Source organism: Podarcis liolepis (genome assembly GCF_965112155.1).
Source record: "Podarcis liolepis genome assembly, chromosome: 13".
NCBI classification, from domain to species: Eukaryota; Metazoa; Chordata; class Lepidosauria; order Squamata; family Lacertidae; genus Podarcis; species Podarcis liolepis.
In genome coordinates this window covers 25,035,778-25,323,204 of record NC_139573.1, presented here as the reverse complement: position 1 = coordinate 25,323,204, position 287,427 = coordinate 25,035,778, and the positions used below count along the sequence as shown (strand labels likewise).

Sequence of the window (287,427 nt, the reverse complement as noted above, 5' to 3'; positions counted from 1 at the left end):
CCCTGCGGGTCATTTAATCCAATCTCCCTCAACCAACCTTTTGTGAAAGTCGAATTGTGTCAAAGCAACATTTATGCCTCCATGTTCATATTAAAAATCAGATCGTATAAAAGACAACAAAATTTCCAGAAATGAAAAGAACTAAAAGTAATGTTTTGTCATTTCATATATTCTTGAAATATACATGGAAGAAAAACAAACAAAAAAGAACAGTGTATGACATATAACAGAGTATAGCTGATAAGAAGGTCAGGTGGATATTTAGAAATCCATAGAGAAATGTGAATGGCAAAGAAATTGGTAGACTGTAGATCTCCTAAACAACTGTTTATACTCACAGTAGAACCGCTGGATTTAAAGTATCTCAAATGCATTGATTCCAGTGATTCTTATCTGAGTATGACCAAACCTGGATATTCACGGTCTTTCTGTTATCTACCTATCCGATTATTACAGTGTGACCATGAACATTTTTCTGAGTAAAATAATAGTTTCCTTACATGACATCTTCAATAAACATTAAATTGGGGTGTTGCTTGAAGGATATAGTGTCAAAAAAGGAGAAGAATTGTGAAAATATACTGCCAATGATGAGGTCACCTTGCTGATAATACTCATGTGGGATCCGGAGGGGATCTCTCATGTTGCAAGTAAAGGGAGGTGCCTTGGAATCAGTTAGGGGAAGAAACACCAACCATACAATCAGTAGGCACACCAACAAGATCAGCATTACAACTGTAGGTGTGAATCTCTTTCTTCTGTAACAAAATCCACTGCTCCAATCTAATTCTTTAGTATACAGTGTTCCCCCATTTAAAACACACAGTCACTATGTCTCTATATTCTACTGGTCAATGGTGATACTTTGTATCCTATAAAACTCTGAACAGCACTGCTTGTCCAGCCTGTCACCCTGCAGTCTGAAAAACACAGGTGTGTTTTGTACCTCTTTTCACCATGATTCCTTTTTATGAGAATAGTCACTGAAAATACATGTCATCTTTGGCAAGGAAGAGGATTGCCATAATTTTAGATAATTACAGGGTTCACAATTAGGTTCCCAAGGCATTCCACTCATAGAGAACAGAAGAACTGAAGAAAACATATTTCTTTAGGGAAGCTTTTATTGTTTAACAGACCACTGTATTTGAGTACTTTGTTGGAAGCCGCCCAGAGTGGCTAGGGAAACTGAGCCAGATAGGTGGGGTACAAATAATAAATTATTATTATTATTATTATTATTATTATTATTATTATTAGCTGTGATCTAGCAATTTTTGTTCATTTAGTCAGCTGCAACACTTGGAATTAGTGACATTGTGAAAGAAACTATATCCAGTAGCATTAGTTCCGGCGGATTGATTTATAAAGCAGGGATAGGAAACTTGTAGCTCTGCAGATGTTATTGGACCCTCATTCCTTTAATCCCCAGAAAGCGTGGTCAATGGTGAAGGATGATGGGAGTTGTAGTCCAGTAATGTTGGGAGGGCCACAGGTTCCTCATTCCTGCCATTGAGGGGCTGGGTATGATTAGGGTAGAGATCGCAATACAGGCCTAGGCTTGTTTACTCTGTTCTACACTGTGGTGCTTCTTATATAAATTTAGAAATTTCTTCTGGCAATGTGAATTACATTAGGGTTTTCATGATGACTTCATATTTCCAGCCTTATAATTTATGGTTTATATCATAATTCCCTATCAGGATGTGGTTACTCCTGTGAAGAGGCAGCATAGCTAAACTGCAACCACTCTCAGGTTTATTTGGTACTGCTGTCACAGTGAGATTGTTACCATTATACGTGATTGTAGATAATCTCCCACCCAAGGCATTGTCAAGTTTGTAATTATGATGCTCATTCTCAGTAGCAATACAGTTTAGAAAGGAACTGTTACACAATATAATGTCAAATGTGAAAAGAAAATGGAGGACACTCAGATGACCCAAGGAATGCATGATCAGTTGTAACCTAAAACAGCTACACAAAAAAATGCCACCTCATTCTCAGTAGTACCCCATTGTCCTCAAGCGGAGATGACAGCAATTTTTATCTGTACAGGGCCTTGTAGTGTGGCTGTCTTTGACTCTCTGAGAGCTATAAGAGGGGTTTTTTCAGCTCTGCACCTGTGTTTTTTTTAAAAAAAGAAATATCAGAAATTGAACATGATGATTTACATGTGTTCACAGATTGTTCTTTCATTGAGCTGCTTCCCTCTGTTCCTGTTACAACAGGACTTGCCTGCCCATAAGGCAAGGTGGGATAGTGGCCTCAGGGTGGCATGCCACTTCACGCTTGCCATGCACTCCTCACCATCATGTTTGCCTGGTTAAGTGGCAGGTAGCACATGGCAAGTGAGCAGCAGCAGTGCCATTCCTCCCAGATGGTGGGAAGGAGGAGAGATACGCTCCTTGGAAAATGGATCTGCCACCAATTTGTCTGCACCAGCACTATGGTAGCCAGCATGGTGCTTCACCAATGACATGTGATGAGGAGGGTTCCTTCCATTCCTCTCTCCCTCTTGTAGTGGATGGAGCCCCTCAATAATCACCTCCTGAGAATCAGCTCTGAGATTCATACAAGACCAGGGGACCTGCTTATTAAGTCACTGATTCTGTGAGGCATTCTGCAGGCTCCATAGCTACTTGCAAGGGCACTCTGCAAAATGTTCAAAGCCCCAACACAACAGTGGTGGCTATGACAATATGCAGGAAAGCCCCTTTGCTGGCAGAAAGAATGACCTGTCCTCTGCTACTGTTACTGTTGCCTCACTCTGCTTTAAAATGATGAAATCCTTTTCTTCTTCACTGTTGAACAGCGCATAATGCTTGGTTTCCAGACACTTAATCATAGAATCATAGAATCATAGAATCATAGAGTTGGAAGAGACCACAAGGGCCATTGAGTCCAACCCCCTGCCAAGCAGGAATCATCTTGGTCACCCTCCTCTGCACACATTCCAGCTTTTCAATGTCCTTCATAAATTGTAGCAGCCAGAACTGGACATAGCACTCCAGGTGTGGTCTGACCAAGGCAAAATACAATTGTATTGTTTCTTTCCCTGATCAGGGCACTATACTTCTGTTAATGCAGTCCAGTATTGGGCATCTGATTGTTCCTGTCTAAATGTTCTGATTTATATTGGCCCCTATTGAAATTCATTTTGTAAGTGATGGTCCAGTTTTCCAGTCTGTCAAGGTCATTTTGAATCCTGATTGTATCTTCTGAGGTATTTGCTATCTCTCCCAGTTTGGTGTAATCTGCAAATTTCATGAGCATCCCCTCAATTCCTTGTTCCATGCATACTTCAACTAGATTGAGTATCTATATATCTATTATAGGACATGACATATCAAAAGACCAGAAGAATCTTTATGTATGCAACCACAGCCGCTAGGATGCTTCATGCGCAGAGATGGAAGGAAGATACCATCCCAAACAAGTGGCTTGCAGAATTAATGGAGCACTCAGAAATGGCAAAACTTATGGGAAGAATAAGAAATCAAGAAGGAAGACTCTTGAGTAAAGAATGGGGAAGTTATGTAGATGATTTAAAGAAGTATTGCAAACAATTAAATACATTAGCAGGATTGGTATAAAACCAAGCAGTTAAAAGGTGATTTGGGGGGGAAGTAGATAGAATGATTATAAAAAAGATGTTAAGAGGGAGGTGCAGTATAATTACCAGAGAAGGAGTGGGAGGGGAGAGTCAAAATGAGGGATAAAAATGTAAAGGAAGATTATTGTTGTTACATTGAAACCTGAAAATAAAATTTATTTATAAAGGGTATTTATAAATCTAAGATACACTGGGGCATATAAAATAATCCAGCTGCATTATAAATACATTGTTGCCTGTCATCAATAAGACAGTTGAAATCCTATTTACCTTCTTTTCAGTTATTTATTTAAAAGTATATTATTTATTTGTAATTTACAAATAACTAATCACACATTTGACAATGGAAGATATAACCACACAACACCAACACCACAGTATGCAGACTAATGCAACAGCCTATACAAATGTATGCAGGATGACAAATATTTATGGGAAATAATTCCACTTATTTTGTTAACCCGTGTATGGTAGTGCCTAGAGTAATGCACTAGGACATGGGAGATCAGAGTTTCATTCCCCACTCAGCCATGAAGCTTGTGTTACTCTCACTCTCTGCCAGAACTATCCCAAAGGGTAGTTGTGATGATAAGATGGAGAGGGGGGAGAAGTGTGTGAACTACCTTGAGCTCCTTGGATAACTATAATCAGAATATCTGAAGAAATATAATAAGAAATAAAACAATAAAACCCCACACTCTTTCACTCAATAAATTTTATGTTCTAACATATTGTTATCACATCTGGCATCAGAGCAGCTGCATTCTGCCAACAGTGCTATACTTTGGGGTCATTATCTTCCTTTGGGACATTTTGTGGACACGGGGGGGGGGGTTAATTTGCATAATAAAGAAGTAATTTTGTGCATGAAGCCCACGTCTAACCACTTAGGTTTCCTGACAAATGAAGACAAGTGACTTAGGCTACCATATGTCCACCAGGCACCTCATATTTCAAAGAAAGTACACTGGATTCTAACTCCTACTATTTTCTCCTTGTTAAGTGCTCCTTGCTGTTCAGCTCAGGCCTCAGTAAAATTATATAGCATTTAGGAGCAAAGATACAGCCCAATAATCCAGCACTAGAGGCTAAAATGGAGAAGATCTCCACAGCCACCATGTATTTTCCCTTTGTGCTCAGGTAAGTTGGCACAAAAGACACCCACACACTGCAAAACACCAACATGCTGAAAGTGATGAACTTGGCTTCATTAAAAGTACTGGGCAATTCCCTAGCAAGAAAAGCCACAGCAAAGCTGAAAAGAGCCAGAAATCCCAGGTACCCAAGAACAGAATAAAACATAGGGACAGACCCTTCATTACATTCAACCACAATTTCTTTAGCCAAAGAGTCCATGTCCAAATGTGGGAATGGAGGAGCAGTAAGGAGCCACACAGTACAAAGAGCTCCTTGAGTGAGGGAACAAGAGAAAACAATAGAAGATGTCAGTCTTTTCCCCATCCAGTTCCTCATCCTAGATCCTGGCCTTGTAGCCATGAATGCCAAAATCACTGTGATGGTTTTTGCCAACACACATGAAACAGCCACGGTGAAGATGATGCCAAAAGCTGTTTGCCTTAGGAGGCAGGTCACTGTCTGAGGTCTTCCAAAGAACAGCAAGGAGCAGAGGAAGCAAAGCAGAAGGGCGATGAGCAGAGTAAACGTGAGACCACGATTGTTGGCTTTGACAATAGGAGTTTTCTGGTATTTAATGAATATTTTTAGCACCAAAGCTGTGATCACGGAAAATGTAAATACCATGAAAGCTAAAGTGATACTCAAATTTTCATCGTAAGACAGAAAGTGTAATATCTTGGGGAGACATCCATCTTGGTCTTCATTTGGATACTGATCTTCTGGACATTTCATACAATTGTCCATTTCTAGGAAGTAAAAGCCATGTTGACACCTCAGTCGAAGAATTTAGCACATAGGCAACAGTCTGAACATAATCTTGGAAAACACATACTGGCCATAAGTTTATTTCATAGAGACTGTGAGAAAGACAACATGTGTGATGCTTCTTTTTGCATTCTGCAACCCTACATAAATAGGGGTTATGAAATAATCCAATTAATTAGTTTTTTTTTTAATAATGTGTGGTGTTAGGCCTATAAAATCCCCATCTTTAAATAGGTGTTTTAACATTGTCAGCTTTGTCATTTAAATCAATGCAAAGCTAAATGAGCCATTCAAAGTCAGATGGATATCATTTGACAATTTGGCAAATACTTGCCTTTTGGATTAGAAATCTTTCCTTCTGGACATGGTTCACAATCATAGCAGCAAAATGGCTCCCCCTCCTTCTTTTTTCTAACAGAACCTGGCTGGCACATGTTATTACACAGGGAAAAAGGCAGCACCTATTTATAAAAGAGAGGAAGTAAAAGACTAGTCATTGTAGGGGTTAGCAGCAGATTTGTACTACCTGAATTGCAAGGCAAAGAGGGTTATCTAGGGGGAAAGTACCTATGTATGGTTAAAGGTAAAGGTAAAGGGACCCCTGACAGTTACGTCCAGTCACAGATGACTCTGGGGTTGTGGCGCTCATCTCGCTTTACTGGCCAAGGGAGCCGGCATTTGTCCGCAGATAGGTTCCGGGTCATGTGGCCAGCATGGCTAAACCATTTCTGGCACAACAAAACACCATGATGGAAACCAGAGCACATAGAAACACTGTTTACCTTCCTGCTACAGTGGTACCTATTTCTCTACTTGCACTGGCATGCTTTCAAACTACTAGGTTGACAAGAGCTGGAACCGAGCAACGGAAGCTCACCCTGTTGCGGGGATTCAAACTACCAACCTTTTGATTGGCAAGCCCAAGAGGCTCAGTAGTTTAGACCACAGTGCCACCCATTGAGAGGAAGTAAAAGGCTAGTAAATATTAGGGGTTAGCAGCATATTGATACAGTGGTACCTCGGGTTACATACACTTCAGGTTACATACGCTTCAGGCTACAGACTCCGCTAACCCAGAAATAGTGCTTCAGGTTAAGAACTTTGCTTCAGGATGAGAACAGAAATTATGCTCCGGCAGTGCAGGGAGGCCCCATTTGCTAAAGTGCTGCTTCAGGTTAAGAACAATTTCAGGTTAAGTACGGACCTCCGGAATGAATTAAGTACTTAACCCGAGTTACCACTGTACTGCGTGAATTGCAAGAAAAAGAGGATCATTTGGATAAAGTTCTCACATGCCCAGATTGAATGTGTATGGAGTTGGATTATAAATCCAGATTTCCTGCTTCACTGTGAACTCGGGTGCTGAAAAAGTATACCATTTTAAAAACAATGCCTTCACAAATGCTTGAATTGGGAAAGGGTGTTGAGTTGTGCGCCTCTGAAATAGATTGAGTTTCATCACTATGCTACAGATACAAGATAAATCTTGTAACTGATACACACCACTATTATATGCTGATCTCAATGAATCAATGACAAGGAAAATAATGACATGAGAGAAAGCTGGGAAGCATATATTGCATGCAAAATAAGATCATCCTTTCAGGGTCAAGAGAAGTGTACCTACAATGCTCATTGCACAAAATGCTAAAGACTAAATTTTATGCATGAATGGAAATCTTAAACTACATTTTCAAATGTTTATTTCAAGAGAAAATGTGCTTGAATATATACATCTAAATGTGTGCATGGAGCTTTATACTACAGCAGATTAATGTTTAAACCGGGCAGAACAAAGAAACATTAGTGGTATGGCCTAGATATAGTTTCTCCCTCTGCACCCACCCCTGTGGGGATGTATAAATGTATAAATTAAGGATTGATTCTAGAAAATAAATGAGTGACATTTCATAATCTTAAATCAAAAGTCAGGTCCTACCTGGTTAAACACGTTGTGCCATGTGATGTTCTCCTCATTAACGGTGAACTCTCTGCTTGCCCATGGATCTATCCTCCCTACTTTCACCCTCAGGAAGGATCTATTTGGGAAAGTAACCCAATTTATAATATCAAATCCGCTTTCTAATTCACCTTTCTCATCCAAAGACACCTGGTCCCCAGCACTGTTGTTAAAAGAGATTCTCCTCAAGAAAGGATGCAGCTATAATCAAAGAGGTAAAGGCAGCTTTTTAAAATTATAGAATGAGAAACAATATGATTTTTTTGTGTTCTTCATTCAACTTTATTTATTATCCATCGAATATAAACTATTGATATCATCAAGAAAAAATGAAACTAAAATTGAAGAGGTAAACCAGGTTACAAAACAATTAGGGCAGGGATAACAATACAACCATTTTTACTCCATCCCTCCATTTGTTTTATTTATTACCATATTGGCCCGAATATAAGCCACACCTTTAAAATTCAAAGGGGAAAAAGAAAAAAAGACAATACCCAAATATAAGCCACTCCCTTAAAGTTCTGCAGGCACGCACACCCATTCCATTTTATCCTATGTCTGCTTCAGCAGCGATATCGTAAAAGCCAATTTTTGTAAGGTCACAAATTTAAGCTGCACTTTAACATTTTACTGTCAGAATTTGGAAAAAGAGTTTGGAAAATGAAGTGAGGCTTATATTTAGGCCAATCCAGTATTTTGAGCATGATGAATACCCATATCCCACCTTTATATCTTTCAAGGAGCATATGGCCTCTTAACCATATAAACACATTTATTGAAACTGATAGTACATGCCAATGTGAAGATTCGGTTCAGACCCTGACTCAGTGCTTTGCAATATAGCCTGATTCAGCTTGAACTGATATGGAAGGTTCCCAATTTGACTCAGGAGAGGAGAGATGTCAGCTTCATTTTCCTTTCTTCCATGGATCAATCAAAGAAACAGTGAATCTCTTTGATAACTTCTATAACTTCTTTCTTCTCTACAAAATTAGAAGATTTTTTTGGTAGGAAAGGTAGTCCTTCCAGAGTTGGCAGAGCCACTACAAGCAAATAAGACCTAGAGTTTTCATGCTAGACAACTCTAAAATGTTATTATTTGACCTAAAACTAACTGACTTGTATTTTGACATTATTTTAGTATGTGACTTTATTTTCTAATGAAAAAACCAACTGCTCATTTTATTTATATTTTGATTTTTAAAAGCCAACTTTTTTAAACCTCTCTTTTATATTTTATGCAAATAGTTTAGAGATTTTTTTTAATAATCAATCAGTAAACAAATTGTATTCATTAAAAAGAAAACCAGCTCCTGAGATGCTAATAATGGATTGCCAGCATCAAGCTTTATGTCTGCATCAGATCCAACTGGCAGCATCTATACAGAAGGACATATTTAATTTTTTGTGAATAAAGAAGGTCACTGAGGCTTTGGAACTGGGAAACATTTCACTTCATGCAGCGTTCTTAACTGTTTGGGATAAAGCGGATTGCATGAATTCACTATAAAGATATACTGACAAAGAGAACTGAGAAGTTAAAGCTGGATCTACAGAGTTGTGGTGTCACACAACGCTCAAACTTAATAATGATGCACATCTTCTTTTCATGACTCTCAAGCACAGAGGTGCTTTGGTTAATGAGTTATTACCTGCCACGGTTGTGGATTTGAAAGCAGTTCCACTTCTCTGTGCTTCAGATTCAATGAGTACATTGCATGTAAAGCATGAGCTAAGACATAGACAGCATTGTATATACTGTAGCTTTGGGAAATCATGCTCATTTCAAAAACTGCTCCAGGAAGACTCTCCAGTTTTTCCTGCCCTGTGCAACCACCACTATTCTCCTCAGACACATGGGAATCTGAAAGTAAACACACAAAAGCCTGCTGCCAGAAGTCCCTGATAAAACTGTCTCCTTTTGGTGAATAAGGATTCAAAGACTGAAGGAATTTTGGAAATTTGTGTATTGGATTGCTGTGGACAGCAAAGGACAAGGCTCCCTGAAAGACTTCTGTACTCCAGCTTCTGTGAAACTGTAGTGCTGGGAAGTCCCATTCAGCTGTCAAGATCCAAACTCTTCCCAGAGATGACCCTGCCATATTTACTGTTTGTATTTGATACAGTAAAGATATCATATGCAGTACAGGTGCAGTTGCTGCATATACAATAACTGCTTTTGCTCTGGGGTTGTTAACAAGGTGGGCCATGTTCCCTGTATTTTGATCATCATCAAGCAATTTGGAAAAGTCTGTCTGAGATTGCATTGTTTCTGTGAAAGCCAAACAGATGCCATTCTGGGAAAGTATTGGTACCAAGGTCTGAACAAAATTCTCTCCTTCATCATTGCCTGATGTGATAATCCCAACCCATGTCCATTGGAAATGCAGAAGTAATTGAACGGTTCCATGGTACTGATTCCCTTCATTGGGGACCATGCGATAGATGAAAGGGAACTGAGTTTTCATATTCTGAGGTCCAAATAAGTAGTAGGAGAGCTATAAAAAAGATGAAAAAGTATTGCTGAAACCAGATCAGAGGTTAATTGTGTGTTCAGAGAGGACATAGTTGAGAAATATTTATTTTGTCCTCTCTGCATCCATTTCTCTTCTTGCTTCTAACTTCCATTTCCCACCTAGTTTTATTTAAACGTATCTTCAGTTGAGGCCATTCTGAATCCTATACCATGGATCCTGGATTCATCTTACTCTAGTTCCCCCCCTGAACTGCTTTGAGGTTTGTTTGTTTGCTTGCTTGCTTGCTTGCTTGCTTTTTATAATCAACTGGTGTATCAATTTTATGAAATGAATAAAATAAAATAAAAAATAAGCCATGCAGAAAAGAAAAAAATAAAAGTTATCAGGAAACCATACACTACCTTAAAATGCCTGATGGAATAAACAAAAGTATTTGTAATGGGCCTGAAATTCAGCAACCTATAATTGGTAGTTCTAATTCCCCTCTGTTCAATCTTTACATTAAAAAGTCATATAGATAGGAACTTAATAAAGTAGCAAGTTTTAGAAGGATGCAACTCACATATATGGATTATTGGTAGAATTATTGTTCCATAAATTATTGTTATCTTCATAAATCTGCAACTCTGGCCATAACTTAGGCGTGATATTCAACTACAGTTTACTTGGAGTAGACCCAATAAAATTAATTCTCCTAGCTTAGTCATGTTAGCTACTTTCAATGGAGCTACTCTGAATGAAACTTAACTGAATGTAACCCTAAACTATTCTTATAATTAAGTTACTGCTAAGTTTGCATGTGTACATACGTATCTACCTGATTTGCTTTAAATAAATCTTGCTAATTTATTTTATTTTTTGTTTAATTTTGGTCCCTTTCTTTTTTTCCCAAGTGAATTTTTATTGTTTTCCTTACATATTCTTTTCCAACAAATTGTAATAGCACCATACATTCCCTTTGACTCTGCCAAGTCATGACCCCCTTCCCTCCCCACAACTGGTATATTTATCCTCTTTCCATTACACACATCATTCCCATATTAGTACTATTATACATTGGAGGTATTATGTCAATCCTGCTAGTGTCTTGACCTCTTTACAATTCTTCTTTAAATATTCAATAAATTTACTCCAGTTATTTTGGTATCTTTGATCTCCCTGGTCCCGGATCCTCCCTGACAGTTTGGCAAGTTCTGCATATTCTGTCAACTTCGCCTGCCACTCCTGTATAGTTGGTATATCTTGTACTTTCCATCTTTGGGCCAGAAGGGTCCTCGCGGCAGCTGTAGCATACATGAACAAATTTTGATCTTCTATTTTAATTTCTGTTCCTATTAAGCCTAATAGACACGCTTCCGGTCTTTTGGGGAAAGTATATCTAAATATTTTTTTGAGTTCATTATAAATTGAGTCCCAATATTTTTTTACCTTATCGCAGGTCCACCACATATGGAAATAGTCCCCATCTGCCTTTTTGCATTTCCAACACTTTCTTTCTTTTTTCCTATACATTTTAGCTAATTTTACTTGCGTCAAATGCCATCTATACATCATTTTTAGCAAGTTTTCCTTTAAAGCCATGCATCCTGTGAATCTCAAACCCTCCTTCCATAATCTTTTCCACGCATCCAATTCAATGTTATGCCCAATATCAATTGCCCATTTTATCATTGATTCCTTTACTTCTTCGTCTTTTATATACCATTCTAGCAATAAATTATACATTCTTGATAAAATTTTATCTTTACAGTCTATTAACTCGATTTGGAATTTCGATTTTTTATCTTCGAACCCATTTCTCTTTTTGTCTTCCTTTAATAAGTCACTGATCTGATGGTATTGCAGCCACCCTGTTAACATCTTTTCAATTTGGTCATATGGTTTGAGCTTTATCCCTTGGACTGTTTTCCTAGTAATATCCTCATATGTTACTCTTTCCCCTTCCATGTTTACTTTTTTTGTTGTCAGCACCTCAGTTGGTGATATCCACCAATTTTGGTCCCTTTCAGTTTATGACAAGGGCACTGGAGAAAGTTCAAGGGAGCTAAATGTCAATAACTTTTTTTCAGTTTGAGCTTTACAGTTATCATTAGGCAAAATATGCCACAATAACTACACTACAAATTTTGTTTTGCAAAACACAGCAAGCCTCACATACATACCTGAGGAATCTTGTAGGTGCTTAAGATGGTAGCCATGTAAAGTGAGGTTTCAGAGCCAAGACCCCCAATGACAGCTATTACATTATTTGGTGTATCACACCTGTAGTTGGGGACCACCCTTTTCACTTTAAAGAGAAGGTTCAAGGTAGACTGATAAGTCATCTTTTCATTGAAGTAGCTGTCATATATATGGAATCCCAATGTAACATTTGGTAAGATCCTGGGATTCTCATTAATCTCCTTCACTGCAAACACCAAGGCCAGGACATGCTGGTAGTATTTTGTCACTGCACTGTAATGAAATCATAGGCCACAATCCCATTCGCATCAGTATCCTAGAACTCATGAACTGCATTCCAAGCCCAAATTTCTCTCACACAGGCTCCCCCCCCTACACAGAGTCATACATCTTGTTTTTTTAAAAAAATCTGGGCTAGCAACAGAAACAAAAACAACAGGGAACAGACAATAAAAGGCACAATAAAAATGAAAGGTTAAGGGTATTTTAAAACACAGAATAAAATACAACACATTACTGCCATGGGTGGGATGACACTTAAAGAGGAATAATATCATATATTATTGTCAAGTGTGTGGCCAATCTCACTCACCAAATTTCTTCCCAGGTAGAAAGTTTCTTGAATAAAAACACTACCAAGGAATATTCATAGCAAAGCATGCTAAAATAGGCAGACCAAAATGTGTAGCAGGACAGCACCTCGGGTGAAAACCCAAAAGTCCTGTCCTGAAAAAGGAAATTGTTAAGACTTTTATACATTTCTATTAGTAGCAAATAATAAACCAAATTATGTCAAAGCCTGACACATGCACACATTGCATTTGTTCTATAACTGTTTAACCTTTGCTATATGTCTGCCACACTCAATTTCAACCATGCACATAGCACAAGATTCATAGTTGTGTCGAGCAGACAGGACAAGTCAACAACCTTTGGTCAGTACAGTAAACAGAAGCTGGCCACCTTCAGTATATTAAACAAAAAAGTTAAATTTTAAGTATCTAAATTAAACAGAACAACTTCCCATAACTTTCTCTCTGGTTTTTGCTGCTTTCTGCTGTGTAAGCTATTTTCACTAGGCCTGGGGTCCCAAAGTTTTGGGGTGAAAAGGCATTTCCTTCACATTAATGAATCAACTAAATTCATTAATAAGCAGAGGGAGGTGAGGAACAATGTTCTTCCTTTTGGACATATTTATTAAAATCAAACCAAACGTCTGCAATTCTGTCATTTTTACACTGTCCCCTGGAAATGCATAGTTGGTCAGCTATTCTAATAAAGCAAGTTCCCAAACTTTGGAACAAGCATTTGATTTTGGGTATCATACTTAAAAAGCGCAACTTTAGAATCAATGTATACACAGCTTCAAAAATATGAAGAATTCAAACGAAAACAAGTGGATATATTAATTATTTTTTAGTATTGTCATGCATAGGTTCCCTAACGAAAGGAAGGATATTTTTTAACTGTGGAACAGGAAAAGACAGAGTTTGCCACCATTTATAAATTTCATAACTTGTATTTCTGAAGCTCTATCCACAATAAGTAGGGTAGAGTTGTCATCCTTTTGTGAAGACAGAATTGATTTTAGCTCACTTTTAATGCTGAGAATGTACATAAGATAGTGAAATGAAACTTGAAAGCAAGACTAGAAATTTCAAGAACTAGCAGCAATTTTGTATGCTTTCATTAATTCTTAAAATATACCAGGAACCAAAAACACAAAGTAGAAGAGTGTATATGACATGAGAAAGAGGATAACTGACCATACGTTCAGACAGATATTGTGAAAGCTATAGAGAAATATGAAGTAGCACGAAATTGGTAAATTGTAGATGTGGAAGAGACATGCTTTTACTCAGAGTAGACCCACTGAAATTAACACACTGATATTTTTTTAATCCATTAATTTCAGTGGGTTTAATCTGAGTATAACCAAATTTGGATATCCCTGAGTTTGTTTGTTTTTTGACCTAAGGGATTATTATAGCCTGCCCATAAATGTTTTTATGAGAAACAAGAAATTCCTTACAGGACATCTTCAATAAACCTTAAACTGGGGTGTTGCTTGAAGGATATAGTGTCAAAAAAGGAGAAGAATTGTGAAAATATACTGCCAATGATGAGGTCACCTTGCTGATAATACTCATGTGGGATCTGGAGGGGATCTCCCATGTTGCAAGTAAAGGGAAGAGTCTTGCAGTCAGTTAGGGGAAGAAACACCAACCATACAATCAGTAGACATAGCAACAAAATCAGCATTGCAATCAGTAAAGTGAATCCTTTCCTTCTGTTTCAAAACCTACTGCATCCTAATCTATTTGTATACAATGCCCATCCCCCCAATTTAGAGCAAGCAGTCATAGCATCCCTAGATTCTGCTGTTTACTGGTGATATTCTATGGCCTACAAAGATCCCAACAGTACGACTTGTCCAGCCTGTCACCTTGTAGTGTAAAAAACTCAGGCATATTTTATACATTTTGTTCACCATGATTGCTTTTAATGAGAGTGGTCACTGAAAATACATGCCATTTTGGCAAGGGAGAGGATTGGCATAATTTTAGATAATTACAGAGTTCACAGTTGTCCCCAAGACATCCAGCTCATAGTGTTTGGAACAGCTTGAGAAAACATATTTATTAGCTGTAATTTCATGATTTATTTTGTTGAGTCAGGTTTGGCACTTGGACGTAGTGTGACATTGAGAAAGAAAATATACCCAGAAGCATTAAGTTTGGGGATGAACTCTTGTAACTTGAATCCATTTCTTCAAGTCCTACTCTACAGAGCTGGAGAATACAAGTTTGCTCCATCTTCCATTTGACAGTCCTTAAGATATTTGAAGATGGATGTGATATCTTCTCCCGGTCTCCTCTTCACCAGGCTAAACATACCCAACTGTCAACTATTCCACATAAGGCTTGGCATCCAAACCCCAAATTATATTGGCCTCCTTTCTCTCCACATGTTTCAGCTTCTCATTATCTTATGAAATGGTGGTGTTCAGAACTGGACACACATGTGAAGGTTGACCAATGCAGAATACAGTGGTGCTATTAATTACGTTGATCTGAACACTATATTTCTGTTGATGCTGCCGAGAATTGGTTAGCTTTTTTGCAGCTGTTCTACACTGTTGATTCATGTTAATTATTTATTTAAAAAATACATTTCAAACAAAAAAATAAAAAGACACATATGACAATGAAAGTGACAACCACACAATGTGGACTTCATAGTATGAAGACTAATGCAACAACCTACACGAATGCATGTAGGCTGCCAAATATTGATGGGAAATTATACATGTGCCATCGTGCTTAGAGTGAGGCACTAGGACATGGGAGATCAGAGTTTCAGTCCCTACTCAGCGATGTAGCTTATGTGGTGACCTTGGCCTCCTCACACACTCTCTGTCTAAAATAACTCACCAGATTGTTGTGCAGCTAAAATGGAGGCAGGGAGAAGTACTCCTTGAAGAAATATAATAAGAAATGAAGATATATAACTTAGGCTACCTTATTTCCATCAAGCAGCTTATATTAAAAAGAAAAAAAACACTAGACAACATTATCCAAGATTCTAATTCCTAGAATCTTTCTTTTAACCATTTTGTAGACACTGAAACAAAGAACTTGCATGATGCAAAACATGTTTTTGTGCATGAAACCCATGTCCAAACACTTAGGCTTCCTGACAAATAAAGACATGTGACTTAGACTACCTTATTTCCATTAAGCAGCTCATATTTAAAAGAAAAGTGCACTGGACATCCACATCCAGGTTTCTAACTGCTACTTATTTCTCCTTGTTAAGTGCTCCTTGCAGTTCAGCTCAGGCCTCAGTAAAATTATATAGCATTTAGGAGCAAAGATACAGCCCAACAATCCAGCACTAGAGGCTAAGATGGAGAAGATCTCCACAGCCACCATGTATTTTCCCTTTGCGCTCAGGTAAGTTGGCACAAAAGAGACCCACACACTGCAAAACACCAACATGCTGAAAGTGATGAACTTGGCTTCATTAAAAGTACTGGGCAATTCCCTAGCAAGAAAAGCCACAACAAAGCTGACAAGAGCCAGAAACCCCAGGTACCCAAGCACAGAATAAAACATAGGGATAGACCCTTCATTACATTCAACCACAATTTCTTTGGCCAAAGAGTCCATGTCCAAATGTGGGAATGGAGGAGCAGTAAGGAGCCACACAGTACAAAGAGCTCCTTGAATGATGGTGCAGGAGAAAACAATAGAAACTGCCAGTCTTTTCCCCACCCAGTTCCTCATCCTGGATCCTGGTCGTGTGGCCATGAATGCCAAAATCACAGTGATGGTTTTTGCCAACACACATGAAACAGCCACGGTGAAAATCATGCCAAAAGCTGTTTGCCTTAGAAGGCAGGTCAATGTCTGAGGTCTTCCAAAGAACAGCAAGGAGCAGAGGAAGCAAAGCAGAAGGGCGATGAGCAGAGTAAACGTGAGGCCACGATTGTTGGCTTTGACAATGGGAGTTTTCTGGTATTTAATGAATATTTTTAGCACCAAAGCTGTGATCACGGAAAATGTAAATGCCATGAAAGCTAAAGTGAAACTCAAATTTTCACCGTAAGACAGAAAGTGTAATATCTTGGGGAGACATCCATCTTGGTCTTCATTTGGATACTGATCTTCTGGACAATTTATACAATTGTCCATTTCTAGGAAGGAAAAGTCATGTTGACACCTCAGTCAATTAATTTAGCACAACAATCTGAACATAATCCTGGAAAAAACATGTCAGCCATAGCTTTATTTCATAGAGACTGTGAGAAAGACATGTGTGATGCTTCTTTTTGAAAATCTGCACCCCTACCTAAATAGGGGTTATAAAATAATCCAATGAATTGGTTTTTTATATAATGTGTGGTGTTAGGTCTAGAATACTCTTCTATAAATAGTCCTGTGTTGTTGAGTTGCATTGAATCAATTCCAATCTGCTACTTCCAAGGATGTGGTCAGGTTGCTTGGATGAGTGAAACCGACCACCTGTCTCCTTTATCCTTGCCCATCCTGGCTAATAAAAGTGAGCCGGGAAGGGCTGGACGATGGGCTCTGCAGGGTGGTGAATGCTTCTCTCTGTGAGGGAGCCTTCCCAGACCCGCTGAAAGAGGCAGTAATTAAACTGCTTTTTTAAAAGAAATAATAATCTTTAGACCCGGCCAATATGGCCAACTATCGCCCAGTCTCAAATCTTCCATTCTTGGGCAAGGCGACTGAGCAGGTGGTTGCTGAACAACTCCAAGCATGCCTAGAGGATGCAGACCATTTGGATCCCTTCCAATCAGGATTCAGGCCTCACCATGGGACTGAAACTGCCTTGGTCACGCTATTCAATGATCTCCGGCAGGCTAGGGACAAAGGTGAAAGCTGTTTCCTACTTCTGCTGGATCTCTCAACAGCCTTTGATACCATTAATCATAACATCCTTATGGACCCTCTAGGGGAGCTGGGAGCTGGGGGCACCGTTATACAGTGGTTCTGCTCCTTGCTCCTGGGTTGTTTCCAGAAAGTGGTGTTGGGGGATGAGTGTTCAGATCCCTGGCCTCTCACTTGTGGGGTGCCTCAGGGTTCCATCCTCTCCCCCATGCTTTTTAACATCTACATGAAGCTGCTGGGAGAGATTATGAGGGGTTTGGGGCTGGGTGTTCATCAGTATGCGCATGATACCCAGCTCTGCCTCTTTTTCAAATCAGAACCAATGAAAGTGATGAAGGTCCTATGTGAGCACCAGGGGGTGGTTGGAGGATGGATGGCGGCCCACAGATTGAGGTTGAATCCTGAAAAGACAGAAGTACTGTTTTGGGGGGACAGGGGTGTCAGGGAAGAGTTAGAGTTAGAAATTTCCAGTTTCCCAGAGGGAGAAAGCTTTCCCCAATGGAGGGGGGAGGATAGCAGTGAATCTAATAGAAGAGAGCAACAGGAACAACAGGGAGGGACAGGATGTTCCCAGGAAAGGCAAGGGTTAAGTTCTAGCTCAGATTCGGAGGAGGGGAGATACAAGCCAGCTCTAGCCAGGAGGTTAGAAAAAAGAGCGGGAAAGTGAAAGGAAGGGCGTATTCAACATTTTGAGAGTGGCTGGTCACGGAGAAGCAGAGCTCGGAAGGTATCTGAAATAAGTGACTCTGAGGAATAATAGTTAAGAACCGTTTATAAGATTGTTTTGTTAATACGCAATAAAAAGTTATAAAAGAACAAGAAGCGTTTGTGTGGTGATCTGAAGAGGACAACGACCAGTCCTGACAAGGGGGTGGGCGGTGGTGGGGGACTCCCTGGTCCTGAATTGGGCCACTGTACCCCGGAAGGAGCAGGTGCGCAGCCTGGGAGTCATTTTGGACTCACAGCTGTCCATGGAGGTGCAGGTCAATTTTGTGTTCAGGGCAGCTGTCTACCAGCTCCATCTGGTATGCAGGCTGAGACCCTACCTGCCCGTGGACTGTCTTGCCAGAGTGGTGCATGCTCTAGTTATCTCCCGCTTGGACTACTGCAATGCGCTGTATGTGGGGCGACCTTTGAAGGTGACCTGGAAACTGCAATTAATCCAGAATGCAGCAGCTAGACTGGTGACTGGGAGTGGCCATCGAGACCATATAACACTGGTCCTGAAAGACACACATTGGCTCCCAATACGTTTCCATGCAATATTCAAACGTCGTTACTGACCTTTAAAGCCCTAATCTCAGCCCAGTATAACTGAAGCAGTCTCTCCACCTCCATTGTTCAGCCTGGACAGTGAGATCCAGCTCCAAGAGCCTTCTGGTGGTTCCCTCACTAGGTTACAGGGAACCAGGCAGAGGGCCTTCTCAGTAGCCCGCCCTGTGGAACACCCTCCCATCAGATGTCAAAGAAATAAACAACTATCTGACATTTAGAAGACATCTGAAGGCGGCCCTGTTTAAGGAAGTTTTTAATGACTGGTGTTTTAATGCATTTTTGATCTTTTGTTGGAAGCCGCCCAGAGTGGCTGGGGAAGCCCAGCCGAATGGGCGAAGTAGAAATATATTATTAGAATGTAACTAAGATCTTAGAACTTAGAAGCTAACTAAGCCACTGGAAGCCAGAGGGATATCATTTGACAATTTGGCAGATACTTGCCTTTTGGATTCGAAGTCTTCCCTTCTGGACATGGTTCACAATCATAGCAACAAAATGGCTCCCCCTCCCTCTTTTTTCTAACAGATCCTGGCTGGCACATGTTATTACACATGGAAAAAGGCAGCACCTATTTATAAATGAGAGGAAGTTAAAGGCTAGTACATTGTAGGGGTTAGCAGAAGATTTGTACTAGACTGAATTGCAGGGCAAAGAGGGTCATCTGGATAAAGTTCTCACATGCCCAAACTGAAGGTGTATGGAGTTGGATTATAACCCCCGATTTCTATGGGTGCTTCTGGATCCATCTTTGTTGCTAGAGGCTTGGGTGCCCTTAGTGGCTAGGAGTACCTTTTACCAGTTTTGGTTGGTACGACAGCTATGGACCAGGATAGCCTGACCACTGTCATACATGCACTAGTAATCTCCATACTGGATGTGAAATGCATTGTTGTTGTCCTCTTCAGATCACCACACAAATGCTTCTGGTTCTTTTATAACTTTTTATTGCATATTAACACCTGTGAACTCGGGTGCTGAAAAAGTATGCCATTTTTAAAACAATGCCTTCACAAATGCTTGAATTGGGAAAGGGTGTTGAGTTGAGCATCTCTGAAACAGATACAGTAAGTTTCTTCACTAACCTACAGAGGCACAATAAATCTTGTAACTGGTACACACCCCTAGTATATGCTGATCTCAATTTATCAATCATAAGGAAAGGAATGACATGAGAGAAAGCGGGGAAGCATATTTTGCATGCAAAATAAGATCATACTTTCTGGGTCAAGAGAAGTGGTCCTACAATGCTATTTACACAACCTGCTAAAGACTACCTAAGTTTTGTGTTGTGAATAGAAATCTTAAACTACATTTTCAAATTTTTATTTTATGAGAAAATGTGCTTAACTATATAAATCTAAATGTGTGCATGGAGCTTTATACTACTGCAGATTAATGTGTAAACCAGGCAGAATAAACAAACATTAGTGTTATGGCCTAGATATAGTCTCTCCCTCTGCACCCACCCCTGTGGGAATGTATAAATGTATAAATTAAGGATTGATTCTAGAAAATAAATCAGTGACGTTTCATAACCTTAAATCAAAAGTCAGGTCCTACCTGGTTAAACACGTTGTGCCATGTGATGATCTCCTCATTAATGGTGAACTCTCTGCTTGCCCATGGATCTATCCTCCCTACTTTCACCCTCAGGAAGGATCTATTTGGGAAAGTAAGCCAGTTCATAATATCAAATCCACTTTCTAATTCACCTTTCTCATCCAAAGACACCTGGTCCCCAGCACTGTTGTTAAAAGAGATTCTCCACAAGAAACGATGGAGCTGTAATCAAAGAAGTAAAAGCAACTTTAAAAATGATAGAATGGGAAACAATATTTTGTGTGTGTGTTCCTCATCCTACTTTTTTATTCTTAACTGCTTGGGATAAAGCAGAATACATGAATTCACTATAAAAATATACTGACAAAGAGAACAGAGAAGTAAAATCTGGATCTACAAAGTTATGTTGTCACAAAATGCTCAAACATAATAGTGTTGTGCATCTTCTTTTCTTTTCATGACTCTCGAGATGAGATGCTTTGGTTAATAAGTTATTACCTGCCATGGTTGTGGATTTGAAAGCATTTCCACTTCTCTGTGCTTCAGAGTCAACAAGTACATTGCATGTAAAGCATGAGCTAAGACATAGACAGCATTGTATATACTGTAGCTTTGGGAAATCATGCTCATTTCAAAAACTGGTCCAGGAAGACTTTCCAGCTTTTCCCGGCCTGTACAACCATCACCACTCTCTTCTGAAAGTAAGCACCCGAAAGCCTGCTGCCAGAAGTCCGTAATAAAACTGTCTCCATTTGGTGAATAAGGATTCAAAGACTGAAGGAATTTTGGAAATTTGTCTATTGGATTGCTGTGGACAGCAAAGGACAAGGCTCCCTGAAAGACTTCTGTACTCCAGCTCCTGTGAAACTGTAGTGCTGGGAAGTCCCATCCAGCTGTCAAGATCCACACTCTTCCTAGAGTTGACCCTGGCATATTTACTGTTTGTATCTGATGCAGCAAATATATCATATGAAGTATAGATAAAGTTTCTGCAAATACCATAACTGCTTTTGCTTTGTGGTTGTTAACAAGGCGTGTCATACTCCACGTACTTTGGTAATCATCAAGTAATTTAGAAAAATCTGTCAGGGCAAACATTGTTTCTGTGAAAGCCAGACAGATGCCATTCTTGGAAAGCTTTGGTATCAAGGTCTGCACAAAATTCTCTCCTTCATCATTGCCTGATGTGATAATCCCAACCCATGTCCACTGGAAATGCAAAAGTAACTGAACGGTTCCATGGTACTGATTCTCCTCATTAGGGACCACACGATAGATGAAAGGGAACTGGGCTTTTGTATTCAGAGAAGGACCAAATAAGAAGTAGGAGATCTTAAATAAAGATGAAAACGTATTGCTGAAACCAGATCACAGGTTAACTGTGTTTTCAGAGAGGATATATTTGAGAAATATTTATTTTGTCCTCCCTGCACTCATCTATCGCATTGCTTCTCAGATCTGGAACTGGTTGGTCTACATTACATTACTACATGGTATTCCAAAATACGATACCAATTAATAGCAGATTCTCCATTTTGAAATGTTGGAGATCTTGAAAATGTTTGCCCCAGAACTATGGAGAGGAATTAAAACCAACATCGGACGTGATTCTAAAGCTCACGTTTTAAGCAGCCCTCAATGTATTTATCAAGGCAGAAATATCTCTGCCTGGAATGTGAAAACAGAAAAACAATACACTAGAGTAAAAGATTTGTGCCTTCTTGTAATTAGCAGCACTGGGCAACCATTGATTGAATTACTGGCTTTCTTACCTCCCCTTCACTGTAAGATTCCAGATTAAAATAATTTTAAAATACAACATTAAAAGCAGTTAAAAACACTGAGTTTCCCTGTACCCAAACAGGTCTCAAGTCCTAATAATTCCTTCTGCATGCATGTGTTATTTCTCTGCCTATCATTCTCTAACTTCTTCAGTTGGAAGTCAGACTGGGGATGTCACCATAGACCATGGGTAGGCAAACTAAGGCCCGGGGGCCAGATCCAGCCCAATCACCTTCTAAATCCTGCCCGCAGACAATCCAGGAATCAGCGTGTTTTTACAAGAGTAGAATGTGTCCTTTTATTTAAAATGCATCTCTGGGTTATTTGTGGGGCCTGCCTGGTGTTTTCACATGAGTAGAATGTGTGCTTTTATTTAAAATGCATCTCTGGATTATTTGTGGGGCATAGGAATTCATTCTTCTTTTTTTCCAAAATATAGTCCAGGCTCCCCACAAGGTCTGAGGGACAGTGGACCAGCCCCCTGCTGAAAAAGTTTGCCAACCCCTGCTATAGAGCCACAGCCAGTAAGTGCAAACAAAACATGAGTACCAACCTGAATAAAATATTGTGGGAGCCCAAGTAAGCCCAGCCCTGCATAACCAATCACATGATGCAGTGCACACACACCATTTGAATGGGAATGCCCACCAACTTTGTATGGGCCTGTTAGTTTTGCGAGGTAGATTGTCAGAAATCCCATACTCCGAATGAGACATCTGTTCATAGTCTGCATTTTAATCAAGGCTTATATTTTATCAGATACCTGTATTCTTAAAATGAGCTTAAAATATATTTTAAAATATCTGTATCTCTCATGCCAGGCAGCATCTCTCATGCCAGGCAGTGAGTGCATCGGCAGATGTGCTCATCTTAAAGAGGGCCCCTGGTTTATTGCGGTCATAAAAAGGCTGAGAAGCGAGGTCACTGACCTTACAAATTACAGAATAATCAAGTTGCAAAAACAATTATTATGCCTCCCATTTGAGACTTAAGCCAAACGGTAAATTGAAGAAGTTGCTTTTAGAACAGCAGCTGTTTCAGCAGCAAAAGGGGGACTGTAAACTAAGAGGCTTCTCTCGGAAGTTGCTTTTGGAAACTGTTTTTTTTTACTAAGTTCCCTTTCTTCTAAAAATCTATATATATTAATGTATTAAATATATTGGCTTAAATGTAATTATGCAAAGGATTTAGAAAGCAAGAAATTTAGATGTTAGATTCTTATTTCATAGAGACATAGAGTCCTAGAGTTGGAAGAGACCACAGACCCATGCCAAGCGGGAAGCACTATCGGAGCACTCCTGACATATGGTTGCCGGGCCTCTGTTTAAAATGAAATTAAAAACCATCTGGTTTGTAGGGAATAGGGAAAGAGGGGCCAAAGGTTATCTGGTAATTAAGGTGCCTTGTAGAGGTTAATGGCTACTTGTTTGCCAATTATAAATAGAAGGAAATATAGCTCTTTGTCTCCCATAAAAGGTAATAGGAAATGGCTGTATCTTATATGATTGGTTCTAGCAATCAGCCAATAGGAAATTCAACCAGACTGATTGGACAGAGGCAGCCAAGGAGGAGCAAGGGGACTGGGCTGAGGGAATATAAGTGCTGGCCATGAGGGCTGGAAGGGCAGAGCATTGGTAACCATATACCACTGTGTCTCTCATTTATTTGTCTGACAAATAAATAATTATTTTAATTTCTCTATTGCTGCATTGAATATTTCATTCCAGCTAAGCGTTAACCACAAGCAGGGTGCTACACGAAAGATATGGCTCTTGTGGCACAAAACAGGTTGAATCCATCACACATGTTTTATTTTATTGCCCATTTTATGCAAAAATATATGATAAGTATTTGCTTCCCTTATTGAAGGAGGGGATTTAGTGCACTGACTCTTATCTGCTGAACAATTGTAGTAATGACGTTGTAGAGAATGTGGCAAGATTTTTGAGTGACACTATGAAATTACGTCACCATACATCCTTAGAACCATCTTCGTACCTCATGATGTCTAGACAGTTTTATCCTAAAGTATCTCCTACTAAGTTTCGTTAAGTGTGTTATGTTCTGATCCATGTATACGATGTATAATATTCCCCTTCTTGCTGGAACAAGAAAGTCTCTGTCATTGCCTTGAAATTCAGCATGTTATACTCATAGTTATACTTCCACTTTCCTCAGTCATTGCATTGAATGGTGATAGAGCTGGGAATTTAGGAATAAACATGCTTGTCTTCATATTTCTACTAAACTGGCAAATAATTTAGGGGCAGAATACAGCTAGGTTTTACTCTGAGCAGACCCACTGAAATTACTGCTCCCAGCTGAGTTAATTTCAATGGAGCTACTCTGAGTCAAACTTAGTTAAATACCATCATTGATTATTATTATATTATATTATATCTGAAGAAGTGTGCATACACACAAAAGCTCATACCAATAACGAACTTAGTTGGTCCCTAAGGTGCTACTGGAAGAATTTTTTTTATTTTGTTTTGACTATGGCAGACCAAGACGGCTACCTACCTGTATCTATTATATTTCAGTTATTGCTATGTTTGTATGTGTTCATATCTATCTGCTTTGCTTTATATGAATATTTCTATTTTATTTTATGTTTTGTTTAATCCTGGTTCAATATACTATGAAAACACTGCTAAATGAAAAAACAAATTTTCCGCTTGTGCTTTACAGTTATCATTAGGCAGAATATGCCACAATAAATACACTACTTTCATTTTGTTTTGCAAAACCCTGCATGCCTCACATACATACCTGAGGAATCTTGTAGATGCTTAAGATGCTGGCCATGTAAAGTGAAGTTTCAGAGCCAAGACTCCCAATGACAGCTATTACATTATTTGGCGTATCACACCTGTAGTTGGGGACCATCCTTTTCACTTTAAAGAGAAGGCTCAGGGTAGACTGATAAGTCATCTTTTCATTGAAGTAGCTGTCATATATATGGAATCCCAATGTAACATTTGGTAAGATCCTGGGATTCTCATTAATCTCCTTCACTGCAAACGCCAAGGCCAGGACATGCTGGTAATATTTTGTCACTACACTGTAATGAAAGCATGGGTCACAATCCCATTCACATTAATATCCTAGAAGTCATGCATTGCTTTCCATGTCCACATTGGTCTTGCACAGCGATTTCATTTTTGGCATGTGCATCATCATAGCTACACAGTACAACACACACCTTTACAATATACACATCTTCAATGGAAAATGTAATTAAAAATAGAGGATTTAAAACTTATTTTTATAATATTGTTATTCATTGATTCACTAACTAAAGGTAGTGCATGTTTGAACTGTGGAACAAGAAGAGACAGAGTTTGCCACCATTTAGATATATTTATAAACTGTTTGTGTTTCTGGAGCTCTATTCACAATAAATATGATAGAGTTTGCCATATATTGTGAAGGCAGAATTGTGTCAAAGGAACCATCACTTCTTCAGTTTGTTCATTTTTAATATTGGGAATGTACATAAGATAGTGAAAGGAATCATAAAAGGAAGACTTGTGGAAAATAACAGTATTAAGAATTAATTTTGTATAGTTTCTATACAAGTACTAAAATATATGTGGAGCAAAATAAAGAAAGGAGAAGAGCGTATGACATGAGATGAAGAAGTCAGACAGACTTTGTGAAAGCCATAGAAAAATGTAGAGCAGCATAGAAACTGGTGGACTTTAGATGTGAAAAAGGATTGCTCATACTCAGAAATCACACACTTGAAGTCATTGGACATATGTTTTTTAAATCTATTTATTCCAATGGGTCTAACTGAGTGTGACCCAATGTGGATATCCCCTGTCTTTCTATTATCTAACTATGACATTATTATAACTTGCCCATAATATTATTATTTTTATAGTAAACAAAAAATTCCTTACAGGACATCTTCAATAAACATTAAATTGGGGTGTTGCTTGAAGGATATGGTGTCAAAAAAGGAGAAGAACTGAGAAGAAATACTGCCAATGATGAGGTCACCTTGCTGATAATATTCATGTGGGATCCGGAGGGGATCTCCCATGTTGCAAGTAAAGGGAAGAGCCTTGCAGTCAGTTAGGGGAAGAAACACCAACCGTACGATCAATAGGCACAGCAACAAAATCAGCATTGTAAACATAAGGGTGAATACTTCTTATGTTACAAAATCTACTGATTTGGTCTAATTTTACTGCATAAAGTATCTGCCCATTAAGAGCAAGCGATCACAGTTTCTCTAGATTCTGCCAGTCAATGGTCGTACCTTACAGACTCTAAAATTCTGAGCGGCACTGCTTCTCCAGTCTGTCACCCTGCATTCTGAAAAGCACAGGCCCATTTTATACCTGTTTTCATTATGATTGCTCTTTTTTAGAGTGGTCACTGGAAATACATGCCATATGTGGCAAGGAAGAGGATCACCATAATTTTAAATAATTACAGGGTTCATGGAGAACAGAACAGCTGAAGAAAACACGTTTATTAGGTGTAATCTCATATCTTTTTCCTTATTGGGTCAGCTGGGGAACTTGGGCTTAGTGTGACACTGAGAAAGAAAATGTATACTGAAGCAATCAGTCTGGGGATGAATCCATAAAGAATGGAGGGGAAACTTATAACTCTGCAGGTGGTGTTGGACTCTCATTCCTATTATCCCCAACAAGTTATGGCCAGTGGTAAAGTATGATGGGTGTTTCCATCCAGTAGTATTTGGAGGGCCACAGGTTCCCCATCCCTGACATCAAGGAGATGGGCCTGCTGATCAAAACAGAATAGAGTGGTGCTATTGCTTCCCTTGGACTGGACACTATATTTTTGTTGAGGTTGCCTAGAATTTTTGCTGCCTCATCGCATGTTAAATTTGTAGTCAATGAGACTGCTAGAAACTTGCACATATACATCTGTCAAGCCAGGTGTCCTCAGTCCTATATTTGTGGATCTGATTGTTCCTGCCTAAATGCACTGAATTTTTCATTTCTCCCTACTGAATTTATTTTGTCAATTATGGCCCAGTTCTCCTATCTGTTAAGGTTGTCTTGAAACCTAATTGTATCTTCAGGGGTTTTAGCTACCCATCCCAGTTTGGTGTCATCTACAAATCTCATGAGCAGCCCCTCAATTCCTTCATCCAAGGATATATCATCCAGGTTTAGTATTTTTTCTATTTTTTTTAAAAAAATAATTTTTATTAACAAACCAATCAAATCACATTAGTTCCAAATTACAGAACCAAATTTTAAATTTTTGTTGGGGGTAACCATGCTTCGAGCTCAGAAAGGGATCCAATCATCTCTTTTGCTGCTGCTTTGATGTTTACAGTTCTGTCCAAATAATGTTCACAGTTCTATCCATTCCTCTCTTTGTTGTTTTCCTCATCTCTTCTTGTTGTTATCATATATTTTTCCTTTCTTTGTGACCTCTGTTAGTCTCCACAAGCAAGTTGAAAACAAGCGTTATTATAGTCCTGTGTGGATTTTTCATTCACCCAAGAGTCATATTCAGACAGCAGGCGCCATTTCAGCACTTCCATAGCAAACAATCTTAGCGTCTGCTCATTAATCCTCGCAGGCCTGTCACTCCCTCCTCGATCTTCTCCGGGGGTTCTGCCAGGTCAAACACAGAGTCCAATATGATAAAGCCATGGCTTCCTCCCCCTCTTGATCGTCACTCCTGCAACAAAGCCTGCCTGTCATGGTGTATCTCTTTTTATAACTGTGTCATTCCTTTCATTCCTTTCCAGATCTTCCACAAACCAAGCCTTTGGTTAGTAATTCATTTTCACACAGTTCTTAATCATCCTGCTTATAATCAATCGTTGCAACGGTTCTTCTTGGGGGGGATTGTTAGGTAATCACATAGAGAGAAAAAAGAAAAGTTTTTCCCCCTTTCCATCCCGTTCCGACATACCGACACCTTTGATGTATCTTCTTCTTGATATATTTTCCTGTTGAATCCAGCCCGTCGCTCAACTTCACAGAGGTCACTTCAATTAGCAGTCTAAACTGCCGTTCTTCACTCGAAACATGTGCATTTGCTGCTTTCTAATTGTTTATTTTGAGCTCCTGCAACCAGGTCGCGCGATCAGAGATGGCATCCGGGAGAGCGAAAAACCAACACGAGAGCTGTGCGCCTAGTGCTCTCACCCCCTTCTTCTTTCGAACTCAGGGGCAACCGCAGGTGAAGGCAGTGTTTTCCCCATTCCCTGGGGAAACAAGGGAGGCTACATACTCCCATATTAGCCTCTTAATTACCTCGTGTGAGCCGGAGAGATGGTATTGTCAGCCATCTTCCAATGCGCCCCTAGCAGCCCCCCCTAGTATTTATGTATCTAAAGTAAACTGGGTGCATATAAAATAATCCAGCTGCATTCTGAATTAAGTGGCCTATCATCAAGTAGGCAATTTCAATCCTATTTATTATTTTATTTATTTAGTTAAAAATTTCAAATAAAGTACCAATCACGCATTTGCCAATGGAAGTGACAACCACACAATATCATCTTTACAGTAAGCAGACTAAGGCAATAGCCAACACAAATATAGGTAGGCTGAAATATAGTGACAGGATATTATATAATTTAATAGTTAGCCACTTGTATTGTAGTGGCTGGAGTGTTTGAATGGGCTGTGCAAGGTCAGTACTTCAGTCCCCACTCACCCCCTCATCATCATTCCAGTGTCACCTTGGTCCTCTCACAGTGTCACTGCCTAACCTACCTCACAGGGTTGTTGTGAAAATAAAATGAACAAGGGAAAATAAATATATATGCCACCTTCAGCTCCTTGGAAAAAAGATGGGATATAAATATGATAATAATAGATTTAAGAATGAATGAATAACATAACAATAAAATTCTACATTATTACCTCTCAATTACTGTTCTCACATCTGACAAGAGAGCAGATCCATTTTGGCAGCAGTTCTAAACTGCTTTAAGGCAAGAATCTTTCTTTATGCCATTTTGCAGACACTAAAACAAAGAACTTGCATGATGCTAAACATGTTTTTGTGCATGAAACCCATGTCCAAACACTTAGGCTTCCTGACAAATAAAGACATGTGACTTAGGCTACCTTATTTCCACCAAGCAGCGCATATTTTAAACAAAAGTGCACTGGACAACCATATCCAAGTTTCTAACTGCTACTTATTTCTCCTTGTTAAGTGCTCCTTGTTGTTCAGCTCAGGCCTCAGTAAAATTATATAGCATTTAGGAGCAAAGATACAGCCCAACAATCCAGCACTAGAGGCTAAGATGGAGAAGATCTCCACAGCCACCATGTATTTTCCCTTTGCGCTCAGGTAAGTTGGCACAAAAGAGACCCACACACTGCAAAACACCAACATGCTGAAAGTGATGAACTTGGCTTCATTAAAAGTACTGGGCAATTCCCTAGCAAGAAAAGCCACAACAAAGCTGACAAGAGCCAGGAATCCCAGGTACCCGAGAACAGAATAAAACATAGGGATAGACCCTTCATTACATTCAACCACGATCTCTTTAGCCAAAGTGTTCATGTCCAAATGTGGGAATGGAGGAGCAGTAAGGAGCCACACAGTACAAAGAGCTCCTTGAATGAGGGAACAGGAGAAAACAATAGAAGCTGCCAGTCTTTTCCCCACCCAGTTCCTCATCCTGGATCCTGGTCGTGTGGCCATGAATGCCAAAATCACAGTGATGGTTTTTGCCAACACGGAAGAAACAGCCACAGTGAAGATGATGCCAAAAGCTGTTTGTCTTAGGAGACAGGTCACTGTCTGAGGTCTTCCAAAGAACAGCAAAGAGCAGAGGAAGCAAAGCAGGAGGGCGATGAGCAGAGTAAACGTGAGACCACGATTGTTGGCTTTGACAATGGGAGTTTTCTGGTATTTAATGAATATTTTTAGCATCAAAGCTGTGGTCACAGAAAATGCAAATGTCATAAAAGCTAAAGTGATACTCAACATTTCATCATAAGACAGAAAGTTTAAACTCTTTGGTAGACATCCATCTTGGTCTCCATTTGGATACTCATCTTCTGGGCATTTTATACAATTGTCTATTTCAGGGAAAGAATAAAAAAGATATAACAACACCTCAATCAAGGAAACGTGTACAAAATGGCCTCTCTGGACACTCAGTAATCCTGGCAAAGGAACACTCAGAATCACCTAGCTCATTACAATGTGAGTTTGTGCTCCTGTTGCCACTGGGAACCCTTCACCTCCTCCCCAGAATCAGTGGGTATGGTCAGTGGAAGCTCTGAAGTGGCTCACAAGTTGGCTTCTCAGCTACCACAATACAGAATGAGCAGCTGTGGGTGCCCTTTAGTGACTCATTACTGTAGGAGGCTTCCTACCTCCTCTCAGGAGTTATAGGATGCAAATTCAAGTTGAAGCACAGTTAGTCCACCCCAGCCCAGGCAGAAAGCCAGAGGAGGCTGCCTGGCTTTTTGGCAAATGGGCCACATGAAAGCCACCATAAATAGTTCTGGATATGTGAACAGACACTGGACGCTAGATTCAAGCAAGGGGTCCACTGCTCACAGCATGGGAACCACTGCTACAATATGGTGAGGCATCTAATCATAAGCCTGCATTTTATTAATGTTTGATCAGGGCTTGTATATTAAAGAGGGCTTAGATTTTCAAAAGTTTCATGCCAGGCACAAGACCTGCTGCTTAGAGAACCTTGACAGTGTTTTCCTCTTAGACAAGGGGCCCCCTTGATTGATAGCAGAAAACAATTCTCAAAGTCGTAAAAGCTGAAATTACAGGCTGAGAACAGGACACTGACCCTACATGTTACAGAAGATAAAAAAGGCAGAGATGAACATAATTAGGAATGAGTAAATAGTAAAATAATACCAATGTGCCTCCCAGTAAAATGAGCCAGATCTTCTTTCTAAGGTTAAAAGGCCAAGACCAAATGGAGAAGCATCTAGCTGGCAGAAAGAGAGCATTTTTGGGAGAGCATTTTTGGGAAGTCTTTTAAAGCTGTTTCTTTCTTAAACTGAGAAAGTTAGAGGGCAATAAATGTTGGGAAGAGCTAAGGGGAAAGCAGCTGGCTGAAGGGGGGGATGTAAACTGAAGAGGCTTCTTCTGAAACTGTTTTAAACTGAGTTCCTTTTTCTACTTTACAAAGGCCTTATTCTTTTTAAGAGGCTACCTGTGTTGTGTATTAAGTGTATTGGCATAGATGTAATTATGCAAAGGATTTAAGAAATGCTAGATTCTTATTTATCCTGGAATTAAGTCAGCCACCAGCCTAGCCCCCCTGCCAGATAGGAAGACGCCATCCAAGCAGTCCTGATATATAGCTGTCAGACATTTGTTTAGAAACCTTCAAATGAAGGAGATCTTTCAATGTTGATGTGAAACTCAAGATCCTTGACATATGTTTAAGATAAAAATTTAAGATTAACCATTTGTTTTAGAAGGCAATAGGGCAAGGAGGGCAAGAGGTGAGCTGGTAATTAAGATTCCTTGTTGAGACACATGTAAGATATATTACTACTTATTTGTCATTTATAGATGTAACAATATATAGCTCTTTGTGTTCCATATAAGGACAGGAGGATATGGGTGTATCTTTTAGGATTGGTTATAGCAATCAGCCAATAGGAAATTCAACCAGGCTGATTGGACAGAGGCAGCCAAAGGAGGAGCAAGGGGCCTGGGCTGAGGGAATATAAGTGCTGGCCATAATGGCAGGAGGCCAGGCCAGAGCTTGGTAACCATATACCACTGTGCCTCTCATTTATTTGTCTGACAAATAAATTATTATTTTAATTTCTCTGTTGCTGCGTTGAATATTTCATTCCAGCTAAGCGTTAACCACAAGCAGGGTGCTACAATGGTAGACACCTACCTTTTTTATTAGAAATCCTCCCTTCCGGACATGGGTCACAATCGTAGCAACAGAATGGCTCCCCTTCCTTCTTTTTGCTAACATAGCCTGGATGGCACTTGTCATTACACACTGAAGAGGGGGCCTTCTGTCCATAAACAGAAAGGAGGAAAACATACTTAGTGCATGCTTATCTCAACGAATGATTCACACAGAAAACAATTTCATCAGAGAGATAATTTTGTATGCAGTACATGTTGATCCTTTCTGGGAGCTATATGAATTACTCCCAAAATTGACTTTTGTTAGAAATGCTTTTTGCCTTAGTTCTGTACTAGTTGAAAGCCAGATTGGTTTTGGGGACAGTACATCTGTATGATGGGTGGCAATTTGTTTTGATACCTTATACAGTTCTGTTAGTGAACAGCTTCATTTACTGGTGTTACAGTACATTTTTGGTAGAGCAGAAGGAGTGATTTGTTATAGCAGTTTGGTGAAGTGATTGGGTGGATGGTGAGTTTATGGATGTACAAGATGAATGAGCCTGGAAGTTGACTTTGAACTCAATAAAAGACATAGCCTATCCATTTATGGTCTCTATTTCACATAGGTTTCGCAATACCTGCTTTCTTTGATGCATCTCTAGATCTCTTTGTGGAGCAATAATGGAATGCATACTGCTAGTGAAATACATAGTTTTGTCTCACTGAATTTATTCTTTCATTTCATGAAAAAGAAACATTCAGCAAAATGAGGGTTTTAAAAAAAACAAGGGGTTGTTTTCTTTTTTTGCTTACAGTATATTTGTTTATGCTCAGATATTCATTTTTTAAAAATGGATATATGAAAGTACAATGAGATGTGTGATAACTGGATGAGTAGTGAATATTGTACTCAACATTAATATTTTGTACTTAGAAGTAAAATTCAGACTCTACCTGGTTAAACATGCTATGCCATGTGATCATCTCATCATGAACGGTCAGCCCTCTGCCTGCCCATGGATCCAGCCTTCCTACTTTCACCCTTGAGAAAGATCTATTTGGGAAAGTTACCCAGTTTATAATATCAAATCCACTTTCTAGTTCACCTTTCTCATCCAGTGACACTTGGTCCCCAGCACTGTTGTTGAAAGAGATTCTCCTCAAGAAAGGATGGAGCTACAATCAAAGAAGTAAAAGCAGCTTTAAAAAGTTATAGAATGGGAAACAATATAAATATTTTTGTTCTGCATCCAACTTTCTTTATTATCCATAGAATATAGAATATTGATAACCTGTCTCACCAGGACCTACAAGGCAACTGAACTGTAAAATAAAGAAGACTACTTAAGACATAATTACACAATAAAAACCGTAACAAAAGAAATCAATCCAGAACAGAAGTAGCAATAAAATAAGAGTTATCAATGACTATAACTAATTTGCATTTTCTTAAGTTGTACTCTAAAACTCATCAGCAACAGGTCCACATCAAAAAGGACTTCACCAAGACAACTTAGAAGGCCCTGCTTTATCCTCCCACTGCATTTCAGATTGGGGGAGGGTATGGATCCAGTAGTTACAATGATGATCTGAATTAATAGGTAGTAGATGATCACTGAGATAATCTTGGCCCAAACAATACAAGCTGCTAAATGAACTGGGTCCTAAAAACCATCTGGTTACCAAGGCTCTAAGGGCCCAAGATGCAGCCACATTGCTGAAGTTAATCAGGCCTGAGTTTAGTTGGAGTGTAAACCTATTTAATGAGAGTTTCCATTTGTTCCATAAGGGAAGAAAGGCAAGATAAAAATGAACTAACTAATTAAATAAATAAATAAATAAATTTGAGCACTCAGTATATGTGTGTAACTCTAATCACTCGTTTCTTCCATATTCAAATCTGTTGTCAATTTGAGACATTGCATTTTTTCAAGCACATGTGCTATTCTATAGCATTGAGGATGAAGACATATTCCCTTCCTTCCTTCCTTCCTTTTTTTTTTTTTTTTTGGCAAGCTACTAGCAGAAAGGAGATTTCTCACTTCTCTAATATTTCAGAACAGATGTTTATTTGCTCATTTTCAAACAATCTCTCTTGCCTGTTTTCACTCATCTAGATCTGGTACAGACATAATGCTTGATGTTGGCAATCCATAAATTCCAGAGGCAAGTATTTAATTGGGCTTTCCCTCCCTCCTGCTCCTGCATTATTTATAGAACACAAAAATCTCCTTCTCTTCCATTCATTGCCTTTAGTCAGGACTTACTATCCCAACTGACTGAGAAGAAGGTGAATGTATCCTGTGCTATATGTATTTCATGAAAAAAGAAACTGAGAAATTTCACTTGCAATATTATGGGTTGTATCCAATGTTTATCCAACACAGAGTAGATCCATGGAAATTAATAGGACTAACTTAAGTCCACTTATTTCAATCGATCTTTTCTGAGTTGAACTTAGTTGGGTACAACCCTATAAGGCATGTTGTCAGATTAGTTGAACATAATAGTATTCTGCATTTTCTAATCATATCTGTAGAGTTGCCTTGGCAATGAGTTAGTACCTGCCACGGCCGCACATTTGGAAGTATTGCCACAGCTCTGTGCTTGGAGTTCAGTGAGTACATGGCATGCAAAGCATGTGCTATGACATAGGCAGCATTGTATACACTGTAGCTTTGGGGGGTCATGCTCATTTCAAAAACTGGTGTAGCAAGGCTCTCCAACCTTTCCTTCCCAGTGCAGGCTCCATCCTTCTCTCCAGCCACAGGGGAATCTAACAATACACAGTGAAATGCTTGTTCCCAGAAGTCTCTTATGAAATTGTCCCCACTGCATGGTTTAAAGATGTGAAGGAAATTGTGAAATTCCCAGACCTCAGTAGAGTGCACTGCAAAGGACAAAGCTCCTTGGAAGAGTGTTATATTCCAGTCCCTTTGATACTGTAATGCTGGGAAGTCCCATGCAGCGGTCATAATCCACACTCTGCCTAGAGATGCCCCAGTCATATCTTCGCTTTCTACTTGGTACAGCAAGAATATTAAACCCACCATAGACAATGTTTCTGCATATACAATAACTGCCTTTGCTTTCCTGTCTTTGTCAAGGCTGGTCTTCTCCCATGCCTCTTGGTAGCCATCGAGTAATTCAGAGACATCTGTCAATGGTGGCATTCTGTCTGTGAAAGCCAAGCAGATGCCATTATGGGAAAGCTTTGGCATCAAGGTCTGCACAAAATCCTCTCCTTTATCATCAGCCAGTGTGATAACCCCAGCCCACGTCCACTGGAAATGCAAAAGTAGTTGGATAATTCCAGCGTACTGATTTTCTTCATTGGGGACCACTCGGTATATGAAAGGGTACTGGATTTTAGCATCCAGAGAAGAACCAAATAAATAATAAGAGACCTGAGAATATACACAGATAAAAGTATATTAGTGATTGTGTGCTTTCAGATATAGTGTGGACACATTTTAACTCTATTTTTCTGCTGTTAACCTCAGAATGAAGGCTCAAGAGGCCTAACTGTGGTGAAAGATTATAATTCGTTAACTTGAGGGTATGCAGCAGTACCATAAACTGTCAAAGAAACGACATGTGGGAACTTATGGGGAAAGAAAGACAAATATTCTCTTTCACCCACCCTAGGAAAAAGTGTCCTGGCTTGGTGTTCATCATAATTAAATTGAGTGATATGGTCCTGTGAATGCCAGTGAGTGTGTGGTTGATAATTTGTGCATGTCACTCCTGCTATCTGCCATTCCACTGGGCAAACACTTAAGGTCTCAAGAGCATCAGACCAAACCAACCACCTCCCCATGCTGGCAGCTGGAGAAATGCGATAAAAATTGCCTTGCCCAGGAGTAGCTCAGTATGCTTACCTAGGCTTACTTTCATCCTGCCCACACGTAATACCGATTGTGAGATCAGAAGCCATTTAGCTAAATCATAAACACTCAGCTCCAAATATTCCAATTGCAAGGCAATGTGGAATTAGCAAAAAAGAAAGATAAAGGGGGGAGAGACTCAGAAGCCAAGTAAGGAGTACCCATAAATGTTAGACAGTGACTGACTAATCCCACAGTACTCAGGGTGGGCGGGCAGCATGTTGTGCTGAACACAGAGGTTTCTGGGATGGGTCCAGCCCTTAGAAAGTGCCAACCCAACACTGGGCTCCATGAATTCTCACTGTCACCCTCTATTTTGGAGGAAGTCCCTTAAGACTTTCTACTCCATTGAATACGGCAGATTCCCCCCCCCCCCAATTATATGGACAAGGGCAGCATTTTTGTAAAATTGCAGTGCCTTACATGCATATCCTACCTGAGGAATCTTGTACACATTTAAGAATGTGGCCATGTATTGAGAGACTTCAGAGTCAAGTCCCCCAATGGCAGCTATCAGATTATTCTGTGTGTCACACTTATAGTTAGGGACAATCTCTTTCAGGCTAAAGAGAAGATTCAGAGTAGTCTGATACGTCATCTTGGCATTGAAGTAGCTGTCATAGATGTGAAATCCCAATGAAACATTTGGTAAGATCCTGGGATTCTCATTTATCTCCTTCAGTGCAAATACTAAGGACAGTACATGCTGGAAGTTTTTTGTCACTACACTGCAATGAAAATATATACCACATTAAACCAATATTTTAGACCTCATGAATAACTGTTCTTGCAAAGACATCTGTTTTGGGGTCTGACATCCTTTTCATCAGTACTGCCATATGTATCTTCCAAAGCAATGTGTACATGACTTCAAACTACAAATAACTGAAACAAAAATAGATGGGCTCGCTTTAAGAGGATGGCTCTTTTATGCCTGTGAGCTGATTGCCTTCTTATTAATTTAAGTAAACTTTTTGAATTTGAAAAGAGAGAGGGAGATGGGTTGAGACTGTTCTTAAACATTTTATACTAATCATATTTCTGGAGCTCTGTTGATAATAAAGCAAGCAAGGGAGAATTTTGTATCCAAACAAACTTCAATTGATTCTGCATTCAACCGATATTGTTATAGACCCCATTGTGCCTCAGTGGCATATTGAATTTCAGGACTGCCCATAATTTGCCAGGCTACAATATAGTGGTAGATAGATAGTTATGTTATAAATTTCATCATCCTGACCAGCACCTTCTCAAAGCACTGCCGAAAACATTCAGTCATGAAATCAAGATTCTAAATGCTCTCCCACCAGCTGTGGATATTTATAATTAAATCACAATGTGTTTATTTTAAAATAGAGAATGCAATTCATAGTGAAAGGGGTGATTGAAGGAAGGACTTATGAAAAATACCAGAAATTGAGATTGTACAACAAAAGTACAATAATGCTGCATTATTTGCCACCCGGCTACCAGCAAAAAATGGGATAAAGAAGAAACTACAGTGATTGGCAGGGGAAAGCAGAAAGATGATGAATGCATTACAAAAGATAGAGAATAACTGAAGATAAAATTCAATGGATATTATGTAAACCTCAAATAACTGTTGGGCAGCAGAAATTGATAGACCTGACAAGCTGTGGCAGACTTTGGCTCTCAAATTTCAGCAGCACACTGTACAATGCTGAAATTCCTGTCCCCTCCTGCTGCCTCCACTCATGTTCCATTCTACAGTACTATTTTGGTGCGCCCTGAAGTGCTGTGCCCAGTGTTTCGACACTGGTCATACCACTCTGAAAATGCCTCTTTGACAAGCGTATATGGCTTCCCTAGATAAGACCCTCTGCTTTTGCCATGAGACCTTATCTGCAGTTTTGCCTTCATGGGATGTGTCTTTGGACTCTGGATGTTGTATATTTTGCTGTATGAATATGGATGGATGTGTGTGAGGAGTGGGTGTGTAGAAACATCTTGACATTTGCATGACTGGAAGGTAGCCTACTCTACAGAGCCAAGAATAATTTATACTGTTCCACCCAATTTTAGCTCTGGCAAAGTCCCTTTGGCCCTACCCATCACTGGAATACAGCCCCTGGGAAGATGTTTCATAAGGGAACATGGCACCTGAGCTGATATTTTTTACCCACTCCATATCAATGGGAGTAGTATAAACTGTATGTTAGTATTTTATGAGAGACAGGAAGTTCCTTACACAGGATCCTGAATAAGCATTGTATTGGGGTGTTGATTGAATTCTATGGTGCCAAAAAATATGAAAAACTGTGAAGAAATACCACCAATGATAATGTCACCTGGATGATAATACTCATGTGGGATCTGGAAGGGATCACTCCTCCTGCAAATAATTGGGTGCGTCCTGCACTCAGTCAGAGGGTGAAACACCAACCGCAAAATCAGTAGCCACAGCAACAAAAACAGCATTGCAAACATAACCGAGAATCCTTTTACCCCCCTTGAGCAAAATCCTAATATCAGTTGTCTCCTGACACTGTTGGTCAACAGTGATACTTTCTCTAAAACTTTCAGCTGCCTTTCATGTTCACAGTCTGTCCTCAAGAGCTCTGAAAGGAACAAGCATATTTTACAGTATATGTATTTTCATCTTGATTCTGCAAGTAGTCACTGAAAATCCATGTTGCTTTGGGCAAGAAAGCAGATAACCATAATTTGAGATAATTGCAAGGTTCACAGCTGCATCCCCAAGGCATTCTGCTCATGGGCAGCAGAATAGCTGAAGAAAACTTGTTTACTGGGTGGTGTCTCATATCTGTTTCCCTATTGAATCAAGAGCAGGGAAAATCATCCAGAATAGACAAGATTTGGAATGAAGCAGTGATAAGGAACCTGTGGCCCTTACATATGTTATGGAACCCCAAATTCTATCAACCCCAGCCACAGGGCCAGCCAACCTATCAAACAAGGGGAGGCAACTGCCTCAGGCATCAGGATCAATAGGGAGAACAGATCCCATACACTACTATCCCTAGTACTTCAAGACTACCACAAAAGTGCCTGGCTTAAAACTGTCTACCAAAAACGCCACTCTTGTGGCCTATCCACACAACACCTATTCACTATGGGCCTTACCAAAGCAAACAGTCTAATTTGTCAATAATAATAATAATAATAATAATAATAATAATAATTGATTTATACCTGCCCATCTGGCTGGGCTTCCCCAGCCACTCTGGGCGGCTTCCAAAAGAATATTAAAATACTGTGATACATCAAACATTAAAAGCTTCCCTAAACAGGGCTGCCTTCAGATGTCTTCTAAAAGTCTGGTATTTGTTGTTCTCTTTGACATCTGTTGGGAGGGCGTTCCACAGGGAGGGCGCCACTACCAAGAAGGCCCTCTGCCTGGTTCCCTGTAACTTAGCTTCTCACAGTGAGGGAACCGCCAGAAGGCCCTCGGTGCAATGTCTAAAAGATATCGAGCATCAGAACAATCTGGACACTATAAGGAAATTCTGCTCATGGTATGATCATTTTCCATCTTCCCATTTTTATTCTCTGGCTCCATACCTGAACAAACTAGCTATCCCAAAATACAGACGTGCTTTCACACTCACAAGACTGAACCTTTTGCCATCTGCTTTACTTTAGGGCCGATTCCAAAAGATCCCGCATGAGAAACGCCTTTGCTCCTGTGGAGACGGTAGCACCAAAACAGCGGCACACATCCTCCTGTCTTGCACTCTCTACAAAGACCTGAGGAACAAATCACCCCACTCGTACTGACCACCCCACTCGTACTGACCATCCCAGGGTGCACAACCACTGCCACAGTGTCCTTTCTCCTGTCAGACCAAAAGGAGCAGATAACAGCAAAGGTTGCTAGGTTCTTAGCAGGGGCAATCAGAATAAGGGCCACTATCTGACTGTTGATTCAGGATCCTAAACTGTGTTTTTATACTAATTTTCATTTTTTCTGTGTATATTGTAATGTTTTATTGTTGCTATTGTTGCTAATGCAATAAAGTTTCTATCATGGAACTGCCTCAGGCATCAGGATCCAAAGGGAGAACAGAGCTTTATTCCTCCATTGTTCCTGATGTAGATCTTCACCCCTTCCTTCTTGTCAGAGAGGGAACACCATGTTGTGGTATTCCTCAGGTGCCGAAATGTCTTGGCCTGGCCTTGCTCAGCCACTATAGGCAATGGTCAGGGCTTATGAGAGATGTAGTCCAATAGACCAGAGATTCCCTATCCCGGTAACTGGTCAGCTCATGCTTGGAACAGAAATGCTAGAATCATTAATGCATTTCCTCTGCTCTCATGCAAAGCATTGCAATTGTGTACATGTATATATTGTTCACTGCCTAGATATTTTATATAAGTGGGTCCAGTTGCTTATTGGATTATGGTCCATGCAATGTTAACAGAAGTCATGGAAATGTAAGCAAAGAAGTTGAGTGTAAACAGCCTGTTATAAGGCACAGAGGCTTTGAAACACCGTTTAACTTTTCTTGATGGCCTATCTTCTTAATTATTTTAATCTTTTTACATTTCTAGTTGTCTCCCTCACAATTTTTGTTCCTATCTTGATAGCCACCAACTTGCATAGCTTTAAAAGAGGAATAGACAAATTTAAATATATGGCTATGAATGGCTTCTAACTTTAAGGGCTATGATTTACCACCATTTATATGTTTCTCAAGGCAGTAGCTTGATGTTGTAATTGGGGATAATGCTGTTGCACTCAGTTCCTGTATGTGTGCTTCCCACAAGCATTTGGTGTTGCTGGACTAGATGGGTTATTGGCCCAATCCCCATAGGTTGCACCCATGAGGAGTTGCAGATATCATTTCAGAAATCAACATTTTTTGTACTGCAGCCAAGAATTCAGTAAACATGTCTAGCTTGTTGGTCTTGCAGTAACATGATCAGCTTTGGTGTTGGACATCTGGGTTCAATTCCCAGAAAATTTTATGGAAATGGGGTTATAGATTAAAAGATGATACCAAGCTTGCAAGCAAAAGATACCAGCTTCAGTCCTCTGTACCGCTGCAAAGGATAGTAAAGATTCCTGGTTGTGAGGCTGAGGAGTCTCTTCCAATCAGTGGATACAATCAATGGATACAAACCAATTCTTCTGATTCAAATGGATTTTTATATGTATTAAAAATCACTTTTACCTCACTGTTTAGCCAAAATGGATTGCAGAGCACTTTACAAAAATCAGTAGTGAAATGGTTGTAGTCTTCAAGCTTATAATCTTAATGGACATGACACACGAAGCAAGAAGATGTGAGGTATGATGAATAAATCAAACTCAGGCACTATTTCTTAATAATTTAAGTTGTCATTGAACCATTCATTGGACCAATGAAACAAAGAACTGGCATCACACAAAGGTAAGGTAAAGGTAAAGGTAAAGGTACCCCTGCCCGTACGGGCCAGTCGTGTCCGACTCTAGGGTTGCGTGCTCATCTCGCTCTAGAGGCCGTGAGCTGGTGCCGTCCGAAGACACTTCCGGGTCCCGTGGCCAGCATGACGAAGCTGCAGCTGGCAAGCCAGCACCAGCACAGCACACGGAAACGCCATTTACCTTCCCGCTATAAAGCGATACCTATTTATCTACTTGCACTTAAGAGTGCTTTCGAACTGCTAGGTGGGCAGGAGCTGGGACCGAACGATGGGAGCTCACCCCGCCGCGGGGATTTGAACAGCCAACCATACGATCGGCAAGTCCTAGGCACTGAGGTTTTACCCACAGTGCCACCCGCGTCCCACCTCACACAAAGGTAGTCTGCCAATATTATACATGAGGCCATCTCTGACTATTTGAAGCAAATGTATGCTCATCTCTTTTTCACCATTTTATTTCCAACAATCAAATGACATCATAAAGGCAACAACAGTGAAGAACACTATCTAAGTTTTGAATCCTTAGTTATTTCTCCTTGTTATATGTTCCTTGCAGTTTAGCTCAGGCCTCAGGGCAATTATATAACATTTTGGGGCAAATATACAACCCAGTAAACCAGCACTAGAGGCTAAGATAGAGAAGATCTCCACAGCCACCGTGTATTTTCCCTTTGTGCTCAGGTAAGTTGGCACAAAAGAGACCCACACACTGCAAAACACCAACATGCTGAAAGTGATGAACTTGGCTTCATTAAAAGTACTGGGCAATTCCCTAGCAAGAAAAGCTACAACAAAGCTGAAAAGAGCCAGAAATCCCAGGTACCCAAGAACAGAATAAAACATAGGGACAGACCCTTCATTACATTCAACCACAATTTCTTCGACCAAAGAGTCCATGTCCAAATGTGGGAATGGAGGAGCAGTAAGGAGCCACACAGTGCAAAGAGCTCCTTGAATGGCAGTGCAGGAGAAAACAATTGAAGCTGCCATTCTTTTCCCCACCCAGTTCCTCATCCTGGATCCTGGTCGTGTGAACGCCAAAATCACTGTGATGGTTTTTGCCAACACGGAAGAAACAGCCACGGTGAAGATGAGACTGAAAACAGTTTGTCGTAGAAGGCAAGTTATTTTTTGAGGCTGGCCAATGAAGAGCAAGGAACAGAGGAAGCACAGCAGGAGGGCAATAAGCAGAGTGTAGGTTAGACCCCGATTATTGGCTTTGACAATGGGACTGTTGTGGTGTTTAATGAATATCCCTAATACCAAAGCAGTGATGACAGAAAATGAAAGTGCCATGAAAATTAAATTGATGCTTAAAGCATCATCATATGACAGAAAATGCAAAACCTTGGGAAGGCATCCATCTTGGTCTCCATTTGGATACTGATCTTCTGGACATTTGATACAATTGTCCATTTCTGGAGCAGAAAGGAACAGTGATTTATCCATCTCCCAAACAAATACGTATGAATCTGACTTTCCTCGCTGGAATTATGGGAAAGCAATTTGCACAATCCCACAGAAAGAGTTTTGCTAATTTTACAAACATCAAATAAGAAAAAAGAAAACAAGGCAAAACACATATCCCGTTGACCCCCCCCCCTTCCCCTTTGTGGATGCTTATGTTATAACTATTCCCCCCGCATCTCCTTTATAATTCCAGTTTTTACTAATCCTTGATTATTTCTTATTTCATTTTTTAAACTACAAGTTTTACATCAATCCTACTAATGAATTTAGTTGTTTACAATAATTTTTCAAATAACTTATATACTTTCCCCATTCTTTATTAAAAGTTAGCTCTTCCTTGTTTCTAATTCTTCCTGTGAGTTTTGCCATTTCGGCATAGTCTATTAGTTTTATCTGCCACTCTTTCTTGGTTGGAACTGTATTTTCTTTCCATCTCTGGGCTAGCAGCATCCTGGCAGCAGTTGTTGAATACACAAAAAGTTTTTTTCTGATCCGCTGGTATCTCCACACCAATTGAATAGTTTATGACAATATGTCCTTTTATGCATATAATAGTCCCATTTTTAAACTCAACGGTTAATATTACCATATAGGAAACTTTCTACTCTACAAACTTAGTTAAGTCAATCTGATGGTAGACACCTACCTGTTTGTTTAGAAATCTTTCCTTTGGGACATGCGTCGCAATCATAGCAACAGAATGGCTCCCCCTCCTTCTTTTTCCTAACAGAACCTGGACGGCAGTTGTCATTACACACAGAGCGGGGATGCATCTGTTCACAAATGCAAGGCAGGAAATGTTTACTCCATGCTTTGTAAATGCTATTCCCACAAAAACTAATGGCATCAGAAAAAAGGAACATTCTGTATATAAAATATTGTCATATTTCTATGTGTCAGTTTGCATACTTTCTATCTGTCAGTTTGCATTTTTTTAATGCAAAAAGTCTTGATCTAATGTTTAAAGATCTTTTCTATTCTAATTAATTCAAGAGGGTTCTGGAAGCTTCTCTGTGTGATACAAGCTGGTGCAAGCTGGAAGTTTCTAGCTAACAAGCAAGTTTCTATTCTGCCTAGAAACAAGCAGAAGGTTCCTGATATTTGGGTTATTCCTTCAGAGAAGCTGAACAGCTGGTTTAAACTGGTTCTGTTATCTCGTTCACTCAAGGTCATGCTGACTATAATAATAGGCCAGGAGGAGCCTGGTTTCCACTTTCTGCCTCTCTTTCCTTCTGGTGTGGTGTTCTGTACATAGTATGTTTAAGTGCTAAGGTTTTAGATATATTGTGAGTTATTGTGAGTTCAAGCTAATTTTGTGGTTTTTTTTACTATAACTGGATTTCCTATGGACTGTGCCGATCCTGAAGATATCGGATTTGTGACCTTTTTTAATAAAAAAATTTAAAAAAATTATTCAGTACAAATTAAAATACATACATATTCACAACAAAAGAAAATACAAAAGAAAAAGAAAATACATCTATCCAAGGAAAAGGAATTAGAGAATATTTTGTCTCTTTTCATATTTACAGTTATTTATACCTCTATAAAATGCTATTCATGATAACACAGTGAAATGAAATGTAAGATGTCGGGGGAAAAGAAAAAAGGAACAAAGAAAGAATAAAGAAGTAAAAGAAAAAAATCATATGTGAAAATTTTTAAAAGTAGATAAGTACTCACAATACATAGCCGTTTCCTATCTATATTTATATTCAGTTGTATAATTTCATCTTGTCCTTATCTACCTTAAATAAATTGTTTCTTTTGAAAGAAAAGAAAAAACAGAAAAAAGGGGGGAAGAAAAAAAAAGGGGGGAAGAAAAAAAAGACTTCCACCGTTTACCTCACGCGTTTTTAATAATCTGTTCTTCAGAGCCTCTATTCTTCATATTTTCCCTTTGGATTTCCTTAATGTCTCACTTTATATTTTTTATATTATGCACAAGATTATTCTAAACCCAACCAGATTTTTGTAGTTGAGCCCTGGTTTTGTAAATAATGATTTAAGCACACCCATTGCTTCATAACCATAGTTTTGGATTTTCTCCTTATTATATCTGTCAATTTTGCTAATTCCAGGTACTCGCAAAGTTTCCCCAACCAATTCTCTTTTTGTTGGGATGCTTTCCTCTTTCCAATAGCTAGCAATCAAAATTCTTGCCGCTGTTGTCGCGTATAGACCATTTGTGACCATTATGCTCATTTGCCTTCAGTAGTAGTAAAGTTCTACTGGAGGAAGCTAATTGCCTCTGGTCTATTTTTGAGGAATCCTGCAACATGTTTAAGATTTTACTCTGCTAACTGTATGTTGGGGACTGCTCTGGATCAATATGAATAGAATCAATGACACTGGGGCATAGGAACAGAAGAAGAACCTTGCTGGATCAAATCCAACATCTTGTTCTCACACTGGCCAACCAGGTGTCCATGAGAATCCTGCAAGCAGGATCCAGAGGCATACTGCACTGTAACTCTTCAACCAGTGGTGTGGCATGGCATGGCAGTGGGGGCAGGGACATTTTTTGGAGGGGGTGTGACCAGGCACCCCCATGACAGACGCCTTCATTGAAGCCTGGCTCTGGCCCACAAGGGAGCTGCCCACTCCTAGTCGCAGCTCTGCTCCCATTCTCAAGCCCCACTGGGCCGGGTGCAGTGGGTTCCCAGATCCAAACTCCATTCAAGAGCAGACCTGTTGCTGGATGAGTCAGCCTGAGCTTGGCAGAGGAGAGGAAAAAATTACAATATATTTGAGTCACATGACCCTTTTGATTGACTAATCAGATTGTCTGTCACATTCTCATATTAAAATGAGTATTCTTACAATTTCCTTCTTGTCTCCAGTGACTCAGTAAACCTCCCACCTCAGTTAACCTCCACTGTATCATAACTCCAGTAATCCTAGAAGATTTTGCTATAGTATTGTGTCCATATGAGTAGCTTTCTGTCTCTGAGAGTGAACTCTGAGGCAGGAGCTTTCTTTGTTCTAAGATCTGGAGATTTAATATGTGGAATACCTGTTTAAAAAAGATTTGTCAACTGCCTTGAAGACAAAGATCTATCAACTAAAGAAATAATCTAGCATTCATACTGGAACCACCATGACCGATGTTTTTGTACGTAGATCCAACATGCACAATCCCAATCAAAATCTACCTGATTAAACATGCTGTGCCATGTGATGACATCTTCATTGATAGTGAACTCTCTGTCAGTTAAGGTCCATGGATCCATCCTTCCCACTTTTACCCTTGAAAAGGATTTGTTAGGGAAAGTAACCCAATTTATAATATCAAGTCCACTTTCCAGTTCACCTTTCTCATTCAAAGACACCAGGTCCCCAGCACTGTTGTTAAATGAGATTCTCCTCAAGAAATGGTGAAGCTATAATCAAAGAGATAAAAGCTCTTTTTTTCTTTACAAAACATCACTGTCCTGATGACACCAAGGTCTATTTTTCCTTTCCACCTAAATGCAATAAAGCTGATTTTGAAAAGTGCTCAGAAACTTTAACTAGTACAAAGAGCTGCAGCCAGATTGCTGACCGGGACTGGATATAGGGAGCATATTTTATAAGACTGGTGTGGGAACTGCCCTAAGCCCTAGAAAATAACAAATGATAGGATATTGATCATTTGGGATATGAAGGGAATACAAGCTGCAGAGGAATTCCTGGGCAAGCCTATGCAAAATGACCTGGCCAATATTGGTGGGTGCTAAGACTTCTGCTAAACACTATTGAGTGAGCTGAAAACACCTCATCCCTAAGGAGTTGGTGTCTATGACCCCTAGTCTCCAGAATTAAGAAAAGTTTGGCTAGGTAGAAATTGGTGTAGATACAGTATTGAACTCCTTGACAAGAAGGAAAGTGGATAAATTTCTAAGGAAGAGAAAACTAGCTGTGAAATTTGCACTAGAGGTGTAAAATGTTCTCTACAATGGTTACTTCTCACATAGTTGAACATACTGTTAGTAGAAACATTATGTTCATGTCTGTAGAGACGTTTGGATTCTGAAGTTGTACCTGGTATGGATGTGGATTTCGAACAGCTGTCACTGCTGTGTGCACTTGATTCCAGGAGTCCATGGCATCTAAAGCATGAGCTATGGCATAGACAGCATTGTATATACTGTAGCTTTGCGGAGTCATGCTCATTTCAAAAAATGGCCCAGGAAGGCTCTCCAGCTTCTCCTTCCCAGTGCAGGCACCAGTGCTCTCTCCAACCACAGATGGATCTATAAATAAACAGCTGAAAGCCTGCTCCCAAAAGTCCCTGATAAAATTGTCGCCATGCTGTGAGTAAGGATTTACTGTCAGAAGGAAACTGTCAAATTCCTGCACCACATTGGTGTGAACTGCAAAAGACAGAGCTCCCTGGAAGACTTCTCTGTCAAATCTTTTGTGAAACTCTATGGCTGGGAAATCCCATTGGGCTGTCATAATCCACACTTTGCCTATAGTCACATTTGTCTTATCATCTGTCTCTACTTGGTACATCAAGAATATAAAAAACAATGAGAACTGCGTCTCTGCAAATAGAATAAGTGTTTTTACTGTGTTGTCGTTAACAAGTTGTAGTTTATTTACTGTCTTTTCATGCTCAGGAATTATTTCAGAGAAGTCTGTCAGCAATGGCATTCTGTCAATGAATGCAATACAGATGCCACTCTCTGAAAGCTTTGGCATCAAGTTCTGCAGAAAATTCTCTCCTCTATCATCCTCCAGCATGACAATCCCAACCCATGTCCACTGGAAATGCAAAAGGAGGTGAACGATTCCTTGGTACTGATTCTCTTCATTTGGAACAATTCGGTATAGGAACGGGAAGTGGGTTTCAGCACTTGAAGGACCAAACAAGTAATAAGAGATCTAAGCATAAGCAAATGCATTACTGAAATTAAGTGTACTTTGAGAGATAATATAATGCAGAAATACTTATTAAGAACTTTATTTTAGAACTGGTTTATCACCATTACTTGATGTTATTCCAAAACATGATATGATGGGTACTCACACTTGACTCCGTATGTTACATCATAGGGACTGAGCAAGCATAGGCATGGTTGCTCCTATTCCCCACTCTCTCCACTTGCAGTTTCTAGCTCATCAGAATGCACAACAGATGCATCTCACCTTTTCTCTAAAGCACTTTTTCTTTATGCAATTTCTGTAAAAATCCACCTGCCTCACATGCATATGCTACCTGAGGAATCTTGTAGATGCTTAAGCTGGTGGCCATGTAAAGAGTGGTTTTAGAGTCAAGTCCCCCAATGACTGCTATCAGATTCTTCTGTGTGCCACACTTGTAGTTGGGGATTGTCCTTTTCTGGCTAAAAAGAAGGTTCAGAGTTGTTTGAAATGTCAACTTTTCATTGAAGTAGCTGTCATAGATATGAAATCCCAATGTAACATTTGGCAAAATCCTGGGATTCTCATTGATCTCCTTCATTGCAAATACCAAGGCCAGGACATGCTGGTAGTTTTTTGTCACTACACTGCAATCAGAACATACTGGTAAGCTATGTTACATCAATATTCTAGACCTCATAAACTACTTGTTCAGTCCACTTGCTTTTGTCCTGACATCCAGTACATCATGCTCACTCGGCTTCAAAAATGTGAAGACACTGAGCCAGAAATAGCTAGAAGATTTTAATTATCGCTGAATACTGTGAGCTGCTTGGATGAAAGGAAGCAAACAGAGAGCAACAGTGGTTGCTTCTATGGGCAGTAAAGAGCAATGTGTGTCTTCTTGAGTAAATACCTTGTAAACTCTAGGGTTTTTAAAAGAAATATTATGGATAATTGCATTATTTTCTATGTGAAAATGAAATCACTACATAGACAAACAGGGGACTGTGATGCTGGTTAGGTATAAGAGACCTGTTTTCTAACTCCAGAATTTCTGATTGAAATAACAGAATCTGTGTTTCTATCCTATACTTTATAGACGCCTTTCTTTTGCCTAGGGATGTCAGCGAATTTATGGTATGTGGACAATATTGAAATTCTCTCAACTCACATGGGCAGCAAAACAAAAATCTGGGTGATATTCAAAATTAGTCATACTCAGAGCAGACCTTTTGAAATAATTAGATCTCACCAAATGTCATCATTTTCATTATCTACCTATAATATTATTTTACCCTGCCCCATAGACATTTAATAAGTAACATGCAAAGAAGTTCCTTACACAGGATCCCCAATAAACATTAAATTGGGGTGTTGCTTGAAGTCTATAAAGTCAAAGAAGGAGAAGAACTGAGAAGAGATGCCACCAATGGTGAGGTCACCTTGCTGGTAATACTCATGTGGGATCTGGACGGGATCACTCATGCTGCAAGGAATGGAGTGTGCTTTGCACTCATGAAAGGAAAGATGAACCAACCACAACCACAGTAGCGCCAGAAACAGAAACAGCATTGCAACTGTACAATTGAACCCTTTCAGACTGAATCAAAATCCACTGTTCCAATCTAATTCATCACTATACGACATCAGCCCATTTAGAGCAACCCAGTCCCAGTCTTTTCTGACTCTGCTGGTCAATGGTGATGCTTATGACCTTTAAAATGCACCTGTTCTGCTTCAACACAGTCTTTCCCCCCCAAGCCCTGAATGCCACAAGAACATTTTATATCCATTTTTTATTTTGATTACTTATTGTAATGGCGGTCACTGAAAACCCATGTTATCTTTGGCAAGAAACAGGCTCACCATAATTTAAGATAATTATAGAGTTCACAATTAACTCCTGAGAGTATTCTGCTCTCAGGCAGAACACCTAAGAAAACATGTTTATCAAGTGGCATCTCTCACCGGATCCTTAGTATCAGGAGTCAGGAGCAACACCTGGGCTTAGTATAATACTGAACAAGAAGATATATCCAAAAGAGCTAGGCCTTGGGATGAGGCCACAGGGCAGTTGTGGAGAACCTGTGGCCCTCCTGGTGTTATTGGACTCCCATCAACCTCAGCCACCATGGCCAATATTTGGGATGATGAGATCTACAATTCTGCAACATTTGTCCAACTGGTCCATGTATGAATGTAGAACTGTGTACAGTGTTCTATGATAGGCTGATAGCTGTATTTGTTCAGAATTTTCTTCTGGTAATGTGAACCTTCTCAGAGAGTTTATATTGTATGAGAATTTAATATATCAAATCTTATACTCTGTGGATTACATTAGCATTCCCTGTTACATATGGAGGCTTCTGTGCAGAAGCAGTATAGCTAGGGCATACACTGAAGCATCCTTCCACCATTGTTAGACATCATCACAACTGCATCACTGTGGCTGTATGTGTGGTTGTGAAAAAATCCCCATGGTGCAAGCTGTCAATAAAGAAAACCTGAATCAGATCAGTACTCCCACAAAGTTTCATGTTGCTCTTTCCTTCTAATGTTTCTGAACTATTGTCTATGGCTTGTTATTTTCCTGTAGGTTTCTCCGGTCTATGGGTGTATGCTAGCCAGTGAGAGGAAGTAATCCAATTGCTATAATGGTAACAAAAAATATCAATAAGTGGTGCCACTACTCTCCAAGTCCTTGGAACCACCCCTTGACCATAACCCACCATAATTCCTGTTCCAAGTTGGCTATCTTGACACTGTCTTGATATAAAGCATGCACAGCCTTATGCAAAAAGTTAGACTTAACTGGAATATATGTGCAACATTCCTGCTTTAGAAGAGTGCAACCCCCTCCCTGAACAGCTGTAATCATATCTAATGCAAGCCTATTCTACAAAACAGATGCTCTCATGGCCGAGGTTTACTTATTCAGGGCAGCCACTGAAGACTCCTGTCCCCACGCCCCCTTCCCTGGCACAGCTCAGAACTTTCTTTTCCTTGCCACCTTTCTCTATGTCAATCTGATCTGTGTCAGAAAGGCTAACCCTACTTCTCCCCCCAGCAATCACAAGTTTGATAGCAAAGGACCCTTCCACTGGGGCCCTTGCAAAAATGCCAATCTCCATCACAGCTATCCCCCATCCCCAAGCATCATGGCAAGCATTAACCAATCAAGCAATGAATGATTCCCTTGCCTTCCTCAGCTCCATATAGTCTCTGCTGTAAAGCTAAATGCATTGCCACACTCCTCATATTCTCCACCTCCTCGAGCCATCATCACCCCCATCCCACAAACACAGCATCCAAGCCAATAGAGATTCACATGGCTGCTGGCAAAACTTTTTAAGCAGCTCCATCGATTCACTTGCTATGTGAATGCTGTTCACCGGCACTGGCTGTGCTGATGGAGCACCCTCAATGGGCTGTGCCTTCAGGATTGAGCCTAAGGGCTATTATGTAGTGTTTGGGCATGATGGATGTTCCTACGCTCTAAGTCACCCCCATCTGAGTCCCACAAAGCTCCTCAGTCTCTCAGCATGGAACAGCTTTTTCAGAGCATCAGAGTTTTATCCCTAGTTCCCTGTTTTTCCAGAGTGAATGTGATAACCAAGATTTGTGAGTTGGCTATATCACTGGTCACCACATAATTATCTCTTTCGATAGAGTGTCAACAAGAGAGGTTTAGTCCGCCATCTTCCTCCCCAGAAATCCATGACAGTGCTCAGGTATCAAAAGAGACTCCCACATTGCAAAAAGCATCCTGGCTAAGGCAAAGCTGACAGCCTGGAATCCCATATGTGTCAGTACAGAATAAAACATAGGGACAGATGCTTCATTACATCAATCCACAATTTTGTCAGCCAAAGACTACATGTAAAAGCATGGCACAGCTTATTCTTCCCAGTGCTAGTTGCATTGCTCTCCCAATCACAGAGGAATCTGAAGATAAACAGCTGAAAGCCTGCTTCTGAGAGCCATCTCTGTCATATCAACTGTTTCTACTTCATGCAGCAACAATATGAAATCCAATGAAGACAGTGTTTCTGCATATACAATAGCTACAGCGACCCATGCTCTGGTAACTGAACTATTATAATGCCCTATACAGGAAGCTGCCCTTGAAGATAGTCCAGAAACAGCAACTAATGCAGAAAGCAGTGATCAGAGTGGTGATGATCATGGCTGATTGAGAACATAAAAAGGAGAGTCAAGGAGTAGCACTGTTTGTCAGCCCACTTATGGACCTATTCCAAGGTACTGAAGTGTATATACGGCCCTAAAAACCTTGAGAGCAACTATCTGAAAGAGTACTTCATCCCAACTTGCTTGTGAGTTATGATCTGCAGAGGAGGCCTTGCTGGTGATGCCACCTCCTGGAAAAGTTTGGGACACCCATCTCTGTGGTTACAACCTGCCTCTGAAGTGACCTTCCCTCAGAGGTGCATCAAGTGTCAACATAATTAAGTTTTCAGGAGCAGCTGACAATGCACCTCTTTATCCAGGTCTTTGGGAGGTGTTGGTATTCAGAACTACAGTCATACCTCAGGTTAAATATGCTTCAGGTTGAGGGCTTTCGGGTTGCACTCCGCGGCGACCCGGAAGTAACAGAACGCGTTACTTCTGGGTTTCACCACTCACGCATGTGCAGACGGTCAAAATGAGGTCACGAGAATGCGTGGAAGCTGTGAATCACGACCCGCACACGCGTAGACATGCAGGTGCGGGTTACATTTGCTTCAGGATGCGAACAGGGATCTGGAACAGATCCCGTTCGTATCCAGAGGTACCACTATAATAAGAAAAAAATTATCACCTGCTCTTTTATTATTTTGATTTTTTAAAGGTAACTTTTATGTCAATTATATTGAAATGTTATGTATTTTTTTATTCTATTATTTTTATGCCATGCATTTCAACCCTAGAACCTTATGTAAAAGGATGACTACAATATGGTTAATCACTGTCACCACCACCACCATAGTATCATTAAATGTTTATATTAATGTACTAAAGCAGCCCGGTGTAGAATGCATTCAACCACTGTAATCCTATGCAAGGTTGCAGAGGGATGACATCAATACTATTCTCCTTTATATCCACTTAACAAGCTAGAATAGGAAACTTGAAATTCTCCAGTTGTTGTAGGACTCCAATTCCCTTCAGTCCTAGCAGGCATGGTCAGTAATCAGGGAAGATGGAGGCTGGAGTCCAGCAACATATGGACAGGCACAAGTTCCCTATTCCTATGTCTTTGTCCCAAGACTTTGGTTTTCTGTATGTATTTTCTTGCTCAGTGTCATAGTATGTCCAGGTGTTGATCTTGAACCCAGAAAGGAACAGCCCTGAGATAACAACTAACCAACATGTTTTCTTCTGCTGTTCTGTTCTCTATGAGGAGAACATTTAAGGAGCTGATTTATAATTACCTTATAATTATGTCAAATTACAGTAATCCTTTCTGGCTGACGACAACATGGATTTTCATTGACTACACTCATAAAAAGTAATCAATATGAAAATACATATAAAAACTTATGTCTGTGCTTTTCAGAGTTTGGGGGTGTGGATTGTGGACAGGAAGAGCTATTTCACAGGCCACATAGTATCACTATCGACTTGCAGCATCAAGAGAGTGCAGAAACAAATCTGTTCTGAACCAGCTGCTATTATATAATAATGAATTAGCTTGGAAGAGTGGGTTTGCTTTGGTAGAAAAGAATTCACCCTTATGTGCAATGCTGTTATTGTTGCTGTGGCTACTGATGTTAACACTGGCGTTTCTTCCCCAAATTGAGAGCAAGTCACAACCTGCTACTTGCAGTGTGAACGATCCCCTACAGATCCCGCATGAGTATTATGAGCAAGGTGACCTCATCATTGGCAGTATTTTTTCTCAGTTCTTCTCTTTCTTTAATACTATAACCTTTGATGAACACCCCAATGCCATGTTTGTTGGAGAATCTCTGTAAGTATCTTTTTCCATGAGATGTCCATAAGCAGGTCATAATGAATTTTTTAAAATTTACAATTCCTAACGGTAACAATGGGTTGTATCCAATGCTAGTCCTTCTTGAAACAGACCCACTGAAATCAATGAACCTAAGTCATATTCCTTAATTTCGGTGGGACTAGCCCTGGATAGAGCTCAATGTATGCCATTATTCTTTGATGTTAATAGAAAATGTATTTGCACACCCTTGATCTACCCTACATTTTGCCTTTCCCTCTTCTCCTAGATCTCCAGTCCCCTGATCTGTCACTTGAATACCTCCCCATGCAAGATTGTGTGTCTGATTTTTTCCGTATGATTTTGAAGCATTTAATGATGTGATAATGTACAGTAAGTGCCATTTCAGACATTACGGCCTTGAAGTGGCAGTGCAAGCAGACGGGACCCACACATTTAGTCCCTCAGGGGGCTGCAAATTATCTTGCTCCTACATGTGATGACAATGAACTTCTGCAGCAGGAAGCCTTTTGTATACACTGAGGTTCCATGGGTGATTCAGATCCCTAGAAGATCTGGGTTCTCAATCACATGGTATTTGCAAAGATACAACTGGCTGCCCACCACAGAAATTCACTAGCATCATTTTCTTCAGTGGAACATTTGGGACAAGACAAAACAGACTGCCCTACAGGCTTCTTCCTTGCCATGCTTCCTGTTCAAGTCATTAATGCCTGCAGACTTCTCTATAAGAACAATGTGAACTTGACAAGTAGTTCATGAGGTCTAGAAAATTTATGGGTTATATAACCTGCACTCTTATTTCAGTGTAGTGACGAAATACTACCAGTATTTACAGGCCTTCGTGTATGCAGTTAAGGAGATCAACGAGAATCCCAGGATTTTACCAAATGCTACATTGGGATTCCACATCTATGACAGCTACTTCAACGAAAAGTTGACATATCAAACCACTCTGAACCTTCTTTTTAGCCAGAAAAGGACAGTCCCCAACTATAAGTGTGGCACAAAGAACAATCTGATAGCTGCCATTGGGGGACTCGATGCTGAAACCTCCTTTTACATGGCTACCATCTTAGGCATCTATAAGATCCCACAGGTAGGATGTTTCTATGAGACATGTGGGTTTCAAACACCTGACATGCATCCCTTTCTTGTATCCTTAGAACTGGAACAAACATATTTGAGTATGTGAAGGAGAAAGGTAGAGAAGCTGTGAATGCTTCTTTGTGGAGAAAAACCTGCTTTTTAAAAATAATATTAACAATCGCTCTTGTCCTCATGAATGTTCAATCAATCTCCTTTATTGGCATAAAAAAGTGCATCATATACATGGATCAGAGCACAACACAGTTAACAAAACATAACAGGAGATACTTTCAGATAAAAATGTCCAGACATCATGAGATACAAAGATGGATCTAAAGACAAGTGTAATTTCATAGAGTCACTCAAAAATCTTGCTACATTCTCCACAACATCATCACTACAATTGCTTAGCAGATAAGACACCCTGGAAGAGTGGGTGCAATAAATTCCTTCCTTCAATAAGGGGGGGGGCAAATATTTATCATATATTTTTGCATAAAATGGGAAATAAAATAAAACGTGTGTGATGGATTCAACCTGTTTTGTGCCACAAGGTCAGTATGAGTATGGGATTTTCAAGGATCGACCTTGCAAAACTGCAGACAGTAAGATGTTAAATCTTGTGAGGGAAAGAGCTCTGCATACCTGGGGATTGTAAAGCTGGTGTAAAAATGGAGTGTCCTGGCAAAACGAGGGTGGAATTCCCAACCCCAGTGGGGAACAGGTTTTGCTGGCTGCACTGCAAAGGGTTTGGAATTCAATCTCTAGGATTCTGCATAAGCAGTGACTCAAGCGATAGGCAACAGGTTCTGATTTTGCTCTCACTGCAAGCTAGGCATTTGGAGTGGTAGGATTCTGCCAGCATGTGGAAAGTTGAAAAAGACAGATAGGACATGAAATGTAGATGGAGCCAGAATTTTATAGTGGTGAGCCGCGCTTTGGTTTCCAGCAGCCTTTGTCCAGTTTCCAGACACATGGCTGCATATGACACACAATTTGGCAGCACCTGGATTTTGCAGATAAATTTAGATTGGTTAACTGCACCAATGCATAATGGAATGCCATTCAGGAGTTTTGGGACTACTTTGGCATTAAAGACCTTTAGTGCAGGTGGGACGAACTGATTCTCTCTGTTAAAGAAGAAACAGGTCATAGAGCTGGAGTATCCACTCTGTTAAGTGCAAGCTTACAATGGTATTTCCAGGAAGTATTATATTGGAAGTGGATGCCTAGTTATTTAAAGTTTTTAACCTGTTCTAATGGGTTTTTGCTGATCTCCCATCTATGAGGCTTCCAAGTTCTTGAGAACAAAAGCGCTTTAGATTTTGCGAAGTTCAGTTCCAGTCTGTTGGCTGTACAATATTCCTAGCAGCAGCACAGGAGCTGCTTCAAGCCAACACTTGTGGGAGACAAAGTGACTGTGCCATTGGCATATAATAAGATGGGAATGTGGATGGAACTGAGCTTCGGGCAATGGCCATCCATTATAAGAAACCTGCACATTCATATACTTTGTCTCCTGCAAAAGAATTTGTTTTCCTCTAATTTTTGGCATAATAAATTCTAGTCTTTACCACTACATACATAACCATGTCTTGAAATGTTAAAGGCAAATCTCTTGCATGAGTACTTTTGACTGCATATCTTGTACTGTAAATCTCTGTTCAACGTTTGACAAACTCTTTACTCTTGCATAGGTCTCTTATTATTTATTTGGTCCTTCTATGAGTTCTAAGACCCAGTTCCCTTTCATGTACCGCGTGGTCCCCAATGAAGAGTATCAGTACATTGGAATTGTTCGATTACTTCTGCATTTTGAGTGGACGTGGGTTGGGATCATAACAGAGGATAATGATAAAGGAGAAAATTTTGTGGGAAGCTTGATGCCAAGACTTTCACAAAGCGGCATCTGTGCGGCATTCACTGACAAGATGCCTGCTCTGTCGGACTTCTCTGAAATATTTGAAGGGTACATGAAGGCAGAGAGCATGCTTCATCTTTTCAAGAACAACACAGTCAAAGCACTTGTTGTATTTGCAGAAACTCATTCTACAATGATTTTGAAATATTTTCTAGTACAAGCAGGAGATATGGCAAATGCTCAAGGAAGAATGTGGATTCTGACAGCCCAATGGGACTTCCCAGCAGTGCAGTTTCAAAGGAATTGGGATATACAAGTCTTCCAGGGAGCCTTGTCTTTTGCAGTCCATTCCACTGAGGTACAGGAATTCAAAAATTTCCTTCTGACCATAAATCCCTACTCAGCCAATGGAGACAAGTTCATCCAAGAATTCTGGGCACAAGCTTTTGACTGTGTATTTTTAGATTCCCCTATGGATGGAGAGAACGATGGGACCTGCACGGGGAAAGAGAAGCTGGAGAGTCTTTCTGGACCATTTTTTGAAATGAGCATGACTCCCCAAAGCTACAGTATATACAATGCTGTTTACATCATAGCACATGCTTTAAACACCATGTACTCATTGAAGTCCAAGCCCAGAGTGGTTGCAACACTTCCAAACCTTCAACCATGGCAGGTACTAGCTCTTTAACCAAATCATCTTGACGGACGTGAATAGAAAATCCAGATCATACCCTCATGTTTAAAGATTGTGATACCTGACTATCTGCTATCCAGTAATGAGCATTTCTACTTCTACCTTGTCAGCTTTTTACACTGCTAACTATAGGAGTCCATCTTTTCCCCATCTTGTCAGACATTAGGGATATTTACACCATGTATGATAGGACTCTTTCTTCATTTTCACATGACCAATCTTATGCTGCTTCTGAAAATAAAATGGATTCTCACATTTCTTTTATCATGTTGCAACTTCCTGCTCCCCTCACTTGGATCTGGTGCTGATATAATGTTTGAGCCCCCAAAAGCATCATTTGCAAGTTAGGAACCAGCATTTGGAACCTTTGGTCTCCATTTCCCCTCTCTGCATCCTTCTGCATCCCACGTAAACATTCACTTCCCTTCTATATCTCAGTCATAATTAACTGCTGTGTCTACATGTTTCACACTAACCAGGAGCTCCTTCCTGCTCAACTATTCAAGCGATTACACCAGAGCCAGTACTAACAACAAAACTGATCACCAACCATAACAAGACACAAACAAGATAGAGGGAGCACAATAATTTAAATCCCCGCCATTCATTATGGAATGTAGAGAAGAGGAGAATCACATTTACTAGCAGCCACTGTAAGCAGATGCAGCTTGCATGGCTGCCTCATCTTGCTTTCTCAAAGAGAATGAAGAGAGCAATGAAGAAAAGTAACCCATATTCATCGTCAGCTGCAGAAGCTGAAGCATCTAGCATTTTAAAAGGAAAAACGTCCTGTACCTCCAGTGCCTGCCCTACCATTAGACAAGGAATGGGGGACTATGGATTTCTAGATTATGCTACATAAGCATGGCTTTTCTGTCCCACCCCCTCACTGCTAGCTTCCTTAGGAAGAGAACACTACCCCATGACCCATCAACCTCCAGTCTAGTCTAGTGGAATGGGGAATATGTCATTGTGTCCTTTGCTTCATGCAGGGAAATGTATTGTACTGGAGCTATGCATTGACCAGAGCTTATAATACTCAAAAGATTTATGTTGATGCATTGAGTCTCCTGTTTCAGGAACAGTTGGTTTCTGGGTCTAATCAAAGAGCTGGTTTTGACTTGAAAAGTTTTCTATGGTCTGGCAGGGCCAGTCAGCACAAGAGGCAAGGTGAGGCAACCACCTCAGGAGGGAACAGATCTTTGTTTCTCTCCACTCCTTTTACTAATGTAGACCTTCCCTGATCCCCTCCTTCCCAAGTGGGGAAAAGACCCATTTTGGGGTCTGCCACAGGTTACCAAAATGTTTTGGGTGGCCCTGCAGTCTAGAACCATGATGCCTCAAAGACTCCCTTCTCCAATACAAACTTATTTGTTCATGCATGTCAACAATGGCGTCCTTCCTCTCTGTGTCCCCAAACTGTGCCATGTCCCTGCACCAAGCACCATCAGCTGCTATACGGTCACGATCAACATATTAAGTCCACTGAGTGACTTCACAGAACGGGCCCTTGGCTGTGGAACTCTCATCTGCTTCCCTCACTTCTGTGGTTCTGTTGACAATTTAAAATGATGCTACTTCTGATGGCAGTTAGGATGACTTATTGCCTTTGAGACTCCTGCTGTTTTCTGGCTATTTTTGTTTAAAATTGACTTTCATGTTAATTATGTTTTATCCAAGGCAGGATTGAAGTATTGTTTAAAAAAGGGTAAACCAACCAAACTCAGATGCCCTTTTAGGGGTGAGTTTCTGTCATGTAATTATGGAGAATCAGGATGCCCTATTTAGTCCTGCCCCCTCTGTCACATGACCATGACCATCACTGTCACACTTAATGCATGAAGTGGGTAGCTTCTGAAACATGCACCTTGATGTATTCACATAGATTGCTATGCAATTTAGAACCCTAAACAAATAGGACTGTAATTCAGGCAGGGGGTGAAAGAACTCAGGTTCTAGATCACAGAGGTGGTAGAACCAGCAAGCACTTCCTTGCTCTCTCACACACATTTCTAATCTAATACTAAAAAAAGACTAGAGTGAAATTTGTAAAATGATATACTGCTCTACCTCCTATAATTTTGTAAAGGTGTTTTTGCCTCTTCAACTGTAGATTCATCCTTTCCTGAAGAGAATCTCATTTAACAACAGTGCTGGGGACCAGTTGTCTTTAGATGGGAAAGGTGAATTAGAAAGCGGATTTGATATTATAAATTGGGTTACTTTCCCTAACAAATCCTTTTCAAGGGTGAAAGTGGGAAAGATGGATCCATGGGCTTTTTCAGGCAGAGAGTTCATGATTAGTGAGGAGATCATCACATGGCACAGCAAGTTTAAGCAGGTATGCTCTGATTAATGGTTATCAGTGGTTGAATGTTGTGATATCAGTTGTAGATGGACCATTTTTACCAAAATAAAGGGACACGGGTGGCACTGTGGTCTAAACCATTGAGCCTCTTGGGTTTGCCAATCAGAAGGTTGGTGGTTTGAATCCATGCAATGGTGGTGAGCTCCCATTGCTCTATCACATGTTCTGCCAACCTAGCAGTTCAAAAGCATAACAGTGCATGTATATAAATAGGTACCACTGCAATGGGAACATAAACGGCATTTCCATGCACTCTGGCACCAATCACATGTCCCTTTGGGCCAGAAGCAGTTTAGCCATGCTCGCCAAATGACCTGGAAAGCTGTCTGCAGACAAATGCCGTCTCCCTCAGCCTGAAAAGTGAGATGGGTGCCACACCCCATAGTTGCCTTTGACTGGACTTAACTGCCCAGGGGTCCTTTACCTTTACCTTGCCATAATAAGGTAAATCTCCTTAGAAAGTACAAAGCTGCCAATATTGTGACCCTGTCACAAGAGCTTTTGTTAATATATTCTAAAGGAGCATTTTGGACAATGATCTACCCCTTAGAAACATGGAAATCTGTCATACTGAGTCAGGCCCCTAGGTCATCTAACTCATGGTTGTCTACATGATTGACTGGGGATTCAGAAAGAAGCCTTTTCTCAGCGTTGCCTGGAGATGCCAAGGACTGAAGTTTGGGCCTTTTGCATGCAAATCACGTGCTACAACTTTTCTACTCCAGCAAAATTATACAGTAGAGTAAATGGAATAAGCCAGTGGTATAGTGATCTTTCCTCCCCTTAACCACTCATGTACATCAATGAAGTTAATAATGATGATGATGATGATGATGATAATAATAATAATAATAATAATAATAATAATAATAATAATAATATCATCTGCATATTATATTTTGATTGCCTTTAAAAAGACATGGGTGGAATTAATACCAGGGCTGTGAAGGCCTGTGAAATCATTTCCTAGAAAAATATTAGCAGTGTTCTCTCCCAGGTCTGTGATGCCATTCAGTTATATTTGAATCATTCATTGAGAGCAGCATGCATTAAGCTTTTCTTCCCTTGTCTTTATGAATAGATGTCACCCTCTTCAGTGTGCAATGATAAATGCAGCCCAGGATCTATTAGGAAAAAGAAAGATGGTGAACCATTCTGTTGCTACGACTGTGATGCATGTCCAGAAGAAATGATTTCTGTTGCCATGGGTAGGTGACCTCGCACATGATCATCTTAAAACATTAACACATGAGTAGGCATGGTTCCGACTACATCATCCCTTCCAAAGAAATCTAACTTATTTCAGAGATTCTTTGCAAGAAAACCAAGAGGAATTAGCATTTATTTCTTGTGCTTTAAGGATAGCAAAGCAGCATCTACAGTTCCATCTTAGGGCCTTATACTAGGATGGATTATTTGTCCCTTTACTAGCTGGTATTATTCATTCTGGTAAGTGGTGGCTCCCACGCAGACGTAATTCAAGGGGACATATTTCTGAGCAGGCATGCTAAGAATTGCAATCATAAGGAGAGATTTCTGATATCACCTTCTACCTGATATTTTCAGCAGGTGATACCAAGGAATGAAGTTACGTCCTTCTGCATGAAGAATAAAGCTTGACCAATGAACACATCCATTTTGAAGCTAATCACCAAACCTTAGCCTAGATATAACAATCCCTTTCAGCATTAAGCATCTCCAATTATGTATAGATCCTAAAACAAGAAATTGCTTATTAGCTGTTGAAACAACAGGAGTTTATATTGAACCATTGTGCCTGATAGCTCCCTGCAGGCTTCTGTTCTCCCAATGTTTACATGCTACACACAGCAATCCTAAAACCACCTACTGATAAATATACTCTATTGAATTTAATGGGACTTACTTCTGAGTAGAAATATATATGATGGCACTATATGTTTTTGTCCCTCACTTGTTTGGAATATGGAGTTATCATCATTTTCTTTCTTTTTTCAGACATGGACAAGTGCATCAGATGCCCAGCAGATCAGTATCCAAATAAACACCAAGATGGATGCCTTCCCAAGATTTTAAACTTTCTGTCTTACGAGGAAGCTTTGAGCATCATTTTAGTTTTCTTGGCACTTTCGTTTTCTGTGGTCGCAGCTTTGGTACTCGGGATATTCATTAAATACAAAAACACCCCCATCGTCAAAGCCAACAATCGAAGTCTCACCTACACTCTGCTGGTCGCTCTCCTGCTCTGCTTCCTCTGTTCATTGCTGTTCATTGGGAGACCTCAGATAGCAACCTGCCTGCTACGACAAACAACCTTTGGCATCATCTTCTCTGTGGCTGTTTCTTCTGTGTTGGCAAAAACGACCACTGTGGTTTTGGCATTCATGGCTACAAGGCCAGGGTCCAGAGTAAGGAACTGGGTGGGGAAAAAACTGGCAACTTCAATTGTTCTCTCCTGTTCTCTCATGCAAGGAGCTCTTTGTATTGTATGGCTCTGTACTGCTCCTCCTTTCCCAGATTTGGACATGGACTCCTTGTCTAAAGAAATTGTAGCTGAATGTAATGAAGGGTCTGCCTCTATGTTTTACTGTGTTCTGGGATACATGGGATTCCTGGCTCTTGTCAGCTTCATTGTGGCTTTCTTTGCTAGGACATTGCCCAGCACTTTTAATGAGGCCAAGTTCATCACTTTCAGCATGTTGGTGTTTTGCAGTGTGTGGGTCTCTTTTGTTCCAACTTACCTGAGCACAAAGGGAAAATACATGGTGGTGGTTGAGATCTTCTCCATCTTGGCCTCAAGTGTTGGATTGTTGGGTTGTATCTTCTTCCCCAAATGTTATATCATTGCTCTAAGGCCTGAGTTGAACAGCAAGGAGCAGTTAACAAGAAGAAATAACTAAGTCATTTGAGGGTCACATGTTCCTTCATAGGCTAAAATTTTGTGGAGTCATGGGATTCCTTTCACAAACACTAGAAACAGGTCAGCAATACAAAGGGCTTCAGGAATTGGCTTAAATTGCTGTTGTTATACACTTACTCTTATGGCGTAAGGCAGATTAGGAGCCATCATAGGCTTTGCAGTTGGTGGCACCAATCCTTTCTCCTTCTGTCTTTTGAAAAATCCTGATCTGCAGAAACACCTACTGATCTCTGCTGGCTATTAAAAGGTAGTGATGATTGGAATTACAAAGCGAGCTTTTAAACCAGAGCTAAACAGGGGATTCGGGAGCATTAGTATCCCAATTCCCAATATATTTCCAACACCAGATACTCCCTCTCATACTAGACACTCCAGTATTTCCAGTACGAACCAGTGTCCTTTCCCCATGTACATCCAGTAAGATTCTGGAAAGTGTCTTGGTTTGTTCAACTTCATTAATCAGCAACCTAAACCTGCAGTCCCAATCCCACTTACCTGAGACAAATATCCATGGAATTTAATTGAAGTTCCTTCTGAGTAGTCATAATTTGGTTTGTACTGAGAGCTATTTCTACCATGCTGGAAGTCTTAAAATGAAACTTCAAATATCCCTTGATAATATCATAGCTTCCGTTCCATTTCCAGGGGGATTGTACTGTGAATACACCTCATCTGGTATTAAGACCCTCTCTACTAGAAACACAATTGCACTCCCAGTTATTTAAAAATTTTAATATCAAGGGTAATGATAATAATTGAAGGGAGATGATTAATTGAAGGGAAATCCTTTTTGAACAGCATCTGCTTGGAAATTAATTGTTGGTAAATTTACTGCAGAGGGATTAACTGATTTGGGGTAATCTGGAAGTCATGTGAAATTTAATTGAATAAATTTGTGGGGATCTGTATGGGAATTTAATTGACTTCTGTAAAATTTAATTCTGAAAATTATTTCAAAGTTTGCACCAGTAAATATGAATGAAGATATACACCTTTTATACCATCGTGTGTCCTCTTTTGCATAGTGCATATACCCTTTTATGATGATGCCTGTGGTTACACAAGCAGCTACTATAGGAACTTTTCTTGGGATCATTTAGAAGTAAATTCTCAGTGTAGACCAGGAAATGACCTATCCAGATAATGATGTGGTTCCCTCTTCCTAATTAATTTATTTTTCCTCTGTCGGAGGAGTGAAGTGAATACGCAATATGGAGCCTAGGGCGATGGAGGAAGAGATATAATCCCCCACTCTCCTTATGCTCTCTGTGTCCTTTGCTTTTCTCTCCGCTAGTCTCTCTGGCCAGATAATCATGGTTTGTTTGGCAGCTATATAGCTATATTATGAGGTGCTGCACGGGACCTTCTTATCTCCAGTGCTATTTAATATCTACACAAAGCCACATGGAGTGGTCATTAGGAGATTTAGGGCAACGTGCCATCAGTATGATGATGATGATGACACCCAGGTCTACTTCTCCATATCATCTGAATCAGGAGTAGTTGTGCAATTACTGAGCCACTGCCTGCATGCAGTTGTAAGATGAATGAAGGAGAACAAGCTGAACAAATTTGAATCCTGGCAAGACACAAGGACTGTGGTTAAGCAGCTCCTGTGTCTGAGAAATTGGCCAATTCCCGACCCTAGATGGGGTTTTACTCCAAACTCTCTTCAGAACCAGGACTGTTGCTGGCTGAGTCAGTCTCAGTTTGGCAGAGGTAAAACAAGTGTTTAAAACAATGTTTCAGTCACATGACTCTTTTGACAGGCTGCCATGTCACGTGGCTGAGTAGATCAGGGTTAGGATACAACCTAAGTCCCCCTCTCTGATCCGTCTCTCACAACACCCCCAGAATTCCTCTTTTAGGGGGATTATGCTGTCTGAAGTTCCATTGGGCTCATCTCAGCCAGCTAGGTCCTGGCTCCATCAGGATGGGAAGATATGCTGATGTAGCACATCTGTACCAGTAACCTCCAAGTTCATCTAGAAGCCCACTGTTTCCTCACCCCACTAATCCCAGCAGATCTTGCTATAGGATTGTGTCATTATAAGAAGCTTTCTTTCTGTGAGGATGAACTATGAGGGGAGAATCATTCTTTAAAAAGGTTTGTCAACTGTACTGAACAGTTAGATATCTGCTCAGGTAACAAAAGATACCCCCCCACACACACACACAAACACAAACACACTGCACAACACCAAAATGCTGAAAATGATGAACTTGGCTTCATTAAAAATGTTGGGCGATGTTCTAGCAAAGAAAATGACAGCCAAGCTGACCAGAGCCAGGAATCTCTAATTATCTAAGCACAGAATAAAATGTAGGGATGGGTCTTTCATTACAGTCAACCACAATTTCTTCAGCTAAAGACTGTGTATAAAGTAGGGGGTATGGCATAGTTTCTCCTTCCCTGTGCAAGTTTCATTGCTCTTTCCAACCACAGAAGGGTCTGGAGATAAACAGCTGAAAGCCTGCTTCTGAGAGTTATCTCTTTTATATAAGCTGTTTCTACTTCACGCAGCAACACTATAAAATCCAATGAAGACAGTGTTTCTGCATATACAGTAGCTACAGTGACTTGTGCTCTAGCAATCTCCATACTGAACTATTGTAATACCCTTTACAAGAAGCTGCCCTTGAAGATGGTCTAGAGGTTGCAACTAATGCAGAATGCACCTCCCAGAGTACTGATTATCATAACTGATCATGCATATATAGCACTGATGTAATGGGAATGGCACTGCTTGTGAATCCATTTGTGAGCCCAGCTCAAGATACTTGATGCTGACATATAGCCCTACATGATTAGGAGTCAGGGATGATGGCAGCTGGTGTCCAATAACACCTGGACAAGCATAAATTCCCTATTCCTATGGCTTCATCCCAAGGACTGTAGTTTTCTGAATGTATTTTCTTACTCAGTGTCATTCTATGCCCAGTTATTGATCTTGATCCCAGAAAGAAACAGCCCTGAGATAATACCCAGCCAACATGTTTTCTTCTGCTGTTCTGCTCTCTATGAGCAGAGCACTCTGGGAAGCTGATTTATAATTACCTTATAATTATGTCAAATTACAGTAATTCTTTCTTCACAATGACAACATGGATTTTCAGAGACTAGACTCATAATAAATAATCAAGATGAAAATACATATAAAACCCTATTTATGTGCTTTTCAGAGCTTGGGGGTGTGGATTGTGGACAGGAAGAGCAATTTTACAGGTCACATAGCGGCTTCAGGAGAGCGTAGAAACAAATCTGTTCTGAACCAGCTGATACTAGATAATAATGAATTAGCCTGGAAGAGTGGGTTTGCTTCCGTAGAAAAGAGTTCGCTTTTATGTGCAATGCTGTTGTTGCTGCTGTGGCTACTGATGTTAACATTGACATTTCTTCCCCAGATTGAGAGCAAGGCACATCCACCTACTTGCAGTGTGAACAATCCCCTACAGATCCCACATGAGTATTATGAGCAGGGCGACCTCATCATTGGTGGTATCTCTTCTCAGTTCTTCTCTTTCTTTAACACTATAACCTTTGATGTACACCCCAATGCAATGTTTGTTGGAGATTCTCTGTAAGTATCTTTCTTCCATGAGATGTCCATAAGGAGATCGTTGGGAGTTTTTGTTATGATTCCAAATGATAGATAAATGGGTTGTATCCAAAGCAAGTCCTACCTGAAGTAGACCCTCTGAAATTAATGAACCTAATTCAGTAACGTTCATTAAGTTTGACTGGACTAGCATTGCATACAGCACAATGTTCAGAAATAAGTCACTGTGTTTTTAAAATACATTTTTATATTAACAAAATATGTTTTCCATGATTCGTGTGTGTATATGGGAGTTAGAAAATATATGTGCACACCCTTGTTCCCCTTTGCATTTTGCCTTTCCCTCCCCTGCTTCATCTATAGTCCCCTGATTTGAAACCTCACTGCCTGGGGTTGGGGGTGTGTAAATTTCATATGGTTTTGAAGCATTTAAAGATGTAATAATGATAATGTGCAGAACAGGCCTTTTCAAGCATTACAGCCTTGTAGTGGCAATGCAGGTACAGTGGGGTTTCACATTTAACCCAATCCTCAAGGCCCCTCAAATTCTCCTGGCCCCAGCAGGGAGCCTTTTAAGTCCATGGATGCTCTACTGGTGATTCTGAACCCTGGAATATCTGTGTTCTCAATTACATGAGGATTGCACAAATACAAAAGGCTCCCTGCTAAAGAAAATCACTCTCGTGATGAGAAGGGATGAAACAGTCATTACCTTGTGTTATTTCCTTAATTGGGTCATTGGGTACAAGTCAAAACAGACAGTCTTGCAGGTTCCCACAGTACCATGTTTCCTATGCCATTAATGCCTGCAGAGTTCTCTGTAACAACCATGTGAACTCGACAAGTAGATCATGAGGTCTAGCAAGTTTATGTTATAACCTGCACTCTCATTTCAGTGTAGTGATAAAATACTACCAGTATGTCCTGGCCTTCGTGTATGCAGTTAAGGAGATCAATGAGGATCCCAGGATTTTACCAAATGTTACATTGGGATTCCACATCTATGACAGCTACTTCAATGAAAAGTTGACATTTCAAACCACTCTGAACCTTCTTTTTAGCCAGAAAAGTGTAGTCCCCAACTACAAGTGTGGCACACAGAAGAATCTGATAGCTGCCATCGGAGGACTTGATGCTGAAACCTCACTTTACATGGCTACCATCTTAGGCACCTATAAGATTCCTCAGGTAGGGTGTATATGTGAGGCACATAGGTTTCAAAACCTCCCTTGTATGCTCAGAACTGGCACACACATATATGAATATGTGAAGGAGAAAGATAGAGAAGACATGAATGTGATGACAATAGAACACCTTGCTTCATTTTGGAGCAAATCTGCTTTTTAATAAATCTCTTTAAAAAAAGAGAAAAGCATATATTCTCTTTAAGGGTTTAACTTGCTTAATGATCATGAACATCTCTGCAGCAGTTGTCTGTCTGGAAATGGGAGGAGGGGACCTCTTTAATCAACGTATAAATTATAATCAGAAAGTTGCACTGAAATATGTAATGGTATAAGCAGAAATGGTGCATAAAGTTAAAGGGGAGAGATGGAAGAGATGTCTTGTGGAGTATCTTGCCAAGTTCCAAATAGTACATAAAACAACACAGAAAGTTGTTATATACTGAATCAGTCTATCAACTCAATTTTGTCAACAATGACCAGAGGTTTTTCTGCAGTACTTCAGACAAGGATCTCTCCAAGCCCTACTGCAAGATTCCAGGAATTGAACCTGGAACGTTTCCCATGCCAAACATGTGTTCTACCATTCAACAATTGCCCTTCCACCTAAAAATGATAATAATAAAAATCAGTAGTATGCACTTGGAAGGAATGATTGGGGCCATAAGCAGCAACACTCAAGTCCTTCTCCAACAGCACACAATGGAGAATCTGGTGAAAATTCCCATTATATCATGTTAACATATAACTCAATGTATTATGCCAATAAAGGCTGAATGAATGAATGAATGAATGAATGAATGAATGAATACAGCTCCATGTATTGTGGACAAAACAGATAAAAAGCAAAGCAAAATTAATGAGAAAAGAGAAGAACAGAGGACGAATGGAGCATATCTTTACTACTCCATTCTAAAAGCACACTTGGGCTGCCTACAACCTCCTCATTTGTTCTTTGTTGCACTCAAGCAACATACAAAAAAAGAACCATCAATATGACAGAAAAGGACAAAATTAAACACCGTATCAGTAATATATAAAAAAACTTATATCCATTGATAGGAGTGTTTATAATATATCAAATAAATGTTGTACATGTGCCATTTTCTGGCAATATTCAAGAAATGGTACACAATCTATTATGAAATTGTTTCATTTTTTTTCCTCCACCATTCAAACAAAGTTATTTTCGACATAAATGCATAGTCATATACTTTGCCATCCGCAGCAGAAATTCACTCCTCCACTTTTTGGCATAACAGCGTCAAGTCTTTACCACTGCAACCATAATCATTCCTTGAAATTTCAAAGGCAAATCTTTTACATAACTGTTTTTCAGTATGCAGACTTTCACTGTTAGAATCTTTTCCAATTTTGAAAATAAATTTTCTCTTGCATAGGTCTCTTACTATTTATTTGGTCCTTCTCTGAGTTCTAAGATCCAGTTCCCTTTCATCTACCGGGTGGTCCCCAACGAAGAGTATCAGTACATTGGAATTGTTCAATTACTTCTGCATTTTGAGTGGACATGGGTTGGGATCATTACACTGGATGATGATAAAGGAGAAAATTTTGTGGGAAGGTTGATGCCAAGACTTTCACAGAGTGGTATCTGCACAGCATTCACTGACAAGATGCCTCCCTTGACAGACTTCTCTGAAATGCATGAAGTGTACATGAAGGCAGAGAATATTTCTCATTTTTTCAAGAACAACTCAGCCAATGCAATTGTTGTATATGCAGAAACTCACTCCACATTGGGTTTGAAATACATGCTAGTACAAGCGGACGATACGGCAGAGTCTCTAGGCAGAGTTTGGATTCTGACAGCGCAGTGGGACTTCCCAGCACTGCAGTTTCATAGGAACTGGGACTTAGAAGTCTTCCAAGGAGCGTTGTCTTTTGCGGTTCACTCCACTGAGATACGGGAATTCAAAAAATTCCTTCTGACCTTAAATCCCCACTCACCCACTGGAGATGATTTCATCCAAGATTTCTGGGAACAAGCTTTTGACTGTGTATTTTTAGATTCCCCTGTGGATGGGGAGAACGATGGAACCTGCACTGGGAAGGAGAAGCTGGAGAGTCTTTCTGGACCATTTTTTGAAATGAGCATGACTCCCCAAAGCTACAGTATATACAATGCTGTTTATGTCATAGCACATGCTTTACACACCATGTACTCAATGAAGTCCAAGCCCAGACCAAACCCGCAACCATGGCAGGTACTACCTCTTTAACCAAAATATTTTGAGGGACATGAGTAGAAAGAAAGGTGGTGTTCTAGATTATGCTACATAGGCATGGTTCTCCTGCCCCCACCCCCCTCACTGCTAGCTTCCTTAAGAGGACAATACCCCATCACCCATCAACTTCCAGTGTAGTCTAGTGGAAGTCATGATGTCCTCTGCCTCATGCAGCAAAATGTCTAAGGGCATGTCATGATGTCCTCTGCCTCATGCAGCAAAATGTCTTGGACTAGCACTTTGCACTGACTAGAGGTAATAATACAGGTGGTGACCCATATGAAATGGTTGTTACTTGTATTATAAGCTCAGTTCCTGGCCCCGCATGCATCCACAGAATGCATATAAGTGCACCCTGCATCATTCTGCCACATTCCACCTCACCCTGTTGAGCCCCTTTCCGCTCCTGTTCCACTTTCCATGCATCAGCAATTGCACATCAACTGAACATACCTGTACTCAAAAGTGATTAATGACAGACTCGCGTTAATATCTTGAGTTTCTGGGTCTAATCAAAGAGCTGGCTTTTTACTTGAAAACGTTTCTATGGCCATCCTGCACATGAGGTAAAGTGAGGCAACCGCATCAGGAGGAAGGGTCCACCCAGTGTAGCAGATCCTGATGTAGATCTTTCTATCTTCACCCTTGCTCCTAACGTAGATCTTCCATCTTCATCCTCTTCTCAAGTGGGGAGGGGCCCTATTCGGGGGTATGCCTCATGTGTCAAAATTTCTTGCCCAGCCCTATGGTCCAGAACCATGATGTCTCAAACACTCCCTTCTCCAATACAAACTTATTTGTTCATGCATGTCAACAATGGAGTCCTTCCTCTGTGTGTCCCCAAACTGTGCCATGTCTCATAACCATGCACCAACAGCAACTGAGTAACTTCATAGAACAAACCCTAGACTTTGGAATTCTCTTCTACCTCTCTCATTTCTGTGGTTCAGTTGACAATTTAAAATGATCCTGCTTCTGGTGGCATTTGGGATGACTTATTACATTTGAGACTCTTGCTGTTTTCTGGCTACTTTTGTTTAAAATTGACTTTCATGTTAATTATGTTTTATCTGTTGTTTTATGTTCGTATTAACACCATGCTCATAATTGTCAGACTTAGTGCATGGTATTTAGAATGCTGATCAAATAGGGTTGTCAATCCGACAGGGTTGAAAGCACTCAGGTTATAAATCACAGAGGTGGTGGAACCAGCAAGCACTTCCCTGCTCTCTTTCTCACATTTCTCATCTAATACTGAAATAGGCTAGAGTGAAATTTGTAAAATGATATCCTGCTCTACCTCCCATAATTTTGTAAAGGTGTTTTTGCCTCTTCAACTGTAGATTCATCCTTTCCTGAAGAGAATCTCATTTAACAACAGTGCTGGGGACCAGTTGTCTTTGGATGGGAAAGGTGAATTAGAAAGTGGATTTGATATTATAAATTGGGTTACTTTCCCTAACAAATCCTTTTCAAGGGTGAAAGTGGGAAAGATGGATCCATGGGCTTTTTCAGGCAGAGAGTTCATGATTAGTGAGGAGATCATCACATGGCACAGCAAGTTTAAGCAGGTATGCTCTGATTAATGGTTATCACTGGATAACCCCTAACTATTCATGTACATCTGAGAAGTTTATATTATTGTTGTTGTTATTATTATTATTATTATTATTATTATTATTATTATTATTATTACAATGTTATATTTTGATGGCCTATAAAAAGACATGAGTGGAATTAATATCAGGACTGTGAAGGCCTCCTCTCTGAGCCATGTAAATCAGAGAAGTCATTTCCCAGAAATTATGAACCTGTCCTGCATGCACAGTGCTCTTTCCCAGGTCTTTGATGTCATTCAGTTAAATCTGAATCTTCCCTTGGGAACAACATGTATTCAGCTTTTCCTCCCTTATCTTTATGAATAGATGTCACCCGCTTCAGTGTGCAATGACAAATGCAGCCCAGGTTCTATTAGGAAAAAGAAAGATGGGGAACCATTCTGTTGCTATGACTGTGATCCATGTCCAGAAGAGATGATTTCTGTGGCCTTGGGTAGGTGACACAGCACATGATCATGTTAAAACATTAACACATAAAGTAGGCATGGTTCAGACTGCATCATCACTTTCAAAGCAATATAAATTGTTTCAGAGATTCTTTGCAAGAAAACCAAGAGGAGTTAGCATTTATTTATTGTGCTTTCATGTTCATTCTTTCAGGATAGCAAACAGCACCTACATGCCCTTGCATTAGGTCACATTATATGTCCTCTAATGGCCAATAGATAGATGATGATGATAGATAGATAGATAGATAGATAGATAGATAGATAGATAGTCCCTCACTTGTTTGGGAGAGGGAGATATCATCATTTCCTTTTTCAGACAGCGACAAGTGCATCAGATGCCCAGCAGATCAGTATCCAAATAAACACCAAGATGGATGCCTTCCCAAGATTTTAAACTTTCTGTCTTATGAGGAAGCTTTGAGCATCATTTTAGTTTTCTTGGCACTTTCATTTTCTGTGATCGCAGCTCTGGTACTCGGGATATTCATTAAATACAAAAACACCCCCATCGTCAAAGCCAACAATCGAAGTCTCACCTACACTCTGCTGGTCGCTCTCCTGCTCTGCTTCCTCTGTTCATTGCTGTTCATTGGGAGACCTCAGATAGCAACCTGCCTGCTACGACAAACAACCTTTGGCATCATCTTCTCTGTGGCTGTTTCTTCTGTGTTGGCAAAAACGACCACTGTGGTTTTGGCATTCATGGCTACAAGGCCAGGGTCCAGAGTAAGGAACTGGGTGGGGAAAAAACTGGCAACTTCAATTGTTCTCTCCTGTTCTCTCATGCAAGGAGCTCTTTGTACTGTATGGCTCTGTACTGCTCCTCCTTTCCCAGATTTGGACATGGACTCCTTGTCTAAAGAAATTGTAGCTGAATGTAATGAAGGGTCTGCCTCTATGTTTTACTGTGTTCTGGGATACATGGGATTCCTGGCTCTTGTCAGCTTCATTGTGGCTTTCTTTGCTAGGACATTGCCCAGCACTTTTAATGAGGCCAAGTTCATCACTTTCAGCATGTTGGTGTTTTGCAGTGTGTGGGTCTCTTTTGTTCCAACTTACCTGAGCACAAAGGGAAAATACATGGTGGTGGTTGAGATCTTCTCCATCTTGGCCTCAAGTGTTGGATTGTTGGGTTGTATCTTCTTCCCCAAATGTTATATCATTGCTCTAAGGCCTGAATTGAACAGCAAGGAGCAGTTAACAAGAAGAAATAACTAAGTCATTTGAGGGTCACACGTTCCTTTATAGGCTAAAATTTTGTGGAGTCATGGGGTTCCTTTTACAAACACTAGAAACAAGTCAGCAATACAAAGGGCTTCAGGCATTGGATTAAACTGCTGTTGTTATACACTTACTCTTATGGAGTAAGGCAGATTAGGAGCCATCATAGGCTTGATAGATATAATATATAAACTATATATGAAAGATGCAAAGAAATCAGGAAATCCCTCCAAAGTCCAATCAGTGCAGTCCCTTCGATTCCCACCCCCATCCTAAAGCAGTGGATTACAGTACCACAAAAGTTATATGGAGATCACTATGTGATTTCTGATTCTAGCAACTCTTATGGCCTATTCCCAAATGACCCATGTCACCCTGTTTCCTGCAATAAATCAGAGCATATAGTTGCAGATGTGTTTTACTTCAGAAGTTGCCCATCTACTACTGTCTTTTAAGACAGTATTTCCAGTTCAAATTATCAGAAGTCATGTGTGCTCCTGACTATTGAAATTAAGCTATCTTTGTTGCACACAATTCCCCTTGGGCATGCTTCGCTGGAATATTTACCTAGCCTGGTGTACAAATGATTGGGGACTGTGACTTGAAGGAAGCAGAAGCAGAGTAGCCACGCAGGTCCGACTTTGTGAGCAATTTAACAATATTCCTCTGTATCAAGATCATTTTCCAGGATGGGGATTCAGAACAGATTACAGTCTGCAGTGAAATATAGCAAGCAACACTGAACAGTAAGATTACAATGAATGCATGGTGTGTAAAGAGCTTGATTCATTTTTTCTAGCACATAATGTTATTTCATACATTTCTCAGTTGTCAAAAAGACACAATTGAGTCACATTCCAGTTTTAAAGATGAGGCATCTGAGGTTGACAGATAGTGAGTTTCCCCATAGCCACTGTGTGAGTCTTTAAGCTCAAGACTGAATTTGGCTTCTCCTCAGTCCAAGTGAAATGTTTACTTCAGTCATGCATTTTTCTCTAAATGATTCCACTATCAAGCACTGACTTGCCATATTCTGATTTTTAAAAAACAAACAAACTTGTTTTAAAGCTTTGGTTTTTACTGACAGTTTCAATGTATTTTTTAAAATTATTCTTTGCAAGTGTTTAGAGGTTTTGTTTACAATTAAGCAGTGTGTGTGTGTGTGTGTGTGTGTGTGTGTGTCACGTGCATGTGTGTGCATTGTTAAAGAAATAAGTCACAGTTCAAACACTAGAAACAGAACAATTGAACCTCCAGATGTATGGGCAGTATACTGCTTAATAACAAATGCTGGTAGCATAGAGCACCAGCTGTATCAAATCCTGTTTATGAATATCTGGCTGGCTGGGAACTGTGGGAGACTTAATGTTGAATGAAAGCACAACTAACTCAACTTTTCGTCTTGCTGCTTTCAAAATCCAAGGAGACTTTGGAATGCTTGCCTGTGCTCCATTTTTGTAAAAAGGGATTCATTACTGCTATATATTGGTCTTTCACACAAAAGGTAATACCATTTACAATGTTACCCCCAAATTGTTTTCTATCGGCAGAAGGGGAGCTGTGAAACTGCAGATGTTGCTGAACTACAACTTTCAACATTCCTGAACTTTGACCATCATAACTGGGGCTGATGTAAGTTGGAGTCCATTAACATTTGCAGGGTCACAGATTCCCCACCCCTATTTTCAATTCAAGGATTTTAATTTAACTGAGTTGTGGATCATACTAGTCATGATCTATTGCAAGAAATTAGGCAGCAGCATACAGATAGACACCAAAATGATAGGTCTTCTTTCTTTCTTTTTCTTTCTTTTTTGTTTTTGTTTGTTTGTTTGTTAACTTGGGTATTCAGAGAAAGCTGCAGTTAATTTGCTTTTGACAAACATGCAGTAGCCTTAGCAGCAAACTTCGCAATGCTTCATTTTTAAATCAGAGAGAGGAGACAGACTGCATAATGAAGTCATCCTTGAAAAGTCAAGCTGCTCGGGAAAGTGGGATAAGAGGTCATGTTGCAACAGAATATTATACTAGTGCTGTTGGATAAAAAGGTAGTGCATGACACAAAAAGTGGTGTAGAATATTTAGAGAAATTCTGCAATGGAGCCTTCTAGGGGATGCAACAGGTCAGGTGTGGTGGGATGGGAACCATTGCAGAAAGTGGGAGAACATTCAACGAACATTTTCCAAAACATTTTTTGGGAAGAGAAAATGAAAAAGATTATTGTTCTCAGAAATTTTATCATTAAGAAATAGCTCTTCGGGGAGATGTGAGGCAAACTCTTCCATCTGTGCCTGTGCCTGTCCCCCTTCTGAACTTCTACTCCTTAAATGTCCTTTAATTCCCCAGGAACAAATATTGCCCCTTCCTTCCACAAACCCTCAGACTGGATCAGATATTCCTACGCTACTGAGATTTATTTGAGGCTTCTGGAAGGAAGTGTTCCATTTATTCATGGAACACTAAAGAAATAAAAGAGCTAAGAGTTTAGAATGGGGAGATGCGGCAGTTGGGAAAAGTGAAAGAGAATTGAAATCATACTCAAGGCTCCCGTGTATTAACTAATCAGAGCTGTAGTGCACTGAAAGTGCTTGTACTTGTACATGTAATTGTGTGGCTAAGTCTTACATTTCAGATCTCAAATTTGGAAGGAAAAACAAAATAGCTGAAAAATGCTACATCCATGTTTCTTCACAGATGACACTGCCACTACAGATGATCCTGAATGAAACAGCCATCACAGAATTTATCCTCCTAGGACTCTCTGACAATCCTGAGATCCAGGTCCTTCTCTTTGGTTTCTTTCTTGTAATTTATCTGGTGGCTCTTATTGGAAACATTTTAATTTTTCTCATAATCAGTTTGGACAACAGACTTCACAACCCCATGTATTTCTTTCTGGCCAATCTTTCTGTAGTGGACATTGGGTACACAACCTCCACAGTCCCTAAGATGCTGATAAATTACCTCTCTCAAGACAAGAGTATTTCCCTAGCTGGCTGCTTCTCTCAGATGTACTTCTTCATCTCCTTTGGTGGCATCGAGTGCCTTCTGCTGGGTGTCATGGCATATGACCGCTACGCAGCCATTTGCCACCCACTGCACTATAGTGTGCTCATGAGCCGAAAAGTGTGTGCCTGGCTCGCAGCAGCTGCTTGGATCCTTGGCTTGTCTAACTCAGGTGTGCACTCAGGCCTGATGTCCCATTTGTCCTTCTGTCGGGACAATGTCATCCAGCACTTTTTCTGTGACATCCCACCCCTATTCCAGCTCTCCTGTTCTGACACTCAGGTCAATCAGATTGCTACTTTTGTGGTGGGTGGAGGTGTGATCATGGGTTCCTTCCTGGTTACTCTGGTGTCTTATGTCTACATAGTCTTGACCATCCTAAGGATCCGCACCAAAGAAGGGCGGCTCAAGGCATTTTCCACCTGTGCTTCACACTTGACTGTAGTCAACATTTATTTTGGTACCATCATCTTCACATACATTCGTCCCAACTCCACTTACTCCCAGGAGCAGGACCGGGCATTGCCTGTGCTCTATGGGATCCTCACCCCAATGCTTAATCCAATCATCTACAGCTTAAGAAACAAGGATGTGCAAGGGGCTTTCCGAAAAGTCATGCAAAGGACTTGATAGAAGAAGGCGCTGAATATTCAGAACCCACATGAATGTCAGTTTCCCATGCTTTTTTCTTTAGACAGGCCTTGGTTACACCTCACGACAAAAAAACTGAGAAGCTCTGTTTTGCTTGGAATGCCAGTGAGTGGGCACATTAAAATATTAAGCAATATTTACAGTGTTCATATCTATTGTTGTCATTGACTAAAGCAGAGTAGCCACTTAAAAGTGGGAAAGTCTATTTTGCTCTTGGATCATTCCATACGAAATGCACACTAGCCTCCCTTTGTGAATAATGGCTAGTGTGTAGACAGGTATGTGCACCCATGCAATTTACATCGAGTATAAACAAAAGAGAAAGAGAATGTGGAAAGATGAATCATGCCATAAGGATTTTTTAAAAAGATAGTTTTACATTTTAAGCAGATGTGAATGGGTATGTCCAAGCCAAAGTTAGCTTTAACATCTCACGGCTGTGAATAGGAAACTCAGATCTCTTGCTTAACTTTTCCCCTTTGAAATCAATATAATTTGCATGCTCCTCCAAAATTCTAAATGTCTTTGTAAAGGGCCCCTGAACAGCTCCCTAGAGCATTCCTGAAATATTTTGCCAGCTTTCTTTTTTATATGTTCTCAGAATATAATGGGAAATCAAATGGATTTTCCACAACAAAAACATGCTTAGATTCAAGCTTTAATTTAAACAACTCTCTCATCCAGGCATAGTGAGAATGCTTGCTTTCAAATCCAAATGCCTTTTGCAAGTTTTCATCCCAGCAGCTGTATCACCTCTCTTAGTCAGTGGCGTAGTGTGGGGGGGTGCCAGGGGTGCTGGCCGCACCGGGCGCAACATCTGGGGGGGCGCGAGTCCAGAGGGAAGGGACAAGTTCCTTCCTCCGCCGGGCTCCCCGCCGCCACAGCCAGCCTTGCGCCCTAGCGCGTGCGCACGCCCTGCCGCCGCTGCAGCTGCGCTCCACTCACTGCTCGCAGGAGGAGCAGCCACTGCAGCAGCACCGACGCCTGGCCGGGCACGGGCAGCCTCCGCACCCCGACGCCGACGCCATTCCCTCAGCCCAGCCACAGGCGGCGGCTGCTTCTGCCGACTGGGAGGGAGGAGAGCTCCGGCGAGGGTCTCCCGGCAGAAGGGGGCGCCGCTGGCTCCGGTTCTCAGCGCAAGTCTCAGCCGCGGGGGGGGGGGCAAGGACGGAGCACGGCTGGAAGCCCCCGGACCCGGCCGGGAGGAGGAGAGGCGCTCGCCAAACCCGGATCTGGAGCTCCACCTACAGCCCAAGGAGAGGGAGGGGCGGGGAGGCACCCGAGGGGAGGGGGCTTCGGCTGCCTTGGCCCGCGGGGGCTCCGCAAATAATAAATTTAATAAATTCCTGCTGAGCCTTTGGGGGGGTCCTTGGCTCCTTCGCTTACCCCCAGCCCCAGTGGTGTAGCGTGGGGGGTGCAGGGGGCCGGGCGCAACATCTGGGGGGGGCGCGCTCGTATTCGAGTGCTAAAATCCACGGGTTAGGGGGCGCAAATTACTTGCCTTGCCCCGGGTGCTGACAAGCCACGCTACACCACTGCTCTTAGTGTTAACCACTTGAGTACAGTGGTACCTCGGGTTAAGAACTTAATTTGTTCTGGAGGTCCATTCTTAACCTGAAACTGATCTTAACCTGAGGTACCACTTTAGCTAATGGGGCCTCCTGCTATCGCCGTGCAACCACCGCATGATTTCTGTTCTCATCCTGAAGCAAAGTTCTTAACCCGGGGTACTATTTCTGGGTTAGTGGAGTCTGTAACCTGAAGCATCTGTAACCTGAAGCGTCTGTAACCCGAGGTACCACTGTACCTGAAATACTATCCAGAATAATAGACACTGCTAAATTATGCTTCAGTTGCCATTTCCTGGTGTGGAACCAGAGGGTTGGGGTCTGTTTTCTAAGCCCATGCAGCTCAGTTACATGACCTGACAAGCTGGCATAGGACACTATTTGAAAAGGTTGTTTCCCCCTCTGCCAACTTTTGGCAGAGCAGCAGCGACAACATCCCTGATGCTGAAAGGGGTTTAGCTCTGGTGTAACTTTATGCCAGCTCCATTACACTGACTTGCTTTATGCTAGTAAAACTGTTGGCTACTAATGCAGTGTTAAAATAATTTATTTTGATACAGTCATACCTTGGGATGAATACGCTTCGGGTTAGGCAAATTTGGGTTGCACTCCACGGTGACCCGGAAGTAATGGAGCGTGTTACTTCCGGGTTTCGCTGTGCACGCATGCGCAGACCGTCAAAATGACATCATGCACATGCGCAGAAGCACCGAAATGCGACCCGCGCACGCGCAGACACGCTGTCATGTCTTGCATTCCATTTGGGATGTGAACAGGGCTCCGGAACGGATCCTGTTCGCATCCCAAGGTACCACTGTATTTAATATCGGAATGTAAACTTTTAAGTTTATTTTAATGGTTTATTATTATATGGCTGTAAACTTATCCTGGGATCTTATGGTGAAGGGTGGATAATAAATCCATTAAATTCATAAGTGTAAACTGTGTTTTGATTTCTGGTAAAATAAAATAAAAATAGCCTTACAAGAATTTATAATGAAGGGGCAAGAATCTGTGATCTCCAAATGTCATTGGACTCCAACTCCCATCAGCCCTAATGATCAGGAAAGCAACACCTGGTGGACCGCAGGTCCTTGTCAGGGCCTTCACTGTATGGCTACTCCTGGTACTGTATCATAAAATCCATGTGACACCACTAAGTTTGGAGTTTCTCCAAAACTGTATGCCCCTCTCCTGTGCACAAGCTGTCACCAATACACGGAGATGGGATTGGGAGCCATTGAGCAAAATGACATCATAAGGCAGTGCTGATTTAAGTACATACTACTGTGACACCATGGGATAAATCAGTGAGCAGCAGCCACACTTTTAAAGGAAGATGTAGTCCTCTTTGATTCACAGTATCCCCCGGGAGCAATTATTGACAAACTCGGCAGCCCCAAGTCTACTCTACTTCCAAGGCCACAAGCATTATTTATTATTATTTCTGGATCAACTTATTTCTCCCTCTCCCAAGAGGCAGTGCTAATGATCATCCATGTGCTCTCTTTTTCTTCATGCCCATTATACCTTGCAGCCCCAGAGGAAATAGTCTTGGTTTTAAAAAAGAAAAACAGCAAAAGGATGGCTGTAGTAGATATTCAATGAAGAGATGAAGGTTCTCAGATAATAGATAAAAGCCACCCCAGAACAACTGGGGCCTAGGGCAGGAAGAATTTTGACTTCTCAAGGTGATGAGAATTTTATTGTTATTCATGTTTTTAGACTGTATTTGATCCTGCTTTTACAATTAAGTGTTTTAAATTTGTTGTTAGCCACCCTAAGCCCGGTTTTCTGAACCAGGAAGGGTGGGGTATAAATAAAAATTATGATGATGATGAGATAATTCCAGTGCCAAGAAAGAAGCACCCATTGGCAATGGCTGGTAACAGTAGTATCTCTTATACATTCTGAAGCAGCATACATAGTAACAGGTAAGAAATGAGGCTCTTACCTGTTCAACTATGGCTCTTTCTCATGTTTTCTGGACTGTGAAAACAGCTCAGTGGGCAGCTTCAGGGATTGTTCTGAGATACAAAATGTGATCCTGTTTAAGGTGTCTCTTTCTATTTTCACTCTTCTACAAATGCCACCTTTTGTTTTATTAATAAACATACTTCTTCTTTAACTAATGGCCAATATAACAGATGTTTTAATAGTTGGAGACAGACTTCTTGTAGTGTTTACAGTCCTTTGTGGGCAAAGGAAATAAAGGTCTACTCCAGAGATGGGAAACCTGTGGCCCTCTGGAGACTGCTGGACCACAACTCCCATCACCCTGACTAGGGCAGCAGATATAGGCTATAGCCTGAGTCCAGTGCCCTGTGGAGGTCCCTGGGCAGTCAAAATCTCAGGGGCCCCTCACAAATTATCTCCTATTATGTTTTTGATTTTACCAACCAACAATTTTAATAAACCAATTTCAAGATCAAATCAATATTATTTTGATCTGTTGTTGCTGAGCCCCTAACAGGCATGGCACCCATAGGCCGGCACCTACTCTGCCTATTTGGTAATCCAGCACTGCCTGCACCATGAAAAGGAAAGGGAGAGGCAAGCTAACTAACCCTTCCTTCTTCTTAACTTCAGTGTTGTCACCAAGTAGACATACCCACCTGTCAGGGACTGGGCAGAGGAGGAATGGTGGAGACTACCTCCCCTTCCTGACCCTTCCAGGGAGGAGGAAGAGAAAGACAGTATAGATTTACAACAGTGGTTTGCGGGAGGTCACAGCTCAGAGGCAGATGAGGGGGAAAGTTGGGAAATAATGGGAGAGGAGGAGGAGGAGGAGGCAGAAGGGGAACAGTGGCTGGCTGACACTGTGTCATTAGAAAGCATCCTGGACCATCCATCTCCCAGAACCCAGTGAGCCTTGAAAGTAAGAGAGCAAAGAGCTCAAAGACAGAAGGCACATAGCAACACCCGTAGAAGTGCCGAATGGTGAAGTGAGAGAGACGGGGGGTGGAGATTCACTCAGGACAATGCCATTATCCAAGAGGCTGGGTTCTATAGCCTCTCTCTGTGAATACTGAAATAAGAAAGGATGGTAAGAAACCTTTCCTTGTCTTGGGCAACCAGCCGGGAGCCGCTGACAGCATCCAGACACCACACCACCCATTAACATTGGAGGGAGGGAGGTAGCATTGTGCTCCAAATAAAAGTTTTGGAGTTCATACCAGAATGGCTTATAGGTCTCATATGCACTTATCCAGGGAACTGCTCCTCTCCAGTCCTGTCCCCCTCCCCAAACCCTGTTCATGACAGCATATTCATGTAATTGTGGAAGTGTCTTTGGGTTCCTGGAGAGAGACATAGGGCATCTGTGTCAGAAATATGGAATGCCTTTTTGTTCTTGGTAATAACCAGTTGTGCATTTGTAGAAGTGGGTAGGAACCATGCAGAACTTGTTCTGAACATTTTAGCTGCATACCAACCCATGACTAGGAATGAAACCTGCCTCTACAAGTGCCCTTTTAGCATCCTATGTAGCAGAGAAAGGGGAGTTGTTCAAATATGGCTTTCTGGCACTTAAGATTTTCTTAATAGCCTTGGAATCATGAATTGTTTATTGATTATTTTTTACATTTTAAATGTTTCCTTGTATTTCTTGTTTAAAGATTTGTAAATGTTTTAGGTTTGCTTTATAATGTGCATAGATTTCTAAAGTAATTTTACAGAATTATCCTGTAATCATGTTTCCTGATTTATTTAGCATTAATACTTTTTATCCTATGGGGAAACTGCATTTTAATGCTCCCATCAGTACATTGCCATAGGCATACCCATCAGTACATAGGCATACCCAGAATAGATCCATTAAGATCAAGGGACTGAAGTTACTTAATGTCATTGATTTCAAGTAGTCTACTCTACATTGATACAGCAGTTTATTTTATTTTCCCATTGCTTCACTGCCACATTGTATTGGACATTTCATACAACATAACAGCCGCTTCTGGAAATATGGTGGAATATATTGCAGATTTAACACATATTTGCATGTTATTTGCAAACATATTTTTTTCTGGAAGCAAATAACACCAGAATAGTATACAAAAATAGTGAAATAGTTCTAAGCACATGGTCTGAGTTTTTAGAGAGCAAGTTCAATCACATCCTATCTTGATGAATTCACATGGTGAAAGCAAGTGAAGAAGGAAGTTTCACTTCACCAGAGGTGAGGGGGTGTGACCTAACTGAGTCTAAGAATACAATTCTATGGTCTTAGCCCATTCATGCATTAACTAGCCCTAAGCTAGCTAGTTATATTTGACTGCAGTTACCCACAGGATGCCTTCTGCCCTGGCCTAGACATTCTGTGAAATTACAATGACAACTGTAGGTGAACAATAAAAGCTTATTTGCAAACAACCTAACTGACTCACTGCTTCTTATTTACAGAACTACCAGCATTAACAGATCAAACTGCTGTGACCTCCCCTCCCACTTAGGAAGGCTCACTATCCTGACCAAAGATGGACTCCCTCAAATCTATGGGAAGACAGAATACAACAAGTGTCACAGAGTTTATCCTCATGGGATTCTCTATTGATGTGAAGAATCAGATGCTTCTCTTTGCCTTAGGACTTTCAGCCTATCTATTGACTTTGTCGGGGAATCTGGCCATCATTGTATTAATTCGGGTGGACCAGAGCCTCCACACACCCATGTACTTCCTCCTGGGAAACCTCTCTTTTATTGAGATCTGCTACACTTCCACCACAGTCCCCAAGATGCTGTGGGATCTCTTGTTGGGAGACAAGAAAATCTCCTTTGTAGGATGTGCACTGCAGATGTATTTCTTTGTCACGTTGGGGGGCACAGAGTGTGTGCTCCTCTCAGCCATGGCATATGACCGCTATGCAGCTATCTGCCACCCATTGCACTACACTCTGCTCATGAGCCCACCAGTACGTAGGAGTCTGCTGGCAGTTTCATGGGCTGTTGGCAACTTCAATTCCATGGTCAACACAGCAATGGTCTTTTCCTTAAATTTCTGCCACTCCCATGAGATTGACCACTTCTTCTGTGACATACCTCCCCTTCTGCACATCTCTTGTTCTGACACATTTGTCAGCCAGCTCATAACCTTCACCATCTCTGGGTGTGTTATCATTGTGCCATTCTGCCTGACCCTTCTCTCCTATGCCTTGATTGTCTCCTCGGTGCTCAAAATCCGCACAGCTCATGGTAGAATCAAGGCATTCTCCACCTGTGCTTCCCACCTCACTGTGGTGAGCATCTTCTTTGGTACTATCATTTACACCTACATACGGCCCTCCTCCACTCATTCTATGGAACAGGACCGCCTAGTTTCTGTGCTGTATGCCATCATCACTCCCATGCTCAACCCCCTGATCTATAGCTTCAGGAACAAGGAAGTGCAGGGAGCACTTCAGAGAGCACTAGGGAAGAATAGATAATAGATATGGGACCAGTAAATTGAAAAGTTAATTTCCACCACAAAATTCATCAGATTAGTTTAAAAGACATTGGGTGATATCCTAAGTCAGGAGTGGCCAACATGGTGCTCTCCAGATATTGTTGGAGTACAAGTCTCATCTCTGGCTGTTGACCATGATGACTGTGGATTTTGGGAGTTGGATTCCAACAACACCATGATGACAACACTTTGACTACTCCAGTACCAAGTCCTACTGAAATCAAGGAACAAGATATTTTTATTAGATATGCCAAGTGTGACATATAGAATAGTTAATAACATTCACAAATCAGAAGGTAGATCTAAAAATTCAACGCAGTGTACAGAATTCCTTTTGCCATGAGCCTTATTGGACAAATTAGCCTAATGCTGCTGAAGTTATATGTACAGGATATCCAGCTATATATCTTCCAGTTGTTTCTACAACAACAAAGTTGTCATGACAATACAGGCTGATGGAAAATCCCAATGTCAATTTTGTGTTTCAGTGGTTAGCAAAAGGTCTGATAAGATCCTCAGTGCTGATTGTACAGTATATTAAGCTGTCCTTAGAGAAAACCTTCCATGAGTAACTACTAATTCTGTCTGTAGAGATCAAGTAGTAGACATTCACACAATCCCCTAGGAACACCTTGCTGCATTATTTACTACACTTGATGTAATGTAGTTTGCAGCTGCATCGTGGAGGAGGCAGAAGTAGACCAGCAAGCTACTGAAACTGGTATGTGAGATTTAAGAAAATACTATCTTTATCAACATCTTTTTTCTGGAATGAGATTATGGTGTCACGGGTCTCTCTGTGCTAAGTGCTTTAAGTACCTAACAATGTGCCTGCCGGCTACAATCAGTTCCATAATTCTCCAGAAATTTATTTGGTGAAACCTAGAAAATTCTAAATTAACTTCTCGATGTTGTTTCTCACTAATAGTGTACATTTATGACATCTGTTGTTGTGCTTCAGGTACAAGGAGTCTTATAGCCCTATCATAAAAGATGGTCAAAGATGAGCAGAATGAAGGTGAACCACACAGTTGTCACAGAGTTCATCCTCCTGGGCTTATCCAGTGATCCAGCCCAACAGAAACTTCTTTTTTCCTTAGTACTTTTAATCTATCTGCTAACTTTAGTAGGAAATCTAGCCATCATGACTTTGATTTGTGTGGACCGGTGCCTCCAGACACCAATGTACTTCCTCCTTGGCAACCTTTCATTCATTGAGATCTGCTACACCTCTTCCACTGTCCCAAAGATGCTCTGGAACCTCATGTCAGGAGACAGGACCATCTCCTTCACTGGCTGTGCTCTCCAGATGTATTTCTTTGTCACTTTAGGAGGCACAGAGTGTGTACTCCTCTCAGCCATGGCGTATGACCGTTACGCAGCCATCTGCCACCCGTTGCGCTACACCGTGCTGATGAGCCAGCCAACCTGTAAAGGATTGCTAACAGTTTCATGGACTGTTGGCAACTTCAACTCTATCATCAACACAGCCTTGGTTTTCTCACTTGACTTCTGTAATTCAAACCAAATAGAGCACTTTTTCTGTGACATTCCTCCCCTTTTGCACCTCTCCTGCTCTGACACAAGACTGAGCAAGCTGGTGACCTTTACAGTCTCTGGATGTGGCATTACCATGTCCTTCTTCCTAACTCTACTCTCCTACATCTTCATTGTCTTCACTGTGCTCAAAATACGTACATCTCGGGGTCGGATCAAAGCTTTCTCCACCTGTGCATCCCACCTCACTGTGGTGAGCATCTTCTATGGAACCATCATCTTCACTTACCTAACTCCATCCTCCAGCCATTCCACTGAACAGGAGCAGCTGGTCTCTGTGCTCTATGCAATCATCACCCCTCTGCTGAACCCTCTAATCTACAGCTTCAGGAACAAGGATGTGCAAAGTGCTCTCCGTAGACTGTTTGGAACACACACATAGAGAAAATGGGCCTGGAATCTTGAACAATTCAGCAAAAGAAAATCAGTAACACAAGTTGAAAAATATTTGAAATGTTTTATCCATGTGAACGTTTACACATTTTGTTATATTTATTTGTCACCATTAATGCTCTTTTTTATTCCGATCAGTAGCAAAAATAGATAACCCAACCCAGCAGAAGTGGGCAACCCTACAGTTGTTTCTGGACTACAAATCCTATAGCCCTTTGATCATTCTATCTGGGACTGATGGAAGTTGGAGTCCAGTAACATCTGGAGGGTCGTAGGCTCCCCACCCCTGCAATACAGCCTTAAGGATCATTGTCCATGGAAACATGAGGTAGTTTTCCTTTTCTGTGTTTCATGGGTTCTCCCACTCCTCCAACAACACTCCCAACAAGTCCAACAACCTTCTCATTTTTTGAGGAGGAAAACCAGATAATAGAGTGCTTTGCATGTATAATCAGTGGCTTTGTGAATTGGGAGTCAGCCCACCATCCTCTATGGTTGAAAAAGCTGGAGAGCTATTAGCATGTGGACAGGTTTGAACATTGGCTTTGGTATGTAGACCCAACAGAATCCACCCTGAACCACTAAATACAGGCATTGAAGAGTTGCTGGTTATCACTCCGAAATTGGAATGGATGTTTCAGAAGAATTAAATGAGCTTCCCCTACCATCTCAAAAGGAAGGATTTTGCTGAAACGTTTCAGTTTAGACCTACAAATGAAGAGGTGCATCCAATGTTCGTCATATGTGGAACTGAGCCTTTGGGCTTAATTGATTTCAATGGGTCTGTGCTGACTGAGACCTGGCTGGATATCCTCAAAGATTGTGGACAAGCTCTCAAAACACCAAGAAAATAATATATTCAGCTCTTGAGATGCTTATTTTTATGGGGCATTTGAATTGTGAATTCCTTTGTAGCAGCTAAAATTGTATTAGCTCGTGGATAGAAATCTTCTTTTTCACCTACACTGATGAAATGGTAGTTGAAAGCATTAGATATTGGAGATTAGAAATTGATAAAATTTCTAATTTCTTTCAGAAATCTCTCTTGTTTATTACACACCTTAATGTACAATGCACTAAAGAAATTTGTTTTGTTACATATTTCTCTATATATAATAAAAATGTAAGGCTGTCATCATTCACCCCTATTGGAGGATTTGTAGTACCTCTTCACAGTCCTGAATTTTCATGAAGGCAGAGTAGGATAGGGGAGCAAAAATGAAGGCAGATTGTACAACAGCAGTGGCTGTGGTACAGGAGCGAGAATGGAAAATCACTGAGAGGGGGGAAGTTGTGGTTTAAAACAGCAGAAGAATTTAAAGCAGGAATGTAGAGAACTTAGAGCAAAGTGTCAGTTTTAAGCAATGGCAGAGGTTTGAGTAAAGTACTATGGAATATTTGAGGGCTCCACATCCTTTATCTATCTCACATGAGGCAGCTGATAAATGGAAGAAGGAGATGTTTGAGTACAGCAAGAAGGAAGGGACTCTGAAAGGAAAAAAGTAGCCATTTTAAATAATGGCAGAGGTTTGTGTGGAGTTTGCAGGGGATGACATTGAGAGGGGAAGTGATTGTTTAAAACAACATTTCAGTACAGTAAGAAGGGTGTTTGGAAAGGCTCAGATGTTTTCACTTTTTGGTGTTATCATCTGTGTTATACTTCTCATTGTTAAAAACTGTTATGTTTGGGTTTTTTCTTTTTTAAACAAATACAACCTCTCAATGTCCCTTCATCTCTCCTTTATTCATATCTTTTGCAGTTGTTTAAAACCACAATTTTCTTCTCAGTGTCCTCCACCCAAACTTCTGCCATGGCAATAAATGGCAGGAGGGAGAAAGCATTGTTGCTACTCCACTTACATTACAGCATTCCAATTCCGCTTTATAAAAACAATTCCGCTTTTTAAAAACAAAAACAATTTAGGGACAAAAAGTATAAAAATACATGGCATGACATATTTGCTCTTCAAACATATCATTAAGGATTTCTGAACTGGTCATAAACCACATTTTTGTATGTTTCTATTAGAATTTTGGAATGCTTTAAATTAAGATTAGGAAATGTAAAAACACAAAATTGTCTCATGGCCTTTCCAATAGATATCCACTGTACTTATTTTCTCAGCTCTTTGAGCTGCTCCCACTTGAGAATATTTTAATGACTCAAGTAGATTCTTTACATTCCTCAATGGGACTAATTTCAACAGCCCCATGGTGAAATAATCTGAAGTTAGCATGACACAAGCATCTTACTATGCAGTTGTCAACAAGAAGAGATGCTGGACAGCAAATAAAAAGGCACCCAAAATGAAATGTTGATTCATTTACTGTATGTCTTCGGAATTGACATCTTAGCAATGGAATGAGGTTTGTTTCTCTTTCTCTTTTAACTCTCACAATTGGACTTCCTTCCCCTGCTTCATATGATTTTAGACAGACCCTCCCCCCACTGAAAGGGATGGATCTGGTGCCTTCATGTCTAGTTTGAGCCTGAAGAGTTTATGGCTAGGGTCCAACAGGGTTATTTAGGCATGTTCAAGAACTTGGGCACACTAAAGGAAATGCTGGCTTCTCCTCCCCCTCCCCCTTTGAACAGTAGATTCATTGCTTTATCCCAATATGTGCTTGGTGTGTAGTAAGGGCTCCTGGGATGCTCATGAAACTGGAATGAGTGTGGATTAACTTGATCTGAGATGCTGTAGCTGCAAAATGTGTAGCTTTCAAATATGTGTAGGAGTTGCCACTGCCATAATTTGAAGTACATCAGTGTAACTGGTAAATCAAGAATATTACAACACATGGAATAGTAGGCTCATTAATAACTCAATATAGTGTTGAGTGAATCCCTGATAACTGTAAAATAACATGGATTTTAACAATAATGGCTGGCTTGTGTAGCTGCAAAGTCCTTTGCTTTCATTCAGTAGCAGTTGTTAGACCAAAGACAAACTAACAAAGGGGTCATTGGAGGAATTTATATGATATATGGGAAAATAGAATACAGAAGGGATAACCAATATATCAATACACATTTGTTCTATTTAATCCAAACATAGAGAGGTAGTGCTGAGGCAAATGGTCTGCTTCTTTTTAAATCTTGGTCTCAACTGGTCAGTCAGGATAGACCAGGAGTTGGAGGCCATGACATGGTAGAAGAGAGGGAAGGAACAAGAGGAGACTAGGAGAAGCAGAGCTGGTAGCCATTGCAATGGAGGGAAAGTAAGAAGACCGAGAAAAAGTTGGAGAAGGTCTGAGGCCAATTACCTCAGTGGTGACTTACAGGGAGAAGGGATAAATGCATAGTGCTAGGCTGGATGTAACAGTACAGCAAATAAACAAAACAGGATGAGATCTAATGACAGCAAAAGTCTGAAGCTCAAAGAGTAAGGGCTCACCAGGAGGTCTCTGACACTAAATTTTTGAATCCATAGGTCTTCTCAGTTGGAAGGAGGGAAGTGTCCTTTTGTGTTATACGCACACTAACCCTGATTTAGCTCCAGTAGCATAGTAGTTTGTCTCCACATAATTGACAGGTATAGAGGAAATGAACTTAATCAGAGAGATTTGGCTTCCTATTTCCTTCTTTCAGAATCTCATAGATCAACACATAATGATGGAACACAAAGATAGAGAGACACAGGTGCAAGACAACACAATGCCTGGAGAACAAATTGTTCACATGACACAAACAATTAAGCCACGCCACTTGTTACAGGACAAGGATGTTTGAGAAGTTGTTATCCATTCTGCTTTGGAGGGAAATATATCTAGCCCCCACAATCAATCACTCAGCATGATTGAAAACCATCCATGGAGTCTTCCCAATAGCCATTTTTATGAAGTGCAATCAGTGCTACCTAACATTTTATCAGTAGCTGTGTCAGACTTTAAAGTCCCATTAAACAGTTGTCAATACTTAACCCCTCTTATTATGCCCCCCCCCCACTCTCCTGAATGTGCAGCTCTTTGTACAGTGAAGGAAGCCCTCTGAGGAGTCCTGATGCCTTCTGGAGATAGAAATCCATGGCAAAATGGAAAGGAAAAACCAAACCACTCTGAAAGAATTCATCTTTTTGGGACTGTCAGATGACCCTAAACTCCAGAGCCTCCTCTTTGCTATTGGACTGATGATCTACGTAATCACCTTAACAGGGAATCTAACCATCATTATTTTAATACAGGCTGACCAGCACCTCCACACACCTATGTACTTCTTGCTGAGCAACCTGTCATTTACAGAAATCTGCTACATCACCACCACTGTGCCAAAGATGTTGTGGGACCTTCTGTCCAAGGACAAGACCATCTCCTTTGCAGGCTGTGTGATCCAGATGTATTTTTTTCTAACCACAGCTGCCACGGAAGGCGCCCTCCTTTCTGTCATGGCATATGATCGCTATGCTGCCATCTGCCACCCACTGCACTACACTTCGCTCATGAGCCAGCCGATCCTCAGGTGGCTTTTGGCTGCTTCATGGACCATTGGAAATATCAATGCCATTGTCAACACATCTTTTATATTCTCCCTGGACTTCTGTGGCTCCAATAAGATTGTGCATTTCTTTTGTGATATCCCACCTCTCCTGCACCTCTCCTGCTCGGATACCTCCCTTGCTGAGTTGGTGACTTTCATAATCTCCGGAAGCATAATGATAACAACAGTCTCCTTGATTGTACTCTCCTACATCCTCATTGTCTCAGCTGTACTCAAAATTCATTCAGCACAGGGTAGGATCAAGACATTCTCAACCTGTGCTTCCCATCTTACTGTGGTGAGCATCTTCTACAGCACAGCCATCTTCACCTACATGTCTCCTTCCTCCAGCCGCTCCATGGAACAGGAGCGCGTGATCTCTGTGTTATACACCATCATCACTCCTTTTCTGAATCCCCTCATCTACAGCTTCAGAAACAGGGAAATGCAAGTTGCATTTCTGAATGTTCTTGGAAAGAAATAACACATTGCATTCTGGAAGCTCAGATTTTTCTCTCCACAGACAAGCTGGGGATTGTGCTAAATTGTGAAACATCAAATAATCAGTTAATGAAGAAGATTTTTCATCTATTATTTAGCTTACTTTCCAAAGAAAAAATGCTAAATTCTCCTGAACCACTATACAGTAGTGACTACAATATTAGTAACACCCCAAAACTGAGATCTGCAGATATTGTTAAATATTCAAAGAATGAGTGAAGACAGAGGGAGAGGAGCAATATTATTATATTCCTGTACTTCCATAACTCTTACCAAAGTGTCAACCATTCCTTGCTGTGGCTAGCAAGGGAAAGATGAAAAAATAAAAACTCAGCCAATAAATAACAAATTCCATCTTAGAGTTATCTTACTAAGGTCTGGGGAGTAGGGGAGTAGACAGCTAAGATCACTATCAGGGCCTATGTGTAACTTAAACATGTGATTTCACATCACATGCATCTATCTATATCTATATCTATATCATCCATATCTATATCTTTATCTATCTATATCCAGGAAAGGGTGGAGTAAATTTTCTTTTCCTTTTTTTAATTCTTTTTTCAGATTTTAAAATTTACAAACAATTATCAAACAACAAACACAGAAAAAGAATTCCAAAGAATCTCCTGGGTTTCCCTCCTCCCTTTTGTGGGTCCTTAGATTAACCTTTCCTCCCTCATCTTGCCTATTAATCCAAATCTATTAAATCTCCATTATAACCAAAATTCAACATTGAACTATAAGTGGTACTCCAATCCTACTAATAATTTGAACTGTTTACAATGGTTTTTAAGGTAAATTACATATTTTCCCCCATTCCTTATTAAAAATTTGGTCTTCCTGAATTTTGATTCTTCCAGTCATTTTTGCCATTTTGGCATAGTCCATCAACTTAATCTACCATTCTTCTCTGGTAGGGTCTTCTTTCCATCTCTGGGCTAGTAACGTCCGAGCAGCAATGGTCGCATACATAAATAGTCTTTTCTGATCCGTTGGAATTTCAGCACCTAGAATTCCTAAAAGAAAAGTTTCGGGTTTTTTAGAAAAAGTTATTTTAAACTTTTTTTTCAGTTCATTATATATCATCTCCTAGAATTCTTTTACTACTTTACATGTTACTTTACAAGGGTGAAGTAAATTTCCCCCTTGTGGTCTTAGCAGAACTTTGAAAGAGCAGCATTCAGAGGAGCAACACACAAGTTCATATTAGGCATAGGAACTTGTGACCATGGGTGTCTGCAATATTTTTCAAGTAGGGAGCAAGTTCTTCCAATTTTCAAATGATGCTCCCATCCCAAGTACCATTCCATGCTGCCTTCAACTCCCTTCACCTTAATATTTTGCATCTGAGTGACCCACTCTAAACATAAATCCCAAACATGGTGCATTACAAGTGATTTAACCCCCCCCCCCATTTTGCTATCATAGTGACTCTTATTTTAATTTTAATTTTTGCCCACCTGAGCCTTCCTGATAGGATATAGATAATTAATTTAAAAATCAATAACCACAATCCAAGACAAATGTGACAAAGGCTGTTGATCTCAGTGGGCTTAAACATGCTTAACTCTGCTTTGGACTGTGGCCACTGAAAAAATAATGGGTTGCATCCAGACTAAGCGTCCCTCCAGACTGGTCTTTTATTGCAGGTGTATTCTGCAACATATTCTTAACACAATAATTGTGCATTAGTGGTAGAGCTATTCTGCTTTAGTTGGTTCTGCAATGCTCCCCCAGTACTACCATATTAAGATTAGTTAGGCTGTCTCTTTATGATGATATTTCAGTTGCATAGAATAAATGGATATGAAGTGCAATAAATACTAGGTGGGATTATATGGTAGACATGAGGACCTACAACTTAGGTTAAAAGGAGGTCCATGCTGCAGAAATATGTATAAATGAATAGAATCTATCTAACAGGCTTGGTCATTCATTTCTTTAATTCAAATTGTTTTTTACTCTATACCACTAGATAAGAATATTCAGTCTTAGGGACATTCACATCCAACCACATGCATTTTATTAATTTGATTTTCTTATAGGTAATAAGATACATTTACATTTATGTAACTAGTTTTTCTCCAGTCATTAGTTTTGGGTTTAGTCAATCAGCTAGCTACAAATCCACCTAACAGTTATGAGAATGTGGCACTTCAAGTCACCACCTTTGTAGAATGTGGTCAAAGCAAGGAGCTGTGTAAAACTGAGCTTTAGAAGGGAAAAGTTGAAACAATATTTTATGCATTATTTTGGATGCCTAAAGGGGTTTACAAATGTTATTCTTTTCCTTCACAATAAACCCCATTTTACAGCTGCTACAAATTAGAATTGGTCAAGGTCACAGTATGGGCCCTTGACAGTGATGGGTTTGAACCCAAGTCAAAGTCCAACATCCTAACCCTATCCACTTCACTGTATCAGATCCAAAATAGCAGTTTGGGGTGTGTGTCTGCTATTGTTGTTCTTTCCCCCCCAGAAAGTTGGGAGATACCTATGTTTAATGAGTCTCAAGTGGGTTTTTCCCATAGGGCCATGATGCCAGTGTACAAGTTTCCTGATCTCCCAACTTTAATTGGAATTGCTTCTGTAAACTAAATGAGGGTACTAACATACCAGGATGACTGCTAAATAAAATACATAGCACATTAGGTGCATATAGTCCTACATATTTCACAGGATATATATTTGCTCAGGTTGCTTTCAATTTAATGTCCATTTAGCTTCACCAATTACAAGCCTGAGGGAGCATGTCATGGGAAGATGGCTGAAGAGAGATTGCAACCAGTGACTTCCAATTATTATTGAAGTTAAACAGAGGGGGACTGGTTCTTCTGTAAAAGTTATGTGATCCATCTACATCATTTAGCACAGCAGCTGACCTGACTGATTGACTGAAATTTCTCCAGCATTGACAAAAAGATGGGATCCATTTCAGGGATAAAAAATCAGCTGTCCCATGTCTGGCAAAGCATGTAACCACAGAAACACAGCATCTGCCTTTGACCTGGGACTCACCATAATGAAGGAAAAGTGTAAGTAGAATAGGAAATGCTACCATGGACACTCAATATGGCATTGGGGAGAATCCTTTGGAAGGCAAAAGGGGCATTGCAGAATTAAGACTTTAATGAGCGAGGATTATGATATGGTGAGGGGAAAACATGACTGTAATGGGTATGAGTGTTGTGAAAATATGTTAAAAGAACGAATAAAAATAAGGATGAACTATTAAAGCTAAAGAATAACCACAAATTTATTATGATCACAAAGTATAAGGTTATCAGGGGCTACTAGTTGTGATTGCTATGATCTAGCTCCAGCGTTAGAGGCTTTTTTTAAAGCTGGAACGCACCGGAACTCAGTTCTAGTACTTCTCAGGCGGGTGCCATTGCCACTATAAGAGAACAAAGGAGGCATTCATGGTGAGTTCTGGCACCTCTTTTTCTAGAAAAAATAGCACTGAGTTTGCCTCTGGATACCAGTTGCTAGGGTTCAAAAGCGGAGAGAGCAATGTTGCACTCAGGTTCTGTTTGAGAGAACATAGTAGAAAAGGATGGTGGACTAGGTGAGCCTTTGGCCTTGGCCTGATTCACCAGGGCTAATCTATTGTTCTTATATTATTCAGAGTGCACTATTAATATATTGTACAAATCTGAAAAATAATAATAACCAATGATTGAATAAAAGTGTGTTTTGAAATAGAAAGTATATCATTGCCCTCTGATTACCTGTGCCTGCAACTATCTATTTAAAAATAATAAAACCATGAGGCATTACTCCACGAAGACTAACTCAATTAAGATCATCTGCATGAGTAATGCATACTTCCAAAAATTAAGAGTGCTTTGAAAATTCTTAATTACTTATTGTTGGGAGTGTACACATTTAAAATGGTACATTTTTCACCCATCAATTTTTCCATCAAAATCAAATACTGACCTTGTTGATTGCACTGCAGTCTGTGACAAGGAGAATAGGGCCATCTACCTTTGGGAGCTGAGCTCAGAAATTCTATTGTAAGTAACGGCTGGTGTGCTGATATGTATAAGCAATGATCTGGTGAGAGTTGGAAGGAAGAGGGCTCTGTTAAAAAGGGGACATTTTGATTTCATCAAATCAGATAAAAGATCACAATAATGTTTCTGGAGAATGTCCCAACAGACCAACTTGGAAGCCATAATTGGAGTAGATGTAGTAAAATAAACCATTTGAAAACAACTGAAAAGCTTCCCATTTCCATCTAGCTCCTGAATGAATATTTCAAGATTTGGAAATGTTTCAGCTGTTCTAGCAGCACATGTGTTTAGCAGTCTGACACCACAGACAGTCATTGCTACTGTTCTAAAAGCCAATGTGGTGTCATAGTTAGACAGACATAGTTAGTGTTGGACTGATCCTTGGATAGCAGGATTAAAATCTCCACTCACCCGGGAAGCTGACTGAGTGACTTTAAGCCACCCACAGTCTCTTAGCCTCACCTGTCTCATGTGGTTGTTGTGTGGATAAAATGGGAACAATGTATGCCACCTGGAGTTCCCTAGAGGAAAGGTGAGATATAATTGCAGTAATAATATAAAATATAATGAGTAAAAGGAAAATTAACTAAACTAGTATATTTTGCTGTGGACTTATCATGATTAAACTCTTTCCCCAAACTGCAACTCTTTCTTCATGCTATAAAGGAAAACTGAAATTAGGGAGTTTATAGCATTAGTTATATGCTTAGGAGTATAGGAAGGATGTGAGAAGTTGCCTTATTTTGAGTCAAAGTATCAGGAAGAGTGGAATAAATTTAATGATTATCTAGTTAAATTTGTTAAGTTAAATTAACTGAAAATAGCTTGCAGATACTTAATTGGCTTAGGATTTTATTTATGTTAAGTGATGAATTAATATGTTTAATTCCATAAGGTGAAGATTTAAGGATGTTAATGTTTAAGTTAAATTTCATAAGAATTGGGATTTGGAAAACTGTTAAAAGGACATGCAATGAAATTGAACCAAGGGGAAGCGAGGAAGTCACTTAACAAAGTTAATAAGTGTAATTTTCAGTAAGGCTATGATTTATGTTTGTTTGTCTTGTTTGTTTGTTTATAATATTGTGAAAACTAATAAAAAATATTTGAAGGGGGAAAAATATTTTGAGTCAAACCACTAGTTCATCTAGCTCAGTGTTATATACATTTACTGTCAGTGGTTGTCCAGGATTTTTTTGGTGGGAAGACCTCCCCAGCCCTACTTGGTGATGCCAGGGACTGAATCTAGGAGCTTTTGCATGGAAAACAGTTATTCCACTACTGAGCTTTGACTTTTCCTAGAAACCTAGGTCTTTACCTACATGAGCTCTTTCCAAAATGAACAAATTAGTCACTAAGGAAATAATATCACTGATTTTTCTAGAATGATTTTTCTTAATTTATTTTAATTATATACTAAATATTCCACTTTCAGAAGGAACATATGTTGGTAAGATGACCTTCAGAAACATCTCTAAAACCATGGTCACTGAGGTTGTCCTACTTGGCTTCTCTAATCTCCACCAGTTTCAAAAACCACTCTTCTTCCTCTTCCTTGTCATGTACATACTGACTTTGATTGGGAACACTTTAGTCATCGTCATGATCCATGTGGACCACCGTTTGCATACACCAATGTACTATTTACTCAAGAACCTCTCCTGGTTGGAGATCATCATCACCACAACTGTCACTCCAAAGATGCTCACCCTACTTATCTCAAAGGAAAACACTATATCTTTTGTTGCCTGTGCCTTGCAAGGATATATCTACTTTGTTGCTGGTTCCACTGAAGTCCTCCTTTTGGCTGCTATGTCAGTGGATCGCTATGTGGCTATCTGCAACCCTCTGCGGTATACTGCTATCATGAACTCCCGTGTCTGCGTGCTAATGGTCCTGTCTTGTTGGTTGTGCAGCTTCTTTTCCATCTCTGCCTCCATGGTACTGAAGGCAGGACTGCCTTTCTGTGGCTCCAATGTTATTGACCACTTTTTCTGTGACAGTGGCCCTCTTTTGGAAATGATCTGTGCTGATGTTCGCTTTCTCCAGGCCTTAGATTTGGCAGTTTCCTGCTTCATGCTTCTCAGCTCTGTATCTGTAACAACAATCTCTTATATCTGCATCATTGTCACTGTGATTAGGATACCCTCTGCTAAAGGCAGAAAGAAAGCCTTTAGCACATGCACTTCGCATATCACTGTGGCATCACTTTATTATGGCAGCTCCATCTTCATCTATATCAAGCCAGCTGGCAGCTCTTCAATGGAATTCAACAAAATAGCCACAGTATTCAACACAGTAGTGACCCCATTGCTAAACCCTATTATTTACAGCTTCAGGAACAAGACCGTGAAGGAAACACTGAGAGATGCATTGAGAAGACTGCAGGCCATTTTGCAAAGTGAGGCCTGAGATTGTTGAAGCACACTTGGAGAGATGGAATCTTGATTCATTTTTCCAAATTGCCCCTATATAGAAGAAGAAGAAGAAGAGGAGGAGGAGGAGGAGGAGGAGGAGGAGGAGGAGGAGGAGGAGGAGTTTGGATTTGATATCCCACTTTATCACTACCCTAAGGAGTCTCAAAGTGGCTAATAATCTCCTTTCCCTTCCTCCCCCACAACAAACACTCTGTGAGGTGAGTGAGGCTGAGAAACTTCAGAGAAGTGTGACTGGCCCAAGGTCACCCAGCAGCTGCATGAGAAGGAGCGGGAAATCAAACCTGATTCACCAGATTACGAGTCCACCACTCTTAACCACTACACCACACTGGCTCCTACATGGGGAGAAGGAGCGAGAGAGAAGCAGAGCTGTTCTGCTTGTCCCCCACTTCCAAACAAAGTATGCAACAGACGGGAGAGGCATATAATGGGTATGGGAATGAACAAAGGTTGAGTGGAAATAAGGAGGTCATTAATTAAACTAGTTTTCCTCATTATATTTCAGAAAGCAAAACCTGTGTGACATTGTGTGGGAATCCTGAATTCTTGCCTAATATCACATTGAGGTTCTATATCTAAGCTTTATGCAAGGAGCATATGTGAATCTATCCCTGACAATCCCTTTACACATAAAAGGAAAATGCCTAATTACAAATGTGTCAGGAAAAAGCAAATCTGTCTGTTTTTAGAGGTTTGTAGACCCTTATGTGTTCTGCAAAAGGTCGAGGAATGACCCGTCAGGAAAGACATTAAGCAAGTTGCAGTCAAAAACTTCTGCCACCACCACAGAGGAAGAAGAGACATTGGAGGAGGATGTGCCTGGTGCCTATCGTTGGGGCCATGCCCTCTGCAGCAGCCCTTGAGGACTCTGGGGCAGCTTGTGCCTAAGTTTCCTACCTGCTCACTGCCTGCTTAGTGCCTGTAGTCATGTGCAACTTATAGGGTACATTCAATAAACTATCTTTATGATTTCTCTGTGTGTGCTGTGCATTCTTGTAGAGTGGGATTGCAATGCTGGATAAGGTGGGTGTTTGGGGTCTGTGCAGTGGGTGCAATGTGGGTGCAACATGGGTGTTCTGGTGTGCTCCTATGTGCTTGCTTACCTGGCCACACTGTCCCATGCTGTTGGTGCACATACCTGTGTGATAAGAGATGTGCTGATGTGTGGCACACACATTGTGCTGATTGCCTGCCCCAATGAGCACTGCTAGAGACTCTGTGTGCACTCTGTGCCCAGTTTGTTTGTATTCCTGTGCTGGCAATTATGAGCCATTTTCGGTGAGCTATCTCTACAGTTCATACACACCTGATCAGGGGACTTGGAAACTCTCTTTGTGTGTCACAAGTGCACCCCATTCCCTAGTAGGTAATGCCAGGTGAGCTAGCTCTCTGTGTTGTGGTGCTTTCTTTTAGCTCGACTAGGCTAGTGCTGGACATTTACAGGGTGTGAATTTATACAGGCTTAAGTTCCACCAACCTGCTGCATTCAAGAATGCTCAGTACGTCTCATGTGCCACATATGTGACAAATAATAATGTATGGAATGAATAACAAACAACATTCACTGAGATATATCCACTATCACACTGCACAAAACAAAACAAATTGAAGCAAGCGCTCATCCATACATCTGCTTGTCTCCTGCCTCATAAGTGCAGGTCAGAGTGGATTTCCACTTGTCCGATGCTTTCGAGGTACAGGTCCAAGCAATTTTGCCATGGCGTGTTGTTTCCCCCAGAAAACCCTTTCTTTAACAATAGACAAGAACAAAAACAAGAACAAACAGCCATCTGCAGAATGCACAGTTTCTGTTTGTTCCAATTCAGCTCTAAAGATTGGATTTTCCTGGGAGAATGTGACAGGGCAAACAGAGGTGTGGCTGAGACCTGAAAGTATGTGCCTGTGTTGATGGAAGGAAGGTGAAATATTCTGAATATTCTGAATAAACAAAATCTTTATTTATTTCTTCTTATGTTTGTATTCTAACTTTCCACCAAATATAAATTAAGTAGATGTCATCAATAATGCAAATACAGTAAAATATAATAAAAGATGGCAGAACAGTAATAAAATACAAAGCAAAATAAAGCCATAAAGCAAGTTAGTTAAAATATTGGTAAGCATCTAATTAAAATGCTTTAAGATGCCAAGAAGGTCATCAGAGATTAAAATAGCTAGGCCTCCCTGGACAAGGAATGCCTAAACTATTGTAAACTAAACTATTGTAAAAAGGTAGCAAAGTTTATTGTTACAGAAAACTATTATTACAGGAAAAAGCTATGTAAGGTGAGCTCAGTGCTTTTTAAAAAAAAGCTGTATTGCAAGAAGAGATGAAACGAAAACAGGCTTATAGGTGAACGGGAGGCCTCTTTTTATTATTCCTACCAAAAATAAAACCCAGCAATTTCCACAAGGCAGTTTTGACATCTTTGTTTCTCATGCTATAGATTATTGGGTTCATCAGTGGAGGCACCACAGTATATAGCACAGCAAGCACTTCATCCAGATGGTATGGAGAATTAGAGGTTGGCATTAAGTAGGTGAAGACAGAAGTGATGAATAATATGGAGACAACTGTGATGTGGGGAATGCAAGTGGAGAAGGCTTTCTGCCTGTTTGCCATGGAGGGCATTCTCAACACTGCAGTAAAGATCTGAACATAGGACATGACAATGAACACAAAGCAACCAAGACTTAACACAGCAGTAAATAGAAGAGCCCAAATTTCACTGAGGTATGAATCAGAGCAGGAGATTTCCACCAGGCGTGGGATTTCACAGAAGAACTGGTGGATGACATTGGAGCAGAAAGGAAGTGAAAAGACAGTACCAGTGTGCAAAGCAGCATTGAACAAACCAAACACCCATGCTCCACCTGCCATTTGAATGCAGCTACTCCATTTCATCATAGATGCATAGTGCAAAGGGTGACAGATGGCTACATATCGGTCATAGGCCATGGCAGTGAGGAGGAAGAAGTCTGATGATGCAAAAAGGATGAAGAGAAACGTTTGAGTAACGCACTGTGAATATGAAATCAGTCTTATGTTCATGAGAGAATTTGCCATGGATTTGGGAATGATGACGGAGATTGAGCCAACATCAAGGATTGATAAATTGACAAGAAAAAAATACATTGGGGTGTGCAGATGACTGTTGACAGCAACCAGGGTAATGATCAGAAGATTTCCCACCAGGGCAGTCAGGTACATTGCAAAGAAGATCACAAAGTGTAAAATCTGCAGATCTCGACCCCCAGAAAAACCTAGAAGTACGAAATTTTCAATCATTGTTATGTTGAGAATGGCATGAATCATATTTTGACTGTTGGAAGAAGAGAAACAGTATTGATTAATTCATTTGCACATAGAAGGTGTCTTTATTATAAGTTCTGAAATATCTCCCTGTAATTTGCTACTTACCCCACCCCACCCCCATTTCCTGGTTGTAGTTTGTTTTTGTTCATTTGTTTGTATTTTGCACCAGCAAAAAGGCACTTCCAACGAACACTCAGATTCTAGTGATTTCTTCAAACAGCTGTAGCACGCTTGTTCCCCATCCCACCCAATGTCATTTCCTAATTGTCCTTCATCCTGAGATGTCAGGAGTTTGCCATGGGGAGAAGAAGCCCCACTATGCAACCAGTGTTTCATTCCCAATTCTCTGGGTCAATACTCTTTAAGGCAAAACTCACAGTCCAGATTTGTGTAATTCTAACTCTGTGTTCTTGTGCTTAGAAAATAGCCTAAATGTGTGTAATACTGCTCCATGCCTGAGGCTAAGCAGGTTTGGTCATGAATGTTATCATGATGGAAGAGTGTCAAGGAACCATAACCACTCTGAGATCTTGGGGGGGGGGAATCTGGGGCATACAGGTCAGAAATAAAATTATAATGCCTTGGATCCTATGATAACTTTATTTTGCCAGAGGAATTTTCCCATCCCTACCTCTCCCTAGCAGCCATTGATTTGTTAGCAGCCTCCTCCCCAAACTTCCAGAGAGGCATTTCAGGGGTTGCAAGTGTATATATTGGGGAGGATAGAAGGATAGATGCTGCTTCTCTGAACTTCAATTTATTTATCCATCTCAGAAGAAATAGATTGAAAATAAGAGAAGGTGCATGATTAAGACACTATTCTAGTGGGATAGAGCAGGATTGGGGATACTGAACATACAAATGAGGGGATAATAACCTAGAAAAAGAAAACAACAACATAATAATAACAGTATAATAGCAATGATATTTAAAAAAATAAAGATGGAAAAAAGCAAAGAAATTGGAATAGAATTAAGTGGAAGGAATTAAAGGAATATCAAGAAAGGAGATCTGAGGACACAAGATTGAAGGACACAGATGGGTACTATATTTTTCTATATATTTCTTTGGCAATTCTGCTTCAAATGATTTATCAGCAAAATGGTTTCTATTTACCTTCGGTCTAGGTGTCTCTCCCTTTTTCTGACACCTCTTAATCTTTCACTCAGTAAAGTGTGAACAAATCAGGTGTATATTTTCCATTTTTCCCTCAGATTTGCCATAATTCTTTCACATCCCATGCAATTGCAAGTGATTCCTCTCTTTTTCTTCTATCAGATCACAGCAACTCATCTTGGGTTGACAGGTGTGTCTTGGAGAAAGAACTTGTTTCAAACAGCAGTAAAAGAGGCAGGCTTATGTGATAGGAGACATATCTACCTGAATCATTTTGTTCTCTAAAGATTTACTCCCTGTTTACCGGAATAGCTCAGCATTAATGGCACAGAGTGGCTACAATGCTGACTTTTCTGACTACAACAGCCTACTTTCAAAGTTTGCAATCTAAGGCTATGTTGCATTGCATTTTCCAGTTGTCAATATTCAGTGAGACCCAGAGAGCTCCTCTTTTGAATTTCCAAACATCCCCACATGGAATAGGGAGGCAATGTTTAAGTCATCCACCCAAGGGAACAAATGTAATAGCTGAATTGTAGCAGAGGCTGAGACAATGCCAGCTCTTTAGCATCATTCTAAGGAATGGAAGATTTTCCTTCATCATTAGGTAAATTGTTGTACACCCACAAATAATCAAAGATACTATGGAACACCAAGAAAAATTCTGATAACCATTTAGCTTAAGGTTAGCAGATGTCCCCGTTTCCCGGGGACAGTCCCCGGATTTACAAATCAGTCCCCTGACAAAAGTCTATCATTCCTACTGAAGTTGAAAAGTGTCCCCAGATTCATTGAAAAAAATCTGGTAACCTTAATTTAGTTGCAATACAGACACACATGCATTAAAGTAACTTGGGGTAATAGCATCAGAAATATCCTTCCCCTCAAGAGAATATGAGAGCAAAAGAAGATTTTATGGGGATGCAACCAGAAGTCTATTTAGGCCAGCATCCTATTTTCCAAAGCAGACAACCAGATGTTTTTGGAAACCCATAAGCAGAACCCATTCATGCAACTGGTACTTGAAAGTATCTGAACTTGCAACTTGTGATGGACATCATTACTAGTAGCTATTGAGAGATCATTTATTCTCTGAATTGCCTAATCATTTATAAAACTGTGTTAAATTCACCACATCTCATGGCAACAAAATTATGTTTAGATATAGTAGTAAGGAGGGTTACATCATGAAACACAGCCCTCTATGAATGAAAGGTTTATATTCCAGAGAAGTGCAGCAGCAGATATGCTGGGTAGATGCACTGGACAGAGCAAGCTTGCCTCAGAAGGCTGAAAAGTGGGGTGCCTAGCAAGCAAAAAACCATGAGAAGATAAGGAATAAGAAGGGACAGCTTCTTCATCCAGAAAGACTAAAAAGGGGTGTGAGTAAGCCCTGTTATAATCAGTTGGCCTGCTCTGAGGTAAATGAGGTTATGATTGCAGGCATAGTCATGTATAGAGTAGATACCATATTTTTCCGTGTATTGCACGGTGCTTTTTTGACACAAAAATCATGTCAAAAAACGGGGGTTGTCTACATATGGAGGTAGATAAAACATGTATAAGTCATAATGCTTTCCAGGACACAAAATACAGAAAGAATGATCTCTCTCAGGTTTCTGTTTGCAAAATGGCAATATAATTTATTACTGCAGAAAACTGTTGTTACAGAGATAAGCTTCTATATTAATAATATTGTATTATTATTATTATTATTATTATTATTAATCTGCATTACAAGATAAGATCAAAGAGGAACAGGATTAAAGGCAAATGGGAGGCATCTTTTTAGTTTTCTTACCAAAATTAAAACTCAGCAACTTCCACAAGGCAGTTTTGACATCTTTGTTCCTCATGCTGTAGATTATTGGGTTCATCAGTGGAGGCACCACAGTATATAACACAGCAAGCACTTCATCCAGATGGTATGGAGAATTAGAGGTAGGCATTAAGTAGGTGAAGACAGAAGTGAATAATAATATGCAGACAACTGTGATGTGGGGAATGCAAGTGGAGAAGGCTTTCTGCCTGTTTGCCATGGAGGGCATTCTAAACACTGCAGTAAAGATCTGAACATAGGACATGACAATGAACACAAAGCAACCAAGACAAATTGATGTACTAAAAAGAAGGGCCCATATTTCACTGAGGTATGAATCAGAGCAGGAGATCTTAAGTAGGCGTGGTATCTCACAGAAGAACTGGTGGATGACATTGGAGCAGAAGGGCATTGAAAAAACAGTACCAGTGTGCAAAGCAGCATTGAGCAAACCACACATTAATGTTCCACCTGCCATCTGGATGCAACTACTCCATTTCATCATGGATGCATAGTGCAAAGGGTGGCAGATGGCCACATATCGGTCATAGGCCATGACAGTGAGGAGGAGGAGGTCTGATGACACAAAAAACACGAAGAAAAACACTTGTGCGACACACTGTGAATATGAAATCAGCCTTATGTTCATGATGGAATTAGCCAGAGATTTGGGAATGATGGTAGAGGTTGATCCAAGGTCCAGAATTGATAAGTTGAGAAGAAAGAAATACATTGGTGTGTGCAGGTGCCTGTTGACAGCTATCAGGATAATGATCAGAATATTTCCCAACAGGATAGCCAGGTACATTGCTAAGAAGATCAAAGATTGCAAAATTTGCCATTCTCGGTCCCCCAAAAATCCCAGAAGTAGAAAATTTTCAATGACAGTTATGTTGGGCACAGCCTCCATCATATTTTGACTGTTGGAGAGCAGAAAAAATTATCAATTCATTGCACATAAAAGAATCTATATTCTTGATTTTTTTTCCACCAATTTCAGAATTCTATAAATTTCATGTAGGATTTCTTTCTATTACTTTTTTGTTAAATATATGATACCACCATTTTAGCTTTCCCATTGAATTGTTTTCCTTCCTTGGCTTGGAGCCATACACATGTTACAGCAGCAAAAACAAAACAAACAAAAACATTCCACTTAACCACACCCTCAAATTCTAGTGAGTTCCACCACCTGCTGCACTCGCCTTATGCCAGGCTTCCGCAACCTCAGCCCTCCAGATGTTTTGAGACTACAATTGCCATCATCCCTGACCACTGGTCCTGCTAGCTAGGGATCATGGGAGTTGTAAGCCAAAAACATCTTCACGGCTGAGGTTGAGGTAGCCTGCCTTATGCCAATGAAGGAAGACGCACCTAGCATTCTCCTGTGTCTCAGTCTCTTTGTTATTTGAACCCAATTTGATTTCTTTTGACATTATATTTTGGATCCCCTTTGAAGACAGCCCTGATCCGTATAACAATTCTGTTCTGTGTTAATGTCGTAGTTGTTTATTTATACTATCTTCCATTTTATACTCTTCTCTCTGTGATGGAAAACTAATGCAAATGTATGGGGGGGGAGAGAATAAAACTATAATGTTGTCAGGAAAGAAGTGGAAATAACAGAGCATACATCATTAAGCCACAGTTTTTGTGGGATAGAGAATACTGGGAAAGCAGATTGTATACCTGAAGGAATAATAAGTTAGAAAAAGTAATAACTAATAGATAATAACAATAGTAATATTTTAACAGGGGGGAGAATGAATGAATGGAATTAAGCTGAGTGATTTAAATGGTGTCAATGAAGGAGAAATGGGGGGTTGAAGAAAAAATCTCCAAAAAAAATAGAGGTCAAAGATATAAGACCTACAGTGGTGCCCCGCAAGATGAATGCCTTGCAAGACGGAAAACCCACTAGACGAAAGGGTTTTCCGTTTTGGAGGTGCTTCGCAAAACGAATTTCCTATGGGCTTGCTTCGGAAGACGACAATGCCTTGCGAGTTCCTGCGGGGGTTCCCCCCCCCTTTTTCTAAGCTGCTAAGCTGCTTATCAGCTGATCCAATCATCCGATAAGCCGCTAAAAGCCGCTAATAGCGCTAATAGCTAATCCGCTAATCCGTCAATGGGCTTGCTTCGCAAGACGAAAAAACCGCTAGACGAAGAGAATCACAGAACGGATTCTTTTCATCTTGCGAGGCACCACTGTACTTTATTTTCTCATAGGTTTTATCAAGTTGATATTTGCAATTCTGCTCCAGATCCTTTATTAGCAAAATTGCTTCTATTTACCTTGATTCTAGATGTCTCTATTCTTTTGTTCCCCCTCAATGAAGTACAAGCAAGTCAATTATATATCTCCCCTTTTTCTTTCCTCAGATTTATATTTCTTTCACATTTCATGCAATTGTGGGAGATTCCTCTCACTCTCTCCTCTGTCAGGTTCAAAATCTCCTCAGGCTACACAGGAGGAAAGGCTTATTTCAAACAGCAGCAAAAGAGACAGACTTATGTGGTGGTGGAAATATAAATCTGACTCCTATTGGTCTCTAAAGCTTAACTCCCACTTTCCCTGAATAGCACAGCACTAATGGCCCAGTGCCAGTGTCAATTAAATGTTCTATTCCCGGTAATGATTCTTAAGAGTTCTCACTGCATCAGCCTCTGCAACCATTTCACTATTGCATTCATTCTCTTGGGTCGATGACTTAAACATTACCTTCCTGTTGCATGTGAGAATGATTAGAAACAGAAGAGGAAGGTCTCTCTGGGTCTCATTGAGTATACAGAAGAAGAAAGTTAGACAATTGGGATACCTGTTTGCAGCTCGGAGGGCGGTCAATTGTAGACTGAAAAGCGAATTTCCCTTCAACATTAGGGAAGTAAATATACAGCCATGAAACATCAAACATCGTAGGCAGGATCCAGCAAGGTACTCATACCCTTATAGCTGCAATGTGCACACACTCATGACAGTTATTCAGGAGTGCAATGAAGGCTCCAACACCATTTTCTACTGTGGCCATCATCAATTTCTCCATCCCCCCCCCCCACTTTCCCCCCAGTGTTTTCTGCTTTATTAAATTTAGTTGATAACATAACATATATGTAGTATTTCAGAAGTTACAAATAGAAGTCAGTTCATTCCTATACGATACAAATCACCATACCTTCTTGCTTGACTACATAAGACTGCTCGTCACCTCCCAATGTATTTACAAATTCTACTTATTCAGTTATACAAATAATTATTACTTTGTTCTATTTATGTAATCCTATAATTTCTTACACCTTTTACAACCATTTGCTTTTTTGTTGTTGTTGATAAACACAGAAACCATTCAAATGCTACCATTGATGCCACACCGCTGTTGTATTTCTTTAAATATTTCTTGAACATGTCCCATTTTTGAATAAAGCTTTGATTTGTATTGCCTCTCAGCCTGTTAGTCATATGTGACATTATGGCAAATTCTAGTAATTTATTCTGCCAATCAATTTTTGTAGCCATCATCAATTTCACCATAGCTTTCCTAGTTGACTTCATCATCTTCAGTACGCTGATGTTTTTCAGTGTCTGGGTCTCTTATACCAGTGTACCTAGGTGCCAAGGAAACATATTACCTGTTGTGGATATGTTTGCCATCTTTGCTTCTTGTACTGGGCTATTGTCAAAGGCTTTAAAGTTCCTTCAGTCCATTCCTAAATGTATCTTAAAGAGTTCTGGGTAGTGCAGTGAAGCTGTAGGTGGTGTGTTGAAGGAGTAGTGCTCTCCTAACATTCCAGTGAAGGAGAATCTCATAATTTCAGGTATTTCTGCCCTTGTCAACCTCATCATCTCCTCACCTTTCCTCCTCTCCTTCCTGGTAAACAGCAGGAACTCAGTTGCTGGGAGGTCAGCTGAGAGCTATGTCCCACCACACTTTCCACAAATGGTGTAGTGGGTATACAGTTCACTGGTGACAGCTAGATGTCAGACAGAGCTATCTAGCATAGGGATGTGGATATAATATTGGGTTCAGGAACATTGAATGCGGTACATTCTATTCTGGGATACAAATTTCAAATCAACGGCATAATTGTAGAACAAATGTTACTTTACAAAGGTCATCTCCCAAGACTGGTGGTTTATTAAGTGTGTATTCTGCAAATATATTGACACAATAATAGTGCAGAAGTGGTAATTTGTTCAGTTTTCGTTTGCTCTGCAATGCTTTTCCAATGCTGCCACATTATTGTTGTCCAGAGGGGTCACAGTAAAACAAAAATAAACCAGAAAATGTGTGATATGAAAAATTATGGTGTTTCAGCAGAAGCACTAAGAAGAAATGAAGCAGCATAATCATTCCAAAGCATTTTCAGCTACAAACAGTATTGAATGAGAAATCACACATGATCCTCTCAATAGCAACGTGAGCAGATATGATCAGGAATGTGCAATAAAAAGGATATTAGGTGGGGGGGGCAAGCAAGGATACTACATTACGTGACAAAATAGTCTAAGCTCATCAGGGAAACAAACAAATTTCAGCCTATAGATATGTTACTTCTCACTTTTAAGGCTTTCTTGTAAACCGGGGGGGGGGGGGTCCCAGACCACTTGCACATTCCTTTAAGCACCAGGACAGCTAATGAAATGAAGAATGCATATGGATAAAGAAGCTCTCTGTTTTCATATAGAGTCCAGCATACACTTTCAACATCACGTTCAATTTTCTTCACTACAGAAGGAAAGTAAATACTATATAGTATTTATTTGTTATTTACTTATTATACAAGTTTCTCATTCCATTCACTTCTTTAGACTATGGAAGGGAAAGATATACATACATAGGAAGCACAATGTATTTTTGCATAACAAAACAAATGTTACAAGACAATAATCTTAAGCTGCATCACAAGACAAGTTGGAAGAAGAAAACTCATAGGAGAATCAGAGCCATATTTTTATTCTTTTTAGCAAGAATAAAACCCAACAAATTCCACAAGGCAGTTTTGACATCTTTGTTCCTCATACTGTAAATTATTTGGGTTCAGCAGTGGAGGCACCATAGTATACAACAAAGCAAGCACTTGATCTAAATTATATTCTGAGTCAGAGGTTGGAATAAGATGGGTAAAAATGGCAGTACTGACTAATATGGAGATAACAGTGATGTGGGGAATGCAAGTGGAGAAGGCTTTCTGCCTGTTTGCCATGGTGGGCATTCTCAACACTGCAGTAAATATCTGAACATAGGACATGATAATGAACACAAAGCAGCAAGACCTATTGTGAAACTCAAAAGAAGAGCCCAAATCTCAGTGAGGTATGAATCAGAACAGGAGATCTTCAGTAGGTGTGGAATTTCACAGAAGAACTGGTGGATGACATTGGAGCAGAAAGGAAGTGAAAAAACAGTACCAGTGTTCAAAGCAGCATAAAGGAAGCCTGCCATCCAAGCTCCACTTGCCATCCAGATACAGCTACTCCATGTCATCATAGACGAATAGTGTAAAGGGTTGCAAATGGCTACGTATCGGTCATATGCCATGACAGTGAGGAAGAAGAAGTCCGATGACAGGAAATGGATGAACAAAAACAGTTGTGTGACACACTGTGAACATGAAATCAGCTTTATGTTCATGAGAGAATTGGCCATGGATTTTGGAATAATGACAGTGGTTGACCCAACATCAAGCACTGATAGGTTGACAAGAAAGAAATACATGGGGGTGTGCAGGTGACTGTTGATGGCTACGAGGATAATGATAAGAAGATTTCCCATCAGAATAGCCAGGTATATTGCTAAGAAGATCACAAAGTGCAAAAATTGCCGTTCTTGGTCCCCTGAAAATCCCATGAGTAGAAAGTTGTCAATGATTGTTATGTTGGAAATGTCATCTATAAGATTTTGGCTGCTGAAGGAAGAGCAAAAAAATAATGATCCCGTGCACATAAAACAATGTGTGTTCATTCTAAAGTCTTATCCCCCCCATTAATTTACTGCCATGTATGATACTTTTTATTACTTTATTGTTAAATGAATGATCTCATAATTTCAGTTTTCCCAATATAGTATTTTACTGGACCCAAACAAATTTTGTGCCAACAGAAAGGCATTTCCACTAATAAGTCCCCAACCACCTGCAGCCTACTTGAGTCTCTTCAAATTGCATTTCTAAGGGTCCTTCAGTACATAGAGTGTGGTGTTAGCAGTGTGGAAAAAGGCATAGGAAAGCCCTATTGCACAGACACAGATCTCCTCGCACCTCAGAAAGCTGAACTGGTTTCGCTAGGAACACTACCTGGATGGAAGAGTGTCATTGAATCATGTGTTGGCCACCCAGAGTTCTTTCACAAAGACAAAAGTGTCATAAATAAATAAAATTACAAAGGTGTGGGACCCATGTTGTTAGGAGCCCCTTCTACAAAATGGCACAGAGGCTTCTCAGGGGTCACAGACAGATGCAAGGACAGCCATATATTTCTTATGAAAACGTATTAATTTTATCTATCTTGAGGATCCAAGTCAATATGATTCTTGTGAGTTTACTTTACCATAAGGTCCTATGCTGCAGGTGATTCCTTAACCTCCTGACTCACAAGCCATTATCTCTGTCCCCAATCTTGCCTCATCTTCCTAACAGGGGTTATACAGTGGTACCTCAGGTTACAGACATTTCAGGCTACAGACGCTTCAGGTTACAGACTCCACTAATCCAGAAATAGTACCTCGGGTTAAGAACTTTGCTTCAGGATGAGAACAGAAATTGTGCGGCGGCGGCGGCAGCGGGAGACCCCATTAGCTAAAGTGGTACCTCAGGTTAAGAACAGTTTCAGGTTAAGAACGGACCTCCAGAATGAATTAAGTACTTAACCCAAGGTACCACTGTATCACATTTGGAAAGAAATAGTAGAAATTCCATACTATGTACAGGGTTTAAAACAAAAGTAGTAGAAGTCGTGTGGTGTGTATGGGGTGTTTGGAGAGGGAGAGTGTGTCTGGTGGGGGACACGTCATGCTCCTTTCTGGGGTAGTTTATCCTCCTTTGGTCCCCACCATGCACTCAGCTCTCACCTGTGGCTCCTTGATGCTGTCTCCTCACATTTCATGCCAGTATGAGAGATCCATCGCAGTCTCTTCTCTGTTGGATTCACAGCTCCTTTTGTTTCACAGGTGCATGTTAGAGGAAAAGCGTCTTTTAAAAGCACTAAGAGGGAAGACTTACGTGATGGTGGAAGTATGTTGCTGACTTCTGTTGGTCGCTAAAGATTACCTCCTTCTTCCCCCGAATTGCACAGCACTAACAGCCCAGAGCCACTGCCAAAATAGGTCACTTTTCTAAGAGCAATAGACCACCTTCAAAGTTTTCAGTCTTAGGCTATCTCTCATCATGAATTGCTGCTGTCTACCTTTCTCAGGCTATCTTTCTCATGCTGCACACACAGTGAGACCCAGGCAAGGATTCCTCTTCTGTTTCTTATCATACCCATATGGAATTGGGGAGGGGAAACTGCAATGCTTAAGTAATCAATGCAACAGTAACATTGTTGCAGAGGCTGATGCAATGGCAGCTCTTCAGCATCCCTGCTAGGCATTGGGGAAATCCCTTCATCATTAGGGAAGCAATCATAGGCCTGCAAAACACCACCGTTGTAGGCAGGATCCCTCAAATTGCAGATAACCATAGAATTGCAACATGCATACACTACATGTCCAGCATATGGAAGAGTACCGCTTAAAAGCAGTTTCCACCCATCCTACAGTATGTATCTCCCCACAGACATATATGCCACAATAAATTTCTGAATGTTAAAAGTACCAAGAGATTTTTGTAGGTGTGTGGGTGAATGAGATGTTCTTTGACAATGAAAATTATACACCATTATACGGGTGTGGGACTTGATATTAATGGGGGGGAATCACTCACAACGTTGAAAACCCAGGAAAGTACACAAAATCAGAAAAGTTTTGTAAAACATGCTTCAGCTTTATTTCCAATTCAACTTCAAGAGAACATGGCTATAGTCCACCAGTCATGATAACATTTTGAAAGGTATTTGTATTTGAAAGAGAAATATTCATATATATTTTTAATTAGAGATTTCTTGGTTTGCAAAGGTATGTGCAATGTCTCTTTTTCAAGTTACATTTTCTACAGATCAGTTTCATTTGTTGAGACATTAGTGTTATTTAAAAAGCACTGGGACTGTGCTCAGTGGAAGGCTCTTTTTTTCCCTTTCTTGTGTTTATTATGTAAATGATAGATGAACCTCTTTAAAAAGACAATAAAAAAATTCACACTAACTCTGTTTTGGTTCAGCTTTAGGCACTGCACATGTCTGTCAATGTTCCTTCCTTCAGCAGAGCATTGTGATTTTTTTTTAAGATATAGGGGCACATCTTGACCTCACACAGGTACACTGTAATCCTTGGTTCTAGATTCAGGTAGGTAGCCGTGTTGGTCTGACACAGTAGAAATGTCTATTTTTAAAAAATTAAAAATTGTCCAGTAGCACCTTAGAGACCAACTAAGTTTGTTCTTGGTATGAGCTTTCATGTGCATGCACACTTATACAGAAGTGCAATCCTGTTACAGATGCAGCCAAAGGCAGCCCTGAACCCCCCCCCCCCCGACAAATCCAGCCAACTAGCCATATGTTGTGTCATGCTATGTCATTCCCCACCATTGTCTAAGATCCATGATAAAATGGAGGTTCCTCACATCCCTGGCTGGTGGGCAGAGTTCAGTTTCATAGGCCACAAATTGTGTGCAGAGCAGGTCTGATATAAGAAAGTCATGCAGCTAGATTTCTAGCACACCAGAAGACAGAAGAGGATATAGCTGGTTTTAAAACTACATTTTGACTATATAAAGGTACTATTTTGTAAATATATATAGCATAAACCACACTAATAAAGATAAAATGAGGCCCAAGTAAACAATGTTAGAAAATAGAAATATAAACCTGAAGGTCGAACACCAGTTGAAAAAAATCTGTTTCAATGGCACAGTCTTTTTCAATTCTGTCAAACAGGAGACTGCATGCCAATAAGAACCACTATATGTATGTATGAATGAATGAGGCACTGAGGTGGTACATTAGAAAAATATGCTTTGGACAGCATGCAGGTGAAATGTGGATGCAAGCAGGGGATGGTCACTACCATTACACTTAAATGTTGTCACGTAGGGTTGCCACACTTACTATAATAGGTGGGATGTGCTGGAATCAGGGTGCCTTGTATGGATGTTAAAGGCAGAAATTCATCATCTACATCTGTAGCAAGGGATTGGGAAAGTGGCTAACCTGTAGAATTCTTGCCTGGAGATTTTATACAATTGTGATTGCGGCAGGAAAGCAAAGTGCCTTAAACAGATATGTTCAGTCAGCAATTCATCATGGCTATACGAAGCATGTGACTGAGGAAGCTGCTGCACCTGTGGATTTTTTTTTTCTGGATACATGTTTCCTCCCCCATCCCCAAAGCCAGGACAAAGCATGGATGCATGGTACCAAGTTTGTAAGCAAGCATAATAGGCTACCCTTGAGAAAGTGTTCCCTGTTTAAGGGGTGTGAACAATAAAGTGCCTTAACCACCCATTTCCTTGATATTTTAAGCAGCTGTAGAAATGACATACACCTCAAATCACATGTGGTGGTGGCAGCAGTAGTTTTTAAACTATGGAACTGATTTATTGTTTGGAAGTGTCTGGTAAAACAGCTTCCACAGGGCAGTTTTGACATCCTTATTCCTCATGCTGTAAATCAACGGATTCATCATTGGAGGAACCACTGAGTATATCACAGCAAGCACTTCATCCAGATTATATGAAGGGCTGGAGGTTGGCATGACATAGGAGAAGATACCTGTACTAAGTAAGAGAGAGACAACAGTGAGGTGAGGAATGCAAGTAGAGAAGGCTTTCTGCCTGCTTGCCTTGGAGGACATTCTCAGCACTGCTGTAAAGATCTGCACGTAGGATGTGACAATGAGCACAAAGCAGCCAAGACCTAAGGCTGAACTAAAGAGAAGGGCCCACATTTCACTGAAGTATGGATCAGAGCAGGATATCTTCATCAGGTGTGGGATTTCACAGAAGAACTGAGTGATGATGTTGGAGCAGAAGGGCAGTGAAAAAATGGTACCTGTGTGCAAAGCAGCATTAAGGAAGCCTGCTGCCCATGCCCCACCTGCCAGCTGAACACACCTTCCCCACTTCATCACAGAGGTATAGTGCAGTGGGTGACAGATGGCCACATACCGGTCATAGGCCATGACAGCGAGGAGGAAAATATCTGATGACATGAAGAAGAGGAACAATAGCATTTGTGCAACACATTCAGAATAAGAAATATGTGTTGTGTTCATCAGGGCATTAGCTATTGATCTGGGAATGGTGACGGTTGTGGATCCAAGGTCAACAACTGATAAGTTGACAAGGAAGAAATACATTGGGGTCTGAAGGTGGGTAGTTCTAGCTACCAGAATGATGATGAGGAAGTTTCCAATGAGAATTGCCATGTACATTGCTGTGAAGACTGCAAGGTGTAAGATCTGGAGTTCCCTTTGCTCTGAAAATCCCAGAAGCAGGAAATCTCTTATGATGGTTACATTAGACATGTCTTCTCAGTCTATTGGGGGAATAAGAGAGACCATTATAAATGTTGCTTGTGCAAGAATATGGTTCCATCCAGTATCTAGCAATGGCCAACTCAATACCTATTGGAAATCAAAAGCACCATAACATTCTACCACTCATGTTCTTCCACAACTGGTATTCAGAGACACATATCTTCCAACATTTTCCATTGAAAATAGTGACTTCTATTATTATTATTATTATTATTATTATTATTATTATTATTATTATTATTTTGTTATGTATACTCCGCGCCTCTGACTGCGGTGCCCCAACCACTCTGGGCAGCTTCCCACATATATAAAAACATAATAAACCAGTAAACATAAAAATGACTTCCCTTTACAGGACTGCCTTCAGATCTCTTCTAAAAGTTGTATAGTTCATTATCTCCATGATTTGGTGGGCACATAATTCCATACCCCACAACATTTCTCCAATGAAAATAGGGACATCCTAAGGAAAAGCAGGAGGGACGTGGGTGGCGCTGTGGGTTAAACCACAAAGCCTAGGACTTCTCCAGAAGCAGCTTAGTCATGCTGGCCACGTGACCCGGAAGCTTTACACCAGCTCCCTCGGCCAATAAAGCAAGATGAGCGCCGCAACCCCAGAGTCGGTCACGACTGGACCTAATGGTAAGGGGTCCCTTTCCCTTTACCTAAGGAAAAGCAGGACATTTCAGGATCAAATCAGAAACTGGGACAGCTTCTCTAAATCCAGGACTGTCGCTGGAAAATATGGGCACATGGAGGGTCTAGAGACATATTCTAACTTAGTGATATTTTTAGGGACAACTGTAAGGCAGAGGTTGCAGCATGCTCACCATTTGTGTAAAAAATAAATAAAAATCCCTAAACTGAACAGCACAGCTAAATAACAAACAGTTTGACCACCAATTTTCACATACAGCCTCTTCCTGAAATCTCCACTTTCTGTAGAGCAGTTTGAAAAACCTCACCACATCTACTCAGAATTAAGACAATAGGGCTTATTCCCTGCTAAGTGGGGTTATTTCCTGAAAGCTAGGAATGATTTGCTTTATATTCAGAAGCAGTATAGATCTGACTGTCAGAGTGAAACAAGAGGGAATATCCATGCCTTTCATAGTGTCTGTGTGCATTTCTCATCTGCATCAAGCTCGTTTGGGGCAGAGGAGAGACACTATGCTGAGCTGCAGCCATCACTGCTCTAACCCACCATCATTGTTCATATGCACCTGCAGTCTATCTCTCTTTCCTACTATCTGCCTCTGATTTAATGCTAATATATATATACTGCCTTAGATGAACCTTAGATGAACCACTGCCTTAGATGAACCAAAATTTCACAACATAATTGCACTCAAGTTTCACTGTAATCAACAGTCCTGTTTAACTGTGTTTTAAACCTTGTGATTTCAATAGACGTAAATGACTGGTTCTTGCTGTATCAGAACTCTCACCTATAGTCAATTGGCAAGTAACGTACCATAGAGAGCTGGACAGAAATAGCTCAGGATGCCTAACAAAGGAAAACATGCTTAGCAGAAGTATGTACAGTGGTGCCCCGCAAGACGAAATTAATTCGTTCCGCAATTTTTGTCGTCTAGCGAATTTTTCGTCTTGCAAAGCACGAAATCCCATAGGAATGCATTGAAAATCAATTAATGCGTTCCTATGGTCAAAAAAAGTCCAAACAAAGCCAAATTTGGTACAACAACAGTTTATTAACTGCTCTTTAAAGTCACACATACTGTAAAGAGCAGTTCAAAAATTTAAGAGAAAATAAATTAACTTTATAAACAAAACATGTCTTTGTTTTTAATCAAAGAAAAAAAAGTCGCGAGACGTTTTCGTCTTGCGAAGCAAGCCCATAGGGGAAATTCGTCTTGCGAGGCAAATCGCGAACAGAAAAACCTTTCGTCTAGCGAGTTTTTTGCCTTGCGAGGCATTCGTCTTGCGGGGCACCACTGTATTGCTATCCACAACTATCCCCACAATATTTACACAATACATGAGGCCATGCTGAGGCATGAAAGGAAATTGCATGGTAAATGTCACATGGAGCATGATGTCTGCTTGGCTGCCATTTGCAAACCCCACAAATAACATGCCTTCTGAGAACAGGCACTCACAAAGGAGTGAAAATACAATGTCAGCTAAATGCACTTATGTCAGAAGAAGATCAAAGTGCATGACAGGGGATCACTAAGGGATTAGATTCACACAATACATTGATGTATAGAGTGGATCTGGATTGATTAGAAGTGAAGGAGGTTTGAGGGGGGTCAGAAATAGACATGTACAGAAATGCAAAAGTAAAATTAAATACTGAGGCAAAGGAAACCATAGAGAAAGAAAGAGAGAGGTTTGATAACAGCTTTAAATCTGTCTTTCCCTACAAATATTTTCCAGCTGGATGCTGGAAATTCTCCCTGAATCTTAACTTGCCATATAACATGATATTTATCATTTTTTCCATCCATCCACTCCTTCAATCATCCTTTCATCTACCGTTCATCATTCAGGGCAGCAAACAGAATGTCCATATTTACTTCATGTACTTACATTAAATTCCTATTTCTTTGACGTTTGAAGGAAGCAACCTGTCATTGTTCAAGCATAAGCTGTGTGCCTTGCTAGGTACAAGCAAAACTAGTAGTGCTAAGGAGTGTGAGCAAAGGGATAAGAAGTGTAAGAATAGTTCCTAGGGATTAACTACCTGAAGGTTCTGTGCAACTCTGCAGCAAAGCCCTAGAGACAAAACAGTGTCACTCTTACATGCTCTCCTTTGAAGCATTTTTCATCATACAAGGCCCTTATTCTTGCATTGTGCTGAAGGAGCAGAACCACTGTATAACGGTGCCCCCAGCTCCCAGCTCCCCTAGATGGTCCAGAAGGATGTTATGATTAATGGTATCAAAGGCTGCTGAGAGAGACATGCAGAATTAGGAAACAGCTTTCGCCTTTGTCCCTAGGCTGCCAGAGATTATCAACCAGTGCGACCAAGGCAGTTTCAGTCCACTGATGAGGCCTGAATCCCGATTGGAATGGATCCAAATGGTCGGCATCCTCCAGGCATGCCTGGAGTTGTTCAGCAACCACCTGCTTAATCACCTTGCCCAAGAATGGAAGATATGAGACTGGGCGATAGTTGGCCATATTGGCCAGGTCCAAAGATGTTTTTTAAAGAAGTGGTTTAATGACCGCCTCTTTCAGCGGGTCTGGGAAGTCTCCCTCACAGAGGAGAGGCAAGCATTCCCCACCCCATGGAGCCTATCACCCAGCCCTTCCTGGCTCGCTTTTAAGAGCCAGGATGGGCAAGGATCAAGGAGACAGGTGGTCAGCTTCACTCATCCAAGCAGCCTGTCCACATTCTTGGAGGCAACAGACTGGAATTGATCCCATGCAACTTGACTAGACAAAACTCTAGGACTCTTCCACCCTGGCCCTGTTCCCATGGTGGGGTGTACCTCTTTCCAAATCTAAGTGACTTTATTTGCAAAAATCATTGCAAAATCATTGCAGGAGATCTTGGGGTCCTTACCAGGCCCCGGTGGCAAAGATGGTTGTGAACCTCCTGAAAGAGTCTCCTGCTGCTGTTTTCTGCAGATACAATAGTGAAGAAGATCCTCTTCGCCGTTGCTATCGCCACTTGGTAGGCTTAACGTTGAGCTCTAACCTGTGTCCGGTCAGATTCAGAATGAGTTTTCTGCCACCGGCGCTCTAGCCGTCTCAGCAATTGTTTCATTGCCCTCAGCTCTGGGGAAAACCATGGAGCTGTCTGGGCTCCATGCAGCAGAGAGGGCGCTTCAGAGCCAGACAGTCGATAGCCCTGGTTAACTCCACATTCCAGCGGGCCACCAGGGAATCAGCTGAAAGGCTATTAACATGGGATAAAACATCTCCTACCACTCTCTGGAAAGCATTTGGATCCATTAAGTGGCAGAGGCAGACCATCTGAATCGGGCCCACCTCCCTGCAGAGGGGAAGGGTCATGGAGAAGTCCAGGTGCACCAGGAAGTGATCCAACCATGACACTTCTTTTGTTTTGCTTTTATTTAGTGTCAGATCACCCACATCCATAGAGGTGAACACCAGGTCTAAGGCATGTCTGTGACTGAGTTGGGCCAAACATATCCAGGGACAGCCCCTTGGAGGCCATGCTTTCCACGTAGTCCCGAGGTACCCCTTGTAAGGTCATGTTGGCATGGATGTTGAAATCCCCTAGGACAACCAAACTAGGTGACTCCAGGAGAACATCCGCCACAACCTGAAGCAGCTCGGGCAAGGAATCCTTGGTGCAGTGGGGAGCTTGGTACACCAAAAGGAATCCTGTACTGCCCCTATTGCCCAACTTCCAGAACATGCACTCAGAAAACTGGGTCTTCCCAATAGGATGTCTGGTGCAAACTAATGACTTCCTAAAAATCACAGCAACCCCACCCCCACCCCGTCCATATGATCTGGGTTTCTGTGTGTAATAGAAACTTGGTTGACAAGCAGTGGCAAGAACAGGCCCATCTGCTTCATTCAACCAAGTCTCTGTTACACATGCCAGGTCAAGTCCTCCATCCCCAATCAAGTCATTGATTCTGGTATCTTTCCGGTCAAGCCCAGACCTGGAGGCAGGGATAATCTTCAAACAATGACTAAACCCGCCTCCTCGGTAATGACATGGTCTGGTCTTAGCATAGCTCCTCCTCCTAACCATGATCACTGAGATCGGGTGTCCCAGTGCATCCCCCCGTGGAACCTGCCCCAGCCATTCTGTTGGCTGGGGCCCACTCCCAGGCAGCCCTGACCCTCTCCCCTTAAAAGCAAAACACGAACTATACTGAAGAAGAAGAAGAAGAAGAAGAAGAAGAAGAAGAAGAAGAAGAAATAGAAACTAATAATAAGAAAAACAATTTACAATTACATTAAAACTAAACCTATTCCCAGTCCCACCCAAATGTCCATCCCACCCCCAACAAAGAAAAACACACACACAAAAACCCCATAATTTAAAATGCCACAGATAAAAATAAATTTAAAGGAGGAGCCCTCTCTGCTGAGCTACAGTCCTCTACAGCAGCTACAGTCCTTGTGAAGCCCATCCTTTTGTTGTTGTTGTTGATGATGATGATAATGATGATGTCACCATAAATTTGTTCTTCTGTGAACTTTCTGAAAACAATTTGAAAACTATATAACTAGGTAGAGCAACAAGGATACCTACCCCAGGGGCAGCATAGACTCAAAGGTTATGTATTATATTTCCATTTTTTAAAATAATATTGAAATTCCCCCCCACACACAAAAATCAGAAAACAATAACAAGTGGCTTTTGCATGGAAGTGTTGTCCCAGGAACAAATGCTTGTCCAATATGGAAATATTTATTCCACTTTAAGTGATTAAGGGGGGGAGCTACACTGAAGCAGAGTTAGGGTTGTGTTCAGTTCAGTTTTATTTGGAGTAGCGCATTAAAATCAATCACCCCAATTTATGTTTATTACTTTTAAGGTGTCACTTCTAAGTAGGACTTACCGTGCATACAATACAAAAAATTTACGTTCCCTGTGATATTAATAACTCACAATTTGAATTCGATATATTATGCAATGCTAAAATGCAATACAGTGAAAATAAAGTGGGAAATGATATAAGTTTTATGTTAAATTATTCCATAATTTAACATGAGTAAGCAGCAGGGTTATCAGTGAAAAGGAAGCATGGTGTTCTTGCTTGAAATCTTCCAGTAAAACAGCTTCCCCAGGGCAGCTTTGACATCCTTATTCCTCATGCTGTAGATTACTGGGTTCATCATTGGAGGAACCACAGAATATATCACAGCAAGCATCTGGTCCAGCTTGTATGACGAGATGGAGGCTGGCATGAGATAAGTAAAAAGAATGGTGCCAACTAAGACAGAGAGAACAATGAGGTGGGGAATGCAAGTGGAGAAGGCTTTTTGCCTGTTTGCCATGGACTGCATGCTCAACACTGTGCTGAAGATCTGCACATAGGTCAAGACGATGAACACAAAGCAGCCAATACCTAATGCGCAACTGAAGAGCAGTGTCCAAATTTCATTGAGGTATGAATCAGCGCATGAGATCTTCATTAGGTGTGGGATTTCACAAAAGAACTGATTGATAACGTTGGAACAGAAGGGCAGTGAAAAAATTGTGCCAGTATGCACAGCAGCATTAAGCAAACCTGCCATCCACGATCCGCCTGCCAGTTGGATGCATCTTCCCCACTTCATCACAGACGCATAATGCAGTGGGTGGCAGATGGCCACATATCGGTCATAGGCCATGACCGTGAGGAGGAACACATCCGATGACAGGAAAAAAACAAAGGAAAGCATTTGTGTCACGCATTCAGAATATGAAATCAGTGTTGAGTTCATGAGCGCATTGGCCATTGATTTGGGAATAATGACAGAGGTGGAGCCAAGTTCTCCTATCGATAAATTGACAAGGAAGAAATACATTGGGGTCTGAAGGTTGCTGTTGAGGGCTACTAGAATTATGAGAATCAGATTTCCTGTAAGTATAACCAGATACATTGCTAAGAAGATTGCAAACTGCAAAAGTTGAAACTCTCGTTGGTTAGAAAATCCCAGAAGCAGGAAATCATTGATTATTGTTATATTAGACATTACTTCTCCCTCATGCTCAAGAGGTACAGTAACACAGATTACCAGTCATCAGAAGCCAGGAATTGAAACCTATAGAATGGGGGGGGGGGAAATACCATTAATCTTCATAGATATTAACTTATATTGTCTGAACATTCAATACAGCATTTCTTTAAAGTGTGTTCTCACTACAAAATAGCAACATCAGAATAGTCAGGTATACTCCTAAGAAGATCACAAAGTGCAAAATTTGCCATTCTTGGTCCCTCAAAATTTCCAGTAGTAGAAAATTGTTAATGTTCATTCTAAAGTCTTATTTTTTCATTAATGTTAGAATTATATTTACTGCCATGTATGATATTTTTTATTACTTTATTGTTAAATGAATGATATCACAATTTCAGTTTTCCTAGTGTAGCTTTTTACTGGATCCAAACACATTTTGCGTCAACAGAAAGGCACATCCACTAATAAGTCCCCAACCACCTGCAGCCAACTTGAGTCTCTTCACATTGCATTTCTAAGGGTCCTTCAGTACAGAGAGTTCAGTGGTTTGCAGTGAGGAAAGCAACCTAGGAAAGTCCTACTGTACAGGCACAGATCTCCTCACACTTCCCTGGTTTCAGACTTTAGTCTTTGAAACAATATTCAGACATTAGGTTGATAGAATGCCTGTTGTGTTTTGGTGCTCAGAAAATACCCTGAAGCTAAACTGGTTTCGCTATGAACACTACCTGGAAGGCAGAGTGTCACTGAACCATATGTTGGCCACCCTGAGATCTTTTCAAAGGCAAAAGGTTCATAAATAAATAAAATAGCAAAGGCATGGGGCCCATGTTGTGAGGAGCCCCTTCCACAAAGTGGCTTCTCAAGGGTCACAGAAAAGGAGAATGGAAGGAGTTGAAACACTTCTTCTGGAAACCTATTCATTTTATTTCTCGAGGATCCAAGTCAATACGATTCTTGTGAGTTTACTTTACCATATTGTCCTAAGCTGCAAGTGATTCCTCAAACTCCTGACTCACTAGCTATTATCTCCGTTCCCATTCTTGCCTCATCAGTCTAACATGCAATGTATCAGCTTCGGAAAGAAATAGCATAAATCTTATATTGTGTACAGGGTTTAAAAGAACAGTAGAAGAAGTTGTTCGGAGAGGGGGAGTATATCTGGTGAGGGACACATCATGCTCCTTTCTAGAGTAGTTTCTCCACCTTTGGTCCCCACCATGCACTCAGCTCTCACCTGTGGCTCCTAGAAGCTGTCTCCTCACATTTCATGCCAGTATGAGAGATCCATCACAGTCTCTTCTCTGTTGGATTCACAGCTCCTTTTGCTTCACAGGTGCATGTTAGAAGAAAAGGTTATTTAAAGAAGCACTGAGAGAGGCAGATGAATGTGATAGTGGAAGTATATTCGTTGCTAAAGATTAGCTCCCTCTTTCTCTTAATAGCATGGCACTAACAGCCCACAGCCACTGCCAAAAACACAGAAGCAAAAGACCAAAGTTTACAATCTAAGGCTCTCTCTCATCATGAATTGCTGATACTGTCTACTTTTCTCATACTGTCTTTCTCATGCTGCATGTACAGTGAGACCCAGGCAAGGATTCCACTTCTATTTCTTATCATACCCATATGGAATGGGGGCAGGGGAACTGCAGTGTTTAAGTAATTAAGGGAATTAATTCAACAGTGACATTGTTGCAGAGGCTGATGCAATGGCAGCTCCTAAGAATCCTTGCTAGGCATTGAGGAAATCCCTTCACCATTAGGGAAGCATTGATAGGCAAAACACCACCGTTAGTAGACAGGATCCCTCAAATTGTGGATAACCATATAATTGCAGCATGCATACACTACATGTCCAGCATATGGAAGAGTCCTACTTAAAAGCAGTTCCCACCCATCCTATATATCTCCCCACGGAGGTTGACACTTCATGCAAGCTTATGCCACAATAAATTTCTGAATGTTAAAAGTGCCAAGAGGTTTTTGTGGGTGTGTGGGCAGACGAGATGCTCCTTGACCATGAAAATTATACACCATTATACCGGTGTGGGACTTGATATTAATGGAAAAGATTCACTCACAAGTTTGAAAACCAAAGAAATAACACAAATCAGAAAAGTTTTTTAAAACATGTTTCTGCTTTATTTTCTATTCGACTTCAAAAGAACATGGCTATAGCCCACCAGTCATGAAAACATTTTGGAAAGTATTTGTATTTGAAAGAGAAATATTCATATCTGAAAAGCACTGGGACTGTTCTCAGTAGAAGGCTCTTTTTTTCCCTTTCTTGTGTTTATTATGTAAATGATAGATGAACCTCTTTAAAAAGACAATGAAAAACTCACACTAACTCTGCTTTGGTTCAACTTTAGGCACTGCAAGTGTCTACCAATGTTCTTTCTTCAGCAGAGCACTGTGATCTTTTTTTAAGCTATGGGGGCACATCATGACCTCACACAGGTGCACTACAATCCTGTTACAGATGCAGCCAAAGGCAGCTCTGAAACCCCCCAGACAAATCCAGCCAACTAGCCATATCTCATGTCATGCTATGTCATTCCCCACCATTGTCTAAGACCCAGAATAAAATGGAGGTTCCTCACACCCCTGGCTGGTGAGCAGAGTTCAGTTTCATAGGCCACAAATTGTGTGCAGAGCAGGTATGATATATGTATGTCATGCAGCCAGATTTCTAGCACACCAGAAGATAGAAGAGTATACAGCTGGTTTAAAAGCTATATTTTGATTATATAAAGGTATTACATTGTACTCTATATAGCATAAACTACACCAATAAAGATAAAAAGAGGTGCACTACAATCCTGTTGCAGATACAGCCAAAGGCAGCTCTGAAACCCCCAAGCAAGCAATGTTAGAGAATAGAAATATAAATCTGAAAGCAGAACACCAGTTGGGGAAAAAATCTGTTTCAACGGCACAGTCTTTTTCAATTCTGTCAAACAGGAGACTGTCCCCTCTGGGGCACCATAGCTTTGCGTCTAGCTCAATACTTCATTTTGCTACAAGGCTCTGTCTGGCATACTGCCCTGAATGGCAACCAACTTGTGTCCAGCCTGATGTTTTCTTTATTCACAAGAGACTGTTGTGTGTGCCACCCCATACTAATATTAGCTATGTGAAAAATAGTCTCCTGATTAGTGTCATTTGCATTAGTCCGAAGGTTTAAAATCCCCAGTTCATCCATGCAGACTATCTTTCTTCACCTCCTTCCCAGATGGCTTCAACTGTTCCTGTTTGTTTGTTTTTGCTTGCTTGCTTACTTGCTTGCAGTATGGACATTTTCAGGATAAACCTATTGACTGTCTGCCCAGACACTTACTATAGTAGCTGGTATTTGATGGAAGAAATGTGCCTTGTACGGATGTCTCAGACAGAAATTCATCATCTACATCTGTAGCAAGGGATTGGGAAACTGGCTAACCTGTAGAATTCTTGCCTGGAGATTCTCTACAAATTGTGATTGTGGCAGGGAAGCAGAGTGCCTTAAACAGATGTGTTCAGGCAAAAATTCATCATGGCTACATGAAGCATGTGACTGAGGAAGCTGCTGCACCTGTTGAATGCCTGCTCCACCATCCCAAAAGCCAGGGCAAAGTATGGATGCATGGAACCAAGTTTGCAAGCAAGCATAATAGACAACCCTTGACAAAGTATTCCCTGCTTAAATAGTGTGAACATTAAGGTACTTTAAATTTCCATTTCCTTGATATTTTAAGCAGGTGTAGAAATGGCAAACACCTCAAATCACATGTGGCAGTGGTGGTTTTTAAACTATGAAACTGATTTATTGTTTGGAAGTTTCTGGTAAAACAGCTTCCGCAGGGCAGTTTTGACATCCTTATTCCTCATGCTGTAAATTAACAGGTTATCATTGGAGGAAACACTGAGTATATCACAGCAAGCACTTCATCCAGATTATATGAAGGGCTGGAGGTTGGCATGACATAGGAGAAGATACCTGTACTAAGTAAGAGAGAGACAACAGTGAGGTGAGGAATGCAAGTAGAAAAGGCTTTCTGCCTGCTTGCCTTGGAGGACATTCTCAGCACTGCTGTAAAGATCTGCACGTAGGATGTGACAATGAGCACAAAGCAGCCAAGACCTAAGGCTGAACTAAAGAGAAGGGCCCACATTTCACTGAAGTATGGATCAGAGCAGGATATCTTCATCAGGTGTGGGATTTCACAGAAGAACTGAGTGATGATGTTGGAGCAGAAGGGCAGTGAAAAAATGGTACCTGTGTGCAAAGCAGCATTAAGGAAGCCTGCTGCCCATGCCCCACCTGCCAGCTGAATACACCTTCCCCACTTCATCACAGAGGTATAGTGCAGTGGGTGACAGATGGCCACATACCAGTCATAGGCCATGACAGTGAGGAGGAAAATATCTGATGACATGAAGAGGACGAACAAAAGCATTTGTACAGCACATTCAGAATAAGAAATACGTGTTGTGTTCATCAGGGCATTAGCTATTGATCTGGGAATGGTGACGGTTGTGGATCCAAGGTCAACAACTGATAAGTTGACAAGGAAGAAATACATTGGGGTCTGAAGGTGGGTAGTTCTAGCTACCAGAATGATGATGAGGAATGATGATGATGTGAATACTGCAAGGTGTAAGATCTGGAGTTCCCTTTGCTCTGAAAATCCCAGAAGCAGGAAATCTCTTTAAATGGTTACATTAGACATGTCTTTGCAATCTGTTGGGGGAATAAGAGAGCCTATTATAAAAATTTTACTATTGCAAGAAAATGTTTCCATCCAGTACTTAAAAGAACAGGCTTGTTGGAGCAGAACAAAGGCATATCTAGCAATGACCAACCCAATACCTATTGGAAGTCCACATGCAGGTCACAAGCACAATACCATTGTACCACTCAAGTTCTTCAGCAACTGGTATTCAGAGACACATATGTTCCATCATTTCTCTGATGAAAATAGTGACATCCTATTTAATAATAGTAATAATATTTATACTACGCCCAACTGACTGGGTTGCCCCAGCCACTCTGGACTGCTTCCCTCATATATAAAAACATATATAAAAATATAATAGAACAGTAAACATTTTTTTAAAAACTTCCCTATACAGGGCTTCCTTCAGATGTCTTCTAAAGGTTGTATAGTTCCTTATCTCCTTGATTGGTGGTCGCATAACTCCAAGCCCTCCAACATTTCTCCAATAAAAAAAGGGACGTCTTAAGGGAAATTGGGACATTCCAGGATCAAATTAGAAACTGGGACAGCTTCTGTAAATCCAGGACTATCTCTGGAAAATAGGGACACTTGGAAGGTCTGGAGACATATTCCAACTTAATGATATTTTTAGGGACAACTGTAACGTAGAGAGTGCAGCATGCTGACCGTTTGTGTAAAATAAAAATAAAAATAAAAATCCCTACACTTAACATCACAGCTACATAACAAACAGTTCGACCCTCAATTTTCACATATCCCTTCCTTCTGAAATCTCCACTTTGTGTAGAGCAGCCTGAAAACCCTTACCACATCTACTCAGAAGTATGTCAATAGGCCTTATTCCCTGGTAAGTTGCTCCATTAATCCCTCAAATGAGTATTTTCCTTAAAACTAGGAATGATTTGCTTTATATTCAGAAGCAGTATAGATCTGACTGCCAGAATGAAACAAGAAGAAATAGCCATGCCTTTCATAGTGTCTGTGTGCATTTCTCATCTGCATCAAGCTTGTTTGGGGCAGAGGAGAGACACTATGCTGAGCTGCAGGCATCACTGCTCTGACACACCATCACTGTTCATATGCACCCACTCTCTGTCTCTCTTTCCAACTACCTGCCTCTTATCTTAAGGATGATATATCTATATTTTCTATTAAACACTGGTTCTATCTAATATGTTGTTAAATCAATGAGATCAATGACAGGCTGCATATCAACATTAGTTGGACTCCACATGGGATATAAGGTTTACTCAAAGCAGACTCACTGAACTCAATTCACCTAATTTAGTCATCCCATTCATTTCAACAGGCCATCTTAGAGCAGGACTAATTTAGGCTTGCCATATTTCCAGAGGTAAAAATCTGAACACCTGATAGCCCATCCGCCGCCGCCAAAGCCAGTGTCACCCACACCAGAGCCAAAGCCCGGATTGCCTGCACCAGAGCCCCAGCTGGAACCATAGCTGCCTGAGCACAAAAAAACCCAAATCAAATACATTTTAAAGTGTAAGATTACCCCAGATGGGCATGTAAGACACCATAGCCAGGATCCAACTAAGGTTATTCAGTAAGCAAAGGTAGCCTTAGTGACCCATGAGAAAAATCCACATTATGGCAAAAACTAAGATGAACAAAAATTTCACAAAATAGTTGCATTCAAGTCTCACTGTAACCACAGTCCCATTTAGCTGTGAGTGTTTTAAACCTTGTGATTTCAATAGATTTAAATGACTGGTTTCTGCTGGATCAGAAATCTCACCAATAGTCGTTTGGCAAATATCGCACCATGGAGAGCTGGACAGAAACAGCTTAGGATGCCTAAGAAAGGAAAACATGCTTAGCAGAAGTATGTCTTGCTAACCATTACTATCCCCACAATATTTACACAATACATGAGGCCATGCTGAGGCATGAAAGGAAATTGCATGGTAGATGTCACATGGAGCATGATGTCTGTTTGGCTGCCGTTTGCAAACCCCACAAATAACATGCCTTCTGAGAACAGGTACTCACTAAGGGAAAAAGAGTAAAAATACAATGTCGGCTTAGTGCACTTAGGTCAGAAGAAGATCAAAGTGCATGATGGGGGGGGGGATAACAAAGGGATTAGATCCACACCCTACCTTTTTGTATAGTGTGGATCTGGTTTGATTTAGAAGTGAGGGAGTTTCTTTTGGGGAGGGGGAATCAGAAACAGACGCAAACAGAAATACAAAAATAAAATACTGGGGCAAAGGAAACCAGAGAATGAGGAGGGAGGGGGAGGGAGAGAGGGAGAGAGAGGGGGGGAGAGAGAGAGATTTGATAAGTTTAAAATGTTTTTCCTTACAAATATTTTCCAGCTGGATGCTGAAAATTCTCCCCTGAATCTTAAATTGCCATATAACATGGTATTTATCACTTTTTCCACCCACCCACTCCTTCAATTGTCCTTTCATCTACCATTCATCATTCAGGGAAGCAACCAAAATGTCCATATTTACTTCATGTACTTACATTAAATTCCTATTTCTTTGAGGTTTGAAGGAAGCAACCTGTCATTCTTCAAGCATAAGCTGTGTGCCCTGCTGGGTACAAGCAGAACTAGAAGTGCTAAGGGGATGTGAGCAAGGGGATATAAAGTGTAGGAATGGTTCCTAGGGATTAATCAACTGAAAGTTCTGTGCATCTCTGCAGCAAAGCCCCAGAGACAAAACAGTGTCACTCTTACATGCCCCTTTCAAAGTATTTTTTATCACACATGGTTCTTTCTTTTTTTAAAAAAAAGAATCATTTATGATTTTCAGGTTTATACATTTCAATAATTTTACAATCATTTTAACATTTCATTTTTTTATTTTTATATGAATATTTATTGAATGTTATAACAAATAATGATACAAATCTCATTCATCATGTTATATACAATTATTCTCCCTCCCCTCCTCTGGGCTTCCCTCAACTCCCCCTCTGCTGAATTATTTAATTTTATTTATTGTATTCTGCTTTTCCTGCACAAAAATAAAATCCCTTATCATTTCTCTAAAATATCTGTTACTCAAATGAAATTGTGAAGCTTTATTCAAATCCTGCCAGTGAATCTAGTCCATTCTTTTGTTTCTGCAAATAAACTGTGAGTGGTTCCCAGAGTTTTTGGAAGTCTTTTTGTCTTTCTCTCATAATTTGTCTGTTAGTTTAGCCAATTCTGCATAGTTCATCAGCTTTTCTTGCCATTGTTCCTTTGATGGTATTTCTTCCATCTTCCTATATTGTGCAATCAAGATTCTTGCCACTGTTGTAGCATACATAAATAATGTCCATTTTTCTTTTGGTAGCTCTTGATTTGAGATACCTAACAAAAAGGCGTCTGGATGTTTAACAAAATTCATTAACATTTCAAAACTTGACTTCCTTCCCCCTCTTTCTGCAGTTCCTTAATTTTTAAAAAATATCTTCTGCATATCCATATTAACTTAATTTGTTCATTTATTCATCTGCTACAAATATTTACTCTTACGAAACTCTAGGTTATTACAATAATCCTGCCAATGTTCTTATCTGTTTACAATTTTTCTGTAAATATTCAATAAACCATTTCCATTCTTTTATAAAATAATTTATTTCTTATTTTTCTGGTAAGTTTCACTATTTCTGCATATTCCATAAGTTTTTGTATCCATTCTTCCTTTGCTGGGACTTCTACCTCTTTCCATTTTTCGGCAAGTAAAATTATTGCCGCTGTAGTAGCATACATGAATCAGTTTCCATACAGTTTGGTTTGTTCTGTCCCTATACTTTTCATAAGGAAACTTCTGGTTTTTGTACAAACATTATTTTAAACATCCTTTTCAATTCATTATATATCATTTCCTAGTAAGCTTTAACCTTACTATAAGACCACCACATATGATAAAAAGAACCTTCTTTCTTTTTACATTTCCAACACTTATTTGATTTAGATTTATTCATTTTTGCCAATTTACTCAGTGTTAGATACAATCGAGATATCATTTTCTTATAATTTTCTCTTAGACCGTAACATGCTGTAAATTTTATGTCCATTTTCCACAATTGTTCCCATGCTTCCATGTCTGTATTATGACCAACATCTATTGCCCAATGTATCATTGAGGATTTTACTTGCTCATCCTTTGTCTCCCATTCCAATAATATTTTATACATTTTAGACAGCACTTTTACATTACAGTACATTCCAACAGGTCTCTCTCAGTTGTGATATTTGTTCCCCAAACCCTCGTATCCTTCTTAAATATTTCATTCAAATAATGATACTGTATCCATGTTGTTAATTTTTCTGATAATTCCGTAAATTCTTTTAAATTATTCTCTCCTCCCTCTTGTTTTAATAAATTTCTATAAGTTGGCCCCCTTCTATAATATTATTTTGCTTTACCACTATACAGTGAAGAAAAAAAGTATTTGATCCCCTGCTAACTTTGCCCTTTTGCACTCTGACGAAAAAATGACCAGTCCATAATTTTAACGGTAGGTTTATTGTAGCTGTGAGAGACAGAATAACAACAGGAAAAACCCCAGAAACCCAGAATTGTCCGACACTCATTGCACTCATTTAAGTTGCAACCAAAGAGACCCACATATCCAAAATACCAACATGCTTAAAGTGATTGATAATTTAAATGTGCAGGTAAATTTCCCAGCAAACAAAGCCAGAACAAAGCTGACAACAGAAATTTTATTTTATTCCAAAAGACAGCGGATAAATTATTTAAATAAATAAATAGCAATGAATCCTATATTACAAATGCATTTTAGAGTTGAACCATCTAGCTCAACTCTTTTGCTGGCCAAAGATAACAATGGTCTATTGCAGTGTTTCCCAACCTTTTTTGGGCAAAGGCACACTTGTTTCATGAAAAAAATCTTGAGGTACACCACCATGCCAGATGGGAAAAGGTCACTTTTTACTTATGTAAAAAAAAAAAAAAAAAATAGTAACAGCATAGAAGGTAATGGTTAGGCTAGCATCCCTCTTCCAAATATGCTAGGTTTTTATTTGCAGGGACTGTTCTACATGGGAAAGCATTCAGCACTGTCATTCTCCCATCTGCCATCTGAATTGGTACTATTCTGGGTCAACTTACTCTGCTGCATGTGTAGATGAAAATGGCACCAAGTGTGGGGGAGGGGGCAGAACAGGTTTCAGATACAGGATATTAAGCATACACGTACTTCAGATTGAACTGGTTGCTTGCTTTGCAAGTTTTCATTTCCCAAATGACTGCCTTGGCAAGCGCAATACCTACCAGGCTCAACGCCGGTCTCGCGCTGCCGCTTTCCGCGCTCTCAAGGACCCGGGAGGAGGAAGGCGTGAAGGGAATCCCGAAGGCGCGAAAACCTCGCGCATGCGCAGGCCTTCCGCCTGCGACAGCCCAGTAGGCCGGCCGAAGCGAGCGGCGATGGGATGTGGGAGGGAGCTCGCTCGCCGCCCCGCGTGTGCCTATGTGGGGCACGTTACAGCCCCGTGGCGTCAGCGCCACGCAGGCAGCCAGGCAGGCAGACGGCCAGAGCCCCGCGCTGGGCGGCCTCTCCTCGCCGCCGCCGCCCCGCCTCTCGCTGCCCGACTCACCCGCCTCCCTCCCACGGCACACCAGGCAACGTCTTGCGGCACACTAGTGTGCCACGGAACACCGGTTGGGGAACACTGGTCTATTGAACAGTTTCCCTGCAAAAAAGGTATGAAATTTTATTATCGACATTTTTGCATTATGTTTTTTAAAACCAGAAATAAGCATACATATACAGCTTTTAAAAATGAGCATGCCACTGAAACAATTTTCTAAAAACCTTTCCTCAGTGACATTGTCATGATAGAAATACATCAAATTATAGGGTTGTCAAACCCATTTACCTGGATATAAGCATTGTGCTCCCTCGAATTTATATTTGAGTAGACAATCATAGGACTGCACACTAAATAATAAGTTTTCAACTCGGGCATTGTTTTCAGTTTTCTGCAGTTGCTACCTCTGTCACAATTAAAATATCGTTTATAAATGCAGCATCATTCTGCTCCACTATTGGGGCTTAAAACAATAAACAGCAGGACTTCTGCTTAGACCATTATAGACATGCTTACTTATTTCTTACTAACATTTGATCCTTGCTATTCAGCTTGGGCCTCAGAATAATTATATAGCATTTTGGAAAGAAAATACAACCCAGTAATCCTGCACTGGAAGCCAGGATAGAAAAGATCTCCACAGACACCATATATTTTCCCTTGGTGCTCAGGTAGGTTGGCACAAAGGTCACCCAAACACTGCAAAATAACAGCATGCTAAAAGTGATGAATTTGGCTTCATTGAATGTGTTAGGCAACTTCCTTGCAAAGAAAGCCACAACAAATGTTACTAGTGCCATTAATCCCAAGTAGCCCAGAACACAGTAAAACATAGTCACAGACCCTTCATTGCATTCCACTACAATTTCTTCAAACAGAGAGTGCATGTCCAAATATGTAGACGGAGGAGCTGTGACTAACCACAGCATACAAACCCCCGCTTGAAAAATAGAACAAGAAAGAACAACTGAGTTCGCCAGTTTTTTCCCTAGCCATTTCCTCGTTCTGCCTCCTGGCTTACTAGCCATGAATGCGAGAACCACAGTGATGGTTTTGGCCAACACAGAAGAAACTGCCACAGAGAAAATGAGGCCAAAAGCTGTTTGCCGTAGGAGGCAGGTCAGTGTCTGAGGTTGGCCTATGAACAGTAAGGAGCAGAGAAAACAGAGCAGGAGAGAAATGAGCAGAGAGTAGGTGAGATTCCTATTGTTGGCTTTGACAATAGGGGTGTTCTGGAACCTAATGAAGATTCCAAGCACCACTGTCGTGATCAGAGACAAAAACAGTGCCAAGAAAGCTAAAATAATCCCCAAAGGTTCATCATAAGACAGAAAGTTTAGAATCTTAGGAAGGCATTGAGTCCTGTCCCTCTTTGGATACAGATGTTCTGGACATGCGACACAGTCATTCATATCTGCAAGAAGGGGGGAAATCATTTTTCACTCTTTTAAACATACTGGATGGTAATCAGAGTTGCATGGGCAGAGTTCCTCTGCTGCATATTTTTTTATGTATAGTGCTTACGTAAAAGGAACACGTTTCAGTAGTGTTAGTCCTCTCTGGCTGAAAATTTACTTTCACTGTCAAGTGCCCTCTTAGTCCAATTACATTCTGAAGTGATGTCAATGAAGCAGAATTTTTAAGTATTTCATAGTACAAATATACCAAAATTTGTAATGTCAAATCAAGGCAAAATAATCACAAAAAGGGATTCATAGAAGAAATATCTCCCTTGCATGAGAGAATAGTGGCAGCAGAGATTAAGAGGAACCTTTTCAAGTATGTTTTCTCTTGGTCTTTCCCAAGCCCCACTCCACTTTCTCATATGTATAATCAACCTTTTTGTCTCCTACCACTCTGGTCTGAAATCTTCCCTTCTGGACATGGAGCACAATCATAGCAGCAAAACGGCTTGTCCTCCTTCCTTTTTCTGCTGTAGCCTGGATAGCAGTTGTCATTACACACAGCAAGTGGCAGGGCCTAGCCATATAAAATGAAAGTAATATCACTCAGTTTTCTTCTAACTGGCTCTATTCATCTTTGAGTAACAGGATGCTGACTTCAAATGGCTGCATAACCGAAGAAGAGAATTTTGTAGGCAGAAAGCAGTGACATGGTTCATAAATATGAATAGGGGGAAATTAGATTCAATACGCATTTAAAGCCAAATTTATCAACTTTGCACTTTCTGAAAGAATATGTGAACAGATTCACAGCTATCCTTCGAAATTTGCACTTAGCACTGCCCTCCAGGAAGAACGTAGGTAATTATTTTTGCTGTGTGCATACTCCCATTTGCTTTGCATCCAGGGTACTCCTAAAGCTGGTTTGGAAAACAGTGTACACATGTTAGCTACAATCCATATTTATCATGTCATTTCTTACAAAATACTGCATTTTGATGTTTTCCTCCAAACCAGCTTCTAGCTAAATTAAGAAGATTGACCTAGCTGTGCCTTAAGATGGCAACATGTGCACAGCCTATCATAATTGGGTGTAAGATAAAGAAAACAAAAGGAAAATTCACTGCAGGGTTGGTAACACATCCTAGAATCAGAAGAGAGATTAGGGGCAGGGGACGCATGCTGTGGAGGCACAAATTCCCCAACCACAATACTCCCAACCATTTAGAAACATCTAAGAATAGCCATAAACCCCCACAGCTGACAATTTCAAGCTTGCTGAAAACCAGCAAATGCCTGGGTGAACTGGACTGTTGGTTGGTTGGTTGGTTGGTTGGTTGGTTGGTTGGAGAAGCCCAGCCAGATGGGTGGGGTATAAGTAATAAATTGTTGTTGTTGTTTCAATTCTTCCTGGATGCCACTAAATGAGGGAGACAGATACAACACACCAGGAAGGATATTCCACAAATGGGAAACCACTAGCAAGAAAGCTCTTTCACGGGTCAACACCCAGCGGTTGAACCACCAATAGAGCTTCCCCTGCTAATCATAGGTTCCAAGATGGTCTGAATGGTTTGATAAGGAGCTCACTGAAGGATTCACTGACTAGATCACCTCTGCTTCTGTCACACCCAGCGTTACTTGTGTGTGTTTGTGTGAGGTGGTTTGGAAGGTGGAAAGGGAAATGATGAGAGAAGCACACCACAGTGCTTTCAGGACCAGGTAGCTTGGCAGGCCCCAACAAAGAAGAAGAAGAAGGGAGAAACTGAAGGGGAGAAACTGGGGTTGGAGGGGCTTTCCTCAGTATGCCTTTTGATTCTGTTACATGCAAGCAGATCCCACCTGATTAAAATTCTTGTGCCATGTGATGATGCTTTCATTAATGGTGAACTCGGTGCCTGGTGAAGCGTGTGGATCCATCCTTCCCAATTTCACTCTTATGAAGGATTTGTTTGGGAAAGTAATCCAGTTGGTAATATCAAATCCAGCAGCTAGTTCGTTTTTCTCATTAAAATAAATGGTGTCCCCAGCACTGTTGTTGAATGAGATGCTCCTCAGAAAAGGGTGAAGCTGGATTGAAAGAGGCAAATCTCAGAAAACGAGACTAATAAATATAATAAATAAATAATAGTCTCCTGTGTGCAAGATGAGGTTAATTCTAGTAAAGGTAAAGGGACCCCTGACCGCTAAGTCCAGTCGCGAACGACTCTGGGGTTGCGGCGCTCATCTCGTTCTATAGGCCAAGGGAGCCGGCGTTTGGCCACAGATAGCTTCTGGGTCATGTGGCCAGCATAACTAAGCCACTTCTGGTGAACCAGAGTAGTGCACGGAAACACAGTTTACCTTCCCACCAGAACGGTACCTATTTATCTACTTGCACTTCGACATGCTTTCGAACTGCTAGTTGGGTAGGAGCTGGGACCGAGCAACAGGAGCTCGCCCCGTCGCGGGGATTCAAACTGCCAACCTTCTGATCGGCAAGCCCTAGGCTCTGTGGTTTAGACCACAGTGCCACCCGCGTCCCCTAGGTTAATTCTAGTCTACCTTAAAAGGTGAGATGATCAAATGAAGGTCATAAACATTACAAAGGTTTAAGAAAGAAGCAATGTCCTCCCTAGGCAAACCCTCAGACCTTTGAGCTTTATAACATTCACCGGCTCATGATAATGCAAGCTGTTACCTGCCAAGGTTGCTGGTGGAGAGGCTCCAGACTGTCTCTATCCCCTGTCACTGTCCTATGATTCTCTATGGCCGAGTACCTGGCATGTAGAGCTTGTGCTATGGCATGGACAGCATTGTAGATACTGTAGCTTTGGGCAGTCATACTCATTTCAAAAAATATCCCAGGAAGGCTCTCCAGTTTCTCCTCCCCAGTACATATGTCAATGAGCTCCTTACCCAGTTTGGTACCTGGCCACAAACAGCCAAATGCCTGTTCCCAGAAGACCCTAATGAAGCCATCTCCTTTCGGCCAATGAAAATTTAGAACTTGAAGGAAATTTTGGAAGCCAAACACTTCATTGGAGTTCAATGTAAATGACAAAGCTCCATGGAAAAAGTTGATATCCAAATTCCTGTAATATATATGTGATGAGAATTCCCACTGGGCTGTCATAACCCATACCTTACCCATTACTGCTTCTGTCAAGTCTTCTGTTTGTGCCAGGTATAGAAACCATTTCAGCATTAATATGGTAAAAGTATCAGCATTTAAGACAAATACATTGACTTTGGTGTTGGTTAGGAAAAGGGCCATGCTCTCTCTAGGTCTCGACAAATAAAAAATTTCTATCATGTTATCCGTGGAGGTGATGAATGGAAGTCTATCAATGAAGGCAGAACACATGCCATTCTGTGAAAGCAGTGGCAGTAGGTTCTGCACAAATCTGTCTCCTTTGTCATCATCCAATGCAATGATCCCAATCCATTTCCACTGGAAATGCAGAAATAGATGGACAATTCCATTGTATTGCTGCGCTTCATTGGGAACCATCTGATAGACAAAAGGGAACTCGGTTTTATCATTCATCAATGGAGCAAAAAAGCAGTAGGTGACCTAAGAAAATGAAGAACATTATAAATCAAATGGGATAATAATTAATAATAAAAAAAATTATTTATACCCCTCCCTCCCTGGCCAAAACCGGGCTCAGTTACATTCCCCAGAATGTATCCCTCCTAAAACAGCCCAGTTAGGACACAATGTGTTCATTGACTGTGGAATGCTGATTGTTGGGGAAGGGGTATAGAAATTGAATGGAATGCCTGGAGTTTAAGCAGCTGTTTCTCTCTCTCTCTCTCTCTCTCTCTCTCTCTCTGTGTGTGTGTGTGTGTGAGAGAGAGAGAGAGAGAGAGAGAGAGAGAGAGAGAGAGAGAGATGCAGTGCTCGTTTTACATTTTAAAGCACTAAATCATAGGAACCCTACTTAGCTGAAGGAACCTAAAGCCTTTAATTGTTTAAACCCTTCTCCGGAGCACAATGGGGAACTTTTTTCCACACAGAATATCATAGGATCAACTCCTCCTGTACTTTTAAAAGGTTAGCAAATTTTCAGGGGGCATTTTCTATAAAGTGTTAGAACTGATCCGTATACTGAAATTGAGGAGTTTCTGCATGCTGTATAGATGTCCTTTTTAAATATGTATTTTTCTTGGAAAACAAACAAGGCTTGTATATTTTTTGCCATTCAGATTTCTATCTGTGTCTCTCTACCCAAAAACAATAATTTGCACATGGAAATGATAACATGTGTGCTAATTTTGTGACACAGTTACTCTTCCCGCCATGACACTAACAAGTGTATCCTACCTGTGGAATCTTGTAGATGCTTAAGAAGTTGGCTATATGGAGAGAGGTTTCAGAATCAAGTCCCCCAATAACAGCTATCAAATTCTTCTCAGTGTCACAGCTGTAGTTAGGTATGGTCTTTTTCAAATTAAAGAGAACATTCAAGGTGTTCTGATAAGTCATTTTTGCATTGAAGTAGCTGTCATAAATATGGAATCCCAGGCTGACATTTGGTAAAACTTTGGGGTCATCATTTACCTCCTTCACGGCAAATAGGAAAGCCAAGACGTGTTGATAGTTTTTTGGCACTGCTCTAACATAAGCAAGAGGAGGAGAAGAAGAATAATTTATATGAAGCATTAAATACCTATTATGAACTTCCCAAACAATTTGCAAGTCTTTATGACGACTTTTTGAAAACCAGTTTCATGGTATGACACTGTATAGCATCATCACAGTTAAGATATTTATGTAGCAGAGCTACCTGGAGCTATCCCCACACCTATCATCTGTCACATTCACACATCACTAGCATTATTTTTTTTAAGTTAAACACACACAGGAACCATATACAATTCTGGATGTATATGGGTTGTTGTTCGTTTGAATACCTTTCTGTGTCCATTCGCATATATGCACACGTTTTCATAACTCGCACACATTAAAACTTTGCACACACGCCATCCACATAATACTTTCAAAAATACACAACTGACCAACTGTTCGACAGTGTTCTTTTATTGCTGCATCCTCAGTTACGCTAGCCCTTTTGTGTTGACCAGGTTCTTTGTCAACATTTAGAAAATTAGAAGGTTAATAAATATTCCACATCAGCAACAAACTAATGACTAGGAACATGTGATGCCATTCAAATGAAGCAAGAGCTCCTGTGGTCAACAGTACAGAGGTTTCAAAAGACAGCAGTTGTGGATGCTTTCATCTTTTGTTTTAATTTGGTTCGACTTTGACCAGAAGTTATATACTGTAAAACAAACCACAATTCTCTGCCATCCTGTATTTTCTTTGCTGTAATTTTAATACCTCATACATTCTCCACAACTTCAGCATGGTCAAGAGCTGGCTTTGACCTGAAACCAGTATATAGAGATCACAAGGACAAACTTGTTACTACATTGCCTAATTTTATGCCGTAGAAATAAAAGTATTTCCTTACAGGATTTGATCAATAAGCTTTGTCCTTGGGTGCTCCATGAAGAAAATGGGTTCAAACAATAAGAAGAACTGAGAAGTAATCTCTCCAATGATGAAATCGCCTCCCTGATTATACTCATGTGGAACATAGAGAGGTTCTCTCATGCTGCACATAATATGTGCCTTGCATTCAATTTGAAGCAGCAGCAACAATAAGAGCAAAGAAAAACCATCCATTTCAATTTTGAAGGCAAATCCTATTGCCATGAAACAGAAGCCCCTGTTTCCATCTTCTTTGTGATCCAGCACCCTCCCTTCAGAGAACATTCATTGTTTAGATACTTCGACCCTGCCCTGCATTCTCCTCAAGGGAGAATTTGCTAGACTGGACCATTGTAGCTCTGCCTACCCCTACTTCTCCACTGCACTGAATAGTACTATGGTCTTTTATGTAAGCTTTGAATCACTTGTTTACTAATTGTGCAAAAGGCCCCTGGAAATCCACATTGCTCACAGTGATTTGAAATAATTACAGGGTACACAATCACTCTACAATTCTATTATTTCTTCCTCCCCACAGGACTACTCATTGTGGCACCATGTGCAAGAGAGTCAGAAACAACCTGTTTGCCTGATCTGACCATGACTCTTTGCTGCTCCTTAGTGGAAGAGGGTATAGTTATCATATGCAGGCTCAATGATATAGATTAATGCAACACCAAGGGGAGGAAATAGAATCTAGGCAACAGTAGAGTTAGAAGCAAGGAAGTAGTAGTAGTGGAAATGTTTTGTATTGAAATGCTAATGCCCTGGACTCCTATGACATATTCTATGTAGCGTGATATGGCTGCAGTCACATGAAGTATTCTGTATAGGCATGCTTTACAATAAGTATTCGGTTTTTGTAGGGGTATAACTCAATAGTTATATAACTCTGCAGCTGAATTCTGCTTAATCATGTGATGATGCATAGTAGTCAATGCACTAAGGCTGCAAACCTGGAAGTAAGCATTATTGAACTTAATAGGATTTACTTCTGAGTAGATGCATAAAAGCACGTACTGCCATACCACCAAATCTTCATCTGCTCCTGCCATCACTTTAGGCCAGATGTGGAGATCTTTGCCCCTCCAGATGTTGCTGAATTGTAACTCACATCATACCTGGCCATTGGTCATGTTTGTTGGGCCTGATGGAAGTTTACCAGCAACATCTGGAGGGCCAAAGGTACCCCACACCTGCTTTAAGCACTTAAACTGGAACAAATTTTAAAACATTTTCCCTGCGTACTTTGGGGTCAAAAGCATATTGGCATAATTAACATGCTTTTTTTAAAAAAAGACACCATGGACTGGTTTTTAGTGCAAGCCAGTGGGAAAGAGTGCTTAGTATGGAGTTTCAAGGCTCCATCCAAGACAGAAAGTATGAAAGGAGACAACAGAGTTGAGAAAGTGGATCCTCAATGTTGAAACTACTATGATAAAGTATTGGTACATTTGCTCAAATCCTGATTTGTGGGTTTCCCACAAGCATCTGGTTGGCCTCTGTGAGAACACGATGCTAGACTAGGTGGCCCATTGGCCTGATCCAGCAGCCTCTTATGTTCTTACTAAAATTCTTCTATCGCATCTTCTATTAGGGGCCATCCAGAAGCACTTTTCCTAAACAGAAGCTGTATAAGAGTTAGTGTGCCTACTTACTAGCTCCCCTTCTTTCCTTGCCTGAAGCTTCTGTGCCCATGCTCTGCTGCCCAGACCTGGCACATTGATGAGGCAGGGTGAGGAGCCTGCCTTGGGTGGCAGAAGTACAAGAGGCAGCACCCACCTTGCCTCTTCTGCCTTCCCTGTGCTGGAAGTGTCAGCAAGATCTCGCCTCAATCTTATGAGATCTCACCTGCTTTGCAGGTGCCACCGCCACTGCCAAGCAAACAACACAGGTAAGAGAGACACAGTGCCATCAGCAGAGGGGTGGCAGCACATTCCTGTGCCAAAACAGGATGTGACACCCCCTGCTGCTTCCCATTTCAATAAGACACTGGTGGCCGCACACTGTTTACTGCCCAGCATAATAACAGAAAGTAGGTCTGTCCTCAAGCTCCAGCATTTGCTCAGCTCTATGAGAAAAAAGTTGGGTTCACACACTTCTTACCTTTGCCTTCCGCACTGTTTGGGATGGTATGGGAGACATCACTGCTGCCTTCTTCAATGATAAAGTGGTCAAGGTACTGCAGATTCCTGCCTTAAGAGAGGCTGGGCATTGTGACCTCACAATGAGTCTCCCTCCCCAGCCAAGTTGACCACTGAGAGTTGTTGACTCAAAACATTGCTTAGCAACTTGGTGAGTAGGGGCTGGAATCACTTTACTTCTACGTGGAAGAAGTTGGCCCACCAGTGCCCCAGCTTTTCGGCTTTGCAAAGCTTGCCTAGCCTCCACTTTCCCAACATTATCCCCCCCCCCCCCCCCACTGAAGGGGCAATATTTTTTATTCCACTTCCCTAGAATCTGTTTTTTAAAAAGCTAGTTTTTAATCAAAGGCTTTATTTCCACGTTACCTGAGACCACAAGAGCTTGATTTCTTCAGCTCTCCTTTGTATTGGGAGCTATGAATTCCTCTTTTACTAAATGCTACTCTATTTGCATTAAATTCAAGAGAAGCTAAGGCAAAAGAGTTGCAGGAAACATGCTCAAGGTGCAAAATTGGATGTATTAAGCTCTGCTGAGAAACTTAAAGCTGCAATCCTGTGTGCATTTGGATACAAATGGGTCTCAATTCAATTACTCTGAATGATTTTAAGCCAGTATGAGCTGGAAAAGGTTTCTAGGAGGGTTAAAATCAGGGGTTAGTAATATACATTAATTATTGCCTCAGTCACTAAGGTAACCTGTGACATCTTCTTCCACGTTTCTTGGGGGTGTATGGGGTTAGGGGAGGGGCAGTATCTCGTCTCCCTTGGAGAGGGAGCTGAGGCGCCAATACTTTGGCCACCTCATGAGAAGACCCTGATGCTGGGAAGAATTGAGGGCACAAGAAGGATACGCCAGAGGACGAGATGGTTAGTGTGTGTTCTCAAAGCTACTAACATGAGTTTGACCAAACTGTGGGAGGCCGTGGAAGACAGGAGTGCCTGGCGTGCTCTGGTCCATGGGGTCACGAAGAGTCAGACACAACTAAACAACAAAAGTATCTCTAGTGGGGGACACACCATGCTCCTTCTGAGGTAATTTGTCCACCTTTATTCCTCATCCTGCACTTGGCTCTCACCTGCAGCTCCGAGAAGCTGTCACCATGTGACAGCATCTACACCTTGGGAAAAAAGCTTCGACTGGCCAGCTAAACCAGGTGAGGGTAGCCAATGGGTCTCCAACCCTCAGCAGCTTTCTCCTGATTGAAGTGGAGTGTTTGAGGACCGGAACATTCACAGGGAAACCAAAATGCTTTTTTACAAAGCTACTGTACAATACTACCAACCTTACTGTATGTTTGTGAAACGTTGACCACTTTCTCCAACTCCTCGAAAGATTCCGATAGTGTCTCCAAAAAATTTCACACATCACCTGGGAAGGCAGGCGAACTAATGCCAGTGACTGGAAGAAGCAAAGATCACCCATGTCCAAGCAATGATTCTTCAACATCAAATTTGTTAGACGGGTCATGCTGTGCAGATGCCCAATTATCATCTTCCAAAGCAACTACTCTACTCCGAACTTAAAAATGGAAAGCATAATGCTGGTAGTCAACAAAACAGGTTTAAAAACTCTCAAGGCAAATCTTTAAAAAATGTAGCATAAACACTGACAACTGGGAAACACTGGCCTGCGAGCGCTCCAATTGGAGTACAGCCTTTACCAAAGGTGTCATGGGCTTGGAAGATGCTCAAACTCAGGACGCAAGGGAGAAACGTTCTAAGAGGAAGGCACACTTCACAAACCCTCACCATGATCAACTCCTACCCAGAAACCTATGTCCCCACTGTGGAAGGACGTGAGGGTCCAGAATTGGCCTCCAGAGTCACTTATGGACTCACTGTTAAAACCATATGCATGGAAGACAATCTTACTCGGCTACAAGTGATCGCCAAAGAAGAAACCCTCAGTGAGTTAGGAGCTTCTCTTGCACACTAAGACAGGCTCCAATGGATTGAGTAGAGGAGACCAATAGTGGGTCCAATGATCAAGGAGGTGGTTACTCCACATGCAGAAGGAAATGATGGGCAAATGGGGCTCACCAACCTGGGAAGGTAGGTCATTCAGGAGAAGGAAAACTGATCCTAAACCTCTGCTGCCTTGCAGCTATACTCATTCATGAGAAAGACTTCCCGAGTAAATCCTGAGAAAGAATCTGTACCTGCTGCATTGCAGGACATCTTTGGGTGAGGAAAAGGCTAAGGAGTAAACCCTACACAAATCTGGAGTCCCTAAAAAGATTGGATGGGGCCTTGCATGCCTCCTTCAGGCAACTCCTGCAGCCAAGCTGGTGCCAAATGCATTGCTCTGCTTTTCTTTGGACCAAATCAGTGAAGTAGAGGGGTATGTCTTGTGGTCTGGGCATCCCAGGACCTCCATACACAGCAGCAAAAACATGGGAGCAGCAGTTACAAGCTACTGGTCTCTGTAGCCACAGCAGGAGCTGCAATTCTCCAGGAGTTTGACTTCATCCCCAGCAGCACACTCCATTGTCCCTTGAGACAAGACGGTGGCCAACAATTGGTAACTACTTGGTTTCTTTGTGTCAGTTATGGTACGTTTCCTTTTATAGCATGCTCCATTTCATTTATATATTTTAATTTTGTTCTTAGCTATCACTGAGTCTGCATACTTCCATCATTTCTTTAGTAATTGTAATTAAGCTTTCCAATTTATTTTACTCCTGGTCTGTTCCTAGTTCTTTCTGGTTAGCATTAGCTCAATGGAGTAAGTTTCATAGACCTAAAAGCTACAGCCTATTTTCAGAGTGTAGATGAAATTGTTGGCCCTAATGATGGGAGTGTGCTAGTATTAATATTGCATTAAATTTGTGATCACAAGAGGGGGGAGGGGCTAATAAGCTAAACTGATCCTCATAATTTCATGCATAATAGTGGTTTATCTGGAGTGAGTTCAAGTCTTTCTAAATATTTCCTGTATACGCACATCTTACCCCACCAATCTTTTATGAGGCAGTTTCTCAAGGTTTACTAAGTAGTAAACCTTGACTCAGAAGAGGATCACTTAATAACCAGAACAGCCCGTTTCAGTTAACAAATAAATAGCAGTATCTCTTATACCTAATGAAGACATTGCTTTCAAAGTTGTTTAAAGTACCACTTAATTCTCAGCAATATTTCACTCTTTTATTCTTTCCCATCTCCATTCAAAGATATTCTTTATTTATGGTTGATACAAGTATTTCAAATTATTTCAGTTATTAAAATAAGCATCAATGATACACCACTGCCACCACTTCTTCCAGTGATTAGAACAGTTAATTGATGCTGCAATCTCTTTGTTTCCAGTAATAGGGTTTGAAGACGACCTAGTTTGAAGACGACCTGGCCTTTCAGCCAGGTTGTACATTGAAGACAGCATTTCATACCCTAAAAATCTAAAGTGGTGGCGTTGTTGTTTTTTAAAAAAGAGAAGTTTGTAGTCCATATTGCTGTAAAAATAATATTGGAGATGTGCAGGCGATGCCAGATAAAATCTCAGAAGCCTAAAGGGAGCTGACAGGGGTTTCAAGGGATCAGTACTCCGTTTCTTGTCCTTCCCTATCAACTGAGAAATTATGCAATATAAGCAACTCTGTGTTGTTTGCTTCATCTGCATAATGTATATTCATGGGATTGAAATTCAGAGAACATTATTAAAAAACTTTTCTTATTTAATTTTTACCTTACCTTTCCTCCAAGCTCAGGGCAGCACAGATATTCCCATTTTTAAAAAATCCTCACAACCATACTGTGAGGAGGAATGACTGGCCCAAGAGATTGTAACAACCTACATAGCTGAATGGCAACTTGAACCTCGGTCTTTGTAGTTTAGTGGCAATTTGAACCTAGTCTGAAACTTTGAACATTGCATTATGTTGGTCAAGAAAGGAATACACACTGGCCTATCTATAAGACATTGTTTGTAAAAGAAGCCTGTGTCAGCCTTTCATCATTTTGGGGTTCAAGGTCACTCTGTCCCCATAGGCTCTTCCTGCACTCCCATTTTATGCTTGAGCACAGGATGCAGATAGGAAAAGCTGTGCCACAGAATGGCATTTCAGGAATTGAAATTGCAATTCCCTGGGAACAAATTGCCAACATCCAGGCACAAGCCAAGATTCCCTACACCTGGCATTTACTAGGTAGGCAAACAGGGCACAAGAGGTTTTTGCTTGCGGGTTCTGAATGCACTCAGCCCACCTGGTATGACATTCCTACCCTCCACCCTGGGGAAGGAGGGGGAGAAAAACACCTCTGGGTGTGAATGATTCCACAGAACACTTCCTTAATGCTTGCTGTTACAGGAGAATGCATTTATCAAAGTTTTTGGGAGGAGGACTGCTTGGGGGAGTAAATGAATAAGTTGTTGGTTTTCCTACCAAAGAGGCACGAGTACTGCCCTGCTTCTGCTCAGTTTCTTTGGAAACCATGGGCAGATTTTGGCTAGGAGAACCATAATCCATGCTGGCATGAAGAGCATAGGAGGGCTGCAGGGATGGGGTGCTGGTTTCTCGAGGGGAAGGTGGTGATTTCGCCGATTGTGGGCTTGCAGTGGTCACGGAGTTCACACTAGCATGCTGGTGCTGTCGCATGAGGGCCTGAGGCTTAGAAGCATCCAAATTTCTGTTCGTTCCAGGTGAAGTATATGATGAGGGCTGCCAGGATAGGGTGGTCATAGTTTCCAGAGGGGAAGGGGATGGGTGTGCTGATCTTGTGCTTGAGGTCACACTAACATACCGTTGCTGGCTAATGAGGGCCCAAGACTCGGAGCACAGAGCATCAGAATTACCGTTGATCCAAGAAGAGGTGCCCAGTGGCTGCAGAGGTGGCGTGGCGGTGGTTTCTCGAGGGGAAGGTGGTGAGCTTGCAGGTCCTGTGCTTGAGGAGCTTACGGCATAGTTCTTGCTAACAATTTTTTGCTGATGCACCAAGGGCCAAGAGTCAGAAGGCAGAGAGTCAGAATTACTGCTGGGACTAACAGCAGCATAAGATCCAGAGGACCGCTGAGTTGCGTTGGTAGAAGCAGACTGCGAACTGAGCGGCTGCATGCTTGAGATTACAGGAGAGTCCACACCATCATACTTCCCCCAATGTGTGGATGTTGGAGACTTAGAAGGTACTTTGTCTGAGGGCACAGCCACAAGATTTTGATCTGCCACAGGGACAGAACTGTGCTGCAGACCATCTAGCCATGTATGGTGGTGGCATTCTGATTGGTAGACAGTCCGAGATTTGGGCGAGTGGAGGCTAGCTGTGTTTTGAGAAGGTAAGGAAGTAGGAAACGTCCCTGCGGGAGTCAAACTGTGGGGGAGTCCTGCGGTTCTGGGTGGTACCTGCTCCTGAGAAATGGAATCTTGTCCCGAAACTGTCGAAGAATAGGACCTCTGCTGCTGAATTTGGGTGGGAGGCTGAGTCTGTCTGGCTGGAGGCACAGGTTGGACAGGCAGCGTCTGTGGTGGAGTCTTCTGAAACTGTATCCCAGAGGGTTTTACAGAAACTGGTATGAATGGTGCTGGGTAGAGAGGAGGCATCTCTGGAATAAATGTGAAAGGCGGGTATACAACTGGCTGAGCACATGCTCCAGGACCCGTAGAGAGAGGGTTAAAGGTGGAGGGGGGTGGTGTAGTATTGTTAAAAAACCAATGGTTACCCAGATGTGCAGGCCTGGAGCCAACGCTGTCAGATTTCAAATTCTCATCCCTTCTGGTGGCTTGGGAATCCACTGGGTAAACTACAGGAGAGTTGGGAGTGTCTATCAGCTTGAGTGTCATCTCTCCCACAGGAGCTACTGGTTTGGGAGTCCCAGGTAAAGTATTATTTTCCTTGTTGGCTGGTGGTCCAAGACATTCAGAAGGCTGGAGGAGAGACAGATGGGGCTGAGGCTTGCGAAGTGCAGTATTTAGAGAGAACTTGGGAACAACCAAAGGCTTGTTTTTAGGTGGGGAGTGGTCAGGAGTCACTGCAGAGTCTTTCACTTTGGACAAATCAGGATGGCCTGAAAGGTCTCTCGAATTGGCTGTGGCCCTCTCATGCTCTTGCAAAGGAGATACTGTTTTTGGTATCTCCTTGAGATGGCCCTTGGGTAGAATGCAGAACTCCTTATCACCTTGCTTTTTGAGGGGGTCTGAAGCCCGGAGGAGAGTGGAGTGGGGCTGTGGTACCCCTGGAGCCTTAGGAAGAGACTTTCTGGGACTTACTACAGGTTCAGCTGCTGCCATCGTTTGGGGCAGCGACTGACAAGGAGCCACTGCAGCATTTTCCACTTCAGATGGGACAGGCTGATCTGAAACAACAACAATATTTACTGTTAAGAGAGAAGGGTCACAACTGCAGTTAGAAACAGGAGGGGGGAAACAGAAAGGTCAAGTGGTGCTTTCTTGAAGCCACATATGGAAAACCTGGAATAAGCTAGATCTAGATGCTGTTAGCAGGGGAACTGTTTGTTCATTTTTAAACTAAATATTTCTTTCTCTTTGGTGATCACTCCTAGCCAAGCAAGAGTGTCTTCCATGAATGTGGTCTTAACGGTGTATCAGTAAGTGACTGTGGAGGCCAATTCACTCACGGGATCATCACCTTGTCATGCTGAGTGGGCTTGCACGTTCCCATGATCCTTGTGAGCAATGCCATTGGGAGTCGCACTCCCAGTTGGGTCACCCAACATGGTCAAAGGGGAGAAGCTAGACAAAGCATGATCCAAGAAGTCTTCGGCAGCAGAACAGGCAGAAGATAACAAGCAGTATGTTCCAATGGCTGTGAAGGCGGATGAAGGCTGCAGCAGATAATAAGAATCTGCCAGTCGTCATGATACTCATGCCATCGGAATAGAGCCTTACTGCGAAGACAGTGCGTTGATCAGCGGGAACTGATCTCCACACACCAAACAAATTCACACACAGATGTCTTCCGAAAACCCATCCCAAACCCACCCCCCAAAAGTCTCATGGCGATTGGCAAAAATTAGATCTATATTGCAAACAATATGAAAATCATAATAAAGGGAGCAAAAGACGCTGCAAATGAAAAGCACTTACTGGATTTGACAGGTGACGCTTTAGCAGACACAGGTAGTAGCAATGTTTGGACTCCACAGCCCTCCAGGCGAACAATATCAGGCATCTCCAGCAGGCACTGTTTGGCAGAGGAAGCATTGCCAAGCGGCAGATGCTGCTGATAGGCAGTGCTGTAGGCAGCACGGAACTGGAAGAGCGACATGCCCTCGGGGTGCATGGCCAGGATGTGGGCCACCCGCTGTTTCAGTTCTTCCAGGTCCTTAGAAGGCTGTGAGTTCCTCAAGTTGGATTCTCTGGGCAGCTGGTTATCCCGTGAGTGTACCTCTTTGGCTAGTGGTGATGGCCCACCAGACTGCCATGCACTTGGCTGATGGAGAAGAATGCGGGAGGGAGGTGGCTGATGTGGAAGTATGCCGGAGGGAGGGGGCTGATGTGGAAGAAAGCTGGAGGGAGCCTGGAAGGAACTGTTGGCCTTGCTTGACAAAGCACTACGAGGCTCCTGGGAGGGTGGAAAAAATGGAAAAGTGGCAGATGGGACATGCATGCTGCTGTTGTTGAGCCAGTTCTGCACTCCTGGAGACACAAAAGCAGCTGGAACAGGTGGGCTCCAATTCTGTGATTTATTTCCAGAGGGATTGCAGACGTTGAACGAAGGCTTAAAGATGCCACCAAAGTCTAAGAAAAAAGAGAAGGAGGCCATTACTGCTGGGTCAGTTGACAGACGATGTTTATTTGTTAAAAAATATTTGTAACTCATGTCTCTGCCGCAAGTCCCCAAGGTAGTACGACATATATCTATCTATATGGTTTTAAAGACACCCTGCTGGTATCAGCAACACCGCCAATCAGAACACAAGGCGCAAGAGCAGACAACTGCTGTGACTTGGGATCAAAAAGTCAATAAAGAGAAAGGTGAACTTCTGAAGGGGAGAAAATTCTACAGCTTTGATGCCGCTCCAAAGAAGCTTGTTGGTACCAACGATGCTTCATAGGATGGGAGCACACAAAGAAGAGCCTTCGCAGGTAGGTTACAAGAGAGTTGGCAGCCCTGAAGGGATTCAGTGCTTTCCAGATGTTGTGGATTACAATTCCCGTCAGATCCAGCCAGTTTTGCTGCTGGCCAGGGATGATGGGAGCTGTAGCTCAAAACATATGCATGGCACCACATTGGGTACTCCTGAATTTGTGTTTTTATATTGTAACCCACCCTGTGATCCTTGGATGAAGGGCAGTATAATAATAATAATCCCCAGCATATTCAGGAAGCCTGGAAAAATACTCCTGCCTGAAATCCTGGAGAACTGATGGATCGGTAGACAATACTGAACGAGATGGTCCAAATGATCAATCTTGGTAGAGGACAGCTTCCAATGTTTCTATGTAACCTTGCCAAAAAATCATTGACGTGAAGAAATTTGAACAAACCACTGAACTGTGCGCATCTTAGTCCTCCTGTGTTAACTATCTATTTCCTAGTTTTCCCCTTGGTCTTCTGTCATCTCTCTGTTATTTGCCTCCATGTTTCAAGGTCAGCTAAGACTCTGAGAAGGACAGTTTGACCACAAAGGAATCCATGAGCAAAAACACTGTATTTGTTCTAGCCAGACAAATGGAGAGAACAAACAAGAATGTTTTGTTCTGGCAACCTTTTAATGAGTTACCAGCTACAACAGAATCCTGCCCTGTACCTCGATTAATGCCAATATATTACAAAACCCTTTCAATACCCGAATGGCAGCTGCAACCATCCTTAAAAGAAAGTCCACTGTAAGTTTAAATGGCATAGAGACAGCTGCATAGAGACAGTGGTTTTACTCAAAGCTGACTCGCTGAAATTAATGGATGTAACTTAGTCGTGATCATTAATTTCCATGGCTCTACCCTGAATAAAACTTGCCTGAATACCACTCTGAGATAGTATCCCATTGATCTCCTTGCATTGACTGGATCCAATTATAAGTTATGTTGTATCCTGCCTAGATTTTCCTACTATGTGTGGTCACATTAATGACCACCATAATAATGTGAATTATGGTGTCCTTTGGTCGTTAAGGAACCATTCTTTAAGCATTATAGAATGATGCTAGTGCTGTGTCTAAGGATGACCAAGACTTATTAGGAAGCGGCAACTGTTTCATCTTTTGAAGACCTCGTAACAGTCAACAAATGACCTAGCAAGCAAGATGGATTTCCAGATTACTTACCATCTACAGAAAATAAATCATCTCTGTAAACCATCTTAGGAAGTTAGCTCAATTTGTCTGTCAGTACAAACTGTGCTCTCTGTGACTTAAACTATTGTTCTCCTGCATCACCATCCCTGCATGGGTGAGAACAGAAAGGAGTCACCTTGGAGATTTACCTGGTGCACAGTTTGCTTGCTGGACCACTTTTGCTGGATGCAAGAGAGGCACAGGGGCAACAAGCAGAGGAGGGGCAGTCTTAACACCAGGACCTAAACAAGAAGAGAGGAAAAGAAATAGTCATATTAACCAGGAGGGATGTTCACATAGTCCAAGCAGTAATATTTCTCTTTCTCTAATGAAGCAGAGGCTTGATGGCCACATTATCAGGACTACTGTAGTTGATTTCCTGCACTGACAAGCGGTTGGTTTCCTTCCAACCCAAAAGATTCCATGACCAGTGAAGGGCTCAGCAAAGTTGTGTGTCTAAAGTCAGGTACAGGCCACAACCGGTTTACGCCTATCCAATAAGTGTGCGACCGCACACACATGCAATGGACCAAACCCAGAAGTTACCCAAAAACAACCCAAAAAGAAAAAAATGTCCAGGTTTGAGGCGAAACACAGAACAGAACAGATACTTAAGTGGTTGTTCCATGAACTAGCCATTACTGGGAGGCAAGCAAAAATTATGCTGAATTGGACAGTAGCATTGCAGACTTTTCTGACTTCGACTTACATTTTGCCGTTTTCTTTTTCTGCTTCTTTTTCGTTTTGCTTTTTCCTAAGTTGGAGAAAGGGAAGGGGGAGGAAGCCAGTGTTGATTCTGGAGCCTTTTTAACAACCTGAGGTTAGGCTTACTCATGCCTGATTTCAGACAAACAGGACTTTTCCAATGCAACTGAGAGCTAACGATTATTGGTTCAATTTGAAGGGAGTTTACTTCACCAATGACCAAAGCTGACAAATTAAATCAACTCTATGAATAGATGAGCAAAAGTAAGTTGCTGGTGGTGATAATGACTGAATCGGATATTGGAATAATATATCTGCTTATGGAATAATATATCATTTGGCAATTTGTTGGTTTTTAAAAAATAAACCCCATGGCTGCAATGGTATATAATTCTTGTGACTTACATCTGAGTCATTTGAATTGCATTGCGAAGTCCCACTATATTCAGTAAGTCCCAGGAAAGCATGCAACTTTAGAGCAAAGGAGCACTGAGTCCCATCTCCTGTTTGGTTCTGGCTCAGGAAAGAATTCAGATTTGGTGGTTACGAGACCAGGAACCAAAATGCAATCTAGCTTTGCTGGCTATCCCAGACAACATGGGAGTGGAATGTTGCAGTCAATCTTTCCCCCTCCAAAATTCACCTGATCCAATCGAAACAACACATTTAAGTCTGTCCTCTCGGTATCTGATGTTCAAGTTAGGCATTTGACGCTCCAAAAACTCCAGTGTGTCCTTGTGGCCTTGGTCGATGCTGAACGTCTCCAGGTCAATTTTTTGCTTGGCCAGCAGGAGCTCCTGCACTTTCTCAACCCTCAGACCTTCGCTGTATGTGCTTATGAGGTTGGTGAGTAATGCCAAGACATCTGTCAGTGAAGCTAGAGGAGGGAAAAAGCATATTAACATGAAGACTAGGGTGAGGTAGCAGCAGCAAGCAAAGATGGGGCAAAGAAAGGAAAAGCAACTGGGAAGAAATATATGGTGCTGCTCCTGCTCCAGCCAAGCTTGCTGTTTTGTTTCACTTTAGTTCTTAGGATTCCTGGCATATTGGTTGTATTTTATAAAATGTCACAAACTACTTTGAGAAATCTAATCCTGTTAAATAAACCTCAGAAAAAATCTGCGCACCGAGTCAAATATTAACACAATGTTTTCTTTAAAATGTCAATAGACTTTGGGAGTGTTACCGATCAGGAAGAGGCCAATATTCTTCTACAATTGAAGGACTAAGCCATCATCAGACCTGTGCCATTGATTTCAGGGAGAAGAAAAGGCTAAGGAGTAAACCCTACACAAATCTGGAGTCGCTAAGATGGTTGGATGGCGTCTTTTATGCTTCATTCTGGCAACTCCTGCAACCAAGCTGGTGTCAAACGTTTTGCTCTGCTTTCCTATGGACCATATCAGCAAGGCCAAGGGGGTGGGGGTCTTGTCATCTGGGTATCCCAGGTGCACTCTGTTGTCTCTCGAGACAGATGGATGCCAACAACTCCAAGAATAACTAAATCTCCAAGGATCTCTCACCATTTTCAACCTTACAGGAACCTTGTGAGGTCACAGTTACTGTAAGGCTGAGAAACTGACCAAAGTCACACAGTGAGTTTCATGACTGGGTGGGGAAATGAACCTGGGACTCCCCAATCCTACTCTGACATTCTGACTACAATGGTACCTCGGTTCTCGAACTTAATCCATTTTGGGAGTCTGTTCAACTCCTGAAACTGTTCAAAAACCAAAGTGCAGCTTCCAATTGGTTGCAGAAGCTTCCTGCACTCAAATGGAAGCCACGTCGGACGTTCGGTTTCCAAAAAATGTTCGCAAACTGGAAAACTTACTACCAGGTTTGCGGCATTGAGGAGCCAGTTTGTTTGGCAACAAAGCCGTTTGGGAACCAAGGTTTGACCGTACTCTACTTCACCAGTAAATCAAGCCAGAACAGTGTGTACCATGGATTCTATGATTCTATAAAGCATGAGGAATCTTACAACTAAAAACGCAAAATGTTTCTAGTCTTTACGGTTGCAAGAGTAAGTAGAAATGTCTATTTCTGAATAAACATGCCTGGGACTGTACTCACAATTGTGTTCCTCCACAAACACCAATATGCACAGAACACAGAAGCAAGTCCCACGACTGCAAAGAGATACTTCACCCAATGCCAAGGCATACAAATCAATGGTGAATGTGATACAAATACTCTAGCTGGCCTTTACACTCCCACTCCCTCTGTCAGGCCTCTGTGCTCCTTCTGCACCTGGACCCAGAATCCTCCAGAGTTAAATGCAGTCTTACCAGGCTTTTTTTTAAGCACATTTTGGTTCACGGGTTTTGATTTCCCAGCAGGCCGTTGCACGTTTAAGGGGACAGAAGCACAGGACTGGGGCACAGTGGAAAGGCAGGAAGCTGGAAGAGAAAGGAAGATGGAAATCCAATTTTTCTGCTTTTTTAAAATTTCAAAAAAACCCTACACCATTTGATAGAAATATGCCAGTTTGGTCCCATGCCCTGTCTCCTTCTGCACCTGGACCCAGGGTGTTGGACCTGGGAGACCTGGGTTCAAATCCCTCTCAGCCTAACCTACTTCACAGGGTTGTTGTGATGATACAAGTGAGAAGGAAGAGAACCACAACACCTTAAGCTCCCTGGAGGAAAGGTGTGATATCAACTTAGTAAGATATATAGTGGGATATAAAGTAAGTTAGTCACAGTTTGGCCAGAAAGAAAAAAAGCAAAGAAACCCTTGGGATCAGTATAACGGCAATTTACAGAAAGGTAAGAGCATGACTACAATATACTTCAGTGCGTAAGCTCCAAAGAACTACGGTTGCCATATCTTGAAGAGCAAAAAAAGAGGACAGCCCAAGCCGGGGAAATAGGCTCTTTTCCTGCTCAGGCTGGCAGCAGCTGCGGCATGCGGAGCAGCCTGTGCCCAAGCCACACAACCCCAAAAATAAAATAAAAATACCCCCACCAAAAAAAACTATACATTTCCTTTGAAATGTAAAAAATCCCCCCAGATAGGCATGTTGGTCCCCCAAAAGAGGGCAAGTCCAGGATTTCCCGGACGTATGGCAACCATACCACAAACTTTAAAATGTCTATGGTTTGAGGGGTTTTTAAAGGAATGTGTTATTAGGCCTCACCGTCACAGAGACATCTCACCTGGCTTTGTTTCCTTTAAGTCTTGAGACAGGGTGTTTGATCCTTTGGAAGATGGAGATTTATCCAAAGAGGGACCAGCACCGAATGAGACAGGGGGGAGGCCAAGACTACCGGAGAGAAGTTGAACCACACAGTTGTGGGGCCACTTGCCATTTGTGAAAGAGTAGCGAAGGCCCGGCACATCCAGGAGGAAAGACATTACGTCTTTATACCCCAAATCTTGGCTGAAAGTCTCTAGGTCAAACCCATGCTTCTTCTCTAGGTTTTCCTTCAGTGTCTTTATATTCAGACCAGCAGGATGGTTTCCGAGAACATCGAGGATTGGCACCAAGGCAGCAGCCAGGTCTGAAAAGGAACGATGTACTATTTCAACCTGGTGAAAGTCATGTCGATACTACTTATCTCCACATTGGAGAATTGGGGCTCAGGCTGCAAGAAACTTAGGCTGCAGGACACTTAGTTAACACATGGCCAGGGTGAGATTTGCTTAGGCTGCCAATTGTCATCCTACACAAGTTCTCTATAGCTACTACATAGCTGTACTCAGTATAGAGAATGGAGAATGCAGTCCCCCTTCTCACCAAGTGGACAGAAGTGGAAGACTCCTCCCAGTTGCCCCAACAGATATCGTATACAGACTAGCCTCTTAATCCTCACCTCTAGCAACTGGAAAAATAACAGCCCTCCTATTCTATGCTACCTGCTCTGCAGCATCAGTGCTTTTGAGGAGCTCTGGCTGATACTTGGGCTTTTCAGGGGCGGAGATGGAATGGGTGGGGCACCTTTTTCTCCCTAACTGAAGCTTAGTTAGGTAGCCTGGGTGGGAAAGGCACCATAGACCCATCAGAGTGTGGAGTTCCCCACTGCTGAAAGTGCTTCATCTGTTGCCTCGGGTTTTCAAAAATGGCCCAGGGTCGCATCTCTGAGAGGTAATTTGACTGAAAGTTGCAATGGGCTAGAAAAGGCAGAGCCCTAGAGACATACCTGAAATGGGAGACTTGTTACATCTCTAACATGGAGGTGTTTACCCCCAGGTGGGTATATCTGTATGTCTCCTCTGATAGAAAAAACTCCCAAGTGCTTGACTATTGGTGCCAAGTCTTCCCCCAACAGGGTGGCCATTTTGAGACGCCATGTTTCAGGTTGCTGCAATTTCTGGAATTCCCTCTGTAAACTAGGAGTTCCATGAAGAGAAGCAAAGTACCTATCCACACTTAGAGTGCTTAAGATCTACATTAAATAGACATGGGATTGAAGTAGTGGAGATAAGATTAAGCATAGGTGGGGTGGTGGTTGGGGTTGAGTGGAGTCACAATTCAAAATGAAGAGGACAAGCACCCGTGTACCACATTCCAGATGCTACCTGCAGTACCAAAGAAACCTCAGGGTTCAAAACAAAAACTTACCAGATTTCTTTCCCATCAGCGTCTGGGGCACAGAATTTAAGTTGAAGGCAGAGAAACCAGCATCAAGCGAGGGAACAGGGCTAGGGGAACCTACCAGAGGAGAAAACAAAGGTATTGCTGAGGTGGGTCTTGAAGAAAAGAATAGGGACCCAACAGATTTAAACATGGCAGAAGGCCATGGGACAGAGTGAGGGTGAAAGTGGTCACACGTAGGCCTACAGTTTAGCTCCCCTTGATAAACCATGAGCAATAAGCCACTGTACAAACCTTAACTGAACTGAGAGACTGAAAAGGAAGTCTCTGATCACATTTGGCAGAAAGGGTCACATCAACAACAACTCTTGTCATTGAAAAGGTGGGATACTCCTGTCAGGCCAGGATGCTGCAGCCTTGAATATTGTTCCCCAACCACCTCCCAGGGGTGAACTAGGCTACTTTGTAGGTCAGGCATTTTTCTGTTACATTTTATTGAGACCGCCATATATTAATGCAATCTATGGCAGGCTATCTAGCATCCCGCTTTTGGAAAATCTTCAAGCAAAGATTTGAAGTGTCTGTGTATGGGGGAGGGGGGGAGAGAGTCCTCCCTGCATAGGTCAGCTGCATGCCTCCCTCCCCCCCCATTCAAACCCAGCCCTTTCAAACTAACTGCTTTTGAAGGGCACCAGAGTCTATCTTTGGCCCCATATGGGGCTTTAGTACCCATAGAGCAATTAATGGATCAAGTGAAGATACAGCTCTCCATCCAGAATTCCTAGGCAGCCTTACCGGAGTTATTTCTCATTAGCCCATCAGTTGTGGTATGTGAGCTGCATACAGAGAAATCCGAGTCCAAGGAAGGAGCTGAGCTAGAGGGACCTGGGACGTGATATAAAAAGACAGGTTATGAAACATACCTTCTTTGTTCAGAGTAACATGACATAAGCCAATCACGTGTCACGGCCTGCACACTTTCTGCAGCCTTTATAAGTAGTTCTTTGCTTATCAAGAGAGAAATCCAGCTTGCACATAACCAGCGAGCCCAGGTTAAAAGATGGGAATTGCAGAAAGAAGAAGGCACATGAGACAGCCAAAATACCAGGCAGACTGGAGAGCCTCATGTGACAAAACCTACCTGATTGCTGTTACTTCTGAAGACTATCTTACCGAGCCCAGCCTTTGCCCTCGTACTCTCCCTGAAGCCAATTCATACAACCTTACCCAGGCCAACAATGAGGCTGGCACTCTAAAACAGTCACAGAATGGGGGAGGGGGGTGTTGAACTCACAAGTGATAACATTTCAATCTTTGCCTTACGCGATTCGAGCTGGATGACACAATTCCGGGTCCTATTGCTGTTTCTGAGAATCAGACCAGGAATATCCTGCAGGCAGGACACTGTGTCATTGTAGCCCAGATCACGGCGGAACATCTCCAGGTCAAATCCACAATTCTCTAGCAGGGCCTTTTTCAGGTTCTTCACCTTCAGACCCTTAGGGTGGCATTCAAGGACAGCCCGGATTGGCACCAAGGCAGCTGACAGATCTGAAATGAAAGCAGTGGATTCACTTCTCATGTCTATTGTACCCTGCACTATGACAACGCTCTCAGGATTATGCAGGTGTGGTAAGCAGAAAGGCTTGGCTAGAAAGAAACCTATAATGGATACCCCATGAACAACAATGAGTTCAGGAACTTGCTTTTAGCAAGGAGTTTGACGGAACTACTGCAGAATCAGAGATTGAAGCCATGGCCTAGGAACCACAGGACATACGATCCAGTCTCCTGCCAAGTGTAAGTCATTTGTCGCTTACACACACAGCAACATTACTCAAAGCAGCTCACTGTTTTACCTGGTGTCTGGCTTGCTGGTTCTTCCACAAGGTTCTCGGTACTGACAGAAGAAAAAGTAGCACAGGGATCTATAGGAGAAAAATCAAATCAGTCAGGAATCAGTTTCAGAATCAGTTTCTCAGCATGTGCATAACTGGAAATGGGGAAGCAAATTTTGAGCCACAGGAATTTGTTCTCAGTGGAGAAAAGATTACTCAATATAACGCTCAGAGAACTCTTTTAATCATGCTGAACGATCAAGGCCTAGTATTCAGCGTCTCAGTTCTAAGACTCCTTAGTTCTACTTTTGAGTTTCCTTCACATTTCACTCTGTTAGTCTGGCCTCTTCCCTCTCCACCCCCTCTTTGTCTCTTGTCCTTAACAAAAATTTAACCTGTGAACTCTCTGGGACAGGGAGCTGTAATTATTGCTTAAGAAACTCTGTAAAGTGTACTTTGACTCGTCTACAAATAACAGCAACAACTCTTCATAATATGGCTTCACTCCACTTAATAAATCTTAGGAGTGGGGATGAATTCTGTATCAATAAGTGCTGTAATCTTGGACAATAACAACATGGATGGGGAAATCCAACACAGCAACAGCTGGAACCACCCCTCAGATTTTAAATTGTTTGTCTGTGTTGTGGTTAACACACAGCTCTCAAGGAAGCAGGATGATGATAGTTAAAGGTAAGGGTAATACAAATTCAAGTCGACAACTATTAACTATGAAAACTAAACCGAACCTAAAGGTTTAGAAGTGCTATACCTCTAAATACCAGTTGTGGGTGAGGGAGGGGAACTGTCAACATCTGTAAAGGGCTACTGCCTTCATAACCTGTTCATGGGCTTCCTAAAAACACCTGGTAGGCCAAGATGTGAAACAGGGCATTATACTAAATTGAGGGTAGAAAAATCTGTGGGCTTCCAGGTGTCGCTGGACTACAATTCTCATTATTTTATGGCCATTAGTCCTGCTGGCTGGGTTGCTGAGAGCTGGAAGTCCAACCATATCTAGAGGGCCACAGCTTCCTTAACCCGGCTTACTGAGCTTATGCTGGATCCAGTGTTAGAAAGTGGGCTAGGAAAGCTAGGAGCCAAATGGCTTCTGGGGCCTGGATTGTGGGCGACCAAAACAGAATGTCTAGTCACAACAGGGAGGGGGGGGTCGGCAACACTTTTTATTTATTAATTTGATATGCATGAATTAATACGCAATTCACATAAGTGATACATTGTTAATATCATATTTTTAGCATAAATGGTTAATACTGTACATGTTTAATTTGCTGTTTACAATATTGGTACCATACTTTAGTTTTCAAAACACTCTACTCTTTATTGTTAACATATTGTCTCTTTAAACATATACTTCCAAGGCTTTAAAGCACATTTATTTTAATAATCCTTGAGTGTCAGCCAGGCACAAGAAATTTTACCCAGACTTTTTGAGCTGTTTGCAAACGGAGAACCTTTAGGTGCAAAATGTGCCTGGTGCCCTGCTAATATCGAACCTGGCTGGATCTTACATGAAGTGGGCAGTCAAAACTTTCAACTGCGACCCCCCTCAAGTTGCTTTTTTAACGTAATTATGATCGAGAAGATCAGAAGCAACCCCATCTCTCCCCACCAAAAAAAATTCAAATTCAGCTTCTTGCCTTGTACCTTCAAAGAGCTGAACCACGCAGTTGAGTCTGTTCTGTTGGTATGTGATGTTTAAATTCAGCATTCGCTGTTCCAAAAATTCCAGTGTGTCTGTGTAGCCTCGACGAACGCTGAGCTTCTCTAGGTCAATTCCAGCACTAGCAAGAAACAATTTCTGTAGTTTCTTAATCCTCAAACCCGAGTGGTACTTCTTTAGAAGACTGAAGAGCAACCCCAAGACTCCTGCCAGAGCTGCCAAACAATGCAGATTACAAATCAAAATTCCTTCAGACAGTGATATGATGCAGAGCAATCCAGATCTCAACTCAGTTATTTTTAGAAAGACATCTTTAAGAACCCAGAATGCTCAACCTTAAAATGAGCTAAGCACTATAACCATTCCCCCCTCTGGCTCCAGTCTATTCCATGCCCCCCTCCCATTCACTTACCTATCTGCTGCTGCTACACCCTTCCACACCCATTCACATATAATCCCCCAAACTCCATTACCTCACGAAAGTGGTAACTGTTGCCACTGGCAAAAAGGCTAGACAGAAAGCTTCTCCCCAGCCCCCTCTTCCCCCTCTATGCCACCTCCCTGATGCTTGGAATGCTGCTATGGCAGTACCTGGGCTCAGGACCCCTATCCTGAAAGCTAAGAACAGATTGCCCACATCCTTATATGAGTCTCAGCATTAAGGCTCCTCAGAACCACCTTGAAAGCCTCCTGGACATTGCCAATTCTCATCCAGCAACGTTGTACTGTATTTGGTTGTCTGAATCTATCTTTCATGGAAGATTTTGCAGGACAGCCCAAGTTTGGATGATACTGAGCTTCCCATGTTCCTCTATGGATGAGTTTTAGTGCAGATGTGAGTCCTAGGGCCAACCAGAATTGTATTTACTTATTAACTCAGAAAGACAGCTAATATTTGTATTGGAGAATTAAATTTGGCTGCCAGTCTCCAACAACATAGACTTGGATTTTTCTGTTTTGTTTGGAGCTGGTTTTAATGTGCATGCTATTTATTGCCGTAAGCCGCTTTGAGTTACTTTTGTGTTGTTAAAGAAGTGACTAATAAGCTTAATAAATAATGGTTTTAATACGTAAGGTATACATTTACCCGTTTCTCCTCCAGGGTCTTCTTCATCTGTTGACCTCAAAGCGGGCCCTTCAGAGATGTCCACCCCATTCTCTCTTCCTTCAGCCCAGTGGCCAAGATGGAATCCATTCGCTAGCTTTACGAATGGGACCTGTGAGTCACCATCTTCCACAACCACAAAGTCCTTCATTTCAGCCAGAAACTGCTTGAGCGAGCTGTACCCATAACGAGTGATTTGAAGCTGGTAGCCATGCAGCCGGTGAAAGGCCCCAGCAAAGTCCCCAAAATTGAGCCCCAGGGGGTTCCTGAGCAGTAGGTGCAGCACATTGCGCTTCAGGGCATCGGGGTCCCCCTCTTCCAAGGCCATGAGCCCTGAAGTCTGGTGGAAACATCAAAGAAAAAATAGTACCAGGTGATTCACTTCCCCGGAGATCCTCCCTGCCTTACATCATTTGTTTTCTGTGGCTCTGAAAGAGTTACGACACCATCAGTGTGCTTCCTCTGCATGATGGAAAAACTCATGAGACACTGCAGCTTGGGCATTTCCGGAAGAGCTTTAGGCCAGACTGGCTTTTGGTGGCATTATTTTGATATAAGTGAGGTTCGCACACTCTTTGTAGTAAAATGGGGGAGGGGGAGAGACCTGGGCTATCCCTGCCCCCGACAATAAACACCACAGCCATTCTTCCTGCCTGCAGTGCATGTTCAGACAGCATGGAAAAGGATTACAGTTCCTCCATTACCTGAGGAATAGCTCAGTTGGTAGAGCATGAGACTTTTAATCTCAGGGTTGTGGGTTCAAGCCCCACATTGGGTGAAAGATTCCTCCATTTCCGGGGGTTGGACTCTAGATGATCATCATGGTCCTTTCCAACTCTGTGTGGGGAGGGACTCCAGTTGCACGTTGGAGCTCTTTTCACATGCAGCAGCCCTACTGGCTGTTATTTACTCTGAGCTTCAATGGGGCTTACCCTCAGGCAAGTATACAGTACTGCAGCCTTAAATCGCAGCCCTAACCCTGCCTAAATCCCATTTAATTAAATAAGGCCTTCCTCCAAGTGAGGTTAGCATTGCAGCTTTAGCCTAGATCCAGCCAACTTTGGTTACTGAATGGAGTAGGCTCAGGGCAGGAGGGATCTCTCAGCAGTGTAAGCAGCTTCTGTCAGAATCTGGGGCTAAACTTATCAGCTCCGGCACAGATTAACCACCCAGCCTACCCTTCGTTTACTCAAGATAAGCGTCTCCCAAGTCGGTCGTGGTAACTTCTTAGTAAACACTGTGAACAGTCCTATGCGATGTTTCTTGGGGATGAGACTGAATTCGTGTACCCATCGAACCGACGGGGATTCGATTCTGAGTAGGCACTACCACAGATCGCTTCGGATTTCATTTTTAAATTTTAGTTTTAATTACACGGTTAAGGGGAAGAGCCGAGCACCGCTAACGCGCTGATCGCAACCCTGCAGCAAACTGCTGATTCAGAGGGGGCGTGGAGCGGGGCTGCGGGGGAGGAGGACAAAAGCCCACGTGAGTTAAAATGCAACAACAGTCCTCTCCCACCCGCCAGGAACAGGACATTTATTCAGAGTGTAAGTCCTCACCTAGATCGCGTTCTTCCTCCTGCAGCTGAATTGGGGAAATGAGGCAGAAACAGGAAGCGTTCAGCAACTCTGCAGGAAACAATAAGAGCCAGCTGCTTTAGTTTCTATTTCTCTTCGTCACATGATCGCGCCTCTTGCCGCATGGGATTTGAGTCACAGCATCCTCCCTAGTTTGGGAGGGTAGGAAAGATGCCTTGGGAGACCGGCGTCTCCCTTTTCTATCAGCCAGGGTCTCGTTTCGTTTCTATAGTACAGTAGAAGCCTAGACATTGTCTACTCAGAAGTCAAAACCACTGGGTTTTACTCCCAGGTAAAGTAAGTTTCAGCCCCAGTTGCTTTGGGGGAGGGGAGAAAGGAAATGTGGGGGATGCAAGTGATTTGAGCACATGCTGTGATGTGGGAACTGAATGCCTGCGGATGTGGGTTGAACTTTCAGCTCGCATGACAACCTTATTGTAGCTCGAGGTGAGGACTTAAAAGGAGAGGGTTAAGCATGCAAACGCCATCAAACATCCCCTCGCACATGGACTGCTCTTCAGATCTTGAGCCTCCCTTTGGCCACACATTCATTTAAAAAGCATATGACTTCCTCCAACGGATTCTGGGAACTGTAGTTTACCCCTCACAGAGCTACAATTCCCGGGATTCTCTGGGGAAAGTTGTCTGCTTTAAATGCGTGGTGGGTAGGCTTTGCATGTTCAGCAGAACGTGCGTAGAAACCCCCTCCCTCCCTTTGTCTAAACATGCATCAGTTTAAAGATACGCAAGGATATTGGAAGTTGCATTTGCATGCACAACCCCCCCTCCCATCTTCCTTTAAGTCGGGGTTTCCCAAACGCGGGTCTCCTGCTGATTTTTTGGACTACAGTTCCCATCACTCCTGACCACTGGTCCTGCTAGTTAGGGATGGTGGGAGTTGTGGTCCCCCCCCCCCCCGCAAAAAAAGAAAACCAACAACACACAGCTGGAGACCTAAGTTTGGAAAACACTGCTGTAGACCGGGCTTCCTCATCCTCGGCCCGCCAGGTGTTTTTTGGCCTACAACTCCCATGATCCCTAGCTAGCAGGGCCAGTAGTCAGGGATGATGGGAACTGTAGTCTCAAAACATCTGGAGGGTCGAGTTTGAGGAAGCCTGCTGTAGACAAAAGTATCTGACAGTTGTTTCATAATTCCCAAGTTTCCCCACCACTGCTTCTTTTTGTATCCAAGCCCCACAAATTCTAAGCCTAGCTCTGGCTTCAGATTCAGGATGCTCACCTCTTTAAAATGACTGATCTTTAGGGCTCCTCCGTGACAAGTATTTCATAGTGCAAGAAATGGCAGTTCTATTTCCACCACGCCAGGGCACACAGAGGACAGCAGTTCCTTATCTGCTCAGACCAGAGGTGCCACAAAGGCAACTGACTTGTTGGAATTTGCCCTGCATATCAGAATTTCATCTTCTGGTTGGTGAATGGCATAGAGAGTTACGCTGAACTTTGGGTTATTGTTTCCATTCTTCAGATCCCAAAAATGAAACTTATCCAGATCAGTGATGATCAAGGAAAGGGAATTTGACTGACTGAGTTCTTCTTGGCTAATCTAACCTACTCACTCTACCCTTCCCTTTAAGCTGGAGCAGGTAGACCAGGAGAATCAAAACTCCCAAGTCCCTTTGGGGTGCCACCATTTTATTTAGACCTGAGCTGAAAATTCTATAAAACACAATTTCCTGACAAATTTTTGAATTTCTTTTCTGAGATCTTCAAAAACTCACAAATAATTTCAAATAATGTTTAGCAAAACAGCATCACCAATATCACCAGTTATGTGAATTTTGGATGCAATTTTGGATCCAGTTTTAATACCGGTCCTGAAAGACCTACATTGGCTCCCAGTACGTTTCTGAGCACAAGTCAAAGCATTGGTGCTGACCTTTAAAGCCCTAAACAGCCTCGGCCCAGTATACCTGAAGGAGCGTCTCCACCCCTGTTGTTCAGCCAGGACACTGAGGTCCAGCTCCGAGGGCCTTCTGGCGGTTCCCTCACTGTGAGGTTACAAGGAACCAGGCAGAGGGCCTTCTTGGTGGTGGCGCCTGCCCTGTGGAATGCCCCCTCCCCCATCAGATGTCAAGGAAATAAACAACTATCTGACTTTTAGAAGACATCTGAAGGCAGCCCTGTTCAGGGAAGTTTTTAATGTGTGATGTTTTATTCTGTTTTTAATCTGTTGGCAGCCGCCCAGAGTAGCTGGGGATACCCAGCCAGATGGACGGGGTATAAATAAATGATGATGATGATTACTGTTTAATTATAAAATTAATATTTTTGAAGGAAGTAATGGACTTTACTCCTACTTCTTCCAGTCTTCCTCTCTTAGCCAGTTGGTTCCAAAAGTCTGTTTAAAAACACCATCTATAATATTTGGCAAAATACACTCCCAATTTGCTGTGCACAGAAAGTGTAGAGAATTTTAGGAGGCCCTTTAAAATCAGGGTGGAATTAATTGTTTCTGCTTCTGTGGCTTGTAAGAGCAGCCAACTGAAACACATTCTCTTAGCAAGTAACTTTTTATTTGGCATGGAGGTAAGTGATGAGAAAAGCTTCACCATCCAATTTCCTTGATATGAGATGGCTGCTAGGAGTGCAAAAGCAACACCACCCCTGGTAGCCCAAATTTATTTCTTAAGAAAATTGTGGATTGGGAAGAAATTGCTACTGTGAATAAATGAGACTGAAATAACTGCTTTTTCATGAGTTGGCCACTGGCTGGCAGCAGAGAGAGTTATATGGAAATAAAACCTGATTTTGCATAGAGGAGTTTTATAGTGTATGACCACATCTGTTGAAACTGATTTTAAAATGTTTAGCAATAGTTACTCCTAAGGTATGAGGGCCTTCTGAAATAGAAAATCAGAAACAAGGTTATATAAATAAAGAGTCTTGGAGTACCATAAAGACTAACAATTTTATTTAGCCTCCCTTGGCTAGTGTTTATTTATTTTATTGATTTATTTATAGAAATATTTATATACCACTGTGTCCTAAAAATAATGACAATGAAACACCGAAAGTGCACACTGAAAATCTCAATTTAAGTTTAAGTGTATGTGAAATAAGCACAGTGACTATTTATAACACAATCATCCTGGCATTGCTAAGTTAATGAACAACAGTTGGGCATATAAATTTAATTGTTCTTGAATTTATAAAGATCAAAAGCAGCACACACCAAACTCTGCATGTCCAAGAGGACTTTGATAGGATTGCCAACTTTTCATCCAGCTTCTTCTATAGCCTTCCTTTAACAGCAACTTGATATGGAGGAATAATGACCGTAATCACCTGCCAATTGATGCAACTCAAACCACTGTTAGAAGACAACTGAAAATTTTATAACCCTCTGTTTTGACATAGTGGTCAACCTGTGGTCCTCCAGATTGCAGAGTTGGAAGGGACCCCAAGGGTTATCTAGCCCAACCTCCTGCAGTGCAGGAATCCTGCTCACAGCCGTCCCTGGGTGGGCTCAAACCACCAGCCTTCTGGTTAACAGCCAGATGCACTGACCCATGGCACCACAGATGTTGCTGGACTCCAGCTCCCATCAGACCCAGCCACCATGGCCAATAGTCAGAGATAAGGGAGGGTTGTAAGCAGCATCTGGAGAACTATAGGCTCCTTGCCTCAGTCCATTTGTTTCTTAAACAGCTAGTTTCCATTTGGGTGTAAGCAAGCACCTTTTATGCATTCCCTTATAAGATAGCATTACTGGTTATTCAGCACATAACATCCAGCGCCCACCATCTGTCACCGTGCAATACAGCTAACCAATTCTGAAGGAGAGAGAGTTATTTCTAAAAGCAGGTGTGCCTCATGGTCTGCAATGAAAATGAAGTAAGGGTCATAAATTCCAGTAGGCGTACAAAAAGCCAATAGACATGCCTGATGTAGCTGTCTGGCTCCTGGACATATGCATTTGTATGTAGAAGTATATATAAGCATGCAGGGGCTGTTATATTTCATCTGTAAGCTACAGTCTCCAGCCATTGGCTGAATTGCTGTGATGTCATAGAATGTTTATCTTTTACTGCTGGGGGGGGGGAGCCGGGCACAGAATATTTGACCAAAAGTGCAGCTGCTGTGCAAGGAAGCAAGTGACAGGGGAGGTGGGGGTGAGGCTTATAGGAGCACAGGGACTGCAGGAGCTGCTGTTGTGGGGAAGCTTGACAAGAGGATAAAGTGGGCATCATATTGAGAAAAGGAAAGAATAAGGAAGCCTTCCTAAGGGCAGGAGGAGCTGCGTCTTCTGGCCAAGAAAGGAGGTGGAATGGCTGAAGAAGGCCCATGGATAGATAGGCTTGCCAATTCTTCACCTGGCCTCTCTATAGCTATATTGTTATGGTTAATAAGCTATATTGTAGCTTATTATTATGGTAGCTATATTGTTATGGTTAACAGGCAGGTGTTAGCAGGTAAAACTTCACAGCCTAGAACTGAATATTATGCACTCACCGAGTGTATGGAGGAGTAGCTTGTCTGCTAGCTAGGAGTCAAGGCTCTCCCTCCCATTAGAATTACCTTCTTTTTAATGAATTGAGTGACAAGAGAGTGCATAGTGCAGACTGGGTATGCCTGAGCAGGGCAAAAGCAGAATCATCACGTTAATCAGCAGTGCTGCGCATACTAATAGGATATTGAGTACCTAGATTTAGTAACTGTATTCTGATTTCTGAAAGGGAAACTCGCAGTAACATGATGACAACTGGCATTTAACATGTCAGAGTAAATGAAGCCTTCAGAGATTCACTCTGGCGTGGTCAGTCACAGCTCCTTGCAGTATGAAGACATATTCAGACAAACTGCACAGTCGCCATTTACAGTGATTTAAGCACGGCTGAGGCAGGAGGCAGACAGATGGTTTTTAAGAGCATGGGTTAAGAGAGGTACTTCTTCCTATGTGCATTTCTTTTTGTCTTACAATCCTTTCTGATTAAAAAAAAGGTTTTTGAAATAAAACCAAAGCAAAAAAAACCTCATTTATTTATTTTTACCAGTGAATGTGGGATAGGTGCATAATACCATTAGATTGATCCTAATGAGTTAAGAACCTATGAAAAACCCTACCGGATCAGATTAGGAGCATCTAGACCAGCGTTTTTGCAGCCAGATGTCTCCAAAAAGACCAAGCGTAGTTCATGAAGGCATCAGTCCTTCCGTTCTTTGTCCCCGGCATCTGAGGCTCAGAGATACACTTTCCCTGAACGCAGAGGTTCCATTTAGCTATTGTGCCTTATCATTGTGAGTTGCCATTCAGTAGCTTGCACTGAATGGGTTCCTCCAAGACCTGCAACAAGTTCCTTGCCATTTATTTATAAGGAAGTATAAAGGGCATAAATAATAAAATCAACCAGAGTTCATACTCTGTGGTGTTAATTGCACCAGGGTTATATGGTCTTGTATATGGGGCTTTGGTATGACAGGCAGGTGTTTACAGGGCTGCAAATCATTTCTGACACCTGCTGTTAAAACAAATATACGCCTTTGAAGAATACCAAAAACAAACACAAGCGTTTCTTGAGAAAAGTTGGGGGAGCACCGATTATTTATTTTCTATAATTTTTATATTCTTGCCCGATAATATTCTCTGGGCAGCCTGCAATTTCAATACAGTATAAAAATACAGCTAAGCATAAGAGAGAGAGAAGGTTTCAACTTAAGCATGAAACCGTTGGTGGTGGAAACAGAATAAAATTATGTTTATGGAAATAGTCTCAATTATATATATAATTGGGATTTGCTTTTTAAAAAGGCCATTATGCAGGATCATCCAGGAAAAACACCTTAACCCCTATTTACTTCAGTTATAGACCACAAATTCCACACTTTTTTGCCTAATTTCTTGCTTTATAGCAGGTGATTGTGCTTCTCTCCATGGCATCTAAAGCTTCCAATTTCTGCAGATCAAGCTGCTATTAAAAGGCACAAGAAAAGGCCAGGCTGTTTTCCCGATCAGTTGGCAACCCTATGAGAAACAGGCCACAAGGGAAAAGAGAACTGTGCATGTTAATACACGGTCGAGGAAAAGTCTGAAAAGCCAATTGGAGAGAGAGAGTGGCGGAGCCAAGCTCAGAGTGAAAAGCAGCATGTATATACTGTGGTAGAGATGAGGTAAGAAAGAAGAGACTGCTGTGGCCTCTCATCTCGGGTGTCAGAGCTCTCCTCAGGATATGGACTTGCAATGTCCCCGGGAAGGCTTAGCACTACCCAGGCGGGTAACACGGCTGCAGGGCTATTTTGGATCCTGGGATATGTCATGGTAATTATTAAAGCACCTTCTGTCACCACTTTTGGGGCTGTCGGTCTCTTTCTGCAAGCTTGTGTCCCCCCAACCCTTGACACAGATGGCCAAGTTGTCTTGGAAATATGACGAGTGTTGAACACAGTCTCTGCCTGCAAGATAGCAACATACACAGGAGGTGGGGTAATGCCAGCAAAATCTTAAGAGCTACAAAGTCCAATTCTCTCTCTCTTGGGTGTTCTGAGCTTGGGTGTTCTAGGGACTGATGAGAACGAGAAGAATAGTTCCCACAATCTCTGTGGACACCTGGAAGTTCCTTTGCCACTACTGTCAGAACCATAAAGCACACCATGGTGGCAGAGAGAGATACAGTTGTGCCTTGGTTCCCGAACGAAATCCATTCTGGTAGTCAGTTTGACTTCTGAAAACGTTTGAAAACCAAGGCACGGCTTCTGATTACCTGCAGGAGCTTCCTGTACTCAACTGGAAGCCGCTTTGGACGTCTGGGTTCCAAAGAACGTTGGCAAACCAGAACACTCATATCCGAGTTTGCAGCATTTGGGAGCCAAAACATTCGAGTTGCAAGGCATTCGAGAACCAAGGTATGACTGTATATATATTGTGGTGTTTTGAAACCTTTCAAACATACCCATGGACTGCCTGATCTACAGGGGCTCTGGGTTTTCTGGTGCTCCTTAGTAGAAGCTGCCAATGTGTCCCATTCCTCTCTCTATTACCCTCAGGCCTCACTTGCTTCTTTATAAAGTTGGTCTTTGTTCCAGTTGCTGGTTGTCCGGACGTTGGTTGCTGTTTATGTGGCCTTTCCGCCGTGAGCCTTCGCTGTGCATTTGTCATTGGCCTTGTATGGTCAAGTCTCAGGATGTGTGCCTGTACCCTTATCCTTCGGCCAACCACTCAAGTATCAGTGTCCAGAAATAGCCACGGGAAATTTTGGGGTCGAAATAAAGAGAGCATGAAACATATAGGACTTGCTGAATCCTTGTTTCAGTTTAACCTGGTCAGGAAAGCATGGTGCTGGCATCCTGGGTAGGACAAGATCGACTAGCTGATGGCAGCTTTCTGTGGGATAAAAGAAACCCCCAAAAGTAACTACACACAATTTGTAAGTCCATCACAATGGATCTAAAATATGGTCTCCCAAGTCCTAGCACTGTACCCTAACTCAGGGTTTGCCAACCGATGGGGGCCAGTGGGCAAATTTGGAATTTTAAGGAACTTGTGGGAGCCAGTCGTAATATGGCTGCCACATTTGAAAGAGCAGTGATAGAGGAGTGTGCCAAATTGAATAAAATGGGGGGGGGGGGAGTAAACAACGCCCTGCATAATCAATCACAAGATGTGGCACATGCACATTTGAATGACAATGTCCATCAACTCGCAGGGGGCTAGTCCCCTCAAATATTTTAGGGGGGGCGAAGGGACCTTCGCCTCTGGGAGTTGGCGCCTAATCACAGTTCTTTCCGTGAGGCAAAAGGCACCTACATCAGCCACCACAACGCCCACTCACAGAAAGAACTTCTTTGCATTTCTCCTCTTTTCCGAACAGATGGCGTCCAGTTCTGGCATCCTATGAAATGTGGGCATGCTTAAGGAACGGGGGAGGGGGCTCTCCATTTACTTGGATGTCAATAAAGCTAAGAATATGAGGTGGAGCCAAGATTCGTACATTGATTTGAAATGCAGTAAGCCCACAACTTACACGGGGGTTATGTTCCAGGGGTCGTGCCAAAAGCCAAAATCACAGGTAGTCAAAGCATACTGGGTTCACTGGGGCTGGGATTGCCAAAGTCCCCTCCCCCCCAACACCCACCCCCTATCTTATTTCTAAATTTTTGGCCAAGCACGTAAACCTGGATGTGCATGAGTTTAATGTGTGTACAGACGATGACGGTAGGTTTCTAGACTGTTGAGGCCTCTGTTGTCAGTCCTGGGCCATTATCACACTGCCCTAGCAATCCACATTACAGCTGTCTACAATTATCACCCTGGCCACTTGCTCTCAACCCAGCAGCTTTTTCTGCTGCCACCAAACATTCTTAGCACTTCTGCACACAGTGCTGCACATGCCATCATTTGTGGAGTGCCGTTGCAGAGGGAGTTTTCTTCCAGGAGAAGCTAACCCCCAGTTCAAGACGTCAACTTTTTCTGGCCCCCAATACTCAGTGCTGTGAGTTTGGGGGTGGCAGGTGGCTAAACCATAGAAATTAATAAACGGGATTTTTATTATTTGTAGTAATGAAGGGAAAATTGCAGGCTAGTGGAAAATTACAGGCAAAGCTTCATTTCCTAGCCAGGGCCTCACCTGGGATACAGGTGTTAACATGACAAAAGGTGTTGGTGGCCCACCTGAGAGGAATCGAGCCTGGGCAGGCATAAGGTTGCCATTCTGATGGGGGAGTGTTTGAGGGGACAGGAAAAGACAGTCTGGAAAGCAACGTGTGCTGGGAAGAAGACGGGACGGGGAGGACACACATATCCATCTTGGGCTGGCTGGCTGAGAGAGATGCCTTTGACCAGGGTTGCCAACTTGCCCCCCACATTAAGAGGGCCCAGTGACACATTATGCATCCTGCCCCCACCCGGGATGGGGAACACAGAGGGTGATCGCCCCCTATAGTTGGTGCCCCTGCCTTTGACTCCAGTTCTGCACTGCTGTGGGGAACTAGCCCCTCTTGAAGTGACCATGTTGTAAGATCTATACTCCTTCTACACAGACGGAAGGTGTAAATATGTGAATAAAACATATTTCTTAAAAGCTATGAAAGTCTCTGCCACATCTTCCATTCTCCCAAGGAGCACAGTCCCTGGGTGAGTGCCTGGAACCCCCTGGAATCTGGCTACCATCCAAGAGAGAGCGAGGGTGGCACCCAACTTTTGTAACCATACTTTAAAGTAGATACAGTGTTGGGGTGGGCAAAGCAAATTGCTCCCTCCACAGTAATCGAGTCAATCATTTTAAAAGAGAGAGAGAGAGAGCACCATACAGAGGAAGGTACAAAAATCCAATTAAAATTATCTGTTCCATCTTCCTTATGAATTTCTAAAGGTGTAGCCATGTTAGCCTCTTGTAGTGAAAATGACACAGAGACTTGTGACACCTTAAAAAGAAACAAATTTATGTCATGAGCTTTTGCTGGGGTGTGGAGAGGTGACACTCAAGCATGCTAGACTGAAAATGTTCCCCACTCTTAGATTATTTTCTGTTCTGTGGGTGTGCAGGAAACCAACAATTCTACCAGTTGCTGTGGAACACAAGTGGGGGAAAGATATTGCCGTCAAATCCTGCTTACAGGCTTCTCATAGTCATTGTGGGAAGTGAATATTGGACTGACCTTTGACATGATCCAGCAGGTCTCTTCTTATGTTAATATGTACAAAGGCTAGTTTGCGAAACTCAGAGGCCAAAGAGTAAACATCCAGCAATCGGATTTGATTTTGCATTTTGGTTTACTGACAAATCAAATGGTTTGTTTGCAATCCCCTAAGGCTTAGAAATCCTGACAAAATCCCATGACTTGAAGCTCGTTTATGACTAAAAGAGACTGAGGGGCTTGATCATCCCAGCAGACTAGTAGTCTCGGTTAAGTGAAACAGGAGTTGTCAGCGGCCCCTGGAATCTGTTGCATTTATGGAAATAATGCTAACTATGTGCAATGAGAACATGCAAATAAACTCTGGCTCCCAGCGCATCTCCCAGCGAGTCCATCAATGCCAGAGAAGCAGTCTTTCCCCTGGGGTTGAGTTCTTTCTATACAGCAACATCCTTTTGGGCTGATTAAGAGTGCAAGGGACTCTGGACACATTGGCAGTGCTTTGTTCTTAATCGGATGGGAGCCAGTGTGGTGTAGTGGTGAGCGTGTTGGACTAGGACCTGAGAGACTAAGGTTCAAATCCCTGCTCATCCATGAAGCCCACAGGGTAATTATGCATCAGTCACTATTTCTTAGCCTAACAGGGTTGTCGAGAAGGCAAAATGGAGAAAGAGGTGTTTGCCACCTTTTGAACTCCTTGGGGGAAAGCCAAAGTATATAAGTAATCTTAAAATGATTAAATGAATCTGGGTGGAATCTTTGCTCTCTCAAGCAGAGAGGACCTGGTATAGAACTGGCAGTGTCGCCTAGGGGTGGGAAAACATCCCGACAGCCGACAATCCTTGGCATTAAAATATAAATTATTGGTTTGTTTTGCCTTTTGTGCTCTTCATCTGACTGACGTATATGATGGTGGCCAGTATTAAATTCACTTGATGTTCTGTTTGTTGATTTTAGTGTTACAATGTTATCTGCTTCATAGCATGCCATTTTTGTTTTAAATTGCTTAGTGTTCATTTCGTAGAGAACTTGGGTTATGAGACAATTAAAATATACAATAAATACTGAGTGTTCAATGCACTTCTCATTTATTATCTCAGTGATCCTTTCAGTTGCCTATAAGGTAGGCCAGTATCATTGTCCCCATACTGCACATTAGAAATGGAAATACATTAACTTGCCTAAGGCCTCTAGGACATTCACATGGTGGAGATAATATATGAACTGAGGTATTCCCAGCTCACTGAACAAAACTTATATTTACTTATTGCATTTATACCCCACCTTTTTCTAGGATTGCCATACATCCAGAATTTCCCTTACATACCCAGAATATTGCAGTCTAAAGCAGTGTAGCAACCAATGTTGGCAGTGTCATTTTTCCTCAAAAATAGCTCAACAACTTTGGGCAAAAAAAAAGAAAGCTCAACAACTTCTTTTTTCACTTTTTGAAATATGGTAACCCTACTTTTTTCCTCTATAGCTCAAGGTGGTTTACATGTTCACCCTCTCCTCATTTACTCCTCACAGCAACCTTGTGAGGTAGCTTAGACTGAGAGTGAGTGACAGGCCCACCATCACCCGGTGAGCTTTGTGGCCAAGTGAGGATCGAAACCTGGTCTCCCAGGTCCTAGTCTGATACTCTAAGCATCACACCTCACTGGCTCTCATGTCCCACACAGACACGATATAGTTCCCTCTTCTGTCAGTCTAGAGAGGGTAAAATAGCAGAGGTTTTTGAGGGCAGGGTGAAGGGATGGGACAAGGAACTAAGAGTTTCCCTAAACATCTGTAGGAGCTTTGTTTGTACATGGGCTGGATTAGGCTCAGTTACCAGAGCTCTTGCTCCTTTTGCTCTTTTTCACTTCCCTTTCTTCACAGCCCCCTTTTCAGATAAATAAATGACACATAGTCTACACAGCTATGCAACAGTTCCCTAATACTAAAATAGCATAAACACAATGGCTCCTTTACATCCATGGGGAGAAGGGCCCACATTACAACCTTAGGAATAGCCCCCATTGAAAATACTGGGACTCTCACCTCTGAGTAATTAGGCATAGGATTGGGCTATAAAGATTAACATCAGTAGCTTTCCCCAGGGAACTCCAGAATGGTAGTTCTGTAAAGGGCTCGGGTTTTACCACAGATGTTGCTGCTTCCTTTCAAAATGACGTTTCCCAGGATTACTTGGTGGAAGGGAACCAGGGTATAAATTATGTCTGGTTTACATATAAGCGTAGGCACGCCCATAGCCTATTCTGCCTTTCAGTTACACGCACTTTGAAAGGGAAGAAATAGGATCCATTACAAAACAAAGACCATCTCTGAAGACACCAGCAGCATCAAAGGCAGCTCCGCCTAGAGTGCATTGCAGTAATCTTGTCTTATCAGAGCATGGTGTACTGTGACCAAGTAATGTCCATCCAAAAATGGCATAGTTGGCAAACCAACTCTAGTTGGAAATAGGCACCAAGGCCACCTGGGCCTCAAGCGACAATGTTGGCCCCAGGACTACTCCCAAACTATGAACCTGCTCCTTCCAGGAGGGCACAACCCCACTCAGAACAGTCTGTCTTCACACCTCCTGGTCTCATGAACCTGGAACATGTAACACTTCTGTCTTTCAGGATTTGATTTTCATTTCCATGTCCAGCCCATCCCTGACTCCAAAAGCCTGTTTAGCACCTCACCCATCTCTCCTGATTTGGCCTCACAGTTTTTACAAACTAGCCAACCTAAAAAGAGTAGTGACAACTCCTTCACCTTGGTTAAGGAGATCTGGGCTCACATGTAACACTAAGGCTGTGTCACATTACAGTTTACTCAGACTTCGCTGGTGTTTGAAGCTGCGTATGCATGATGTTAGCCACAATTCATGTGTATCCTGTAGTTTCTTGGGAAATGGTGCTGTTTGTTCTATTGTTGTATTGTTTTCCCTCAAAGCAGTTTCTGCCCAATTTGAAAACGTAAGCTGTGGTGTTTACATTGGAGGTAACCATTGCACATGTGCAGATGACAACTTCATTGGAGTTCACAGGGGTTGTAAACACAGCAAAACCAAACAGTTAAAGCACTTTCAGTGAATACATCCCCACCCAATTTCTGGTGTGTTCAACAGTGTGCATATAATGAATCATAAGTGGCTTGAAACAGCAGACAACCTTGCATTTCAAGCCACTAATGAATACACAGCCTTAGCTACAACACTAGGTAAGGTTTATAAACCAACTAAAAAGCTTGGTTAATGAGCAACCTTTCAGAAACCTTTGTTAACCTGCTGAGATGGGTTCATACATGGCACTTATCCATGGTTTAATAAACACATGTTTTTATGTGTGAACCAGGCCAATGAAGAAAGCAGGCACCTCGTTTTGCATGCTCAAAGCAGGACCTGCCTTCAGATGGTATGTAGTATCACCCTTGACAGTGGCGTAGCGTGGGTTGTCAGCACCCGGGGCAAGGCAAGTAATTTGCGCCCCCTAACCCATGGATTTGTGCCCCCTAACCCATGGATTTGCGCCCCCTAACCCGTGGATTTGCGCCCCCTAATCCCCAGATGTTGCGCCCGGTGCGGCTGGCCCCCCTGCACCCCCCACGCTACGCCACTGACCCTTGATGCTACAACTACTAGTTACAAGATGTGGGGACTCTGGGATACCCACTTATTTGTCCTTTCAAAACCACTATGCATTGAAAAAGCAGCATTAAAAAAGCCAGATGGGGGCTAGAATGAAATAGGGAACTAGGAAGTAAAAAAAGGAACTATGAAGAAACTTCACCCTCCCTTGGGTACTTGCTTCCTGTTTCTAACTTCTTCCCCTTAAAGGAATATGCTGAGATTGTGCAGTCAGAATCATTTGCTTCTTTTTTTTTATGTCGGGGTGCACCGCTTTGAGAACGACAGAGCTGGAAAAATGGCATACAGATGGAAATAATAAATTAAAAAGAGAAAGCTCTTCTCACCCAGGCTTGAGTTCCCACCTGCTTTCTGCTTCGCCCTCCTTGTTATCTCTTTATTCTGTCCTCAAGAGGCACAGATTCCTGACCCTTCCCTCCCCCTTAACAGCCACTCGATGCCTCTTTCAGGACATAACTGAATCCGCCCCACTGCATTAGCCGAAGTGTTGCCCTTTCACGGATCCAGGCACAAGGCCAGTGGCCTCCCACCCTGCAGGCGGCAAGGCTGCGAACAGATCGGTATATTTACAAACACCTCTCTGCTCTGCTTTGCAGCCACAGCAGCTGCTACTATGACAGGCTGACAAGGGTGGAAAGATCCATTTCTAGACCCCTAACATTCATTGCCAAACCACCAACATTTTCCCCTCCCGCTCCCCTTCTTTGGTGAATGGATTTCAGCAGGCCTTACTGCGTTGGTTTCAGCAGTCCAATTGTCAGCGCTGAGCGGTCCCCAAGGAACACAGAGACAAGGCAGAGCTGATGGATGTGTTACTGATCAGGGCAACACCTGTGCAGGAAGGCACGCACCTTAAGCTCGACTTTCCCTTTAAGAAAGGAATAATTCTAAGCAAGGAGTTTCTACATGCTACTGAAGTTGAAGAGGAAGGAAATGAACATGCTGATTTCCCTAATTCAAATTTTCAATTGCAAAATTGTACATTTATAATCCAGCATTGTTGGGTTTTTTAAGATTATTGTTTAAAAAGTATCTTCTTACATTTTGGGATATTGATGAATTTAGTGTGTTTAGGTAGTGAGAGGGGAGAGTCATAAGTTGTCGAGTTTGCCATTATTACCTTAGAGTTTATCACCTTTTAATTCTGTTGTGGTTTTTTTAAGCATCCTCCCCCAAAATCATTTTTTAAACAAAATTTCAGTTCTGAACTCCCAAAACTTGTGAATATATGTATCACGTTGTTTCAGTTCATGAAGCCATCAATCATCCAGAGATTCCCAGAATGTTTTAACAAGCACTTCCTCTTCTGAGGGAACACTGGGGATTGTAGCTCTGGGAGTGGAACAGAGGTCTCCTCACAACTCTCAGTACCCTTAACAAACTACACTTCCCAGGATTCTTCGGAGGAAGCCATGGTTGTTTAAAGTAGTGCCATAGTGCTTTAAATGTATGGTGTGAATTTGACCTTTGGCTAATAATGCCCAGGAATGACCTGCCCCCCTTCAAATAGGCTGGCCCTATTTGGAATTGGATGAGGACCAAACTTGCTATTGCCCTAAACTCATTAATTTCAAACCATGTCAATGTTGTTTTTAATAGAAGCGGGAGGTTACTTTGGTCACATGGGGAAGGGAGGCTTTTTTTAAAAAAGCTAATGTGGCTTAAATTTTGCTTTTGGATTGATGCTGTTTTGAGGGAAAGTACATCAAAGAAACTACAGCATATACGTGGATTGTGGCTAACGGCTTCAAACACCAGCAGTGGGAGTGCACCACAACCAGGGTAAATGATAATGTGTACACAACCTATGCCTGAGTTCTGCCTTTGAGTCCTCAAGTCAAGTACCTGATAAACCTTGATGTGGTTTTCAAGCTTTCAGTTTGCTCAAACAGTCCAATTGAGTACTCAGTATCCATCATCTTCCCCAAAGGGAAAAAGAAGTCTTCTTTTGAATTTCCACAGACCCTCCAAGTGCCCCTATTTTCCAGGGACAGTCCTGGATTTACAGAAGCAGCCCCGGTTTCTGGTTTGATGCCAAAATGCCCCACTTTTCTTTAGGACATTCCTATTTTCACTGGAGAGATGTTGAAGGTTACAAAGTTATGTGAACCACACACCCCTCAAGCCAAGGAGATAAGTAACTATACAACTTTTAAAAGGCATCTGAAGGCAGACCTGTATGGGGAAGTTTCTAATGTTTGATGTTTTATTATGTTCGTATATATGTTGGAAGTGGCTGGGGCAACCCAGTGAGATGGGTGAGGTATAAATAATAACATTATTGTTATTCATCATAGAATTGCAGAGTTGGAAGTGACCTCCTCCTATTTTCATTGGAGAAATGTTGGAGGGTATGCTTCCAGTGTTAAAAGGACCTTCCCCAACTCTTACCCTGCTGCTCCCCTCATGGTACTATTTGCGGGGGGGGGGGTGACAGGTAGGGAGAGGAGAGGCCAAGTGTGAACCACATTCTGAGGCATATCCAGCTCAAAGTGGTTTTGGCCCAACTCCCAATAGGGCCAACCTATTTAAAGATAGCTCATACTTTGAGCTTCCACCATTCAAAGTCTCATCCCAAAGTTCCTGCTTCCATGTTGGAAATGTCACATATGAGTAAGACAGCCCTTTTGGATTAAAACTGGTCAACCATTGGCCAAGGAGTGGGTACCCATTGAGTGCTGAGTTGTCAAGTGGGTGGGGCTCAGATTCTGTGTTCTATCACTTGCCTTTCTGCATGTTCATATTGAAGACTTGATGTGAACTGGACTTCCACCTGCCTGTACACTCCCTGTGGTTACCTGACCAATCAGGGCTCCCTGACAGGAGTACCTATATAACAAATTAACTTGTGGGCAGCCATGTCAGTCCACTAGAAAAAATTCAAACAGCAGCAGTATCATCATACTTTTATTAGGACTAGCTAAGAAGTCACAAAGAAGTGTACAAACTTTTGTGTTCATCATAATTCTTCTTGTGCATACATGTTAAGCAAAATAATTTAAAACAAGAGGAGGGAAGATTTATTTAGGCAATATGTAGTTGTTGTAGTTGGGGGCATACAGGGGACATACATCATACAGATTTGATTATGTTAGACGGTGCCTGATATGGATTCTAGTTTCTGTGAATTGCCACACAGAGTACATCTAAACTATCTAGCCTTCTGTACTCAGACGATGAGCCTTGCAGGCCTGAAGTAGTAAGATCTCAGATGCAGAAGGGCATGCTGGGGTGAAAGAGGTCTTAAAACACTTTAATAAAAACCAACAATTATTCTAATCTGTTTCTAGCAGTGTTTCTGGTTGTTGTTGTTTAGTTGTTTAGTCGTGTCCGACTCTTCGTGACCCCATGGACCAGAGCACACCAGGCACTCCTGTCTTCCACCACCTCCCGCAGTTTGGTCAGGCTCATGTTTGTAGCTTTGAGTGTTTCTGGTAGAGTCCCTTATAAGGTATAAATAAATACAATGGATATGCATTTTAGATGGGCACTTAAATTCCCAGCACCCATCTAAGATTAATCACCAGCTTTGCTAATGTAAAGGACCATCACCACTGGCATCCAGTTGCCCACTGTGAGAAATGGGATGCTGGGCTAGAAAGGTGTTTTGTCTGATCCTGCAAGACTCTTTTTATTTCGGGTTTTTAGTTGGTCTTAATAAATACATTTGGTTATCGTTGCTGTTTGCACCATAAATGTGTTTACAAATGTATTTGTCCTCTAGAATTTAGATAATTTGAGGAGCGCACAAAATATTTTAAATGTACCCATCGGGGCGTGGAGGGAGGACAGTAGTGAGTGAAGATTTGCAATATGGTGATTATTCCATTAGAACAACAGAACTTCATCACAGCACAGAAATTGATGGGACAAAGAAATTTGCTGATATTTCTAGGAATGCATTCTATGTGCACTAGTGATGAGAAATTAGCTGAATGCTGGAACATAATTGGCATCAACACCAGTGCTTTTTTTCCCCCAGGGGGTACTCAAGGGTACGCAATACCAACACCTCTTTTTTGTTGTTAAAAAGTGTGGCACTTACTGTAACAACTTCATGGTGAGTACTGGCACCTTTTTTTTTTAATAGAAAAAAGCACAGCTCATCACCTTTTGATTCCATCCCAATAGTCTATTTTAAAATTTTCCATCATCTCTTTCTTTCTCTATACAGTGGTACCTCGGGTTAAGTACTTAATTCGTTCCAGAGGTCCGTTCTTAACCTGAAACTGTTCTTAACCTGAAGCACCACTTTAGCTAATGGGGCCTCCCACTGCCGCCACGCCGCTGGAGCACGATTTCTGTTCTCATCCTGAAGCAAAGTTCTTAACCCGAGGTACTATTTCTGGGTTAGCGGAGTCTGTAACCTGAAGTGTATGTATCCTGAAACGTATGTAACCCGAGGTACCACTGTATGTTGTGTAATTGTGTCTTTCTTCCTTGCAAATGAGCTGCTGGGTATGTTATATATCTTTTTTTAAAAAAAGAAAGAAAGAAATAGAAAAGTGCACACAAATGGAATCCACATCACTTACTACAGTAGGTGATCCAGATCTCTTTATACAAAGTGGGGAACACATATCGGGGATATAAAATAGTCAGGGAAGATGTCTACTTAATGTTGGAGAAGGTTGGCAGGCAGTGGACGGTGGTGGAGGCAATGGAAATGAGGTACCTGAGCAACTGGTCGATTTGTGGATGCCTTCTGCTTTCAAACTTTAAAAATGCTATCTGTGATAAACGGAAAGAGGAAGAGAGTTGCGAAACATTTCCCCAAAGGTCATTCGCAGCAGTAAGGGACATTGTGGTAAAATTAGTACCTCTTTTATGAGGTACTAACTGCAGTGTGAAATATAGAGCATGAATCAAGACAGAGCACCACTGTCTTAAATGCAGGCTGCATAGCTTACTATGACTATTTACTGGAAAAAACATTTTGTTGTAAGGAATCTTTAAAAGAAGTAGGGAGAGGAACAGTAGAACCAGTATCTTGAGGAAAGTGCGTTCAACTGAGTTTTGCTCTTAGGCCTTTTCCTTCTTTCTTTAAAAGAAGTTATGCATATCACTGAAATCAGCAAGACTTAAGTGAAACCATGACTTAATTTTCCACATTGATTTCAATGGAGCCTGAGTGCAACTAAGTTAGTCTGGATCCAACCCAGTATTTCAACAATCTCTACAGCAGCCTGTCAAAGATAGACTAGTACTGTATTAGATTCCTATATTGTAGACACTAAAAGCTTTCTTAAGGACACCTAGTGGACTCAGGTGAAATGTGAACCTGGCTGGCAGCCTATAACTTTTGCCACTGTACATTCAGGGCTCATCCACATTTCTGCTTCCCTGCGATGTTCCCTGGGGAAAACCCACTGTTTACTGCTGAATCGGAACAAACATCAATCGGGTTTTCTCTGGATTGACGTTTGCTCCAATTCAGTGCTAAAGAGCAGCTTTTCCTCAGGAAAGCAGTGGTACAAAACCACTCAGAGCTGTGCCTAGAAAACATGGGACAAGCGGGAAGCCGCTAGGACCCATGCTTTCCAACGTGCAGGATGAGTAGAAGTGTGAATGAGCCCTCAGAGAAAAGTGACTCTCAATTCAGAGCATGAAAACTATACAGATAATGAAATTAAAAATACCATGTATACATGATAAAGGTTTATGTATGGTTGCACTATGAAAGTTTGAAACTGTAAATGTCCTTAAAAGCCTTTAACACTCCTCACATCCAAGGAATGCCAAGCCTTTCCCAAATGATGTGACGAAGATGGGCAGAAGGTGGGCAATATCAGCTTCTGCAGCCTGTGGAAAAATGAGTTTACCTTTGGGGATATAACATGAGTCTGTTCTTAGCACAAGGATGCTTAGCCACTAAGTGCGCCAGAAGATCAGACACACGGCATACAGAATACACATTTTGTCTCCTCCTGAAATCTGAATGTCCAGTGTTACGTTCCTTGGGGAATGTTGTGAAATAACCCAGCCAAGAGCACATAACATTTGAATTCCTGCAAGTATCTTTGTATTTGGATGAGTTGCTTAGTGCTTTTCTCTCCCCAGCCTCATAAAACGGATTCCTGCTCTGCTTTATTGTGCTAGGGGTCTTTGGCCGCCACTTCTGCTCTCCATGGCCGGTCAAGGTAGCTGAGAACCCGGCGGATGGGACCGCGCTTTGTGGGCTCCAGAGCCAGAAGGCTCCGCAACATGGCGACGGCATCTGGCGACAGAGGGCGCCAGTGATATGGCAAGTCTTCATCTAGGCCGGACTGTTGCCATATCACAAAGTCATCAAAGAAGGAATCCTCAGGCAACGTCTTCTCCCAAGGGAAGTAGCCGGTGAGCAGGCAGAAGATCAGCACTCCAAGGGCCCAGGCATCCAGGCTGGCATCAATGGGCAGGCCTGGGGAGTCACCGGTGCCACGGCTCAGCTCAGGTGCAGTGTAAGGGATGATCCCAACCACCAGGCGCAGAAGGGTGCCCTGGGGCCGCGTCAGGCCGAAATCTGTCAGTTTGATGCAGTGGCAATGGCGATCGAAAAGGAGGATGTTCTCAGGCTTGACATCTCGATAGACAAGGCCCCGGCTGTGGATGAAGTCCAGTGCACTCACCAGCTGTTTGGCACAGAGCTTGGCTGCTGGCTCAGGGATACCAGCCTGGTCAGAGAAGAGAAAGGCATGTGTTTTTATCATGTCGGGTCTCCTCACTTCCTCATAAGCGTTTAGGCTCTGCCACTAAAACACAAGCCCTTTTCTGCTCTTGAATAAAGCCACAAAATCTCAACAGGCATTTAAAAATAAACATCACATTTCCTTTCTCTCTGTGATGCCACCATGACCGCATCAACCCATGTTAAAATATCTCGAGACACATTCAGCTGCAAGCTTCAAAAGGCTTTGCCCCACTGCTTTTGTTTAATCTATGGATTTTTTGTTTTGAAATCCTGCTGTAATTTGTTTAACTAACAGCCATTTCACGATTTCAGAAATAAAACCACGTATGTGTTGGTAGAATTCCTAGCTGAAGCCAATTATTCATTCCTTCATTATACAGTCATACATTGGAAGTCGAACAGAATCTGTTCCAGAAGTCTGTTCAACTTCCAAAAACATTCAGAAGCTCCTGCAGCCAATTGGAAGCCGCGGAAGCCCCATCAGACATTTGGGTTCCAAAGAACATTCGCAAACCAGAACACTCACTTCTGGGTTTACGACATTTGGGAGCCAAAACATCCGAGTACCAAGGCATTCGGATCCAAAGTATGACTGTATTTTTATCCTGCCCTTCCTTCCCAAGGAGACCCAGGCATGGGGTGCTGGGACCTAAGCTTTGCATTGGATGTGCGTGTGTACGCCTTACCTTGGGCTTGATAATGGAGATGAGGTCCTTGTGCAAGGCTGCCTCATAGAGAAAACCATAGTGCTGGCTGGACTCTATGGCGATGCCAAACATTCCAACGATGGCAGGGTGTGTGGAGAGTGAGAGGGCCACACAGTATTCATACAAGAAATTCTCCAGTTTAGTGCTCGCCTTTGGCAGCAACTTGAGAGCCATGGGGGTCCCTGAGGGAGGTTGAAAGATGCAAAAGTGAATGAGACATTGAGATAATACTACTTTAATAACAGTAAATGAATTTCCACAACAGACAACTAAAACATAGTGTTACTCCAATTGCATATATATATATATATATATATATATATATATATATATATATGGATAGTGGGAGGAGAGGGATTACATCTATCAATTAAATCAAGTAAGGTGAAGTCTCTTTAACATAACATGAGGGACGTGGGTGGCACTGTGGGTAAAACCTCAGCGCCTAGGACTTGCCGATCGCATGGTCGGCGGTTCGAATCCCCGCGGCGGGGTGCGCTCCCGTTGCTTGGTCCCAGCGCCTGCCAACCTAGCAGTTCGAAAGCACCCCCGGGTGCAAGTAGATAAATAGGGAGCACTTACTAGCGGAAATGTAAACGGCGTTTCCGTGTGTGCTGCGCTGGCTCGCCAGAGCAGCTTTGTCACGCTGGCCACGTGACCTGGAAGTGTCTGTGGACAGCGCTGGCTCCCGGCCTCTAGAGTGAGATGAGCGCACAACCCTAGAGTCTCTCAAGACTGGCCCGTACGGGCAGGGGTACCTTTACCTTTACCTTTAAGGTGAAGTCTCTTTAACATACAGCACTCATACATGTGAGATAATTAAGATACGAGTTCAACCATTATAGCTAAACATGGATTAGAAGAGGGGGAATTGCAGTAGCAACAAAATGAGGGGGCAGTGAGGAGATGAGGGTGTTCCCTTTCAAACACTTGAACAAGACTTGGATTTAGAAAGCAGGGATTTGCAGCAGCTCATCCTATCTATCTAGAGCCTGATGAGCTGCACCCAATCATACTAAAAGAGCTTGCGGGTGTAATCTCAGAACCTCTGTCTATAATCTCTGAGAATTCTTGGAGAACATCAGGGAAAACTTTCTGACAGTAAGCGCTGCTGGACAGTGGAATAGACTGCCTCGGAAGGTAATGGAATCTCCTTCATTGGCGGTTATTAAGCAGAGGTTGGATGGCCAACTGTCATGGATGCTTTAGATAAAATTCCTGCATTGAAGGGAGTTCTTAGCCCCATTGACCTGGGAGTAAGTCCCATTTGATGTGGGTTAAACCACAGAGCCTAGGACTTGCCAATCAGAAGGTCGGCAGTTTGAATCCCCACGACGGGGTGAGCTCCCGTTGTTCGGTCCATGCTCCTGCCAACCTAGCAGTTCGAAAGCACATCAAAGTGCAAGTAGATAAATAGGTACCGCTCCAGCGGGAAGGTAAACAGCGTTTCCGTGCTCTGCTCTGGTTCACCAGAAGCGGCTTAGTCATCTTGGCCACATGACCCGGAAGCTGTACTCCGGCTTCCTCGGCCAATAAAGCAAGATGAGTGCCGCTACCCCAGAGTCGGTCACGATTGGACATAATGGTCGGGGCCCCTTTACCTTTACCTAACTTACTTATGAATATAGGCGGGTAGGATTATGCTGTTAATTCTGAATTTCAAAATTGGGAAGAATCAGTCCCATTCATGCTTTTTGGGGCCCATAAATCTTTTAGGCGCAAGACAAGTTGTAAGGATTACATTCACAATGATATTTTCATTAAAATGGGCTTCAGTGAAACCACTAAGGACTGGGTCAAGAATGTTGCTTGATATGTGGAGTTTGTTTGAAATTGTTTGGGCACTCTTTCTACAGTCACGAGATGAAAGGTGAATGCTTCCACAGGCAATGATAAGTTGTTTCGCACCAAATGCCCACAGTAGAGGTCTTGTCACCCACTTGGGGACCTTCAGGTGACAAGTGATTCATAAGCTTAATAAATGAATGAAACGAGTGACTGAATAGAGTGGGGTTTTTTTTTAAAAAAAAAATGCCCAGTTCTGTCCATGACCACTGCTGTGCATGATTGGCTGACCACAGATCACACATAGTAATTTGAAATTGTTACCACACCCATTGGTTATGGCAAGTGGTCCAACCTTCTCCAACAGCAACAGTGGCACACCTGGCCACTGAAGTATTCTCATCTCTAGTTGCCCTTTCAACATAAACAGCCTGTTGGTGAGTGGAGTTGCCAGAGCACACAAGGTAATCCACCCTTACCTCTCTTCCTGTGAGTCACCAGCACCACCTGCCCATATTTCCCCTTGCCCAACTCCTTGATGATGTGGTAGTGCTCAGACACCTCCATGTGCACCAAACTCTGGGCCGTGATTTCCAACATGTCTTCTAGGAGAGCCTGGGCCTCCATGCCTGAGGACAGGTCCATGACCAACCTGCAAGAAACACAGGAAGAAATTGCTAAGTACAGCCTGAAATGAATTGCGTTGGGCAGGGGAGGACAGCAGAAAGCCAGTTCTCTACATATATACGAATATATAACATTTCAATTCTCCTAAGTCAAAAGTAATTGAAAACAACCAAACAGCACAAGAAATCCAAATGTAGCAAACAAAATTAGTCCTAACCAAGGTGATTTGGTTTTTTTAAGGCACCCTAGTCAGAAGAGTACAAATAAAAAAATGTTGTTGTTTTTGTTACTCAAAACAGCTCTTCACATGGTCCAAGCAGCAGGGCCAGCCCACCCATGAGGCAAAGTGAGGTGACCACCTCAGGCAGCAGGATCCACAGGAGCAGCAGATCCTGATGTAGATCTTTATTCCCCACTTGTTCCTGTTGCAGATCTTCACTCACTCCTTCTTTCCTGGTGGGGAGGGAGAGAGCATCTAATGGCACTCCTATGGAGGTATGGTCACTCATATTGCCCAAACATTTTTTTTTTACTTTTTGCTGGGTTCTCAAAAATTCCTCGTTTTTCCAAGGACTAGTTTCTCCTGCACTTAATGTCCCAGGAGTTTGTTTCAGATTGCAAGAAGCTTGGTAATGGTTCCCTACCATGCAGATGTGCCCTCACCACCCACCAATCTCAAGTCCCATTTGCAGAACGGGGAAGGAAGTCATTTACCTCCCCTCTTTCCCCTCAACATATGGTGATGACGCATTCTCCTCACTATTTGGTGTCTCTTGGGCCAAGGCAATAAACAGAGCCATCCTATAGCTGCAAAAGGTCTCTAGGATGAGCCTTTGCTTTTCTTTGCTTCCCCCGCAGCTCCCCAGGATGTTTAGATACCCTGGAAACCTCTCAGTGACCTTGAAACAGAAGAACACACATGCCTGGCACTCTTTATACACCATGAAAAGTATGAATTGGTCCAGATGGCCTTGGGGCAACCACGGAGCAGAAACCTACATACTGTGTAATTTCATCCTGAATTTGACTTCCCTGCCCCTGTCCCCCAATGTCCACATCTGAATGTTGCACATTATGAATTCCCAGTTCCATCCCACGTCTCCAGGGTCCAGTTGGGTTTTTTTAAGCATGCTTTAGTTCTCCACTTAGATGATATTTCTGGGCTGAATTCTTTCAAAAGGAATTACCTCTCAGAAGGAAAAGTAGAAAGAAGTCCTTTCAGTTGAAGGTGGTGTCAATCTTACAATTCATTCAGAAAACATCATCTTGAAAGGGCATCCTTCCTCTTCTCTTTCACACAGGAGGAGCCACCTCTTTCAAGATGTCATCTGCACTTAAGTACTTACATTTTTTTTATAAAAAAAAAAGTTTGCAAAATCTACTGCCTGAGTAATTCAGGACACCTTTTCATCAGTCAAAACTTTTTGATGGATTAATCTATTTGACTAGGCATTCTAGCCCTAACTGAAGGTAAATTCATTCACACATCCACATTGATGTGGCAGGCATGTGAGCTGAGTGGATTTGGACTGTTATTATTATGATGCTGAAGTAGTTATGCAGTTATGAGACCAGCAACATATCACACAATCTGTCTGAATGCACAGCGCGACCACTCAATCCAATTTCAGCAGTTTTGAGGGAAAATAGTAAATGTGGATTAAGTTGCAATGCGTTCCTCTTTATGGGTAGTTTAAAAGGTGCCTCTAGCTCCATGCCTTTGCTCATTTAGGACACCAGGAAGCAATTTTAGGCTTGCCAAACAGCCAGACTTTTAAAGTCCTCCTGACTAGTTGCCAGAACAGGAGCATATAGAACCAGGGGAAATAATGTCAATCCAAGTTACTTATAAACACCTCCTAATATAATTCATTCTGTGTTGTTGTTGTTGTTTTGTGTGTGTGAGAGAGAGAGGGGGGGGGGATTTATAGTTTTCACACAGATAAATAAAACCATATGTGTGTGTCATCATGCTCATCCACTAAATAGGAATGCATGTGATCATCCCATAAGAAACAGCTGCCATTGTTTTTCACAGTGCAGTGTTTGGATATGGATTCTAGTTTCTGTGCATTGCCACACAGAGTACATCTAAACTAGCTAGCCTTCTGTACTCAGACTAAGAGCCTTGCGGTCTTTGTCTGCTCTTAGCTCAGGGCAGTCCAGCCTCTCAGACGAAGAGGTCTGCAAGAGCACTTCAGCACAGAACCTGCAGGCCACACACGGAATTAAATTTCTATATTGTGAATTAAACTGTTTGCAATATAGTTTATATTATTTAATATACACAGATATGTTTATATATATATTGTATATAAATTAAGCACACAATTAATAGATTTAATATACCCAATTTTTCACTCTATAACACGCACCCGACCATAACACACACATAGTTTTTAGAGGAGGAAAATCCATAGGCATGCCACCCGTAGGCATTCCCTCCATAACACGCACAGACATTTCCCCTTACTTTCTAGGAGGAAAAAAGTGAGTGTTATGGTGCAAAAAATACGGTAATTATTTATCAATGAAATTTAATACAGAAACTCAAGGCGAGTCTCTGGCAGATAGATAGATGCACAACAGGAGCCCAAGTTTGCTCTTCCTCTCCAGGCAGGTTTTTCCACACAGCCAATGTCTACCTACCCTGATTGCCCCAAACATCCACTGCTCCTCCCCACCTGGGGCTGCCAAAAAAAGAGAGGTATTAGACCTCCCTCAGCTGAGCCAATCCAGCATCTGTGATGGAAGTCAAGCAAAGGTACTCTGTATATGCGTAGATGCAACTCTAACCCTAGAAAGGGCATATACTGTATCCTTTGCCCTCTTAATCCTTGCATGTCAACTGTGGGAAGTCTTGCATGTAGATGTATTGTAACAGCTTGTTGTTTCCATCTACGTAGTCTACATTATGAGTGGGCCAGGCCAAACACGCTGAAACAGTTTCATCTACAGCAGATTGGATGCACTGCCTCTGTAGTATTCCTGGGATTCTTTGAGCCACAATTTTTGATTCTAGTCCCTTCCCCCTCTCCCACTCCATACACACATATTCCAAATTTAGCAAGGCGTTAGCTAAAGTGTATCAATCTCCCTAACTAATTCCACTTATAGAACATTGTCCCGGTTGCAGAACTGTGTAGAACTCTAGAATGCTGGAAGGCAGAATGGAAAATCTCTTTGATGGTGACTTCTTTCTACACACTCTTTTTGCGGTCCAGTTCTAGCGGGTGAGCAGACTGGCTCTATGTCATGTTCTAAATTACATTTTTGGTGCCCCACGGAAGATGGACACAGTCGCCTGCAGCCCCCTTTGCTTAGCTGCTGCCAGAGTGCCTGCCTTCTGATTCCATGCCAAGCGTCCTCTCTTACAGGCTAGGAAAGTTCATGGGGATTTGGGCCTAAATGGGATTGACACGCTCTTAAAGCCACTGGAGATCCGTTTCCAAGCTTCTAGAGGCAGAGGGAAAGGGCATGGCAAGGTCCAACCACCCTCTCCTTTTCCCCTCTCCTGCCTAGTCTGCTCCTAGAGATAAGCCCAGTAAACAGAGGCAAATGTGAAAGGGAGAGAGAAAGATGCTTAAATAAATAAATAAATAAATAAGCTCAGGGCTCAAGGGTGCCTGGAAGTCTGGATGAGCTAGATCAGTGGTGTAGGGTCTGGTGTTGGCTATTCAGTGGTGGGAGCAGTAGTCATTTTGTACATGCTTGTAGGGCGTCTTGCTTTTATTAGCCCTAGCAAATGAAAAGGTACCACATCCATTTTATGACCCCTCTGATGCGATAACTTTCTGGTTTCTCTCATGCATAGGGGCAATTTCACACAAATAGATCACTGTGTGAAAAATAAAATAAAAACATGGTACAAGGACTCATCGTTTGTGGGCTTTCCCACCTCAAATGATTTTAAGCCCAAAGTAAAAACACAGGGCTGTGCAACAGCACTTCCCCCTCCTCTCCCCTGCAGCCCTCGCACACCCCACTTGCTCAGCACTGGATTATTATTATTATTTACAATAGTAAATAAAAGCACAGTGTGTTTTTATTGCTACTAACTATAAATCTCCTCTCCCTTAAGCTTCAGTGTGAAGTGAAGGAAGTCTCATCTCCCATCGCGGCTGTATCTCTTCCAAATGAGTGGCAGAGACACCAACCAAGACTTCACAGAATACTCTCCAGTTACAGGCAAAGCAACAAATATTTGGCCCGCCCATTCGCGGCTGCTGCTGCATGCCACTTGGCTGTGATCGATCATGTGGGCTTGGACACTTGCAAGGAACCCAATCTGCCTCTCAGGACAATCCTTGCACGCAAAGCAGGGTTGAAGGGGAGGCGGTTGCCCTGGTAACCGAGCAAATCTGAGGCCTGTTTCACTCAGGTACCATTCGTTTGCACAGGGCAAAAGAGACCATTTTTCACTAGTCGAAAGAGGAAAACTTTTCATTAAGTCCCCTCTTCATTCGCTCTACCTATAGATGCAGCCCACAGATAAACCTTGCTGCTACCCCACTACTAATAAAGGTAGACCCAGCTGGTCTGTTTGATGCTTTGCCACAATTTCTGTGAAATTCTGCTTCCTTGTTTAAAGGGCATGTGAGTTCTATGGTGAATTTTCTACTCATGTAAGTGAACAGAGTCTGTCTCTGACCTTAAGAAAGGTCAGAGAGATTCAGAAGATAAGGCCATTCTTCCATTTTTGAAGGAGACAACTCCTCTCACGTTTGTGCTTTTTGCTTCCCCTCCTGCTTTGAAATCTGACCTCCAAACCTTGCTTTGGATGGCCATATGATCTACTCTACAGAGGTCAATTCTTTCTTGGAAGGACAGCTCTCTATATGAAGGTGTGTTTCTGCAGTTTGAATGGCCATTTGGTTTAAAGATGAAGAAATATAAGAAGGAAAACCAAGTGCCTTGAAGCTGCCCATCAACAGTTAGCAACGCCTGGGAGCAGACTGAGCAAGTGCATAGGCCGCCTGTCCACAGCCTCACTCCATACAGGGAGGTGTATTTTGAAATTATAGAAAACATTTTCTAAATTTGCATCAATACATATAAATTAAGGTATCTTTTATGCAATTCTTTTTTGGTGATTTCCTTTCTTTTTTGCAATGCAAATTGGTTACCCCGCCTTGCCTTCATTCTCATTAGTTCCTCCTTGATTCTAACGAAATACTAGCAGTTAAGGAATAACTATTCAGGAGGAACTAAGCTTACTAGGTGAGAACAATCGGTTTTAGAAAACAACTCCTTTACAAGCTCAAACTCCTTGTGAAATACTCACTACATTCTTTATTTAAAGCACTGCTTATGCCCAAAGGAAGAAAATTACAAGTAGATAGGTATCCCTCTTTCCTGTTGTAATTTCTAAAGGACAAAGGTATTCTGTTTATCTGTGCAAGTTTAGACCAGGGCTTGTGAAGTTGCTAGACCTGTAAGGACTAGTAAGTGTCTAGTCCTTAATGTTCTGGGTAGGCTTGCAGATAGCTGGTGAAATTTCAGAAACAAGGGTAAGGGCTGAGCAGGATTCCCAGGGTTTCAGAGATTCAGTGCCTTGCATACATTCCCCCTTTCACCATGTTGGTGAGGTAGTTAATGAAAAATAAGAATAGATCTGCATACATTTATTTTATTTTATATAGAAGTTGACTAATTCGTTTTTTGCACGGAATTTAGTTGTGTGTTGTTTATAAAAAACAATGTTGGAATGTGCAGAGACCTTGTTTAGTGGTTCAGTTAAACACAGAGAACAATCACAGAAGGCTGTTAAGCCATAGCTGTCAATGTTTCCTTTTTTTAAGGGAAATTCCCTTATTCCGAATAGGATTCCTCACAAGAAAAGGGAAAAGTTGACAGCTATGTTTTAAGCACACATTCTCCCCATAGCAGTTAAAACTGTGCAGGCCAGTTCATACAACCATCATGTCTGGTGACATTTTTTGTGCTTTTTACTGATGCACAGGATAGGAGCTATCAGTTTTCTACACTGCTGCAAGCTGTAGCAGCAGGAGTGTGTTGTCGACAGCAGCCTGGTACTTTCCGCTCACAATGAAGGACTCTGGCCATCTGCTAACTGTGGACAAGAAGCTGCTGTGGGTTCAAGCAGGGAAAAGGCATCATCATAAGCATAGCAGTAGTTCTGAATTGCCTCTGTTATTTTGGAGGGCCTCAGCTCAGTGAAAGTGTTTTTTTGTCTGTGCAGGATCTCCAGTTAAAGCTTGGGAAGTAGGGCAAGGAATTATATTTGCCTGAGATCTTGGTAAAATGTTACCAGTTGTAGTAGATAATATTGGGCTACAGAGGCCCAATGGTCTGAAAGCATATAAGACAGCTACATGTGTTCATACATGCCGGTGCACAGACCTAGCTGATTAGAGTAGTCAGAACACTGTGCAAACACAGACCCTGTTTTGGTTGGATGCACAATCTTCCCGACAGGACTGAGCTAAAGAGAAAATTTGCTACTGTATATTGGTTAACCAACACAAACCAAATGTGTTCCATGCTAATTGACTGACCCTCGTACATCACAAAGCCACACACACTCCCCTAGGGCTTTTTTTTCTTTTCTTCCTTTTTAGAAACTGTTTTTTCAGGTGCTGGAAAATTTGAATAGGAAACTTCCAATACACTTTTGATAAAATGGAATGCAGCCTACCTGAAACAGGGATAAATAAGTGATCCCTGCAGAGGCGGTTTTAGGGTAGCACGACTGGTTTGGTCGCTCTGGGCACCGTGCAACAGGGGGCGCTGCAATAATGATGTAGAACAGAGCGTGCGAGGTGGGGGGAGTGAACTTTAGCGTCGCACAGGGCGCCGCTGAAATGTGAGAACCCAAAGTCTGCCACTGATCACTGCTGGATATGAAGGCAAGTATATGTTTCCTTTGAAAAACAAAGATTGAGGGGGACCACAGGGCACGGGGCGGGGGGGGGGTGCATTCACTCCTGTTGGTACATACACCTGTATATTACCATATTCTTATTGGGCATCATGGATCAGATAACTGCAAAGAAACCTTAATTGTGAGTATTGGATGAGAGAGAAAACCCCTCTGGGATTTATAGAGGTTTTTACTCAAATTCCCAATAACTTTGGCCAGTAAATGTAGTGTGGAACTAGACACAAGGGACACTGAGCTGCCCCTTTGTATTTGTTCTTCTCCCTTCCCGGGGGCATGTACTATAACATAATGTGCAATGTGACATCAATGTTCTGCACATTTCATCACCCCTGATACTGACAGCCACTTATGAGGTGGCAACATGAACATACACAGTACAAGACATAACTGGAAAGAGGTGGGAAAGAAGTATAAAACAGTAGCAGGCAAACGATGGACACTGCTAGAATTCCACATTGCACCAGCCCTTAACACCTGCCTCTTCCTGCACATTTCTGCTGCACTGCACTGCAATTCCTCACACATCAATCGCCCAGACAAAAACCAGGGACACTTTTTAGAATGAACACTCTGTACTGATTAGTCAGTGTAGATAATTATTTCTTGCCCTTTATTCTGGCTTTGGCTTACACAGTTGGACTGTTCTCTTGCATTCCGTACCCGAGAACACCTTTGCAAACTGTCTGAATGCACTAGGGTAGCAGGCAGACCCATGGTTATTTGAATGGAAGCCACCTGTCAGATTGTTCCATCAGGACTCTGCTGTCTGCAGCCCAGGTAACAGAGCACCAGGACCTAGTCCCCCACCCTGGCACCGCGGACTCCACCTGGTACTTACTTCCTGCTGTGCTGAAGGATCTCTGGAGTGCCCAGTCTCTCTCTCTCTCTCTCGCTCGCTTCCTTGCTTGCTTCTGCTGCTGTCTGGTGAAACTGTCCAGAGTGCAGCCGGGGTGTCTGCCAGGCATTACCGGGTCTAAGCGTGACGCTCCGCCTCTTCTCCTGTGCCACACACACCCTATGGAGCTGGAGTTTGAAGAGGGGGAGCGCAAGCGAGGGTGTCATCTATCTCTCTAGGACAGATGAAAGAGTTGAGCATACCAGGCAGGCTGCTCCACCCGGCAGCATTCAGCCCAGACCATGGCATCTGCCAGGATACCTAACCCGCAAGCAAGAGTTTGGGCTCCTGTTTCTGGGGGATTCAATGGCCTTTCACCTCTCTCCCATAGTCCTCTGCCATTCCCCATAATTCATTATGCTGCAGTTGTGATACAGTGACATCCTGTGTCCATGTCTCTTCACTGCATGGGGAGGGGGAGAGAGAGAGAGAGAAAGAGAGAGAGGAAGCAAGCAGACAAGCAGGGGGGACGGGGAAATCGTGATCTCCCTCCTTCTGCACCCCCCACGTGTCCATCTCCTCTCCACACTATTCATGCTAGCTGAAAAGTACAAGGGATCCTGCAAGAGTAAGTTGTGACAAATGTCTGTAGCATGTTCTGAGGTTGCCAACAGTTGGCTACCTCTTAAAGGTGGTTTCCATGGAAATCAGGGTGGTGCAGCTTATGTAACATGTACAGCAAGCCCAGGCTTGTAAGAAAGCCTGGACCTCCCCAAAAGCCAATATTTCACTTAGGGAAATGAATTGTCTTCCACACTAGAGAGGAAAAATTAAGCAGCGAGTACTTTTTTTGCGTTCAGTACAATAGTTGGTGGTATGCAAAAGAGATGTATATCATTTTGAATTGTACAGAAAGAGTAAATAGGGAGAAGTAAGTAACACTCTCATAAGTGAGAGGTACCTAGTTCAATCCAGTTCTCTGTGTTAGCAGCTCTGCCTCTTGCTGCTTTACCAAAGATAGCTGTGAAGAATACTCTGTGCATATGCAAAAGCAGCCTCTTCTATTTTGTCGCTTTACATAATCCTGTGCTGTCCTGCTGTACAAAACAGGAACAGTATAGCTCGGATTAAGCTCTGCAGCCAAGAGAAATGAGGATTTCGATCACATGCTTCTGGCTGGCTGGCTGGCTGCAACAGAATAAGCCCTGAAAACAACATCTGCTGAATTCTGAAATTTCAGCAAGTGCTTTGCACATTAATGGGACAGAACCTCAGCAGTTTGGGCAAAACGAGGGAACCCAGCGTTGCTGAGGGTGCTTCACGTGCCTGTGCTTTCTCCATGCTGCGATGGCCAATGAATTTGCAATATGCAAAACAACTCAAAGGTTAAAAGTGATTAGTCTCTCCTTCACTTGATCATGATTCATGTGATTTGATTTAACAATGAGAGTCCAACAGAGGGATATGACTGGACTGTTAGAAGGTATTGTGACCTACCTGACCCATCCTATTGGAAGGATTCAGGGTAGATTTGTCAAAGTGATGCTGGCAGCAGCATTGGCAAATGGAGTGGGTAGAGATTTGACTTGGATCTCTTGAGCTTGCTGTTCAAGCTCCAACTTAGCATTTGGCTCTTAGTTGGGGCCAAGCTATGTGGTGAACTGTAGATGTAAGTAATGTTGGTTTAATGACCATTTCTGTCTTGAAAGGTGTCCTTAGAAATAAAGATAGTTGGATATTTTGAAAATTCATGGTGATCAATGATTGGGAAATTATTAATGTATCAGCATCTCTCATCTTCTTTAAATTTCAGGGCCTAGTTTCTTTATCTAACAGGAAACAAACAAAAATAGCTCAGTGAACCAAAATACAGTATAATGAAATCAGAAGACAGTTCACCTGTGATTCAGTTTAGCTACTGAGCAAATCAGTCTAATTGATTGGGGGTTTTTAGCTTTAATGACATTCATTTACTGCAGCTGCACAGAACGTTCCTGATTAACAGCTCTTTAAAGGTAAAGGGACCCCTGACCGTTATGTCCAGTCGTGGATGACTCTGGTGTTGCGCGGTCATCTCGCTCTATAGGCCAAGGGAGCTGGCGTTTGTCCGCAGACAGCTTCCGGGTCATGTGGCCAGCATGACTAAGCCGCTTCTGGCGAACCAGAGAGGTGCATGGAAATGCTATTTACCTTCCCACCAGAGTGGTACCTATTTATCTACTTGCACTTTGACGTGCTTTCAAACTGCTAGGTTGGCAGGAGCAGGGATCAAGCAATGGGAGCTCACCCCGTTGCGAGGATTCAAACTGCCGACCTTCTGATCGGCAAGTCCTAGGCTCTGTGGTTTAACCCACAATGCCACCCACCTCCCCAACAGCTCTTTAGGACAATGCATTGAACCTATTTGAATATATCACATATTCTGTTGTATGAGACAGTATGGAGCCAGCATGGTGTAGTGTCAGGGTAGGACTTGGAAAAGTCAGGTTCAGAACCATGAACTTCTTTTAGGGCTTATCTACACCTACCTTTTGCCCTGCTTTTTCTAGCCAGAGGTCCTCAGTTTAATGTTTCATACCCAAGCGGTGTTTTTTCCCTCTCTCTCTTTTTGTCCTGTGAAAACCCACTCTTTAAAGCCGAATTGGAGCAAACATCAATTCGGGTTTTCCAAAGATTTATGTCTGCTTTCATTGAGCTTTAAAGAGCAGGTTTTAACAGGGAAAACTCTGGAGCAAGATTTTAAAAAGGGCTCAGACATGGTCCTTTAAATCATGGGTCATGCCTGGAAAGAGGGAAGGATAGCCCCTTGGTGACCATGAGCTAGTCCATGGATAGGCAAACTAAGGCCCGGGGGCCAGATCCGGCCCAATCACCTTCTAAATCTGGCCTGCAAATTTTTACATGAGTAGAATGTGTCCTTTTATTTAAAATGTGTCTCTGGGTTATTTGTGGGGCATAGGAATTCGTTCTTCTTCTTTCTTTCTTTTCACAATATAGTCTGGCCCCCCACAAGGTCTGAGGGACAGTGGACCAGGCCCCTGCTGAAAAAGTTTGCTGACCCCTGAGCTAGTCGCTATCTCTCAGCTTAGCCTACCACCCAGGGTTGCTAGGATGATAAATTGAGAGATAACCACAGTGGTACCTCGGGTTAAGTACTTAATTCATTCTGGAGGTCTGTTCTTAACCTGAAACTGTTCTTAACCTGAAGCACTACTTTAGCTAATGACGCCTCCCGCTGCCACTGCGCCACCGCCGCGCAATTACTGTTCTCATCCCAAAGCAAAGTTCTTAACCCAAGGTGCTACTTCTGGGTAAGCGGAGTCTGTAACCTGAAGCGTCTGTAACCCGAGGTACCACTATATATATATTATAAATAAACCCAGTGCATCTTATTTACTGTTGGAAGTGACATGCAATGTAGGGGAAAAATATTAGCTGTGAAGGTTGCCTGTGTTGAGTGTTTCAGATGAGTGGTAACTGGAATCACTAATAAGGAGATGGAAAATACATCTACCAGTCTATCTATAGCTCTTATTCTCTCTATAGCCTTGATAGTAAGGAGAAGGAAAAGATATCCACTAGTTTATCTATCTCTCTTATTCTTGCCTTGGCCTAGGCTCTTGATTATTTAGGATTTGGATGCACAGCTGATAATCTTAGCAACTAGGCCTTTTAGATATTCACTGCTCACCTTCCTCCCTCTCATTTGGCACTTATAGCTATCCTGTCACTATTTCCTCAGTCTGGAGGCAGCTGGAAAGCAGCATTCTGACATCTTACACAATGTGCTGCCAGCACGCTCTGCATCTGCCCAAATGGCAGGAGGCAGATGGAAAATGTAAGATGAAAGTGCAACAATATGAAGATCAAAGATGAGATAATGACAAAATATCCCACTTTCTGTATACTATTCGTTTATACAGATGACTGGTATTTTTGAGTGGAATATGCATACCAGCAAATTCAGGTTGTTGCTATTGTTTGTTGTTGACCATTGGGGAGGGGGGGGCAAAACCCTAAAAATTGATAAATGGTAGGATTTTGATTATTTGGGATGTGAAGGGAGAAATACAAGCTGCAGAGGAATTCCCATTGCAAAAAAAAACAACACAAAAAAACACGGCCTGGCTAAGCTAGGGCCATTAAGAAACAATATGGGGCCATTGAGAGGCATTGGAAATGCAAGAGAACTGTCTTTCCCCTTGCCCTGAGGTGTGAACAGAGACTGGGGGTTTAGAAGGTTGCCAGGGTAACTTGGTGTGAAAAAGAGAGTCTTTTAGCAAGGTGTTTAGGAAAGAAGAAGCAAGGAAAAAAGACTGGAATCCATCTTGGGCTGGCTGGCTGAAGGCTGGCTGTACTGCTGTGGGGGACAAACCCCTCTTGAAATGACCATGCTGTAAGATCTGGACTCCCTTCTTGCAGACTGAAGATGTAAATAGGTGAATAGACCATATTTCTTAAAGCTACAACAGTCTATGCCATGTCTCAGTTCTCCAAAGGAACACAGACCCTGGGTGAGTACCTGGAACCCCATGGATTGTTGTTACCACTCGACAGAGAGAGGGCGAGGCACCCAACTTTCATAACACTATTATTTTTACTATTTTTACTGTTACCCTCCCTTCACCCTAAGGTCCCATGGAGGGTGGCAACATTAAAACATGATATTAGAAACAACTTGAAACAACTTACAGCCATAAAATGAAGTGGGTCCTAAAAACATAACAAGTGTTAAAAGAGGTGCATCTTGAGCATTCTCTGAAAGCTGTATACATAAGTTACATAAAGTTGCTTAACTGAAGTGGATTTGTCATTCTTGTGCAACAAACTTGCTCCCTCCTATCAGACGTTTTGTGATAAGGAGAATGACGAGAAATGCACTGGAATCAGTGCTATTTTTCTAGGCAAAGAGGTGCCGGAACTCACTATGAACACCTCCCTTCTTTCTCTTATAATGGCAATGGCGTCCACCTGAGAGGTGCCGGAACTGAGTTCCGGTGAGTTCCAGCTGAAAAAAGCCCTGACTGGAATGCATGGGATAAAAAATGCTTGATGCCATGTCATATAACCTCCCTGAAAACAAGTCAGAATGAATGCTCAATAAGCAACCACTAAACTAACCTGCCTACAAACTGTGAGAACACACCAGAATGAATGCTCAATAAGCAGTTTATCCGGAGGCGAGCTACCTGGAAGTGGCCAGAGATAAAATGACTCTTTCAAGAATTTCACCGGAGCTTGAGTGTTACTAAGAAGGCATTAGCATTTGGTAAGGCAAATTGTTTCCTCATAAACTGGAAGCAGCTGTGTTTCACTTTCACCCACACCTCAAGAAGGGCAACCTTTTGTATCCTACCGCCGTAAGAGCCCAGGTTGCTGGCAGTCTTGCTGGTCCATCTTGGCTTCTTTCCCTTGCACCAGATCTCTTTTCGCCTTGCTATAAGGGAGGTCGAGCTCTTTCTCAGCAAGTGCTAATCTCATCATTCATCTGGTTAGCACAACAGCAGGTGGATGGAAATGTTCCCAAGGTGCAGAGTGCAAAGAGTCTATTCCATCAATGTTCAGGCACGAGACTTGGAAGAGCCAGCATTTTCCTTTATGAAATACGTGATCTGGCAGAAAAGATCAAACAGAAATCCAGGATGGAATTTGATTAGGCAAGCAGAACCTTTAGCTGCCTCTTCAGTTGTAAGTGTTCCTGCAATTCTTCACGGAGCAACCCATTTTTCATCCTGATGCAGTTCTAATTTGGGAAAGCATTTTTAAAATTGCATCCAAGGCTTGGAAACCTTCTGGTTGGATCATAATTTCTACCCAAAAGAGCAAAGCAGCTGAAAATGTTAAAAACAAAACAAAACAAAACAAACCAGAATAAGCTACCTTCATATTGAAACAGTATCTCTTGTTGTAAAAGACAACATCGAAAAGACAATTTACCCTCAACCTGCCCAAACTGAAATATGAATAAGTTTTGGAGCAGAGACAGTGTGTGCAATCCCACTGCCCCTACCACAAATTGAAAGAACTTCTACTAATGCTTATCATCTTTTTGTCATGAAGAGCTTTACCTGGTGATTCCTGGCTGCCAAATATTTGTTTGTTAATGTTGTGTCCTTCACATACACCCCGTCTGACCTTTGACAATCTTACTGTAGCATTGAGTTCTCCCTATCACAGAGAAGTTCTGCTACAATCATACTATAACTGGTTAATTACGTTGCCATTAATTGACTTAGAAAAATATTAATGGGCTTTTGCTTCATGAACATGCTGTGTTCAAAACAGAGTAGAATGCCAGGGTTGAAGACAGCAGTATGATCATGTTGGGTTTAGAAATGCACTGAATTTTACATTCAGTGAGGTACTCAGAGACAGGCAATGCTGTAGAGGCAAAGTTTTAGGACACACATCGTATACCTGGTTCTCTTTTTGTGAAGGTTATTTTAATTATGAGTCAAGTTGCATCTTCAAGGCTGATTTTAACAAAATATAATAAAATTTTCATAGGCCACTGTCTGAATCTTTTCTAGATTAGCACACATAATATTCTTCTTTTCTTGTTATGCTAAACTTGGGTTTGTGTACTTGCCTATTATCTATTGCCATGGCTCTCAAAGAGATGTCTTTGTTCATATCATTTTATAATTCTGCGCAGCTGGGCTTAGGAGCCCCAGTTTGAATCAATCCCTGAATGCCTTCCCTCTCTGGGGAAATTTATAATATCTATGAAACTGATGCTTCTCCCATTACTATAGTCATGCTATGCGTCTGCCTACACTGACTCTCAGAATGTCTTCCATAAACTTCACACTTCTTGTTTTCAAAGCTCCACAGCTCTGTGCTTGACACTGAGCACTTCTAAGCTGTTGCTATTTTCAGGTAGAAGACAGTCACATACTGGCGTATTCAAGTTGTGCAACTGAAGTAAATTTGGAGCACTTGCATAATAAATCTTCTCCCCACCCCAGTACCCAAATTTCACTTTTTGCAATGAGAAAGTGTGGGATAATGATTGCTTGATTCCACATTTCCTAACCTCTCCACAGACAAATCAGAATCAGTGCTCAATAAATGGCTGACGTTCTCTAATCTCCTTACAAACAAATCAGGATGAATGTTTGATAAACAGATCCTCTGGAAGTTCTTGGCAGCTTTAATGCCTTCTTTCATCCTCTGTTCAAAAGAAAGTTTTCTTATATTGGCTCTCTTTTTATCTTTCTTTGCACATGACAGGAGCCTGATCTGGCCAGTGGTCCATCTTGTTCAGAATCCTCTTCTCACATTGGCCAACAAGATGCCTGTTGGCAGGAGCGAAACTAGGTTTTATTTCACCCAGATCAAAGACCCAGTTTGGCACCACCAACACCATGCATATTTGCGTGCGCAAACACACACAGGCTTGGAGCCTCAGTGGCACCCCTTTAGAGTCTTCACCTGGGGCAAAAGAAAATGGCTACCCGCCCTGCCCCCACTGTATTTATGGCTCTGCCTGCAGGAAACAAACAAGGAGGGTCTGAGCACAACAGCACGCTTCCCTCCTGTGGTTTCCATCAACTGCTTTCTGACAGTGAAGATAGAAAACAGCCATCATGGCTAGCAGCCACTAAATGCCTTACCCTCAATGAATTGGTATAGTTCTCTTTTAAAGGCACCCAAGTTGGTAACCATCCCTGCCCTTTAGGGGAGAAAATTCCACAGTATAGCTATGTGCTGTGTGAAGAAGTAGTAATCTGAAGACTGGGCTATTAGTGTGTATTCAAAAGCAGGAATGGTTCTTCTACTTCTTAGCCATAAGCTTCTCATAAAGATCCAGAAAAGCACAAACATTTATTGTTTCCAGGCACCTTTAAAACATTTCTCTTTAGATTGGCACTCGGTTAAACAGACGCGGCGTAATTTTATGACAGGAAGTTTTTGTTTTATCTTGTTTTATTTTGTTTTATCTTGTTTCAGCAGCACGTTTTGCACCAAAGGTTACCCACCTTTGACCCCTTTCAGAATAAGAAGGGTGAAAATTGAACTACATAATCTGTTTTAGTATTTGGAAGTATGGCTGTGATTTTTTTCTTGATTTTATATTGTTTTATAAACCTGTTGAGGGGGTTTTTGGTTTGGTGTTTTTTTTTACAATCAAGTGGTATATAAATTTTATGAAATAAATAAAATAAAAATGAATAAATATTAAGAAACATCTCCAATGGTTTTCTGTGGTCTAGGGGAAACGTCCTCCTAGTCTTTACATTTTCTGTATTGCTCCCAGTGATCTCTTTGCATTGTGTCAACTCTTAATCGGACAGCATAGGTAGCACCACCACGATTGCCCCTTCCTCAAACTGCATCTAATGTGCAGAGACTCAGCAAAACCTTCAGTTTAGTTCAGGCAGCTTAACTCCATCACAGCAAGGAATGTGTAACAGTCCGGTGGCTGTTTGTTGATCCATCAGAAGCTGAGGTCATTGTTAAGCTTTTCAATTAGCCATTGAATGATCTGGATAGAGTGTCACCCCGACAGCTGCCCAGGCTTGGGGGTGGGGGATGATATAGTTCAAAGGGATGACTGGTGCTCTGTTCCTCCTGCTGTAATCACATCTAATGCAATGTTTCCCTACTAACGTCCAAAACATGCAAGCAGATAGGGAAACAAGCCAAGAAATGGTCAAAGAGGCACAGCATCCAACTGGGAAGTTCTCCTGCACACAATTCACCAAAATGAGCAGGAGATGGTAGCGTTCTGCACCCACTTCTTTTGCATCTTTATGGATCTCGTATGGTCAAACTTCCTGTTGGATGCTTTCCAACGTTACAACAGTTACACCAACGTAAAAGTCTTGAAAACACTGTAGAAAATATGGGGTAGTTTTGTGAGGCATGGAAGGCTTCTATTATTCTTTATAGCCTGTCATTTCTACAAGGGCAGGAGCTGTGACCTACCAGTGGAACACATACTGTGCATTTAGAAGGACCCAGGTTTGTGCCTTGGCATTTCAAGGTAGGACTCAGAAAGACTCCCATCTGAAACCCTGAAGATCTGCTGTAAGAGTAAGAGTAGGCAGCACTGAACTAGATGGGCCAGCATTTTTATTCAGTTTTAAGGCAGCTCTACATTTTCCAGCGAGCTCAAGGTGGCATACATGGTGTGCCCCATCTCCTCCCACCCATTCACAACAACCTTGTGAGATAGATGAGGCTAAGAGTTAGGGATTGGCCCTAGATCATCTAACAAGTTTCACGGCTGCAAGGAGGTTTCAAACCAGGTCTTTATGGTCCTATATAGGGCTCATCCACACTTTGCTTGTCTGAGTTCTAGAGAGGTTTTCTGCATGTCCAGTGCTTTCTACTAGGCCCAGGTCCAAGAGTGGTTTTCCATTTGCCCCAAATGGAAACTTGCTCTTTAACACAGAATCAGAGCAAACGTCAGTCTGTGGAAAACCCCATTGACATTTGCTCTGATTCAGCAACGAAGAGCAGGCTGTTATAACTATTTATTAATTAAATTTCTATACTGACCTTCATCCATTTGGTGGAGTGATGGTGTCTGCCAAATCCTAAAGCCCAACAGTGACATATAGGTGTGTGGGTCTATCTATAGAGAATTAAATTTACCTTCCAAAGTTTTGTTTTGTTGATAGGTTATATTAGAAGTAATTATGTGCGCTTTTGTTTAGTTTAGCTGTTTAAAATGGTGGTCGAATGAAAAAGACAAGAATGAGCTGAGGTGGCACGGGAATGTTATTTTATTTCTGTATAGGGGAAAGGGGTGGAGTTAATCTACATATTAACTGGATTTTGCTTCATTAGTGACAAGATTTATATCCTGTCATTTGGTTGAATGGTCCTCAAGGCAGCTTACAACAGGCTGCAGTATGCAAATCCTGAAATCGCACAATTCAAGCATCCCTTAGCTGACGGATGGGACCAGAATGCTTCCCTGCAGCTCCACAGGTGACTCGAGCTCAGGGTTCATTTTGCCACTGAAAGGGTAAGAGTTATGTAGATGTTTAACTATTAGTGTCATGTTTCAAACATGTAGTGGTAGGAGGCTCTAAAGAATGGCCTTCCATAGCTAGTATAGCCTTGTACTTAGGACCGGATTCCTAAGTTCACCTCAGAGAAGATGGAGCAGGGCATCCCCTTTCTGAAGCATTTCAAAGCATTCTTCCCACCTCCTGCTGGTGATAAATCTCCAACGGACAGTGAGGCCCTCTCCCCTCACCTACCCTTTTACCAGCTCCCCCTCCTAGCAGGTGGAGAGAAGATGAGAGAACTATGGGGGCAGACTAGCAACTCCCTTTAGGATCCTTTTTTCAATTGCCAGCTTGAGTATAGCCAGCTGCTGCCATTGCCGACTGACAGGGCCTCTTGTGCTCTGAGGTCATCTCTTCAGAGCTCATGGCTCCGGAATCTTTTGGCTTTACTCCCAGGCTATCAGCATCCAAAGCCACACCAACCATTAACAGTGGGAATGAACACCCCTGTGCATCCAAGCGCCCCTCTTAGTGGGAATGGTCTTCTACTAGATGGTGCCATGTACACACACCTCCTGGCCTTCCTTGTTGGAGAAGCCCTCAAAGACTTGACTAGCCTTATACTGAAGGGCCTTTACTAGTCATTATTAAATAAGCTTACTCTTTCCAGAACAACAGTTCTCTCTTTCTGTAACTTTGGTGTTACAGATGTTCTGAAGTGGTGAACACATACCCTCCAACATTTCTCTGATGAAAATAGGGACATCTTTTTCCATCATCATCACCACCACCACCACCACCACCATCATCATCGTAGTAGTAGTAGTAGTAGTAGTATCCTGCCCTTCTGACTGGGTTGCCCCATTGACTCTGGGTGGTTTCCAACATATATGAAAACATGATAAAACATTAAAAATCTTCCCTATACAGGGCTGCCTTCAGATGTCTTCTAAAGATTGTATAGTTGCATATCTCCTTGGCTCCAGGGTCACATAACTCCATACCCTCCCACATTTCTCTGATGAAAATAGGGGTATCCTAAGGAAAAGCAGAAAATTCCAGGATCAAATCAGAAACTGGGATGGCTTGGATTGTCAGACAAAGACACCAGCAGGTTGAGGTGAGAAAAGAAAGGGGGAGGAAAAGGAAACGACAGCTTTTCATGCCAGCTACTCCAAATGGTTGCCTGGCTTTGAGCAATGCACATATTTCATTTTATTTTTTTACTGTGGTTTTATGCAAACGTGGTATATTGGAAAACTTTGTATTTTTTCCTTTTTAAAAATTAAAGCCATGCACCCAGCTAAACAAATGCCCACAACTAGCCTCAGGTTTCTGGGACTTTGGGTGGGAAAGTACTAACCGAGGGCAGGAGGCAACAACATTCAGGATTAATATAGCCCATCAAGCACCACCCACTAGTGTGGATGGGAAACACCAAGAGGCATAAAATGGAAGGTGCTCATATGTGAAGGGACACTAACACACACATGGAATCCATGATCTACATCAACATGTATGTCTTTGTGGGGGCACAGCCCAAGGGATAGACCTGACAGAACTGCACTGGGATTATTCCAGCCTACCATTCAAACTAGTTCTGTGCCAAACCATTCTCCTGCAGTAGTGTGTGGTTTATTTTATACCATTCTCCATTGATCAATGAGAACAGAAACTTTTCAAAGGGGAAAAGAAACTTTAGTCAAATTCTCGTGGGTAGAGAGCAGGGTTGTTGTTGTTTCTGCCATGCCTACCCTTACTTTTGAGGTGGCCAATGTTGTAGGGAAATCCTTGGGCTCACTTGGATTGCCAAGCAAAGACACCAGCCAGGAATATAGGAGCAAAACAGCAGCCAGTAGGCCTGGTCTTTATTTTAAAGGACTGTTGCAACAGGACTTCCACCCACACGGGCGCCACATGGGTGAAGTAGGAAAAAGCCCAGAACAAAAGATGGCTCCCACTTTTATCAAAATAAATTAAAAAATTGTCCAGTAGAACCATAGAGACCAACTAAGTTTGTTCTGGGTACACTGGGTACATTTTTATCAAAATAAATTAAAAAATTAAAAAATTAAAAAATTGTCCAGTAGCACCATAGTGACCATCTAGTTTGTTCTGGGTACAGTAGTACCTCGGGTTACAAACACCTCGGGTTACAAACACTTCGGGTTACAGACTTCGCTAACATGGAAGTAGTACCTCGGGTTAAGAACTTTGCCCCAGGATGAGAACGGAAATCGTGCAGCAGCGGCACGGCGGCAGTGGGAGGCCCCATTAGCTAAAGTGGTAACTCAGGTTAAGAACAGTTTCAGGTTAAGAACGGACCTCCAGAACGAATTAAGTTTGTAAACAGAAGTACCACTGTATAAGCTTTCGTGTGCATACACAATTCTTCAGATACGGTATCTGAAGATATGTGCATGCACGTGAAAGCTTGTACCCAGAACAAACTTAGTTGGTCTCTAAGGTGCTACTGGACATTTTTTTAAAAAATTAATTTATTTCAACTGCATCAGACCAACACTGCTACCTACCCGAATCCCAGTTTTACAAAGATACCCACAACACCCCTAAAATTACATTGTACATACATCACAAATACATCACAAATTGGGAGAGTCTGGTGACAGAAACCTGAGTATCAGGTTTGCCCCCATCTTTCCCTTGACCTCCACCTCATACCCATCAAGTAAGACAAAAGAAATATTTACAAGCTCCTGGTTTTCCCAACCAAGTTAATCACACCTCTTTGTCCTGACCAAGAACCTAATCCATGGGTAGGCAAACTAAGGCCCAGGGGCCGGATCCGGCCCAATCGCCTTCTAAATCCGCCCTGCAGATGGTCTGGGAATCAGCGTGTTTTTACATGAGTAGAATGTGTGGGCTAATAGCCGTAAATAAATAAATAAAATTAAATTAAATACATGAGTAGAATGTGTGCTTTTATTTAAAATGCATTTCTGGGTTATTTGTGGGGCATAGGAATTCATTCATGTTTATTTTTTTCAAAATATAGTCCAGCCCCCCACAAGGTCTGAGGGACAGTGGACCAGCCCCCTGCTGAAAAGGTTTGCTGACCCCTGATCTAATCCATTCCTGGATGGGTTGCTATTGTCCACAGGATGACTACCTGTCTGGCACCCATTTGCCAGGATGCCAGTGATTATCTCTTATGCAAGAGGCTGCTGTGTACCTGATCCCAGGTTTCAGGAATTATGGTTGTCGTTTACCAGTTTCCCAAGTCCCCCCTTTGTAGCCATCTTTTCCCAGAGCAGAACAACGTTGGTCGTGTATTATGTGGTGCTTTGAGGAGACATTGTTTGTGAACAAAGGGGGGGGGTACACACTGCGTGCTGGAGGGGCAACCCCACCCCAAATCATTATAAAACTTCCTGTAACACCAAGGAGTCCTTTCTTTCCTTCCACAAATCATATCACCAGTGCACTGCATTCTGCATCCTTCCCAGGTTCCCATGGTATAGTTAAAGCCTGGAGGAAGACATGAGGTAACTCCTCTTGTGAGTCTTTTCCAGGTCAGGAAGCAGAGATAACCAGGGAGGTCGCAGAATGGTGAAGAAATACTGACTGGAAAGATGCCCCCACTCTCACGATCTTTAGTTGAGATGATAAGCTCAAAACCCCACACCCACCCAAATCCAAAGGTGCCCTGGCAAAGGGACAGAAATGGAAACTTCTTTCACAGGAGGTGGGAGGGGGCAATGGAGGGGAGATTTTGGCATAGCACAACTTCAGACAAGGCCTGGGGAGATTACCAAGTGTTCACTATGAACCAAAGAATTTAAGAATTGCACTGTGCAAGACAAACATTCCTCTTGCCCACTCTTTGCTAATAAAGACTTTATACTATTTTGTGCCAGAAGATGGCAGTAGGCCTTCTCATATGTGAGGTAAGACTCCCATATCTCCAGGAAACAAAGCAGTGAGTGTGTCACTTCAGGTTTTGTTGTCCACATTAAGCAACTCACATGAAGGGTTGCAGTAGAAGAGGTCTGGAAGTGGAAGATTTCTCTTTTCCTTTCTGCTTTTATTTTTACAAGGTTCTCTAGATCTGTGTTTGTCAGGTGCACTTCTGGAACACTGGCTGGGAGAGGGGAAACAGCTGTGGTTGTGTGTTTTCAGAGATGACAAGTGCATGACACTGTTTAAGAAATTAATTTTCTTCAGGGTTATCTCCAGTACAAATAACTGATTCCCTAGGGTACTTCGTATAGGAGAAAGGCTCATTGGTCCCTCTGAAGAGATCTCATCCAAGCCAAGCTTTACCACCGTGCTTCGCAAGATGAAAAATTCGCTAGACAAAAAAATTCGCGGAACGAATTAATTTCGTCTTGCGAGGCACCACTGTATTCTGTTTCAAAATCTAAGATTTTTTAATCCTTTTTTTAAAAAAAATAGTAAGCAAAGTTTCAACTACCTTTTTTTTCAGAGAAGAAGAGCTAAAAGACATCAGGAAAGAAAGGGGTAGGGGAAGTATTATTAAGTAATCATGGCATTATCCCAACTACGGTATATCTTCATTTGAAATATTGGAAACAAATATGGAGCAAACATTATATAGAAAATACTTTGAAGCTATTTCAGGGGGGGGGGGTGACAGACGACCCTGAATAGAATAAATGTCCTAATCTTGCAGATTTGGCAGTTATAACTACAGTTCAGAGATTTAAAGTAGCACTTTCTTCAGATTGCCCCTCTTCATCACCACAGGGCTGCTTAAGACTTTTCCTCAGCCTATCCCAAAAGACAAGCTGAGCTGTTGGCTTCTCAGGCCAGTCTATGTAGGTCTTCTTCTTTACCAGCTTGGCCAACCGATGGTAAGATGAAAGCTGATACCTGGACCTGCGTTCCAAGAACACCAGGATCAGTGTGTCATCTGGTTCTGCCAAGAGTCGGTACGTAGCCAGGCTCAACTCCAGAGAACACCAATGGTTGCACAGGGAGTGTGGGCTGATCACACAGATGGCCTTCCGGTTTCTGTAGAGGTTGTCCATAATATTGTCCACAATAGCCTTGCCCACCACAAAGTCCCTACTGTGTAGACAGAGCTTCAGGAAGGGAGGACCATTGCGCTTTAGGTTGGGTACCAGGTTCTGAAGGACCCAATTCTGGTCCTGCCTGCAGTAAGACACGAAGGCATCATATTCAAACCTCTTGCCTTTCTCTATTTCACCACACAGTCTATGCCACCAGCCTCGTAGTATGTAGATGAGGAAGAAGAGCTCTGAACCACAGGTGACATGAATCAATAGGAATGACATGAGGAAGAGGATCAGAGAGGAAGTGGCCATAAAGAGAATGAAGTCTATCTTCAGGATGCAATTGTGCTCAACAAATTGCAAGAACTCCTGAGATTTCAGTGCCATTGTCAGTTGCTGACACCTCAGTGGGTGTACAATAGATACAAAAAGGCAGTGGCGTAGCGTGGGGGGTGCAGGGGGGCTGGCCGCACCAGGCGCAACATCTGGGGGTTAGGGTTAGGGTTAGGGGGCGCAAATCCATGGGTTAGGGGGCGCAAATTACTTGCCTTGCCCCGGGTGCTGACAAACCACGCTATGCCACTGCAAAAAGGTCTTTCTTTCCTGATGCCCAGCTGACAAACCAGGCATTGGAACAGTAGCACCCAAAGTTGCCTGTGTTCAGGTAAAAGTACCTTAGTTGCCCCATTTGATCCTGAAAGCTAGCATCTAGGGTAAGGATTAATTCACTTTGCAACACAAGAAGCTGCAAACTCTTCATGTCCCAGAATAAAACAGGGGATACATATTCCAGGCCCGATTCCATCAAGTGCAATACCTCCAGGTGAGTGAGGTTCTGGAAGAGAAACTGGGCATCAGCTTTAGGAATATCTTTAATTGCATCTGCAAGCTTAAAAACCACCAAGACCCTTAGGTTTGATAAATGGGAAAAGTTGAAGTTTCCCCTGTAAGAACCCTGTACGATAACACTATGGTGAAGTTTTTCTAGGAGAGGGAAATCATGGAAAAAAGGCCTAGAGGTATTACAGGAAAAAATGAATCCTGACAAATAAAGTTCCTTTACTTTGGGGAAAAAGAGCGATTTGCATGAGTCCACTTCAAGCTGATTACACTTGAGTGTTAATTTCTCCAAAGTGGAAAACATCTCCATGCTTTGTCTTCTAAATCTAACTCTGGATTTGGATAGAAGTTCAAGATTTTCAAGGCCAGGGATTCAAAAGCCCACATCCAGGTCACCATAATTTATAAAACCAAATTGTAGTTCTCTCAGCATATTGAGACCTTGAGAGAAGTATGTTGTCAGCACTTCAATTGGGTCATGCCTTAGGTTCAAGAAGGCCAACCTGGAGAGGGAAGAAAAGGAATGATTTGTCAAATGAATAATGTAGTTGTTTTCCAGATTGAGTACCTTAAGTTGATGAAGTCCATAAAATGCCATTGAATCTATCCTTTCAATATTGCTGGCATAGAGTAAGAGCTCCTGTAAATATGGCAGGCAGGAAAAGGCGTAGGCTTGGAGGTTGCTGACATTATTTCCTGAGAAATTCATAATCTGCAGCTTAGAGGTGAAATTCATCCTCTTATACACTGGTGGGCATAGGCCCCAGTGGAGGTTATTTAGAGAAAGATCTAAAAGCTGGAGCTGGGGCATTTTGTATAGAATCAAAGTGCTAATTTCTCCAGAGAGCGACAGGCATCATACTTTACAGCATCAAAGGTTTTGAAAAATATCCGGGACAGTGACAGAGAACAGAGGGAGAAACGGGAAGCCAAATCACAGACTGGGAAGGTCTGGCTCTTGAACCTTGGGTTGGTGTTTTCCAGTGAAAGGGAGTCAAGTTTTTCTATTTCTAATGCTAATATTAGGATCTCACCCAGAGTCAGAGGGGAAAAGCTCCATCTTAGGTTCTGGAGAAAACATCTGTTTTGGCCTTCAGGACTCTTTCCCTCTTTCTGAGACCATGTGGTAGGGACAGCAGAAGCCAAGCTGTAGTCAGGATGTTGGCTTCCTCCTTTTTGTTTCAACCTCCTCGGTGCTGTTCCTCCTTATTTCACTCCCTATCCTGAAAGCCACTTGCGGCTCAGAGCTTCTTTTCCTGATCTACATCCTGAGAGCATGGTGGCATGGACTGTTGAATAACAGAAAAGGCCAGAGGTTTGAGTATGATGCTTTTGTGTCCTACAGCTGTCAGGACCAGGAGTGGGTGTTACAGCACTTGGTGCCCAATCTGGAGCAGAAGGGACCCCCCTTCCTGAAGCTCTGTCTCCACAACCAGGACTTTGTGGTGGGCAAGGCCATTGTGGACAATATCATGGAGAGTCTTTACAGCAGCTACAAGACCATCTGTGTTATCAGCCACCAGGCCCTCAACAGCTCCTGGTGTTCTCTGGAGATGACCCTGGCCACATACCGTCTTGTGGCTGAGCAAGAGGATACGTTGATCCTGTTGTTCATGGAGCACATCTCCAGATACCGTCTCTCAGCCTATCATCGCCTGGCAAAGCTGGTGAAGAGGCCTCAGGAGCCAGCTGCCCAGGCTGCCTCTTGGGATAGGTTGAGGAAGATACTGAAGCAACACTGTGGTGGGGAGGAACCAAAGCTTTAAGCATTCTGTGTTGTCCAACTTGGCTATGCAGTGAGCATCCAACAAACTTCTGCCCAACGAAATTTATTTCTTATCTTGCAAAATAATTAGTTGTGAAAAGATGTAGGCAAGCTTAATGGAGTCTTGACCAGAGAAACCAAGAGAGTTCACATACAGACATAAACACTGCTAAATCTTGTTCCCACATAACGTTTTTGTTTACTCGGATGTGTCCTATTTCTATGTAAATGAAAGAATGTTATATCATGGATAGCATTATTGTCAAATATTTTCCTGCTTGTGTGTAATGTACACAAACTCTGAGGTCTAACCTACACAAACACTGCATTACACTTGAGTGTGCAGAAGCATCATAGAATTAAGCCTTCTTTCTTGGCAACAATTTTATTACAGAAATTTCATCAACCATACAGTACAATAAATATACATATAATATCCTGTATAATTCATTATTTTAACAAGCCAAACCGTTTTTTCCTGCATTCATCATATTTTAAAAATCCATATATTTACTCTCAGGTCTTGGTCTGCTGGAAACATAAAGCATTCTGGTTTCTTTGCTTTTAAAGTCCTTTGGTACAGCTGACGTATTGCTTTTTCTCTAAATAGTTGAAAGGGTAATTAAAATGGAGTTTCCAGCATATTAATATAGCACTATATCATGCAGCAACACCCTTCCTTTGTGGCCAAGATCCTCATATAATATTCACCCCCAAGAAAGTCCCATTCAGTTAAAAGTTTGTTACTTGCAGTTCAGCTTGTTCAATTGCTTCCTATTAATTGCACCTGGGAGATGAATGATCACCCCGTGAATAGTCTCTCAGAATTGCTCCACTGACAATTTCTGTTTCTGAGGAAAGATGTTTTGATTACTGATCTCTTTTCTTTTCTTTACTGGTGAAACAGCACTATTTGGAGAGTGGGAATAAATATAACAGAAGGAAACTAGTAATTAAAGCAATAACAGAAACTGACATTTGGGTAATTCTGAATGGTAAATTAAAGAGGCAATTAATAGGTTATTTAGCACCAATCCCCTAATCAGGGGGCAAAACAAGATCTGAAAAGAGGAACTGCTGAAACTTTAAGCCTTAAATTTATAGGGATATGTTTCATCTCCCTGTAGCCTTCAGTTTAGTCTGCCATAAGTAAAAAAGCCAAGCTGTTCGCTGACACTGCTTTAAAGATCCTCTTGACAAAGAAGAACCTACAGCTGTTTTTGGACTATGTGAAGTTAAGGACAGCATTTCCATCCACACTACTCTAGTGCTGGAGCTCTAAATAGCAGCCGTGGGAATCTTGTGGGAGATAGCAGCAAAACCTAACAAACACATATTCTTGCTTAGTTAGCATGAGAAGGGGCTATGTCCACAGAGCTGTATTGCTGATAGATACTCAGACCACCAAATTAAAATTGGCAGCGAGGGCTCTGTGTTATGTCATTCCCCTCGCCCTCTCCTGTAGAGGAAGGAGCATGCAGTACTTCCTGTTCCTCTCTCTCCCTTTGACAGCCATGGATGCAGATATGCCTCTACTTACTCCAGCTTTAGGTGCATAACTGAAGATGTTTATACTACAAATGTATTTTGCTTGAATAGTTTTTATTGCTACCATTGCTTGAACCAATGCTAGATTATAAGTAAACAAGCTATAGTTTTTAACTTACTTTCCGAGTTGTTGCCCAATCTTTATTGAGCAGGGTAAGAAAGGAGAGCCAACTTACTTCATAGCTGGACTTGCTAAAAATAAGGTTTTACAGTCTAATTCCTATTCTTTTAATTGTTCAGTTTGGGGTGGGATTTTAAAACTCTGTTCACCCCATACACATGGCCTAGAGGGATAAGGTGCAATTAATATATCCTCTCCTACCCACTAAAACCTATCCTATACTTCTCTCTGATCTTAATGCTAGCCATCACAGTGCTAAGGCTGGATATGAGCCTTCTGCTTGCTCTTTAAGATTAAAACTCAGCATTTCCCCACCCTAGGACTGGACTGAGGGGTGGGCATGTTGCCTTTTACTCTTAAATATCAGGTAGAGGGATAATCTCCGGTCTCAGCACTGTGGTGTTGAGCATTAAGATCAGGGAGAAATGGTTCCTATGACTGCTCTCCAGATATCCCCTCTAAAGGGATGCCAGAGGGATCTTTTATCTCTCCATAGGTGGATCTAAAGAGAAGGAAGAGGAATTTTATGCCTCAATCTGGAGATTTAAGTGCCCCGTCTGCTCCTTAAAGAGCAGGCGAGATTTCCAAATCAGGTTGTGGACTTGAAGGCCTGGTGGTCCTGATCCGGCCTGTGAGTTAGCCATCCCTGTTTTAAAGGTACAGGAGCTGTGAGAAGCTGGAACAGAACTCTGCCTGTTCCTCACGGGCAGGCTGGTCCAGCGATCATATTTTATTTCTTTAAAATTGTCATAATTGTCTAAAAAAAATCATGGTGAGATGATACAGAAAATTCTGGACTGCAACACCTTAATAATGACATTGCCTAGATGCTCCACAAAAAGTAAGTGAACAAAGGAAGGCATCTCTGGCTAATCCAGCTAAAGAGGAAGCAACCGTTATCTTCTCTAGTGATGTTCCTGCTATTGAAATAAAGGTTGTTCTGCTGATACCATTGCTACCCAACTACACACTATCTCTCTGGCAGGGAGTAGATCACCCGTTACTGACTAGCTAGTTCTATCCAACCTGACCAATAGCAGAGATGGCATTATACTGAACAAACTACTGCTAAGTCTTATTTCCCTTACTTGGGTCTTTCAACTCATTTCAGCATGTTCATGGAAGAGGATTATCTAAAATCAGGGCTGGAGCCCAGGCTCAGTTAGCCATGAGGCTTCCTGTGGACTGGGATTGCTTCCGGGGCTATGACCATTCTGAATGGTGTGGGTTTTCTCACAGAGAATTAGCTCAGGCAGTATTTCCCCTGGACAATTCTCCTGAGATCTATTGCCCAGGTTAGTATTGCCCCCAATAGGGTCATTGAGGAAGGCACCTGAATCCATTGTATTCAGAGCTTCATCTTGAGGACTCTGTGTCCCTCCACAGCTGTCCACCCGCCAAGGCAGAGCTAAGTACTTGTGCACTTCAACAGCAGGACTGCGGCGGTTAGGGTCAATGGCCATTAGGCGGCGGAACAGACCCAAGAGATGGGTGGTAAAGCCTCTCCACAGGGCCGGAGCCTCCCCTGGCACCGTGCGGTTCTGCCAGATGCCAAATTCCTCAAACTGAGGGTCAGGGCTCATGGCCACATCCCAAGGGAAGCAACCTGTACAAATACAGAACAGTAGCACGCCAAAGGCCCAGACATCCAGGCTGGGGTCTAGAGCCAAAGTCTCGGTGCCTTCCAAAAGGCACAATTCAGGTGGAGAGTAGGGCAGAGTGCCAGACATAGCAGCCACTTGTGTGCCTTCCACTCGTGTGAGGCCGAAGTCTCCCAGTTTCACCTGACGACACTCTTTGTCAAAAAGCATCACATTGTCCAGCTTTATGTCCCGGTGCACCAAGCCTTTGCCATGCATGAAATCCAACGCCTCGGCCAGTTGGGCTGCACACCGTTTCACCTGTACCTCAGGAAGGCCCTCCTGTTGAGAAAGAGAAAAGAGAGCAGGGGGTAAAGATGAGCAGTACCTCTTGAAAAGGATTACCCTCCAGCCTCCATCTTTCAGAGGAATGGGACCAGTTTGGAAGCACCGTCGTTGAGTCAAGTGCAAATGGACCTTTCATTGAAAGAAGCTAACTGTAGATGTAATTGCCTGGCTAGTGGTACCTATGATGTCACCTAGACACCTCCCCCCTCCCCCCAATCCTTAGAACAGTTTTGCTATATTATCATCAGCTGCTTAACACTGGAGCACTGAAGGCAAAGGATAAACATAAAAATGGGGAAAGGTACTGTGGCACTTTAAAGAACAAAAAGGTGGCCAGTTGAACCAGCATTTAATTAGTATGCTAGGCTGCAATGTTTCCCAAACTTGTGTCTCCCTAGCTAACAGGACCAGTGGTCAGGGATGGTGAAAACAGCTGGAGATCCAAGTTTTGACAACAATGTGCTAGGGTGTGTTTCAGCCATTCATATTAGAGCCAGGAGGAAGCTGGAGCTACACTGCAGGCTCACTCTGAGTTTTAGATTACAATTGCTTGCATGTTTAATCTTTCCCTATACACAAAATAAATCCTACTTTCCCACCTGTGCTGAGACTCTCCCATTTGTAGGCCCCACAAAGTTTCCATCCCACTTCGTACCCCTGAATTCAGGATGGCACAAAGGTCACCAGCTGGTGCCAGCTCCTGTGCAAAGCCATAATGTGTAGATGTCTCAAAAGCAATGCCAGTGGTTCGGAGAAGGGCGCGGTGTGAGGAGAGGCAGAGAGCAATACAGTATTCCCGCAGGAACTCGTGCCTCCCTGTCCGCTCCTTGGACATCAGCTTCAGAGCCATCGATGTTCCTGAAAAAAACAACAAAATGTCAGCGGCTGGACATTTGAGGGTGCCTGGGTGCCACAGCACCAAAAGTAGTGCCCATGTCACACATAAATCTTCTGTTTAGTACTTGATACCTGCACGGTCCAGGCATTGTACCTCGAAAACACAGTTCACACAGCGGCTAACCTGTAAGCCCTTAGAAGCTGATCATCCTTGGATTGGGAGAAGGAACACTCAGGTCAGAAGCTCTGGAGGGCAATTCAAATTCTGGCAACACACTTGTTTTCAGAAATTAACTGCTGCATACCATTGTCTCCCCGGCAGGGGGCACTGCAAAGCTAGTTTCAAATGGTGAGGAAGATCTTTCATCTGGGTAACAGAAAAAATAATCTGTCCCTAACCTGGGTTTGGGACTCGGATTGAATCTGTTGTTCAGTGACATACTCTTCTACAGTTATGTGCAAATGGTTACCTCCTTCCTTCTTATTCTTACAGCTGTGAGGCTGGCTAGCTTGCTACTTGGACTGCTACAGGCACTTGGCATCGCCAACACAGCACCTGCTGGCTGGCAGCTGCCCACACTCCTGGGATGACACAGCTAATTAATTACAGGATTTAGTGAACTAGAAGAGGGCAGTGGGGCAGCTTGGGCTGAGCTGCAGCAGAGCCAGCTCCAGGCAGGTCTTAAGTCAAGCGTTAGCCCCAGGGCATGTCTGCAGTTCTAGAGAGTACCGTATTTTTCGCACTATAGGACGCACTTTTTCGCCTCCAAAAATGAAGGGGAAATGTGTGTGCGTCCTATGGTGCGAATGCAGGCTTTCGCTGAAGCCTGGAGAGCGAGAGGGGTCGGTGCGCACCGACCCCTCTCGCTCTCCAGGCTTCAGGAGAGCCCCACCGCCAGCCCCACAAGCTCGGGGGACAGCGGGAGAGGCGCAGCGCGCTCTTCCCGCTGTCCCCCGACTTGGCTAGAAGGCTGGCGGGGGGAGAAGCCTGCTCCTCCCCGTCGCCAGCCCCGCAAACTCGGGGGACAGCGGCAGGGGCGCAGCGCGCCCTTCCCGCTGTCCCCCAACTTGGCTAGAAGGCTGGCGGGGGGAGAAGCCTGCTCCTCCCCGTCGCCAGCCCCGCAAACTCGGGGGACAGCGGCAGGGGCGCAGCGCGCCTTTGCCGCTGTCCCCCGACTTGGCTAGAAGGCTGGCGGGGGGAGAAGCCTGCTCCTCCCCGTCGCCAGCCCCGCAAACTCGGGGGACAGCGGCAGGGGCGCAGCGCGCCTTTGCCGCTGTCCCCCGACTTGGCTAGAAGGCTGGCGGGGGGAGAAGCCTGCTCCTCCCCGTCGCCAGCCCCGCAAACTCGGGCGACAGCGGCAGGGGCGCAGCGCGCCTTTGCCGCTGTACCCCGACTTGGCTACAAGGCTGGCGGGGGGAGAAGCCTGCTCCTCCCCATCGCCAGCCCCGCAAACTCGGGGGACAGCGGCAGGGGCGCAGCGTGCCTTTGCCGCTGTCCCCCGACTTGGCTACAAGGCTGGCGGGAGGAGAAGCCTGCTCCTCCCCGTCGCCAGCCCCGCAAACTCGGGGGACAGCGGCAGGGGCGCAGCGCGCCCTTCCCGCTGTCCCCCGACTTGGTTAGAAGGCTGGCGGGGGGGAGCCTGGTTTTGCGGGAGGCGGGGGAATCCCCCCGCCTCCCAGGAAAGCCAGGAGAAGCCGTGCAGCCCTTTTAAAAGGCGCGCGGCTTCTGCCGGTTTTGCGGGAGGTGGGGGAATCCCCCCGCCTCCCAGGAAAGCCAGGAGAAGCCGTGCAGCCCTTTTAAAAGGCGCGCGGCTTCTGCCGGTTTTGCGGGAGGTGGGGGAATCCCCCCGCCTCCCAGGAAAGCCAGGAGAAGCCGTGCAGCCCTTTTAAAAGGCGTGCGGCTTCTGCCGGTTTTGCGGGAGGTGGGGGAATCCCCCCGCCTCCCAGGAAAGCCAGGAGAAGCTGTGCAGCCCTTTTAAAAGGCGCGCGGCTTCTGCCGGTTTTGCGGGAGGTGGGGGAATCCCCCCGCCTCCCAGGAAAGCCAGGAAAGCCCTGTGCAGCCCCTCCGCCAAGGAGAGGCTGCACGGGGCTAAAGGGGAAGCCAAAACAGCGAGCGGGATCCATCCCGCTCGCTGCCTTGGCTTGATCCATAGCTGCACGCAACCCCTCCGGCAGGGAGAGGTTGTGTGCAGCCTGTACGCTGCTCTTTGGGGCTGCGGGGGGGGGAAAAGATTTTTTTTCTTGAATTCCCCCCCTAAAAACTGGGTGCGCCCTATGGTCCGGTGCGCCCTATGGTGCGAAAAATACGGTAGGTTCTCTTCAAGACTAGGGTCAATCTCAAGACAAGACCACACTCTAATCTGGTTAACATCCCATTTCCCGCAGCAACTTTTACTTATCGTGTTCCTGCTTTCCTCCATAGCAGCCCATGGAATTCTGTCCTACTCCTTACCAACAAACCTTTAGCTTTCTAAAAGGACAAATTTTCCTGTGATACTACACCCCTCCCCTAATTCTCACTGGGAGTGAGGGGCAAAGAGAAGGACAGTTCTTTTGCATTGTCTGTGGCCCTTAATGGCTCAGTACTTCTTTCCACATTGTTCAGCCAATATGGTTTGCATAAACTTACCCATGTATTCCTTGTCTGGCACAGTTCTGCAGCTTGCATTTCCCCTTTGTATCCCAAATATTATCCAAATACTGCGGTTTATTAGCTTCTAATATTCACTAACAGACTTTGGTACTCTGGTCCCCAGCTGTAACAGCACATTGCCTCCTGTGGGCTGGCGTGGCCCTTATGAACATCAGAAGAACCTGCTGTATTTGTCCAAAGGTTCATCGAGTTCAGCACTCTGTTCTCACAGATGCAACCAGATGCTTATAGGAAGCCCATTCAATAACATTATTCCCACTTGTGATTCGCAGCAACTGATATTTAGAGGCATACTGACTCAGACAGTGGAGGCAGAAAATGGCTAGTAAACTAGATAAGCTTCTTCTCCAACAATTTTTCTAATCCTCTTTTAAAGCCATTGAAATTGGTGGCCATCTTGACATTCTGTGGGAGTGAATTCTACAAGTTAACTATGTGCTGTGTGGAGAACTCTCTTTTGTCTGTCCTGAATCTTCCAACACTCAGCTTCATTGGATATCCCCAAGTTACAACATAATGAGACAGGGACAAAAATGTCCTTCCTCCACCCAGTGCATGAACTGTATACAGTTGTACTTTGGATGCCAATTGCCTTGGTACTCGGACGTTTTGGCTCCCGAACACCGCAAACCTGGAATTGAGTGTTCCAGTTTGTGAATGTTCTTTGGTACCTGAATGTCCAATGGGGCTTCTGCAGCTTCCAATTGGCTACAGGAGCTTCCTGCTGCCAATCAGAAGCTGCACTTTGGTTTCCAAACATTTTGGAAATCAAATGGACTTCCAGAACGGATTCAGTTCGACTTCCAAGGTACATCTGTACACCTCTTATCATTTCCCCGCTTGTTCACTAAACGAAAAGGCCTCAAATGTTATAGTCATTTGTCATACGGGAGTTGTTCCATCCTCTTGATCATTTTGGTTACCCTTTTCTGAACCTTTTCCAGGTGAGATGAACAGAATAGTACACTGTATTTCAAGTGGTCATGCTACAGATCTGTGTAACAGCATTACGGTATTGGCTGTTTGGTTATCAGTCACTTTCCTAATGATCCCTAGCATGGAATTTGCCTTTTCACACTCTCACCTCTCTCACGATGCTGGATGTGCAGAACATGTCCATAGGAGCCACTGCCTAGCTCCTTGGCTATGTCGTATTTCTCCTCTACTTCTAGCTGAGGTAAGCTGTCTGAGGTGATGCACATGAGCTGTTCTATGAGCTCCTCATTGTCTTCAATATCTTCCAGAGCCTCAGTTGAGGTGGTGTTCTGCTCATGAATAGAGGCTGTGGAGAGAAAGGAGGAATGATAATTTTTTAAAATTATCTGTAATCCACATGTAGTCTTCTAATTCTCTGTAATCCACATGTAGTCTTCTAAATTCCATTGGAAGATGAAGAAAGTTTGTTTTCTCCTGCTCTGGAGGGTTGTAACCTGCACCAATGGCTGCAAGTTACAAGAAAGGAGAGTCAGACTAATCATTAGGAAGAACTTTCTAATAGTAAGAGCTGTTTGACAATGGAACAAATTCCCTTGGAGGGTGAACTCTCTACTGGAGGTTTTTAAGCAGAGGTTGGATGGCTACCTGTCATGGATGCTTTAGTTGAGATTCCTGCATCATGGGGTTGGACTTGATGACCCTCGGTGTTCCTTCCAGCTATACAATTCTATGACCCCATCCCATGATTCTATGAAGGCTGACCTCCAACATCAACAGCAGAGTAAGGGGAGAGGCCCCCTTTCCCCTCAGTTTGGCTGGGCTCATTTATTTATTTTTGCAAGAGCACAGAAGATGGGGAATCCTACACTTAATTACCGTATTTTTCGCTCTATAGGACGCACTGGACCATAGGAGGGGTAGAACAGGGGGGGGGGATTCTCCCCCTCTCTGCTCAGCGCCCCTTCAGCGAAGCGGCAGGAGAAACGGAGCCCCTTCCATTTCTCCTCCTGCTTCACTGAAGGGGCGCTGCGCAGAGAGGGAAAACTGTGCAGCACCTCTCCAGCGAAGCGAAGCCTGGAGAGCAAGAGGGATCGGTGTGCACCGACCCCTCTCGCTCTCCAGGCTTCAGACGGCTATCCACAAGCCTTTGGAGCGCAGCGGGAACTCCTGCTGCACTCCAAAGGCTTGTGGATAGCTGCCTGAAGACCCCGGAGCGCAGCCTTTGAAGCCTCTGCAGAGCAGCAGGGTGAAGGCACCCTGCTGCCCTGTGGAGGCTTTGCACAGCCATCCCCAAGCTGTGCAGCGCTCCGCCTCGCTGTTCTGGCTTCGGGGACAGCCTTTGAAGCCTCCACAGGGCAGCGGAGTGCCTTCACCCTGCTGCCCTGCGGAGGCTTTGTGCAGCTAACCCCAAGCTAGAACAGCAAGATGGAGCACTGCGCAGCGCTCCGTCTCCCTGTTCTGGCTTTGGTCTTAGCCGCGCATCCTGCATTCGCTCTATAGGAATATTCGCTCTTAATTTTTGGAGGGGAAAAAGTGCATCCTATAGAGCAAAAAATACGGTAACGTAGGTGAGAGACAACAGATGTCACAGTTGCCTGAGGTAAGAAACTGTTGAGGACTTTGACTTTGCTTTCTTTGGGGGGAAATGGCATCTGGTCTTGCTGTGAGATAAAACAGGCGGTGGAGCAGCAGCAAGCTATGCATGCCACTTACCCATCATCAAATAAGAGGAAATGAACCACATTTTCATAAGACGTGCATAAGTATGGCTGCAAATTTAGTGACAATCACTATTTATTTAAATAGACCGTAAAATACGTCTCACCACAGCGAGGGAGAATGTGAACTGTATGTCTGGCTCCCCATCTGCTGTCCAGTTAGTCTTGATGGATAACTTTAATGCTCATGCTCTCTTATTTTTCTTTTTTAAACACAACTTGGAATGAACAGCCCTTCAAATCCTCCCCTGTGCAGTGCAGGACACAGGGCTCTCTTAAAGCTTAGGCTGAGGTTCTTCCTCCTGCCTTCTGTTCAAAATCTGAACACTTTATCCTGCACAGCCCAATGAGGGAAGGTTTTGGTGCAGTTGCCCCTGATTTTAATGAGGCGCGATTCAGGTTTGCTTCCTGAATCTCTTATTATCGAAGGATGGCACTCAGGGAAGTATGCACTTAGGAGAAGAGGCAGCGGGCGGGGGGGGGGTTGTTAGATAACCAACGGGAGCAGGGAGCCAATATAGCAGCAGGCTGGGAACTGGAGCAGCGCCAGGCCAGAGGCATCCTTCCACCATCCCGCGCACCATGGGAGGACATTCCCTACATGCCGCTTGCCTGTGTGTTAGCAGATGACTCTGCAGTTTGAGATCCCAGAAAGACTTTCTCAGGGAGTCAGAGCAGTGCCTAGGGAAAACTGGCCGGGGTGGGGGTGCTGTGTGGAATGCAAAGCTCTGTTGCTCTGGGACCGCAATAAGAAAGGTAAAAGCAGTGCTAGGTAATCTGACCCTTGTGTTATGGTCTTAAGCCCCCACCTTCCTCTGTGCTTTTTAGACAGCCGTAGGTATTCATTCGATTATGAATACGAAGCACACACACATTTAACATTTCCCCTTCCCAGCTATTCTATACTTTACATCTGCTTTTGCATTCCTGATATGGTATAGAGCGAAAAAATAAACAAAAGGAGTATGACTTGAAGAAGGAGGAGGAGGAGGAGGAGGAGGAGGAGGGATGGGGAATATTCTGAGCACATGCAATTTCACATTTGAAATTTACTTAAATAGCACCATCAAAACTACAGGGATAAAATGGGAGTTGCTTCTGCTGCCCCCTGATGAGAAAAACATGGGAACATAGGACTGTTTTGTTGTAGAAAAGGGTAATAACAAAATGAACACCTGGAGCAGCGCTTACTACCATGTTTGAATGAACAGATTTACAAACTGCTAATTTTAAAGCTGAAAACAAATTTTGGTTTAAAATATTTACCAATGAGAATAATAAAAAGATTTGGTGGCCAGCATTAAGAGGTTTTCAACAGCTGGCTTTAAAACTGAAATTTGAGCATTTTGAAATTTCTAATCGGAATTCTGAAAGTTTAACGACATGCTAAACTTGCACACAAATTCAAATCAGCTTTAGAGTTTTGGTATTTTGAATGAAATGTGTTTTTTCCCCACTATCCCACACAGTGGGAAGTTTCAGGGCTATATCTTACCTGGGTTTGGTTTTCTCTCACTGGAGACTATTATTTTCTAATACTTGGGCTCCCAGCAGCCTAAGATCCTTCTTATCCTCCCCCACAACTGTCATAGTTCAAAAGCTTTAAAATATTTTTCATTAGTTTTTGTGCCAATCTAAAGATTCAACACATTTTATGAACAGTGGCTTCTATTCAGGTTTTTTTAAAAAAATTGTACAAATTTTGCATATTAGCCGTTTATCTTCTGATTTTCAAAAATTTTCTTCAAAACAGTAAATTCAGTTCTTTCCTTTATTTATTTAGCAAAACCTATGTGTTGCTTAATCAAGATATCTAACAGTTTCCATGAAATTATATAAAAAATGAATTAAAATAGCAATAAAAAAGACTTTAAAAACAGTAGACATAATAAAATTATTAAAATGTCAATAAAACCAGTTTCAAAAACAATTGTAAATAATAAAAGTACGTCTGGGTAGACTTGCCTAAAAACAGTTTTTAGCAGACATTGAAAGCAGTACAAAGATGGCACCTGACCAATATTAATTTTCTGGGAGTTTTGGAGAATGGGTGCTGCCGCACTAAAATATTGATTTCTCATAGGTGAATAATGAATATTATGTGGTGTTTGTAAAGTGCCGGTTCCACAGTTAACATCATTAGAGTAAGCTCTTATAACCCCAAATCAGATATCTGTGTGGCTGAATCATCATTACCAAATATGTTTGAGTTAAATACAGGTGTTTTCCCCTAAGTTTAGAAGCTTTTACCTGCTTATATTTAAGACCTTTAAATAAGTTGCCTTACCCTTGCCCCGCTAAAGCCCCTATCATGCTCACAGTTATTGCAGCTGTGCTTTTGCGGTCTCTGGGTGTCCCACTCCGCCAGTCATTTAGTTTGTTGATTTAAAATGTTTTCATCATTATTTCCCTTTTAAAAAGCTCAAGCAGCAAGCAGAAGGTTTAAAATATAATAAAACATAATTACAAGATTACTAAATAAAGCACACACACACACACACACACACACACACACACACACGTTAAGTATGATAAGGGGCTAGTTTCCGATCCACCCTAAACCAGCAGGAATCATGAGCAAGCTGAGCGATTCAGGTCAGGAGTTTGAAAAGGTATGGCTTGCAAGGTAGTGGGCTTTTAATAAAAGCTGTCTATCATAAATTTAAACTTAAACGGGAAAAAATTGGGCAACCAGGTGTTCTGGGTAGAAGCCTGGCCCCCTCATTTCAGGGATGCTTCTCATGAGACCAAAGGCACACAAACAGCAGGCCCATTTTGGGGCCAGTGCACTAGATACTCACAGTTGTTGGTCATCATGAGATAGCAACTAGGAACAACGAGCACCTTTTAGAAAATAGAGGGGAGATTCATCAATCAGCGGGGTGAAGTGTTTTCTCCCCAGCTTTCTGGTGAATACGTTGTTTAGGAGGATAAACATGGGAGAGACAGCGGTGAGTCAGTTTGCATATTAGGCACCGTAAAACACATTGGCATGGGCATGCATCGCACAGGGATTTGCTGCTAACTCATCAACAGCCAAGAAACCATATATGGCATAGAAAACCCTCCCTTAAGTAATCACCTTATCCTTCACAGCCAAACTCTTCTTCATCTTCCAGTATACAATTCACTGTTGTTTTTGAAGCTATAGAGAAGTTGTTCATGGAGCAGTCTGGTGTGACTCATAGCAGAAAGATGGTGAACACAGCAGTTTAAACTGGATATGATGCATCCCATTGTGTGTATGTTTTTCGCTTCATTCACATGATGACATTCTCATTCAAGTGGCAGCCTGTGCTCCCCCACCCCCAATTTAATTTGGATTTTCTTGATCCACAGACAGTGTAGTAAGGGGGGGGGGAATGTTACCCAACTGGGGATGTACTGAAACTCTTTCTGTTGGCAGGATTGTTTTGGGTTGTTGTTTTTTTTAAAAAATGTTTTTGGCAATGCTTTGCTGGGTACCATCGATCACTGCACCGCCTACGATACAATATGATATCTTTATTGTCATTGTCCCATACGGAACAATGAAATTGAAAATTCTACATAAGACATTCAAAACCCCCTAAAAACTCTGAAACCCCCATTTTAAAATACAATATACCCCTATAGAGACTCCTTATACTGTGTTTAAAACCAGAATTGCATTTGGGTAGAAACTGTTTCTCAGGCGGCTAGTCCTAGTCTTTATAACCCTGTACCTTCTGCCAGAAAGGCAGAAGCTGAAAGAGATCATTCCCGGGGTGCGCACTATCCTGCGCTATCTCTGCAGCTTTCTTATGGCACCTGACAGCATAGATTTGATCTAAGGTGGGAAGAGTGCACCCAATTATTCTCTCTGCAGTCTTTACAATCCTGAACAGCATTATTTTTTCCCTGGTCGTACAGCTCCCAGATCACACACACAGACCATAAGTTAATACACTCTCCACAGTACAATGGTAAATGCCATCTGAAAATTGTTTTTCTAGAGGTTTCTCAGAAAATATAACCTCTGCTGTGCTCTCTTCATAAGGTCTTTGCTGTTTTCTCCCCAGGTTAGGGGAGAAAAATCCATTCCCAGAAATCGAAACACCGAGTGGCTGAATATTCAATTTACATTTCCTAAAGTCCACAATCATCTCTTTTGTTTTCTTTAAAGTAAGGAGTAAGTTGTTTTTCCTGCACCACTCCCCCAACTGCTGATTGGTGCCTGAAAGCACTGAACAATTTGAACCCTAAGAATACAGCAGCAGCAACCTCTAATATTCAAATGCCAAAATACTCCTTCGGTGGGTGGCATACATTTTAAGCTATCATTAATGGAATGTTGTCGCAAAGAAGCATTGTAATTTTGGGGAAATTGATCTGTTATTAAATTCTAAAAACAGAAGGGACTCAAATTTCCTGGAAGTCATAATATATATGGGAATAAACCTGGGCTGTTAAAAAGTCATTAAAAGGCACTCTGGACATATTCAGACACACTTTTATTATTTCATATGTTCCTTGACAGAGCACTGCTACATTATTATGCACTGCTAGAAAGACAAGCAGGTTCCTTCTTTTTTCCTTCCGAGATCTGCTTCTCTTTGCCTTTACCCTTCAAGTGACACATGTCCAGCCTCTAAATCAAATGGTGATGGTCTTTTCCTGTTCTCTGCCCTCTCTTGCCATGCTTCGGACAGTCTGTGTTCTGTGTTCCCCACCACTAGCCTCTCTTGCATATTTATCCTGTCAAGAACATTTTTTAAAAGCAGCTGAAAAATATTCCGGAAAGGGAATTCAGTCAACCAGGGCTTTGCAAATTTGGCCTTTGCTGCATATCTGAAGTACAGGTTTCCCATGAAATGGATATAGGGAGAGATTATATTGCATATAATGCTTTGAGTGTACATTTACACTGCTCAGATTATGCGTGTCTGTGCACAGCCATGGAATCCTGAGTCAAAAATTTTCCAAGCTAGGACCTCAGCTCTGGTAGTCCACATTGCAATCAATACCATAAAAATTGTAACTAGGGTAGCAACATTGTAAGTAGTGGCTAGAAAGCTAGGTGGCCTGAGGACATTAAATCTCCAGTCAGCATTAAAACTGACTGGGTGATCTTGGGTTGTCTTTCACTCTAAGTTGTGCTGTGTGGTGGGTGCTTCACAACCAAGTACAGTACTGTGCCCTGAGCTACTCAGATAAGGGTAGGGGAGGGAAGGAAATAAACAAGCAGTAAGCCAGGAATTTGCTGAGAGCCTTTCTCTCACCTCTGAGCAGCCCATTCACACCTATAAATCAAGAAGGGAGTTCAGCTCGGCTTGAATACCCACCACCTCTGGTTTTAGAAGTTAAACCTTGCTTAGCTTTCTCTCTTTAAGAAACTGATAGTGATAGACAGTGCAGATCTTGATAGGGCACTAGCTTCAGTTTCACTCAGCAAACATGGTGCAGGAGGAGGGAAGGGAATGCCCTGCAGACCTGGGCAGGTGTTTGCTCTTTCCTTGTGAGAAATTGCTGATAGGGTATTGGGTGCCAGGTTGCCCTTGCACAGCGATATTAGAGCTCCTGCTGAGACAGAATCTCACACTCAGTGGGCCCGGCTCTGAAACCCACAGGGAAAATATATGGCCACGGGGGGGGGGGGTGTGCAAGCAACCTGCCTGATAGGTCTGTAAATGATTCTGAAAAATCTATTGCCATGGATTGCTCTTTTTAATCCACCTTGCTTTTTAACCAAGTATTGGATCTGATCCGGGCTTACTATCATCCAGGACTCACCAGAACCTTGCCTGGTGTTTCAGTACCAAGGCTCACTGGAACACAAAACTAATAATAATGACTAGAATACCACTGAGTTGCACAGCATGCTTTCCCCTTCACCAATGAGCAAGTAGAACCAACCTTCCCACCACTGAAGTTAGGAGCCCTGACTTCTTCACACCGCTCAATAAACAAAGACTGCCCCAACCCTATAGGTAACACAGATGGTTGCCTAGGGCAGCAGTAGACTAACCAGAAAAAATTATTAAGGGGGAAGAGTCATAATTGCATCACATGTAATTTTTCCAGTTTGAGGTTCCCTTTCCCCTTCACAATTTAAGTCTGCTGGGACTTTCCACAGAAAAAATTGTAATGACTGGATAAACTCTTGTAGGGGGAACAAAATTTCTCTCCTCCATGGTTTCCTCAGTTGCAGCTCTTCTCTTTGATCCATTTGCGTAAACAGAGTAGAACCCTTGGAGAGGAAATATTCCTTCTTCTCTAGCATACTAGATGCTTGTGGCTTGGGCGAAGGTGTTCATAACAAAATGGAAAGATGCTAGAGGTTTGTGTTCATATTTTCTATCTGAAACAATCGTTTTTAGAACAAATTTAAGGACTGTGCTAATTGGATTATAAATAGCATGGCTTTTTTCCACCATACACACAGACAGAAAAGACACACCCTTCCTTCAAGTCAAGGCAGTGAAAAAATGAGCAAATGAGCAAGATAATTTTTATATTATAATATTTAACATTTTAATGAGAAGACTTTTTCATAGCTTGCTTCTTTCAAGGTTGGGATTACTGAGCTCTTTTTACCTTTTTCGTAGCCAGAACTAAGGATCTGCTCCTAAATATTTTGTGATTCTGTATTTAATTTTTGATTATCTATTATAACTTCAGTTAACATAGCCCCTCCTTCCTTTGTTCAAAGAACCACAGGAGAGCCAGCTTGTGGTTCTTTGAACATGAATCTTCTCTTTTGCTCTGAACCTTTTTGTTCTTTAGCCTGAACAAGATATCGCTGTAATTAGAAAGCTCTCTTCAGTGTTTTTTAATAGCTTAGCCATTCCAAGATAAACATATCACCTCTCTTGCTTTATAGTTTTCCCTTCTACCATTGTTCCCTATCAGCTTTCAGCTGTCTCAGGTCAAACGACTGGATAAATTACGCTTTAACCACTATGGCTAGTAGGTGTTGATAGATTTATCCTCTGTGAATATGTTCTAATCCATCTCCCATATCCCAATTATCTTTTTAGCTTTGACAACGTCCCACAGCAACAGGATTCTCCTCCCCTGCAATCTTCTCTTGTTGATGGAGTCTTCCATGCAATTTGACTTTTGCTTTTGGGTTTTTTGGGGGGGTTTAAACATTCCATTGGGAGTAAATTTCAAAAAAAAAAAAACAATTCCATCCCCACTTCTCTGTCCTGTTGTGCTTAAGGCAGAAACCTAATGCCTAACTCCATGGATATACTTTTGCTTGGGCTTCTAAATATGCACATCCACAAAGGGTTGATTGCAATTAAGAAGGAAAGAGCCTGGTGAACTGCTTCCATCCGGCTCCCAGTGGTGGCCTCCACCTGTCACCACAGCAGCTTCTGAAGTACCATCTTGCCCTGCAGGGAGCAGAGAAGAAGCAGTTGCAACTTCTTCTGAACAGACAGTAATATTTACTGTAAGTGGTTTGTTGTTGTTTTAAAAAAAGATGTTTATTTTAGTAACAATCTAAAGTAAACCTCTTTGTGAGGTTCGCCCGAAAAGTGGAATATAAATATCTTCAATAAATATGGTTTTTGTTTGTTTGCAAGGAAATTAGATGACATAGGTTATTTAATGAGCATCCATTCTGATTTGTTTTTGGGGAGGTCTGATGACACATCAAAGCAAGTGTTGCCTCACATTTTCTAATGCGTTTCCTGATCACTTTCCTTATAGCAAAAAGTTCCATCTTTGGGGGAAGCAGGTTTGTTGCGTAAGACCTCCCAGTCAACTATAATAAGGCAACCTGAATTTGCTGGTATGTGAATGAATTCCACTGGAAAATAGAGAGTCTGGATTAGTAGTAGTTAGTGTGCTGAACCATGACACGGGAAAATTAATGCTGAGCTGTGAAGCTTGCTGAGTGACTTTCATTGAGTCATTCTCCCCCTGCCTAACCTGCCTCAAAAGGTTGCAGTGAGGATAAAGAAAGGAGTCATGTTTAATACCCTGAGGTCCTTGGAGGAGTGCAGGATGAAAATGCAGTACATAGGAATGCAAACAAACGCACACATGGTCAACTGATGATTGAGCATAGTCTCAAGCTATCTATTACCTATGGGAGTTCTCTGAGCCAAGTTTCATCTAGTTTAAGCCATGGACTCTGTTTTAATTGCTGGCGCTCAGCCCTTGAAGATGTGAAGTAATTAATTAGAAGAGAAAAGCTCTGAATATTGGCAGATTTCAAACAGGCCTCAATCATTCCTGATGCATCTGGTTTTAGGGACAAGGGCTTTCAAGTTAAGAAGGTGGAATAGCCAAAAAGTCTTCAGCCACAGCACCTCTCTTTTTAGAAATTAATGTCTAGTTGTCATCTTCATATATCATGATTTGGAGATCAAACAAGATGCCTCTATAAAAGGATGTAAAACCTATGTAAGACAGTGTGACATATTTTATTTTATTTTAATGTAAGCCACTGAATCACTTTCATTACAAATAATGTTACAGGGCTGCAGACATTTACAGTATTAACCTATATATTTAGTTATCTATCTAGTTATATATTTATTCAATAATATAAATAATGATAATTGGCAGGGGGAAGACTGCTGAAATGGTACCCACTAGAAATTTGCTCTAAAACACTTTTTAAAGTGTTGTACACATATTTTAATAATTGGGGAGGATGAAAATAAACTGTAGTTCAAATAAAGAGTTACGTTAAAAAACACAGCCATTGAACCATTGGGAAAGAATATCGATATTGAAAGAGCTTGAAAGCAGATGTATGTAGTGATAAACCCCTCTGTGAAGTTGCTGTGGGTGCTTTGCTTGCCACTGTCAACGATCACTAAAAATGCCATGCTTATTAAATTTGTTGCTGACAAGAGCTCCAGAGAAATCATATGGTTTTCTTGGAAGTTATTTCTAATAGTTTATTTACACTAGAAATGTAATATGAAAACAAACTCTATGTTGAGCTGCGGAAAGGAAGATTCCCTCTGTTTGCCCCAAGGCCAAACTCTTGCTGCTGCTGCTACTATTACTGCTAATGATTATTATGCACCATCAATTTACGAGAGAGAGAGAAAACAATTCTCAGGTCTCTGCCTCAGGGAGCTTACAATATATATTTTTATTGTAGAAAAGACAATAAAAGTATAGAAATAAAGGCTGAGAGATAAAGGTAGCATGTGTGAAATATATTTGCACTGCCATATATTTTACCAATTCGTGATATTTAAAATAATATTTATGATATTCCTGCATTACAGTGACCGTTGCAGAGAGTGGGAGTGTTTAAATGACCATTGAATTGAACTGATTTATTGCGGTCACAGACCAGAAATATAAAAGACCATTAACCATAACAACCAATTCATTCAGTGGAACTTTGAAATTATTCTATTTAAATTACAGTTCAGATGCTGTTTGGGGCTGGAGTTCTAAAAGCTCTGTTTTGATCATAATTGTGAGATTGAAAGCACCGATATCCTTAATCAGTTGAAATTTTGAATTTAGAACTTGCATTGAATTTACTTATTTAAAATGATTCTGAGTAACATCGTGTTAATAATCAAGCAGCATCTGTTACCTAATTTTCATACAATCAAGTGTTCCCACTGATATGCTGTTACATATTCAGAGCTTTTATTATTGAACTCAGTTGGAGTTTCTTTGAGTAAACATGCATTTGTTTTGGCCACGGAGTTGTATCTGTATACACGCTGGAGAAGTCATTTGAACAAATGTAGATTGCAAGGACGGTTGATGAAACATCACTTCTGGGAAGCTCCAAAGGTTTTCTACAGTGTAATCATGATTATCTCTGCCATGCACAGATTGTGAGAACATATATGAACACACTGAACATAATGCATGATCAATGTGTTCTGCAACACTTACATAATTATGAGCTATTTGCAAACCATTTACACTGGTGAGAAAGCAGTAAGGGAAAAGGCACCACAAAAAGCACCATGCAAATATTTTCTACAGGAACAGTCTTTCTTGCAGGAAATGCAAAGACACATTTGTGTCCCCATTTACCCTACAACATTCAAACATGAATAGCACTGAATTAATCCTGAATTATGTCTATTTAAATGTGCTTCCAGAGGATGTTATTGTGGGATTGGTGCTGTTCATGCATCTAAGTCTTTTCCAGCATTCAGATGGTTACATCGGCATAAAAATACTAGCTCATAATTCCCTCACCCTTAATTTAATCCAGTTTTACCCTTTGTGCAGAAAAATCTGATAAACTAAAATAGGCCCAACTGTTGCTAGTGATATCTGAAGGACTTGTCTGCGATATTAAGCCTCCATCTGCAAGCACTCTGAGAATATGCAATTTGTTGAGTTGCACAAAACAATTTACTGCTAGATCTAAAGCCCTGTGCAACTGAAACATTTGCAAGCTCATGCTGGTTTTACCTCATGGACTGGCAGGTATATGTTCCCCTTGTATCCTAGAACTTACCTTGATCTGGAAGGCACTTCTGAGCTGGTGCTGTAGAAGTCTTTTGTGGAAACACAACAACAGACCATTCTCTTGTTGTTGCTTGTTTCTCGTGTCCTATGGCATCTATCTGCCCAGGTGTCATCGTTTCTGGTGCCGGCTGAGCTGTTTCCTCTCTGGTCCAAGCTGTGTACACTGGGTGGGCAGAGCGTTGCAAAACAGTCAGATTTTTGCTCTGCTCAGCCTGTCAGTTGTGCCTGTGAGAGCTGGCTCATTCTAATCTCTCCCACTGTGAGAAGAAGGCAACATGTGTCACAGGCTCAGACACAAGCCGGGCAGGCTTCCAAAGTTAGGCAGGGGAAGCAAAGGGAGAGCAGCGAAGTGATGGCAACGATTCACGGTGCCAGAACTAACTCCAAGCTCATCACCTGTGTGGGCAATGAGAAGCTGGGTATTGCTCAGGCCCAGGACCCTCAGCTCAAAGAGGTGAGCAGCCCAGGTAGAGAGAACTTCTGGCAATGGGGATGAAGGTAGACAGATATGGGGATAAAAATAAAATGATTTTAGAGATGAAAGATTACAAATTAACTTCACACCCAGAGGATATAAGTCTGGGTTTGAATGAATTCACACACATTCACATAGTGATTGTAAAACCATATGGTGGCTTCTACTGTATTTGTAAAAGAGCCACCACAGATCAGATTGAATGGCCAGATCTCATACATCATCTCCTAAGCGGTACTTTAACTGGAAGTCTTTCAAACATTCAGCATTAAATGATGTCATTAAATGATAAGTAAACATCAAATAATGAATTCTTGTGCAAATCACTCACTAGCTGTGACATTTTCTAGGCTCACCACCATAAGGAGTTGTACATGATCAGTTTCCATTTTTGAGTTCCATGGACAAGGTGCTTATAGCTGTACCTCTTAAACTTACTTATTTAAAAAATAAATAATAATAATAATAAAATCTTGGTAGTGGCACCCACCCTGTGGAATGCCCTCCCATCAGATGTCAAAGAAATAAACAACTATCTGACTTTTAGAAGACATCTGAAGGCAACCCTCTTTAGGGAAGTTTTTAAAGTTTTATTGTGTTTTTAATATTCTGTTGGGAGCCACCCAGTGTGGCTGGGGAGACCCAGCCAGATGGACGGGGTATAAATTATTATTATCATTATTATTATTATTATTATTATTATTATTATTATTATTATTAAAAATATCAGAGCTGTTTTCAACAATTATGTTTTAAAACCATATGGTAATATCCATATAAAAATGTGAAAATCAGAAATGAGCAAACTATTACGGAAAAATGTGTTCTTAATAGCCTGTAAAAACTTGACGGAAAAGAAATGTTTTTGGCAGGCGCTGAAACAAAAGGCAGCTGCTGAATCTCTGCTGACAATACTATTCCATTCCGCAATACTGGGCTGATGGCACAAGAGACTCGGTTACTTGTCATCAAGCGAGTCTCAACAACTCAAGAAACCAACAACAACGTTCCTGCAGATTATCTCTGTGATTGAGCTGGGATGTAAGGGTTCAGGCAGCCGAAGTACCCTAGACCTAGTGTAAGTCGTTCAGGGCATTATAAATTAATGCTAGGACCTTGGATTCACAGTAGATGGGGAGAAAGTGCATATGTTTTAACAATGGTGTCAATGAGCCACTTGCTCATCATGGCTAATATGAGTTAAATGGTGATGCTGATTGGGAAGGGGGCAGTTCTAGGCGTAATGAGGGGGGAGGGGTGACTGCTACTTTGAAATAAGTAATGGTACAGCTACTTCTTAATAATTTTTTCCTGAATCCTAATTCATTTAAAAATGACTATCTGGTCACAAATACCCCCTTTGGGGGCAAGGTGCTGTGTAGGTGGTATTTAACTTCTGGCAGCTCCAGGCATTTTTGGAGGAAATTGATTATTTGGAGCCATATCATCAGTCTGGGCCGAGTTTTGGGATAGAATTTGCTTTTGTCAGGATAGAGGACCTTTATTCTTGCTGGATTTGTCAGTGGTTTTTGATACCATTGACCATTGTATCCTTCTAGACTAATTCTGTGGCATGGACACTGAACCGTGGACACTGTTTCACAAAAGTTCCATTTTGGAACTTCCTGAAGGGTTAGTTTCAGAAAGAGGTATTGGGTGACTATACCATGGCCTTCTGACAATTATACCATGCAGCAACTATGCCTTGAGCTCTGGGCTTTGCTTAAATATGCAAAAAAAGAAGAAGTAAATATTTGTATGGAGAAAAGTTATCAAACTAGAGGATGGTGACAAACACATCTCTTTAAATATGAACCTGCCCCAATCAAATATAAAGGAGTTGAAGACTGATTGGAAGAGCAAAGGAGATTTCAGAGCAGAGGTGAATTTCTCTTGACTGGACTGCAGTATTGGAAATAAGCCCGGATTCGACATAGTATCTGAGGCAGATCTTGGGGCAGATCTGCATTTAAAGAGGCTGAATTGCCATTATATATTTAGTTATTTTGGAAAATGTTGGTCTGACTCTGAAAGTGCCTTACTGAAAATCACATCTACTTCACCCTGTGGTTAGCTAGCCCAGCTTAGTTCAATACTCCTTAAACCACATAACACTTTATCAGAAAACTTATATCCTAGGAAAGAAAGTTGGATTATCTAATAGAAAACCATTCTTATTTGTAAAAGATTATTTTGTCCATATATATGAACTGCTTCTGAGAAACTCAAATTGTGTTACAGTGAGAGGACTTTGTTTTCTAGAATGATATAGTAATAAGAGACAGCACTGTATAGTGACAACAGACTGGGAGCAAGCAAATATGCAGTTCAGATCTAATTTCAACCACAGATATGCTCTTTATCTGTGTGGTGGGGCTACTCTGAAAGCACATTGTCCTTTTCTAGTCAAGCAAACAATTTTTTTCTCCAGGCCTGATCTTAGAGGGAGCAGACTGTTCTGTGAGACTGCAGCAGAAAGTGGCAACGCACAACACTGATTGACTGGTACCTATGAAACTCCTAATTCATGACATACAGCTATGGGTGTGCAATACACTAGATATTCCTGCATGTCTAACTACTTACACCTGAAGATTCTCTATGTGTCAGGAGTGGGTAGCTAAACTGCCACCTTCTAGATGTTGTTGGACTCCAGTTCCTGTCAGCCCTAGCCAGCATAGTCAGGGATAATGGAAGCTGTACTCTAGCAACACCTATAAGTTTTCTTGAAAGACAGCATACTTAATGTTACTGATATTTCTCAGCAATACATATAAGGGAGTGAGCAATGAGTTCACAGTGAGCAATGGTAAGGCCCAAATCATTGGTCTGCGTTAACTGGCAGCATTAAAAGAAGTCCCAGAACCCTTAGTAATATGCAGTTTATTTGGCATTGAGAGTGCTCCCTTGAGATAGAAAATGGAAAACCACTGTGATACAACACTGAATATTAATACTATCAGATTTTAAATACCAGTGCATGTCATCTATCGAATTATCACTCATCAGATATCAGATACTGAAATCAATATGTGCCAAATATAGATAACAAATATCAGGAGAATATTCAACATATATTTGATTACAGAGAATATTTGACATCAAAATACACAAAAGAGAATTGTCAGGAACAAGTACTGTATGTTTCAGTCCAAAAATGGGAACTGGCAGTGATTACTTGGTAATGAGGGGAAAGTAGTCACATATGCCAAGGCACTCTCTTATTTACCATTTACATGTCCCATAACTGGTGCAATGACTTTGACCACTGGGGAAAGCATTGGCTGGATCTGAACTAGAGTCCAAGGAAAGAAAACCAAATGTTCTCCAAATAAATAGCTAATGAACCTGGCGTCTGCCCAGCATAATCCAAGCAGAGGCAAGGAGTGAAAGCAAAGGTCAGGATGTGGTGTCTGAGTTAACTCTGCAAAAATGATGGGGCTAAGAGCCACCCCCCTAGTGCGACCTATTCTGTGGCCCCTTGAGATATTTGTGGTGAGAGGGGATCATCCCATAAACCCGCCTTGTAACATTAGGCCAGCCCAGCCCAGCAGCTGCCTCAACTATTTACAATGGCTGGCTGAGGTCCTGCTCATTTGCAGCTTTGGGACATGCCCTACTTTACAAGGTAGTCTAGCTGCTTCTCCCTTTTACAAGCAAAAATAAGAAAAATGTTTGCACCAAGAATTAGAAGCCTTAAATTTTTTTGCAATAAAACAAAGACATCAGTTTAACCTTCTGGAAAATGTGTGCCAAGTTCCTGCCTATTGCTGACTTCTAGTTTTCTTTCTAATTACAGTACCGGTATGTGGTTAAAGAGACCAGGTTCATGTGCTCAGGTTTGTATGTATAGCTAATCATTTTCATTGTAGGACTAAACAAAGCCAGCAACAGAGAATTAGAAATTAAAACCTATTCTGCATGCTTAGATTCTAGATAGGGAATTTGAGTTTGGAGAGAAGCTGCAGCCTCTGACCTAGATGGAAATGTGATGTTTGTAGTTACTTGTAGGCAAGAGAGGAGAGAGTCCTATGATAGCCCCTTAAAATCTGACTGATTTATGGGATTTAGTAGGTAATGCTTGTTTCATCAGATGCATCTGATTCATAAATATGATGAAGGAGAACACTTTGTCCATGCTCATTTTTCAATATTACTTAACATGTTCTAAGGTACGCCATGTAATTCAAAACAAGTGCTAAATCTGGGCCTTGATGAGTCCAACCTCATCAAGTAGGTCAAAAAAGGGTGCCTATTCTGACAGATTTTACAGTGTCACTGCAAATTCCATGGTTTCACATTTCAGTTGCTTTCATCATCATCATTATTTTTATGGTTAAAAGATGTATATAAACCCTTCCCAAAGGCTGGCCCAGGACCTGCTGTTGTACCTTTAACAGGAATTTGACATGCAGATGTTAGCGGGTGAATGCTGATTTCCGTGCTGTGAAAAGTTTCATCTGATTATTCCTGCACACTTAACAGCTATAAAACACAAAAGGGTAGGCTATCATCTTCCACTAGGCACAATCTCCGTGCTGCCTCTGAATACTAGTCACTGGTGAACAACAGTAGGAGATGGCTGTTACCCTCATGTTCTGCATGTGGGTTTCCCAAAGGCATCTGTGGGAAAGAGAATGCTGGACTAAAGTTCCATCTAGTCCAGCATCCTGTTTTCACAGTGGTCAACCAGCTGCCACTTAAATAGTAATTGTAATTAAATTACTATTAATTTAACAGAACATTCAAATAGTGATCAAATAGCACAGGTTATAAGTCTGTTATGTTATGACACGCTGATCTCTGTGTTGAGACACAACTGCCTGAGGGCCTCAGAGCTGAAGGGACTGTGGTTATGCCAATGGTCAGGGAACAACAGGTTACTGGGAGGCTGCACTCTTTGCCTCCCGAAAGAACATCAATGTAAAAGGGGACCATCCTAGCTCCATCCATCGTCCAGAGAAGGAGCAGCTGCAAAGGACTTGCTTCTGTCCTCTCTACCAGAAAGTGACACTTGGGGGGGGGAAATTGCCTGCTGCTCTCGGACTTCAAGAGGCAAGGCGAAAGAACACACTGGACCCAGCCATCCTCCAAAGGAAAAAGAGCCACTAACTTTAATTAGAGGCAAAACACTGGCAAGGGAAGATGAGCCTGGCCCAAACTAGATATAAATGCTTTTAGCCCTGTGCTTTGTTCTGGCCTTGAGGGACTGATCTCTCTTCTCTGCCTTTTCTTTCCACTCCCTTCCCTTGTGTGTCTTTCTAGTTTGCAAGCCTAGTAGCAGCACCTCTCTCTCTTTATTGCTTTGGGAGACAATAACTGTCTGAAAAGTAAGGTGAAAGTAATTAAAGGGTTTTTGAAATGGATTCCCAGAGAGACCAAATGCCATGTTACACCTCTATTATCTACCTTTCCATGGTGACAGCATCCGATCACCACTGTTCTCATAGGGGAAATGTTCCAGTCTCCAAGGAGCACACCACAGCTGTTGCTGCCGCCATGGTGTCAGCTGCAAGCAATGCATCCTTGGAGGCCAGATCTGCTGCCCCTATGGATCCTGTGCTGTCTGAGACAGATGCCTCCTGGGTGAGCTAAGCCTTGCTGGCACATGTGTCTCAAGTTGCCTATAGAAAACTCATTATGTCCTTTGCACACTGAAGGGCTCTGGAACACTCAAGTTTTTACGGTCATGCTGCTATTTTCTGTATGTTTGTTTCTCAGCTCTGCCCAATGAGCACAGATCTGTTCAGATGTTTTTGTTGTATCTTTTGTATAACTAAACTTAAATCAAACAAACAAAAAACCCAACAGTTTATCTACTTGGTGCCTTGAGTATCCTTTTCTTTGCTTTTGGTATTTTCCTGCCAATTTTATACTTCAGTTTTCTGTTTATAAGCTGCCTTAATTCCCTCAGTTCCCTTCACTGTAGTGTACAAACTGTCTATCATTAGCATTTCTGTGCTCATTTAGAGTTTCATATTTTTCCTCCATCTATTTTAGGAATCCTCCCATTTTATTTTTCCCCCCACACCTCTTTATAGCATTCCTTTGGTCTGTTATTAATAACTTGAGGGTTGTTTCCCCTTTGTTTTATGTTCCTTCCTTTTATTGGTAGGGTGGGCGGGTATGCATTGAAATAGATTTGGTTATACTTTTCAGGAATACTTACATGATTTTTTTCTCCTCATACCTCATTTTGTTTCCTTTCTGTTTCCTTTTACTTCCTTCTGTTTCCTTTCACTATATTATATGAACCATCGACAACTGCTCATATTTTTCTATGCTTGGCAAATTACTTTTATTTTGAAAAACGTTCATAAATATGTTCCCCACAAATAAATACCCCACTCCCAAATCTTTATGCTAGTTTTGATCAGAATATCATCAGTGTCTGTTAACTAGACTTGAACTGAGCACTTTTTGTCCTTTTCTATCCCTGGGTTTGTTTTATTTATATTTTATTTAACAAAATGTGTAGACAGCTTAATAAAAAAAGAAAAACAGTCTAAACTGCTAATGTAAAACAGTATGAAATGCATATAAATCAACAAAGTCTAAAAACAAATATAAAGAATGATTTTTTTTTTATGATGTTACCGTGGAATAGTGAACTATGTGAACACATTTCCATGTTTTTTAAAAAATACCCCCATGGGGAGGGGGGGGTAAAAAAATATCTGAGATGCCAGTACTCATATATTGATAAAAATACTGTGGGTACTGCCACAAAATGGTTGCCATGGTACTGTGAGTAGAGTACCAAAATACCCTGCTGCCCCCTTTACCTGAAATTATTGTGTGATTTTTATCAATTCTCAATTATTAATTTTCTTCAGTTTATACTCTACTATCAGTACTTTCCCCCTTCACATATTTTTTTATTTATGCAGTTGCATTCATTTATTTTCTTTATCCAGTCTGGTTTTCTACAATTTCTCTTCCAACTTTAAACAATTGCTACTCTCAAAATACTCTCCAGATGTAATTTTCTAAGTGCCAGTGCTTAGTTCTCTTATTTTTTCTTCTTTCCTGAGATGTACAATGGTTTCAACTATTTTCCAAATTCTGTCTCTCATTAGTCATTCTTCCTTGTGCAGTTACTTTCTGAAATTCTGTTTTCCTCATGTTAGAAACTGGATGGAAGTTCAGGGTGTAGCACTCTTTCTCTCATAAAATCTACAATGGCTCTGAAGAGGTAGCTGCAGTTTTTCAAATCAACTGTTGTTTATTTCAACTGCCACCAACTGCCAGTTCCTCCCCTTTCATAACTGTCAAGGCTTTTTAGTGTTTCTAGAATTTGTTTCCTATAGGAGAGTTCCCACCCCTCATCACTCTTTTGAAACTTTTGTCCCCTTTTGTCTTTGTCATTTTCTTTTTTTTAACAAAGCACAGGACCGCTAAGTTTGCTGTTTATTGGGATGATGATTACTATCCCGAATGCTCAGGCGCCATATGAAAGTTAAAACAAAGAAGCAAATTGTGTCCACAAGTTTCAAATCTAGTAAAATGCCTCAAAAGAATATACACAATATGATTCTGTTGTTTCACATTAATTAAACAACACCAAAAACTCCTACCCTCAATCCAGATTGTACAAACAAAAGAACAGCACAGAAGAGATAATCCTGTGAACATACCTTTCTCTACTTTATAGGGGGCAAATATTATTAATTAATTAATTAACCCTATAAAATTTTCTTGGTAACGAACAGGAAGCATTTTTTAAATGCAATACTGAGCCTAAGGTTGCAACCCTTTTTTTATGACCAGAGGTTTCATGACCAGGTCTAGCTTTCCCTGACATTTCTTCTTCATGGAAAGGAAAAGTTTTGATTTTTGCATGTCATGCAGTGGCTAATCCACATCATTTACATAAAAGGTTTTTGTTTTTTTTAATACTGCCTTTCCATTGTCAGGGCAGTTCATAAAGTAGTACTGAAATACAGTAAGAAATAAAGTAACTTGGCCTAGAATTTCAAGTAATTTCAAGTGCTTCTCTAAGGATTTTCAGGGTCTGCCTGTCCCTCATCCTGCTACACAAAATGATTCACCACAACCTACCAAAATTTCTGAGCCTTTGAGGGCAACGCTTCTGTCAGCGTAAATATGTGTACTTTTAGAAGGAAGGTTGGGTACGAATCAATAGAATTAAATAAATGTATGCTTTGCCAAAATTCTAGGAAAAACAGCAGGATATCTATACATTACTTTTTCTAATGGTCTTTCCTGAATTCTGTGGAGGAATTGTAACTTGTATTGCCTTTCTTACCAACTTGAATATTTGATTGACTGTATATATTTATATATCAATTGTTCATCTCCTCCCAATAAATATCAGAACTTTAAGAACACATGAAGAGCCTATCTAGTCCAGGATTGTTTTCACAGCGGCAACCAGATGCCTATGGGAAGCGTGCAAGTAGCTTATGAGAGCAACATCACTCTCCCACTCCTTATCCCCAGCAACTGATATTCAGAGCATACGGCTTCTAATCCTGGAGGTAATATAGCTGTTAAAACTAGAAGCCAGTGATCATTTTATCCTCTGTGTCTTTGCCTATTTGCTCTCCAAAGCTCCTTTTATAGACTTGTTTGTGGTGACAATCTCAGTCTTCTGGCAAATCTTCAAGCAGTCCTCTCACAGTCAGTGACTACTTTTTCCACGTGTCTTCATTTGCGCAGTTGTATCTCATTTTATTTGTTCTTCAAAGTCCACTTTTTTAAACCCATCTTTTCCTTTTCCCATCAATTCAGGTGCTTCCATAATTGTCCTCCATTCCTCTGTCTTACCTATTTAAAAAACACCACCTCAAAGCTTGCTTCCAATCTTTCAAACAGCAGAAGGTTTAAAACTCTTGTGGCTACCTCTTTTCCTATGCCCTTCACTAGGCAACAACTGCCATCTCCAGGGAAACTAGATCAATAGAGGCAAAAGGAAATCTCAGGGTTTATGGGCAGATGACAGACCTCTTTCCCTGCAATGTTTTGCATTCCATTTCATCACTATTTGATTTACATTGTAGGCAAGGCATTTCAAGAGAGCAAGGTATTCAAATCGAATGTCATCATTTGCCAATGATGAGATGGTTATGAGCTAATCACTTAACGCATGCCATCATTTCGGTCTAGTAAAAATCCTTGAACGGTTCTCTTTGTGCTTTTTAAAATTCCACAGCTGCTGAAAGACTTTCTTAGTACGCAACTGCTTGGCTTATGCATCTGGAACCAAGCTTAAGCACTCCTTTTCATGGTTACTTAAAAATTGGAACAGCTGGGGAGGGAAGCTTTGGGGGGGGGGGGCTTTAAGCTTTGAAGCAAGAATTACAAAAATAGTCAGGCATTAGCACCACAGCAATGAGCCACATAAAGTGATTTCAAATGGCCATTTTTAAATAGTGATAACGCTTGAAAAACACTGACACTGAATACATGGCTTTTGTATTTATACAGTAAATAAATCAGGTTTATGCCATTAAATCCAAACACTCTCTATTTTTAAAGTAATTGCATAGCATGTGCTTTACAGTTCATCTCATTCTAGTCTTTATGTGCTCACAAGATTAATTGCTGAAACCTGTTTACAAGAAGAGGTCAGTGGTTTGGATCCTATGCACACTTTCTGGACATTTATAGAACTGAACTGAAAATGCCAATTGAAGTCTATATAGGATTTAAGGCATGACTAATGCATCCCATTGCTTTCAGTGGGACCTAAATGCAACTAAGGACTTATCCACACTTGCCTTTGCTCTGCTCTTTCCAGGTACCACCCGCGCTTTAAAACTCCATTTTCCAAGTGACCCCCACTTGTTTTACTCTGGAGCTTTCCCTATGAAAAGCCTCTCCTTAAAGCTTATTTGGAGCAAATGGCAATCCTTTGAAAACTCAAATTGACAACTGTGACAATTGAGCACCAAAGAGCAGTTTTCACAGTGACAGCTTTGGGGCAAAAAGAAAGGAAGGAAAGCACTTCAAAGTGGAGCTTTTAAGCACAGATAAGTGTGGATAAGCCCTTTGTCTGGATCCAACTCAACATCCATAAGAGAGGGATGTGGAAGTGTGTGCTTGTGTCGCAAGATCCATCCTTTTTCACAGTAAAGGTCAGCAGAATAAAGTCAGGGTTGTTTTGCAGGAATGCATCACCCTGTTGTAAAGCACATTTGTATGTACTTTGTGCATTCTTTTGCATGTTTTCTGCCTGCAGGATAATGAAAGCATGAGTTATGCTTCCCATTTCATGTATTTGATGTAATGATAGCAAACAGATATAGGAAATCTTGGAATGCATTAAGTGATTTCTTCCATGCAAGTTCCATGTTGAATCTTATACCACTTGTTTTGAAAGCAGGAAGTACAGCTCATGCTTCCTGTCCCCCTTTTAGCAGGTAAATTAAGCAGATATTGTTCTACATACCAGTAGTAATAATAATAATAATAATAATTTATTATTTATACCCCGCCCATCTGGCTGAGTTTCCCCAGCCACTCTGGGCGGCTCCCAATCAAGTGTTAAAAACAATACAGCATATGTAAATACCCCCTTGTTCTTTGTCTCATGTAAAAGGAACTACCATTGCGAAACTCCAGGCTCTGTCTTGGGATCATGGGTTTGTGCCTTAAGAAGAGCACCTCCTGGAGGGGACTGAGTGTTGCGGCTGGAACAGTTAATCTGCATTCAGAACAGGGCTATGTTGAGATAATGACTGTTATGTTTATGTAACTGTTTCCTTCAGTGCTAGGTGTGACTGGCAAAGGGACTGAGGCGCCATGCATAGATTCCACCCACACACCCATGTCTTGGCTGTGATGAGAGGACCCAGGTGAACTGTTAGGAATCTACAAGTGTGCGAACACACCCACATACATTTAAATCTACTAGTCGCTTCAAAGTTCAGAAGAAAATGTTCTTCGTTTGGATGTGAGAAAATGAAGCTGCCAGCCAAGGCCTGAGAGCCTACATAACCACTTCCCAGTTGCATGTCTAATCAATGGCGACTAGAGGAGTACAGCCTTTAGAGCTGTGCAGAAGAGAGAATTTCAGCAGGTGCAGATTTTTTCACACCTGTACACCTGGGCAAAATATGCAATTTCTAAATGACAGTTCCTTATCCACCTTTGCTTCTGGTCATCCACACACTGATGGATCCCCATGCTAACCCACCAACTCCTGTTCACATCTGGACTTGTCAGGAATGGAAATTTCCTGGGGTCTATTTCTGGAGGCCATGCTCTGTCAACAGCTCTTTGGCAGCACACAGAGTTTGTGTCCTGCCAGGAGAGTATTATTGTATTGAGCTGAGTTGTTTAATGTCAAAAAGAGGAGGCACCTAGTTTCTACGGGCAAAGCACCCCAATAACAGACATTGATAGTTCCACTGAGACCCACCCCCAGAGGGCAGAGAGGGCAGTAAGGTGGATAGACTGTAGTGTGGCTTATTTTGGGTAACCAGATGCAAAGGAGGGAAGGATTTCTGTCCCTTTCACAGAAGTGGGGAAAAGGGAATTTGGTCATGCCAGGACTAAGAAAAGCTGCACATTATGAAAATTTCACTTCTATATAGCTGCTTTTCATTTAATCATTGTATCTTGGAAAAGCATGGGATGCAAAAGTACGGTAATAAATATATAAACTTGGCTTTTGCACAAGACTGGATATAAAGACAATACAGAGACCAGTTTTATCAAATTAAGTGGACAGTTGCTTTTTTTAAAAAAGTCATATACAGTGAAAGTCAAACACAGTCACACGTTACTTCAAAGAGAAAAAATCTCTTTTGAAAACTGGATTGGTACAAAGAAAATTGAAAGGGAAAGTAAACAGGGTCAGACCTCCCCAGAATTCTTGTTCGTTCTTCAAAACCACAATAAACTGAAGTTCAGCCAGAATATAGCACCAAGGCCAAGAGGACGTCAGCTTGGTTAACAAGCCAAATCAAAGAATGTATTAGAGGAAAGAAATAATAGAACCATAGAATTCTAGAGTTGGAAGGGATCCCGAGATTCATGTGGTCCAACAATTTCCCTACAAGGAAATATTACATATTTGGGACTCTTTGGTTTAGGAAAAAGATGAATGGGGGAGCACGATAGAAGAGTATAAAATTATGCCTTGTGTGAAGAAAGTGGATAGAGGGGGGATTTCCCCCCCTTTCTCGTGGTACTAGAACCTGATGTCATCCAGTGAAGCTGAAGGTTACAAGATCCAGGAAAGACAAAAGAAGTACGGTACTTCTTCACAGAGTGCATAGTTAAACTATGAAAACTTCTTCTACATGATTTAGTAATGGTATAGACAAATTCATGAAGGATAAGGCTACGAGTAACTACTAGCCATGATGGTTGTGCACAACATCTAGTATCAGGCACTATGTCTCTGAATGCCAGAGCAGAAGCTGGGGAGCACAAGCAAGGCTAGTGCTCTTGCACTCATGTACTACTTGTAGGCTTATCATGGATCATAGGTTGGTCACTAAAAACAGAATATTGGACAGATGGGTCTTTCATCTAATCCAGCAGGTTCCTTCATATATTTTATGTTCCTTTTGAAGAACTTTTGTTAGAAACCAAGACTCCTGGCTCCTCGCTGTAGCTAAAGTGAATATACAGTAGATTGGGGTCAGTGGGAAGAGCCATGAGCTTGGAATTCTGATTCCTAACTTCTATAGCAACATCTTTTGAGTTGTGTGAATATGTTTTAGAACTGCAGGAAAAGGCACAAAGCTTTGAATCAGCCCATCTGACATTTCAACTTTGGGCATCTACTGATTAGAGTATGGAACAGAAGTCAGACCAAATGTTCCCCAGATGTTGCATGACATGTAGTGGTCAGAAGCAGTGCCTGATTTTTTTTGGGGGGGTGGGAGGAGGAAGGCCAAATATATTATGTCCATCTGAAAGTCTATTGTGTAACCTGTCCCAGTTCATTTATAGAGGTGGGTAAGCCATGGCTCACCAGTTGTTGAGGCTCATAAAGGTACATGATTGAAGGCACTGTACACTTCTAACCATCACTCTGGCACTTAGAAATGGACTTGAAATCTTTTTGACCTATACTCTAAGCATGCAAGTGGGCACATGGAATGCTTTGTCTCTCGTGTCTGGACCTGTTCTGGAGGCATCTTCCTCCAATCTGCCCTCCAACCATCAATCTCATCCTAGTGAGTAAACAAATTAAGCAGGCAGGCAAAGAGAGGCGGCTGCTCGGAAGTCTTTGCGGGTAAATGGCTGCATGCCTGACCTTTCCCTCCGCCAAGCCCAGGTGCTGCTAATGTGGTGTCAAGTATTAATTACCTTCCAAATGAGGCCAGGAGGGTCAGGCTATCTCCCTGCAGCTGGTTCCTCCCAGAATGAGAGGGAAGCTGAGCAGAAAGGACAGAGGAAAACCTTTCTGGAGGGCAGAATTTGCAGTTTGAGCTGTAGATTGATTTGTTGGTATAATGTGTTAAAGAGGCAATAAACTCCATAAAGCTTACTATCAGACAGTGTTATCCCAATAGGCATTCCATATGTGCCATTTGTCATGAGCATTCCTGTCTTGTTAAGAGTGTAACCATAACCAGGGGTCATAGAATCATAGAATGGTAGATCTGGAAGGAATCCCGAGGGTCATCAAGTCCAACCTCCTGCAATGCAGGAATCTCAACTCAAGCATCCATGACAGATTACCATCCAACCTCTGCTTAAAAACCTCCAAGGAAGGAGAGTTCACCACCTCCCATGGGAGTCTGTTCCACTGTCAAATAGCTCTTACTGTCAGAATGTTCTCCTTGATGTTTAGTCGGAATCTCCTTTCTTGTAACTTGAAGCCTTTAGTTCGAGTCCTAGCTTCTGGTGCAGGAGAAAACAAGCTTGCTCCATCCTCCATGTGACAGCCCTTAGGTCAGGGCAGCCCTTGGCAGCATTTGACCTCGACAGAGCCTAGTCCCTCCTTCCCAAATCCTAGTGCCTTGCTTATCCAGCTTTGGGAAGACAGCATGAGGGTGGCAGGGGTGTGTGTCAAATTTTGACCTTGCCGCCCCCTCCTGAGCAAAGCTATAGTGTGCAGCCCGTGGGTACTGTTTCGAAGTACTTTTGTGGCCTATTTGGTATGAATAGTTGGACTGCCCTGCTTTAGATATTTGAAGATGTCTATCAGATCTCCTCTCAGGACTCATCTACACCACTGCAAATACGTTTTAAATGTGTTGTAAAGTGCAATATACAAATGTGACCCTAGACGGTGATAATGAACTATGCAAAACTCAAATGTATTTTTCAAAACTTTTTTTAAAAAGCATTTTCATGTGTGTAGATTCCATCTCAGTCTCCTCTAGACTCTACATGAGTCCTAGAATGTGTTTTCACTGCTGTGGCTCAACCTTCAAATATTCATTAATACAAATAAAGGAGGCTTCTGGAGCATGTGTAGAGTGTACATGAGCTAGCATGCAAGGAAAACCTGTCTACAAATTGCAGGAATGTAGGTCATTTCCTGCAACCTTTCAGCATGCAGAAGATGTGGCATCAATAGCTATGGAGCAGTGGTGGTGCAAGAGGAAAAATGATGGGGGCACAGGCAGGGCCAAGTTGCAAGGCCCGCCCTAAACATATTCTCTGAAGTAAGTCCTATTGGTTTGAGCTGAGTCTTCAATAAGAATGCTTAGGTCTGCAGCTTTAATCTATTATTACTGTATTAATAGCATGTGGAAAATGCTTTTCCTTCAAGTAACCATAGGTATCCAGTAGTGGTGGGGAGGTGAGCTACTTGTTGGGGGTTGCTGCCCTTACCTCCCCTTCGTTCTGCCTTGGCCAGTGGGGAACCTGTATGGCTCATGGAATCCTGCTGATCATGTGAGATTCCTCTCTAGGCTTCTTCTTTTTTTAAAAAAAAGCCTTGCCTTGTTATATTAGAAATAAAACCAGTAACCCTGTAAGTGTATACACAGTGCTCTTTCTGGTAATAAATAAATAAATAAATTAGGTCCCGTTATTCATATATTGGTAAAAGCATTGTGGGTTCCAGTTCAAAATGGCTGCCGTGGACAGAGAAAACAGAGGTGCCTGCTAATCGGTGTCAGTGAGAACCATCACAAAAAAGGCCTCGGTGCACATAAATAAGAAATAAAGAACAAATCTAATATTTAAAAATAGATTCAACCGTAAAACTAGTAGGAACATGTGCAGCAATAAAATATCAAACCGCAGGCAATAATCAACCTAAAAAAAAACCAACACGAAGAGCATCTTCAGTGACTCACTCAAACGGCCTGGCACTGGCAAGTCTCCTTTTTTACGTAAGAGGCTTGCAGTGTTGTGACAACTACAGAGTTAAAAACAAAGCAACCTGGGCATCAGGGCGGGTCCAAGACATTTTGCTGCCTGAGGTGGAACAACAAATGGCACCCATCTCCGGTCAAGTCAAGATGCATAGTGTCCTAAACTGGCACCTGAGGCAGAAAATCCCACAAATGCCTGTCCCTGGGAATATAATAATAGCAATAATAATAAATTAAAATGTAACAATTTTCTGCCCTTCTATCAGAGGTGGTTTTAGAGTAGCAAGACTGGTTTGGCTGCAGGGGGCGCCACAACAATGCTGTAGAATGGAGTGTGAGTGCCCAAAATCTGCCATCTCTTCAATTATGCTCAAAGTCAGCTTCCTGAGACGAGCATCTCACTTGACCTAACAGCAGGGCTGATACAGGTAGGCATTCTAACATAACATTGTACCCAAAAGAGACAAATAGATGAGTTTACTCTGCAGTCCAGACTCCTGTTTCCAGTGATAGTTAAAACAATACATGAAGTGAATTCAGCCGGGCATTTTACCACATGTTTTGCATGACAACCTAGGTGTGTGCATTCCTAGCTGTCAATACATTTTGCTAATGGAGGCAGAACGAGAAATGGATCCCCCAGTGCAATGCAAGGTATACAGTGGTACCTCAGGTTAAGTACTTAATTCGTTCCGGAGGTCCGTACTTAACCTGAAACTGTTCTTAACCTGAAGCACCACTTTAGCTAATGGGGCCTCCCGCTGCCGCCGTGCTACTGGAGCACGATTTCTGTTCTCATCCTGAAGCAAAGTTCTTAACCCAAGGTACTATTTCTGGGTTAGCAGAGTCTGTAACCTGAGGTGTATGTAACCTGAAGCGTATGTAACCTGAGGTACCACTGTGTAGCACCCAAGATCAGTCAGGTTCATTTAGGACCTGAGGCAGAAGAAACCATTACATAATGATAAAGTGGAGCTGGTTGTGAGGGACAAATGGATTGCAAATGATTTTAACAGAATATTGCTGCTTTGGTTGAATAGTCATTGTGTTTATCCACTATACATTTGAGGTTTGCAAAGGAAACCAAGATTTTATCTTATACATTTCCTGACCTTTCAGATCTACTGGTTTACTTCTTTTTTATTTAAACCCATTTTAACTAAGAATAATAGTTTATGCATATGATGACATAAATGGCAACTTTCCCAACAATCTCACAAGATCTTTTTGCATTGCTATAAATGCCTACAGACCTGCCCCTCCGTAATTTAAATACCAACATCATTGATTTATTAATCATCTTCTAAAGAAGCATATCAAGGCAAGCCACACAGAAGATGATTAAAACAGTGAAAAACTCAAAATACAGCAAAAAAAATAAAATAAAGCAAGTCTAAAACCGTAACAGAGTAGACACATGTGGCAAAGATCCATTTATCCAACTAAATGTGGGTTAGCTTCCTCATGAGTTGCGCTAGATGATCCTCAGGGTCCCTTCCAACTCTACAATTATATGATTCTAGGAAATACCCACCCCCAACCAGCCAATGCCAAGCTGGCGTCATGAGGAAGCTAGCTGGTATTTTTCCCAGCCCTTGCTAAACTCATGAATTTGTGTTTGCTCAAATCCTAACACTTCACTAAATGTAAAGATTATGCGTGGCCTGCCCCCGCCCCAAATTTATATTGGTATATATCCCTCCCCTGATAATAAGATACATGAGTATGCAAGGCAAATGTTGCCATTTCCTGGGAATGTCCAGATTCCTAATCCTTTGGTTGGGGCCTGAATTCCTGAAGTCAATCAATTGTTGCTCTTAATCCCTAGCAGAGTAGCAAATGACTAATTAGCTGTATGCCCAACCTGTCAATTTTGCTGGCTTTCTGTTCTCACCAGGGCCTGCAAAGAGGCAATCTTTGCCTTGTACGGCCAAGGTTTCCTGTGTGGGTACCACTGAGGCCCCTGTTGGGTACCACAGAAGCTGGTGTTGGCATCCCTGTCCCATTGCAGAGGAGATAGCGACATTCTTCCCAGTGACGTCTCCAGGAGCTGTGAGAAGGAATGAAACGGCCAAGGGGCAGCACAGAGCAAAGAGGGTGGAGGGGAAAGAGGTATAAATAGATGTGTTGGGCTGTAAATAGTCCCCCTCTGTGGCCATGCTGAGTGAAGGCCTGATGACAGAAGGACGTTCAGCAACACTCCAGACGTAGGCCCAAGCAGCTGTTGCTTGGGGGCTACCCTTGGGGATAGCAGAGGGCAGGGCATTCATAGCTTCCAGTTGTACCTATTTGATTGGAATGGCATTTGCTTTCTCACTGTATGTACCAGCTGCTGCTTTGTACTCAGTTCATGTGTACTGCTGGAACATAGCCACTAAATGCTTTAATTATGACTGATAGAATTTGCCTTGAGTGTGGCCTGTGCAATGGAGTCTGCAGAAGACCCTGTGTGCTGACAGTATTCTTCCCTGAGAACACTGCTGTTGCTGACATATTACTGGCTCAAGAGAGGTGTTTTGTCCTAGGGGAGAGGAAGCACTTGATAGCTGCTTAGTAACTACCCAATACACTCCTCAACAGGACTTTGTTTCTAAAATAAGAGGGGTTAGGGCATGGTACCCTCCAGATGTTGAATCAAATCCTTGACCATTGGCTACACTGACTGGGTTGATAGCTGTGATAGTACAAAACATCTGGAGGGCACCACATTGGCTACCTTTATGTTAGGAGTGGGGGGAGAAATTTGATTCACATTTTAAGGCAAATTCAAGGTGTAAACCACAGAGCCTAGGGCTTGCCAATCAGAAGGTCAGCAGTTCAAATCCCCGTGACAGGGTGAGCTCCCATTGCTCGGTCCCTGCTCTTGCTAACCTAGCAGTTCAAAAGCACGCAAAAGTGCAAGTAGATAAATAGGTACCACTTTGGCAGGAAGGTATAAATGGCGTTTCTGTGCGCTGCTCTGGTTCACCATGCTGGCCACATGACCCGGAAGCTGTATGCCGTTTCCCTCGGCCAGTAAAGTGAGATGAGTGCCGCAACCCCAGAGTCATCCGCATCTGGACCTTTAACCTAATTTGCACTTTGTGAAACAATACAGGAACAGGGACATTGCTGCTCTTAGAAATTCTCTGTATTTTGCAATTCAACTCTCCAGCCAAGTGATGTGTACAAAAATGCATAGACTAGGGTAAAGTGTACATAAAAATGCATATATTAGTGAAAATAACATAGAAAAATGCATTACATTAGGGAAAATCACCTTGCAATAATGTATACAAAGATGCATGCAAGTGTGTGTATGTATGTATATTAGAAGAAATTCACACTAAAATGCTACGAATTTTCATAAGGACTTAAAACAACAACCATGAGCTAATTTGGAAATGTGAGTCACTGAAATTAAGTTTGGAAGAATGAGAAACAGAGAGATTGGCAGATTCAGCCATTCCTAGTTAGGGCTTAGGTTTTCCTGGAAAAAGCACCTGCAATTATTATTAATATGATTAATAAGGACCATCAGTGTACATGGTGCTTTACAGAAAATACATGGGCAAAAATTAACATTTTAAGCCCCCAAGGAGCTGAAAATATAAAATAATCATGAAAATCTATTTTTAAAATAATATGCTCTATTCTAGAACTCTTTCCATTACTTCCACATATAGAGGAAGATTAGTGTAAATCATTACTTTGGATTTTTTCATATGTAGGACCGCTTTGGGAGCGGTGCTTAGGACACCAAACCTATCCACGGCACATGTCCTTGGAGTGTGCAGTGCCATGGACTTCATGCCACAACATGCCCCCCTGGTCCCCTCAAGGCTGGGACAGGTGGCGGGATTAGTTGCTAATGAGCGCTTACATAATGGGGTCAGGTGCGAGGCCCCCGTGGGGCCACCAGCTCATTGAACAGCAGCTCTGTCCTTATCAGGGTCTCTTGTGGCACCTGGGCTGCCACTCCCAACCCATGACGGAATGAATTAGCACCTCTCTTCTCCCTCCCATCCCTGGGCAGCAGCTGCACCTGACACGCCTCTCATTCTCTAATCACTGTGCTAAATATAATGCAGCTGACGGAGTCCTCAGCAGAGGGTCAATGGGATGTGTTCAAAGCCAACATGGCACCCCACCCCACCGTTCCTTTTGCATTCCCAGCACAGATGAGACATTTAAGTGAGTTAGAGCTAGAACCTGAAGGAAAATCTGTAAGGCAATCTTGATATCAATGTTGATCCACTGAGGAGCAAGGGCGGGGTTGGAAATAATAATATTATTTATACCCCACCCATCTGGCTGGGTTTCTCCAGCCACTCTGGGCGGCTCCCAACAACAACAACAACAACAACAACAACAACAACAACAACAACAACAACAATAATAAAAAGCAATAAAGCATCAAACATTAAAAACTTCACTAAAAAATTCCCTAAACAGGGCTGCCTTCAGATGTCTTCTAAAAGTCAGATAGTTGTTTATTTCCTTGACATCTAATGGGAAGGCTTTCCACAGGGTGGGCGCCACTACCAAGAAGGCCCTCTGCCTGGCAATACCTTAACCAAACAGAATATTGAAACCTTCCCAAAGCCTAGTTTCTCAGCTTTAGGAAGGAGATGCTAGGGTTCTAAGACCCTGCGAAAGCCTCACGTCTCCTTCCCAAAGCCTGGTACCTCACATAGCATAGCCAGTTTTGGGGAGGCAGAATAAGGGCTGGGTGTGTGATTTGCTTCCCTACCCCCCCCCCCACACACACACAGACCCACAACAAAGCAGTGTGTGGCCCATAGGTTCCTTGTTGAAGTACTTTTGTGGCCCACTTGCTGCCACCCTGATCGAGATCCTGCCTGGTTTTTTGTCACAACTTGAAAGGACTGACTTAGTAGCAAAGTGCAACCTTGGGGTTGTAACAGTAGCCTACTCTGATGTCACCTATGCTATTGTGATGCCATTAGCATTGTTGCCTACATTGTGATGTCATCCCTCTGATGTTCATATCCTGTTACCATGGTTAGAGCAAAAATCATATGGCTTGTCTAGTCTCCAGAGCAAACTTCATTCTGAACTCCGATTGCTACCTCTCAGCTAGGGAGCCTGAGGGTCATCGATTCCCAACACCTTGCAATGCAAGAATCTCAACTTTTGTGGGCATTCAAGCAAGTATTTGTGTACCAGTCGGGGGGGCGGGTTTATATGTTTTATAAATGAGATGCAAGTTTTCCAATATACCGGACTTTCACAGAATAGCAAGAAAACAAAAATTAAACGTATGTGTGTGACATGCCCAGACCTACTAGCAACCCACAGAGAAGCAGCTCTCCAACAGAAGTAGAGGGTGTAGTTTTTTTTACACCACACATGTAAAAAACAAACCCTGCCCGCACAATGCTTCAGTATGTCCACAGTTGGGTAATGTGACCCTATCCGCAGATCAGGATACACTGTGTGAATGACATTGAAAAAATGCAATACATAGAATACACAGATGGAATACATTGACACAAACACCTTTAAGGCCTTGGAGAATGAATAAACTGTCTTGCTATCTGACTTTGCTGCGAAGCAACTATTGTGGGCAGTAGATTCAGGGCTCATCCAGACTTGCACTTGTCCCACCACTTCCCCCAGGAAAGCCCAATCTTTACCGCTGAGTTGGAGCAAACGCCAGTTTGCTCTGCTTTAGTACTAAAGAGCGGGTTTTCTGGGGGGAAGTTGGGGAACAAAGGCAAAAGTGCATTGGCGCATGCTGTCCAGCCTTAGGACAAGTGGAAGTGTGGACAAGCACCATTTTTTTTGCCTACAATTGGCACCTATGCGCCACAAAAAGACAATGGTGCAAAAATGGTCTCAGACCACTGAGAAGGCTGGAACTAGGAAAAGACAGTTTTCCTCCAACTCATAGGGACTAAGATTCTACAGCTAATTTGCATAAGCCCTGCTTATTGGAGCAAGCGGCAGAAGCAACGCCTCCAAGAAGATACCACCCTCCTTTGTTAGAACAGACTAAATGTCTAGCAGACCTTCAACAGCAGTGAGCTAAATGTCACCTGGAAAAGTCTCCAGCTTCTAGAAATCGGTAATAATTGCCTCTGGATGAAGGAAGCTTATTTTAATCTGTTACAATCATAGAAGCATAGAACTGTAAATTTTGAAGGGACCCCAAGGGTAATCTAGTTCAACCCCCTGAAATGCAGAAATCTCAGCTAAAGTATCCATGATGACAGATGGTCATCCAATCTCTGCTTTAAAACCTCCAATGAAGCTGAGTCCACAAGCTCCCAAGGGAGCCTGTTTCACTGCTCTTACTGTCAGAAAGTTCTTCCTGATGTTTAGTTGTAACTTGAAGCCATTGGTTTGTGTCCTACCCTCCAGAGCAGGAGAAAACAAACTTGCTCCATCTTCCATGTGACAGCCCTTTAGATATTTGAAGATGGCTATCATATCTCTTCTAAGTCTCCTCTGTTCCAGGATAAACATACCCAGCTCCTTCAACTGTTCCTCGTAAGGCTTGGCTTCCAGATCCTTGATCATCTTGGTCACCCTTCTCTGTTAAAATTTAAATTCTTAATACTTTCTCCATTAAAATGCATGGGGCTTTATTAAGTAGCATAAGGGGGGGGGGAGATTAGGTCCCTGACCCAGAGGCCATATGAACACCGTGGCATGTGGCAAGTGTGACATTTTGTTTATTTATGATAACGATACCATTTATCATCCTTATTGACATCACCAGCAAAACTCCTAATTCTAATGTATTGGATACATATTTTTATTTTATTTTTACCAAAGTAAGCATAATGGTTATAATTTAATTGTTTATTATTGCAGAGTTTTGTCCAACAGATTCAGACATTAGTGAAGGTGTCAGCTTCTCTCCTGAAATCATCCCTCTAAGTGACTTCTTACACTATTGTAGTAGTTTTATTAGGTGTAGGTTTAACTGATCAAATTGACTGGGGGAAGAGGATTTTCAACTATGGAAGGGATTTCAGTTATGGTTCTTGGGTTGTGTCTATATGACATTGTGATGACATCTCGTGGTCATTTCAGGAATTTACTTCTGAGACAGTGGATATATAGTATTACCAAAAAGAATACACCTAGTGCTTAGCTCCTGCCCTTTCCAGCCTTTTCTACTCATTTCTCCCATTTTGCACAGGAATGATCACACAAAATTCAACAGTTTATTACATAGAAAGGTTCAATGACCAGCCTACACAAACAAATGGAGTATTCATGAAGGCTTATGTTAAAATCCAAAATATTTTAGAAGATAATACTGATCAGCCCACCACACATCAATGTAAGCAATTATACAAACACTTATTTGAACATTTTTCTTAGCGCAATCTAGTACCCAATCAATCTAGTACCCAATCATAATTGGTTCTGCATTTTTACCTTTGAAATTGCTATATCTTGTTCATTTTTCAAAAAAATCTACAAATCCGTTTGACTTCTGGATTTCAGATCATGCATCCTCCTGTGAACTGTGCAATGTTTCCCAATTTTACCATTCTCAGCACATTTTCCTAGTTAACTGCTTATAAATAGATCAACCAAAATCCCATAACCATTGGGGTGGAGGTCTCCTATAGCATGACCTCTGCTTATGGCATATTTAATGGGATTTCATGGGAGGTGGGCTCACCTCATAGCAGAAGTTTGACTTTAGTTGGCTTGAGAGGCAACTTCCTTTCCTTATAGAAAGTCCTATTTTCATTTTAAGGGCAGCTGGTTATGCATTTGGCCTTCATCCTGCGTATTTTGAGCTGAGGAGGACTGGGCAGCTGCTGGCTGCAGTAAGGTAGGCAGCACCACCACAAGATGGTTCACAGAAACTGCCAGCTCAGCCAGACTGCGGGCAAGAGCCTCTAGTTGAGAGCCCTGATGTTGAATGGCAGTAGAGAGGGAGCCTAGTTCCCCACGGAGACCTGTCATTGCATGGACCAAGTTTTCCAGGCCAGGTGGTGAACAGCAACAGCCTTGATCCTTTCCCCTTGAGTCTTGGCTAAAAGGGCACTCCGAGGATGACTCGCTAACTGTAGCAGTGTGGGTGACAGATTCAGGCAAAGTGGTGTTTGGACCTGGTGCTTCAATCAAGACTGGTGCGGAGGTGGTACCTATGTATTCAGAGAGACAGAAAATAACCAATGACTGTATTGTGCCTTGACACCATCACCCCAGTAGCCAGTAAGGAGTAGACCCAAGGTGGTGTGTTTGCTCGTAAACTACAAAAACACAATGGCCGTAGCTTGTGACTATGATCAATAAGCATAGCCAAAGGAGGAAATTCTTCTGTGAAAACTCACTTTGTCCAGGATGAAATTCCATCCCTGACTACTGGACTTAAACATGGCCAGTGAGGTAAGTGAGACCCAATTCTGAACTTTTGACAGCTACAGAAGGTGGGGAAATTGTAAATGATGCTCTGCGGTTTGGGAAGAGGCCTTCCAAGTAAGACCTTTTCCTAGCCTCAGCAGTGAAGCTTTGTCTCTGATACTTACCAGCTCCTCTTTCTGTGTTTCCTGAGCTCACCATACTATCTTCAAGCAGCTCATCCACAGAAACTGTATGTGACACTGTACTTTGGAGCAGAACAGTCGTATCGTGAACATCTGTTTCAGCCAAAGAGGTCAAGACAATGGGAGCAATGGTAGGCTCTGGTGCAAATGGAGAGGGAGAATGTGGTAACATTAAATGAGAGCAGCAGAGTTAAATAACACCCCCCCCAAAAAAAAGAGAGCAGGGTATGCTTGATCTTAGGAGGGTAGCTGAGGCTATCTCAGGCCCTTTCTCCATCAACTTGCCTGCCAAAAAAGTCTGGCAATTGCATAGGTTTCTGGAGGAAATTATACAAGGCATTCTTCATTCACAGAGAGCTGGGGCTCACCTTTAACCCGCACCAACTGAGAGAGCTAAAGGGGAAGGTATGTTCCTGCCTAATAAGCAGTTCAGGCATAATATAAGTAGCTCGTGTGGTTGGGTGTCTACCAGCATCCACGCTCAGGCAGGAGCCCACCACAGGCAGCTAACAGAGTCTCTACAGTTGCTGTCACTGCAAGGAGGGGTGCAGAGGGAGAAATGCTACATAGCAGCAGCAGCCTGCTCACCTTTCCCCTCTTGGGAGGGGAGAAAATACAGAGTAAGTGAACAATTGACCATTAAGCAGAACTGACCACATTTTCTGTTCCTCCTCCTCTTCCAGGCAATTCACCTGCCTTTTCTATTAGTTTGCATACACATCACACATTTAAAATATGCTATCATCTCCCCCCCTCCTTTAGAATCCCAAGAATTGTAATTTACCCTTACAAAGCTACAGTTCCCAATATTCTTGGAGGAGAATGTGTGTGCATTAAATGTACTATGTGTACACAGCCTTTGCCAGGCAAACAGGTTGATGGCAAAGGAGGGGAAAAAGATGAATCTGCTGCCAGCCACCCATCTGCCAACTGACTTTCTTGTCAATCTCCTCTGAGATTTTGCTTCAGAGGGAAAAGACAGGCAGGTGAACCAGTTTACTTTCCTGCTCTCTCCCTCTGGTGGTGAGAATGATGAGGAACAACCACTGCCCACACTATTTGACGGGCCCGAATGCAGATACTTTACCTGAGGCCCCTCAAAATCCTGGAGCTGACACTGAGGCAGCTACTCACCTGTGGGCCCCATGGTATGGGAATATGTGTGTGATTCCTCTTGTTGCTTCTGATCTGTGTTCTCTTCAGAATGTGAAGATTTGTGGTTTATGGATTCCATGTGGTTTACAGATGGTGCATTCTGTGTGGCTGCCGACAATTCCATCTCTCTTGCAACCTTCAAGACATTTGAGAACAGGAACAGCTCCTTTACTACATTATCAATCACATTCACTCTTTCAGGTTCCTGAACTGAAGTGGAAGTGGTAGGCTGATCTGTAGCTGTGGGATTGGTAAGTTCTACCTTCTGTACTGAGGGCACTTTAAATGCAATGTCCCATTGCTTAGACTGCACTACCTCTGTTGCAAGTGTTAGGCCTGGTTCAGCTATGGGCAGTCCTGTTCCTGTTCTTGTTGTTGCTGTTTCTTCCTCAGATTCCAGTTCCTGCATGGCTAAGGTTGGCTGAAACTCAGCTGTGGAGGGGGTGGGGGTTTGTCCCAATCCATGTGTTTGTGGCCTTGTATTGGGGGTGCTGGTTGACTCTGTCCCCTGAACGTGCTGCAGGATCTCTAGATTAAGTGTTGCTTTATCTATATCCCACAGGCTTATTGTCTCTGTTTCTCTTTCAGATACCAGATCCAGTGTGGCTGAGGTTGGCAGAGATTCAACTGAGGCATAAATGGTCTCTTGTCCCGTTTCTTGTGAGGATGGTTCTATCTTTGGAGTGTTGCTTGACTCCACCTCTTGGATGTGCTGCAGTGCTTCTGTATTAGTGGTTGTTTCAATTCTGTTGAAGGGGCTCACTTGCTTTTGCTCCTTTTCCAGTTCGAGCTCCACAGTTTGTGTGGTTAGGATTGGCGCTTCAGGGAACTCTAGCTCCCAGCTGGCTGAAAACTCCTGAGTAGTTGGGCTGGTCTCAGCCACATCCAAGACGCTTTGCCCTGGATTAATGGTTGCAGCAGGTGCAGCTATCTTTGAATTGCTTGATGAGTTTGGCAATGACAGACTCTTCCACCTGCCTGAAAATACAGAAGGTGTTCCTACATCACAGACTAAAATTACTTGAACAGTCGTTTCTTCTTGGCGGGGAATTATAGCAGTGCAGGGAGAATTCTCAGCACCCTCACCTAAATAGATTCCCAAGATGGAAAGCCATAGCAATTAAGCTGCCATAAAACCAATATACTCCTGCCAACCTAGCAGTTCAAAAGCACATCAAAGTGCAAGTAGATAAATAGGTACCGCTCCAGAGGGAAGGTAAACGGCATTTCCGTGTGCTGCTCTGGTTCGCCAGAAGTGGCTTAGTCATGCTGGCCACATGACCCAAAAGCTGTACGCTGGCTCCCTTGGCCAAAAAAGCGAGATGAGCACCGCAACCCCAAAGTCGGTCATGACTGGACCTAATGGTCAGGGGTCCCTTTACCTTTACCTAAAACCAATATAAGTCTTTAGTACTGTATATACATACCCAGAATAAGGTGCTTACTGGAGTCTCCAGAATGAAACTGGGTTTAGCCCATTTGAAATTGTTACTGCTTTCCCCCCAAGGACATTGAATTTTCTATTATTGGCTTATTCACAAGTTCAGGGTTCTCTCTCCTAAATATGGCATATCTCATAATGTTTTGGAACCAGGCAAATGGACTCACTGAACAACTCACTGAGTTGTTCCCTACCTGTGCAGATGACTGAAGCATCTTCATGATGATTGCAGTTATGTGTCCCCCATGGCTGGGAGCGGCAGTTCTGTAGAGTGAACTCTGCCCCAGTGCAGTTGACATCATCCAACCAGATAGGTCCAGATCCTGGCCCATATCTTGCATTACCAGGGCTGAGAAGAGGGGCCCCACAGCCCAACTCGCGGCACACCACTGCCGCATCCACCAGATCCCAGCCATCATCGCATACCGTGCCCCAGTAATCTTGATACAGAACCTCTACCCGTCCAGCACAGGATCCAGGGCCTCCTTGCAGCCGCACCTGCCACTGGCCTGAGTTTAAAAGCATATGAAGAGGAAATGTTTATAGGATAAGAGAAGTTAAAAGTCCTTGCATCACAGATCTCTCACTTGTAAACCATGGTCCTTCCCTTTGAGGTTCTCAGTTCATTCTAGTGAATCCCAAAGGCCTCTGTTTTTTATAATGATGATATCACTTTTCTCACAAAAGTGACCCAAAGCAACTTACAGCCACAGTATAAACACTAAAACAAATTAAAGCACAAATAATAAAAATCTAAACACAGTATCATTGCAAGGAATCCAGATACCATGACTATGGAGCCCATGACCCCTGAAAGCAGTTCAAGACAAAACTAGATGCCATGTGGAAGATCCATGATTGGATCTCCCCAAATTTTGTCATTTACTCAAATGAAAGTGGAGTCGCACCTGTTTGCTTAGGTAGCAGCAGGTGGGGGAATGGAGGGGCCCTATGTTTTAACTTGACCTTCACTCATGTTTTCAAGGGGGCCATAAAACAAGTAAAACATGCTGTATAATGTGATAACTTCCTTGAGCACTGAGATGTCACAACTGAATTTTGTTTCATAATTCTTCATTTGAAGTTCAACCAGTGACTCAATCTCTGCTCCCTTTTTTAAGGGGTTTGTTGAAGCAAAGATGCAAAATCTGTTGTCATGTAATATCTTTTGTCACTTAGATTGTGTTTTCATAGTTGTTAATTATATTGGCACCCCCATTCCAAACAAGAAACAGCACCTGTGCAAATTGCCTGGGAGTCAATGATGGACATAAACACCTACCTCTCTCTGCTACTCACCATCTGGCACTGTTTCCTTTTGGCTCTTCTCTATTTGTAACGCTTCATTAGCTACAGTTGTTTCTTGGTTCCCTGTAGGCTGAGTAGGACGGGGAATTCTTTTAGGGGCTATATACCGGCGCCTCTGGGGTGCCAAGGTCCTTGTGAGCATGGCCACATGCTCTTCTACCATGGCCAGGGGCATCTCACCTGTGAGGAGATGATACACCATGTGACATAGACACAGCACATACAAAGGAAGCTTCAGTGCAACCATAGCCCCGCACAATAATTTAGAGCAAAATTAATACTGGTATAATCATTAGCTTCTCCCTTGGGTGCTGGATGTCTTTGAGTGGGTTGGGTTGCTCCTGTTGCTTGGGAAGGCAGAAAACCATTTGCTTCAGAGGAATTTCTCAACTCTGTCTTCCTGTTGAAGCCTCAGTATTCCTGATGAAGTCTGGAATTCCAATACTGCAAATCAAAACTGGCTGAAGACACATGACCAAGCCTGGGATTCCTAATCTCAGAATTATAAGAAGCAGCACTCAGTCTATAGTGCAAGCATGACCTGAGTGTGGAAGAACACTCTGGGATCAACACATACCTGATCACCGGTGTTATAGGACTATAGTCTCTGACCACTTACTGACAGCCTGTGGTCAAGATAACAAAAAGTGTCCAAGAAGTATGAGCAGCTTGAGACAAGAATGTAATAGCCATGGCAGAAGACACTTAATTTCCCATCCAATGTATCATTAGCTTTAGTACACCCCACTGTGAGATATCCAGTACTTAAAGAAAAAGGTAGTATTGGTCTTACTGTGAAAGTTGTTGCACAGGTCACATCCTAATAGTGGTTATTTCACACTGTTTCTTATATTGCTAGCTAACTTGTAGTCCTGACATCCATTATTACCAGAGCCCATACTCTTCTATAATCTCTTCTGTTGCTTATACATACACGTGTGTCTGTGTGTGTGTGAGAGAGAGAGAGAGAGAGAGAGAGAGAGAGAGAGAATTTAGCTCAGCCATGGAACTGAGGCTTCAACAGGAAGAGAGAGCATACAACATGGTTTCCTGCCTTAACGAGCAACAGGAGAAACGCATCTCACTTGGAGACATCCACACACCAAATGAGAAATAATTTTCACAGTAAGACCAATGCTACCTTTCCATGGCCAGAGTACAGTGGAACCCCGTGTTGCGTACCGTCCTCCTTACGAACGCTTCGGGTTACGAGCTCCGCTAACCCGGAAGTAGATGCTTCCGGTTGCGAACTTTGCCCCGGGATGTGAGCGAAAGTTGTGCGCTGAGAGCGCAGCAGCAGTGGGAGGCGCCATTAGCGAAAGCGTGCCAAATGTTACGAGTGGTTTCGGCTTAAGAATGGACCTCTGGAATGAATTAAGTTTGTAACCGGAGGTACCACTGTATACCAATGGTATATCTACACCAGCTTTATAACTCATGGCTTCATCCAACTGATCCTAGAAATTGCTGTTGGGATGGATGCTAAGGGATGGATGATTGAGATTCCTAGCCTCTGGAATCCTCACAAAACTAGGATTCTCAGAATTTCCTCAGAAGTCTGAATGATTAAGTGTAAATAATGCTACAATTCTCTCACCAGAACACACAGCCCCAGCATCTTCACTGTGTCGGCAGTTGGTTGTCCCCCAAAGGCTGGTATGGCACTCCGACAACATTGACTCTTCTCCTTGGCACTGTACATCATCTAGCCAGATGACACTGCTCCCCTCACCAAAGAAGGCACCGCCTGGTGCTGCCAGCGCCTCCCCACAGTCCAGCTCCCGGCAGACCACAGCAACATCCAGAAGGTCCCACATGTCATCACATACTGTGCCCCATTCCCCTTCATGAAACACCTCCAGTCGGCCAGAACAGCGGCTTCTGCCACCCACGAGACGTAGAGCAGGGGTCCCTGGAGGGGGAAAGGGGGAGAGGAGATTAAGAGAAGCTATAGCACCTGGAGAGCCCAAAAGTGGGGCATGGGGTTCTCCCATCTTACAGCCTAACTGATTTTTCAAGGAAAATTAGTCCAAATTTCTGATTGGGCACTAAAGCAAATGCTGAACCCCACTAACCTTAAGGCAAGTGGAACTGAACTGTCTCCAGCCCAAGCCACGATCTGAATGCCACTGTTCATTTTATTTCTAGATGAAAGCCCACAACTATTGTGCAACTAAAGCAGGAAAGGGACACCTTGGGCCCCTAGAACTTTTCCTAGGCTATGACCTACCCTTCTCTGGTTCTGCTTTACACCCTTGAGTGCTTTTCCCTAAGTATAATATCTTGAATTGACCTGGATGGAGATGTGAGGGGGGGGGGGACTTTCTGAGTTTTCATGTCTGGAATGTACAATGCTAAGTGCCCAGTACAATGTTAAGCGCCCAGTTTTGCCCCTGACCCCACTCACTACTGGTATGTGGCCCCTGGAAGGTTCCCCATGAGCAAATGTGGTCCGTGGACTGAAAAAGGTTCTCCAGCTCTGAGCTAAATAATGGCTTTTTATTCAGTATAGAAAGTGTCTTGTGAAACCAACAGACTTTTCCTTCTTCCGTACTATATTTTTTCTCTCCCTTTTCTCCATGATTACTTGGCACAATAATAGAATAAAAAAATTGGTATGGTTGCCACGTTGCTCCTGTGCCCGAATCAAACAGCTCCTGTGCCTTAACAAATTCATAAAAATGTAGCAGAAGAAGCTCTCAGGCTAAGTTAAAGCTGGGCTAGAAAAAGGAAGCAAGCTTGATCTTCTTAGATCACTGGTTTTCAACTGGTGGGACTGGACCCACTAGTGGGTTGCAACCTGATCCAAGGTGCGTCACAACAGGAGCACTACCACCATGCAAATATATGGCAAAAGATTTAATAAATGGGTCCCCAGAACCCATCCCCACAATCTCAACCCTACTTTAGAGATGGATATTGTTCAGCTAAACGATGAAAGTGGTGCACTTCAGGGATGCCTGCACACTCACCCTCAGCAGGTGCAGAAGATATGAGTGGTCTTGCTGTCGTTACTGCTTTCATGTTGCCCCATCTGAATGCCGGTTGAGGGGGGAAGGCAGTAAGAGGAGCAAAGCGCTGAGCTGCCAAGGGAGATGAGAGAAATGAACGTGCTGGTTGGTCCAGTATGCTACAAAACACTTAGGTCCCTTTTCCTCAGGGATAGAACAATAGTTATTAAACACCTAAACTTGCCTCCAGCTCTATGCTTGGACCCAATCGCAACAAGCAGCCTTAATTTTAAGGAGTTGGCTGGATACATTTCCCCATACTGTCAAAAGGTGAGACGGCAGAGCTTTCAGTTAAAGGGAGTTCGCAGGTAGGCCTTTTTAACTAAGCAGAGCAGTATGAATTATACAGAGGAAAGGCAGGGGCCATTTAATGAATTTGCAAGCCTCACCCCCTGACTCCCACAAGTTTAGCCAAATGTAACTTTATACAAACATGTCTTCCAATAATTCAAGTGCTGAATTTATCTTTAAACAGCCTCTTGTTGGATGCTTTAAATCGGACTGTACAGAGATGTGTCTGTGCGACAACAACCCATTTGCTTGAAGCAATCAACTCTGTGGGAAAGTCAGCTTTCATCAGAGTTCATCTGATGAAATTTCTGAATCACAAGAATCCTACCTGAGCATATGGCACTGGCATCCTCCTCATGGGTGCAGACATGCTTGCGAAACCCAATATGGGGGCAGGAGTGCAGGTATTCCTCAGTGCCCATGCAGCGCACCTCATTCAGCCAGATGGGTCCAGGTCCTTCACCAAACCAGGCCCCATGGGGTGCTGAAAGGGCAGCCCCACAGTCTAGCTCTCGACACACCACAGCTGCGTCCTGCAAATCCCAACTGTCATCACACACTGTCCCCCATTCACCCTGGTGGAACAGTTCCACCCGTCCTGCACAGAGGCTTGGGCCTCCAGACAGACGCACTGGAAAGGAACCTGCCAGGAGGAGAAATAATCAAAGTCAAGGAGAGACCTGTCTTATCTCTTTCTCCCACTTAAGTAGGCAGTTCTGAAATTTGATATCCCACATCCCCATCCTGACATCTCCTCTCTTGATCTGATTACCAAATCAGTTTTCACCTTTCCTAAACAATGCCCTTGGCTCTTAAGGCCATCTCCCCCAAGGCCAGAACTATAGCAAGATCAAATCAATAGTGTTTGTAAACATGCTATTCTCATTTGCACACTAATGAAAAATAACAGAAGTTTTCCCCTTGGAAAATGATGGGGAGCACAGCATGTAATAAATTGTCAGCCTATTCTACATCTAATTATGCAGGACACAGGGGACCTGCAACAAAATGCTGCAGTGTGGAGTTCTCCTGTTCACAGTGCCAGTCAGTCAGCTATGCCCTCTACCTGCGTATTCCATTCAGTTCCCCTTCCCATCCAGTTTTCTAGGTTATTGTTTTCTAAGGGTTTTGAGGGTGGTTTTTTTTACTTCTGCAAGCCTTCTGAAATGTTCATCTAGTGCACGGATGGTGTTGTTTAGCCTGCACAGCACAAGCACAAGCCTGAACATTGAAAATAGAAGGAATGATGATAGCATCTCAGGCTGTGGAGAAAGGCCGTAGCTCAGTGGTAGAAAATCTGTCTTGCATGCAGAAGGTCCCAGGATCAATCCCTGACATCTCCAAATAGTTCTGGGAGAGACTCCTCCTTGAAGCCCCGGAAAGCAATGTTAGGCAATACTAAGCTAGACTGAGCAATTATCTGACTCTGTGTAAGGCAGCTAAGCTTCCTATCTTCCCAACCTGGAGGTGACTGGAGGAAGCAAAGGGGAAAGAGACAGAGATTCCTTTCCGTTTTACCTGTGGCATGAAGTCTCAGGAAGGCAACTGCAAAAACAAGGCAAGAGGTTTCAAATGAGATTAAGCTCAAGTGGAAGGTTAGTTCTACCGGTGTAAACATTCTGGGCTGTGTTCTCAAGATCACAACAGGCTGCCAAGCCCTGGCAGAGAAGGACCTAGGTAGACATTTTCATGCCCATGGGAGAGCCAGAGCCAGAAAATAATATTTGGAGGGTTAAACAAATAAAAAGGTGTGTATTAACCAGTACCACCTGGGACTTCTTCCTATAAAATAAGAGCAAACTCTGAACCTATCCACAACTGAAAAGTCTATTTCCGCATCTTCCATCCCTGTCCTCACCCTAATCTCACTAACTTTTCTTTCCTGAGTCTCCTAACCACTGCTGATACTATTCCACACTTTATTTAACTCCTGTTTTTCAAAAAAGACAAGATTGGCTCTCAATATTAGGGATGTGCTGAGGTATTTATGGGTCCCAGTCCCAGGCTCCTTCCTTCCTCCAGAGGGAGCGGATAGAGGCAGCTACTGGTGGCAAATAAATATGGTAGCCCAATGGCCTTCTCCAATGGACTCTGATTCCAACAGACTCCAACCGCCTTGGAATGCTCCTGTCAATCACAAGCAGCTGTTCACCAATACTCTTTAAAATACCTAGAGCATTACACCAGCTTCTTTAACTCCTACTACTCTTTTATCAGCCTTTTGTACTCTTAACTTACAAAGGCTATAGGGAAGGATTTTGGATGTTATTCACATGTTCAGAGCACAGTTATGGATCAGCGGTGGGGAGTCTTTCTTCTGTCAAGGGGTGGGATAATCTGTTAGGGGCCACATGCCAGAATAAAGGCAGACCCCTATTGCCAGAGGTCTGAACTGCCTGCCTGTAGGAGGGATCATGAAGGTCATCTATTCCAACTCCTTGCAATGCAGGGATATTTTGCCCAATGTGGGACTTGAGGCCACTGCCATGAGATTAAGAGTCTCATGCTCAACTGACTGAGCTATAGCAGCCCCTTTTTTCCATTTTGGTATTCCCCTTGCCCAAAACAATGACCTAAATTAGAAACGCAGCAGTGATGAGGTGCTCAGTACTTATGTTATTACACCCCCACCAGAAGTTACAGCATGGAAGGGGACTGAGGGAAGGGACAAATGTGTTGGTCTTCCACTAGGTGAACCAGATCTGCCACAAGCCTACCACTTTGCCCTGGGAGACTTATGGGAGGACAGAATTCACAAAATATAAAATGCCATTAACAACATCTATTCTAAATATGGTCAAGCTACCTCTCTGCTTTCTGGAACATGTCCCTGTCGTGTCTTTCAGGGAGATACAGTGGTACCTCGGGTTAAGTACTTAATTCGTTCCGGAGGTCTGTTCTTAACCTGAAGCACCACTTTAGCTAATGGGGTCTCCTGCTGCCGCCGCGCCAACGGAGCACGATTTCTGTTTTCATCCTGAAGCAAAATTCTTAACCTGAAGCACTATTTCTGGGTTAGCGAAGTCTGTAACCTGAAGCGTATGTAACCTGAAGCATATGTAACCCGAGGTACCACTGTACTGGGAATGTCTTTAAAAAAAATGTGTTCTGCAGATTTCAAACTTCGATTTTAGTAAATGGACACAACATATCAGTACACTGCTTCTCTTCCATCCCTCCACTCACAGTAAATGGGGACAATAAAAGTTTCAGAACAGGCTTGAGTTGCAGCTTTTCTATGCAAGTGTAACCAGATCCGTTATGAGAGTCATCGTTCTTCAGGTTTTTTAAAAAAGTAAACTAGTACGGTCAGTTTACTAAGAGTCCCTTGCTTCAGAAACCAATACAGATCAGGCTATTGCAGGGTAAATGAATGTACAACATGTATTTTAGATGGAGAAAAGATTTCCCAATGTGCAAGTAAGTGGTGGTGGGGGAGGCAAGCAGAGCTGCTTTGTGAAAGCAAAGATGCTATTTATGCTGCAGTGTTGCAGACACTATTGCACTGACCTGAGTAGGCTCCTTTTCAATGCTTCTCAAGTAGAACTCATTCCCTGCTCAGACATCCTGGTCCCCAATAAACAAACCCCACAATTCTGATGTGGAAACTCTTAGCCCCCTGCTCCTTGGCAGGACCAGCTGTTCACAAGATAATTCAGAGTTGCATCCAGGAATTGGGGTTGGCTGTGCAGAGGGCAACACTCACCCAGAAGAAACAAGAGGCGTTGTTGCATTGTCTTAGTGGCCGGCTCTGCGTCCTGGTCAGCTGCAAAGGAAACTCTGTAAATCAGAGGCGTCTTTATTGCCGGCAGAGGACCCAGGCAGTGAGTCAGCCAGGCAGAAAAGAGTGGGAAACACCCCTGCTTGCTCTGGGTCATGTAGCCTCCAATCTGCAGCCTGGGAAGAGGAAAGAGCCAGAGTGGGGGAGACCGATAGGAGGCATTTCAGCAATCCTGGGAGAGCCACATTTGTGCAAGGATTTTCAAAGGAACAACATTGGTAGTAGCACTTCTGAAATGGTGTGTTCTGGCTACAAGAGGTATAAGCTCTCATTCATTCAATTTCATTCAATGCAGTATTTCTTTTGCATTTCCAGTCCACTTGTGTGCAGAGGTGGGGAGAAAGAGTGAAAACATTCTTCAGAGCCACACCTCATCGCTAGCCATCCCTTGCACATTTTCCTCAGTCCTATTTCATCTCCCATCCCTTACTTTGTGGTCCCCCTGCACCTTTTGTAGAAGAGGCAGGCACCTCTTCTGCACCTTTAGCAGTATCACTCAAGTGAATGTTTTTCCATGAGGCCTCCGTCCAAACTTCCACTGCTGGAACTTCTGTCATGTGCTGGAGAAAAGGTAGTAAACTTGCACAAATGCTTTTTCTACCCTTTCCCACTGTCCCTATTTATCTTAATTTTCTATCTCGACACATCTCCCACACCTTCTGGCATTGGTCCCACCTCCTTCAACTTCCTTTCTACCTGGCCTCACTGCCCCTTTCCTTTAATACACTGCTAAATTAAATCCAATCATTGCTTCCCACTGAGTTCCACAAAGACTCTCCTCCCTGAAAGAGAGGGGAGTGGTTATGGGCGGGAGCCCGAGCACCACCCAGCAGGGGGCGTGGCCCCCTGCCTCCAGCTCACCTAGCTGGCGCTCATGCCCCCCCCTGTGGCCACCCAACCAGGTGCCGCGGAGGGGGCGTGTTCAGCAGCCTTTTGCTGCAGCGCCAACCTCTCCCTGGCCTCATTCCTCGTCGTCGTCCCCTCGCAAGTCACCCACCCTCCACTCCCTTTTAGTTAGGGCTTAGGCCATTGGCCTTGCTATGGACCTTAGGTTGGTCGCCCTGGTTGTCTAGGGGGCCTGGTAGGAATTTTTTCCATTTGGCATTAGGCTTTTTGGTTTTTTCACCTACCTCGTAGCAATCATCACAACTTTTGTGGTATTGGTGGGTAGGTTAGGCATTGGAATAATGTGTTGTGGTGTGTCGAAGTGCTAGGTGTGGCCATCGCCTATGCCTTAAATTTTTAGGGGTATTCCGTTAAAGGAATCTGGGGGTCGTGTATTCCGTCCGATGCCTGCTTGGCGGGAGGCCATGGCACGACCCTCGGTGACAACAGGGGTGAGCCTATAGTTGGATTAGCATCAACAGGCTCCACCTACTGGTGAATAAACCCACTTGTTTTGATCCAATGCCTAAGCCAATACCTTTTCATTGCTGTAATCAATAAAGTTGTGGCCTTTTCTAGCCCATCAACCTTATATCACGTGTCCTTGTGTCTTCATTTCACTTCGCGGGGGTCGGGTCCTCAAACCACAACTGTTTTTTTCAACGACACACACTTAAGCCCTCCCCTCAGCCATTTCCCTGACCAGTTCCCCCTTCTCAGAGGGCAAACAGCAGCTGGGGGGAGGTCCGCCATTTTCACTGAGGAACAGAGCTCAGGTGAATATCCCTTCCCCCTCCGTTGCCCTTTTCAAATGAATTGGCGGATATGTTTCAAAGGAAGAAGTGCTGGAATATCACTTTGCAAAGCTGCTGTGTAACATGTTGTTTGTCCCTACCCTCATTTCACAAGTATTAGAGCTGGTTTTGGTGCAAGTACTCTGCCTCTGTTTGCTATCTATAAAATGGCATCTTACCCACCAAGGTAACAGTGGTTGACTTGTTCATTCAGCGTGGGATAAACATGGAGAGACACCAAGTCAGCTGCCACAAGCTCCTTGGAAGAAGGGCAGAGTACAAATGAGAGAGCATGGAAACCATTCTGACAGGGTTCTGTGGTACTGTGGCCCCTGCTTGAGGCCCACAGATCTGTGAATGTTCCTGTGCTTCATGATATTCCGAGCTTCCTTATCTTCACACCCACACAGGGATGAAATGTAGACTGACGCTGGTTGGAAGCACAGCAGCAGCAACAGCAGCAAAGCAATAGCCAAATCTATCCACAGGGAAAGCATGTCACAGGAAATATGAGTCACACCCACCATCCCAGAGAAGCAGCTGGTCTTCTTGTATTTAGGAAAAGAGGAACAGAAACAGTCAAGATGAGGTTGTGTCTGGGGGAAATCACAATGGAGGTACCACCAGAAACATGAACCCAGGCCCTGCGGCTTTGAGCGAGCCTGGGGGACCCAATGGTGGCTATTCCTAGTTTATGGGATGCACCCATTGCTCCAACAAGAATTTCTGTTACTGGGTTTGTTCCATGGTTTCTAGCACAATAACTGGTAACCATAGCAACCCAGCACTGCACAGCTAAACATTCCAGGCTAATTTAGAGCAGCGGCAGGCTACTTTGGGGAGGATGACCAGTAAAATATAGTTAAGTGCATAGTTGCTAGGATCTTTTGTTGGGGTAATTGGTGTGAGCAAGCCACATTTGCAACAGTTTATTCAGCCTAGTCTGGTCCCTGGGACTTACGCTTTACAAAGTCAGGCTGCAGCTCTAGAACATGAGAAGCAATCAACTAGTGCTTTTGAGAATGTGTAGCGAACCTTTCCCATCACTACTAAGTATTCACAGCTTATGTCCTACACAGTTTGAAATTTATGGCAGTAGATTCCTGATCAAAGACTGTCCCTTCCATCTATGGGTGCTGGGCACCAAACTTAGTTTTTCAAAGGGCTGCAAGGCAACACTAGTGTAATATGTCTGATGTGGAGCTGCCCTGGACTCTTCAGAAATTTCAGCCTGCATCAGATAAGCAGGAGTACAGCAAATTCCCATGCCATTCAGATTGTTTTAAAATGTGTATTTAATTAATTTCTATTGTTAACCTTCGTCTGCCAATGAGGTTTACACAGAGTGTAACTGAACTGCCAAGTCATTAAAACTATTTAATTAAAACCATCTAAATATTTATTTATACACACATACAAAAAGTCATTCCTTTCCAGGGTTTTGAAACCCTCTCCAAATCACCACCCATTTGGATTTCTCCCTCTCCCTACCCAACATTCATTTCCTAAATGGAGGAACATCTACCCCCATTTTAAATTACATAAACCTGGGGAAGCCCGCTCCTGTACATATTCACACAAATATGCCATTTGACCTTTGGTGGAACAACTCTCTGTATCACAAGTTTTCCCCTCTGGATTCTACACATATAAAGATCTAATATTTGTGGACATGTTTTATCACCCTCACACTTCAAGCCCATTTCCCAGTTTTCATCCACTTTGGGAAAATACATTTCCCCTAGACACACTAGGGTAGGCAAGCTTTTTATTTGTGAGGGTGGGGTGGGGTGGGGGGTAGTGGAGATTTTTTCCCTCTCATCCAATGGCCCAACTTTTCCAAGGAAGGTGGTTTCCAGCAGAAATCCTCATCATCCTGTTAAAAAGAAATGAGCCATTGCTCCCTGTTCCTCCTTTAGGGATCGCTCCTGTGGGGAAAAGGAAATGGCTCATATTGAGAGCACTTATAATGAAAGCAAAATATCTCCTCTACACCCAGTACAGGTAACCCAGTCCCCACCAACAGGGATTCATTCCAGAGGGCTGCAGGGTGCATTTCTGTATTATGAACTACACCCCTGGGTCCAGCCACTTCTTCCCACTCATAATCACAGGCCGTTAGCAAGACATATTTATCTACAGTGTTATCATACATTTCCCTGAATCGCCTTATCATAGAGTCTCCAGTCTGCTGTGTCCTATTGGGGAGTGGGGTGAACACACAGAGATGCTGCAAGCCCAGGCTGACTTGAGTTGGGAGCTGGAAATGTGATTCCCACCCACCTCACAGCCAATCCACAGTTTTATCAATTGCTTCAGCCTCTGGAGGAACTGGGATCCAGAAGCCACATGGAAGAGGTTCTCTCTCTTCAGACCCAAAGTCCCAGGACTCAGGAGGAAGCTGAAAGGCTCCATAGAGGCAAAGTCCCTGTCAGCTGCAATGATACCATAAAAAACCCCATGTGCGTATAGAGACACAGTTGACAGCATCAGCCTTGACCTATAAAGCCCTGAATGGATCATCCTCGAATCTACCTAGTTTGATAGCTGTACAAATCCAACAGCGAACAAGGTGCCATTTGCCACCTTGTAAGTCAAACTGTATGCTGCATGGAAATGAATGTAACAGAACCCCAGCAGCTCTTTTTTAAGGAAAAGCAGCTTGGGAGGGAGGGGGAGATTTGGAGCAAGCAGAAAAGTTGTCCACACACACCTGTGCATATTCCTAAAATATGCACCACCACCCACCCACCCACCCACAAAAAGCATTCCTCCCCATGAAGTTCCAAATGCACAAAAAGACAGTAGAATAGGGCAAGGCTATCCAGCCAGATGGATGGGGTATAAATAATAAAATTATCATTATTATTAAATAAAACATAGCAAATAAATAAATAAAGCTCCTTGGCATAGAGCCCTGCCCTCTCATGTTCTGTAAAATGCCATTCACACCAACTGCACTGTATAGAAATCCAGGTTTGCTTGATATGCAGTATTTATGCAAGTCCTATAATTTGAGGTTTACCCTGGTCTAAGATTTGAATGTGTTTGGTGTAGAGTCTGACCAGAGGCAGGGCATGGGGTGGGGGACAACAACTAACTATTGGTTATTTCCACTCTTCAAAACTATGGACAGATAATCTGGGGTGGCTTTGGTAGAAAACTCTAAATGACAGGGAGCCTGAGTGATGTGGCAGACCGGGGAGAAGGCTCTTAATGGACAACCCTTTCCCCTGCTTAGCTCTGTGTCCATGGCTACAGTGTCTGATTTTCCAGGCAGAGAAAGCCACTTTTGTTGAGAGGAACTGCCCTGTTTGGGGGCTTAAGAGATGACTTGTTCCCTGCAGTCTTGCTTCTGGAGCTCGGTGCTTTCCCCACATTTAGGGGGTGGGCAGGGAATCCTCAAGACTAGTGGCTAACTGGCAGGCAGACCAACTAGAGCTCCTTGCTGAACTCCTGCTGAATGGTGTAGCCCAGCCACCGCCGCCCACCACTCATGTTGTAGCCAGTGCTCTCAAAGAGCCCAATCGCTGCCTTGGTGACTACCGAGACCTGGGCCACTAAGAATTTGAAGCCCTGGGCGCGAGCGTGAGCCTCCAGGAAGCTGAGGAGGGAGCGGCCCACACCAGAGCGCCGGTACCACCGGTTCACAGCCAGGCGCTTGAGCTCCGCTGTGCGTGGTTCCCCGCCGCAGGGCTCCAGAGCCACGCAGCCGCACACGTCGTCCTCGTCGTATACAGCCACCCACAGCCCGCGCTGCCCTGCGCTGTAGTAGGCATGCAGGTGCCTCAAGTCCGGTGAGCGCCACAGCAGAAGCTTCAGAGCCACCACGGTGAGCAGGACCGGCAGCACGAGAGCCACCACAAACGAGTTCAGGAAGAAACGCAGGCCGCTGCTCACCACCGCCATCAGCAGCAAAGCCAGAGGCCGCGTCAGCACATAGAGGATCAGGCGGTTCTCTGTATCCTTGAATCCATCCTGGTGGAAAATAGAAAGGGATATGAAGTAAAGGACCATATACAGCTATGAGGGACCAGGGATGTGTTGTGTATCTCTAAACAAATGCTTATCCTTCACTTTACCTGAAAACGTACAAGGAGGGGAATTCTATGATGTCTGTAGCAACTTGCACAGAGCTAAGAAAAGGCTGGGGAGACAAGAGCCACACTGAAAGCAGAACTGTCCTGCAGATACGAAAGTTGTTCTACCCCAGCTTTTCTATAATGCAAGCCCTAGTGGGAAACAAGGAACCTCGACATAAGAGCATTGGAATTGAGATAGAGCCAGTGGATTGAACCACGCTTTCTTCCCCTTAGGAAATTTTCTTCCCAGTCTTTAAGTGTGGAGGGAATTTTCTTTCTAGTGTTTAACTGTGGGATAAATAACACAGTAACACAATTGCTTATTGCCCAACCCTTAGAGGTAAGTATCATCAAATGCAGCTCCTCTTCTTGCCAAATTCCCTTTAATTTTTTTTTTATGCTGCAAACATCTCCTCAATTTTCTCTCTCTCTAGGTTTAATATGCTCAGTTAACCCCTCCCCCCAAAAAAATCAGAGTGGATGTGGCAGGAAGAGTGGGCTGCATTCACACAGCAGTTTATTCTGTTTCTCTAATTTCTGCATTATATTTGTGCTTTTACAATATGTAAAAGCTGCTTCTGGAAATCTAGCAGAATATGGTAAAGTTTAGTGCTCATTTCCATGTTAATTGCTTTCATTAAAAAATCTGTTTGCAACCCCAATAAACCAGAAAACTGTAGGTGTAAAGTGACAAAAATAGAGGCGGTATGCCAGCATAAAGATCTTTCCTACTGTTTTCATGGGTGAATCATGGGAGAACAGAAGCATGCATGTGCGGAAAGGGTGGTGGTGGAGTAGCAGTGTTCAGTAACCTTCGTTGTTGTGTCACACCACACTCACTGCTGTCAATGAAATTTAGAGTGAAATATCAGTAAAAAAAAAAAACCACCTTTGCAACAGGTACTGCAGTTTGAAAGGAATGCAAGAAAACAGAAGTGCCAGCATCACAATCGGGAAATAAAGTTGCATGCAGAACCAGTAATTCCAGTTCAGTGGTTTTCAAACATCCCTGCCCATTCCAAGTTGTCTGTTGAGGAGCTCTGCGCTTTGCAGAAGATGCTGTTCTAGAAGGCTTCCTACTTGGGACACTGATTAGGCTTCTTAGTTACTCCTATCAGTGTTTCCCAAACTTTGCTCTCTGGCTGTTGTTGGACTACAACTCCCATGATCCCTAGCTAGCAGGACCAGTGGTCAGGGATGATGGGAACTGTAGTCCCAAAACAGCTGGCGGCCCAAGTTTGGGAAGTATGTGCCCTAAACGAACTGAAACAGCTTCCTAGAACACACACACACACATAGTTCCCTTGCAATGTGCAACTGCTCTAAAATATGAAGTAGACCATGGGTAGGCAAACTGAGACCCAGGGGCCGGATCTGGCCCAATCGCCTTCTAAATCCGGCCTGTGGACGGTCTGGGAATCAGCGTCTTTTTACATGAGTAGAATGTGTCCTTTTATTTAAAATGCATCTCTGGGTTATTTGTGGGGCATAGGAATTCATTCATCCCCCCCCCAAAAAAAATATAGTCCAGTCCCCCACAAGGTCTGAGGGACAGTGGACCAGCCCCCTGCTGAAAATGTTTGCTGACCCCGAAGTAGACAATGCAATGTCCTCCAGTTTGGTGGATTACAACTCTCACCAGCCCATAAGCATTGCCAGTGGTAAAGGATGAAGGGAGTTGTAGTCCACAACATCGGGAGAACACCAAACTGCCTTCCCAGGTTCCTATTAAATGACACAATCCATAAGTCTCTAGAAAGGAAGGAAAGAGAGTGCTTATATAGCCTGGGCCCTCTGCCACATCTCTCAGAAGCCCATCTCACCTTCAGAAGCTCCAAGACAACTGGTGTCTCCTCCTCTCTCATTTCTCTGATGGTCAGTTGCTCAGGTTCCAGGGTAGGCATGCTGGCAGCCAGCAGATGGAACCTTCAAAGAGGGAAAGCCCAGTTATTGTCTGATTTGTCCTTGATGAGAGGTTGGGATGAACAAGGAAAGTGTCTCCAACTAGCATGGGCCATTTGTCAGAGCCCAACCTTCCACTTGAGTAAATAGGGAGCATTTTATGTTGAAGCAGCACAGAAACCAGAGGCAGTGTGGTGTGGTGGTTAGTGCTGGACCAGGACCTGACAGGCCAAAGTTCAAGTCCCCACTCAGCTATGATGTTTGCTGGGTGCCTTTGGGCTGGTCACTGTCTCTCAGCTTACCCCACAGGGTTGTCGTGAATATTACATGAAAACTGGGTAGATAACCAGGCACACCACCTTGAGCTCGGTGTAGGAAAGGCGGGATACAAATACAGCAATAATAATAATCTCGGGGGATGGGGAGAAAGAATCCTACTCCAATCCCTTCCTAAAGGAGAATAGGTACTGGGGGGGGGGGGCAATCTAACAAACACAGAAGCAGCAACTTCCTACAATGCCAGCAAGAGTTGAAAACTATTTTGCTTGTGGCATGGCTCTTGTACATTTAGATACACAAAGAAATCAGAACTCATCTCTTCTCAACAGACACGCTTTCCATTTTAAAGTGTTAAATGCCTGACAATCGTTCTCCAATTTAAATGCACAGCAGCCCTGGTAAGAAAAGAAGCTGGCAACCCTTAAAAAAGCAACTACAACCGGTATAGCTGGGAAGAATATATTCTTGTTCTGCAGCAGATTCACTGGCAGTCTTTTGGCCTTAGTTTCCCATCTGTTTAAATAGGGACCACATGCCTCCTGGGGTCGTTTTGAAAAGGAACGAGACCTAGGCCGTGTATACTTTATTAATTAAATAATTTAATTAAAATACATTTAATTAAAGGTCGTGGGAGCCATTTTACCAGCAGCCTCTTGATTCCCAGCTAGCTCCCTGCGCCCCCTACTCTATTTGCAAGGTAGGCTCCCTTGCAATGGAGCACCACCGTTAATTTATGCCACATAACGGACAAAAATAACGCGACGCCCACATTTCTCCGGCCTGCCCCTTCTGTCCCTCCCGGGAGCAAAGGCAGATCCGCAATAAAACGCCAGCCCCGCCGTCGTAAATTGACCGGCCACGGCACTCTAGCCCTTGCGGCCACACCCCTCCGCAGAAATAGAAACGCCCGCAAACCTTCTCCACTCCCCCCCCTAGGCGCGGAATGGACTCACCCAGCCTGTAGGAAGCGGCTGCCTTTGCCGCTGCATAAAAGGAGCGTGGAATTCTCCGAGGCCTCCTACATCTCTCTCGCTCCCCACCCCGCCCGCTTTTTCAGGAGGGAGGGAGGGGGGAAGGAGAGGGGAAACCAGCTTCGCCCCAAGAGCCTCTTCTTAGTCAACCCTCCCCAGCTTCGCAGCTCCAACTCCTCACTCCATAAGCGCATGCGTGGCGCTCCTGGCTTCTTCGGCGCCTTTCGCTCCTTACGCAGTTCTTGGCAACTGTTGCTAAGGGGGCGAAACGGGGCTTTCAAGCGCTGCGAGTCCCAAACCCATTTTGCCTTTTATGGGAGAGAGCGGGCAGCAGCGGGGGTGGGTGCAGTTTGAATGGCTTAGGACTTAGGGAAATATCTGACTTTCTAATTTTCTTTTTCTTTTTCACGGTGAAGTGACAGACGGGGATTCAACGGGTATAGCTGTAGTCAGCTAGTAGAGAGGGAAATCTGGAAAAGCCTTCCCCTATTGCTGCCAGTCTGCTATGGAACTGTTAAAAAACACACGACCCGCTGCCCATAATGTAACAGCTGGTGGCTGTTAATGTATCATTTTCGTTATGTACCCATTTTATGCTGTTGACATGAAGTTGCAAGCCACCTGGAAGTGTATGTGTCTTTCCATAAGGGTTTTGTTTTTCAACTTTTTAAAGAGTTGCACAGAGTGTTTGTTTGGCTTGATTTTGGAGCTCATGGTTAAGATAGCAAAAATAAAGGGATTTATTTCATTACATTGTAAGCACTGAATTCCCGAGAGTAACCTTTGACATCTTGCTTTCTCAATGTAAATATTAAGAAAGTAAGCATCGTTGTTGGAGATACTGTAAGCAGGTGCACTAATTTGATTTGCAGCCATTCTGTTCTGCCTGTGAGCTTCCTTTTTGCAACCAGCTGGCTGATGTCAAAAGGAAATGGATATTGGTCTGAAGAAGCATAACAGTTCTGAGTGGTTTAGAATCTGGCATTTAAAAACAGTAACATTGGCACTGACCCAGTAAACCATTTGTAACCCATTTTGTTCATCATTGCAAAATGGGGATGTTACTTTTTAAAAAACTCTTTAATGTCACCACAAGGTGGCTGTCAAATTCACATGGGGCATAGGTCCTTTTAACAGCTCCTTGCCTGTTAGACAAGCATTAAAACCAGCAGTTCACATTGGCAAAAAATGCAATGTGTGAAATGGTTAAGGCAGCATTACAATTATGTCTGTCTTCACCTTAAGCATATCTGTGAGCCATTCACCTCCTGCCATGCAGTACAGTGGTACCTTGGTTCTCAAACGCCTTGGCTCGCAAACACCAAAAACCAGGAAGTGTTCCAGTTTCCAAAAGTTTTTTGGAAGCTGAACATCCGATGCGGTTGTCGGCTGTTGTTTGTGGGGTGCCTGCACCAATCAGCTGTGCCTTGGTTTTGGAACATTTTGGAAGTCGAATGGACTTCTAGAACAGATTAAGTTTGTCGCTTTTGTTTTTGCTATTTATTTTGTGTTTTTGTTTTCGAGGCTTTTTTGGTTAATTTGTTTTTGTGACTGTATGGAACTCAGTTCAGCTACTGATTGATTGTGCGACTTCAGAAATGGATAAAAGCCCCCCCATCCAAACAATGACTATCATCAGTGCAGGTAAGAAAAAAATGTAATTTTAATTTTTATCATCTACAATACTCTCTATTTTATACTACAATACATTGATTATTGCTTTCATTTTATGGCTCAATGGTCTCATTAGATAGTAAAAATCATGTTAAATTGCTGTTTTAGGGGTTGTTTTTAAAAGTCTGGAGCGGATTAATCCATTTTGCCTTACTTTCTATGGGAAAGCACGCCTTGGTATTAGAACGCTTTGGTTTTGAAACAGACTTCTGCAGAACCAAGGTACCACTGTATTTAAGAACATGATTAACACAGTGGGGGGGGGATCCCCTGTGGAACAGGAGTGTTGTCCCACACTGACCCTGAGAGTTGGTTCTTCATCTTTTCAGTTTTTTGTCCTGTAAAAGTGCCTTCCCCATGTTCTCTGCTGGAGGTGGGGAACCAGTGGCTCTCCCAAGATGGTCAGTTCTCAAGTATTAAAATGCAATGCATCATATAATTTATAGAGTAAGATACTGAGAGGGAAGATTGCTAACAAGCCATAAATAGAAAGAGCATGGCCAGGTTTCACTTGTTTAGCTTTTGTGGACAGCTTTTTCTGTACAGTGGTACCTCGGGTTAAGAACTTAATTTGTTCTGGAGGTCTCTTCTTAACCTGAGGTACCACTTTAGCTAATGGGGCCTCCTGTTGCTGCTGCTGCTGCGCCGCCTCGCAATTTCTGTTCTCATCCTGAAGCAAAGCTCTTAACCAGAGGTACTATTTCTGGGTTAGTGGAGTCTGTAACCTGAAGCATCTGTAACCTGAGGTACCACTGTACAGGTTATTCAGGTGTAGAAGAAGAAGAAGAAGAAGAAGAAGAAGAAGAAGAAGAAGAAGAAGAAGAGGAGGAGGAGGTTGGATTTGATATCCCGCCTTTCACTCCTTTTCAGGAGTCTCAAAGTGGCTAACATTCTCCTTTCCCTTCCTCCCCCACACCTCTGTGTGGTGAGTGGGGCTGAGAGACTTCAAAGAAGTGTGACTAGCCCAAGGTCACCCAGCAGCTGCATGTGGAGGAGCGGAGATGAGAACCCGGTTCCCCAGATTACGAGGCTACCGCTCTTAACCACTATTCCACACTGGCTCTCACTGTGTAGGGCTACAGTGTGCAGCACATAATTGGCTCAGCCACCTGAGCCATCAGTTTGGTGGATCTCCGTGTTCGCGGAGGAAGAAAAAAAAACAACCCACAGGAAATCCCACAAGTCTCAACTCTGCCCACTTTGGTCTTTGGTTCTCAGCTCAACCACAATCATTCCTCAAACTGCAGAACCTCCTACCCCAAGAAATTCACCAAACATGTTGCATTTTCCAGAAATCTTGTACAGAGACCTCATTTGCATTGACTTCAACACTAAGCTGAAGTTCCCATTTAGGCTTGAGTCCCAGCACCTTTCAGTTTAAAATTCAATATCCAGCATGTTGAAGCCGCTCAAGAAAAACATAAGCAGTTTCCTCTAAGCAGGAACCTTTTATCTTGCACCTCTCAAGCCTGTTAAAGCTGCAGGGCTGCAGCTCAGTTGTAGATCACATGCTTTGTATGGAGGGGAACACAGGTTCAAAGCCACAATATCTCAAGAGAGGGCTGAAAAAGATGTTTGCCTGAAATGCTAGAGAGCTGTTACCGTTCAATCTAGATCAAGGTTTCCCAAACTTGGCTCTCTAGCTGTTTTTGAGCTACAGCTAGGACTGATGGTCAGGGATGATGGGAATTGTAGTCCAAAAACAGCTGGTGATCCAAGTTTGGGAAACCCTGATATATACATTACTAAGCTAGATGGACCAATGGTCTTACTCTGTATAAGGCAACTTCCTATGTTCTTAGTTGACTTCCTTTGGGGACTGTGCAATCTGCTACTGAAATGCCAATCAGACCTAAAAAGCACAAAAGAAGTATGACATGTATTGATGAACCCAGCCTCTGCACAGTACACAGAAAGGAGTAAAAATGCTTTGAAGCAGTCTTTTATTTTTCTTCTAGACCAAGAGTCTATGACCCTCTTGTCTGTTAGCACCAGGAACTGGGGTACACTTGGGAAGAAATGTGGTTCTGCACATGGTGAGGGGCTGGAATGGAGAATAGATAAGAGGGGCTTAACCGGAAAAAGATGCTGTTTATGACAGCTCATAAAGCAGCCTCCTGCAGCACCCAGTATCAAAGGAAGACCCAAAAACTCGAACTTTCCCCATTTTCTAATACATAAAAAGAGCTCACACTGCTCCACAGCACTTAGCTCCAAAATTGCAACACAGCAGGGAAATGGAGAGAGGCCAGCAGTCCAGTTGATATCTGCTAACTATATTTTCTGTCTAGTGTGGAGAGAAAAACCAGGAATTCTGGCTGCACAGTCTTCCAACCATCAGACCTCAGATACATTTGGTTCTTGTTGGAACAACGTATTTCAGACAGGATGGGGAAATGGGTAGGTTAGGGAATTGTATCAAGGACCGGACTGGCTATCCCTTTCTCACATGCAAAACAAGACAAAAGTGTTTGGGGGAAGGACATGGTAGTGGAGCCATTGTAACTGCAAGGACACGAGCAGCAACAACAATCCCCATGTGAGCAGGAAGTGAGGGAATCAAGGGTATGCTTTGGACCTGCAGGCATGGGCGTGAGCTAAGCTCTCTGCTGTCATTTCATGACACTGTCCTGAGGAACCTAAGCTGAGCCACCTCCAGGAGTCTTGAAGTTGCCCAGGTCGATCCTGTCCGGCAACACAGTTAATTATAGCAGCCACTAGTGAGAGCACAACTGAGTCTCAGTTGGTACTCCAACGCAGGGATGGGGACAGCTGTCCTCAGAAAGTGTGGACAAGCTGCATGTTGGGTACCGTTTGCACAATCTGAATGGAGGGCAGGCCTTGCGAAGTTACTGGGCTCGGCAGAAGTTGCACCATTTGGGAGGTGCTGTTGCTGTCCCCAGTAGGTTGGGTGCTGTCTGGGCTGCTCACCTGCAGTGTTGGCACACTCTCCAGCACTTGGAGGGTCTGTTCCCCCTGGGCACTACGGATGATCAGGAGGTTCTGCCCAGTCCCGGCACTACCCTCGGGCCCTTGCAGCTGGAGGCCAGGCAGCTCTTGCACTGTCTGGATGTTGTCCACCTCCTGCACGCACAACCGGGTCTGCTCTCCTCCTGCACTTCTCAGCACCAACACATTCTGAACTCCCTCATCAGTCTGTAAAGTTTCAAAGTGCATGTCTTGCACCCCTTCCAGGCTCTCCACCTCCCCGCCTGGCCCCAGAAGCTCCTCCCCTGGAGAGTTCTGCACCACAATTAGGTCCTGGCCTTCCTCCTTCACACCAGGTCCCTGTTGGAGGTCCACCTCAGAGAGCTCATGGGAGCTGGACAGGGAAGTCCCCACCTCATTCATCTCCTGTGGTGGGCTCAAAGTCTGAAGCTGAACACTGGTCATCTCCTCTGAAGGTTGAAGCTGTTCCCCTTCCTGAGAAGAAACCAGCTCCTGGATCTGAATGGTGCCATCCAGCTGTTGGGAAGGCGAGAGGCTCTGGATTTCGACGCTGGTCAAAGGCTGATTGGAGGGGGACAGGCTGTGGATCTGCAGAGGGCTAGTTTGCTGCAGGGATGGCAAGGTCTGGATCTGAATGGGGCCCACTTGCTGGGAAGGCTGGAGAGTTTGGAGCTGTAGGGTCCCTACCTGCTCAGAGGATGGCACAGCTTGGAATTGTACAGTGTTCATCTTCTGGGAAGGTGGAAGAGTTTGAAACTGCACTGTGCCAGTCTGTGGACAACTAGACAGGCTCTGGATCTGCACAGTGCCTCCTGATTGGGAGGTGGGCAAACTTTGGATCTGGACTGTATTCTGGGGAAGGGGCAGGCTTTGAATCTGCACAATGCCAGTCTGTGGAGGATGTGGGAAGGCCTGGATCTGGATTGTGCCAGGTTGCTGTGAAGCAGGTACGGTCTGAATTTGCAAAGTGCCACCTGGCTGGGCAGTGGGAAAGCTCTGGAGGGGCTGGGGCAAGGTTTGAATCTGAATGGTGCCTGTTGGTGGAGCAGCTGGCACAGTTTGGATCTGCACCGTGCCCAGTTGCTGTTCTGGCAAGCTCTGGAGAACAATAACATTCTGTCCGCTAGTCTGTAGCCCTGGCGTCCTCTGGATTTGCACATTAGAGAGGGGCTGCACGCTGGCCCCGGTGGCACTGGGCATCAAAATGATATTCTGGTTGCCAGACACCGATGGTGGTGGGGGAGCCAACGGTGCAGGTTTCTTGGCCTTACCTTGACGGACCAGGGCAGATTTGCCTGGGGTGGTAGGAGCAGCTGGCAACAGGGTAATGCTGGTGGGAGCAGTGGATGTAGTGGGCACCTGGGGACTAGGCAGCAGGATAAGTTTGGGGGGTAAATTTTGGGGTGGGGGTGGCTGCGGCGGCTGCTGTATGCTGGGGATAAGTTGCAAGCCCTGTGATGTTTGCACAAGCAGGAAAGTCTGAGTGTTTGACGAGACAGGAGGGGCTGGGCTGCCGCTTAACTCCACATTCAGAGTGGCCTGCAAGTTAGGCATGATTTGCACCTCTTGAGTGGTGGCAGGTGAGGTGGTGGCTGGGCGGCTGGGCGCCTCAGCACTGTTGTGGGTGCGGAAGTGGCGCTGCAAGTAAGAGGCCATGACAAAGGCCTTGGAGCAAACCGGGCACTGGAAGGGGCGCTCCCTCGAATGGGTACGTCTGTGCAGCGCCAGGTTGGAGGAGTGGGTGAAGGCCTTGCCACAGTCCCGGCAACAATAGGGCCTCTCGCCAGTGTGTACCCGCTGATGTTGCCGGAGGTTGGATGTTTGCGTGAAGGACTTTCCACAGGTCTGGCAGGCAAAGGGCCGCTCACCGGTGTGCAACTGCTGGTGCCGCCGGAGGCACGAGGTGTTCTTGAAGGCTTTGCCGCAATCTTGGCAAGCATAGGGGCGTTCGCCGGTGTGCTGCCGCAAATGGTACTGATAATGGGAAGCCCATTTGAATGCCATCCCGCAGGTGGAGCAAGTGAAGGCACGCAAGCCCGTGTGCACCCGCTGGTGGATACGCAGCAGCGAGGAGCGCTTGAAGGCTTTGCCACACTCGCCGCAAGCATAGGGGCGCTCGCCCGTGTGGTCACGGAGGTGGTAACGCAGCCCAGAGGAGCCCTTGAATGACTTCCCGCACTCTCCACACACATAGGGGCGCTCAGGGGGTGGGGGTGGCGTCACTGTGGCCGCAGGCACTGGTTCTGCCTGTGCTGGGCACGTCACCTCTGCCTCCTCCAACCGTTGTTCAGCCGGGGGATGCGAACGCTGATGGCCCAACAGGCTGGCCAGTGCCGGGAAGGAGCGTTCACACACCATGCAGGTGTAGGTGCGATCGGATGAGTGCTGGCTCTGTTGGTGCCGTGCTAAACCCGCGGCACTCTTGAAAGTCTTACTGCACACAGAGCAAGCTAGGGAGGGTGTGGGGGATGCTACAGCCGCCACCTCCTCCTGCACTGGTAGTGGCAGTGGTGGTGGTGGCAGAGGCAGTGGCTCTGCTGGGGCCAAGTGTGCTTCCTGGTGGCTCAGCAGCTGCTCCTGCAAGGGGAAGGTGAGATGGCAGACACTACACCGAAACAGCATCTCCACAGTGGTGGTTGGCTCCTCCAAGAAGAGCTGTGCTGGAGGCGCAATGTCCCCATGAGACTCCAAGTGCCGCTGCAGATAGGTGTCCGATGCAAAGGCCTTGCCACAGATAACACAGGTGTGGGCAGGGCGGGCAGCGTGTGCCGATCGGCAGTGCAGTGCCAGATTGGAAGAGTGGGTGAAGGCCTTACCACAGTCTTGGCATCGGTAGGGCCTCTCGCCAGTATGCACCCGCTGATGCTGCCGCAGGTTGGTCGACTGCGTGAAGGCCTTGCTGCAGATGAGGCAGACATAGGGGCGCTCGCCTGTATGTGTATGGCGGTGGCGCCGCAGGCTGGAAGAGTTCTTGAAGGCCTTGTCACACGCCGGGCAAGGGTAGGGGCGTTCGCCAGTGTGCTGGCGCAAATGGTACTGGTAATGTGAGGACCACTTAAAGGCCAGGCCACACTGAGCGCACTTGAAGGCACGCAGGCCAGTATGCACACTCTGGTGGATCTGAAGCAAGGACGACCGTTTGAATGCCTTGCCGCACTTGTCACACTTGTAAGGTCGCTCCCCCGTATGTCCGCGCTGGTGGTACAGTAAGGCTGAGGACCCCTTGAAGGCTTTGGGGCACTCTGAGCACTTGTAAGGGCGTTCGCCTGTGTGAGTCCTCTGGTGGTGGATGAGTCGCGATGACCATTTGAATACCTTGCCACATTCCAGGCACTCATACTGGTGGTCGCCACTGCTGCCACTGGGGCCTCCACCTGCTGGGGCCACCGCTGGCACTGCTGCTGCCTGCATTTCTAGCTGCTGAGCTCCCACCATTGCACCAGAGTTCACCTGCTAGAAAAACACATACAGAGAAAGAGAGAACACCATTATTGTAACTGTGACAGACCGAGCCTCATTTATAGAGGTTCTCCTATACTAAATCATACTATTGGTCCATCTAGCTTGATACTGTCCACACAGTTTTTCCATCACTAAACAGAAGATGCTTAAAGACTGAAGCTGAGAGAGTCAGCATGTAAAGCATGTGCTCTACCACTGAGCTGTGGCACCTCTCCATTTGTGCTTAAGGCAGTAAAATCTGCATAGGAACTTTACCGCTTCACTTTCAAATGGGGAACTAGCTGAGCAAACTAGCACTTACCTTACAAACACCAGGAATTACTGGGGTGTTTCTTACACATACCCCCTTAGTTGGAAATGAGAGAGTAAAAATCACCTCAAATGGACCTGCCACCTTTAAAAAGCAGTGGTCGTTCAGTGATGCTCACAGGCACAGGAAGTCATTATGGTTTATGATTGAAAGTGAATGTTTGAACAGCCCTGACTAAAAGGATGCGACCTTTGAGGAGAGTAATTTTATTATTAATAATTTTATTATTAACATTGTTAAAATTTGCTAAGTACTGTACCAGTATTTTAAAAATGGCAGTCCTTTGTCCTATCCTCACAATCTAATAGACATGTTACAAGAGGGAAAAGGAATGGAGAGGGAAGAAAATACAACTCACAATGGAACAGCTGCTCCTTCTCAGGATGATCTTTACCATGACATTATGTTCTTCGTAGGAGGCTGACTCCCCCCCTCCCCCCTGCCCAAAACACACACATGGGTTAAGTCCCTACTTGGTGTTGAACTCATAAAAGTCCATTACATAGCAACCTCTGGAGCCAAGGAAGGTGAGTCAGTGGTCCTCCTAGAAGCCCAAGTCAGCATAGCCAATGGTCATGTATAACTGGGGTTGCAGTTCAACATCTGGAGAGTTACAGGTTCCCAATCCCTAGACCGCAGCCTGGAAAACAGGCACCTTCCCATCATCATTTTCCCCCCACCCCTGCTCCCCAGGGATCTTCCTTCTGCTAGCAGGAAGAGTCAGCAGTTGCAGACTGTCCAGATGCCCAGGAGATGCCTCACTTGCCTGGGTCCAAAACATCTAGTGCTACCTGGCCCTGACTGCTTCAGTGTACCACATTGTGTGTATGGGGGGCGGGCAGTATTTTCCTTGATGGTCACCATGGAAACTTTGAACAGCAGCAGTTGGACCAGCCACAACAGTGGCATTTAAATCTGGTTAGTGGTCATTTCCCACCACCAACCCTTGTCATTAATTTCTGTCAATTACCCAGGAGGTCTGGTGAGAAGACAAATGTGAGACACAAATAATTTTAAACAAGCATGGATGCCTGAAGTCATGCTTGGACTAGGACCAGGAGAGCAAATGAGCTGTGAAAAGTTTAAGTAGCCTGTATGCCATGAAAATCTCTTAGCTTCAGTTCCTGATCTATACATGGAAATAACAGTGGCCAAGGTTATTATGCATCTCCAAGGGCCACACTGGCAATAACCCACACTCCAAGGACCGCATGGCAAAAAAGTTTTAATTTTTAACCTTTCAAATTAAACGCTGACTACATAGAAAACAGAGCGCACGCAATTTAGAACACAATTCAGTGTTGTTGTTTTTTCCAGAGGATTTAAGGCTGTCTTGTTTCACGCAATTCTCCACGAATTTTCCCGAAGCAGCCGCTAAAAAATTCCGCTCGTGTTCTTGTGTCGAAAGTTTAAGGATAGGGGACCAAACTATCCGAGCCCAGCCTTTGGAGAGATTAACCCTGCATCACTTCCCCGACCTGCGCCAAAGAGTCAGATGGGCTCTCCTGACCATGAGCAGAGTGCTTTAAGGCCTCCGCTTTATTGCCAACGTTACGTAGGCTGGGGGAGGGGATTTCTTCGGGCCAACCCCCCGCGCGTGTAATTAAAAAAGCGCTCTCCCCACGTGCCTCCTCCACCCACCCGCCACTCAGAACAAGGCACTGTTCTGTCGGCAGACAAAAAACAGAGGAAACCTCTCCGTGGCACACTCCCCTTTAAATGCGGACCTGCCCCTTTAAGGAACCGAGCTTTGCCGCCCCTCCCCCTTCGTTGCCGTTCGGCCTCGCGACATCTTTTCTCCCTTCCTTTCTCTGCCTCCTGTTTTTTTTCCTCACCTGGCCGGTCTTTTTTTTTTCCTCCCTGCGCACTTCGTCTCAATAGGAGCTGGATAAGAGGGGTGCAGCGGGGCTGGGGGGGGAGGGGCTGTCGCTCCACCCTCCCAACGGCCGGCGCTGCGAGACACCCAACCTTTAACTCGCTCACACTAACCGCCCGCGAGGGCAGCCAGCCTCACCCCTTTGCGCCGCTGCCATTGGCCACGCAAAGCATCTCGGGAGTTGTAGGCTGCTGTGGAGGACGCTGCCGGTCGCCATGTTGTTCTCGCACCACGTGTTTGGGGAAGCGCTTGGGGAAGGGAAAGCTCTGTGTGTCGCCGGAAAGGTGGCAGTGGCGTTTATCGTGAGCGCGTTCGAGGCCTTACAATAAACTTCATGACCTCGCTGTTGTGAGCCCGATAACACCATTACCATTATATATATATATATAAAATATGTATTATAGCGAGAATACGAAGCTCAGGTAATTTAAATTGTTGACCAGCTCTTGCTTCCATGTGGCCTTAGTGAATACTGACATCACGGTTTATAATGACATCATCCTACCTTCGCTGGTATTAAATGAAATAATTGAAAATTAATAATATTTGTTTATCAACTTGCTTCTACCCAGAGTATGGGGGGGGGGAGCAATTGAGAAGTAAGTCCTATTGAATTGAATGGGGCTTGCTGACAGTCTGGGGAATCTGTGGGTGGAGGGTATAGAAAGGGGTATTTTATCAGGTGAGGCCTTTTCACTGACAGCTGAGGAATGGGAGAAACAGCAACGTGAATAATTTTCTCTTTGAACTCTCAAAAAGCAATTTGAACCCTCTTTATTGTAATATCTATCTATCTATATATGGCACACATATTTACAGCCTGCTCTTCAGCCCCAAAGAGTTCCCAGAAATATGGTGCCAAATAAGACAAGAGTGTATCAAGTTCAAGCCCGGATCTGTTAAAAAAAAATAAATTGCCTTGGTGAAGTTGTGTAGAACAAGTGTCATACCACTGTCATGCTGTTTCCATTCTCATCCTTTCTCCCCTTATTAAAAGACAGGTGTGTTATCTCTTATTTAAGAAAATCAATGACACAGCTATCCTTTATCCACCTGGGGGCAGCATTAAGTTGTATGCATTAAGTCTGCCACAACTAAAGGAGATCCTGCTCACTCCCTGTGGTTGAAAGGATGATTAGGAAAAGTGCAATTGCAGATTATTGGCTGGTTAGAGAGGGCTGTACCTGGTAGGAAACAGAGTCTGTTCATTTGGGAAGAAAGGACTAGTACAGTTATTTGTAATAACAGCCTGCATGGATCTCTGTAGGCTACTTTACATAAAATGAGCATCATTTCTGTTCTTCTTGTCAAAAGGCACCAGTTCAGTTCATGAGCTTAGCTTGTTTCTTCCTAGAACTACTTTATTCAAAAAATGTTTTGCTTGTCCTGTTCCTTGGCTTGTTCCATGGTTCATTTATTACGTGCATAAGTTACCCTACATTTGCTTTCATGTCTCAAAAAGGCATTGAAAACAGCTCTTGGTAGTTTGCAAATATAATTTTTTATTCCCTCCATCAGAACCCGCAAAGTGTCTTGATAACCATGTAAAGCACTGGTTTAAAATACAATATTTCTTTTATTTACATATCTTATATGCTTTTTCAAAACCATGTCAAATGCTCTCATGTCAGGGAGTTACAAATGAAAATATAGTAATGACAAGTAAACCTCATCATTAAAATCATATGCAAATGAAAAATGCTTTAAAAAACCCAAAGATAATACAGCAGCATTAAAAGAAAACCATAACAGCCAAGTCACAATATAATAACTGATTTAAAAAACCACCCCAAATTTTCTAATCAAAGGTAGGCTGGGAATAAAGTTTTCTAAGGCCCATATCAAAGAAAATGGGGAGGGGGACAAATATCTCTTAAGTGAAAGGAGTTCCATAGACAATAGAAACCGCAATATCAGAAAGAAAAAGAAAAAACCCAGCAACCTGTAGCACCTAAGTTAGTCATCTCTCTTTCTCCACACAGCATATTCACCCTCTGTCAGTATAGTTATACCAGCAATAGTAGCAGCTAGGATTGTGTTGTTTCACGTTTTTTGCCCTGTAAATGCCCTTCTGCAACTTAGCTTGTTTCCTGCTGTGATATGGAATGCATAAATTGGCCCTCTTGATGTGGCTGGGCAGAGATTGCTTTCTTACTATAGGGGGAATGAGGTTCAATGGCCCCTGGTCTCTTCTGATGCTTTGACTTTATATTCATTCACACCAACAGTCTCCCACTTCTAACTGGAGGAGGGAACCCTAACAAAGTGATCATAATGTCCTTTTGCCGCAGGCCAGGGCGAAGAGGACCTGGGTGACCTGCTGAGATGTCCCAGCAGCTGAATGGCATTTTGGGGGCCAGCTTGAACTACTAGCCCACTGGAGTAGGTCCAGCATACGAATCGAGGTGCGAGAGCAGATTCCAAGCACTGTTGGTGAAAGATTACACAAACACTTTCGCTGTTGCACAACAGTCCTTTGGCTGCTCTCCTGAACTGCCAGCTGGGAAGTCACAACATCAATCGTTGACAGCCTAGGCGAGTCAGGCGTCCCTTTCTCTTTCCTAATAGAGAAAGAAAACCAAGCTGTGCATTTTCTGATTAGATAGCTATCCTTTTGTTCATGGAACCTGGGTAGCTCAGATGTATAGTGTTTACAAGGAACAAACTTTTCTTGCTCTTTCTGTGTATGTTTAAGTACTAAGTAGGCATTCTAAACTCTTGTGTCAAGATGAGGGAGTGGTAAATATCCCAGATTATTATATTCAGAATAAAACAGTGTGATCATTCTTACTCTTGGCAAACAAAGAATATTAACAGACCCTGTAGTAGTGGTAGCAGTGATAAGGAGTATTTGTCTCTTTACATTTAGCAAAAAAATTATGTGAGTTTGCACCTTGCTATATTTAATACTTCTTAATGCTCATACTATTATGCCTTACGGCTGAATTTTACAGCTTGGTTCTATGCAAGTTTGGCATGACTATGAGCCCAATCTGCATAGGATTGGGTTGTATGTTTTTGTTCTCCCGCTCCAAAATTCCTAATCCAAGCATGTATTGCATAACAAGCTGTCAAATGATCTGCTAGTAGCGTTTGGTTGAAGTGATACAGTTTAGTGAAGCAGTAAAGACCCAACTGTACTGACTACAAAATGTAGAGCTGCTATGTACCAAAATCTGTCATTCTTAATTTCTTTGCAGTGAACCAGAGGTTTTGCAAGAAGCTTGGGATCTACAAGGCTTATTTGAATTACTCGACAAAAGACCCTGATTAGCCTTTAACAGTGTGTGCCAATCTAACAAACTCAGCAGCTAGGCAGTTTACCTGAATATCCACCAACAAACTCCAGAGAATTTGAAAACTTCTCAATGCCCTGTGCAGTGTCAAAGCTAGAGGACTTGTCCTAAAATTGGGTAGCATCTCATCAAAGTGGGCTAGATGGAAGGTATGAAGCTTATATAAGTTCTGGCAGGGGAGAAGGGGTGGTGAAGGGCAGAAAGAGATTGAACAAGGTCTGACAAATCTAGGTTTCTGCGTATGATTTACTGCATGGTGTTCTAGTACTGCCAACTCCTGCCGCAGCTGCTCTGGACAAGACCAGGGATGTAAATCAGAGAGATAGGAAGAAGTGCCTGGACTGGTGACAGAAGCAGAATTAGAAGTGCTTTGTGGGCACTGGGTATAGTGAGTCAATCCACCACAGAGCTACAGGGGGAGGCAAGTGGGATTGTATTTGAATAGATAGCAGAGCAACCTAGGGAGATGGAAGAAACAGAGAAATGTGAGAGATTGTGGGGAGAAAAAGTCATGTGGAGGGCGAGAGATAAAGTGGGGTGTCACAGGAGGGATAGAGTGGAATGCTAGGCACACAGGGATACTTGTGTCAGATCCAGTAAAATAGATCTTCTTGAAACTGCATAATTATTTCAGTGTTCCCAACCTCACAAAGCACCATGAGATCGCCAATTGCATCTGCATCCATTGACAGAACAATCTGCATCCAGCACTTTCCTTCCAGCATTGCAACAATGCAAAAACACCTAACTGAGGCATGGATCCTTATATATATATTACAATGGAGCTGGTTTGAATGTGTACTAAGCACTCTGGTAATTCCTCTACTACAGGGGTAGGCTGCAGTGCTTCTGGGTCTATTTTTCTGTTTAAGGTTCCCACAATGCCCTCTGATGTA

General features: G+C 42.6%; 17 protein-coding genes, 3 long non-coding RNA genes and 1 pseudogene across 42 annotated transcripts; 6 read left to right on the top strand and 15 right to left on the bottom strand.

Annotated features, from left to right (window-relative positions):
• Positions 1–29,322: 29,322 nt before the first annotated feature.
• LOC310692520 (vomeronasal type-2 receptor 26-like) lies at positions 29,323–36,477 on the bottom strand (the record flags this gene model as incomplete). The annotated part of the gene is made up of 5 exons (XM_083473464.1): positions 29,323–30,218; positions 32,024–32,156; positions 32,947–33,168; positions 34,557–35,399; positions 36,316–36,477. The coding sequence occupies 5 exons, from the start codon at positions 36,475–36,477 to the stop codon at positions 29,323–29,325; spliced, it is 2,256 nt and encodes a 751-aa protein (XP_083329590.1).
• Positions 36,478–41,789: 5,312 nt separating this feature from the next.
• Positions 41,790–49,073, bottom strand: LOC310692519 (vomeronasal type-2 receptor 26-like; the record flags this gene model as incomplete). The annotated part of the gene is made up of 6 exons (XM_083473463.1): positions 41,790–42,685; positions 43,384–43,510; positions 45,893–46,120; positions 46,761–47,606; positions 47,941–48,232; positions 48,931–49,073. The coding sequence occupies 6 exons, from the start codon at positions 49,071–49,073 to the stop codon at positions 41,790–41,792; spliced, it is 2,532 nt and encodes an 843-aa protein (XP_083329589.1).
• A 4,283-nt stretch (positions 49,074–53,356) lies between these two features.
• LOC310692518 (vomeronasal type-2 receptor 26-like) lies at positions 53,357–62,456 on the top strand (the record flags this gene model as incomplete). Its single annotated transcript, XM_083473462.1, has 6 exons — positions 53,357–53,559; positions 54,370–54,661; positions 56,349–57,188; positions 59,323–59,550; positions 60,659–60,785; positions 61,555–62,456. 6 exons carry the CDS (start codon positions 53,357–53,359, stop codon positions 62,454–62,456), a joined length of 2,592 nt encoding a protein of 863 aa, XP_083329588.1.
• A 2,100-nt stretch (positions 62,457–64,556) lies between these two features.
• Positions 64,557–72,752, top strand: LOC310692517 (vomeronasal type-2 receptor 26-like; the record flags this gene model as incomplete). Its single annotated transcript, XM_083473461.1, has 7 exons — positions 64,557–64,583; positions 65,882–66,057; positions 66,933–67,224; positions 68,621–69,445; positions 70,810–71,037; positions 71,392–71,518; positions 71,851–72,752. The coding sequence occupies 7 exons, from the start codon at positions 64,557–64,559 to the stop codon at positions 72,750–72,752; spliced, it is 2,577 nt and encodes an 858-aa protein (XP_083329587.1).
• A 6,552-nt stretch (positions 72,753–79,304) lies between these two features.
• On the top strand, positions 79,305–83,408 carry LOC310691049 (olfactory receptor 5F1-like). The gene is made up of 2 exons (XM_083470648.1): positions 79,305–79,672; positions 82,383–83,408. The coding sequence occupies exon 2, from the start codon at positions 82,457–82,459 to the stop codon at positions 83,402–83,404; it is 948 nt and encodes a 315-aa protein (XP_083326774.1). The 5' UTR covers positions 79,305–79,672; positions 82,383–82,456; the 3' UTR covers positions 83,405–83,408.
• Positions 83,409–99,153: 15,745 nt separating this feature from the next.
• On the bottom strand, positions 99,154–100,071 carry LOC310692516 (olfactory receptor 14A16-like; the record flags this gene model as incomplete). The annotated part of the gene is made up of 1 exon (XM_083473460.1): positions 99,154–100,071. The coding sequence occupies exon 1, from the start codon at positions 100,015–100,017 to the stop codon at positions 99,154–99,156; it is 864 nt and encodes a 287-aa protein (XP_083329586.1). The 5' UTR covers positions 100,018–100,071.
• Positions 100,072–103,001: 2,930 nt separating this feature from the next.
• On the bottom strand, positions 103,002–103,871 carry LOC310692515 (olfactory receptor 14C36-like; the record flags this gene model as incomplete). The annotated part of the gene is made up of 1 exon (XM_083473459.1): positions 103,002–103,871. Exon 1 carries the CDS (start codon positions 103,863–103,865, stop codon positions 103,002–103,004), a length of 864 nt encoding a protein of 287 aa, XP_083329585.1. The 5' UTR covers positions 103,866–103,871.
• Positions 103,872–108,013: 4,142 nt separating this feature from the next.
• LOC310692513 (olfactory receptor 14A16-like) lies at positions 108,014–110,153 on the bottom strand (annotated as a pseudogene). Its single transcript has 2 exons — positions 110,119–110,153; positions 108,014–108,958 (listed from the first exon to the last, which is right to left on the bottom strand). The product of its transcript is annotated as an olfactory receptor 14A16-like (transcript).
• A 2,572-nt stretch (positions 110,154–112,725) lies between these two features.
• Positions 112,726–120,380, bottom strand: LOC310692512 (uncharacterized protein; the record flags this gene model as incomplete). The annotated part of the gene is made up of 2 exons (XM_083473457.1): positions 119,394–120,380; positions 112,726–113,675 (listed from the first exon to the last, which is right to left on the bottom strand). Exons 1-2 carry the CDS (start codon positions 120,313–120,315, stop codon positions 112,726–112,728), a joined length of 1,872 nt encoding a protein of 623 aa, XP_083329583.1. The 5' UTR covers positions 120,316–120,380.
• A 2,042-nt stretch (positions 120,381–122,422) lies between these two features.
• On the bottom strand, positions 122,423–124,877 carry LOC310691114 (olfactory receptor 14C36-like). The gene has a single exon (XM_083470717.1). The coding sequence runs from the start codon at positions 124,866–124,868 to the stop codon at positions 124,182–124,184; it is 687 nt and encodes a 228-aa protein (XP_083326843.1). The 5' UTR covers positions 124,869–124,877; the 3' UTR covers positions 122,423–124,181.
• A 5,840-nt stretch (positions 124,878–130,717) lies between these two features.
• LOC310691012 (vomeronasal type-2 receptor 26-like) lies at positions 130,718–139,463 on the bottom strand. Its single transcript, XM_083470595.1, has 5 exons — positions 139,342–139,463; positions 136,318–136,609; positions 134,689–135,564; positions 132,459–132,585; positions 130,718–132,019 (listed from the first exon to the last, which is right to left on the bottom strand). The coding sequence occupies exons 1-5, from the start codon at positions 139,425–139,427 to the stop codon at positions 131,118–131,120; spliced, it is 2,283 nt and encodes a 760-aa protein (XP_083326721.1). The 5' UTR covers positions 139,428–139,463; the 3' UTR covers positions 130,718–131,117.
• Positions 139,464–142,756: 3,293 nt separating this feature from the next.
• Positions 142,757–174,391, bottom strand: LOC310691928 (uncharacterized protein). 5 transcript variants are annotated; one of them, XM_083472202.1, is made up of 15 exons: positions 174,276–174,391; positions 160,295–160,363; positions 158,715–159,072; positions 157,612–157,842; positions 155,965–156,033; positions 155,429–155,656; positions 154,901–154,990; positions 154,133–154,222; positions 152,727–153,071; positions 151,857–151,967; positions 150,209–150,442; positions 149,570–149,614; positions 149,010–149,102; positions 146,669–147,322; positions 142,757–145,917 (listed from the first exon to the last, which is right to left on the bottom strand). In XM_083472202.1, the coding sequence occupies exons 3-15, from the start codon at positions 159,058–159,060 to the stop codon at positions 143,933–143,935; spliced, it is 4,521 nt and encodes a 1,506-aa protein (XP_083328328.1). In that variant the 5' UTR covers positions 159,061–159,072; positions 160,295–160,363; positions 174,276–174,391; the 3' UTR covers positions 142,757–143,932. The 5 variants fall into 5 exon arrangements, with proteins under 5 accessions (XP_083328328.1, XP_083328327.1, XP_083328329.1 ...); XM_083472201.1 differs by lacking the exon at positions 174,276–174,391 and having other exon boundaries at positions 160,295–160,424; XM_083472203.1 differs by lacking the exons at positions 160,295–160,363; positions 174,276–174,391 and having other exon boundaries at positions 158,715–159,682.
• Positions 160,519–166,617, top strand: LOC310691930. Its single transcript, XR_014518611.1, has 2 exons — positions 160,519–160,609; positions 166,187–166,617. It is a non-coding gene; the product is annotated as an uncharacterized lncRNA (long non-coding RNA).
• Positions 174,392–176,439: 2,048 nt separating the features above from the next.
• On the bottom strand, positions 176,440–191,452 carry LOC310691929 (serine/threonine-protein kinase SBK2-like). The gene is given in 5 exon segments (XM_083472206.1): positions 176,440–180,196; positions 180,900–181,102; positions 183,185–183,357; positions 191,075–191,139; positions 191,142–191,452. Coding segments are annotated over 5 exon segments (1,059 nt in total). The 5' UTR covers positions 191,202–191,452; the 3' UTR covers positions 176,440–179,638.
• On the top strand, positions 177,515–187,760 carry LOC310691931. Its single transcript, XR_014518612.1, has 3 exons — positions 177,515–177,603; positions 186,469–186,565; positions 187,414–187,760. It is a non-coding gene; the product is annotated as an uncharacterized lncRNA (long non-coding RNA).
• Positions 191,453–205,448: 13,996 nt separating the features above from the next.
• LOC310692511 (toll-like receptor 12) lies at positions 205,449–208,643 on the bottom strand (the record flags this gene model as incomplete). Its single annotated transcript, XM_083473456.1, is given in 5 exon segments — positions 205,449–206,456; positions 206,617–207,246; positions 207,250–207,701; positions 207,704–208,045; positions 208,508–208,643. Coding segments are annotated over 5 exon segments (2,304 nt in total). The 3' UTR covers positions 205,449–205,712.
• Positions 208,644–209,007: 364 nt separating this feature from the next.
• Positions 209,008–237,067, bottom strand: LOC310691015 (putative serine/threonine-protein kinase SBK3). 4 transcript variants are annotated; one of them, XM_083470601.1, is made up of 5 exons: positions 235,461–237,065; positions 228,806–228,979; positions 216,810–217,007; positions 212,891–213,093; positions 209,008–212,229 (listed from the first exon to the last, which is right to left on the bottom strand). In XM_083470601.1, exons 1-5 carry the CDS (start codon positions 235,477–235,479, stop codon positions 211,447–211,449), a joined length of 1,377 nt encoding a protein of 458 aa, XP_083326727.1. In that variant the 5' UTR covers positions 235,480–237,065; the 3' UTR covers positions 209,008–211,446. The 4 variants fall into 4 exon arrangements, with proteins under 4 accessions (XP_083326727.1, XP_083326726.1, XP_083326728.1 ...); XM_083470600.1 differs by lacking the exon at positions 235,461–237,065 and adding an exon at positions 234,701–235,413; XM_083470602.1 differs by lacking the exon at positions 228,806–228,979 and having other exon boundaries at positions 235,461–237,067.
• Positions 237,068–251,709: 14,642 nt separating this feature from the next.
• Positions 251,710–266,576, bottom strand: LOC310690997 (uncharacterized protein). 6 transcript variants are annotated; one of them, XM_083470556.1, is made up of 11 exons: positions 266,255–266,576; positions 263,977–264,036; positions 261,789–261,815; positions 260,599–260,913; positions 259,941–260,051; positions 258,566–258,880; positions 256,960–257,148; positions 255,855–256,169; positions 254,199–255,197; positions 253,047–253,202; positions 251,710–252,662 (listed from the first exon to the last, which is right to left on the bottom strand). In XM_083470556.1, exons 2-11 carry the CDS (start codon positions 264,002–264,004, stop codon positions 252,259–252,261), a joined length of 2,859 nt encoding a protein of 952 aa, XP_083326682.1. In that variant the 5' UTR covers positions 264,005–264,036; positions 266,255–266,576; the 3' UTR covers positions 251,710–252,258. The 6 variants fall into 6 exon arrangements, with proteins under 6 accessions (XP_083326682.1, XP_083326685.1, XP_083326680.1 ...); XM_083470559.1 differs by lacking the exon at positions 266,255–266,576 and adding an exon at positions 265,914–266,097; XM_083470554.1 differs by lacking the exon at positions 266,255–266,576 and having other exon boundaries at positions 263,977–264,797.
• On the top strand, positions 252,670–256,391 carry LOC310691118. Of its 2 annotated transcripts, none has more exons than XR_014518331.1 (2): positions 252,670–252,906; positions 254,421–256,391. It is a non-coding gene; the product is annotated as an uncharacterized lncRNA (long non-coding RNA). The 2 variants fall into 2 exon arrangements; XR_014518332.1 differs by lacking the exon at positions 252,670–252,906 and adding an exon at positions 253,213–253,684.
• Positions 266,577–267,007: 431 nt separating the features above from the next.
• ZNF628 (zinc finger protein 628) lies at positions 267,008–283,588 on the bottom strand. Of its 9 annotated transcripts, XM_083470549.1 has the most exons (7): positions 283,196–283,588; positions 281,718–281,791; positions 277,570–281,040; positions 271,636–271,738; positions 269,631–269,708; positions 267,308–268,165; positions 267,008–267,277 (listed from the first exon to the last, which is right to left on the bottom strand). In XM_083470549.1, exons 2-4 carry the CDS (start codon positions 281,754–281,756, stop codon positions 271,697–271,699), a joined length of 3,552 nt encoding a protein of 1,183 aa, XP_083326675.1. In that variant the 5' UTR covers positions 281,757–281,791; positions 283,196–283,588; the 3' UTR covers positions 267,008–267,277; positions 267,308–268,165; positions 269,631–269,708; positions 271,636–271,696. The 9 variants fall into 9 exon arrangements, with proteins under 9 accessions (XP_083326675.1, XP_083326673.1, XP_083326674.1 ...); XM_083470547.1 differs by having other exon boundaries at positions 267,008–268,165; XM_083470548.1 differs by having other exon boundaries at positions 267,008–267,658.
• Positions 269,166–271,677, bottom strand: NAT14 (N-acetyltransferase 14 (putative); the record flags this gene model as incomplete). The annotated part of the gene is made up of 2 exons (XM_083471457.1): positions 269,166–269,708; positions 271,636–271,677. 2 exons carry the CDS (start codon positions 271,675–271,677, stop codon positions 269,166–269,168), a joined length of 585 nt encoding a protein of 194 aa, XP_083327583.1.
• Positions 283,589–287,427: the final 3,839 nt, after the last annotated feature.

Excerpts from the sequence above, each read along its gene's own strand:
- ZNF628 (XM_083470542.1), bottom strand. The coding sequence starts at position 281,756 with ATGGTAAAGATCATCCTGAGAAGGAGCAGCTGTTCCATT. Across the intron at positions 281,041-281,717 it reads GAAGGAGCAGCTGTTCCATT|CAGGTGAACTCTGGTGCAAT; the intron begins GTGAGTTGTATT and ends GTGTTTTTCTAG.
- LOC310691015 (XM_083470600.1), bottom strand. The coding sequence starts at position 234,815 with ATGCATTGCTTGCAGCTGACACCATGGCGGCAGCAACAGCTGTGGTGT. Across the intron at positions 228,980-234,700 it reads GATGCTGTCACCATGGAAAG|TGTACACAGCTTGGACCAGA; the intron begins GTAGATAATAGA and ends CTGCCCACCCAG. Across the intron at positions 212,230-212,890 it reads GTGCCATCCTGAATTCAGGG|GAGGGCCTTCCTGAGGTACA; the intron begins GTACGAAGTGGG and ends CTTTCTCAACAG.
- LOC310691928 (XM_083472202.1), bottom strand. The coding sequence starts at position 159,060 with ATGGCCTTGGAAGAGGGGGACCCCGATGCCCTGAAGCGCAATGTGCTG. Across the intron at positions 156,034-157,611 it reads CGTGGTTCAGCTCTTTGAAG|ATCCCTGTGCTACTTTTTCT; the intron begins GTACAAGGCAAG and ends TTTCTCCTATAG. Across the intron at positions 153,072-154,132 it reads GCTGATGGGAAAGAAATCTG|ACCTGGCTGCTGCCTTGGTG; the intron begins GTAAGTTTTTGT and ends GTTCCTTTTCAG.
- LOC310691114 (XM_083470717.1), bottom strand. The coding sequence starts at position 124,868 with ATGTATTTCTTCCTTGTCAACTTATCAGTTGTTGACCTTGGATCCACA.
- LOC310690997 (XM_083470554.1), bottom strand. The coding sequence starts at position 264,148 with ATGACCCAGAGCAAGCAGGGGTGTTTCCCACTCTTTTCTGCCTGGCTG. Across the intron at positions 260,914-261,788 it reads CCTGAGACTTCATGCCACAG|GTTCCTTTCCAGTGCGTCTG; the intron begins GTAAAACGGAAA and ends TCCTCCTGGCAG. Across the intron at positions 260,052-260,598 it reads TGCCAGTGCCATATGCTCAG|CTCAGCGCTTTGCTCCTCTT; the intron begins GTAGGATTCTTG and ends CTCCCTTGGCAG.
- LOC310691012 (XM_083470595.1), bottom strand. The coding sequence starts at position 139,427 with ATGTGCTGCCACCCCTCTGCTGATGGCACTGTGTCTCTCTTACCTGTG. Across the intron at positions 132,586-134,688 it reads TCCACCAGCAACCTTGGCAG|GCCCTGCCACTTGCTGTGTG; the intron begins GTAACAGCTTGC and ends TTATATGGCTAG. Across the intron at positions 132,020-132,458 it reads GAAGATTTCAGACCAGAGTG|ATATGAATGACTGTGTCGCA; the intron begins GTAGGAGACAAA and ends CCCTTCTTGCAG.
- LOC310691049 (XM_083470648.1), top strand. The coding sequence starts at position 82,457 with ATGGACTCCCTCAAATCTATGGGAAGACAGAATACAACAAGTGTCACA.